The sequence below is a fragment of the Schistocerca gregaria genome, chromosome X (assembly GCF_023897955.1).
Source record: "Schistocerca gregaria isolate iqSchGreg1 chromosome X, iqSchGreg1.2, whole genome shotgun sequence".
Classification (NCBI taxonomy): Eukaryota; Metazoa; Arthropoda; class Insecta; order Orthoptera; family Acrididae; genus Schistocerca; species Schistocerca gregaria.
Genome location: NC_064931.1, coordinates 864,707,328 through 864,995,685, shown reverse-complemented (window position 1 = coordinate 864,995,685; position 288,358 = coordinate 864,707,328). Strand labels below are relative to the sequence as shown.

The window sequence follows — 288,358 nt, the reverse complement described above, 5'->3', positions numbered from 1 at the left end:
ATACAACCGAGGCACACAGGGCCAACACCCGGCATCATGGTGTGGGGAGCGATCTCCTACACTGGCCGTACACCTCTGGTGATCGTCGAGGGGACACTGAATAGTGCACGGTACATCCAAACCGTCATCGAACCCATCGTTCTACCATTCCTAGACCGGCAAGGGAACTTGCTGTTCCAACAGGACAATGCACGTCCGCATGTATCCCGTGCCACCCAACGTGCTCTAGAAGGTGTAAGTCAACTACCCTGGCCAGCAAGATCTCCGGATCTGTCTCCCATTGAGCATGTTTGGGACTGGATGAAGCGTCGTCTCACGCGGTCTGCACGTCCAGCACGAACGCTGGTCCAACTGAGGCGCCAGGTGGAAATGGCATGGCAAGCCGTTCCACAGGACTACATCCAGCATCTCTACGATCGTCTCCATGCGAGAATAGCAGCCTGCATTGCTGCGAAAGGTGGATATACACTGTACTAGTGCCGACATTGTGCACGCTCTGTTGCCTGTGCCTGTGGTTCTGTCAGTGTGGTCATGTGATGTATCTGACCCCAGGAATGTGTCAATAAAGTTTCCCCTTCCTGGGACAATGAATTCACGGTGTTCTTGTTTCAATTTCCAGGAGTGTATAATTTATCAAAGCTGTGGAACACAATAAAAAATACATTTAGCCATCTTGATAACATTGTGGTGTGCAGACAGAGAACGCACTTTAAATGTTCATAAGTGTAAAACTACACTCTTCACAAAACGAAAAAAAACCAAAAATCCTATTACTACAAAATCTATGCGAGAAACGGAATCAGTCAACTTAAAGAAATATCTGGATATGAAAATTTGCGGGGATATAAAATGGAATGGTCACACAGGCTGAGTCGTACGTTAAGGAGGTGGCACATTTCAGTTCATTGGTAGGTTCGTGGGAAAATGCAGTTGGTCTACAAAGGACTCGTTCCACCCGTCCTCTATTCTTGCTCAAGCGTGTGGGGCCCATAACCAATACCTCTGACTAGAGATATGTTATGTGTACAATAAAGGACAGCACCAACAGTAACGGATTAATTTGACGCAGTAGACAGTTTCATGGGAATATTGAAAAACAGGATGTGGCAGACATTTGAAGATAGACGTCAAGAGTCCCACGAAATCATACACAGGTTTCATACACTGAGGTGACGGTAGCCATGGAATAGCGATAGGCACAGATACAGATGGCGGTAGTATCGTCTACAAATCTCAGGTGAACCGTGTGAAAAGGTTTCCGATGTGATGATGGCCGCATGACGAGACTGAAAGACTTTGAACGTGGAATGGTAGTTGGACCTAACGCACGGGACATTTCATTTCGCAACTCGTTAGGGAATTCAATATTCCGAGAGCCAGAATGCAAAGAGTATGTCGAGAATACCAAATTTCTGCCGTTACCTCTCACCACGAAAACGCAGTGGCGCGACGGCCTTCACTTAAAGACCGAGAGCGTTCGCGAAGAGATGTCAGTGCTAACAGAGAAGCAGAAATCAATATGGACCTACGATGAACGTATTCCTTAGGACAGTAGGGTGAAATTTGGCGTTATGGGCTATGGCAACAGACGAGCGAAGAGAGCGCCTGTGCTAACAGCACGACATCGCCTGCAGCGCCTCTTCTGGGCTTGTGACCGTATCGGGTGGGCCCTGGTCAGATCAGTCCTGATTGCTGTTGTACGATTCGAATCTGGTGCAGACTCCACGAGGCCATGGAAACAGGTTGTCAACGAGGCATTGCTCAAGCTGGTGTCGCTCCATGATGGTGTGGGATGTCTTTACATGGAGTGACCCGACCATTGACTGGAGATGGTTATATTCGGCAATTGGAAGACCTTTTGCAGCCATTCGTGGACTTCTGTTACCATACAACGATGTCATGTCACTGGGCCACAGTTGTTCGCGGTTCATGTGAATAATATTCTGGAGAGTTCGGGAGAATGATTTGGTCACCCAGATCGCCCGACATGAATCCCATCTAACGTTTATGGGTCATAATCGAGAGGCCAGTTCGTGCACACACATCCTGCATTAGCAACACTTTCGCAGTTATGGACGGCTATATAGGAGCTCAGTATTTCTACAGGGGACTACCCACGACTCGTTGAGTCCATGCAGTAATCTGTAATAAATGGGCTATCAGATAATGACATGCAGCTCCTTGTTTTATAAATAAATTCTAAGCAGATTATCAAGACTGCTCAATCTGACTACAGGAGAGTAGTCAATCAACCAAAAATTGAGTGTTTTAGAAAACTGCTCAACGATATGAACTGAAAAGATGTTTGTAGTGCTCATGACATGAATGAAAAATATAACACATTCATGAACAATGTCAGTACCATGTTTGAAAACTGTTTTTCTCTAAAAGTACTCAAATTAAACAGAAATCTATAAATGTATCTGTCGACCAAGAATAGCTCCAGTGCCTATGATTTAGCTAAATACAAGGAATATTGTAAAATATTAAAAAAAGTAATACAAGGAATATTGTAAAATATTAAAAAAAAGTAATTCAGACATCTAAAGAAATGCACTACGAGAAGGAGATAGCAATGTCAGGGAACAAAATAAAAACAATATAGGATATAGTGAAAGCGGAGACTGGTAGAACCAGAAAGGAACAGGAGCAAATATCATTAAGGGTAGATGACTTATTAGTAACCGATGGGCATAGTGTGGCAAATCTATTTAACAAGTACTTTATATCCGTTACTGAAACAATGGGATTGTCAGGATCAGTAAATAATGCCCTTGAATATCTGAAACTAGCCTTTACAAATAGCTTCAGTTACATGAATATGTCACTCACTTCACCAAAATAATTAACTTCCATAATAAAATCTTTAAAAACAAAGCATTCTAGTGGTTACGATGAAATATCAGCAAAGTTAATTAAGGCATGTTCTTGTGGGTGTAGTACAATTCTAAGTTACTTGTGTAACCAGTCAATTATAACTGGGACATTTCTTGGCTGGCTAAAATATGCAGATGTTAAGCCTCTATTCAAGAAAGGGGATAAAGAGATACTATCAAACTACAGACCGATTTCGCTTTTGCCAGCATTCTCAAAAATTTTAGAAAAAGTAATGTACTGGCAGCTTCTCAACCATCTGACCACAAATAACATATTATCAAGAACACAGTTTGGATTTCTGAAGGGTTCTGATATCGAGAAGGCTATTTACACCTACAGTGAAAATGTACTTAATTCATTAAATTCCAAATTACAAGCAGCAGGTATTTTCTGTGATTTGTCAAAGGCATTTGATTGTGTGAACCACAACATCCTTTTAAATAAATTAGAATTCTATAGTGTCATGGGCAGTGCTGCAAAATGGTTCAAGTCATACATTGCTAACAGGAAACAAAGGGTGTCAGTGCAAGGTACTAGTGAATTCAGTCATCAGTCATCATCGGAATGGGAAGAAATTACATGTGGTGTCCCACAAGTATCCATATTAGGGCCATTGCTTTTTCTTGTGTACATTAATGATCTCTGATCTGTTACACTGCCAGAAGCAGAGTTCGTTTTGTTTGCAGATGACACAAGTGTTGCAAGAAATAATATTTCGAGTTTAGCTCTAGAAAGATCTGCTAATGATATTTTCATGGATATTAATAGATGGTTTAAAGCCAACTCACTGACATTAAACTTCGAAAAGATTCACTGTATGCAATTCAGAACCCGTAAGAGGTTTCCACCCAGCATATGCATAAAGTACGTAGAAGAGCAGATAGAAGAGGTAGACAATCTTAAATTCCTGGTATTACAACTTGATAATAAATTCAGTTGGGAGGAGCACACCACAGAACGGCAGAAACGCCTTAACAAATCTGTATTTGCAATTCGAGTGTTAACAGACACAGGCGTCATAAAAATGAAAAACCTTGCATACTTTGCCTACTTTCATTCCATAATGTCATATGGTATAATATTTTGGGGTAACTCTTCAAGTCTAACAAAAGCGTATTATTTGTGGAGTAAATTCACGGACGTCCTGTAGAAACCTCTTCAAAGAACTGGGTATACTAACTACTGACTCTCAGTATATTTACTCCTTAATTAAATTTGTCCTAAATAATATATCTCTTTTTCCAACGAACACCTCAGTTCATACATACAACTCCAGGAACAAAAATGATCTGCACAAGGACTTAAAAGCACTTACTTTAGTTCAAAAAGGGGCCCACTACTCAGGAACACCCATCTTCAATAATTTGCCAGCAAACATAAAAAATTTAGTTACAAATAAAGATCAGTTTAAAAGGAGCCCGAAAGACTTACTAGTGGCCAACTCCTTCTACTCCATTGACGAATTTTTAATAGAAACAAATGATGTATCGTACATACCCATATTATTAGTATTGTTATGTCAGCTTACAAAAATGATGTATTGTATATACTCATACTGTTAGTTCTGTTATTTCACCTTAAAAAAAAATGACATGTTCCACATCGACGAGGATCTCCTCAGCACGGATCTATGGAACGAAAGTAATCTAATCTAATCTGCCACATGGGACTGCAGGACTACGCCGGGCAAAATGAGGTCCTACACAATATTAGGAGGTATCCCATGACTTTTGTCACCATAGTGTGAACCATCATTAGGTGAGCCATCTAGAAATATACTACAAACCTCTATGTGTCGTAGAGACAGAATCAGATTAGATACAGCGCGCAAGAGGCATTGAAGCAATAATTCTTCCCGCGATCCAAAGCGAATGGTTCGAAAGAAACTCAAATTAGTGGTACAATGGGAAGTGCCCATGGCCATACACTTCACAGCTGTTTGCAGCGCATAGATACAGATGCCTGCGGTGTGTGTGACAGTAGACTTCCATTACCAGTGAGCAACTCGGGCACCGGGCCTCTGGGAAGAAGGCGCAGTGGACACCTGTTTGAGATTCTCACGGAAAAACTTATGACATGATTTACTTTGTTTGGAAGTTGGGAAAGTGTTGCTTTGGTAATATCCTGTGTAATTTCTTAACTAACCTATATTAACAAGCATTTTATGCGCATACTTATAACGAAACCGCAGCCGTGATTTATGTATTTGAAGAGAAATCACATTATTTTTCTTAAATTTTATGAGCTCTTTTTATGCTCTCAGGAAACAATGTCTGGAATCTTAGTAGACTAAAAAAATCATTAGAACTGTTGAAATTATTTTTCCAATGTGCGGTAGAATTGCTCCCTTGGCCGTAGACGGATTAACTGTAAACAAAGCTGATTACTCTAATTCCTCAGGGAGAACAGAGATATACAGTGTGATCAGAGACAATCTGAAAAGCTTGTAAGGGTGTTTGAGGGTAGGGATGTGCGAAGAAATAATTCTTAAGAAAATAAATTGGACACGTTGCGCCTTTTCCGAGTTAATTAGCACCGAAGTTAGCCAATCAGGCCGTTGCGCGCACAAATTCAAGTGGTCCGCCAGAGTCGGTGTTGCCAAAACGAGATTTTCGTTTGGTTTCCTAAAACCGAACAAGAGAGCCATACAAAAACTGGACATGGGACGATAGCCGAAGGCTCGGCGGCCTCGTGCATTATCATCTACGCCACGGGTGGGCAGCCGTAGTGATCTACTGTTATCGCTGAAACAACCGGTTTTCGGTTATACCGTTTTCTTTCAACGCCAGTTGAACCTGACTGTTAAGCTGCTCAAAATAGCCGGTTTCTTAAGTAACACATTTTCTTTTTTTTATCCCTGTTATTTCCTGTAATAAAAGTCGAAATCGAACAAAAGACTAGAAAATTGTGACTCCCTCAGTTTCAAGATACGTAGGATCAAAATATTAAATTAAATAGGCAAATAAAATAAAACACAGTCCGCCACCTGTTCAGTGCTTTCTTTGAAAAGCAATAAGTGGCTGAATACCACAAAAGATCACTAGTATCTTCCTATTGATTCTAATTTTTTGAAACTCTGCTCAAAAATCAAGTTGGAATTTCGAATAGTCGGCGCTAAAGAGTGAAAACTGAAGTTGAAGACCTATTTTTCGTGTTTATGTTCGTTTTCAAGGGCTACAAGCAGATGAAGGTGGACACAGGCAGCAGAGCAGCTACTTTCCCTTTTTTATTGTAAACTGTGAGGGACTGGGTAAGTTTTAAGTATTCTTTTTACATGATGCTGCAATTTTGTTGTGGCTCCTCTCGCTTTTAATCTTTTAAAGCAAATGGAGCAGTGTACGTCATTGATAGCAAACTTCGTGAAATATTTCCTGAGTAAGGCTGATACCATTCTGTAATGCAAATTATATCCGATGACAACAGCGAGAACCCACCGCACATTTGTGGGGTAGCCGCTCGGTCTATGGCGCCTTGTCACGGTCCATGCGGCTCTCCCCGTCGGAGGTTCGAATCCTCCTTCGGGCGTGGGTGTGTTTGTTGTCCGTAGCGTACGTTAATTTAAGTTAGATTAAGTAGTGTGTAGGCTTAGGGACCGATGACCTCAGTAGTTTGGTCCCATAAGATCTTACCACAAATTTCCAAATTTTTCCACCGCACATACCAGATGGGGCAAGTCCTATACACAGCATGTACACGAATACCAGATAACAGGCAATGCCACGTGGAAACAGATACATTACTGTCTCAACAATGCTGTATCAATTCTTATGTCATGTGTTTGTTGTTCGTTTCTGTCGGCATTGTTATTAAAATAGAACTGATTGATTTTCCCATTTGTCTATAATAACTTAGTATTTCAAATAAATGAAAATATTTTTCAAATAAAAATTGCTATTTTTAGCACTTCTGCTATTGCTAATTGAAATTGCGAATTTTACTCGGTTATAAGTAAAAAACAAAAATCACCTGATATAAACAAAAACAAACGAATATAGAAAAATACCGGCTATTCAGAGCTAAAATACCGGTATCGGTTTTAAGCGGTCGGTTTTTCCCATTGCTAGGCAACCTGCGCCCCGCAGGCCAGCACGTGATTGATTGCAATCCGGCCTCTGGTGAGAGAGAGCGGGGTGGGCGGTTGCACTCCTTCCGGGGCACATTTTAGGGTACAGCTATACAGCTCGGCCATTGCATACAGTGCTAACAACATACAATTCGTGCCTGTCACCCGTGATAGTAGAAATGTCACGCGGAAGTTATGGGGCCCTCAAACGTTCAATATTATTGTCAATATTTGAGTATAAGGACCATATGAGGGAGATTACTATATTGTCCGTACTAGAAATATTACAAAGATTATTGATGCCATCCAAAATATTCTCGCTGTTATCAAAATGTAATGAGCGTGTCAGGGCGAGTATTATTCGTTTGACATTTCGCCGCTCTGTAGTTCGCATCTTTCCAGTTCCGCTTCTGTATGCTAGGTTCAAGCGATTTAGATTTTCGAAGTTTTTATAATGAGCAAAGAATTGATGGCTTAATGTATTTAGTGTTACAGGAACAATCCGTGTTCGCAGCTCGTGGTCGTGCGGTAGCGTTCTCGCTTCCCACGCCCGGGTTCGATTCCCGGCGGGGTCAGGGATTTTCTCTGCCTCGTGATGACTGGATGTTGTGTGATGTCCTTAGGTTAGTTAGGTTTAAGTAGTTGTAAGTTCTAGGGGACTGATGACCATAGATGTTAAGTCCCATAGTGCTCAGTGCCATTTTAAACAATCCGTGACTGTGAGACCACTCATCAAAAATACTTTCAGACAAACAATTAAACATGCTTGCTAATAGTATTAGCAGATCTTAACACGTTAAATTTCAAACACTGCAAAGACGTGCCTGTGGCCAAAAAAGTGAAGATACTCTGCATAGATTGTCTACTGGGATTCCTTTCTCACTCTCGTATTTTGTTTTACTGTTCTTTCTCGAATTATCATAAGTAGATAATATTTGTTGTCTGTTGTGAGCTACTAGGAAATGTGTATGAATGCCTAAGGGGCCAAACTGCTGAGGTCATCGGTCGCTAGACTTACACACTTCCTAAACTAACTTACGCTAAGAACAACGCACACGGTGATGCCCGAGGGAGGACTCGGAGAGGAAGCGCACACAGACATGGTACCTCTAACCGCCCGATCACACAGCGCGGCTGCTATTACAACTCTGCAGCTGTTCAAACTGAAACTAATGAATTTACTGCAACCAGATACCTTTATAGCCGGCTATTTTTCTCTGACGACGTTTCAAGATGCCTGGCATCCCATTTTAGATATTTATATTTATTTATCTGTAGTGAACATTATTCCTTCACTGCCGGCGTTGCAGAATTTTGCACAGAAAGTTTTTAAGATATCTACTGTAAAAATTAGTGGGTAAAGAAACAATGTTCACGACGCATAAATAAATGTCCACATTTGGAGCTGAGGTGAATATATAATGAATATACTCTGATAACTCCCGTTTTGAGGCATAATTTGTTGGTGCGGCGTGTTGGGAAAGGGACACCATTCGTATCGATTCGTTGCCCCGTGTCCATTTAACGTCACGGACGCTACAGTTTTGACTTTAGGCGGCCAGCGAGCTTAAGTAAGTACGTGTATCAGGCCCGCGGGTCACAACAGGTTGCCCACGTCTCATCTGTGCTATAACAACTTACACAAACACACAGTAGCCTGATTGGCTAACTTCAGTACTAATGAACTCGGAAACAATTGTCCCTCAGCACAACCTACACTAAAACACCCTTACAAGTTTTCCAGACTATTTCTGACCACCATGTAGAAATACAGGGTGGTCCATTGATCGTGACCGGGCCAAATATCTCACGAAATAAGCTTCAAACGAAAACACTACAGAGAACGAAACTTGTCTACCTTCAAGGGGAAACTAGATGGCGCTACGGTTGGCCCGCTAGATGGCTATGCCATAGGTCAAACGGATGTCAACTGCGTTTTTTTTTTAATAGGAACCCCCATTTTTTATTACATATTCGTGTAGTACGTAAAGAAATATGAATGTTTTTGTTGGACCACTTTTTTCGCTTTGTGATAGATGGCGCTGTAATAGTCACATACATATGGCTCACAATTCTAGACGAACATTTTGTAACAGGCAGGTTTTTTAAATTAAAATACAGAACGTAGGTACGTTTGAACATTTTATTCCGGTTGTTACAATGTGATACATGTACCTCTGTGAACTTATCATTTCTGGGAACGCATGCTGTTACAGCGTGATTGCCTGTAAATACCACATTAATGCAATAAATGCTCAAAATGATGTCAGTCAACCTCAATACATTTGGCAATACGTATAACGACATTCCTCTCAACAGCGAGTAGTTCGCCTTCCGTAATGTTCGCACATGCATTGACAGTGCGCTGACGCATGGTGTCAGACGTTGTCGGTGGATCACGATAGCAAATATCCTTTAACTTTCCCGACAGAAAGAAATCCGGAGACGTCAGATCCGGTGAACGTGCTTCGACGACCAATCCACCTGTCACAAAATATGCTATTCAATACCGCTTCAACCGCAAGCGAGCTATGTGCCGGACATCCATCATGTTGGAAGTGCATCGCCATTCTGTCATGGAGTAAAACATCTTGTAGTAACGTCGGTAGAACATTACGTAGGAAATCAGCATACATTGCACCATTTAGATTGCCATCGATAAAATGGGGGACAATTATCCTTCCTCCCATAATGCTGCACCATACATTAACCCGCCAAGGTCGCTGATGTTCCACTTGTCGCAGCCATCGTGGATTTTCCGTTGCCCAATAGTGCATATATGCCGGTTTACGTTACCGCTCTTGGAGAATGACGCTTCGTCGCTAAATAGAACGCGTGCAAAAAATCTGTCATCGTCCCGTAATGTCTCTTGTGCCCAGTGGCAGAACTGTACACGACGTCCACAGTCGTCGCCATGCAATTCCTGGTGCACAGAAGTATGGTACGGGTGCAATCTATGTTGATGTAGCATCCTCAACACCGAAGTTTTTGAGATTCCCGATTATCGCGCAATTTGTCTGCTACTGATGTGCAGATTAGCCGCGACAGCAGCTAAAACACCTACTTCTGCATCATCATTTGTTGCAGGTCGTGGTTGACGTTTCACGTGTGGCTGAACACTTCCTGTTTCCTTAAATATCGTAACTATCTGGAGAACGGTCCGGACACTTGGATGATGTCGTCCAGGATACCGAGCAGCATACATAGCACACGCCCGTTGGGCATTTTGATCACAATAGCGATACATCAACACGACATCAACCTTTTCCGCAATTGGTAAACGGTCCATTTTAACACTGGTAATGTATCACGAAGCAAATAACGTCCGCACTGGCGGAATGTTACGTGATACTACGTACTTATACGTTTGTGACTATTACAGCGCCATCTATCACAAAGCGAAAAAAGTGGTCCAACTAAAACATTCATATTTATTTACGTACTACACGAATACGTAATAAAAAATGGGGGTTCCTATTTTAAAAAATGCAGTTGATATCCGTTTGACCTATGGCAGCGTCATCTAGCGGGCCAATCATGGCGCCATCTGGTTTCTCCCTTCAAGCTAGACGAGTTTCGTTCTTTGTAGTCTTTTCGTTTGATGCTAATTTCGTGAGATATTTGTCCCGGTCACTATTAATGGACCACCCTGTATATGCAGGTCTAGCAGCTGCCAAATTAACACTTTACAGTTATACGAAACTCCTAAGAAATAAAAATAATCTTTCATAAGTAAATTGAAAACTAGTTTTTATTAATGTGCTATAATGTAGGTATAATTGTATGGATGTGAAGCACTAAAGTTTAGGAAAGACGAGCGTAAGCTTTTAACATTCGCAAAAGAAATACTTCACGAAAGAAATTTCAGACTTTTGTTGCACTGGGGCACTGAAATAACTCAGGGCATGTCCGAAAGAAAGAACATATCATATTTAATGGAATATTTAAAAAATACTCTGGACCTTTAATCTGTAGAGATATTAGAGAATGTAGGATTGGAAAAAAATGAACTACGTGAATTGGACAAAGTCCCTAAAGTCGTCACGGGGTCTAAGAAAATAAGATGCAGCTGAGCTGTCAGAGTTACAATGCTGGAGGGTCGGCAGTACAGCATTTTCTCGAAAAGTACACTAGTCTACAAAACTTAAGGACGAAAGAAACTTTCGCAAGATGTGTCACTGCCAAATAACATAGTTCGACAAAACTGGGTCCATACATAGAAATCACCACTACAGTATTGTACTGATATATATATTGAGACGAACAGAAATGACGCTTTTATTCGAAGACGTCAGTAACATCGAAGTTAACAACGGTTTTTGATTGTCCCCGGGACACTACAAACGACAGGAAATGGTCGTTAATAGGGAGGGTGGTCACCGCGGACATCAAGGCACGCTCTGCAACGTAGAACCAGGTTGGCCGCAATGCAGATCAGCAGTTGTTGTGGTAGGGTGTTCCACTCCTCCAGCAGCGTGGTTCATGGTCGCTGGACGTGCTTCAGTGTGCCTCCCACAATGGAGAATGGGCAGGCCAGCCCACATCGCTTCGTTCCAAAAGTCCTCGAGTTCAGTACAACCATGCGTCATTATGCCTCACAACACCGTAACACTTGCACCAAAACAGCCATGTTCCATGCTGTTCCTGGGTGCATTACGTGTTCCCACCTCTGGCCATATGAGGCTACGTCCAGCACTGTCAATCATGTTTGTTATGGTGTGTGGAGGCATACTGACCAAGTCTTTGCACACGGTACACTCATCGTGGACTCCTTCCACATATGCATCTTTTCGAGAGTGCATTTAGCCCTGATTTCATTTTTATGGAAGGCAATGCTGACAGCAGGTGGAGAAGCTCTCGGAACGAGAGGATATTTGGCGAATGGTCTTTCACTTAAATCGCATCGAAAGCATGTGTGGTACGTGTTGGGGAAACACGCTGAAGCACGGCCATGCGCACCAACGACCATTGAGGTGGTGGAACGCCCTATCACAAAACTGCTGACCTGCATTGTGGATAGCAAGGAAGAACGTTGCATTGCATTGCCGTCCGTGGCGATCACACACCCTATTTTGTCTTTTGTAATATTCGAGGGACCGTCATAAATTGTAGTGACTTCAAAGTAATTATTGTCTTTGAATACGTCATTTCTATTCGTCTCATTGCGTATCTTCTGTACTGTATCTTAGCGCTTCTTGCTGTGCACGGTCCAAGTTTCATCGAGCTATATTACTCGGCAGTGAAACATGCGAAAATTAATTTCACCTTTAAGTTTCACACACCAGTGTATATGGATCACGAGGAAGAGGAGGCCCCAGAAGCAGGTGGCGAGACATCCAGGATGACATAGCGAGGATCAGTAGCACCATCGAACAGACAACCGACACGTTAGATAGATTGAAATGAGTGATACTTATGGGGAGGCATATGGTCGATAAAGCACGTACTTTGTAAAAGCAATAGTAAAAAAACTATTTTTCACTGCAGAAGTCGCTTTTAAGGGCTTAATACAAAGATAACAATCTTAGAAATACCACCTAACCTTCGTTTCAGGGTCTGATAATCCACTTTCGGGGAACTGCTTCCTATGTATTGGCAACTTCTTTCAGTTGTTTGTAGATAACAGATAGCATAAACTACAGTGTGCACGCAGAATGTGAAACAAATACTTCTTTCGGTCATTCCACGTCAACTCATCTAGCACTGTTCTATAAAACTCTCTTATCTGGGTTTATGAGAAAGACACAGACTGTACCGCAAAAAGTGTATTTGATTATGCATTATTGCCCGAGATTTAACAGCTCAAATTCGCTGGAAATTCACGTTTGCTCTGTGCAAAGTCGCGCACGGATTCAGATGACTATATCTCGGCCAGTATTGCTTCGACTAACGTTAAGCTTTACCAATCTCCATTGGGTATAACTGTGAATATTCACACAAAAGTTCATCGGAATCCGTGACGATCGAGCAGGAACATGTTCCGAAATTAGACGGTTTCACTCCTTTATAACATACGTGTGGTGTTTGGATCGACGTACTGTATTAGTAAAACCGTGGTGTTGTAATACGGTAGATCTGTTTTTAAAACTCTAGATCTACGTACATACTACGCAAGGCACCGTACGATACGTGGCCGAGGGTATGTTGAACCACTGCTAGTCATTCCACTTGCAAATAGGGCGAGGGGAAAACGACTGCCTATATTCCTCCATATGAGCCCTAATTTGTTTTAGCTTACGTTCACGATCTTTACGCGAAATGTACGTTGCGGCATTAGAATCGTTGTACAGTCAGCTTCAAATGCCGGTTCTCTAAATTTGTCAATAGCGTTCTTCGAAAAGAACGTCGCCTTCCCTTTAGGGATTCCCATTTGAGTTCCCGAAGCTACTCCACAATACTTGGGTGTCGGCAACGAAGAACGGACCGCACTTGTGTCCCATATGCGGAACAACACTTTCCAAAAACCGAAGTCGACCATTCGCCTTCCCTGACACCGTCCTTACGCATTCGGTCAATTTCGTATCGCTCTGCAGAGGCTTCATCGACCTCACTGTGTCAAGCATGACACTACTAATGCTGTACTCGAACGTTACAGAATTTTTCCTACTTTCCCGCATCAGCTTATATTTTTGTGCATTTAGAGCTAGCTACCATTCGTCACACGTCACCTTGCGTCCTCCTGCAGTCACGCAACGACGACGCCTTCCTGTACACGACAGCATCATCAGCAAACAGTCGCAGATTGCTGCTCCTCCCGTCCATCAGGCCATTTATGAATACAGAGATTAACAACGGCTCTGTCACACTTTCCTAAGGCACGAACACTCGCCGCCGAGGACAACGTACTGGCTTCTATTACTTAAGAGATCTTCGAACCACTATCATATCTGGGAACTTATTCCGTATGTTCGCAGCTTCGCTAACAGCCTGCAGCGGGGCATGGTGTGAAACGCTTTCCGGAAATGTAGGAGCCGCGCGGCGTGGTCGCTCGCCATGTCACGGATTGCGCGGCCCCGCCAGACGTTTGAGTCCTCCCTCGGGCATGTGTGTGTGTGAGTCTAGGGACCGATGACCTCAGCAGTTTGGCCCCTTACGAATTCACACACACATTTGAACATTTTGAAATCTAGGACAATGGGATCTGCCTGTTGCCCTTCATCCATAGTTCGCAGGATGTAACACGAGAAAAGGGCAAACTGAGTTTCGCCCGAGCGATGTTTTGTAAAACCGTGCTGATTTGTGAACAGGAGCTTTTCCGTCTCAAAGAATTTTATTTTATTCGAAATGAGAATATATTCAAGAATTGTGCAGCAAAACGATTTTAAGGATAATGTCTGTAATTTTGGGGGCCTGTTCTTTTACGTAGCTTGGGACTTTGCGCTTGGCGGGAGTTTCGCGATAAATGTAAGCTACGTAAGGGGCCAATACCGTAGTGCACTCTTTGTAAACTCTGACTGTGAATCCATCGGGACCTGACAACTTATATGTTTTCAACTCTATTCACCTATTACTATGTCCTTCCTACGGGAGTTTGTGCAATGGCCAAGCGACAGTATGTTTATATTATCCTCCTGCGTGAACAATTTCTTAAATGTTAATTTTAAAATCGAGCTATTAAGCTAATCTTATTTCTGTCTGTTGTCATGTCCCTGAATTACTTCAAATTCGAAGGTAGATCCTTTGTCAAAACTTCCCCAAAAAGTTCCCAATCCTGAACTCTGTTTTTAATGACTTCGTTGTTAAAACCAATTTAACTATCACGTTTTAACTTTCAGGATCAAATTGTAACTGATGTAATTGGGAAAAGTCTGCTCTTTTATAATCTCGCTGTGCTGTAGGAAGCTGACTTGGTAATGCTCGCAGGTAGGATATCTTTGTTGCACATCGGCAGCAAAGCTCTCGACTCAGCAATGCGGGTCCAATACACAAGAGTGACCGTTTGAAGTAGCTGAGTTGTTGGCGAGACAAAGGGCAGCGTGTGGATAGGAAGGTCACTGGTCGCAGTGGGACAAGAATGCACAGCTTTGATGAAGGAGCGATGTCGGCAGTTATGGACAAACCGTGGGAAACAAATCCGGATCTTGATCGGACGGGGATTCGAACCCTTCTCGTCCTAAAAGCGTCCTCCTAAAGAATAAACTGCGGTGCTTGGGAGGCTGCTACAAAACTACAGGTCGTGTATGATAAAATATTCGCGGACCATCTATCTGTACCGTCCTGGTTTGCAGGATCCGTCGAGGGTCGACATGTTTTAAGAGATTATTGGTATGTTTTCCTGATCAGCACAGGAATGTGACGTGTCACACAATATTAGTGACAACCGTAAAGCATTTACAAAAATAAAAAAAAGTTTATTGCGTTCTACGACCACCCTTAAGATTCGTGAAAGAGACTTCAGTGACGAATCTAAGATCGTACTGCTTCCCTGACGTCCCGCACAATGACAACAAAGATAAAATTTTAGTCATTAGGGCATATATCTGGGTCGGGAAACAGTCTTTGTTTTTAACTGTCCTTCACGAAAGTTCTAAGAAAAGACCAAATACTGGCGTAACTCTGTACCTTCTGCAGTAGTTTGCATGACAAACGAAGGGGCGCTGAGATGCTAATTTTTTTATTTACGCCTAGCGCTAACTGTGAATATGGGCAGAGTATATGAGCCAAATTTTCCATTGATTTCATATTAGCACTGCAACCTCATAATAAGCGCATTTAGGCAGATTGGCACCCATTCTCCCCTCACAAGTAGCAGTTACTTCTGCAAAATATCTGGGAGTATGCGTGCGGCACGATTTGAAGTGGAATGATCATATAAAATTAATTGTTGGTACGGCGGGTACCAGGTTGAGATTCATTGGGAGAGTCCTTAGAAAATGTAGTCCATCAACAAAGGAGGTGGCTTACAAAACACTCGTTCAACCTATAGTTGAGTATTGCTCATCAGTGTGGGATCCGTAACACATAGGGTTGACGGAGGAGATAGAGAAGATACAAAGAAGAGCGGCGCATTTCGTCACAAGGTTATTTGGTAACGGTGATAGCGTTACGGAGATTTTTAACAAACTCAAGTGGCAGACTCTGGAAGAGAGGCGCTCTGCATCGCGGTGTAGCTTGCTGTCCAGGTTTCGAGAGGGTGCATTTCTGGATGAGGTATCGAATATATTGCTTCCCCCTACTTATACCTCCCGAGGAGATCACGAATGTAAAATTAGAGATTCCAGCGCGCACGGAGGCTTTCAGACAGTCGTTCTTCCCGCGAACCATACGCGACTGGAACAGGAAAGGGATGTAATGACAGTGGCACATAAAGTGCCCTCCGCCACACACCGTTGGGTGGCTTGCGGAGTATAAATGTAGATAACTGGCTAGTTACGTGACATACTCTGGCTCGTAATTAAATTAGCCAATGAAACACCCAACGCCCTAATGAGAAGCGAGTAAGTCGTGCACGTGTCGCCAGCTACTGGTAAGTTTGCGTCATTACTTTCCGTGCGCTGGATAATATACTTCTCGGAATAGTGTTATGTGGTTACACGGACGAATACTCAACGCCAGTAAAACAGAATTTTCAGTGCGCCATTGAGACAGTTGTGGACCCGCCCACATGTTGTGCAGATTGTTTCGACTACGCTGCAAAAGATTCGCTGAGAAGGCCTTACACATCCTAATCTCTCCCCATGCGATTTTCACATTTTTGAAGCCCTGGACAAAGACGTTAGTGCCCGTCGATGTGCATCAAAAAGATGTGCATGCCTGGGTACAAACATGGTTCCGTCAACAACCGAAAACATTTTTGAATGAAGACATTGACTGTCTTGTCTCAGAGTGGGATATAATGCATTAAGGGTTCTGGCGACTACTTTTGAAATAATAAACAGTTTACTTAATTTTGTTTCTATCTCTCGTTTTCATTTGACTGCCACTTATATTATGGACTATGTTATTCATGTAGTGCCGCAAAAAGTATTCTTCAAAATTGTACGTAAACTTCAAATATTAATTAACAGCTGCGCTGAAAACAGACGAAGGTTCGTGAAAAGGATCAGTGTTATATACATCTAACCCACTGTGCTTGCTTGAAGGAAATACAGTTGTTCTGTGCTTAGAGAGTTGCACGATAGACTGTATCGTTTATACTTCAGACATCACCAAGGCCAACCTATCATAATCGCAACTGGATAATTATTGCTACCAGTATACTGCACGGGTACAGAGAGGAAGTTCGGAACCAGCATTTTACTGCTAATGCAATTCCATCCGAATTGGATAGGTGGTTAACTCGCACTCGGGGGAGGCGGGGGGGGGGGGGGGGGAGGGAGGGTTCGGTGGGGGGGGGGGGTCTAGTGACGGAGTTCAAATATTCGATTGGTGTGTCAGACTTATGTTTTCCTTGGTTTTCAGAAATTGCTTAAGATGAATACCAAAGTGGATGTCATGAAAAGAATGCTGTCAATATCCTTTCCCATGCTTGTCCGATGCGAGTGTGTGCTGCATCTCTATACTGAGAAACAACTCTCTTCTACTGCAAGGTCTTTGCTTTCCATGTTTTGGTAGTAAGTGGTATGGACAAAACAAGAAAAAACTGTCTAGTGAACATAGGTCCTGAAATGCATACCACGTTTGTATGTTGTGTGTGTGTGTGGGGGGGGGGGGGGGGGCAGGGGAAGTTATTAACTCGCTTCAGTCATAGAAGCCAATAATTGTTAATGATCGAATATAAGCACAGTTACCGTGAACTTAAATTCACAGTAATATCTGCATTTCAGACCTGACTGTCTTAAGAGATTGGTACAAATCATACTTCAGTTGCGAGGACATCACCTAGTCCACACCATGCAGCTCTCGGCTGCTTCTATTACGGTTGCATCAGTACCTAAAAACTCTTAATGCTGTTTGGGAATAAGTGTTGCGGGCGAAGTCCTGCATTCGCAACGGCAACTATGCAATAACGCAATTGTTTGATACAGAAAACATGTTGGTATTATAAACAAGGTACTGGTATTAGTTACCTTTAAAATTACGTAAAACGACGAATGAAAGAGTAAAGTTGTACAGGTTACCAAGGATTACTGGGTGTATAAATAACCTATAAAATGTGACAAAACTAATTTTCTTGTCATTATTCAGGCTCGTCAGACACAACAGCAACGTCAGTTACTAGCTGATAGAAAGATGTAATTTAACTGCGATAAAAATGAAGTGCTAACTTCATGTACCTCATGTATCTGAAAAACCAATCATTTGGTCCGTAATTATCTGGTGGTATATTACCAGTTGATAACGGTCAGAGATTTACTCAGTACAAGCACATATTTTAATTTATTTAAAATGTGAAATTCACAATTAGTGTATATAGCGAAGGATGACAAAAGCCAGGTTAACAGAAACTTACTAGATTGATTTATTGATATTTCCACAAATCGTCGCTAGATGCGGAGCGCGGAAAGTTGGTACAATTTCGCTTGTATCTGGTTGTTATGTCACAAACTAATGAAAGCGCGGTGGCTTAATTTCAGCAAAATTGCACCTTAACATTTCTATAAGCGACACTTCAAATTTTTCTCCAAAGTATTGTATTTTATAAAACCAAAAACAGCGTCGAAACGTTATACACATAGATACCATATGATCTCCCGTGAGAGAACACTTTATTAAGAAATTACCTTTACATTCAAACCACGCGCCGGCTTTTGGGAGCTATATCGGTATCTATGGAACGCACCAGGGAAAACCGAAAGAGGATTAAAACTAAATCAGTATAACGGTAGAGCTTTTGCAGTCCCTGTAAACACAGTAGCCTGATGATGGCTTAGTTAAAATTCGGATCGTATTCTGCCTACTTCCCGAACTACATATATGCCAAAAAAGTCCAAGGCGTTTTTGGCCACGTTTTGTCTCTACCGGAACATAACGTGTTGTGGATTATGCGAACAACGGTTTTCTTCGAATTACAGCGGAGAAGTTTGGATGCGGCTGTTATTCTTTTCTCCCTCTCTCGTTAACAAAATTATATAAGAATGTAAATGTGCGTCAATTCTTAAAATGTAGTTATCCCGTCTACAGTGACATGTATGCCAAACTAGAACATTTTAATCTAGCCAATAATCGCTTTACATTTGCAAAATTTCTTTTGTCGTATTACTACGAAACAGTACCAACGAGATGGAAGACAAGGCCCACATCTGCAGGAACAAGGACGTGGGATGAACCCTTCAGTCAGCGGTCACGAGCTGTTGCAATGTTGTTTACACCATACTTTAATTCCGTCAGTTGAGTTTCTAAGGAGCAGAGTAATTATAGCCGAAACACGATATCCACTCTGTTGCTCTATGAAACAGAGCCGGAGTTATTCGAAATTCAGGACCACAGACGTGAAACCGTCTAAACTGTGCACAGTGGGCACTACTGCTCGTGTGACGTGAACTTAGCAACCCATACATTTGGCGAAATCTGTTAATTCATGTGCACTATAGGAGTTATGTAGCGTCTCCTATCCTCTCAAATGTTCAAATGGCTCTGAGCACTATGAGACTTAGCATCTGAGGTCATCAGTCCCCTAGAGCTTAGAACTACTTAAACATAACTAACCTAAGGACATCACACACATCCATGCCCGAGGCAGGATTCGAACCTGCGACCGTAGTGCCTATCCTCTCATTTCCCACAGTTAATGTATGTTTAATGAACGCAGTATGCTCCAAAACATTCGTCGGAAGTTTATCTAATATATAATTCAGCTTTTATGAATTTATCTCGTAGGTTTGATTACCTGTAAAAAAAAAAAGTGCCTTAAATATGGACCGTGGACTTCGCTATATATCAGTCTCGTACCACAACTATTATTTCACACTCTCATTCGTTGGTTTCGCCCATTCGCAATCGAACTGTCATCTTCCGGTCAAACCTAGACCTCGGGCTACGTTACAGTTCACTGTTATCGCAACCTCAATTTCGAGAAGGCACAATATCACTCTCCTATAAGCACTGGGCGATGCTTTGGAAGCGTTACCGAAAAAAATATGAAACTTTGAAATAACTGTCACAGGAAGATATGCACAAAGCACGACGACGTCCTCACCGATCCCGTTATTATAATCGGTAACGGGAAGAGGAAAAATTGTTCAAAACCAAACACAAACGTAAATCACGCACTGAAACCAGGAGATCGCAACTTCAGCATCAGATAATATCATTTCACTCTGTCGCGCATACATAAAGTAGAGCGACAACTGAAAGTTTCTGTCGCGTGAAATTTCAGAGCCACTGAGACCATTCAGTTGAAGGAAAGTGCAGGATAAAACTGGCTTACGTTAGTGTTACACAGATCAGTGCGGGAAAAACCTAGGTACCGCAGACAAAAAATTTCCACAATTTAATAATTGTGGCAGTAGTATAACCTGATGACCCTGTCAGGTGATAAATTGGGTGTATACAGCGTGTAAGTAAATCTACTTACTGCCGCAGAAGTTTCCAATATATGTGACTGCAAATTTCGAGCAAGTAACCGCGGCTCTCTCATTAGCAGTGGGAAGTCCGCGAAAAAAAGAAATGAGTCATTGGTGACTGTTTTGCGTGTTCTAGGAAGCGATGGCACTCGCGAAAGAATTTGCTTGGCGCGCGCGTGAGCAGCTGGTGCTGCGCGGCTGGCAACAGCTGCGGTACTTACGCAGGCGCACAGAGTCCGAGTCCGCTGGTTGGCTGGCTGGGCGGCGGCGACACCGCGACACACTACCGCTCCGTCCACGCCGAGCGGCCAGGCCCGTCTGCCTGCTGCCTGCCACAACCCCCACCCGCTAGAGGCGCTACCGTCGCACCCCTCCAACGCGCCGATGGCTGCCAACGTTCCACGCACTAATCTCGTTGCCTTGTTGTCGACCTTACGTTGCCGCGCTTTTCCACTTCTTTGGTCCCTGTCCCATCCTATTAACACGTTTACGGCATAAAATTTGAAATGAAGGATGACTAAAGGAAAGAAACCGCTGCATGTGAGATGATCAGATCTGAGGCCCCATTGTGTCAGTTGGCCTACCTGATAAATTTAAGAGAGCATGTTTTACTTGTTTGTTATCAGTTGCAAAAACTGAAATTTGTTTGCCACTATAAAATTCAGGCAATTGATAAATTAATAAGATGCTCTTGCTAATTTGCAGAAAGATTTTCGTTTTCACAAATATCAATTATCCAAAGCACTTATATATTTTTACTGCATCAATGTCTGTAATATAAACTGAAATTTCTCTAAAAGCTAGTTATATTAGAGAGTATGTGTAATTCATCTGTAGCTACAATAAGAATAGCAGTACACATAACGCACTTTCACAGACAACATTTTTTTTTTGCACATGTGCTTACTTTACTTATTGCTGCTCCATGGATTTTTCATGTAAGCTTTTATTGCCGCTATAATGAAGGATATTTTATACATGCACTAGGATAAGGCAAAAGAAATATTAAGGCCACAAAGATGTATGTCTCTGAGATCATTACGTTTGTAATACAGTAAAAACAAAAATCATTTTTGTATCATACGAGGGACTGGAAACAAAGTAAATTAATATGTGTTCCACTGAATATGTTTCGTCTTCATCTGAAGCACTAAATGTAAATTTGTCTTAAAGAGAAATATTTTCAGGAGTTTCATAGAAAGAAAATTAATTACTGTAGTACAGTGAATGAGGTACATATTCAGCAGTAGTAAACCTGCAGTTTGGTAACAACAGTTCAACGTGATGCTTTGTAATAGTAGCTGTCTTTCTTCCCGTGTCTGTGAAACGTCCCCTTAGAAGAATTATACACGACTGTGCTTAAACTGACACACAATAGTTTTTAGCGCAACGCAATCTGACTTTCAATAATCCCTACAAGGGAATGGCCCTGACTAACATTAACCTATATGTTTCACAAATCACCTACCTCACAAAAATCTTGGTTACTCGAACTACTGCAATACAGCAAGCGCCACTACTGCCAGCTAACTAAAAGATTCAAATTACAGAAGTCACTAACTAATGATAGGCACAGTTAGCAAATGAAAGATTTTAATAGAGAACAAACAATGTATTTACCTTAATAGTCATAATATATATATCAGTTCATGACACCAATTCTTATAAATTTCAAAACTCCGCCATCTCTCTCCCCACGTCCACCACCGCTGGCGGCTCACCTCCAACTGCACAACGCTACGCTCTGTTAGCATCCAGCTGCCGCTGCCCAACACTACAATGGCAGACAACAATGCAAACCAGCCACAGACTGCACACGGCACAGCCAGTGATTTTTATACAGAGCGCTACGTGGCGGCGGCGTTACCAATAAGAAAACCTAAACAGCCTACTTACATAGCCCCCATGCTCCCCACAAAAAAATTTACAAATTGTTTTGGGGCAGTGGCCAATACAGATTTGAATTTTTTTTTCATAATTACAATAACAAAGAAATGAAATGCACACACTTATCGATACAATGTTGGTCAAAAGCTAAAATTTTCTCACAGTCCATAAAGACAGTCCTGATCATTCATCACAGTAAAAATGCAGTGTTTTTTTTTTTTTTTTCAAAGTCTGAGCAATAAAAGAAATTGCACTTGGAAGTAGTGGATTTCTAAGCAGTCTTGAAGAAGTAGTGTTGTCCTTCCAACGAAAGGCAGTGCTGAGTCTTGACATGCAGACAGGTAATGGGCCATAGCAGAGTCAGTCGACATTAAATACTATCGGTAGGTAGGTCATCACAGAGCAAACCCACTGTAGTCCTGGTAGAGATTACTATTGGTGGGCCACCAGAGGTGCAGACCCACTGCAGTCCTTGTAGAAATAATGGTACTGGTGGGTCATCAAAGGTGTAGATCCACTGTAGTCCTTATAGAGATGGCCAGCAGCCATCTGTTTGACTGTGCAGGCGCACAATCACCATTGAAGAGTCTTGCGGATAATATAGCAAGTCCATAACCACCACTTGTGTACTCACAAAAATTGTTTTTGAAATGTCCTTACAACCAGCAATGATGTTATCCAGTCCCTTACTGAATTATTAACACACGTGCAAACACTGTCAGTCCCTACTTCTCACATCTTGTCCATATACTATGACCAACAGAAACGTGTGCAGTGAAATGTAATTTACAAGTTACTTAATTTGACGAACTGCTGTCAATTACAATTTTATAACATAAGAATACAATAGCAAATTTACAAAATACATCTTTAAAGAACATAACAATACAGATAACATTTGTAGTAGTACAGTCTTTACAAAAGAATCGAAATAGCAAATACATCAGTGTTACAAAAATTACGACATAAGTACATACATAAAAGATCAGAATAACTTTTGAAACATCAACTTCACACATGAGCATTAGAACCAAACAGAATAAATAATGTCTAAGCATCTTTACGAAGTAAATAACATGTTACTAATGCAAATTATATTTGAGGATAGCAGTATTCCTCATCATAGTGAATGTAGCTTAGTATTAGACGAGAAAAAATTCTATGAAACAGTACACAGAGACAGGAAGAACACAAATACACAAGAGTACACAAACACATAGTGGGATAACACAAAAGGAAAGGACAGGGTTTGTTTTCAGTGTAACATTTGGTACTACAGTTCAACCCAAAACTTCATTCTGTAGATCTTTCGTCATATCTCAACATTTGTTTCCACCAAAAATATCCTATCCAAGCATGCTTTCTCTATTTTGCTCACATCCTCTTTCAAAAATAGTTTTTCTCCACTGTACACTACTTTTTTTTGGCCAAATCATTTTATTATAGCTTCTCAATGCATTTCTTCCAATTCATCACAACTCGTTCTCTTTTATAGTCTACCCCCTCTTAAGCTAACTTAAATCTACTGAGCTCAGATGCTAAACTAACGGACGAGGCAATGCAGCAGCACAAAAGAATTAATACAAGCAATGACAAAAAAATGCAAGTAAGCAAAGCAAGCAGCAATAAATGTAATAACTTATACCTAAACATGACAAACCCACAAGCAGAAAAAATAGTACACTAAAGACAACAATGCAGATAAGGACAATGTCTATTCACATCTTAATGTCTATGTAATTAAAATGGTGCACCACAAAAAGTTATCCTACCATAAAAATTACCAAGTACTTGAAAAGAAAATTATGTATGCAGTTCCTGTGAAGGGAAGTCTTTTTAGCTCCTTCGTTTTTTTAAGTACATCGTAAAGTTATTATTTACTGCATCTGTAGGCATAAAATAACTATATTAGTACATCTATTAAATTGTATTTTAACCAATGCTGCAGAGCAAATAGAAACTAGATATTAAACAAAATGAGTAAATAAATATATAAAGCAATCCATTTGGTATTTCTCTCAACTAGCAAGACAATAGCCGTGTAATGTTTCTAATCGTTTCATTAGGCATTTTAGTAAATATCATAAATTATGAGCTCCACAGTGTAATCATAAGTTTTCAAGTTTGAGCGTGTCGTATTTGCGATGCTTTCTACAAAGGAATGAATGTCAATAGCGAGGATAATGGCCTCTTTTTTTTTTTCACCTGTGCCTCTGACAGGCACACACTAATGGCTTTCTTTTGTCAGGTGGTTGTCGCGCAGCTGGGTGCCCACGACGCATTCCGTGCAGGTGGACACTTAACTGTCTTGTCGAAATATTTACGACACCAGTTTCCGCTACAGTGGCAGTCTCATATAAAAAATATTTCATAGGTCAAGAATTTGCGTTACACATCTGTAGAAACAAAATCCTATTGATATAACAGTGTCCAAAAAATTTTCGTCGGCATTGTAATACATTCACGCATTTACATACATTTCATAACTCTTAAAGTACGATTCTCGGTTTCCGACATCCTTTTTCACAAACCAGAGTCCCTAACCACTACTCTTTATTCCTTACCTTATTCGTCGACACTTCTTCAATATTTCATCATAACAGATACATAGCATAATCAAATAACTCATATAGCATCAGCTTATTGACCATAAACATACCACAACAGCATAATACACATAGTTATCGTAATAATAACATCATAACACCTCAGTCAAATCTCAAAATCGTCGTAGCTTCCTCCAATAATTTCAAAACCTAAAAAAAATTCTCTGCTCATGTCAAAAGTGTCACCTGCCTCAAACGTACTTTAAAAATCATGATCCCATACCAAATACATCATTCAAAGCTCTCATAGCATCACAATGGTTCCGAAAAAAATATGAAGGGTTCACACAGTACAGACAAAATACAATTTCATAAGTATGAAGTTATCCATCTGTGTAATTACGTAAACATCTGTCACTGATGTAGTAACGAAAAGTTTGTCTCTCAGTTAAATTATCAGATAGCTGTGTAATTTATGTGTTAGAGAAATATGGTACCGATGTGTAAAGTTGTATAAGTAAATACCATATTAGCTAGGGCTCCTTGTGCTTGCCATACACATGGTACACAAAGTAAGCGTGTACCCCCCTGAGGATAAATGCAATTATATCCTCAGGTGTTGCAGATTACAGCAATGGAATGAAATGTATCACGGAAAACCATTGTTTCATTGTACTTCAAATATCTTTAAAAATAAATGTTTTAAGTACAAAATTAATCACTCAAATACGTGTACTGTAGCGCTAAACTGTGTGTCTTGTTGTAAGATAATATCTGTGGAAGTGTCGTAGTTATCGTCCTCCGAAAGCTAAGTTCTGCAGAAGTCAATGTACTTACCTCATGATAAACAAAAGTGAAATGCTTTGCGTATAGATATCGTAGTTACTACGCTTATTGCCGTGATGAAGTAAGTACTGTACTGTAACGTATTTTTGTGCTACGATAAAGGCTGTCTCATTGTAGCTATACCCCAAAAGTTACTACTAAAACATGTTTTACTTTCCAGAATAATGCAGAAAAACTGTGCAGATATAAAACAGATACACCGCAAAAGCAACAATGAAAATCGTGTCACATATTAGTAGCGTCGTGATATAATCGTGTAGCTATCAGAGAAACCAAATGCTAAATCATCTTTAATCTCACCGAATGTACTTCAAATAAAGAATGTATTTTCAAGTAAACCAAAATGTTGCATTAAAATCTCATTAACAGTTTATGATCTAGGTATGTAAGCCTTACAGTCGTTACGTAATGGTGGAACTAACAAGCAAGAATGTACAAATAACGACACTGTGTCGTCTGTTCACTATAACAATGCATTCGTAATTTCTGTTTAAAAATGTTCCCTAGGTTCTAGACTGGATAGTGAACTTCAAAACATTGTTGCATGTTAACAGTTTCTAAGTCTGACAAAGCATACTAGTAACGTGAAGTGAAAAATTTTATGGCAAAGACAAAGTTAAAAAGCAGATTGTATTTCAATAAACGGTTTTACATGTGAAATGTGGTGTAAACCTTTACTCTTCCTAGTACGCAGACTGTCAACTGAAAAGCAATTATCATGTGATTACGTCGGTAAGGAACACTGGAATTCTGCTCAAGGTTAACTTACGTTATTTTTCTCTGAGCCAGCCGGTGCACGCGGATGCCTGCGGTGCGAGTCATTGTCTGTTTCTTTGTTGGCGCGCGTCGTTATTGGGATTAGGAGACCTAACTTCTACAAATTCACCTTGCCGAGAGGGCCCCGCCCTGTTTGAATCCCGCCAGTTCTGATGCAATTCAGGTCTGTCGTTACGATCGTATCGTCTGTCATCATGTCGGTAGATTCCATAGTTTCTTTCTTGTCGGTCACGCGGTGGTGAATTTCTCCCTGAATCGTAACTGCGCGCTGGACCATTGCGTCTTAAGTTATTCTGTCTCCCTTGATAATAATTATTTTGGTTCCCATATTGTCTGTGTCTCTGATTGTTTCTGTGATAGTCATTACCGCGGAGAGGTGATCTTTCCCTGTAATAATTACTACTCTGCCAACGGTTGTCATACGGGTGGTGTCTGTTTTGGTCACGATTTACGTTGTACGAATACCCTTGTCGTGTCCAGTTATGTCTTTCATCGCGGAATTGCGACGGATATGACCTGTAATTGTTGTGCTTCTGTTTTCGCGTTCCGCAATTGTCAGTGTCAATTTCCAGTTCTTGTAAGAGTCGCTGAAAAGCTTCAGTGTCGTCTTTGCAACGTCCTACCAAAATAATATGCCGTAAATGTTCCGGTAATTTGATTAAGCAAATGCGGATGAGTTCTGAGGGGCTGTATGGGTTTGAAAGATACTGATTCTTACGTAGCATGTCTTCAAAATATTTGACAAGACTGGAAAATTCAGATTGTTCGAAATGTTTCATCATTATGATGCTTTGTTTTACTCGGTCTTGTGTAGCTTGAGACCAATATGCTGAGAGGAAGGCATGATAAAATTCTCCTTCACTATGACAATCGTAAATGACCGATCGCATTCTTACAGCTGGTTCATTCTCCAAGTAGCCACACATAAATTCTAATCTGTGCTCTAATGACCAGTTGGGAGGAAAACAATGAGAGAATTGATGGAGCCACGCTTGTGGATGAATGTCGTTGCCAGAATTCTTAAATGTTTTGAATTTACGTGCAGTAATGAACAGCTTATAGTCAAAATCATCGTGTCGGCGGGTAGCATATCGTTCATTGTTACGTCGTGTCGGCAGTTCCATCTCAAAATTCGGTGCACCTTGCCAATTTCTTTCACAATTTCCGAAATGCCCTGTGTTATTATTTTGTGGCTTTTCCGTATTTCTAAGTCCCTCTTCCCGTGTTGGAGCGCGAGTGTCCTCTGAAATACGTAATTCTTGTATTACCTGTGTCAGCTGATCTTGCACTTCCCGGATTTCTCTTTGGTGTTGTGTATTAATTTGATTCTGATTTTGTTTGAATTTTCTAATTTGTTCGCACTCTTCTGTATCATTCATATCATCATCTACCTTTGTAGATAAGTTAATGAACTGATCTGAAAGTTCGGCTACTTTCTCCGATAGTGAACACATTTCCTCAGTGTGTTTTTCTGAATCAAGTTTCAGAGTGTCCAATTGTGTTGAAATCGAATCTACTGTGACCTTTAAGTTTTCCTGAGTTCTTGCAAGTTGCGTAACTGAATCGGTGGATGCAACTGAGTCCATTTTAGCTTGCAAGGTGTCGTGATTTTCACGAACAATAGTTTGCAATTCTTTTATGGCTGCTTCATGATTCTGTAATGCATTTTCATGCCGCGAAAAAATAGGTTGAAAATGCTCACAAATTTGTGTTTTTACGTCATTACAGATTTTTTGGCATTTCGATTCAATGTTTTGTAACTCAGTAGTTAAATCGTCACGTGTTTGTTCAAGTGTGGTGTCTTAACTTCCGAAGATTTTGTTCCATTGTGTCCAACTGTTGCTGTGTTTGTCTCTGGTGTTGTTCCATTGTGTCCAACTTTTGAAGATTTTATTCCATTGTGTCCAACGTTTGAAGATTTTGTTCCATTGTGTCTAACTTTTGAAGATTTTTGTTTCTGATTTTGTTCAAGCGTTGTGTCTAACTTTTGTAGCCTTTGTCCCATTTGTTGCAATAACTGTAATAACAGTGCACTGGTGTCTGAAACATGTTCCTCAGTGCTTTTCGGCAATGCATTTGAACCGGCAATATTCGCATTTTGAAAAGCAGAAAATGTATCTTGATTTATTTGAGAAAACGGCGAGGACGCAAAATCTGAATCTACAGTATTTGCAAGATTGTGTCCTGTCATTTCGGAATCCTGAGGCGAGCTGTTGCCTACCGATCGATCGATAATGCTTCCCTGTTCACTAATTGTTTCACTGCCTACACCATTATTTGCAGCCCGCTCCATTTCCCTATGCGCTATTACCAATTTACTACTTTGAACGTTAGTGAATTCATTACATGGTGACGCTAACATACTGCTTTCGTCTTCACTGTCATTTCTCAGTTTACTTTGAAGCCTAGTATTACGTTTTTCACACGCCATTATTGTCACAATATTTCACACGACAACACAGAAAAACACAATTTGAAGAGCAAAAATAAGAGGACACATTGACATGGCAAATAATATCTAGTTAATTGCAAGCGCAGCTGCGAAATACTTGGTGCAAATCTACATGCATGCCACAACTGCTTTACTGTATAACAATGAAAGACTACAACTACAAAGGAGATTCTCTCTACAGTTACACACTGGCAATAAACAAAATCTACACTAATTACACAAACTACAAGAAAAAAAATCAGAAGATTCCAGTGAGGTATCCTCGGCTAAGGGTCGACATATGAAACGTCCCCTTAGAAGAATTATACAAGACTGTGCTTAAACTGACACACAATAGTTTTTAGCGCAAAGCAATCTAACTTTCAATAATCCCTACAAGAGAATGGCCCTGACTAACATTAACCTATATGTTTCACAAATCACCTACCTCACAAAAATCTTCGTTACTCGAACTACTGCAATACAGCGAGCGCCACTACTGCCAGCTAAATAAAAGATTCAAACTACAGAAGTCACTAACTAATGATAGGCACAGTTAGCAAATGAAAGATTTCAATAGAGAACAAACAATGTATTTACCTTTATAGTCATAATATATATATATATCAGTTCATGACACCAATTCTTATAAATTTCAAAACTCCGCCATCTCTCTCCCCACGTCCACCACCGCTGGCGGCTCACCTCCAACTGCACAACGCTACGCGCTGTTAGCATCCAGCTGCCGCTGCCCAACACTACAATGGCAGACAACAATGCAAACCAGCCACAGACTGCACACGGCACAGCCAGTGATTTTTATACAGAGCGCTACGGCGTTACCAATAAAACAAACCTAAACAGCCTACTTACATCTGTTATTGTTTATCACTAAACAAGCCACTTTACGTAAGCAAATTAAAGACCTACACTGCGAGTTTTCAAAATTATTACATTGTGCAGTGGCGTAGTGTGGATTTATGCAAGCAGGTGCGAACCCTAAATTTGCTGCTCCCTATTTTCGCAATTAAGCAAAAAAATGTTTCATGCTCTGCCACTATTTCAAGTGCATTCAAAATGAAACGTTTTTCTTAAATCAAAATTTTATCCTGCAAAATTTTTGCAACCCAAACTTTTCAGTACATTTGTCAACGTTCATTTTTGCCTCTTGTTCGATTGCCAAAATAGTTAGATTTGTTAATTACAACGTGGACTTTGTAAATCTTCAATAGTTTTTCTCAGCTTCAATGTAAAGAAGTTTCTTCCACTACTGGCAATACTTAAGGCAGCTGTGAGGAATAATCTCAACATTATAATTATATTAGGTAACCCTCCTTCAAGTTTGGACTCAAAAATAAAATTTAATAAACCCAGTGAACCAGAATCAATAACTTACTTCTTACAGTCTGTTGCATTTACGAAAGCTGAAAGGCGCACGCACTTAAGCTCAAAATCTCCTGTCAATATCCTGAGGAGCTTGGTCTAGGTTGCACTCCTGATCATCGACGCCCAATACTATTTTGCAGGCCATAGGAAGGCATATTTTCCGGTCAAATTCTGGAGCTGCTGGAACCTTTCTCGAATTTCATTAGTGACATTGTCTAACGGAGAAAACATTTTTCATTTTAAATTGTCTTGGTGCGATAGGCAAGCTTCTCCACTTCCGCCACCGTAAATTTGCCTTTTCCCAGTTTGTGTTGCAGGTTCAATGAAAATGTCAAGTTCTTCGCTGAAGCTTTAAGCGTGACCTAAAGCTTTGGCTATGAATTCCTCTCTTTCATCTTCCAGTACCGTTTGTAAGGCGATTATTTTCTGAGCGCACTGATGTACGTTAAGTCCCTCCGTTTGCACATAATTTTAGGCATTATTTGCTTCACGCAGCACGGGTTGCCAGAGAACCGAGAAACATAGAAATGAAAATTATTGCATCGCGGCTAACAAAGTTCCTGCGTCCGTCCATGTGTTCAAGCTTCGATTAACTTCTCTCGCGTTGTCAAACGTTGTTTGAAGAATTCATGCCACGTCAACTGCATCGCCCTTGAGCTGTTACGTGTGTCCTGGATCCTCTTCCAACTCACAATCGAACCTCCCATCGGCGTGTGTACTTAGAAAATAAAGCACAACAACTTTCCAATGTGCCAAAGGAAGTCAATGAATTCACCTGCACCGATTCTGCATGGAAGCAAATTAGGTTCAATTAGTGGTTGTCCAGGATACAAATTCGGAATTAGGACTGATATTTTACTCGTCACAGCACACACGTCTGTCTTCCGGCTATTGTGACAGCATTATCATAAACTTTCCCTCTACAGTTGATAATGTCGAGCCCATTAGCGTCGACCTTACATAGTAGTTTCAATGAAATCTACGAAACAATTCCATTACTCATACATACCAATTCCTAATCATCACATATCGCAGTACTTGGCTTATCTGATCTTTGTGGGGTATATCCGAGGTATTGTTGAATCTCATGGAATAATGTTTGAACTTTAAACCCCGACTTATAATTTTTTCGCGATTATTATTCTGTAAAATTTCAGTAAACTGATTTTGAATTTTTGGTGACATGTAAGTAAGTGAAGTATTTTGGCACATTTTTGTTCGTACTAAATGTTCTCGCAGAACAGGATCGCACTTCGCCAGTACCAGCTCTAAAATAATGCCTCCATTGGCACTGGTGTCATTTACCGAGTGGCCAGTTTGTGTTTTGCCAGGACTCTTATGATATCAAACATTCTCGTTAGAATTTCGTACCATTTTTTACTTCTTTTGTCACGACTTCCTGCCCTTTTTTACCAACAGTATGTCCTTTTTGAAGCCTTGTTTCCAACTCCCACCTGCAAAAATTTTGGTTGTGTGAAACATTTAATTCATGTTTGGCGACTTTGAGGTTCAATTTCCACCAAGTAGTAAACTCGTCGGACGAGTAGAACTTCGACGCATTCGGCGAATTTGCGTTCTCAAACGAATGATAACAGAAGCAAAATAATCGTGCTTTAGAAGGAGAATAAGCCACCGTAGTGCATAAAAACTACTCGTCATTTGTCAATGTGTGCCAAAACCATTCTCTGGTTAGCCACCTGCTTGACAATACTTTCGATGTGACAGTCCGTGTCTGTGACAGAACTGCGAGTGCTATTGTTGGCACTTTAGTGAAATTCATATTAATGCGTTGAAAGACATCGGAACCTAGTCTTATTAATGGCAATCGCATGCTGGAATCTATATTTTCAGGCCATTTTCGTATATCTCTTCCGACAAAGTGACCCAGTTGATGCAGTTACTTTGGTCTGGTGTTGCATTTCCAGCGGTTGCATCACAAGCACGTGGAACTAACGAGTTGGAAGAATCAGTTGGACGTCCTATCAAGTCACCAGGCCGGGTACTTGCACTACCTCAGTTTCTTCTTGGTTTTGAGGAGCACTAACTAGCTTCTGAGGAATTTATACTGATGGCCCTGTTCGAAGAGACTTGCATGAACTTTATTAAAGTCCCTTTATTTTTTTATCCTTTCCATCTTACTTTCCTCTTATTTTCATATGTTTTTCCATTTTCTCTTCCCCTTTTCACGATTAGGTGGGCTATAAGAACACAAAACCAAAATGGAAACAAAAAAGTAATATCACGAATGCGTTGCACGCACGTAAAATTAAATAACTTGTGGTTTAGTACATAAAAACGAATAAATACTATTTTGCGTCAGGTAAAATATAAATATCGTAAATTGGAGGTACATAGCCCAAAATTTTACTTTCTCCTACTTCATTTAAAATATTAGGCGTAAATTATAAGTTTTTCACATCATATAAGTTTTTACAAAACTACAGGAAACATTTATTATTATTTATTAATTTTTCACATATAAATTTAATGTGAAGTTAATTTACTTTGGGTCCAAGTTACACTTACAGTTTGCCTAATTGAACCCATTCCTTTTTCCCAGTCCGGAACCGTGCGACTGCTACGGTCGCAGGTTCGAATCCTGCCTCGGGCATGGATGTGTGTGATGTCCTTAGGTTATTTAGGTTTAAGTAGTTCTAAGTTCTAGGGGACTAATGACCACAGCAGTTGAGTCCCATAGTGCTCAGAGCCATTTGAACCATTTGAACCTTTTTCCCAGTGATACAGTAATCATCTGTGCTGTGATCTCACGTAGAGCTGAAATTTAGTATCAGAGGAATCTCTTGAAGTTGAACAATAAAAATATGCAAATAGAGCATGCTTTAATATTAAGCAGCATAAGAAGCAACAAATGAATGAAACATATATAAGTGGCATATGACTGAGAAATTATTTTACAAAGCCTTGTTAACCCATGTTTATATTTGGAAACGTTAGGGGAACACATCCATAAAATATCGTTATAGAAACATTGAACAAGTTTTCAGGAACTGGGGATAATTTTAAGCCTCTAAGACGGAGTGCTGAAAGGTAATGCCTCCGAATTTTTTATCATGTTGAGGAATTACCCCTCTGTCTTCAGAGGACTCCGAATAGTAGCGTGTAATACAGTCGGTGAGTGAGGAGCAGCGCGCTTTACCCGAGTTTCCAGCCGCAGAAAACTTGGGAGCAGTCTCTTCTGCAGCATGAGGAGAGACGAGCGCCGCCACATCTGCATCGATCATCATCACACAGTCACCACTTGGTCCCATCCAATGTTCATTTGTTTCCAAATCTTAAAGCATAACTTGGAGAACTTCACTTCGATCGTGATGAAGCGGTGGAAGCAGAGTTGAGGTTGTGGCTCTCTCAACAAAGTCAAACATTCTGCGGTGACGGTTGGAAGAAATATGTTCGTCACCAGGGTGACTATATTGAGAAATAAGTATCTAGACGTGAAGAATAAAGAAATAGAATGTTAGTAAAGTTTGTTTTGTTGAATGTTAATAAAGTTTGTTTTATTTTAAAACTTTAACAGTTTCTACATAAAAAAAATTGGAGGCATTACTTTTCAGCATGTCCTCGTATATATTGCGCTTCAAGTGACCATAGAGACACCTTTCTTCACAACTTTTGTAGAACAAAATTTCTTTCGATTCTGGCCATTTCCCGGCTCTGTTGGTGGGCTCCGTGCATTCGATAAGAACACCCTCGTCTTTTATTTGGCAGTTATTAATGAACTACATTTTGCAAACAGCAATGCAGTTTTTCAAATGAAGGTATTTTATGGGCTACTTGAGTCCACATTAATATCGCATTAGAAAGTTAGGACTGTGATTCTCGGTTCCTTGAGCGCAAATCACACGAGAAAAGCGATGGGTTCAAATAGTCCACTTTTGCATGTTATGTTGACATATTTTTAAACCAATCTTTGTATATGGTTTAGTTAATAAAAACATTCTGACTGCGATACAGTTTTAAAAGCTGCCAAACTTAAAAAATAAATCAATTACCAACAATCTGTATCCTTTGAAGGTACGTTTATAGACAAAAGATAGGAAACAATAACTTTTCACTGTGACGAAAGAGTCAGAAGGGAGACTACGGGTATCCGTACTAAGGACACTTTTGCTACTTATCGGAAAGAAAAGCACAGAACGAACTCATCAGTAACTGTTACCTCTGTCAAACAGACTGAAACGTTTGTCCTTACTGGGTTGAAGATAATTTTAAGGACTTAAGTTATCATCGTAAGCGGTTTATTTGCTTAAGTCAAATCTTATCTCTGTTCTGAGCGACTTCTACGTTTCCAATTGCCATTCAGTTGTGCATAAGTACTTACGTAGCCCCGATGACAATAGTCGGCCATGGCCTGCTGCTGCTGACAGGGTTATCCAACTTGGCTGCTCCTCGCCGCCCCCCCCCCCCCCTGCATCTCTGCCCCCGCTGCCTCCCTACCCCCCTCCCCCCCCCCCTCCTACATTACGACACTGACATTGTGTCTAAACTGAGATCGACTTTCCCCCGGTGGCCCCATCTTCATGTGTGGGAAATACTGAGGAGCACAGATCTAATACTAATATACCTAAGAATTCTGTAAGCCTGAACATGCGACAATGTCCAAAATTTCTTGGTGAACAAGTGAACAAAATTTCTGTTAGTGAAGTTAGTTATACATATACTTTAATTAAGTTAGATTAAACATGTTTTTCAGATATAAACTGTAATTTGTAGCGTGTTTTAGTTTTTACAACACTACCTGATAGCCACCGCAACTAATTTTTCCCATCACTCGCTTAAGACTGGTAAACTGTTAGACACAGTGGTCCCTCTGTATAATCAGTACTCATATTACTCACTCGTTCTTGAGTCTTAGTTCTTTTTTCTTACATGTATTAGAACATTGCAGTATGAAACTTTCCTGCGTTATGTGCAGTGCAACTTAGGTCAACCTCGGCGAACAACAGAGTGGTGCGGGCGCCCAGTCAGGATGGACGACCACAGATAGAGCGGCCATTTTCTACACCCTAAGAGGGAACCACGCTCGTCTATTATTTTATAACCGAAGGACAGGTAGAACGTAGTAACTAGAAAACTTACGTTAATAAATTTAGTGTAAATGAAAAAATAACTGTGAAGTTTACTCTACTCACTTCCACTATATTACTCAATACGTTTTTTGGCAGATATGTGGATGAAAGTTATTTCAGATCATTTTCCCCAGAGTTCATTAGAAATTTATCTTTTACGCATTTCTTCTTTAATAAATTGTTATTGACGCTTGCTAGCCGTAGATACTTCCTTTACCATCCTTTTAAGTCGACACGCTTAGAGGGTGAATTAGATATTGTTACTTTGACGTTAATCCTCTTCGCACAATAAACAGTTAATGTCGAGTGTCGACGGTTTACAATTAACTTCCTAGTGACTACAAATAATTACCGTTGGTTCAGAGGTTCAATTAGTCTTTGCTCGTTAAAAATAAGACATGGTTCATTGTTGTTATAACTTTTCAAGCTTCAAAGTATTGTTTAATTATACATTGACTGTGTTATTTAAGTGACTTTGACGAGTGACTTAGGCTACAGTTTAAATAAGACAAATTAAAATTTAAATGTATGTGTAATAATGAATAAGTAATGTAATGTACCGTACTATGATTCTGAAAACAGTGTTAGTAGACAAATTTATACTTCACTACACTGATCAGCGACATACGGACGTAACAGTGATGTAATTTTAACAAACGAGTTACACGAACAAGGTAAATTAGCGAGCCTGTGAGGGTGAATAAGACTTTGATTACCTTAGACTTTGTCCGTTCAAACCCTTAATCAGCATTAAGTAAGATAAATTAGCGGGAAAATATTAAATGCGGGATTTTATATTCCCTTACAGTATGAGAGAATTTCTATAACCTTCAACTACGGGGAATGAGAAAAGTAAGGCTGATAGTAACACTGTGCTACCTTCAACGTTATCGTTAAGACAAAACTTAACTTTTCGAGACACATCGATGCACATTTCAGAAGATGGTCCACAGAGGCCCCCCCCCCCCCCCCCCCCAGTGAACAAGTGGGTAAGGACATCACCATCATCCACCATCACTACAGCCACAAGACGTAATCAAAGCAATAATTATCTAATTTCATGCATTATACTGCTAAGCTGTTGATACTTTAAGGGGAGATGGGAGGCAATTTCTTTCCCTGTTCTGCCAATGCTATTTCAACCTTTGAATAGGTACACTTTTCAAAAGATCTATATGTGTTAAGACGATGAAATTTTTACCGAATGTATACAACATATGCGACTGCATTTACAAGTAAAATGAACAAAATACCTCTTATGGATTTGAAGACAAAAGTTTTTATTTTTTCACTAACAAAATTTCACTTTTTGTAATACATTAATTGTTATGAAACAGCTTCTGTTGGGTTGGTGTTTCCCACTTCATTTTGAGAAAAATCTATTTAAAGATTAGTAGTGCAACTTAAGTGTAGTTATAGATGAGAGTTACTTACAACTAATATTTTACTGCACTAGATTGTAATCTGAACAAATATAGTTTTCGGTAACAGGGTCCCAATGACAGAATTAACACATTAATTTAAATTTTGCGTTTTTCCGTGAAGACACTCCTTCAACAAAGTATCTTTACAAAGACCTCTAAATGAATTACATTCATTACTGCTGCTGATAAATAATGTTTGTAGTTGTATGTTGCACTTCTCCTGTATTTACATCAAGTATCAGTATCATTTTGGCAAAGACGGTGCTGAGAACTTTCATTTGTGAAGAGTTTTTGGAAAAAGATAGCCCATACAGATTTTTACATGTTTTCTAGTTTCACAACATTTCTTCTGTAATCTGTCTATTTCAGCATTTGTCAGGAGACCTTTACCACGCTCGAAAACAGTAACAAACACGATCGGAACGAATAAAAGCAGAAATAAGCTACAAGGAATAAGAGACCTGTGCATTATCTCTGCATAGTGCAAACAAGAAGGCGTTTCAATGCCAAATCGGTAGGTACATCAAGTAGAAAGAACAGAGTCCTGTAGCAGTGATGGGAGGAGCGTAGGCCAAATGCTACAGGGAACGCTAGGTGTAGACTGCAGGGTCATAAGCATTGTGAAACCTAGCGCGAAGCTTAGCAACGTGGCAGAGAACACGGTGGCATTGTGCATGAAATCAGGTACTCATACTAGGACGAGCAGAACACAGCCTGGTTAGCATTCGGAATGTAGTGCTGAATATGATCGTGAGAAACAGATGTAGCAGTAGTACACACTCATGTGGGGTTAGTGGAGGTTTCTGCAGCACCATAACCAGCCCTCGGTTAACACAGGTGTCACCCGTGTAAACAGAGAGCAGATTGGATTGCTCTTGACTGGAACAAAGTCTCATGTCTGCGCTGTACCTGTTGCTGCAATTGGGAGATGGTGATGTACATATTACAGCCTGCACCTCAGAAGAGGGACGAAGGAAAGATTAGTTGAAGAGGGGCACAAGAACACGAGGCAAAATCCTTGTGATTCCTAGAGTCAGAGAGACACGTGGCGGTAAGTTCCCAACTGCTGAGATCATCGGTCCCTAGGCGAACACGCTACTTAATGTAACTTAAACTAACTTACGCTAAGGACAACACGCACACCTATGCCCGAGGGAGGACTCGAACCCACTGGACTCACATTCGGGAGGACGACGGTTCAATCCCGCGTCGGGCCATCCTGATTTAGGTTTTCCGTGGTTTCCCTAAATCGCGCCAGGAAAATGCCGGGATGGTTCCTTTGAAAGAACACGGCCGATTTCCGTCCCAGTCCTTCCCTAATCCAATGAGACCGTTGGCCACGCTGTTTGGTCTCTTCCCCCAACAAAACACAACCAACCCAGGGGGATGGGGGGGGGGGGGGGGGCGAACCGTGGTAAGGCGCCCTTAGGCAGTGCCGCAGAGGGACATGTTTCTTAGGTTGGAGTCATGTTATAGACAATCAGTTCTGAAAGAAATCTGAGCACGACAGGACCGCAGAGTGCGTAACAGTTTCCTGAAAGTGAAATTAATTTGCTTCATCACAGCATTAGGGGGATAGAGAAGTTAAATATCAGGAATTAAAAGAGTACACGTTTTCTTATAGAGTTAATATGGAAAAAGGAGAAGTTACGGCATATCTAATGGTTGAACACAAGGCAAAAACATTGAAACAAATAGTTTCTGCGTAGATCACAACACAGACTCATGTAATAAGTTACTGCAGAATATTTCTCCTGAAGTTGTAACTGTCAACAGATTCCCTCTAGGAAACTTTCACCTATTTACAGAGCAATCGGAACGGATTCTTGAGCTATCTGTCTGACAAAAAGAAACTGTTAGTAGTTTTCGGAGATTTCTGAACAGATTTATTAAAAGATTTTGTCAGGAAAAATTATGGCTCAAATGGCTCTGAGCACTATGGGACTCAACTGCTGTGGTCATTAGTCCCCTAGAACTTAGAACTACTTAAACCTAACTAACCTAAGGACATCACACACATCCATGCCCGAGGCAGGATTCGAACCTGCGACCGTAGCAGTCGCACGGTTCCGGACTGCGCGCCTAGAACCGCGAGACCACCGCGGCCGGCAGGAAAAATTAGCTGGAATCAATATTGTGTTATTTCAATATGATTTCCGTGGTAAGTTTTCCAACATATGTGCAGCAAGATTGCAGGATCCTCATTGACAACATTTTTACAGACAGTGCTCAGGCTAAATACAAATGTGTACCCAATTTTTAATGGACTATCTGGTCATGCTCCACAGCCAATGAAAAAAAATGTAGCACATTAGAGCTTAGAGGCATGTTCCCATAAAGCAGTGAGATTTATTAATTAGAACAGGGCACATTGTTTTAAGAATAAGTTGAATGAGGCGGTGTGGGATGAGGTATGTGTAGCAAGAGATGCTAATGTTAAATTCAGTATTTTCCATAGTAAATTCTGTCAATATCTGAAAGTACCTTTCCTGGCAAGTACAGTATATTAAAGGAACAAGTAACAAATGGATAACTAAAGGAATGATAATTTCATGTAAGAGGAAGAGGGAAATTGATATAGGGACCAAAATAGCTCAAGATCTGACTTTACTTGCATTCTGAAGCGCAGCTTCTTGCATCGCACATATAGAACAGATGGTGGCAGGCAGACAGCTACTACATACATGTCATTTCTCGCATGACAGATGAGCTCGGATCCAGTAGCTAGCTGCAAGTAGTTTTGGCTGTGGCCGAAAGGTGTCAGCATCTTACAGACTATGAAATGATCAAGTAGGTAAAACGGTATAATTTGGAAAAAACTGTGTTTATTGCCATTATTTGACTTCCGTTATATTTTTATAATTTGTTGAATTATTAGTGTGAATGATGGCGTGAATGGGAATCATTACATAAATGAATATTGTTATGTGTCCATGAACTGAGTATTTGTTGGCGTGAGGACTGTGTACTGAGAGAGAGAATCATATTCAGGGGAAATTGTAAAGTGCAACTAGCCAGTTTTTGGGTCATAAAAAAGGAACAATTTACCATAATTTTACTATTTAAAGAGAGAGCTGTTTTGAAGTTTGTAAATATCATCAATTTCTTCTCGAGTATTTTGTGAGCTAAGAGAATTGCTTTGCAAAGCCTAAGGACAATTCGGATATCCGCCATGATCGTGTTCGGATGTGGATATAAGGAGAGTTGAGGGACAACAGGGGCGTCACCCCAAATCCAAGATGGCGGTGATGACGTCACCCAACCCCAAGGAGAGCGTCATCCCAAAGTAGGTGACCCCAGATCAGGAAGTCACCCCAAAGTACCATTATACAGGATGGCGGCCGTGATGTCACAGAGACCCCCCCGCCTAAGACGGCGGCCATGACGTCACAGACATACCCCCAATATGGCTGTGATGACGTCGCTCCGAAGTAGATCGCCCCAGACCAGGACATCACCCTAAAGTAGGTAACCCCAGATGACATCCGTGACATCACTGATGACGCAAGTGCCACACCCCCCTGGTGTGAAGTTTGAATTTTGGCAGGAAAGTGCCACGCCCCCTTCCCCCAGAAAAACGGTGGGAAGTTCAAATTCCTACAGGATAATGCATCACAACGCGGTTATATCTACAAAGTTAAGAAAATCACGGGAAGATAGTTCACTTGGACTACCTCCACTAACCTAAGTCACCTGACCGCTTCTTCCTATGAACTCGCGCCAAGTTTGAATTTTGGCGGTAAACAAAGGTCAATTCGCATATCTCTACGAAGCTAAGATAATTGCGCGAAAGAAAGGACAGTTGTACTAACCTCAGTCATCCGACCGTCACCTCCTCCTAAGGACTTGGACATAAGTCTTCATTTAATAATTTTCATAGAGTAGGGCCATCCAGTGTTTCCACCACGAGTTCTATACTCCAACTGACATCGCCACCACCAGAGGGCGCTCTTATCTGTGACGTAATCCAAGATGGCAGCAAAAAGTGCGTTCACCACGAGGTCAGGACTCCAAATGACTTACTACACAGCGCCACCGCCAGGGCGCGCTACCGTGACATCAGCTGATGATGCAAGTACCTTAATCCAAGATGGCAGCAAACAGTGTGTTCACCACGAGGTCAGGACTCCAAATGACTTACTACACAGCGCCACCGCCAGGGCGCGCTACCGTGACATCAGCTGATGATGCAAGTACCTTAATCCAAGATGGCAGCAAACAGTGTGTTCACCACAAGGCCTAGTACATATTGACGCCACCAGAGAATGCTACCATGGACTTGGAATGAATTTTCGTGAGTGCCACACCCACCTGGACTTGGAAATAGGTAAAGTCTTCACCACGATCCTCAACCGACCGCCACGTCCCCTTACCATCCACATTGTCGGGCTAAGTGAAACTAATGTGCACTAACGTGTACTAATGTGCACAAACATGTACTAACGTGCACTAATGTGTTCTAACATGTACTAACCTGTACAGCACATGATGTCATTCAATATGGTGGGCGTAAATGGCAAGAAAACGACTCTGCCTGTGCTGCTGTGCTAAACATGAGTTTTTATTTTGCAGGCAGTGTCTCCACCACGAGGTCTAGACTCCAACTGACCCAGTACACAACACTGCCACCAGAGGGTGCTGTCATCTCTGCTGTGACGTAATTCGCGATGGTGGTCTCTAGGGGGAAATTGGTGCGAAAATGTCTCAGCTTGCGCTGGGCTGCTGCAGAGAGTAAGGAAGCAGTGCCCTCTATTTATTTTGGAACATTTAAAATGTTCTCAATTTTATTCTTATGACACATGTCTTTGTAAAAATTAACAGCCAAGTCGACCTCTTGGGAATTGTATAGTGTTCCAGAAATAGGTAATGCTCGCATTCTTGATGTCTCAGCTTGTATGCACGGAAATTCTTGCCCTAACAGGATCTGTTTACGAAAATAACATTGAATGCACTCTTCCCAGATCTGCTAACGTGATAGCCTTCCTGCTCTCAACATACGCAGTTGTTCTCACCACTATGTAGAGGCTCCTATATCTCAGCACAATCGGGCATTATGATTGGCTCTTATCGAACTTACCCGCCGAATTACTGATGCCGCCGGTATCAAAGCACCAACCGCCGTTTTTTCCTTCTGCAGACGAGACTTTCAGCGGTTATTTTACACTGATCACCACAATGCAGCGACAACTAAACCTCGCATACATATCGTGAAATACGGAAGGACTCTTACTCAATGACACTGCTCTCAGATTTTGTAATAACATTCTGTTACAGATAATCAGTTTTGTAATCCTTTCTGGTGTTGGGTTTAGTTTGATACCATACGCTGGCTATTACGAGTGACTATGATTGTGCGTGAGTGCTGAAACTGGAACTTATGATTAGTGTTCACCAAATACCTTTCAATTAATCGCTCACTTAACCTGACACTGAAAAACATTTGTTGCACCTGCTGGATTCGTAAAATGCTTCTGGTTCTACTAAAGGTTTTCTAGTAGAGGAACATCATTCGTCTTTAATTGGGAAGGTGTGTGGACCGAATTGCAGAAGAAATTATCGCAAGGTGAGTGACAATGTTTTCTGTAGGACATATCACAAATAACTGCGTCTTTGCAACTCTAGAAACAGGTACTATAGCATTTTAAAGAAAGTCGCTAAGATGTCGAGAAATATGCACCTCCTGACAGCAAGTAATAAGGGATATAATAAGGTTAAAACTACAGGGAGTGTACAAGATACTACAACAATTAAACTAGATGACAATGTTCTGACTGATAATTCACAGGTTGCCTCACTTTCTGAGAGTAGCAGCAAAAATATGGTTCAGTTGCAGAAGCAATAAAATATATTAAAAATGTCATTCTACAAAACTTTAAGAAACTAAAAGTGGCAACAACATCCTTCGCCGAAATTAATAAAATTTCAAAGTGCCCAAAAACGTAAGCTCATATGGTGTTGAGGGATTTTCAAACAGAAAAACATAATACATAATACATACGTAATGCATTAATGGCACATGGAGTTTTTCCAGGGACATTAAAATGTGCTTTTGTTAAACCTCTTTATATGAAAGGTGACAAGACAAACAAATAATTCTCGTCCAGTTGCCTTATTGACGTCTTTTACCAAAATATTCGAAGACGTAATGTACTTAAAAGTAGTCTCACATTCAAGTATAAACAACTTCTTTTTTTTACGGCCTTGTCAGAGAAAGTTGTGACATAATACATACGTAATGCATTAATGGCACATGGAGTTTTTCCAGGGACATTAAAATGCGCTTTTGTTAAACCTCTTTATATGAAAGGTGACAAGACAAACAAATAATTCTCGTCCAGTTGCCTTATTGACGCCTTTTATCAAAATATTCAAAGATGCAATGTACTTAAAAGTAGTCTCACATTGAAGTATAAACAACTTCTTTGTTTTACGGCCTTCTCAGAGAAAGTGCTGTAAACAAAAAATCTAACACATATGTGTAAAAGAACGGTAAGAATGACGAGAGACAAAAAACCCTTATCACTGAAGAAGTTTTCAAATAAAACGAAAGGCGTTTGGTCTTAATGTGACATTTATTACAGCCGCGAAAGACCGTATTGACCTTTATTGACCTTAACTTGAGAAACAATTTATTTAGCATATCAAAGTTATTTCAGAACGGATAATCGACAGAGAAATCTCCGAGTGCGTGTTGAAAGGCTTTTACGTGAAACCTCTCAGAGCTTTTTAAATAAAACGAATTTTATTAACATTCTACATCCTGTCTACATATTTATTTCTCAACGTTATTACTTGGCGAGGAACATACTTCTCTCAACAAGAGACGACTTCGTTTACACCGCCACTGGAGATGTTTGAGGAAACCACATCACCACCTCTGTTTGCATCTCTTCATCACTGTCAAAGTTAAGTGTTCGAAGGTGTTCTTTAAGTTTTGAGAACAGACAAAAATCGAGTATGGCGAAATCGGGACTGTATAGAGGATGTTCGATGACAGTAAACCCAATTTGTCAGACTGTTGCAGATGTCGCAGCGCTCCTGCGTGGTGGGACATTGTCACGCTGAAGGTCAGGATACTCCATGTGTGGATAAACTATTTAAATTCGAAACTCGATTACAGCACACCGTTTCTCACGGACCGAAGTAGTCACGTTATACGCCGCCATGTTAAACACTACACTTCGGAGTCCTGTAGCGACAGAGGGCTGTAAAAATGTACATATGAATAATAAAGATGCACAAAGTTAATAACGTTTGTTTTATTTGAAAAGCATTAAGAAGTTTCGCATAAAAATTTTCGAGGCATTACTCTTCAGCACCCTATCGTATTTATACATTCACTCACCAAATATTAAAAGCGTTAAATAATGAAATATCGCCATTTGGTATTTTTTGTGATCTTTCCAATGCGTTTGACTGAGTAGATATTGTTACTCTCTTAAGAAAAACTTAAGTTTTATGGACTTCGCAGTTTTACACACAACTGGTTTGGATCATACTTTGCAAACAGGAGGCGCAAAGTTATGCTGACGAATTCAAACAATGTTGGAAAGGGAGAACATTTTGGTGACTGGAGAGAAATCACGAAGGGAGTCTACAGGATTCAGTTTTGTGTCCATTCCTGTTCCATACATAGGTGAATGACCTTCCACATAACATTCATCATATAGAATTGGTACTTTTTGCAGATGATACTAGTGTTATAATGAATCCCATTAGAAAGAAAGTTACAGAAGATACTGTTAATGATGTTTTTCAAAGAATTATTAAATGATCCTCTGAAAGTTGGTTATTGAGAAAACACACTATATTCAGTTCTATACAACAAATAGTGTTAGTGTCTGCAGACGAAAATGTAAACCGTAAATGTTCCCAGAGGACCACGACTGCACGAGGGGCGTTTCAAAAGTCCATGCAAAAATAAAAACTACTTACGTGTTTTTTTATATTTCGACATAGTCTCCTTTTAAACTTGTACACTTCGTCCAACGCTGTTCTCATTTGTTGATCCCTTCCGAATAATAGGAATTCTCCAAGTTTGGAAAATAGCTATTACTTCCCAGAATGAGAGTTTCACTTTGCAGCGGAGTGTGCGCTAATAGCTATTAGTTGCTGCAATCACATCCTCGCTTGAATAAAATGTTTGTCCTACCGGTCATTTCTTCAAATTAGGGAACAAATATTAGTCCGAGGGAGCCAAGTCTGGAGAATAGCGGGGGGGGGGGGGGGGGAGGGGGGGGGGGGACATGAAATGATTTGGAATCCTCTTTCCATTAATTTTGCGACCACAGCTTCTGAGGTGTATTGTCGTGATGGAAAAGGACTTTTCTGCAGTCCAATCGCCGGCGTTTTTCTTGCAGATCTGTTTTCAAACGCTCCAATAACGATGAATAATATCCACCTGTAATAGTTTTACCCTTTTCCAGACAGCCGATGAGGATTATCCCTTGCAAATCCCAAAAGACATTCGCCATAACCTTTCTGGCTGAAGGAATGGTGTCCTCCTTTTTTGGTGCAAATTCTTCTTTGGTAAGCCATTGTTTAGATTGTTGTTTGGTCTCAGGAGTATAGTAATGTATCCATGTTTCATCCACAGTGACGACACAATTTGGATTCTTCCTGAACAGCTGCAAACCATGTTGCAACAGTTCACACGATTCCATTTTTGGCCAAGCGTGAGCAATCACGGAACCCATCTTGCGGATAGCTTTCTCATGTCCAAGTGTTTGCGCGAAATATTATGTACCCGTTCATTCGAGATACTAGCAATTTCACGCACATTAACTCTTCTGTCATCCATCGCCATATCATGGATTTTATCAATGATTTCTGGAGTCATAACCTCCACAGTGCGCCCAGAAGGTTCAGCATCATTTGTGCCAATGTGGCCACTCCGAAAATTTTGAAACCACTTATAAACTGTTCCAATCGAAGGTGCAGAGTCACCGTAATATTTATCAAGCTTCTATTTAGTCTCCTGAGCCGTTTTACCTTTCCTGAAGTAATGGTTCAAATGGCTCTGAGCACTATGGGACTTAACAGCTATGGTCATCAGTCCCCTAGAACTTAGAACTACTTAAACCTAACTAACCTAAGGACATCACACAACACCCAGTCATCACGAGGCAGAGAAAATCCCTGACCCTGCTGGGAATCCTGAAGTAATGTTTAATCACCACACAATGTTCTTTTTCGTCCGTTTTTTGACAATCACTCGACTTCCTTGATTCACACGAATGCCAAACACAAAGAAATAGACTAGTAAGGCTGAAACTTGGTGTGCGTTCTTTCCAAAGATGCTACTAACTACTAAACATGACCTCCAGACGCGCCGGTGGTGCCATCTCTCGGACTTTGCATGGACTTTTCAAACGCCCCTCGTATAATGGTTCGGATCCATTCAGATTATAACGAATGACGACATCGGTCATCACATATTATTAACATTAAGCAAACATTCACAAATTTTCCATTTATCGTACATGCACGCCGTCAAGAGCTTAGGAAAGCCGCTCTACAAAGAGTCTGTTCACAACTGAGTGTACCGTTGGTGGCCTTAGAGGGCTGGTCTGCTGACCATTGTGCCTCACGTGCAAGTACCTCCAGAGATGGCAGCTCTCTCCATGACTTGGGAGAGAGTAGCGACCGAACATACTGCCCACCAAAGAAATATTAATTTTGTTCCAAATTAATACAAGAAATACAAATCCTGCTAAACCATGAAAAATGATATAAGTAAACAAACATATCACGGTGTCTTTCAACGAGGCATTCTGTCCATAGAGTTTTTAACTGGTGCCTTAAAATCACACTTATATAAACAAAAATACACTGAAACTTAAATAATGTCGAAATACACTGAATATGCTGTAAGGTACACACAGGGCACAGAAAAAAAATGGTTCAAATGGCTCTGAGCACTATGGGACTTAACATAAATGGTCATCAGTCCCCTAGAACTTAGAACTACTTAAACCTAACTAACCTAAGGACATCACACAACACCCAGCCAGCACGAGGCAGAGAAAATCCCTGACCCCGCCGGGAATCGAACCCGGGAGCTCGGACGTGGGAAGTGAGAACGCTACCGCACTACCGCGAGATGCGGCGGCACAGAAAAGAAAACATATAAGATAAAAACAAGCATACATTGTTCACCTTGTACAAATTCACTCGGTAAAAGACATAGCTTGCAGACCGGTCTCGTGAAAGCCGCTTGAGGTTGGCGAATAATAGCCAGTCGCACCATGCCATTGCGCCCAGGGGGTACTTCTTCAATGATGGTCAGCTTCCAATATACGGGTGGCAGGTTGTTCTCCCTTTCTGCGACCAACGCACCAGGTTGCGGATTCTGACTGGGACCATCTGCTGTAGATTATGCAGATATTCAAATAACCAGTGCCGTCAAAACTTGTGGATCCTTTGCTGCAGTTGTTCGCATCATGTGAACAAGCTCAGTTTCGCTGTATCTACAAGTGGCTAAGGGATGCTTGTGACTCTGGTTCTAGTCAGGGTGAAGACTTGGGAATCAGTAGTATCGCAAGATAGAGAGGACAAGAGTTCAGGCAAGCCGCAATTTGGCAAGTCAGGATTGTCCACTCTTCAAACGTTGGACCTATGGTGTCCATTGCCAATGCTATCTGAAAGATTTCACTCCCGCTACGCATAACCTGCCAAATGTCGTGATGTTATAAGAATGAAGTGCCAATTAATGTCTCCGTCGTCTTGGATTGCTCTGCTCATGTGACAGAGGACATTAGCTCTACCTTCGGGTAACTCCTGAGATGCAGAATCGTTAGAGGTATCTGTTACAGGCCATGAAGTAACGTCTTCTTTAAGTCACGCTGGTCCTTCCCACCACAGGTCTTGCAGGTCTGTTGGAGATATTTATCGCTAGGACAGATGATCTGGTTTCTCCATTGTAGATATATGGTTCCATCCGCAGCAGGTATGTTTTCCTGTACCTCTGACACACAGTTCCCCACAAATGTCTTCATATTGCCTCATTGACTCAGCGTACCTTCCATTAAGCTTCGGTTGTTTCACTCGTCTCTGTTCAGTCGGAGAGAAGCGTTTGCTGAGTTGTCGAAGGAATTGCCTAACTGACTCGGCTCTTCGCGAAATGGAAGGCAGACAAGAACCTACATGTGGAATATTTAGTTGTGTATTCTACGGAGTGTGCTTCGTACTGTTCCTCTTCTTCCATCGTTGTACCTTGACGTAATTCTCTTCCCCCAGAATTTCTTCAAATGTTCGTGATGATCTGGTATTCTCTATAGTTGGATACGGTCCAGATATGGTCCAACCTAGTTGTCTCCCTCGAATCACTGGATGATCAGCTCCTATGAAGATAGCCCTTAATTTCTGAAGTACGGAAAAAAAATCTGCTCCTAACAATACGTCTACCTAGTTAGCTGACCAAAACTCTGGGTACACGAGTTGTAAATTCAACAAGTTCCTCGCTCGGCTCAATTATTTGGTCTGGCAAGATGTCAGCAATCTTCGGCGAAACTGAACATTCGACAACAACATGAAGTTGCTTATGCGGGGGCCCACTTGCACAGAGACAGTGTTTTGTTTCTGAGCGGGTTGCACTCATTCCTTGAATCGGTACTCTGCTGCGCCACCTTTAAAATTTGTGTGCATGCTTCCGACACGAAGCATGATTGTCAGCGAGAATCTAATAGAATACGATAAATCTGCCGTTTGCCACTGCTGTCTTGGAACTTTATTATCGCTGTCGCAAGGAACACTCGTTTGCCGGGACTCACCTTCAGTGAACAATAACTCGATGTACTAAATTGGATGTTTGCCATAATACCTGCACTCCCTGCCACTTGGACACTCCTTCCTTGCAGCCCATTCAACGACGACCAGAAACAATCCATCTGGGTAAAAATTTGTGTAGTTCCAAAATTTTGTACAGTGGTAATGAGCAACATACCAAAAATCCTGACCGATGGAGTGTGAGCGTTGGGTTGTACGGAAAGGCGCAGGGAGCTTTAAAGGTCACTTCTTTATGTTTTTCTCGAATAACTCGAAAATCGCTAATTCTAGTGATTATGCTTCCCAGTACAAAATTAAACTGCATCAAATTTCCCACAGAAACGGCCCTATTCGTTTTCTCTGTAGGACTAATATTTTCCACGTTGTAGTAAATGGAAAAATCGCATATTATCAAAATATTTTCCTTAAATGTATTCGCTATCGCGAATACAGACAACCATCAGCTGTAGAATGGAATGCCGACGATGAAAATTTGTACAGGAATAGATCTCGAACCCGTTTTTTCCCGGTGAGTGGTCGCCTTACTATTAGGTTACCTGTGCATGACTCACTATCATACCCAAACTTCCATTTGTCGTCAACCGTGTGCCTAAAAACTGTATTCATACATCCGTTATGTATATTCCCATACAGGCGAGACATTTTACTTTCAGGACTACAGGTTGACATCACATGGAAGTTTGAGCCTGGCCACGAATCGTACACGGACAGCCCATTGGTTAATAGCTCTTGCTCACGCTCGCCGTATGACTGGACTTTCGGCAGTTCTTGACTTCAGCCATCGTTCGTCACGACTACCTAGAAGGGGTGCTCCGCAATATGGTCTACCCTGATACTACCGTCGAGGTCGTAATGCGTCTTTATCGTGGCGCTACGTCTCGTGTACTCTACAATGGCCGTCTCACTCCTCCCATCTCGATCCGTCGATCAGCGCGTCAAGGCTTCCCGCTCTCTGCACTGTTGTACGCTTTCGCCATGGAACCGTTGCTCTGCGGCTTCCGACAACGCCTCTCTGGGCTGTCTCTCGGTGACTATGTATTCAGCTGCAATGCTTATGCAGACGGTCTCGTCAAAGTCCTTCGTAGCAGTGCGAGGTCAGGGAGTCACTGGCATACGACGGAACGTCTGGCAGCTGCCTAAACGTCCGCAAATCTAGCGCAATAGCTATAGGTGCGGGCAGTGTAGCTGATAGTATCTGATGCTTCGGACTCGATTTCGCAAGTGATCTGTGGCGGACAATTGCCCTTAACTGACGGCGCCTACTTTCCCAGCTACGAGCTGGGCACTGAGATCACTGTCTACGGGCACTCGAACTATTGTAACGGACACAATACGTAAATGTATATTTGGGGTCACGTATCCCCCACGTGCCACAGACACTTCTATTCAGCCACCTGTGGCCAGCCGCATGCCAGCAGCATGTGGTTCATTTGTTTGCCGCGGATTGCTGTTCAAGATAGGGCACGAGACCTTCACCCTGCCTCGGTACACGGCGGTTTAGATCTGTATCATGTGCCAGACAGAGCGGTAGCCCTTTTCGTTGGCTGTCACACGGAGTTCTCGCGCCGTAGTCCTACGTGCCTTACCCGCCTTTTCCTGGAGGCTCCTGCACCATACTCTCTCTCAGCACCTATCCAGCTTTCGGAAGTCCAGCTGCCATTCTTTTACTTCCGCCACGTTTTCCTCAAACTGAGCTACGTCCGTACTGTGATACTGCCAGCGCACTTGACATCCTCGAAGGCGATCAATGGTTTCCTTCGGCAACACAGGTCACCGAGCGTGGCTGAGGGGAAGCGCACGCAGGTCGGCTGGCGTGTCGTTTGGCGATCGGTGGCTCTCCTTATTTGACAGTGACGTCACTCTACATGGGACCATATGTAGGTAGGCTGTTTAGGTTTTTTTATTGGTAACGCCACATAGCGCTCTGTATGAAAAATCACTGGCTGTGCTGTGTGCCGTCAGTGGCTGGTTGGCATTGTTGTAATACTCGCCATTGTAGTGTTGGGCAGCGGCAACTGGATGCTAACAGCGCGTAGCGTTGTGCAGTTGGGGGTGAGCCGCCAACAGTGGTGGACGTGGGGAGAGAGATGGCGGAGTTTTGAAATTTGTAAAAATTGATGTCATGAACTGATATACACTCCTGGAAATTGAAATAAGAACACCGTGAATTCATTGTCCCAGGAAGGGGAAACTTTATTGACACATTTCTGGGGTCAGATACAGCACATGATCACACTGACAGAACCACAGGCACATAGACACAGGCCACAGAGCATGCACAATGTCGGCACTAGTACAGTGTATATCCACCTTTCGCAGCAATGCAGGCTGCTATTCTCCCATGGAGACGATCGTAGAGATGCTGGATGTAGTCCTGTGGAACGGCTTGCCATGCCATTTCCACCTGGCGCCTCAGTTGGACCAGCGTTCGTGCTGCACGCGCAGACCGCGTGAGACGACGCTTCATCCAGTCCCAAACATGCTCAATGGGGGACAGATCCGGAGATCTTGCTGGCCAGGGTAGTTGACTTACACCTTCTAGAGCACGTTGGGTGGCACGGGATACATGCGGACGTGCATTGTCCTGTTGGAACAGCAAGTTCCCTTGCCGGTCTAGGAATGGTAGAACGATGGGTTCGATGACGGTTTGGATGTACCGTGCACTATTCAGTGTCCCCTCGACGATCACCAGAGGTGTACGGCCAGTGTAGGAGATCGCTCCCCACACCATGATGCCGGGTGTTGGCCCTGTGTGCCTCGGTTGTATGCAGTCCTGATTGTGGCGCTCACCTGCACGGCGCCAAACACGCATACGACCATCATTGGCACCAAGGCAGAAGCGACTCTCATCGCTGAAGACGACACGTCTCCATTCGTCCCTCCATTCACGCCTGTCGCGACACCACTGGAGGCGGGCTGCACGATGTTGGGGCGTGAGCGGAAGACGGCCTAACGGTGTGCGGGACCGTAGCCCAGCTTCATGGAGACGGTTGCGAATGGCACTCTCCGATACCCCAGGAGCAACAGTGTCCCTAATTTGCTGGGAAGTGGCGGTGCGGTCCCCTACGGCACTGCGTAGGATCCTACGGTCTTGGCGTGCATCCGTGCGTCGCTGCGGTCCGGTCCCAGGTCGACGGGCACGTGCACCTTCCGCCGACCACTGGCGACAACATCGATGTACTGTGGAGACCTCACGCCCCACGTGTTGAGCAATTCGTCGGTACGTCTACCCGGCCTCCCGCATGCCAACTATACGCCCTCGCTCAAAGTCCGTCAACTGCACATACGGTTCACGTCCACGCTGTCGCGGCATGCTACCGGTGTTAAAGACTGCGATGGAGCTTCGTATGCCACGGCAAACTGGCTGACACTGACGGCGGCGGTGCACAAATGCTGCGCAGCTAGCGCCATTCGACGGCCAACACCGCGGTTCCTGGTGTGTCCGCTGTGTCGTGTGTGTGATCATTGCTTGTACAGCCCTCTCGCAGTGTCCGGAGCAAGTATGGTTGGTCTGACACACCGGTGTCAATGTGTTCTTTTTTCCATTTCCAGTAGTGTATATATTATGACTATTAAGGTAAATACATTGTTTGTTCTCTATTAAAATCTTTTATTTGCTGACTCTGCTTATCAGTAGTTAGTGCCTTCAGTAGTTTGAATCTTTTATTTAGCTGGCAGTAGTGGCGCTCGCTGTATTGCAGTAGCTTGAGTAACGAAGATTTTTGTGAGGTAAGTGATTTGTGAAACGTATAGGTTAATGTTAGTCAGGGCCATTCTTTTGTAGGGATTACTGAAAGTCAGATTGCGTTGCGCTAAAAAAGTATTGTGTGTCAGTTTAAGCACAGTCATGTATAAATTGTTCTAAGGGGACGTTTCACATACTGTCAATGGGAAACAAGTATGCCGGTCACGCCTTCACAGGATTCACCTGTGTATTGCCTGTGGTGTTTGGGATACAGACGAAAACAGTCTGGTGTGCAGATCGGCAAGAGTTTTCCGGTTCTTGTTGCGACAAATGCTGTCCCTAATTACCCGTACAAGTCCTCATCAAATACTTACTCAACTGCTCCTCTTTCCGGTCGCAGGATACTTCCCGCAAGCGAAGACGAACTCTGTAAAGTGGATTTGAGGACATCCTCCTGACTACTTGATTTTTGGTAGTACCTTAATGAACGCCATTCTGCAGTTGTCCTCAATCCAAAGTACGGACAATTTTTCTCCAGTTTCCTTCGCAATGTCTTTCTTAACACGCCCCGAGCTGGGGTGTTCCTGTCATGAGGAGTTGATCCCCGCCTCTTCCACACTTAAAACCGATACATTCTCTGGTAATCAGAATGTTCTCGCAAAAGCTGTATGTCGATAGTCTCTGTGAGACTGACATCTTGCTGCGCCCTCCTATTCGCGACGCCTGTTTCCTGGTATTTTCAGGGTATTAACGTTAAGAAAAATAATTAAACACGAAAAAATAAGAAAAGGAAACAGGAAGATAAATAAATAAGTAAATGATGTTCATTGAACCTCTACTTACTCGACGTTCACTGCGCTTTCCTCGGTCCCTGGGGGGTGGGGACGGGACATAGTGGCCGGGCCTCGTGTTACGACCCCTGCCCACTTTGCCCCGACCCCTCCCTTTAGCCGCAAGTACATTTAATGTATTTCGTAGCATTGCATCGTAATTAAGAATAACACAGACTCTACAATATTCCATTAAAGTATAGTTTTAACGATATACATTACGTGATCAAAAGTAGCCGGACCACCCAAAAACATACGTTTTTCATATTAGGTGCACCGTGCTGCCACCTACTGCCAGGTGCCCATATCAGCAACCTCAGTAGTCATTAGACATCGTGACAGAGCTGGATGGGGCGCTCCACGGAACTTACGGACTTTGAACATGGTCAGGCGATTGGGTGTCACTTGGGTCATACGTCTGTACACGAGATTTTCCCACTCCTAAACATCCCTCGATCCACTGTTTCCGATGTGATGGTGAAGTGGAAACGTGAAGGGACATGCACGGCACAAAAGAGTACAGGGCGACCTCATCTGTTGACTGACAGAGACCACCGACAGTTGAAGAGGGTCGTAATGTGTAATAGGCAGACATCTATCCACACCATCACACAGGAATTCCAAACTGCTTTGCAAAAACAGACCTAATGTCTGATGGGATAACCGCAATCACTGGTTTTTCCACTATTATAGCTCTGAAGATGGTTCTAGAGGAACCGAAACCGGTCATGTGAATAAACATTTTTTGCAATCAAGAAAATAACAGTGAATTCCAAACTGCATCAGGATCCACTGCAAGCACTATGACAGTTAGGTAGGAGGAGAGAAAACTTGGGTTTCCTGGTCGAGCTGCTGCTCATAAGCCACACACCACGCCGGTAAATGGCAAACGACGCCTCGCTTGGTGTAAGGAGCGTAAACATTGGACGACTGAACAGTGGAAGAACGTTGTATGGAGCGGTGGGTCACGGTACGCAATGTGGCGATCCGATGGCAGGGTGTGGGTATGGAGAGTGCCAGAATGTTAGTGCCAACAGTAAAATACGGAGGCGGTGGTGTTTTGGTGTGGTCGTGTTTTTCGTGGAGGGGGCTTGCACCCCTTGTTGGTTTGCGTGTCACTATCACAGCACAAGCCTACATTGATGTTTTAAGCACCTTCTTGCTTTCCACTGTTGAAGAGCAATTCGGGGATGGCGATTGCATCTTTCAACACGATCGAGTATCTGTTCATAATGCACGGCCTGTGGCGGAGTGGTTACACGACAATAACATCCCTGTAATGGACTGGCCGTCCACACCTCGTGGTCTCACGGTATCATTCTGGCTTTCCCGAGTTCGATTTCCGGAAGAGTCAGGGGTTTTCACCTGCACCGAGATAACTGGTTGGTGTTGTGCCGTCCTCATCATTGTCATTCATCCCCATTACTGTCGGAGGAAGGCAATGGCAATCCACCTCCGCTGGGACCTTTCCTAGTGCGGCGGTGCGAGTCTCCCCTAAGCTCTGTCAAGAAATATGGAACCTCATCATCATCAATAGACTCACCTGTACAGAGTGCTTACCTGAATCCTATAGAACACCTTTGGTATGTTTTGGAACGCCACCTTCGTGCCAGGCCTCACCGACCGACATCAGTACCTCTTCTCAGTGCAGCCATTTCCCAAGAAACCTTCCAGCACCTGATTGAATGTATGCCTGCGAGGGTGCAAGCTGTCATTAAGGCCAACACCTGGTCAAAAACAAATATTATATGTCTGGACCACATATAAGTGCAGTAGAGCCGTATTAAGAAAGGGGTCTAACAGTATGGAACAGGGGGTGGAGGGTAGAAGTGCGGGGGACGGATTGTGGTCATGAACTTCCCTCCTTCGTACGTCTGCCAAACTGAAGAGCGAGCACGTGATCTCCCACACTGTCTACCCCACTACGTCACAATAAGTAACTACAGAGTGTGTCACAAACTGATACCGACCCTGCACATCACGCCTTATGAATCACAAGCGACGCAGTCCACAGACATGTCCGTGGGTTTAAATTTATCCATGTTAAATGTATGTTGTTTGAGGTCTGCGACTGTGTTATAAGATTATGTGGAATAATTTATACTGCTGCAGTCACTTTTTACTAATATTTTATTAGCACAATGCTCCCGTCATCAGGTGCATTATACAGTTACTCATACATCACTGACACTGTTTGCTGATGACACAAGCATAATTATTAATCCAGTAAAAGAAAGTCTGATAGAAAGTGATACAAATAAGGTCTTTGGAAAAGTTGTTAATTGGTTTTCTGCGAATGGGCTTGCTCTGAACTTTGAAAAAACACAATACATCCAATTTTCTGCTGCAAAAAGTATAATTCCTTCGCCGGCCTGAGTGGCCGTGCGGTTCTAGGCGCTACAGTCTGGAACCGCGTGGCCGCTACGGTCGCAGGTTCGAATCCTGCCTCGGGCATGGATGTGTGTGATGTTCTTAGGTTAGTTAGATTTAAGTAGTTCTAAGTTCTAGGGGACTGATGACCACAGCAGTTAAGTCTCATAGTGCTCCGAGCCATTTAGAATTCCTTCAATAAACATAACACATCAAAAGAAGTCAATGGCCAGTGTAGAGCATACTAAGTTTTTGGGTATACATATAGATGAGAATCTTAATTGGAAACGTTCAGCAACTTTTGGAATCAGAATATCTGCCAATTTTGAGGATGTAGAAATTAGTAAGCTAACATGCTTTGCATACTTCCACTCTCTGATGTCATACGGAATAATATTCTGAGGCAACTCAACACATAGGCAAAAGGTATTCACTGCTCAAAAGAAAGTAGCTGGAAGAATGTGTGCGGTTCATAGTCGCACATCTTGTAGGCATCTGTTTAAAAGATTAGGAATTCTTACAACTGCTTCACAGTACGTTTACGCAGTAATGAAATTTTTTCTCAACAACATGGACCAGTTTAAAATCAACAACGACATTCATGATTACAATACCAGAAAAAAGAAAGACCTACATTATCCTTTACTTAACCTATCTTTGGTACAGAAAGGGGTATAAAACTTTTTGATAAATTTCCAGAGTTGGCACTGAAGTTAGTCAGTCCGGCCGTTGCACGAGCGTGTACGAGAGGCCCGCCAGAGACGATGTCGCCAAACTTGTTGTTCGTTTGGTTTCCTAAATCCGAACAAGAAAGCATTCTAAGAACTGGAGATGGGACGTTAGTATTGCTCGAACTACAGCCAAGAACTGAGCAGTCTTGTGCGTTATCATCTACGCAATGAGGTCAACAGGGCACTAATTGTGTTTGGCGGGCAGCTCGAATTTGCACGCACAACTGCCTGATTAGCTAACTTCAGTGATAATTAGCTCGGAAGCGACGCAATGTATATATATTTTTTTCCTTACGACAACACACTGACAAACTTTCCATACCGTTTCTGACCACCCTGTTGAGATATATGTAAGTCTAGCAGTTCCCTAAGGAACACTTCACAGTTATACGAAAGTCTTAAGAAAAAAGACCTACATAAACAACATAAAAACTAGTTTACATTAATGTGCTAGAATGTGAGTATAATTGTGTGGATGTGAAGCTCTAATGTTTAAGAAAGACGAGGGAAAACTTTTAATTCTCTTTTAAGCCTTTCATACTGTTTCTGCCGAGCCTGTATAAACACGTGCTCAGTGAACTTATTTTATCTATTCACATAATAGAAATGGACAAGAGATGGTGCAGAGGCTTGCTTTCGCCGCAGGGCGTGTGGTAACAAGTTTCTTTCTTAAGACTTGGTCCACCATGGAAAGCTAGGGGTGGCAGGCAGAGGTACCACGAGCGGGAATTACAGGAAGCGGAATAAGTACTTAGCTTTTAGATGCGTCCCGTCGACGCTGCTGGCTGTGCCTCCGTGTTGCTTTGGTGAAACTCGCTACCGTCTCGCCGGTGGATGGCATCCTTTGCACACTACTTCATCGAATCCATCACACCCGGCCCCGAAGGAACAAAATGTTAGCGTACGGAAACGGAAATGAAAACTCTTACGTGTTACCGGAGGACTACGAATGTAGGAAGACTGTATAATGGTTCGGACTGTAATGAATGATGACAGCTGTAGAGAGGCAGTTATTGTTCACACTGAGTTAATATTCGGAAATCAAAATATACAAATTTGCCGTTTAGCGTACATGGCACGCGGCCACGAGCTAAGTACAGCCGACCGACCGATAGTCTATTTGCGTAATTATGACTGAGAAGAAACCACCTAATTATGGGTCTCCCCAAGGCTCAATCTTACGTCCACTATTGTTCCTCATATATGTAAACGATCTTACGTTTAGTACACAACAAGCGGAATTAGTTCATTTTGAAGATGGCACTAGTATTGTAATCAATCGAAGCATACATACAGAAACAGAAGAAATGGCAAACAATGTTCTTAAAAGTGTCATTGACTGGTTTTCTGCGAATGGTCTCACCCTGAGTTTTAAAAAGACACAACATATTCAGTTCTGCACATCTAGTGGTACTACACCATTGGTATGGGTAACATATGCTGAAGAAATAATAAATGTAGGGGAAATTTAAAAATTCGTAGGTGTCCTTACTGATGAGAATTTAACCTGCAAAAAGCACGTTTTGGAACGCCTAAAACAACTTAATTCAGTCACATTTGCACTTAGACTAATTGCATATCTTTCAATAATGTCATATGGGATAAAGTTCTGGGATACCTCTTATTTAACAAAGAAAGTCTTTATTGATCAAAAACGTGGTGCAAGAATAATATGTGGTGCTAGCCCACGATCATCTAGTAGATATCTGTTTAAGGAGTTCGGGCATTCTGACTACTGTTTCACAGTACATTTATTCCCTCACGAAGTTTGTTCTTAATAAACCACTATAGCTAAAAAGGAATAAACCTGCACATAATTACAGTACAAAGCGTGAACACCATCCGCGCAGAGTAAAACTGTGGAAAGACCTTTTGGTGCAGCATCTGTGTGTGTCAAACATCTCCGCTCTGCGCAACAAAGAACAAGTTCCGCGCTGTGTCGGTATACCAGATGAAGTGGTCCATTGGTGCGTGCTCGGTTCGGACGGCGTTTTCCATTGTTACTGAGGCGCGCGTGTGCACACTGGAACATTGCAGCGGCGCTGCCCCGCGCGGCCTGCCATGACGTGGAGCGTCCTGTGTGCACAGGCGCAACACTACATCTCATCTTCCAACATACTCGTGATTCAAGTATTTATTGCTGATGTAAACACACCTGAAAAGTTCCCGAGGAATAACGCGATGCAACAAACTGCATTGGATAACCCACACAAACGCTCTGAGAAAGAGGTTGCTGTACACCCTGGCAGAGCGGCCGGCATACTGAGCGTCACCTGTTCCAAAATTGCTAATAACTTGGAAAATTTGGCCCTTGCTATCCAAAACTCGTATAGAGGCAGAGAGAGCAGAACCAGTACACATACAGGATGTCCCAGGAGGAATAGTCAATTTCAGGGATTTGACGGGAACAATTATTCAAAGCAAAAAAAGTCCGATAAATACGGACTGTAAAATGTAAACATGGGCTCTAAAATGCATACCCGAAGAGCTATGAGCACTTCTCCATCTTCGATACTGTGAAACAAATCTCTTCAAAACATCTCTTCTCCTGATCGAGTGCTCACAGCTCTTAGGTTATGCTGTTTAGAGCTCATGTTTACCAGATATATTTGGTTCGTAGTACCTCTTCCCAAAACATGGAAAGTAAAGAGCCTGTAGTATAAGAGATTTGTTTCAGAAGCTGGTCATGCAAGGGCGGATTTGTGCGAAGGGCCTCATTCTGGTCTGTAAGTTTTGAGCGAGCCGGTGGCTGACGCGTTACTCGGGCAGAACGGCACTTTCACGTCGGCTACCCCACAATCTTTCTCAAACGATTTTAAAGAAACTATTCGGTAAAACAATGGTTTTCGTGACAGTTACAAATTTCCGTGACAGCTTCATGATGAAGTGCCTATCATTCCGTTAATGGTCATAGTTATTGCTTGCATTGAAAAACAGGAGTCACTACGGATTTGCGTTTGGTGCATATTAGACCATATACTGCTGCGAATGAAATTTCATTATCATAATGAATTTTTCTTTAGACCTGGGACGAGGTCTCTATATATCAATGATCTCGAGAAAATTTGCTGTCGCAGTGTGCCAGCAATAAAGCTAGAATGAAACACTCGTAACAAACCTCATATCTCAGAAACGGTTTGAGATATAGAAACGAGGTTTTGACAAATGATAGCCCATAAAGAGAAACCTAAAAGGGGGATTAGTTGTATAAACGAACGTTATATTATTTTACAGGTATTACGTATTACTGTACTTTACAAAGACTTAAGCGGTCGGTGACTGCCGCAATTTTCTTCCTAGCATCTTCCATCTTTCTCTCTAAGATATATGCTTTCCGAGTGTGAAAATGTACAGCAACAAATAAAATGCACAACTGCACAACGTACTTGCTGTGAAGCACAGTCGCAGCTGCTGAAATCTGCCGCCTGTGGCCTATGGCCTTGTGTGTATGCAAGGGAGACCTGCGTCCGCGATAAATCACGAAAATCCGCCGATTTATGCCACACACGAACAGACTGGGCCAGAGGGGGGACTAGATCCGATGGGCGGGGACTGCACGTTAGTGGTCAACGTGGAGCCTTAGGTCGGCAGGCCGGGTCCGCCAGAAATTCTCATGTGTATGGCCAGCTTATCAAAGATGAAGAAGTGTTCACAGCTGGGAAGGTATGTGTTTTAGAGCCCATGTTTACTAGAATTTTTTGCTCCGAACGATGATTTCTATCATATCCCTGAAAAATGACCACTTCTCCTGGGACACACTGTATACATGCTGCCTGAGAAAACAAGTTACGCACGCAGAAGACATGGGCTGCTGTAACTTCGTAAACGTACACACCATCGGCAGTAAATAATGAGCGTTGCAGTTCTCTGTGATAGATGGGACGGCCACTGAAGCGTGTTTACATAAGGTGTTGAACAACTTTGTATATTGAGTGATCATTGCGAAGGACGCGGAGATAACAGCGATCTCTTGTGTTGAACAGCTCTGTCTTCACCTGATAGAGCTTGGAAGGGTCCTAATGCGTAGTGGTGGCTTTTCTACCTTTTCCGAAAGAATTGCAGCTCAAATCGTTCGCGAATTCTCCGATGGTGTGTGCGTGTCCGAAATTTCATTAACATCCAGCACTGACTTCGGGTTGCTTTACTTTTTTTCAGGCGTTGTATTTCATAAAAAAAATCTGTAAGAAACATTTTAACAGAGCATCGCAAATGATTATGACTGAATATACAAGACTCTGGAAGCTCGGCGTCATTGAAATATGTCCGCTTTCTTCACTGTACGAACTGACTGCGGTGTACATAACCTTACAAACTACTCATAATTATGAAATTACTTTCGCGAGCGAGGTGCGCAATGGCAAGAAACCAGACAAGTATTTCGGAGGAAGGTGGTTAAAACACCGTCCGAGCTTCAAGATTAAGGTTTTCCGTTGGGCCTGAGTTGATTTGAGGGGAAGAGACCAAACAGCGAGGTCATCTGTCTCATCGGATTAGGGAAGGATGGAGAAGGAAGTCGGCCGTGCCCTGTCAAAGGAACTATCCTGGCATTTGCCTGAATCGATTTAGGGAAATCACGGGAAACCTAAATCAGGATGGCCGGACGCGGCATTGAACCGTCGTCCTCCCGAATGCGAGACCAGGGTGCAAGGTTTTCCGTGATTTCGCTAAATCGCTTAAGGCGAAAGCCGGGATGGTTCTTTGCAAAGGGCACGATCGACCTCCTTCGTTCGTCATCTCTCATCCGAGCTAAAGCACGTGGCTCGTCATCGACGGGACGTTACAAATTGATCATCCTTTCCCTCAAAACGAAAGCACTATATAATCGTGACGAAATCACGTTAGTACTACACTGAAATACCAGAAACCATGTACAAACGGCGTTCAAAATGTTTTGCACTGTCGCCTCTATTTTTTTTTATTTTTTGCAGGAGGAGAATGAAACTTTTGTGAATATACTTGGAACACTTAGCTATAAGTTGGTATATAAAAGTATTTTCTTTTCTTTACAGGTGAGCCATAATGAAGCTTGAAGTAGATGTCAGGTTGCGACAACGGTCGGTGATGCAGTTCCTCTTCAACACCGGCGATGACTCTGCCACGTGGAGTCACAGGAAATTGCTCCCTGTTTATGGGGAGGACACAGTGGATCGCAGCGCTGGTTGCACAGGTTTAAAAAAGGTGATGTCTCTGTACTGGACAATCCACGATGCGGTGGAGTGATGTGAATCAGACCATTGGTCAAATCTTCCAAAATGACAGATGTGTGACGACACGACAACTTGCTGAAATGACTCATTTGTCATTGGGGAGTGGGGTATCACTGGTACAGTTACTAGGGTACAGAAAAATGTGTGCACGTTGGGTGCCTAGATTATTGACAAGAGAAATGAAAACGATGAGGAAGAATGTGTGCGAGGGTCACATGAAGACCTTTACTGAAGAGTGGAACCAGTGTTATGACCGCGTCATTACCCAGGATGAAACATGATTGCTTTTGTCCGATCCTGAGAGCAAAACCCAGTCCATGTAGTGGCGTCATCAGGGTTCCCCTCGGAAGAAGAAACCAAGACTTTCACGAACAGCAAGCCGAAAGGTGATGGCCTTCTTCTTCTGGGATCAGTGTGGTGTCATTTTCATTGACTTTTTGGGACCTGGCTCCACAATTAACTGGGACCGTTACAGTTTCTCATTGGACAAGCTGCGACGTGCCATCAAGACCCACAGACCACAGCTTCAGGGTCAGCTCATCAGACTACCCATGTCAATGCCAACCCCATACAGCCCTTATGATGCAGGAGAAAATCAGGAAAATGGGTTGGAAAATTGTTCCTCGTCCTCCCTATAGTCCAGAACTGGCTCCGTCTGATTTTTACCTCTGTGGTCGTCTGAAGACCCACCTGCGCGTTAAAACATTTGATAGTCAGAAAGACCTTATTTCCTGTGTCAAGCGATGGTGTAAATGTCAATCCCCAGAATATTACCAAAGTGCATTTGGATCGTGGAAAGAACGTTGGGCCAGATGCGGCACAGCTGATGGAGGCTACCTTGAGTAGGCTCAATGTATAGCTAAACGTTCGAAGTATGTTCACAAAAAAATTCATTCTCCTCCTGCAAGAAATAAAAAAAAATTAGAGACGACTGTGCAAAACTTTTTGAACGCCCTTTGTAACATGCCGGAAATAACTGAATAATATATACTGTCCAGTCACATTAATGTGACCCCTTGTCAAATGCCTGAATAACCACCTTTTGCAGCTCGGACCGCTGCGAGACATACAGGGAAAGAGTCAGTGAGATTCTGGGAGTTATCGACAGGGATATAGAGACATGTTGACTCCAGTGCCGTGGTCTTGTGCTAGGTTTCTCGGCTGAGTATCCACAGCGCGAGCAGCCCGACCGAAGTGGTACCACAGATTTTCGATCGAATTTAAATACGGGGAGTTTGGTGGCCAAGAAAGCAGGGTAAACTCATCCTGTTGCTCTTCAAACCACAAACGTTCAATGCGAGCTGCGTGACACGTTGCATTGTCCTGCTGTTAAATGACATCGTGACGAGGAAAAACAAGCTGCATACAGGAGAGGACGTAGTCCCCAAGGATAGATGTATTCTTGAGTTGATCCACTGTGCCATCCAGAACGAGTAGATCACCGAGACAATGCCACGGAAACATTCCCCACACCGTAAAGCTCCCTCCTCTGGCCTGAATGCTTCCTGTCGCAGGGTGTTTGCTCTCAGACGTTTCACGCTGTAAACGCCAACGGCCACACGTTCGATGGGACAGAACACGTGACTAAACTGAAAAGCCCACCTGTCGACACTCAGCGGTCGTCCAGTTGCGGTATCGGCGTGAAAATTCCAGCCTTCGTCGCCGATAAACCGCAGTCAGCACGGGTGCATGCACCAGGCTTCTGCTGCACGGACGCATATTGAACGTTCGTCGAGGAGACACTGTTGGTCGCCCTCGGTTCATGGGCGGTCAGGTGCTCGACAGTTGCACATCTATTTTCCCGTACAGCCATCGTTCACATCTGTCATGTAGGGCCCGCGGTGCTCCACTGTTGTCGATTTTAGGCAGCGCCATTTTGCCAAGTATTGTAACCGCCACTCGGCGCGGGGGCTGATGGGAGCGACTGCAAAGGCATTTCCCATTTACAACAGCTCTCATCAGTCAGCGTGCCGAGTGTCAACTTTGTTTGCGCGTTTAATACGGTATGCTTTAACTACAGCGGCATACGAACAGTTTACAAAATTAGCCGTGTCGGAAATGCTTCCGCCCTTGGCCCGAAAGCCAATGATCGTGCCCTTTTCGACGTCAAATAAATCGCTCCGTTTCCGCAACGACTGCACTGTTTCCCCCCTCCACCCCGACACGCTTTGTGTACCCTCGACAGTTAATGAAGCCACGAATTGTCTGTGAATGATTATTGCACGTTGACGTCGTATATAGGCGGTGGTAACGTTGATATGATTGGACTGTGATTGTAAACTTCACAAACAGCTAATCACTTGAGAGAAATTTATTTTATGAAATTCACTACGGATTTTAAGAAGTTCACTCGAATGTAAATTAATTTTAAATTAGTGACAAAAATGTTATCTCTTTCTTTTCTTTTTTAATATCTATACATATTACTAAATTAATGTCCCCGCTCCGCATCCTGTTTGTATGTGAGGTCTAATCGCATGAATAACTGTAGGGACTCTGCTACGTATTTCACCAATAGATGGACTGATTCACGAGGAATTTATAATTACAGTGCTAATGAATATGTAATATGTATATGGTTATCTGTTTCATATTTAATTGGCGTATGAAGTAATATTTTGGGCCAATGATGGGAGCTACGAGACGGTCAGCTACAGAGGGGCTGGTATCTGGCGGAAAAACGGTGTAATAAACAGGCTCTGCAATTCCGCAGAGCAGCCAAGTTTGAACAGAATCTGCACAACTTCTACCGCTATCACTAAGCATTATAGATTAAAGTCCCCTGTCACGTTTCCCTGTCTGTACTTGGAGGCTAGTCTCAGAAACTACAGCAGGGATTTTGATTCGGTTTTCACTAACAGGCGCACTCATTCCTGAGGATACAATTTAATGCCTCTACGCCAGACACGTAGTCTAAGCGTGCTACCCTTGCGATGCCGGATTAGATCGTTAGTTTGTCTTCTAAATGTATTTATAATTCCCTGAATAAAATCAGTTGTTCACTTGTTTCATTACTGCCTTGTTCACTGTCTTGAACTAAATTCAGAACGTAGCTTAAGTTAAAATATCACTATTTGAGAATAAACCACCGGTCATGCGTATTACAAAATAGTATGCCTAAACGTATTGAATAGTAGTGAATCATAGGGCGTTAAAATAGAAGAATAAAAATAGTTTGATTTTTTACGAAAGATCTCTGATCTCTGTTTGCGGAATCCATATTGATTTTTATAGAGAAGATACTTGGAAAGTATTGCCACATCAACTACCTTACCAGTGTCCACACTTGTAGCTATTACTACACCATTCAGAGATGTGTGGCCTCTCTTCTGCCAGCTTCCATCAATAGCTATGGACAAGTCTCTGCTATTATTATTTTCAACAACCGCTTCCTCAACAGCATCTTTCCTGTGCCACATCTTCTACAGCAGAGCCTATTGCAATTATGTGTTTGTTAAATTTTGAAGGTGGAGGAGGGAGGTTCATCACACCAGACAACATGGCACCTGCAGCTGTGCCTTTTCCTACACACCGTAATCCATAAACCAGTCCAATGTTTACATCGTATGTTTACCTGTATCTGCAGTAACATGTGAGGAATTGAAGAAATTAACACTGTGTTTGCAATAACTGCACATCAACTCTAATTCACAAGCAACTCCTACATGTAAATTTGTTTTCAATGAAACACCACATTTTCCACATTGTTTGCAGCACACATTGTTCTCCAAAATGTCTGATAATAAAGGACGTTAATTATCTCATATTTTGTAGTCTCAGCATTTAGTTTCTTGTATTCTTCTTCAATTCTAGCTAGTTTTCTTCTTGAAGCACTTTCCGGTGTAGTGGCAGCAGCATCACTCAATGTATCACTACCAGTCTTGAGGTTAGTCGCTACTGGGACATCAGATACTGATGAAGATGAATCAGACGAATTTTTAGTACACTTTACTTTCTTGCGCCAATGTACATGCTTTCTAAATACCTTCAGACGAGGTATTGGCATGTTGAAGGAAAGAAAACTCAATGACTTCTCCACATACGACTTTCACAACAATGACATGGTGTACTCACAAAGGAAACAACACAAATGGTGCAGAATCTATTGTCAACTGTCTAGCAGTGTAGCCAACAGAAAAGCTAACTCTCTTGTGCTGAATTATATCTCTGGCAAGGCTGTCTATGTCAGGTATATTTCGCTTCTCATGTACAAGGTGCCGAACATCGTGTGTCGAAATTATTAAAAAAAATATTTAAAATAGTTCTATTCATGTCATCCAAATACACTCCTGGAAATTGAAATAAGAACACCGTGAATTCATTGTCCCAGGAAGGGGAAACTTTATTGACACATTCCTGGGGTCAGATACAGCACATGATCACACTGACAGAACCACAGGCACATAGACACAGGCCACAGAGCATGCACAATGTCGGCACTAGTACAGTGTATATCCACCTTTCGCAGCAATGCAGGCTGCTATTCTCCCATGGAGACAATCGTAGAGATGCTGGATGTAGTCCTGTGGAACGGCTTGCCATGCCATTTCCACCTGGCGCCTCAGTTGGACCAGCGTTCGTGCTGGACGTGCAGACCGCGTGAGACGACGCTTCATCCAGCCCCAAACATGCTCAATGGGGGACAGATCAGGAGATCTTGCTGGCCAGGGTAGTTGACTTACACCTTCTAGAGCACGTTGGGTGGCACGGGAAACATGCGGACGTGCATTGTCCTGTTGGAACAGCAAGTTCCCTTGCCGGTCTAGGAATGGTAGAACGATGGGTTCGATGACGGTTTGGATGTACTGTGCACTATTCAGCGTCCCCTCGACGATCACCAGAGGTGTACGGCCAGTGTAGGAGATCGCTCCCCACACCATGATGCCGGGTGTTGGCCCTGTGTGCCTCGGTCGTATGCAGTCCTGATTGTGGCGCTCACCTGCACGGCGCCAAACACACATACGACCATCATTGGCACCAAGGCAGAAGCGACTCTCATCGCTGAAGACGACACGTCTCCATTCGTCCCTCCATTCACGCCTGTCGCTACACCACTGGAGGCGGGCTGCACGACGTTGGGGCGTGAGCGGAAGACGGCCTAACGGTGTGCGGGACCGTAGCCCAGCTTCATGGAGACGGTTGCGAATGGTCCTCGCCGATACCCCAGGAGCAACAGTGTCCCTAATTTGCTGGGAAGTGGCGGTGCGGTCCCCTACGGCACTGCGTAGGATCCTACGGTCTTGGCGTGCATCCGTGCGTCGCTGCGGTCCGGTCCCAGGTCGACGGGCACGTGCACCTTCTGCCGACCACTGGCGACAACATCGATGTACTGTGGAGACCTCACGCCCCACGTGTTGAGCAATTCGGCGGTACGTCCACCCGGCCTCCCGCATGCCCACTATACGCCCTCGCTCAAAGTCCGTCAGCTGCACATATGGTTCACGTCCACGCTGTCGCGGCATGCTACCAGTGTTAAAGACTGCGATGGAGCTCCGTATGCCACGGCAAACTGGCTGACACTGACGGCGGCGGTGCACAAATGCTGCGCAGCTAGCGCCATTCGACGGCCAACACCGCGGTTCCTGGTGTGTCCGCTGTTCCGTGCGTGTGATCATTGCTTGTGCAGCCCTCTCGCAGTGTCCGGAGCAAGTATGGTGGGTCTGACACACCGGTGTCAATGTGTTCTTTTTTCCATTTCCAGGAGTGTATTTTATACATGGTATTAAACAGGACAGTCTAAATTTTTCGAAAATGCATTTATCCAAAAATCGATTTTTTCATCGAAAAACTCATTCCGTATACCCTTAAGAATTCTAGAATATAAAGTGTGCAGTTGGCTGTAGCTCGCCGGGCCGCCGTGGCCGGTAGGTAGCGGTCACCAGAAACGTGGGACACTACGGCGCCTTTGGGGGAAGGCCGGCCTCTGGAGCCACCTGCGCTGGGCAGCACGTGGCGAAGACGGGAGTTTTGTTTGTCTAGGGGCGATATGGCCGACACTATCATTGGCTAGAATCTTAAAAATGGCGTCGGAGGGATTTCGGTGATCTTAGAGCCTACGACATTGGCCAAAACTGAGTATTCTTCTACCGCGTTTTCGTACGCGCGGAAGACGGGAGAATTGTGGAGAGAGTGGACTTCGCCTTCAGCCCTCGAGCAGTACGGACTTGGAGACAGCGTCTTGGCCATCGTCTTCGAAGGGAGCGGACTTCGGCCTGGACGTCGGCGTGTTGGGACGCATCCCGCGAGATCTAAGACGCGAATTATTCCTTTGTGCAGAATAGTGCACAGAGGTATTTTTCTCGTATTCGAGTTTCGGGTTTTGTCAAAAGAAAGTTGATATCTGATTTCTAACTTGCACTTTTTGTGGGGTGGAAGTAAGTTTCACTTGAGAGTACATCAGACTGGGAGTGCTGTGATTCGGAGACGGCAGAACCATTCGAATTATCGCTATCTTCAGCACAGGGCCAGTCTGAGTGATTGCCTTCACTACAGATGTAGGATTTCGCATTTTTTTAGGTCTACACGACGAGATTCAGCGCGGGAGATAAACGGTTTGTATCGCAGCACTGCACCAACGCGCGTTCCATGCAGAGTTCTGCGCTTAGAGCTCTTCGTGTGCTCAGTAGCGAGATTTGCACCAACGCTTGACCACTTGTAGTTATCGTTGCGAGGTGCCGAGTATTCGTCAACGCAGCTGCCGGTAATAGGGGCGCGGAACTGCAAATTAGTTAATGTGCCTCTCAGGAGTGTGTGGGTGGTAGTAGAAAATTCACATTTTTAATTTTTGTCATTTCAGGAAAATCTCAAAATTAAATGCCAGTATTACAATCGAATTTTCGACTTCATTGTAGCTAGCATTTAACCTGTACTAGCAAGCTTTACATGTACCCTAGTCACTGAACAGCTTGCCCAGACGGGAAGGAAAGAAGGTTTATGATCTTCTATGTCAGCGACAGACTAATAAGCTTACACATGGCGATCGCTGCCAGTATTGTTCATAAATAGGCATTTTTTGACGCAATCGGATTTTCTAAATGTTTGTTAAAGGCGACCCTAATTTCGGCTGTTGGTTGTACTGTTGGAAACTCTCACTACTGAATAAGGCACAGGGTTTGACGCAGCAATTGTGCGATATAAGATAAAAAATTTCTTTTGTTGTTGCTGAATCGCGGTGATTCTTTTATTTTTTTGTGTTTGTTTTTTAGGATATTTGATATACTATGTACACTCCTGGAAATGGAAAAAAGAACACATTGACACCGGTGTGTCAGACCCACCATACTTGCTCCGGACACTGCGAGAGGGCTGTACAAGCAATGATCACACGCACGGCACAGCGGACACACCAGGAACCGCGGTGTTGGCCGTCGAATGGCGCTAGCTGCGCAGCATTTGTGCACCGCCGCCGTCAGTGTCAGCCAGTTTGCCGTGGCATATGGAGCTCCATCGCAGTCTTTAACACTGGTAGCATGCCGCGACAGCGTGGACGTGAACCGTATGTGCAGTTGACGGACTTTGAGCGAGGGCGTATAGTGGGCATGCGGGAGGCCGGGTAGACGTACCGCCGAATTGCTCAACACGTGGGGCGTGAGGTCTCCACAGTACATCGATGTTGTCGCCAGTGGTCGGCGGAAGGTGCACGTGCCCGTCGACCTGGGACCGGACCGCAGCGACGCACGGATGCACGCCAAGACCGTAGGATCCTACGCAGTGCCGTAGGGGACCGCACCGCCACTTCCCAGCAAATTAGGGACACTGTTGCTCCTGGGGTATCGGCGAGGACCATTCGCAACCGTCTGCATGTAGCTGGGCTACGGTCCCGCACACCGTTAGGCCGTCTTCCGCTCACGCCCCAACATCGTGCAGCCCGCCTCCAGTGGTGTCGCGACAGGCGTGAATGGAGGGACGAATGGAGACGTGTCGTCTTCAGCGATGAGAGTTGCTTCTGCCTTGGTGCCAATGATGGTCGTATGCGTCTTTGGCGCCGTGCAGGTGAGCGCCACAATCAGGACTGCATACGACTGAGGCACACAGGGCCAACACCCGGCATCATGGTGTGGGGAGCGATCTCCTACACTGGCCGTACACCTCTGGTGATCGTCGAGGGGACACTGAATAGTGCACAGTACATCCAAACCGTCATCGAACCCATTCCTAGACCGGCAAGGGAACTTGCTGTTCCAACAGGACAATGCACGTCCACATGTATCCCGTGCCACCCAACGTGCTCTAGAAGGTGTAAGTCAACTACCCTGGCCAGCAAGATCTCCGGATCTGTCCCCCATTGAGCATGTTTGGGACTGGATGAAGCGTCGTCTCACGCGGTCTGCACGTCCAGCACGAACGCTGGTCCAACTGAGGCGCCATGTGGAAATGGCCTGGCAAGCCGTTCCACAGGACTACATCCAGCATCTCTACGATTGTCTCCATGGGAGAATAGCAGCCTGCATTGCTGCGAAAGGTGGATATACACTGTACTAGTGCCGACATTGTGCATGCTCTGTGGCCTGTGTCTATGTGCCTGTGGTTCTGTCAGTGTGATCATGTGATGTATCTGACCCCAGGAATGTGTCAATAAATTTTCCCCTTCCTGGGACAATGAATTCACGGTGTTCTTATTTCAATTTCCAGGAGTGTAGTTTGTATGTTCTTGTATACGTATTGATTCGAGAGAGTAACCTGCGACTATGTTGAAATGTTGGTGGGATGGTGACAGAAAAATGGCGCATTTCATGGGCTTCCTATACCGTGTATAAGTGTGGTTTTCGCGAAATCGTCGAAATTTTTTTCTCTTCTTCTTGGCTTTTGCTGGAAGTTTCATTTGAATACATTTTTGTGTTTTTATTTGTGTTTTTTAGTGCATTTTTGTGTAGTTAATTGATAGTTTGGGGGTAATAAAGGTAAGTACATGAGGACGCGTAGCCAAGCCAAGACGGTAGAGCGAACGCAGGCTTGTGAGAGAAATATGGAAGGCCATAGTGAGGTGGTCTCCGCAGACGTCCACGAGGTTCCGTTTGAGCAAGAGCAAATGCAGGCAGAACGATCCAACACGGATAACTGTGGTAGCAGAGGCTACGGTTACACTAGTGGTGATGGAGACAACTCCGAATCTGAAGTTGAACTCGAGTACCGTGGTAGTACAATTATTCTGAACCGGCAGGAGAATTATAGTCCGGTACCAACCAGACGTTGCTACAGTGGGCCTCCGGTGTTTGGGACAAGCCGGAGTAGCGCCGTAAGAAGTCCAACCGGACACGAACCTAGCCATAACGATCGCCGGGTAGAGAAAGCTGGGCACTCGTGGAGACCGCGAATTCCTGCGGGAACTGTGAGTGGTCGCTCGGTCAGTTAATAAGAAATATGGATGAAAACAAGAAAGATATCAAGAAAAATTTAGACGCACAAAGTAGAAAGACAGAAGAGGTAAGTAGAAAGATAGACGATAACAGCAGAAAGACCGACGAGAAATTAGATAGGATGCGTGTAGTTTTGGAAACAAAAATGCTTTCCTTTAGATTTAGGCGAAATTAAAAAGGACGCAGTACTGGCGAGACGAGTCGCACGCGGTGCGAAACGGATTGCCCGAGAGGCTCGCGAGCAAACTAAAACGGCGACCTCCGTCGGAAAAAAGGCACTGACTAAACTGAAACATCGCCTGGACAAACTGCCAAAAATTGCGGGAAAGTCATCACAGATTAACGTCGAGGAAGTAGTTGAAGAGAGAGTGACGCAAATGGAAAAGTTCATCGACGAAAGGGTCGCGCAGATCGTGCAGCAAGAACGCGAAAATCTTCGCACGCAGATAACTGGGGAAGTGGTTCAATGACAAGTGAGCGCAGGAAATGTAACACCGCTAACCGGGGACACAGCGGAGGCAGCGCAAGCAGCACGGGACAGGAGCCGTCAGGTCCTTCACCTCCTGCTTGCGAACCGAGCAGCGAGACAGGTCGTCATGGGGCAAAATACGGTGGCCCTCATGGTTGCAGAGCCGAGGTCAGTACGAAGCAGCCGTGAGAACCGTGAACCCCTGCAACGGAGCAACTCGCAGAGCGGAGATTCCGGTAGAACGGAAACACAAAACAGAGCAGACGGCGCACCGCCGACACATTACTGTATACATCATGGTCATGGAATTGGACGTGCTCCAAGATACGAGGAGCAGTTCGACCGTGAAAAGTACTTATTAAGCCTTCCAAGATTCCAACACTATCGAGAGAACGATGTTATGCACCAACGGACTTTATCTCCCAATTCACAGAAGCATTGCCACCGCATTGGCCAGCGCCGAAACAGATCGACTTCGTATGTGCACATTTAGAAGGGTTGGTGGTAGAAACGATGCTTAAATTTGGGATGTCTTGCGAATCGTTCGAAGAATTTCGGTCAATATTTCTCGACCGATACTGGTCACAAAGTACTCAGACCAGAATAAAACACGAAATGGAAACTGCAGGATTCAAAAGCACAGTGAAATTCTTTGACCAGAAGGTGAATAAAAATCAATTCCTAGACAACCCAAATACGAATAACAAGATTATCCGTATTTGCTACATGAAGCTGCCGACACGTTACCAACAAGATCTGATAGGTAAATGCGGAGACTATGTGGAGGGCTTCAGTAATATACTGAAAGAAGTCGAATCGCGCTGAACGAGGAGCTGGCGTGTAACCGTAAGAGAGATAGAGAAACGAAAGCAGTGTCACAGAATTTAGACGCACAAGCGATCAAAAACGGGTGAACCAATGGCATTGTAGTAACAGCTGGCAAAAGCATAACGGTCAACAGGAAGCAAAAACTCATAACGGTAATAAATGGAGGAAAGAAAAGTGGGGCAACAACCACCGGTGGTCACAAGGACACCCACAACCCAACTTTGCATCCCACAAAAGACGAGAAAACAATCCGCAGACAACAGATATTAGGGGACCAAATCGTGGGCGTGCACAGATAGAAGAGGTGCCCGAACAGCCATGACTAGCCAGCGTTGCGGGGACGGTGGCACAAAAACCCGCACCACGTATCAGAAAACTCCACAGCTACATGCTCAAGTATGAGGATATTACGGAATCGCTCTTAGAAGAGGGGGAGGAAGCTGTTACGCGAGATCTGCACCCGGTCGTTAAGATTAAACTAGGTGACATAACACCTAAGGCTATACTAGACAGCGGGAGCCAAATTTCAGCGATCTGGGAAACCCTATTTGATAGATGCAACATGTTTAAACCTCCGACACTATAGGTCCAGAAGATTAAAATCCGAGGTGCTGTCAGAGGGAAACACACTGAAATTAAGCATCAGACAAGACTGGAGTTTAGTTGTCAAGGGTATGTACTCTGCGGAAATATTTTCACCGTTCCACACCTCACGGCTCAGATGATCACTGGGATTGATTTTATGACCCAACAAAAGGAGATAATCAATATGGACCAAGGCATAGTGACGTTAGGAGGAAAGGGCGAAACGTGCATTAGATTCCCAAAACAAATGACGAAAAATGAACTACCAGTGGATTGTCTGAATCTAAGGATTACTGGAGACCAGAGTCAGGGTGTGCGACCGCACTCTGCACAGGACCAATAGCAAACGAGCTGTCAGGATAGAGACGAAACACTGACAGAGATCCATGAGGCAGTACAAGGAAAAGTGGCGGAACTGGAAGACATAGCCGCTGCAGAGAGAATAGAATTAGAGACAGTGCTCAGAAGAAATGTGGAGGTATTTCTTCCGAAACCGGGAGCCATAAAAGGGTTTCAATATACGTTTAGAGTTAGGACGCATGTTCCCTTCCGTTTACCTACCTATCACATACCGCTGGTATATCGGAAACAGGTGGCGCTCGAACTTCAAGAGATGCTAAGAGACGGAGTAATAGAAGAGGCTACGTCCACGTACAACAGCCCCTTGCATGTAGTAGAGAAAAATAATGGAAAAATCCTCCTGGTCCTGGACTCCCGTCAAATTAATACCAGAATCATTCCAGAAACGGATAGACCAGAGACGCTAGAAGAGCTGTTGCGAAAGTTTGACGGAGTATCGATTTTTTCTTCGATCGACTTGCGAAGTACTTTTTGGCAAAAAGAGTTGGCGCCAGTGTGTCGCAAATATATAGCCTTTCTAGCATTCGGCCGATGTTACCAGTTCCGACGTTTACCTTTCGGGCTAAATGTATCTTCAGCTGCATTCATTCGCGATCTGGGAACGATACTGAATGACACGTTGAAGGAGCGCGTTACGTGCTATGTAGATGACTTTTTGGTAAGGGAAAGTTCCTGGGGACGGCACAACGAGGTGTTAGGGATGTTGCTGGACAAACTGCGAGAGCATGGCGCCACGGCAAACATCGAGAAATCGTGTGTCGGAAGCAAGGGTGTGGACTTCCTAGGGCATGTTATTTCGGCGCAACGGATCACACCCAATCCTGAGAAATTGGAAGAAAAACCCAATTCGCTGCTCCAAACTCTCGGAAGAGTTTACGTAGGTTCCTGGGAGTAATTAGCTTTTTTAAACGATTCATACACATAGAGAAGTTAGCCACACCCTGGCTCTGTGCACTGACAGGGAAGAACACGCCTTTTGTGTGGAGTGAGGTAGCCGATGGGGAATTTAGGGGTCTGAAGCAGGCACTCCTTGAGGCTCCTATTCTCGCCCATCCCAATCTTGAACAGGACTTCTGAATGCCCACTGACTCCGCGAAGACGAGTCTCGGAGTCACGATCTTCCAAGACTATGAGCAGGATGGTCAGAGGATACACAAATAAAACCACAGCTTTCGGAAGTCGTGTGCTCGGCAAGAGCGAGCAGAACCATTCCGTAACGGAACTGGAAGCTCTGGCGATAGTTTGGGGGTTGCAAAAATGTCGGTTCTTCTTGTTTGGCCGTAGAACCCTGCCCGTCGAGCGCTCCAACACCGAAGCTTCACTTCATTGTTACAAGAATTTAACTTTACACCCATTCATGTACCAGGGTCACCAAACGTCATCGCTGACATAGTGTCACGGTCGTCAATTGGTGGAAACAACACCCACCTAGGGGAGACAGATGTGGATCCGTTTTCTCTCTATTACATGAAGAAGGTGGCGTTTGAAAGATATTCAGAAAGAACAAGATAAGGATCCGCACCTGTTGACGATCAAACAAAAATACGGAGATAAGGCACAAGTAGAGATGAGGCACCACTACTTGATGCGCAAGAGAGTGGTTTTCTGCCGGAGGAACGTCGACGTCTCCCTATGGGTAGTGTGTGTGCCGGATGAGCTGATCAACAAGGTTATCTAGTACACGCATTTTCTTGAAGTTGCGGAGCATATGCCACTTCCGGGACATGGGGAGGCGAATACGGGTGGTGCTGCGTTACTGTAAGGTTTGCCAGAAAGGGAAAACTAGCACGGTCACCATGCAGGCACTAATGTATCCAACTGTCCCTACAAAGGTACGAGACTCAGCGGCGTCGGACTTAATGGGCCCCCTAAGCAGGACAAGGAGAGGCTACTGCTACGTACTGGTAGTAATTGAGCTGACGTCGAAGTATGTAACGCTCACCTCTTTGAAAAGGGTTATGGGTGTCGGTGTCAGTCAAGCTTTGCGGCGAGATTTTTTAAAGCAAGTTGGGCGCGTCGACCGGATTATATCTGACAACGGTCCTCAGTACAGGTGTCAGTCAACCCTCCGGGAAAACAATATCAAGCCTATTTACATCTCTAGGTACAAACCAAGTTGTAACCCCGCCGAACGAACGATGAAGGATTTGGGACCGATGTGCCGCATGTACTGTTCGAGACGACATGAAACATGGGACGTCTTTCTTAAAGACTTTGAGGAGGTCATCAGTGAAATGCGCCATAGCACCACACTTCTCCCCCCGGTGACAGTGCTTAAGAACACCTATCCGCCGGACAGAATTTGGGAGCTTGTAGATTTTCCCCCACGCCCAAGATTAAGACACAGGGAGATTGTACGCCAGGCGTTGCAAAACATTCAGGTGGCTGCACACTCGCGTAAAGTGAGATCGGGCAAGTCGACAGTAGTGGGGAAATATTCAATCAATGACAAAGTGTTGGTAAAATCTCACCGCTTGTCTAATAAACAGAAGAAAGTGTGCAAAAAGTTCTTCGCTCTGTATCATGGCCCTGTGCGGGTGCGGCGAATTCCTCATCCCAATGCCGTGGAACTAGAAAGCCTAAAAACCGGAAGTCCTTGGGGGTGCACCATATCACACATGTGAAGCCCTATGTGGGATACGATGAGGCCATGTTGTTCTGTTTTTGTAAATAATGTTAGTGTTACTTAGATGTTAGAAATATTATTGTTGTGGTATGTTCTTGTGCGTATGTTGTTTAGTAAATAAGGGGTACATTTGAGCAGACATGGCCTACATTCTGTCCATTATAAGTCAGTAATTTGTGGTTCAAGCGACGTTATAGTCATCAATAAATGTACAGAATGTTGGGCAAACAATAAAGAAATTAGCGGTTACAGTAAAGCAGAAAAATGACTAGCTGGCTGAGTCTGTGGCGAATATCTTGACGAGCGAGTTCGTTGGAACAGACGAGAAAAACGCAACGAGCGTTGGTTCAAGGGGTTACCGAACAGGTTTTTCATAAAGCTATACCGAGTTTCTTTATGCATTTGGTACATACCAGCAGGGTCAGGGTGACCTGGAAAATTATGTGGAGAAGTTCATCGTCAGGGTGACATGAACTGGGGAAATATGCGTTCAGAGGGCTCTGCGCAGTTGCCAGAGTGGTGTTTTATTTGTGGTTGATGGGATAAGGCTCTGGTATATCAAACCACATTGGCTTCCAGTTGAAGAAGAAATTTGGAAGGAGAACTAAATCACGAAAATAAGTTTTTGAAGTAAGGACAAGGAAAAAGGGTAACAATCACGATCGGCAAGACATCAGAATAACTACAATACTAATCAAGGAATTAGGCACAAGCGAGAGCTGGTGTCTCTGCTTGATTTTTGTTCACAGGAGGACCTTGGCGACATATCATCATGCGCACGAAGATCCCATATATCCCACACCCTCATTCCTCTTCCTGCGTAATAATAATAACTTTGCATCTTTAAAAAAAATACTGTATGTATATATGAAATAAATTTTTAACTGTTCAGGTACCGAACAACAAACAAACAACACACTGACAACATACTACAGACATGAGGCACCGAAAAAAAAGAATTATTTACAATTTTGTAAAAAAACGCATGTTCATTCAATAAAATCTGTAAATTGATTAATTATGATGTCTGTAGGTTAGAAGAATCAGTTAAGTTAAGTTTAGGCCATTCCTGTAGACTTAGTTCACACATACTGTAAAGTCAAAAGGGTGCCATTTTCGTTAACATGAGGTAAAATGAATCTATGTTGTATGTACAGATTGCAGATGAGGCACCCTCTCGAAATCTGTACAGCAAGCTACACCGCGATGCAGAGCGCCTCTCTCGCAGAGTCTGCTACTTGAGTTTGCTAAACATCTCCGTGACGATATCACGATTACTAAACAACCCTGTGACGAAACGCGCCGCTCTTCTTTGGATCTTCTCCATCTCCTCTGTCAACACGACCTGGTACGGATCCCACACTGATGAGCAATACTCAAGTATACGTCGAACGAGTGTTTTGTATGCCACCTCCTTTGTTGATGAACTACATTTTCTAAGGATTCTCCCAATGAATCTCAACCTGGCACCCGCCTTACCAAAAATTAATTTTATATGATCATTCCACTTCATATCGTGCAGTACTCATACTCCCAGATATTTTACAGTAGTAACTGCTACCAGTGTTTGTTCCGCTATCATATAACCATACAATGAAGGATCCTTCTCTCTATGTATTCGCAATACATTACATTTGTCTATGTTAAGTGTCAGTTTCCACTCCCTGCACCAAGTACCTATCCACTGCAGATCTTCCTGCATTCCGCTGCAATTTTCTAATGCTGCAACTTCTCTGTATACTACAGCATCATCCGCGAAAAGCCGCATAGAACTTCCGACACTATCCACTAGGTCCTTATTGTCGTTTCTTGTTACCAAAATTAGTTTATTCCCAAGAATAAGCAGAATTTATTCGGTTAATACTCGGCAGAAATCAAATCTCCATTTGGATCGGACTTCCTTAACACTTGTGCAAAAAGGTGTGCAGTATACTGCTGCATCCATTTTTAATAAGCTGTCACTCGAATTCAAAAATCTTAGCAGTAATCCACGCGGTTTCAAATCGAAACTGAAGAGTTTCCTCATGGATCTCTCATTCTTTTCTGTCGAGGAGTTCTTTGAAAAATTAAGCTGATTCTTATTGTATTCCTGATAGCGTTTACTTAAACTTATGGACTGACTCTTTTTTCAGGTTCATGAACATTTATTTTTATCTGTTATTAACTTTTATTTGTAAGTTCATGTACTGACACGTTCCATGACCTTGGAGATTTGCTCCTCAATTTGGTCCTACGGACTTGACTTGTAAACAAAAAATAAATAAAATAGGTCATTTACATATATTGTGAAAAATAATGGTCCCATAACACTCCCCTGTGGGACGCCAGACGTTACTTTAACGTCTGTAGACGTCTCTCCATTGAGAACAAATTGCTGTGTTCTGTTTGCTAAAAACTCTTCAATCCAGCCACACAGCTGGTCTGATATTCCGTAGGCTCTTACTTTGTTTATCAGGCGAGAGTGCGGAACTGTATCGAACGCCTTCCAGAACTCAAGGAAAATGGCATCTACTTGGGAGCCTGTATCTAATATTTTCTGAGTCTCATGAACAAATAAAGCGAGTTGGGTCTCACACGATCGCTGTTTCCGGAATCCATGTTGATTCCTACAGAGTAGATTCTGGGTTTTCAGAAATGACATGATACGCGAGCTATAGTTTTACGCATCTCCTCGACGGCCCTTCTTGAAAACTGGAACTACCTGTGCTCTTTTCCAATCATTTGTAACCTTCCGTTCCTCTAGAGACTTGCGGTACACGGCTGTTAGAAGGGGAGGGGGGGGGTCAAGTTCTTTCGCGTACTCTGTGTAGAATCGAATTGTTATCCCGTCGGGTCCAGTGGACTTTCCTCTGTTGAGTGATTTCAGTTGCTTTTCTATTCCTTGGACACTTATTTCGATGTCACCCATTTTTTCGTTCGTGCGAGGATTTAGAGAAGGAACTGCAGTCCGGTCTTCCTCTGTGAAACAGCTTTGGAAAAAGGTGTTTAGTATTTCAGCTTTACGCGTGTCATCCTCTGTTTCAATGCCATTGTCATCCCAGAGTGTCTGGATATGCTGTTTCGATCCACTTACTGATTTAACGTAAGACCAGAACTTCCTAGGATTTTCTGTCAAGTCGGTACATAGAATTTTACTTTCGAATTCACTGAACTCTTCACACATAGCCCTCCTTACGCTAACTTTGACATCGTTTTGCTTCTGTTTGTCTGAGAGGTTTTGGCTGCGTTTAAATTTGCAGTGAAGCTCTCTTTGCTTTCGCAGTAGTTTCCTAACTTTGTTGTTGAACCACGGTGGGTTTTTCCCGTCCCTCACAGTTTTACTTGGCTCGTACCTGTCTAAAACGCATTTTTCGATTACCTTTAACTTTTTCCATAAACACTCAACATTGTCAGTGGCGGAACAGAAATTTTCGTTTTGATCTGTTAGGTAGTCTGAAATCTGCCTCCGATTACTCTTGCTAAACAGGTAAAAATTCCTCCCTTTTTTTTATATTCCTATTTACTTCCATATTCAGGGATGCTGCAACGGCCTTATGATCACTGATTCCCTGTTCTGCGCTTACAGAGTCGAAAAGTTCGGGTCTGTTTGTTATCAGTAGGTCCAAGATGTTATCTCCACGAGTCGGTTCTCTATTTAAATGCTCGAGGTAATTTTCGGATAGTGCACTCAGTCTAATGTCACTCGATGCTCTGTCCCTACCACCGGTCCTAAACATCTGATTGTCCCAGTCTGTATCTGGTAAGTTGAAATCTCCACCTAAGACTATAACATGCTGAGGAAATTTATGTGAAATGTATTCTAGATTTTCTCTCAGTTGTTCTGCCACTAATGCTGCTGAGTCGGGAGGTCGGTAAAAGGAGCCAATTATTAACCTACTGCTGATGTAGCTCATATTTTGGCAGCAATTCGTCTCTGATCCCAACGGGGAGGGGGGCAGGGATTCTCTAAGTTAAGAAACCCCAATGTGTGCGTCATACTTACCCCACTAAGCTAGTAGGCGCTTCCTGCGTGTAGTGCACGACTAAACTAGTAAGGGGAATCCTACAATTCTCCACCTGACAGCGGAGGTCAAGAAATTCTCGTCCAATACCGTCGCAGAGCCTTTGGTCTAAACCTCCAAACCAGAGAACCTACAGGCAGGATGCTACAGATAGTCAGCTTTAGCTGCACTCTGCATGTGATACTAGTTGCCGTCATCACTCACTCTCGAGTGAAGACGAACCAGTCAGATGTTGCGTATCAGAAGATGCAGTGACAACCAGGGCACCAGAAGATTCCAACGGCACCAAGGGTGTCACAGGTCTCTCCACTGGCGTCGTTGTACCGGTGCAGTTTTGAGCAGCAGCCAGAATCCTGTCGACCGTGCTCCAGGCAGCCTCCAGCTGTTTACTGACAGCAGCCAGCTCTCCTTGTGTCCAGTCCCCAGCCACATCGTGCTGTATAAGAAAACTCTCAAAAGTAGTGAGGAGTAATTGAAAAAGTAAAAACAGACCCCAACAAAAAAGAAAATTACTCTACTGCCGCGCTTCTGAGGCGAAAAGATCAGGCTGCTATATAAACACTAACTCACTGAACGCAACGCACAGCACACAGGCACGCTACGACCTGAAGCTACCAACTGGCTGCTCTAAATGCCCAAACTATTCGTAAGCCGTGTTACATGGCTGTGAGTGGTACTCTAATCCTTATAGCGAGACTGGACAATCTGCACGTGTACACCTACAAATCGGGGACTTCATTCAGGATGTGTTGATGGGCACGTTGAAACGCTGTAGCTCCTTTCTTCCATTCTGTGACGACTGCACATGGACCCACCTTACTGTGCTGATTAAACACAAACACACTACTTCACTGCTGTTATTTGCGTCGACTTGACCACGTGGTACCAGTTCTAAAGCACTCCAGAGCGATCAATACCGTAGGCTTTTTTACGGGGTGAGTAATATTTGTCTGGATTCTCTCTCATCCTTCATGTAATCTGTTCGAAACTACAAATTTCATCGTTGTTACTTTTTATTCAGCAGTCTCTTTCCCAATCGTCGTTAAAACATGGTTGTTTCCCGTCGTGGGGCGTGCAAAAGTAACCATTACATAACTTGGTGCCTAGCGTGGGACCCACGAAGCATTTTCTCGTGCAGTACCCGCTGAAGTAATAGCTTCAACACCAGGTGTAGGCACTCTAGACAGCATGGCTTCCTGTGCAAAGAAAAAGCTAAACCAGGACTTGTAACGTTAAAGGTTCTTCTGTTTAGGATAATGGTGATCCTCTATATTATCTTTTTATTAGTACGTTCACTCAGACATTTCGTTTGTGATTTGTGAGGTTGTATCATTTAATGTGAATTGTGAGTCAAGAGCAATCTAGCAGTTGGCGCAGAGACAATGTGCCTCTGGCTACAGTTATCTCTGCCAGGGTCAATTAGTGAATTTATTGCAGTCTGGGCCAGAATAAAGAACAGCATCGGTGATTTATCTGAATGTCAGCCGTCTCAACAGTTTTTCGTTGCCGGTTATTGCTTGCTTGGTTATATACGAGAGACACAGTGTCACAGATATTTTTGCGACCAATATGAGTGGGGTTCGTTATGTGACAAATTACGTAATGGCAATCAATTCGTGTAGCTCATCTGCAAGAAACAAACGACAGTACGAACAAGGCCAACGAAAAGTCCTTAACGACTTTCGTGATATCACCGATGCAAATTACAGGACATGCTGTAAAATTCTGTGTACTGCCATCGCATCGATAGTAAACTGTACCCTACATTTGCCTTATAATTTCTTTTGTCAGAAAACAGGGCTGTCATTTGTGCCTTTTCCATATCGAACAATCATACCTAAAGTTTTTCGGTTTTCTTTGCAGTATCTTCAACCAGATCCGCACTCAGTAGTAACGGTTCAAAAGCAAAAGTTCGCAGTTTGGTAAGGCAAAGGAATATTCTGCTAATCATGACTGTTAACTGGAGAAAACAACTGCTCCTACAATATCAACGGGTAGCTAAATCTGAATTGATTGGTTTCATGGATGATGTATTTGGGTATTCTACACTTAGATCCTTCCCCCTATGAACCATGGATCTTGTCGTTGGTGGGGGGGCTTGCGTGACTCAACGATACAGATAGCCGTACCGTAGGTACAACCACAACGGAGGGGTATCTGTTGAGAGGCCAGACAAACGTGTGGTTCCTGAAGAGGGGCAGCAGCCTTTTCAGTAGTTGCAGGGGCAACAGTCTGGATGATTGACTGATCTGGCCTTGTAACACTAACCAAAACGGCCTTGCTGTGCTAGTACTGCGAAAGGCTGAAAGCAAGGGGAAGCTACAGCCCTAATTTTTCCCGAGGGCATGCAGCTTTACTGTATGATTAAATGATGATGGCAGCCTCTTGGGTAAAATATTCCGGAGGTAAAATAGCCCCCCATTCGAATCTCCGGACGGGGACTACTCAGGAGGATGTTGTTATCAGGAGAAAGAAAACTGGCGTTCTACGGATCGGAGCATGGAATGTCAGATCCCTTAATCGGGCAGGTAGGTTAGAAAATTTAAAAAGGGAAATGGATAGGTTAAAATTATATATAGTGGGAATTAGTGAATTTCGGTGGCAGGAGGAACAAGACTTTTGGTCAGGTGAATACAGGGTTATAAATACAAAATCAAATAGGGGTTTAATAAAGCATAAAAAAATAGGAGTGCGGGTAAGCTACTAGAAACAGCATAGTGAACGCATTATTGTGGGCAAGATTGACACGAAACCCACGCCTACTACAGTAGTACAAGTTTATATGCCAACTAGCTCTGCAGATGATGAAAAAATTGATGAAATGTATGATTAGATAAAAGAAATTATTCAGGTAGTGAAGGGAGACGAAAATTTAATAGTCATGGGTGACTGGAATTCGACAGTAGGAAAAGGAAGAGAAGGGAACGTACTGGATGAATATGGATTAGGGCTAAGAAATGAAAGAGGAAGCCGCCTCGTACAATTTTGCACAGAACATAACTTATTCATCGCTAACACTTGGTTCAAGAATCATGAAAGAAGGTTGTATACATGGAAGAAACCTGGAGATACTAAAAGGTTTCGGATAGGTTACAGAATGGTAAGACAGAGATTTAGGAACCAGGTTTAAAATTGTAAGACATTTCCAGGGGCAGATGTGGACTCTGACCACAATGTATTTGTTATGAACTGTAGATTAAAACTGCAAAAAGGTGGGAAATTGAGGAGATGGGACCTGGATAAACTGACTAAACCAGACGTTGTACAGAGTTCCAGGGAGAGCGTAAACGAACAATTGACAGGTATGGGGGAAAGAAATACAGTAGAAGAAGAATGGGCAGCTTTGAGAGATGAAATAGTGAAGGCAGCAGAGGATCAAGTAGGTAAAAAGACGAGGGCTAGTAGAAATACTTGGGTAACGGAAGAGATACTGAATTCAATTTATGAAAGGAGAAAATACAAAAATGCAGTAAACAGTTTAATAAGTCAAGTCTGCAAAATACTAACGCGAATTCTTTACAGACAAATGGAAAAACTGGTAGAAGCCGACCTCGGGGAAGATCAGTTTGGATTCCGTAGAAATAATGGAACACTTGAGGTAATACTGAGCCTACGACTTATCTTAGAAGCTAGATTAAGAAAAGGCAAACAGACGTTTATAGCATTTGTAGACTTAGAGAAAGCTTTTGATGATCTTGACTGGAATACTATCTTTCCATTTCTGAAGGTGGTAGGTGTAAAATACAGGGAGCAAAAGGCTATTTACAATTTGTACAGAAACCAGATGGCAGTTATAAGAGTCGAGGGGCATGAAAGGGGAGCAGTGGTTGGGAAGGGAGTGAGACAGGGTTGTAGCCTCTCCCCGATGTTATTCAATCTGTATTTTGAGCAAGCAGTAAAGGAAACAAAAGAAAAATTCGAGTAGGTATTAAAATCCATAGAGAAGAAATAAAATCTTTAAGGTTCGCCGATGACATTGTAATTCTGTCAGAGACAGCAAAGGACTTGGAAGAGCAGTTGAACGGAATGGACAGTGTCTTGAAAGGAGGATATAAGATGAACATCAACAAAAGCAAAACTAGGATAATGGAATGTAGTTGAATTAAGTCGGGTGATGCTGAGGGAATTAGGTTAGGAAATGAGACACTTAAAGTAGTAAAGGAGTTTTGCTATTTGGGGAGCAAAATAACGGATGATGGTCGAAGTAGAGAGGATATAAAATGTAGACTGGCAATGGCAAGGAAAGCGTTTCTGAAGAAGAGAAATTTGTTAACATCGAGTCTAGATTTAAGTGTCAGGAAGTCATTTCTGAAAGTATTTGTATGGAGTGTAGCCATGTATGGAAGTGAAACATGGACGATAAATAGTTTGGACAAGAAGAGAGTAGCAGCTTTCAAAATGTGGTGCTACAGAAGAATGCTGAAGATTAGATGGGTAGTTCACGTAAATAATGAGAGACATTGAATGGAATTGGAGATAAGAGGAGTTTGTGGCACAACTAGACGAGAAGAAGGGATCGGTTGGTAGGACATGTTCTGAGGCATCAAGGGATCACCAACTCAGTACTGGCGGGCAGCGTGGAGGGTAAAAATCGTTGAGGGAGACCAAGAGATGAATACACTAAGCAGATTCAGAAGGATGTAATACGTACTGGGAGATGAAGCAGTTTGCACAGGATAGAATAGAATGGAGAGCTGCATCAAACCAGCCTCAGCACTGAAGACCACAACAACAACAACACATCTCGTTATTGAGCTTCTCCTAATCGTTACATCATTTAATTTTGTTTTAGAGTTTATTATTAGGTTCCCTTTCAGCAGGAGTTACTTTGTTTCATGAGCTGCTAGTGACAACTTAACATTTCGACAGCGGCTCTCAAGTTCGTGGAGGGCCGCATTGTTTTTGTCTTCTATAATTCTTCTGGAGTCACCACTTACAACGAACAGCGCGTCATCTGCAAATGCCACCAGTCCGCTTATGTTACCGTTGTCACGTAACTTCTGTAGTATGGGCTCCAATGTTACATCCCAAAATTCTGGATCACATACTGACCTATGTTGACAGCATTTTGTTATTGTCTTCGTTATTTTCTTTTCTGGGCATGTTAAATAGGCATGTCGGCCGTGGCAATAATCTCTCACGCAATTATACAGCGCTTCTGGACACAACAAATCGTTAAGGCGACCAAAGAACGATGGCCACCATAGGCTATCGAAAGCGCCAGCAATATCAATCATTATAACTAGAGTGTACATAGAATGAGTATCTGTCGCTAGCGAAATCGTCTTATTAACTGCCTCTTCAGTTGACTTGCCCCTCTTAAATCCATACTGGTGAGGGCTCATCCCGTGTAGCAGTCTGTGATCTTGTAATCTTTTGCAAAATAGTTTTTCAAATATCTTGCCGAGAACGTGCAAAAGACGAATTGGTCTACAGGATTTGAGTATCATTGGATCCTTATCTTGCCCTTTGCTCATTATTACCTCTTCAGCGTTCTTCCACGGTGCAGGGAGCCTTCCTTGCAAGAGGACTCATTGTACAGATCACACAAGTAACTATCTAATTTCTTCAACTTTTGTGGTCCTGTCTCCGTCAGCTGCGAGTAATAGTACGATATATTGATAATTTTTACTTTTGGACCCTTTAACTGCAACTGAATCGTTCACGAAACCTGTCACTGAAGATGCCTTGCAGAGAATAAACGCGAAAATTGTTGTTTCATTCAGTTGCTGTTAGACGGTCCAAGAGTAAAAATTATCACTATACCGTAACTATCTAATTGGTCAGATATGGCTTGTATTACTTCTGCAGGGATCCTGTCCAGTTCTGGAGACTTTTTCCTTTTCAATCTTAAAATTATTTGCCTGATTTCTTCTTGTGTGAAGGGATATACAGGTTTATTGTTCATATATTCTTCTATAACATTTCTCATAACGCACGCTGATCATCCTTCTCGCCTTCTTCCCCATCGTCAGGAAGGTGTTTCCATTAGCAGGGCAGCTGACTGTTCCCACCTTCCTGTTACCGTCCTTTTAAGCGTGGATAAGACTGTTGGACATCGTACTTTCTCGCAGATGGTACACCCCAGGGATCGGTTTCTAAGCTAGCCTCCACAAATGGCTTCCATTTTTCCAATTGTTTTCCACAACTCTTTGTCAAAACGTTGTTTAAAATAGCTACATGTATGCAACGTTCGGACTCTTTCTTGTTCCTTCCTGGCTCTTCTTGTTCCTCCAGCGCCTCGGGCCTGGTGGGCCGTCAGCATGTCTAGCTCTTCGATATCTGCCACTTTCACGGATAATCTTATTCATGGCCAGAGGCTCACCCCCAACCTGCACACGCACAAGTGTACTGTCGAGACGGCGTCGTGTAAGTGTAGTGATCTTCGCTTGCAATCGCTAAACATCAGCCTCACGTCCTTGCAGGGACGGTCGGGTGGATATCTCCCGCAGTAACATAAAATGATATTCCATTGCCAAACCATAACCTCTCGACTGCAGTTCGTCATCGCATGCAGCACAGCAGGTTTTGAGCAATCGAGTCGCCACTGCATAGTGGAAGAAACCGTCAGATGTCACTGCTCACAGTTCCTCCACGTCTCGACTACCTTCTGCCGACATTCTGGGTCCTTGATGAACGCAACATTAATCTCCGACGACCTAAGCTCAGCCTCACCTTCTGTATCGAGAGGGACATCGGCCGTAGGTAGGCATCGTGATCAGCAAAGCCTGTCGTCCACATCTCAGCGTCAAGCATCTCCATCGTGAGTCCCTGGGAGAGTGAAGGCGACTCGCCGAATGTCTGGTAATGTATGCGTGTCCCTGCCTGTCACCGTGAATACTCCACCAAGTACCGATGACGTCGAGATCTCGCACCAGCTTTTGCAGTTCCTGGCATATGCTAAAGTGTCGCATTTGATCCTCAGGACACAAATGAACTCGCCTCCAAGGATTTTGTAAATGTAGCGTCCCTCGAATAAGGGCGCGACCTCCTGCCCGTAGCCCGCATCTCGTGGTCGTGCGGTAGCCATCTCAGACGGCAGCTCGAACACACAGACCATCCTCTGGCCGAATCCCCATGTTCCATTTTCACAGGGCCAATGTGTCCATCCGATTTGTAAGGTGTCAGGCAAATCCAACACCTTCCCTGACATAATAAGCAAATCTAGTAGTATGTCACATAGCTCCGAATAAATCGTGACATTAAATTAAGCAAAGTAATACGAGTAACGAGTGAGCAAATGGAATACCATAGACTAACACAAGAATGCCTAAATGCATGTCGTACCTTCCCACCGAGAGACCGACGCAGTTTCGAGGGGAGAAACGAGAACAGAAGCCGAGAGCGAACCGTGTTAAGCTAGAAGGCCCTACGATAAGGTACGGACTGGACACCCACGTCGCCAGCTAACCACTAGGGCTCACCACCCGCACGTTTTAGCGTGAGACTTTTTCGCGTCTCAGTTACGTCAAGGACCACCCCCCAGCCCATGTTAAAAGCTAGAGCCCTCCAGAAAAACAGTATAGATCTTACGATAACACAAAAAGGGCCACTACCACCAGCAAGTTTTAGCGTGAGACCTGTTCGCGTCTCAGGTATGTCAAGGACCACCCCCCAGCCCATGTTAAAAGATAGAGCCCTCCAGAAGAACAGTATAGATCTCACGATAACGCTAAAAGGACCACACCAGCTGCAGGTTTTAGCGTGAGACTTTTTCGCGTCTCTGCTACGTTGCAACGTTAAAAACATTGCCACACCACGAAAAGTATAACGTTTTCATTGGATATACAGAATTTTTGTAGGCGGAGCTTAAGGTTAACATTGAGACCCTGATTGGTCAGATGAAAACATAGCCAGATAGTTTTTTTAAACTAACTTCGGTAAATTGTAGTAAGGAGAAGTTAGAGGAGAGTTGCTTCCGAGATGGCGATGTAAACGGAGCTGTGCTGCCCGCCGCTGCCCTGACGCTGCCTAAACAGCGACAAGGTAATGAACGCACGCGATGCCGCATTTTTGAGCGCATAAGGCTTCACTCAGAACTGCAGAAGTCTCATCTGTTACACCCCCTTTTTGCGTAATACTAGTGTCGATCGTTAATTAAAACTCATGGTGTTCACATTTACCACTTGAAGAACAGATCTGAAACGCGATGATTTTTCTTTTATATAGTTATTGAGAAGTCACATCAGCCACTGTAATTTACGACATCTTAGATAAGTTATTAAAGATAATTGAGGGTCACTGTAGACCATTTTGATAGTTTTCTCTTTTGTGAAACTTAAATTAAACCTAGATTATAGATGTGATATGGCATAGGTCATCCTTCGATCCATTGTAGAACTTGGAAACCCATTCAGGGAATATTCGTTCACATTTTTGTTGGACGCTGTTGGTTTTTACCATCCTGTATTAAAACACTTCCTTTTATCAATAGTGCAATTTATAAACAATGTTTTGTGAGTAGAATAAAATTTCCAGTGGTAAACTTAACTGCTTTTTCGACGTTATTTTACCAGCTAACTAAAAATAGGAAAGCCTTGAACCCTTTCCACCAAATTTAGTTAGTATTAAGATTCTTTTACAGGGAGTGCAGTGGAGCTGACGCTGAGATCATTTAGTATTTGGTTATATCATCGCTAGTCTCACTGAACTCTTCTGAATTCTACATGTCATGTGTGGTCTGGCGTCTCCTTACCAGCAACAGGTCCCAGGTTCAAACTAGTTAATTCCCTAAAAAACACGCTCAGAGCGTCGTTGCGCGAAAGTGGTAGGGAGACACGATATACAGTAGAACAAACAGACACCACCATGAATGTTTAGAGATTGTGTCAATTGAAAGTCACTCATCTTATTAAGGATGCTTTCAGAAGCCGCATCGTCCACACGTTTCACGTAAACCACGCTACTCACAAAGGAGAGGTGAAACCCTGCCAGTTTTTGATAATAAAAGGAAATGTCGTGTTTCAAAATTGTTCAGTTTCCAATGCTTTTGGTCGGGCATAATCGATCATAAAACAGAATTTCGATGTCGATTTTCGTTGTGAAAACGTCATGGTCCGTCGCAGAAAATAAGTTGCACGGAGACGACTGTAAACTATTACAACACCGTGCACGCATTGTCATAGCAGAGACGTAAGTAAACAAGACGTCTGCGCCACTTCACTGTCAAAGGTAGACTTTTGTCTCAGCTAATGTGTACTCGGGACTAATCACTGAAATAAAATCATGTAACGGCCATGTCCACAATGTAGCAACATTCTAGGATGCGGAAACTTCAAGAGGAAGTATTGCTTTCCATTTGAGCTGCTGTCATGTTTTATGTATAATGCGCAGTTAAATGAAAACGAGACAGACAGGGAAAAGTAAGTAAGCTGTTTATCATTTCAAAATGAATCAACAATACCGGTTAACATATTTATCCCAATGTCAGACAAGACAGTCAATACCTTCATGGGAAAATGTTTGCGGCTGCCTACGGAACTATGATTTTACCCAGGCGAGTACCTCTTCACCTCTTCGTCCGAAGCAAACTGACGGCCACGAATGTTTTTCTTCAGAAGTCCGAAAATTCTAGAAAGCGCGTGGGGAGAGATCGTGACTAAGGAGAAGGTGTAAGGGCTTCGTCGCAAAATTTCTGCAGCGTGCTCGAAACAACCTTGGCGACATGGGAGGGGGTACCCACGATGCAGAAATTTCGCTGCGGAGTCCTGATATAGCCTGCATAGAGTCCCGATATCTCCCCATGTGCTTTCCATATTTGTGGAGCCGGAAGAAAGATATTCGTGGCCGTACACATCACATTACGTGTGTTATACAGCTCACATTAAATGTTTGAATACCTCACCGTCAACTTGTGTGCATTTGTCCACTTGTGGGAGAACATGGTGCGTTGCTTGTCTGAGTGCCTGCACACGTTTCCTAACGAGGGCAACAGCGCCCGTGATGCAACCAAGTGATTCATTTCGAGTATTCAGCTTTCGTTGTACACCTCAGACTTCATCTAACCACCCGAGCATAGAGCTTGCAAGCGACGAGGTAGGCTGGGCTAGAACAAAATGTCGAAGTGGTTGGGCGGGCAAGAGGCATAGCCGAAAATAAACGTACAATAACTGCGTTCCATCTCGGAAACTATTCAGAATAGAGCATGTGTCCCTATGAAGTTTTCTTGCTTCAAATGAGCGTTCGTGACAGATCCATGGGGCGGTCGTCATCACTTACTTGAGGTTCTAGACTTGTTCTTCCGTGACTTATTGAATGTGACAGACGTTCAGGTTATGAGGAACGTTGTTTAAGCGTTAGGAAACGGACCTTTAAACGGAAATACTCTGACATCCGTGACATTTTTTCTCTTCGGGCTTAATGGACAGCTGCGGGCAGTAGAGGCAGCTGGAAACATTTGTGCCGTTTATACGTACATGCATCGAAAATATAACGTCAGAAAATAGTTTAGTAGGGAGACACGATATGGAACAAACAGACACCACCACGAATGTTTAGAAAATGGCGACCCTGCCAGGATGGTAAAATACCATGATTGAAGGTTGACCACATGCCTAAGTAGGTCAGAAAAATATCTTGTTTAAAAATTTTTGTAAAAAAAAACCTAACGTTATACATAGTCAAAGACAGTAGCTGCAGCGATAGATAGTAAAAGTATTCAAGAAAAAGTGAGAATTCTATCAGAGACAATAACATAATTAAGTTATGAGTTTTAATATTGTTAGAATTAAGTTTTCTCTCCAATGCAAGCGCACAGGTGGCGGATACATCGATGACAAGTTGGTTCTGACCCAACAAGTAAGTGAATGGATTGTCAGTCTTGGTAGTGTCAAGTTGTGTGAACAAAAAATTTATGAAATGCGTGAGATCGTATGAGTGCATGTTGTCGCGAAGTAGGGTGTGTGAATTGCTTTTAAAATCGAAAATAAGGGATTCGGAAAGATTAGCAATGGCAGATCGAGACCTTGACCGAATTGAGGTAGAGACTCAGTATGAAAATGGACAGAGAATAGAGGACAGTACAACAGACGATGCAGTATCGCGAGAAATAGGACAGATAACGCACCATAACGAGGATAATGTACGCCAAGGCACAGAAAACCTAGGTCAGCATACGACAGAGGAGCAGGAATGTAGTGAGACAGTCGATGCGGATTCTAACTTGCGTCTTGAATACGTAGAACCCATAGTACAAGTAATCAGAGCTCCCTCACCACAGAGTACAAGGAATGCGAGCAGAAACGTGTCACAGCACAGGTCAATGCAATCGGTCGCGAACCAATACTTGGGCGAAAACACAGAGCGTAGGACGTCGGAAGAAAACGCAATAGGAACCACCAGTCTGGCAGAATTATTACAACAAATTACGGAAACCATGACAAGGCAAAATAAAAACATAGCGAACCAAATTCAAATTCAGAATGCAGAAACCACAAGACAAATGCGTGAGATTAAAGAACAAAATTTAAAAAAATCAGTTACACCTAAGTCATATTGAAGACGAGGCAAAAGAATCTCGAGAAGTGATAGGAAACTTAATAATAGGTCACAATCAATTGAGAACAGACATTGACAAGGTACAAGCGGACGTACAAACATTGCGTAAAGACACTGAGGACGAGATCAAAACATTACGTAACAACACCCAGGGAGAAGTCAAGAAACTAAAGAAACAGATAAACAAAATTACTAGACAAGCAACAGGTACAGCGCGTGAAATTGTTGAAAACAGTGTGTTACACAAACGTATCACAAAAGCAGCGCTGAAAAGATATGATAACCGCATAGTCAAAATAGAAGCGCAAACGAAGCGACAATTTCAGAAATTGCGAAGAGAGTTGTTGCAAACCATTGAAGATCGTAGTGAACAGGATCGAACAAGCACAGACTCTGCAACCACATCCGTATCTTTAACAGCACCGGAAAAACAAGCAATTAACGAAGATATTACGCATTTGCGATTCCAATCACAGGCGGAAAGTAACATACGTGAAATCAGACAGCCTGCACCGCGGGTACGCGAAAGTTACAGTCGACAATATCCAATGGATCTACCACAACAGGAAAGAACGACGAGAGAAATCATCAGAAACAAAAGTGGCGAAGAATCGCGAATTTCATATGGAACTATGACGAAGTACGACAACGATCATTTCCTCACAGTCAGAAAATTTCAACACTTTCGAGAAGGAAACTCATTACATCCACGAACTTTTATTGATCAATTCTGAGTAGGATTACCAGAACACTGGACGCTAGCACACAAATTAGACTTTATATGTGCACACATGTCAGGAACAGTCGCAGAAACCACGCAGAATGTTGCAGCGACATGCCGATCGTACGAAGATTTCAGAGAGAAGTTTCTCTCACGATATTGGTCCAGCGAAGCACAGAACAAAGTGAAGTACGAATTATTACAGAACCCATATTTTGAAAATTCAGGAGAGAAGAGTCCCGTGAAATTTTTCGAAGCAACGGCAAACAAAAATCAATGCTTAGATGTGCCATACAGTGACGGAGAGTTGATTAAATTATGCGCGATGAAGCTACCATTGAAATACCAGCAAGCATTAGTAGGTCGCGGAGGCAATGACGTAGAAGCATTTAAAGGTATTCTAAGGGAACTAGAGTTCATATTTTCGGAAGATGACGCAAGAAAAAGACGAAGCGCACGTGAAAACGAAAGCAAAAAGCAGTGGAATCCACAAAAGACAGTACGAAGAAACAATAATTACTTACCCTGTGATAACTTCGCACCAAGAAACGACAATAGATTTCAACAAAGAACCGGTTATGGATTTAGAAGAGAATATGGCAGTAACCATAATTCACCCAGGAACGGCAACAACTATTACAGAGGGAATAACGACAATCGGAACGGGTACTGGAGAACCAATAGACCGACAAATTATTAACCAAGAAACCACTATCAACAAGCTGAACAAGAAAAGCGAATACAGATAGAAGACGTGGAGGTAAGACCACCGAACCCCAATAAAAGTTCGATTTGACAGCTAAGCGCCCATGCCAAAGAGAATGACGCACCGACCCAGGACAATTGCAGCACCTTGAATAGAGAAGTAAAAATCTTATCACGAGAAGAGAAGAAGGAAGAAACAAATCCGCAGGGACCAGATGAGAACGAAGACAAGAAAATAACAACATCGTGTTGGGACGAAATTAATTGGGAGAATAGTGACGAGGAAGATGAATTACCAGAGGCATGCACAACGAATGTAGGAGGAAAGGACGAAGTAATGAGTATTGCAGAGCTATTTAAGATGGGAACCAGGGAAAGCGAATTCAATGAGGATATTGCGCAGTCGAAGGAAGTTGAAAATAAGTTACGAGTGGGCACACAACCCATCGTATATAATGAAGGAAGTTATGAAGCGATAATTAGTGCATTTAGACGCGATTATGTGGAAGGAGCGACGAAGAAGGTGAAGATAGACGAGGATGAGGAAAAAGTAGAGGATGTAGAAGAAAGCGTAAATGAAGGAAGAAATAGAGAAGAAGAAATAAAAGAGAGAGAAGTAGCAGTCGAAGCTTATCCTACAGAAAGTTCGAATTCACAAGGGAAATTCCTAAAAAGACTCATGGATGATTCAGTGGAGGATTTTTTGATGCAAGAATAAGAAGAAGAGAACCAACCCTTTCAAATTCAACCAATTGTGAAGGCCATGGTAAAGCATATCCCAGTCAATATTGTAATTGATAGCGGAAATGAATGACTGCGATCTTAGAAAATTTATTCATGCAGTGTAATGCCAATGAGGAATTGCCAGTTCTGAAAACACGTAAGATAAAAGTAAGTGGTCCTATTAGAAACAAAGATGCGGAAGTTACGAGACAAACAAGGTTAACTCTTTCGTGCCAAGGTCAAAAGATCGAAGCCAACTTCGTGATTATACCTAAACTAGATGTAGATTTGATTATAGGTGCAGATTTTTTAAATGAGAGACGAGCGATAATAGATATGGGGAAAGGTAGCGTAACATTCGGGAATGTCACACTTCTCTTTGAGCAAAAGCTAAAATTAGAAGAGATACCAGTTATAAACAAACAATTGAGAATGACGCGAGATAAAGAGGATGAAGAATTAGAATGGTATGCACAAAAGGGGGAATCGCCTCAACTCATGTTAGAAGTCCATAAAGAAATAGACGAAAAATTGCAAGAAGTTCAAGGTATTTCGGAACACAGTAAAAGAGAATTAGATGGTATTTTACGAGATAAAGCAGATGTATTTTTACCTAAGACTGGCAGTGTTAAACACTTTCAGTACAAGTTTGAAGTAAAACAGCACAAACCATTTTGAGTGCCACCCTATACAATCCCATTAAGCTACAGGAATAAAGTATTTCAGGAGATATCTAAAATGTTAGATGACGATATTATTGAACCAGCTACCTCCACATATAACAGCCCGCTCCATATTGTACAAAAACGAGATGGGAGCATCAGGTTAGTGCTTGATTCCAGACAGATCAACACAATCATAATCACTGAGACAGGTCGACCAGAAAAATTAGAGGAATTGATACAAAACTTCCACGGTGCTAAGATATTTTCATCAATTGATTTACGGAGTAGTTTCTGGCAGATAGAATTGGCCCCAGAATGTAGAAAATTTACAGCATATATCGTATTCGGTAGATGTTACCAGTTTAAACGATTGCCATTTGGTTTAAACATATCATCAGCAGCGTTTATTAGGGGATTTAATACTATACTCAGTCCTGAAATTTTACAAAAAATTACGTGTTATGTTGATGATGTGATTATAGCAGAACCCTCTTGGGAACATCACAACGACACATTAAATCAGTTTTTACAGATCATGAAAGAGCATGGGGTCACAGTAAATATAACAAAAACCAAATTTGGAAGGCGAGAGGTCAAATTTCTAGGACACATAATTTCCGAGAAAGGGGTAATGCCCGACCAAGAAAAACTAACGGCAATCCAAGAATTCTGTACTCCATATAATAAGAAAACTCTCAGAGGATTTCTAGGTCTCACCGGATTCTATAAAAAATTTATTTGGATCGACTCTTTCGTAACACCACGACTATGTGCATTGACTGGAAAAAACACCCCATGGGTATGGGATCAACAAGCCAATAAAGAATTTTTAAAAGTGAAAAACGCACTAACAACAGCACCAATTTTAGCACATCCTGATCTAACACAAAATTTTTTTATGGCCACTGATAGCGTGAAAACAGGTTTAGGAGTTGTTTTATTCCAAGAATACGAACAGGCAGGGCTAAGATCATATAGGACAATTGCCTTTGCCAGCCGGGTACTCACAAAAAGCGAGAAAAACTATTCAGTCACAGAGCTGGAAGCATTGGCCATTGTATGGGGCTTCCAACGTTTTCGATACTTCCTATTCAGCAGAAAAACAAAAGTATATACTGACCACAAAGCATTAGAATTTCTGTTATCCGCCAAACTAACTCATGGGAGGTTAGCCAGATGGATGTTAATACTACAAGAATTTGACTTCACTATTACACACATACCAGGACCAGCGAATGTATTGGCAGATGCTTTATCACGATGTCCACAGGGTGGATCCAAAAACATAGGTTTGGAAGCAGCAGAAGAACAGTTTGCAATGTACTATATGAAACAAGTACCTTTCGAAAACTACATTACGACAGCATTGAAAAACACAGGCAAAGAACAGGACAAGGATCCCGAAATACTAGGAAGCAAACACAAGTGGAGAAGTAAGGATTTTCCAGACACTGTCTCGTAAAAAACAATGTTTTATTTTTTAGACGAAATGTTGCAACGAATGAATGGTTAATTTATATCCCAGATGAACTAATTAATAAGTACATATGGTATACACATTTAAGTAATGGCCACTTTGGACCAAAGAAATGCTTTTTAAAAATAAAACAAACAAGCCACTTTCCTAATATGGAAAGACGAATTAGAACAGTATTAGTCAAATGCAAAAAATGTATGAGGGCTAAACACGTCACTTTCCAAACCAAACCACCTATGTTTCCAATAATCCCTAAAAGATTAAAACAAATAGCTGCAACAGATTTGATGGGGCCCCTCCCACGCACAAAAAATGGATATATTTTCATATTTGTCGTTTTGGAACTTACTTCTAAATATGTTACCTTGACACCATTAAAACGGGCAACAGGTCTTGCAATAAGTAAAGCCTTTAGACAAGGTTTTCTCAGACAAGTAGGTCGAGTGGAACGAATAATTTCCGATAATGGCCCACAATACAAATCAGTGCAATGGCAGAACACGTTAAAACAACACAAAATAAAACCCGTCTACATATCTAAGTACAAACCTAGCATAAATCCAGCACAACGATCTCTGAAGGACATAGGCACTTTATGCCGATTATATGCAGGCAAAAGACACAACACTTGGGATATATACCTTAAAGATTTTCAAGAAGTAATAAATGAAATGCCACATAGCACTACACTACTACCTCCAGTTACTGTACTTAAAAATATTGAACCCCCAAACATAACCAGAGAAAATGTTAGATTTCCTATTGTACCACATGGACAGCACAAACAAATCATAGCAACAGCACTCTCCAACATCAGAAAGGCAGCCATTAAAAGAAAAGAAAGAGGAGACAGAACAGCAATTAAAAGAACATTCTCAGTAGGCCAGAAAGTATTTGTAAAAACACACCATCTCTCCAGCAAACAGAAACACAAAATACATAAGTTTTACGCTGCATACAAAGGACCTGTCATAATTAGCCGAATTGCTCATGATAATGCTGTGGAACTAATGAACCCAAAAACAGGCAAAACCTTAGGACTTCACCATGTGAGCCATATAAAAAAGTTTGAAGATTAATTTTATTACTGGTAAGTAATCAGCACAATATTTCAAGATTATGTTGCAGATAAGATCGTCAGGAGAAAGAAGAATGAAGAGAGAGGAAGGTGGGAAAAAGACAGTAGTTTCAATAATAACACAAGAGTACCATAGATTAAGGTGAAGGAATAAAGCGTAGATAGTCTAACAGCATGAAATACTAATATGCTATACACCACGACACTACACAAAAATAAAAAACGAATTTGAGGATTCTTGAGTAGACTTTAAGACTCCAAATATCTTAGAATTGTAACATGGAAAGGGCGCCGAAATTTGTAAAGCTTTTTAAGAAGGCGTAAAACAAGTAGATAGAAGATATATGTTAGATGATTATAAGTAAAACTTTTTGTAAGAACCATTGTAAAAACTCCAGCAAGGAAGAGATGCAACGACCCACAAGTTGCAACGCGAGATGTATCAAGAAAGAAAAGGACGTAATTAGCACGACACGATTCCTACATAGCAGGAGCGTCGAGAGAAAGGAAAGGACAGCGAAACTAACAGAAGGCCCTTGTAGCGAAAATGGGCAATAAATTTGTCTGCTAGGTGGAACCTTGCTGGGATGGAACAGGGAGCCGCACAGTGACAGCCATGCAGAGGCGCCACGGACGCCAGAAGAGACCCGTGGAGGGACACCGGATTTTCACCACTCGTAAACCACGGGGCGCCCCCGACACAGCGGAGCGAGCAAAAAATGGCCCGACGAGAAGACCGCTTGGGCAAGCCACCGATGGCAAAAAATATGTGTAAAAGTCACACTACTGCTATTAAACAGCACGCTGATGCATGAAACTGAAGAAGAACTTCCACAAAGTAAAAATGACGCGCCCAAACAATTTATCAAACTGTTACTAGGAGGAGAGCTTCAAAGCGAATAGTTATCAATAAATATTTGCATATCCTGCCCAGAGAAGAACCAAGAAGCAAGTGAGAAGCAGAGAAAAAGCAGGAAGAACAGAAGTTGAAGATTCGCAAGATTGAGACCAAGAAAGAAGATGGGTGAAGAATAGACGACATATCTTCCCAAATCCCTATCCTATTGTAAACTAGTCGTCTGCGAAGTATTACGACGAAAAACTACCGCATTCAGCGACACATAACGATGACCTTCACGCACACAAAGCCAGTAAACCACGAGATTCTGCACTCACAGCTCCATTCCATTATGGGACCTCCACAACAGCAACACACTTGCAAAGCCAACAAGGAACGACGAACGAAGCTGTACATCAAATACTTGCCCACATCAATCTCGCTCAAGTCCATCACATTCGTGCAAAAACATTCGCCAACATCATGCTTAAACATTCATAGGATTGTGTGACTGTGTGGAATCAAATTATGTGATGTAGGAATTGTGCAAAAGAAACGTGTGAAAAACTAAATAAGTTAGCACACCAGACAGCTAATGAACTAATGAAAATAGTTATCTCGTTTGAATGATGATGGTTTTCACGTGAAATATTTTCCACATTTAAGAAGACCTACAGGCTTTGATGAAGCACCTTTTTAATGGGTAAAACTATGGTCCACTTCAATATATCCGATTACTAGCAGATATGATGAACTGCGGCAGTTTAACTTGCGTGAGAAACTTGCGTTCAGTGCATAATGAAGGGGAAAAAGAAAGAAGAGACCATTAGAGTTAAACGACCCATAGACGACTTCATTAGAGGCGAAAACTAAAAATTATGTCGCTATGAACAGGAAAATGTAGGTTTAAACAAGTGTGCAATGTCGTAATTTCTTACATTTGTTTCTTTATATCTATGTGTATGAAAGTAAGGTTGTGAGAAGACTTAACTTGGAGAAACTAAGATTTACTTACTGATTTTCGATCTGAAATCTTGTAGCTGTGTCAGAGAAGAGGTAAAAACATGACAAATTGTCTAGGTTTTAAGTGAGATTAGAACCAAAAGCTAAAGTCTCTTCCCCTTTACAAAATGACCTTGTTACCGCTTAGTCACCAAGCCCGTCCTTTCTGCAGTATGCGCTCATTGCCAAGGTGACAGCTAACACAGATAAACTGCAGTAGAGAATATGTGATTAGATGTATATTTTGCATGTAATGACATTCCTGGGACCAACAGTTTTGATAGCACAATATTATTACTTGAGTCAGAATCGTTTAGATTATTTATTGGAAATGGCAAAAAACATCAAGTGAATTTAGCAGGATAGTGCTAAACATAACCAGGAAGTAAATCGATTGCCACACAGTTGCCAAACGTATTCTACAATGTTGTTGGTTCCTCTTTAGCCTACTGACAGGAAGAACACTTTTGCTGAGCTGTAGTGTTGGACCAAAACACTTAAGGTATGGGCTAATGCGTTTTTGTAACTATGATTTGTGTCAAAAGCATAGTTACTTGCACCAACTGCAATTCAAACATCATAAGTAAAAGAGGGGAAATTCTTCAGTACCTATGATAACTATTTTTAGTTTTCTGTCTTAAGTGTATTACAAGCTAAAAATATCACTTTCCAGAAATGATTCGCTTTTTAAGCGTCACCAAACACTTTCAATATTACTAAGAAATTACATTCTTTGTAATATTATACCCTTAAAAACAGTCTTCTTGTAGTGTGTTTTCATTCCCACCACCTCAAATAGATAATAACACAAATGAAAAGACAACATAATGCTGATTACAAAATATGAACGTCCGCAATGAAATTTCAAAGTCTGTGTATAACACACAGTTTCGCTGTGAATAAAATATAGTTTAAAATCAAAAAATACGAACTGTGTAAGGAAATCTCACGTAATAATCGAAAAATAGGGCTCAAAATACCGCGAAGAAAACGGAACATGTAAGTGAGCGCAATGCAAGTTCAAATCCAGCTTCTGATAACATGGAAGTAGTAGTTGTGATGATAATGTGGAACAACGAACACAAAGCGCTGACAGTAATGTCTTGAACACGTAATCTTTAAGCAAAACTATCATTTGGTTTATAAAAACCAAAGGAATGTAGATTATCATCTACTTTTTACAATTAAAATATAACTGGTGGTGATGGTTTGTACTAAAACCTCAAAGCTCCTGATGAACGAGCATTTCAATTTTCAGATATCTTAAGACAGAGAGAAGTCAAAGTAGCATGAAGAGTTTCATAAAAAATTTCGGGTACTGTAATACGTCAAATGTAAAAAGCTGTACTGGAGACACCAACATTCATTCGGTTTTTGTAGACCAAATGACAGTTTTGCTTCAAGATTACATTCGTAACTATGCTTTTGACCCAAATCATAGTAACAGAAAAGAGAATAAAACTCATTAGCCTATATCTCAGGTGTTTTGATACACAGTCAATGTGGTGGCACCAGTGCTACAGCATCTTCGAAGCATCTACACCTACACCTACATGATTACTCTGCAATTTATATTTAAGTGCTTGGCAGAGGGTTCATCGAACCACAATCATACTATCTCTCTACCATTCCACTCCCGAACAGCGTGCGGGAAAAACGAACACCTAAACCTTTCTGTTCGAGCTCTGATTTCTCTTATTTTATTTTGATGATCATTCCTACCTATGTAGGTTGGGTTCAACAAAATATTTTCGCATTCGGAGGAGAAAGTTGGTGACTGAAATTTCGTAAATAGATCTCGCCGCGACGAAAAACGTCTTTGCTTTAATGACTTCCATCCCAACTCACGTATCAAATCTGCCACACTCTCTCTCCCCCCTATTACGCGATAATACAAAACGAGCTGCCCTTTTCTGCACCATTTCGATGTCCTCCGTCAATCTCACCTGGTAAGGATCCCACACCGCACAGCAATATTCTAACAGAGGACGAACGAGTGTAGTGTAAGCTGTCTCTTTAGTGGACTTGTTGCATCTTCTAAGTGTCCTGCCAATGAAATGCAACCTTTGGCTCGCCTTCCCCACAATATCATCTATGTGGTCTTTCCAACTGAAGTTGTTCGTGATTTTTACACCCAGATACTTAGTCGAATTGACAGCCTTGAGAATTGTACTATTTATCGAGTAATCGAATTCCAACGGATTTCTTTTGGAACTCATGTGGATCATCTCACACGTTTCGTTGTTTAGCGTCAACTGCCACCTGCCACACCATACAGCAATCTTTTCTAATTCGCTTTGCAACTGATACTGGTCTTCGGATGACCTTACTGGACGGTAAATTACAGCATCATCTGCGAACAACCTAAGAGAACTGCTCAGATTGTCACCCAGGTCATTTATGTAGATCAGGAACAGCAGAGGTCCCAGAACGCTTCCCTGGGGAACACGTGATATCGCTTCAGTTTTACTCGATGATTTGCCGTCTATTACTACGAACTGCGACCTTCCTGATAGGAAATCACGAATCCAGTCGCACAACTGAGACGATACCCCATAGGCCCGCATCTTGATTAGAAGTCGCTTGTGAGGAACGGTGTCAAAAGCTTTCCGGAAGTCTAGAAATACGGAATCAACAAGATCCCCTGTCGATAGTGGCTATTACTTCGTGCGAATAAAGAGCTGGCTGTGTTGAACAACAATGATGTTTTCTGAAACCATGCTGATTACGTATCAATAGATCGTTCCCTTGGAGGTGATCCATAATCTTTGAATACAGTATATGCTCCAGAACCCTTCTTAAACACTGGTGCGACCTGCGAAATTTTCCAATCTGTAGGTACAGATCTATCGGTGAGAGAGCGGTTGTATATGATTGGTAAGTAGGGAGCTATTGTATCAGCGTTGTCTGAAAGGAACCTAATCGGTATACAATCTGGAGCTGAAGACCTGCCCGTATAAAGCGATTTGAGTTGCTTCGCAACCCATAAGGTATCTACTTCTAAGAAACTCATGCTAGCAACTGTTCGTGTTTCAAATTCTGGAATATTCCATTCGTCTTCCCTGGTGAAGGAATTTCGGAAAACTGCGTTCGATAACTCCGCTTTAGCGGCACAGTCGTCGGTAACAGTACCATCGGCACTGCGCAGCGAAGGTATTGACTGCGTCTTGCCGCCTGTGTACTTTACATACGACCAGAATTTCTTCGGATTTTCTACCAAATTTCGAGACAATGTTTCGTTGTGCAAACTATTAAACGCATCTCGCATTGAAGTCCGTGCCAATTTTCGCGAGGCTGGAAATTTTAGCCAATCTTCGGGATTTCGCGTTCTTCTGAACTTCGCATGCTTTTTCCGTTGCCTCTGCAACAGCGTTCGGACCTTTTTTGTGTACCATGGGGGATCAGTTCCATCTCTTACCAATTTATGAGGTATGAATCTCTCAATTGCTGTTGCTACTATATCTTTGAATTTGAGCCACATCTCGTCTGCATTTGCATAGTCAGCTCGGAAGGAATGGAGATTGTCTCTTAGGAAGGCTTCTAGTGACACTTTATCCGCTTTTTTAAGTAAAATTATTTTGCGTTTGTTTCTGGTTGATTTGGAAGAAACGGTATTGAGCCTAGCTACAACGACCTTGTGATCACTAATCCCTGTATCAGTCATGATGCTCTCTATTAGCTCTGGATTGTTTGTGGCTAAGAGGTCAAGTGTGTTTTCGCAACCATTTACAATTCGCGTGGGTTCGTGGACTAACTGCTAGAAATAATTTTCGGAGAAATCATTTAGGACAATCTCGGAAGACGTTTTCTGCATACCACCGGTTTTGAACAAGTATTTTTGCCAACATATCGAGGGAAGGTTGAAGTCCCCACCAACTATAATCGTATGAGAGGGGTATTTACTTGTTACGAGACTCAAATTTTCTCTGAACTGTTCAGCAACTATATCATCGAAGTCTGGGGGTCGGAGGAAGGAGCCAATTATTAACTTAGTTCGGCTGTTAAGTATAACCTCCACCCATACCAATTCGCACGGAGTATCTACTTCTACTTCACTACAAGATAAACCACTACTGACAGACACAAACACTCCACCGCCAATTCTGCCTAAACTATCTTTCCTGAACACCGTCTGAGACTTCGTAAAAATTTCTTCAGAACTTATTTCAGGCTTTACCCAGCTTTCTGTTCCTATAACGATTTCAGCTTCTGTGCTTTTTATTAGCGCTTGAAGCTCAGGGACTTTCCCAGCACAACTACAACAATTTACAACTACAATTCCGACTGTTCCTTGATCCAAGCACGTCTTGTATTTGCCATGCACCCTTTGAGATTGCAGCCCACCCCGTACTTTCCCGAGGCCTTCTAACCTAAAATACCGCCCAGTCCACGCCACACAGCCTCCACTACCCGTGTAGCCGCCAGATGAGTGTAGTGAACTCCTGACGTATTCAGCGGAACCCGAAACCCCACCACTCTATGGCGCAAGTCAAGGAATCTGCAGCCAACACGGTCGCAAAACCGTCTGAGCCTCTGATTCAGACCCTCCACCTGGCTCTGCACCAAAGGTCCGCAGTTGGTTCTGTTAACGATGCTGCAGATGGTGAGCTCTGCCTTCATCTCGTAAGCAAGACTGGCAGCCTTCACCAAATCAGATGGAATCCAAAGAGAATTTCCTCAGATCCAAAGCGACACACGTCATTAGTGCCGACATGTGCCATCACCTACAGCTGGCTGCACCCTGTGCTCTTCATGGCATCCGGAAGGACCCTTTAAACATCAGGAATGACTCCACCCGGAATTCACACGGAGTGCACAATGGATTTCGTCCCCTCCTTAGCCGCCATATCACTAAGGGGCCCCATTACGCGCTTAACATTGGAGCTCCCAACTACCAATACGCCCACCCTCTGCGACTGCCCGGACCTTGAAGGCTGAGAATGATCCTATGAAACAGGGCAGGCAGCTGCATCTGGCTCAGCCAGAGACAGTGCCTGAAACCTGTTTGTCAGACGCGCCGGGGTGGCTTTCTGGTCAGCCTCCGGGGACGTCTTTCGCTGCCTGCCACGCCTTGGAACGACCTCCCAATCAACCACAGGCGATGGCTCAGCCCCACTGCGGGCAGCAACCGGGGCAACCACAGCGGCAGACCGATCTGAGGACAGACGGGACGAGGTTGACACCCCGGTGATACCCAAGTCCGCCTCACCACAGTGGTGCCCATTGGCAAACGCCTGAAGCTGCGCGACCGAAGTCAGCGCTGCCTGCAGCTGTGAGCGAAGGGATGCCAACTCAGCCCTCATCCGAACACAGGAATCACAGTCCCTGTCCATTCTAATCGATGTTGAACAACAGTTAATGAAGCACGAGTCCGTGCTTAGATAACGCAAGGGAAACACAGAAACAATGTATGAACTAACCTGTACAAATGCCTAATGCCTGCTCTACAATCTACCTGAATTTACGATTACAGTAACTAAAACTCGAAATTACATCTCCTATACGAACCTCACACGCAATTTAAGTAAGAATCTACAAAGTAAACCCAGAAAAGAAGCTATATACGTATCTTTTTGCGCTGTCGATGTGCACCAACTGCGAGCTCAGGCCACACTACGCGAATTTACTCTATTCAGGTACTAAAGCGCGATGCTACAACACTCAAATACTATATTACGCCCGAAATTTGTGAATTAAACAATGCAAGTACCCAAAAACACGCAAAGAAATTAAGAATTAAAGTATGTAAGAAATAAGTAAGCTAGGAGTATACGACTTGCTGTTGGCAGCTGCTTATCCAACGATGACAGGGAGCACTAGATTCCCAAGTGCTACCAAGCTCAAGGAACACTGCAGCTCAGCAAAGGTGTTCTTCCTGTCAGTATTCATCAGTCACTTTGGCAATGAGCGCATACTGCAGGAAGGACAGGCTTGGTAACTAAGTGGTAACACGATCACTTTGTGAAGGGGAAGACAGATTAGCATTTGCTTCTAATCTCAGTTAAGACTTAGACAATTTGTCATGTTTTTACTTCTTCTTTGACAGAGCTACAAGGTTCCAGATCGAAAATCAGTAAGTACCGGGTGATCAAAAAGTCAGTATAAATTTGAAAACTTAATAAACCATGGAATAATGTGATAGATAGGTAAAAATTGACACACATGCTTGGAACGACATGGGGATTTATTAGAACAAAAAAAAGTATTGCTAGACGCGTGAAAGATCTCTTGCGAGCTTCGTTTGGTGATTATCGTGTGCTCAGCCGCCACTTTCGTCATGCTTGGCCTCCCAGGTCCCCAGACCTCAGTCCCTGCGATTATTGGCTTTGGGGTTACCTGAAGTCGCAAGTGTATCGTGATCAACCGACATCTCTAGGGATGCTGAAAGACAACATCCGACGCCAATGCCTCACCATAGCTCCGGACATGCTTTACAGTGCTGTTCACAACATTATTCCTCGACTACAGCTATTGGTGAGGAATGATGGTGGACATGTTGAGCATTTCCTGTAAAGAACATCATCTTTGCTTTGCCTTACTTTGTTATGCTAATTATTGCTATTCTGATTTGATGAAGCGCCATTTGTCGGCCATTTTTGAACGTTTGTATTTTTTAGCTTGTAATAAAACCCCATGTCATTCCAAGCACGTGTGTCAATTTGTACCTCTCTATCTACATTATTCCGTGATTTATTCAGTTTTCAAATTTATACTGACTTTTTGATCACCCAGTGAATCTTAGTTTCTCCAAGTTAGTCTTCTCACAACCTTTGTTTAATACACCTAGATCTAAAGGTAAAAAACGTTAGAAATTGCGACATTGCACCCTTATTTAAACTTACATTTTTCTGTTTATAGCGATATAATTTTTAGTTTTCTGTGAATACACAATTTGATATACCTGTGGCACTGAATAATTCGTTAGACGGATTCCTTCTTGTGTCTATTTTCACTGCCAGTTTTACATACTTTCGTGATAGCCCAAAATGCTTATTCGGTGGGATACAGGACTTCACGCAGACACAAACTATATCGAAGTCAAAGTGTATCCTCCCTTACTAATGTTTGAAGCTTTGAATGGCACGTATTGTGGATAATATTTGTTTTATTAAATTAGACATTTCCATGAGATTATGCCGGTAAGTTGAAATTCATCTGTAATTTGCGTTAATTAAAACAATCTGACATTGCTCAGACAGCTTATGGGTACCAAGCCAGTATGATTGCTACCAGTTACTTGGGCCACAGTTCAATTTTCCTCTTCTCTTCAGCGAAGCAGTCGCTGAAAAATCCAAGATGGTGGCGGCAGTAAATTCAGAAATCCCAAATGGCAATGGTGTAAAATTAGAAAAATGCTATATCTTGGTGCTGGCGAGAAATGTAATAATCCAAGATGTCAGAACTAGCTCAGATGGACTTTTTATTCCCTTCATCTTTGCTCCTCCTCCTCTCCTTCCAGCCAACTTCAGTGTAATATTAAAATGAGCCAGCCAATCAGTATCTTACCTATTTGTTATATAGTTTAATTCTTAATTTCTTTGCGTGTTTTTGGGTACTTGAATTGTTTAATTCATAAATTTCGGCCGTATTATAGTATTTGAGAGTTGTAGCATCGCGCTTTAGTACCTAAATAGTGTAAATTCACATAGTCGTCTGTCTTCTGTTTTTGTTTTGAAAGGCCAGTGTCGGTTGGTCACAGCCAGTGTGCTCCCTGTCGCCGTTGGACAAGCAGCTGCCAGCAGCATGTCGTATACTCCTAGCTTACCTATTTGTTACATAGTTTAATTCTTAATTTCTTTACGAGTTTTTGGTATTTGCATTGTTTAATTCATAAATTTCGGGTGCATTATAGTATTTTACAGTTGTAGCATCGCTCTTTAACACCTGAATAGTGTAAAATCGCGTAGTCTCCTTCTGCCACCGAGCAGTGTGTCAGCAGTGCGCAAGTAGCAGCATAACTGCATTTACGAGGCCATCTTGTATTTTAATAACCGTTTAAATTTTGTGTCGGATCGTTTTTGCTCTCTGTAGATTAGTTCAGACGTTCTTTGCACAACAGTTTTTAGCATGGATAGGGACTGCAGCTGCTGTGTTCGGATGCGGGCTGAGTTGGCATCCCTTCGTTCCCAGCTTCAGGCAGTGCTGGCTTCGGTCACACAGCTTGAGGCTGTTGCCAATGGGCATCACTGTGGGGGTCCGGATGGGGGTTTGTCGGGGACGGCCAGCTCGTCCCACGCATCCCCCGATCCGGCTACGGCTGTGGCTGCCCGGGATACTGCCCACATTGAGGCTGAAACCTCACCTGTGGTAGAGTGGGAGGTCGTCTAGAGGTGTGGCTCAGGCGAAAGACATCCTGGAGGGCTGAATGGAAGGCCTCTCCACTTTGTCTGACGAACCTGTTTTAGGCTCTGTCTCCGGCTGATACTGATCATCGGCCAGACATGGGTGCTTGTCCTGTTCCAGAGGTTGCCCCTCAGTCTGCAAGATACGAGCGGTCGCAGAGCGTAGGCTTACTGGTAGTTGGGAGCTCCAACGTCTGGCGCGTAATGGGCTCCTTAGGGATATGGCAGCAAGAGAGGGGAAGAAAACCAATGTGCACTCCGTGTGCATACCGAGGGAGTCATTCCAGATGTGGAAAGGGTCCTTCCGGATGCTGTAAAGGGTACAGGGTGCACCCATCTGCAGGTGGTTGCTCATGTCGGCACCAATGATGTGTGTCGCTATGGATCGGAGGAAATCCTCTCTGGCTTCCAGTGGCAATCTGATTTGATGAAGACGTCTCGCTAGCAGGATGAAAGCACAGCTCACCATCTGCAGCATCGTCGACAGGACCTTTGGTTCAGAGCTGAGTGGAGGGTCTGAATCAGAGGCTGAGACGGTTCTGCGACCGTGTGGGCTGCAGATTCCTCGACTTGCGCCATAGGGTGGTGGGGTTTCCGGTTCCGCTGGATAGGTCAGTAGTCCACTACACACAGCAGGCGGCTACACGGGTCGCAGGGGTTGTGTGGCGTAGACTGGGCGGTTTTTTAGGTCAGATGGCCTCGGGCAAGTACAGAAAGGGCAACAGCCTCAAAGGCTGCGGGGCAAAGTCAGGACATGCGTGGACCAAGCAGCAATCGGTATTGTAATTGTAAACTGTCGACGCTGCATTGGTAATGTACCAGAACTTCAAGCGCTGATAAAAACTACCGAAGCTGAAATCGTTATAGGTACGGAAAGCTGCGTGAAGCCAGAGATAAATTCTGCCGAAATTTTTACAAAGACACAGACATTGTTTAGAATGGATAGATTGTATGCAACCGGTGGTGGCGTGTTTGTCGCTGTTAGTAGCAGTTTATCCGGTAGTGAAATAGAAGTGGATACTTCCTGTGAATTATTATGGGTCGAGGTTACATTCAACAACCGAGCTACGTCAATAATTGGCTCCTTTTACCGACCTCCCGACTCAGCAGCATTAGTGGCAGAACAACTGAGAGAAAATGTGGAATACATTTCTCAGCATGTTATAGTCTTAGGTGGTGATTTCTATTTATCAGATATAAACTGCGACACTCAGATATTTAGGACGGGTGGTAGGGACTGAGCATCGAGTGACATTATACTGAGTGCACTATCCGAAAATTACCTCGAGCAATTAAATAGAGAACCGACTCGTGGAGATAACGTCTTGGACCTACCGATAATAAACAGACCCGAACTTTTCGACTCTTTAAGCGCAGAACAGGGAATCAGTGATCATAAGGCCGTTGCAGCATCCCTGAATCTGGAAGTAAATAGGAATATAAAAAAGAAGGGAGGAAGGTTTATCTGTTTAGCGAGAGTAATAGAAGGCGAATTTCAGACTACCTAACAGATCAAAACGAAAATTTCTGTTCCGACTCTGACAATGTTGAGTGTTTATGCAAAAAGTTCAAGGCATTCGTAAAATGCGTTTTAGATAAATACGTGCCGAGTAAAACTGTGAGGGACGGGAAAAACCCACCGTGGTTCAACAAAAAAGTTAGAAACTACTGCGAAAGCAAAGAGAGCTTCACTGCAAATTTAAACGCAGCCAAAACCTCTCAGACAAACAGAAGTTAAACGATGTCAAAGTTAGCGTAAGGAGGGCTATGCGTGAAGCGTTCAGTTAATTCGAAAGCGAAATTCTATGCACCAACTTGACAGAAAGTCCTAGGAAGTTCTGGTCTTACGTTAAATCAGTAAGTGGGTCGAAACAGCATATCCAGACACTGCGGGATGATGATGACATTGAAACAGAGGATGACACGCGTAAAGCTGAAATACTAAACTTCTTTTTCCAAAGCTGTTTCACAGAGGAAGACCGGACTGCAGTTCCTTCTCGAAATCCTCGCAAGAACAAAAAAAAGGCTGACATCGAAATAAGTGTCCAAGGAATAGAAAAGCAACTGGAATCACTCAACAGAGGAAAGTCCACAGGACCCGACGGGATAACAATTCGATTCTACACAGAGTACGCGAAAGAACTTGACCCCCCACCCCTTCTAACAGCCGTGTACCGCAAGTCTCTAGAGGAACGGAAGGTTCCAAATGATTGGAAAAGAGCACAGGTAGTCACAGTTTCCAAGAAGGGTCGTCGAGCAGATGCTCAAAACTATAGACCTATATCTCTGACGTCGATCTGTTGTAGAATTTTAGAACATGTCTTTTGCTTGAGAAACATGTCGTTTCTGAAAACCCAGAATCTACTCTGTAGGAATCACCATGGATTCCGGAAACAGCAATCGTGTGAGACCCAACTCGCTTTATTTGTTCATGAGACCCAGAAAATATTAGATACAGGCTCCCAGGTAGATGCTATTTTCCTTGAGTTCCGGAAGGCGTTCGATACAGTTCCGCACTGTCACTACATATGGAATATCGGAGCAGCTGTGTGGCTGGATTGAAGAGTTTTTAGCAAACATAACACAGCATGTTGTTCTCAATGGAGAGACGTCTACAGACGTTAAAGTAGCCTCTGGCGTCCCACAGGGCAGTGTTATGGGACCATTGCTTTTCACAATATAAATAAATGACCTAGTATATAGTGTCGGAAGTTCCATGCGGCTTTTCGCGGATAATGCTGTAGTATACAGAGAAGTTGCAGCATTAGAAAATTGCAGCGAAATGCAGGAAGATCTGCAGCGGATAGGCACTTGGTGCACGGAGTGGAAACTGACACTTAACATAGACAAATGTAATGTATTGCGACTACATAGAGAGAAGGATCCTTTATTGTATGATTATACGATAGCGTAACAAACACTGGTAGCAGTTACTTCTGTAAAATATCTGGGAGAATGCGTGCGGAACGATTTGAAGTGGAAAGATTATATAAAATTTATTGTTGGTAATGCGGGTACCAGGTTGAGATTCATTGGGAGAGTCCTTAGAAAATGTAGTCCATCAACAAAGGAGGTGGCTCACAAAACACTCGTTCGACCTATACTTGAGTACTGCTCATCAGTGTGGGATCCGTACCAGGTCGGGTTGACGGAGGAGATAGAGAAGATCCAAAGAAGAGCGGCGCGTTTCGTCACAGGGTTATCTGGTAAGCGTGATAGCGTTACGGAGATGTTTAGCAAACTCAAGTAGCAGACTCTGCAAGAGAGGCTCACTGCATCGCGGTGTAGCTTGCTTTCCAGGTTTCGAGAGGGTGCGTTTCTGGATGAGGTATCGAATATATTGCTTCCCCCTACTTATACCTCCCGTGGTGACCACGAATGTAAAATTAGAGAGATTAGAGCAAGCACGGAGGCTTTCCGTTAGTCATTCTTCCCGCGAACCACACGCGACCGAAACAGGAAACGGAGGTAATGACAGTGGCACGTAAAGTGCCCCCCGCCACACACCATTGGGTGGCTTGCGGAGTATAAATGTAAATGTAGATGTAGATGAATCTAGATGCGAAATCACAAAAGGTTCATTTGAATTGCGTAAAAATGGCGCTAAGTGCAAAGATATGCAATATTTCCATCACAATTACTTAAGCTTCACTTGAATTGGTGGCATGGTCAAAGATGTTTGCATCAGTTTGTGTCATGTGAAGAGATATTTACCTTTCATTACTGCGTACGCACAGACACACACACACACACACACACACACACACACACACACTATGGGCATTAGTGCAGCCACTTGATAGGGAGATCGATCTTGTGGAGGCCTAGTGTGAGAGAGAAAGGAATAGCTCTCCACATCTCAGTGGGAGAGGTGTCTGATAACACAGCCAGCTGGCTGCTAAGAAACAAAATGCATATCAAATGCCATCTGCCTCTCTTGCAGTAAGCACAAACAGATATTGCAGAGAAAAGGAGACGAAAAACAAAAATATCTCTAGATATAAAATTAATTATTTTGATCATTTTTATATTTTCATACACTATTTCTACATTCAGTGTTTTTATATTCCATGTTTTTGCATACAAAGTTTATGCACACTTTCTGCATAGTGTCTAGCTACAACAAAAATATACAAAGATTAAATTGTACAATATTTCTACATTAAATCTTTCTACGTTTTCACTGTTGGAGCAATTATAACGGAAATTTATTGATCAGAAGCAAACTAAATTATATAACTTCCATAAAAAAATATACATCTTACTTGAAATCATATGAAATAATGTTGATGGAAACATATGTTTCTTGCATTTAATCTCGTTGATTATAAAAGATTATTTCCACATTGGTATGTGAATTAACATCACTTGCAAAGTTGGTAGCGAGCTCATGCTTCAGTCTACAATTACGATCTACATTTTACATTTTTCACACATTCGCACACACACGCACGCACACACTCACACGGACGCACACATACACACATACACACACAAACACACACACACACACACACACACACACACACACACACATTTTCCAGATGTTTATATTATTTACATTTTTAAACACACACATTTTACATTATTTACAGATTTTCAGGTATTTACAATAAAATCTGTCATCATTTCTCATGCAGTAATGGCTCCAAGCCAATGCATTCACCTTACCCAGAAGCATATAAAGTTGACCTTCTGAAGCATATAAGCCTAGTTTTTGTTGCTTAATAGTAGAAACTATGTGGTCCCTTTATTAAATTGCACACTGCACAGTTGTTTTAGCACCCAAATCCAACACACATGGCCTATAATCATCAACGGTTAACCTATCAACAGAAGACTGATTTATAGTTAGTTCGTTATTTGTTCCACAGATCACTTGAACAATTCTTTATCGAAATGATCTAGAACGAGTCAGTTTACGGGATAAGTACACATGATCAGTGTTAGCATCAATGAATCCTTTTTGCTGCCCTTTATGAGTCCAAGCTCGGTCTTGACAGCATAAAGTTTTGCTGACAGACCAACAGATTCTGTAATAGGTACACAATTTAATTTGCCTTTCATTAATCGAATCTCTTTTTTATTCACCAGTGGAATACAAAACCTTGTAATTCGTGATATTGTCGTAGGTATTTGTTGTTGTAATGTGATAGATAAACTTACTGGTATCTCTGTAGCACAGTTTTACATGATTTGCCAGAAACGTGTTTAACACATGTCCATAATGACAGTCGATAAGAAGGGTTTTCGAAATATCCAAAATGGCCATTCCTACTGCAATGGGTTTATCAGAGACAACATTAAACATTTGCGGTCCAGTGGCCACTTAATTTTCGTTAAAAATGACATTCCTTTGAAAATGTAGCTTGGCAGTTATCAATGCAGTTGCTCCATATCTGGCTACCCAGGATGTCGCTAGTTTTATTGCTTTCAAATTTTTACATGGTTTTCACAGGCGCACAGTTATTCATTAGTCTGAAAAAGGTTTTCTCGAAATCCTTACTTTCACTTATGAATTTTTGTGCATTAATCTCAATGTGTTGCTTCATCTGGAGAATTAGTCTAAATAATACAACTGGATGAATCTTCTGTTTCAAATATCGATTCAGATTTTTGTAATGAATTACATAGTCGTTATCATATAACGTTGAAAATAAATTGTCGGCGGCAGTCTGACACCGCGCATTCTGGCACCGCTCGACCGCTACGGTTGCAGGTTCGAATCCTGCCTCGGGCATGGATGGGTGTGATGTCCTTAGGTTAGTTAGGTTTAAGTAGTTCTAAGTTCTAGGGGACTGATGACCTCAGATGTTAAGTCCCATAGTGCTCAGAGCCATTTGAACCATTTTTTTAATATAAATTTTTAAGGTTCTGTCAATGGTGGTGACTATTTTTCAGATAATAGGGCAGAATCGAATGAACATCGTGAACACTCTTGCGATATTCGAAATCCACTTTTAAACTGTACTCAATGTCGGAACCGTCTGGCACATTTTCCATCACAGAATTTGAACACTCTCTGGAGAAGGGAATACAAAATTGGACACCGGAAGGTAGAGCAATATCACCTAGCTTTCTAGGCTATTCACGTCAAGATATATGATGTAATATTAATTGAATTTGTCATCAGAATTGGTTTTGAATTTGTCGTTTCCAACGGCAGCTCTGGAAGAACAATGAAGAACACCAATTCTAATCCCTCTTTCACCAAACTGAAGTTGTTCGTAATTGCTAATATGCTGTAATTTTACTGTAATAATTCTGAGCAGAACATCCCATGCGAATCCAGGTGGAGCAATGTAATATACATGATTCAATTCGTTTGTCTTAAGACATAGACTCTGAAAGTTTTCAAACATGACAGCAAGGAGCAGCACACCAATTTTGAAATATAAATCGGCGTAGTTTCCATGTGTTGTATGCCTGAATACATTTCATATGTTTCAAGTTCTTTGGTACTTAACTTCTGTTGCCATTTCAACTGTTAAAAAAAATTTTTGAACTTTTCAGTTGGAGGTATATGATCTTCCAGTAAAAACGACTCATAGTTCACTTATTCATATAGATAAATTACCAACTGCTAAACTAGCAGAAACTGTTAATCATCATAAAATATGACCTCATTATCTAGAGTTCGTCTCATTGTAGGCATGATCCACATGATCCACACTTTCCAAGTTAGCACATCAATAAATTTAGTAGATCAATAAATTGAAAATTTATATTTCAGTGTCGACCTTGGTGCAATGTTGGAATACGTTTGGTAAAATGTTTATATTTCTCCATATTCGATGGTAGATAAGAAATGCGGCCTGGATTTCATTTAGCTTCTTCTTCACCGTCTGCCGTCTTTTATCTGTACATTTTTGTGGTCAAGAAATAGCCATCGTAGTTGCTCTGATTGTGGAATACGATTGGGACTGTATGGTAAGGTCTGCAGTTCGCACTCCAAATGGGATGTGCTGTGTCTCGGTACTCACAGGTGAAATGATAGTGGTCTCTGTGTTTAAAATCGGCTCCCTCAAAAATCTTCCAACGAATATCGTAGACATCTGCCGAGTTAAATGCTAATTCCTCTTCAGAGCTTATTTCTACCGTTTTTATTTTGCAATAAAAATTCATTCACAATTTCAGCAACAACTGCATACACCTGTTCAGGGATCATTCCTTGCAGTCACTGCCTTTGGACAGTTTAAACTCAGAATATTCCTGGTCATAGCCACATATGTAGAAGGCTATGGTAAATGGTTTATGCAAATGTATGAAAAATAGTCACTGCTACGACTGCAAGTAGCAACAGGTGCTAACAATCATTCCATATCAAAATTTGCAAATGGCAGTTTAGTGCTTAGCTTGGTAAATTTTATAAACTTGTTCTTGGTTCTACGCATGACACTGTTGACTGGTATAAACAGTGCGCAGTCAACAGAGTATGCATTTAAATTTTCTTTGGAAAAAAATAGCGCAAACCACGATCACACACTACAATATGTTTATGAGAGAGAGTAATGCTACTATGTGTTACAATTGACAAGTTTTTTATGTAATAGAAATGAGATACATCTGTATTACTAAGATGAATCATCAATTGATTTATGCTTTTCTCACGACGTGTCTTTGTCATACACAGCGGTGCAACTCAAAATTCTACATCTCTCTTGACATTCACGAGCAGACATCATAGTGATAATAATGGATGCCAAAGACGTTTACACAACCGTCTTCGTCCAGTTTCGAAAATGCTAACATGTTTCAGCTCAGTAGGAAACGGTATGTTTGCGAAAATTAATTTGTTTACATATGGAAAATACGATTGTAACCCCCCCCCCCCTCCCGCAAGCCGGAAGGCCCATGGATCTTGCCGTTGGTGGGGAGGTTTACGTGCCTCAGCGATAGTTAGTTAGTTACGTGTTCCATTGATCAATAGCATGGATAAACGTTATGTTGTGGAACGTGTCAAATGCACAAGAAATGCGCACAGGAAACAAGGTTTTTTCTTTTTTTTACATTATAGTGTTATACCTAAATATTTCTATTGTCTATCCCATTCCCTTAAATGGAAAAAATGCGTCCATTATATCTCCAGATTTATTTACTCATATCCAAAAATTCATCTATGGTATAGAATGAGTTGTCAAGGAGGTATTATTTCAATTTGTTTTTGAAACTATTACTGCTCTCTGTCAGACATTTTATTTCATCCGGTAATTTATCAAAAAGTTTTATACCAGCATGTTTTACCCCTTTCTGTGCCAAAGATAGGTTAAGCAAAGGATAGTGTTGGTCTTTCTTTTTTCTGGTATCGTAATCATGAATGTCGTTGTTGATTTTAAATTGGCCCATGTTGATGAGAAAAAATTTCGTTACTGAGTAAATGTACTGTGAAGCAGTTGTAAGAAATCCTAACCTTGTAAACAGATGCCTACAAGATGTGCGACTATGAACCGCACACATTCTTCCAGCTAATTTCTTTTGAGCAGTGAATACTTTTTGCCTTTGTGTTGAGTTGCCCCAGAATATTATTCCATATGACAGCAGAGAGTGGAATTATGCAAAGTATGTTAGCTTACTAATTTCTACATCCTGAAAATTAGCAATTATTCTGATTCGAAAAGATGCTGAACATAGTCGCTATAGGAGATCCAAAATATGAATTTTCCAATTAAGATTCTCATCTATATGTACACCCAATAACTTAGTATGCTCTGCTCTAGCTACTGACTTCTTTTGATGTGTTATGTTTATTGAAGTAATTATACTATTTGCAGCATAAAAATGGATGTACTGTGTTTTTTCAAAGTTCAGAGCAAGCCCATTTGCAGAAAACCAACTAATAACTTTTCCAAAGATCTTGTTTGTATCATTTTCTATTGGACTTTCTTTTACTGGATTAATAATTATGCTTGTATCATCAGCAAACAATGTCAGTTCAGCATCTTGTTTCACATAAGAAGGGAAATCATTCACATATATCAAGAACAGGAGGGAACCCATGATCAAACCTTGTGGAACGCCTAATGTAATTTCACCCCAGTTAGATGAAGTGGCAAACTCATCTGAATCACTTGACGCATATAAAGAGATTTTTTGTTTCCTGTTCTGTAGATATGACTTAAACCACTCATATGCTGTTCCATTTATACCATAGAATTGTAATTTCTCTAACATAATGTCATGGTTCACACAATCAAATGCTTTGGATAAGTCACGGAATATTCCTACTGGTGACATTTTACTATTTAAAGAATCTCTTATGTGGACAGAGAAATTGTATATTGCTGTCTCAGTGGAACAGGATTTCTGAAATCCGAACTGTGATTTACCAAGTATCCCATTACTGTTGAGATGGCTAACCACTCTTGAGTACATTACTTTTTCAAAGATTTTTGAAAATGCTGTAAGCAAGGATACTGGCCAGAAATTATTGACCTCTGTGGTTTCCCCCTTTTTGTACAGAGGCCTGACAATGGCATATCTTAAACTGTCTGAAAAAATACCCTGAGTCAGTGATGCAATACAAATGTGACTCAAAACATCAGCTGTAATTGCTCCACATTGTTTTAATAACTTTTTAGATATGTCGTCTGCTCCTACAGAACATTTATTTCTCAAAGATTTAGTAATTTTCCTTATTTCACGAGAGGTTGTTAGATGAAACTTGATCTGACTAAAATTTTTCAAAACTGGCTCTTCCTTGCACTGCCTGACTTTTTCTTTTGAACTATTCTCACCAATTTTTTCTCCTACACTTAAGAAGTGATTGTTAAATACATTGGATACCTGTGTACTGTTGGTTAAGATGGTCTCATTCTCTTTAACAGTAATCTATCTACCCCAGTGGTTACTTTTCCTGTCTCCCTTCTAACAACATTCCATATTGATTCTATTTTATTGCCGGAGTTGTTAATTTCTTCTCCAACATACATATTCCATGATTTCCTTGCAGCTTTTCTCAGTATGGTACAATAATTTTTTAGTCTAAAACTACTTCTGGATCTTTACTAGTTCTTGCTGTGCCATACAGTTTTTATTTTCTATCAGAAGACACTTTAATACTTGTAGTAATCCAAGGTATCTTTGAAAAGTTTGTGGTGTTACATTTAGTAATTTTCTTTGGAAAACAATGTTCAAAGAGGGATGTAAATTAATCAAGAAATATGCTGCATTTATCATTAGCATTTGGCTCATTATATACATCTTCCAATTTTATATTTTCTAAACTCTCTCTGAAGTGATCTATAGATACTGGGTTGAGCACCCTCACACTTTTACTTAATGGTTTCTGAAGTGTACAGCCTGTTGAGTTTTGTAAGTTAATCAGTTGTACATCACGGTCAGATAATCCATTTACCACAGTGCAAGCAAGTGTTTGTTCTACATCCTCTTGCTGCACAAATACATTATCTATTAGAGTACTACTGTCCTGAGCTATACGTGTAGGGAAATTGATCACTGATTTTAAGTTATATGTTGTTAACAACACTTCTAGTTCACTTTCCCTATCAGAATTGCTTAGAAAGTTAATATTGAAATCACCACAGATTAATAACTACTTCTTTTTGTCTGACAGACAGCATAATAGGGAGTCAAACATTTTTATGAATAGCTCCCAATCTCCTAGTGGAGACCTGTACACTGTTGCTAATATCAACACAACATTATCTAGCTGAATTTCACATGCACATAACCTCAAAGTGCTGATCAACACAAAATTTGTTTACATCAACAGTTCTGTATTTACACGCTTGTTTTATGAAAATAGCAACTCCTCCTTTACCCATACTAGATCTACAAGTGTAACATGCTAAATTGAACCCATTTATACTGACATTTTCCATCCCCGCAGTTACATGGTGTTCAGACATACAAAGTCTATAAATCTCATTCTTATTTTCGAGATCATCTAAACACATTATCAGCTCATCTACTTTATTTTTTATTCTCCTGATTTTTGTCGAAGTAAGTTGATGCACCCTTAGCTTTATCAATATTTGCTGTGCATGATGTTTCTTTTCTTCGATTCTGCTTGGTTGTTATCTGTCTGGAATTTGGCTTTAACCTAAAAAAAAACCTATCTGCCTGGCTCCAATAACCACAAGGATCACTCCTTGTGTGACTGTGGCCCCCTTAGAGTATCTGCTAATAGAGAAGCTAGAGATAGCCGTACCGTAGGTGCCAGGGCAACGGAGAGGTATCTATTGACAGACCAGATAAACGTGTGGTTTCCGAAGAGGGGCAGCAGCTTTTTCAGTAGTTGCAGGAGCAACAATCCGGGTGATTCACCGATCTGGCCTTGTGACATTAACAAAAACAGCCTTGCTGTACTGATACTGCGAACGGCTGAAAGCAAGGGCAAACTATAGCTGTAATTTTTCCTGAGTGCATGCAGTCTTACTGTTGACTGATGATGGCGTCCTCTTGGGTAAAATATTCTGGAGATAAAATGGTCCCCCATTCTGATCTCCGGACGAGGACTACACAGGAAGACATCGTTATCAGTAGAAACAAAAAATGTCATTTTATGGATTGGAGCGTAGAATGTCAGATCCTTTAATCCGGCAGGTAGGGCAAAAAATTTAAAAAGGTTATGTGGATAAGATAAAGTTAGATATAGTTTGAATTAGTGAAGTTCGGTGGCAGGAGGAACAAGACTTCTGGTCAGGTGAATACAGGGTTATAAATACAAAATGAAGTGGGGGTAATGCAGGAGTAGGCTTAATAAAACAAAAAAGGAAAGCGGATAAGCTACAGCCATAAAACAGTTTTCGGATAGTTAAGGGAGACGACAATTTAATACTCATGGAGGACTAGAATTAGATAGTTGGAAAAGGGAGAGAACGAAACGTAGTAGGTGAATACGGAATAGGCGTAATGAGTGAAAGAGGAAGCCGCCTGGTAGAATTTTGCATATAGAATAACTTAATCATAGCTAACACTTGGTTTAAGAATGTTGAAAGAAGGCTGCATAAGTGGAAGAGCCCTGAAGACACTGGAAGGTGTCAGATACATTATATAATGGTAAGAGAGAGATTTAAGAACCGGGTTTTAAATTCTAAGACTTTTCCAGGGGTAGATGTGGACTCTGACCACAATTTGTTGACTATGAACTGTAGATTGAAACTGAAGAAACTGCAAAATGGTAAGATTTTAAGGAGATGGGACCGGGATAAACTGAAAGAAGCAGAGATTGTAGAGAGTTTCAGAGAGAGGATTAGAGAAAGACTGACAAGAACAGGGGAAAGAAATACAGTAAATGAAGAATGAGTAGCTTTGGGAGACGAAATAGTGAAGGCAGCAGTGGATCAGGTAGGCAAAAACAAGAGGACTAGTAGAAATCCTTGAGAAACAGAAATGGTGTTGAATTCAGTTGATGAAAGGAGAAAATATAAAAATGCGGTAAATGTAGCAGGCAAAAAGAAATACATACTTATCACAAATGAGACCGCCAGGAACTGCAAAATGGCTAAGCAGGCATGGCTAGAGGACACATGTAAGGATGTAGAAGCATATATCACCAAGCAAGAGTAAGATAGATACTGTCTACAGGAAAATTAAAGAGACCTTTGGACGAAAGAGAACCACCTGTACAAATATCAAGAGCTCATATAAAAAAGAAGTCCTAAACAGAAAGGGAAAGCAGAATGGTGGAAGGAGTACATAGCGAGTCTATACAACAGTGATGTAATTGAGGACAATATTATGAAAATGTAAGAGGACGTAGATGAAGATAAAATGGGAGATATGATACTGCGTAAAGAATCTGACAGAACTCGAAAAAATTCCCCAGTATTAGACAACATTTCATTAGAACAACTGATAGCCTTGGGAGAGCCAGCCATGACAAAACTCTTCCATCTGGTCAGCCAGATGAATGAGGCAGGTGAAATATCCTCAGACTTAAAGATGAATATAATAATTCCAATCGCAAAGAAAGCAGGTGTTGACATGTTAGAAAACTACTGAACTATCAGATTACTAAGTCACAGTTGCAAAATACTGACACGAATTCTTTACAGGCGAAAGCAAAAACGGGAAGAAGCCGGCCCCGGAGAAGATCAGTTTGGATTCCGTAGAAATATTGGAACACGTAAGGCAAGGCAATACTGACTCTACGACTTATCTTACAAGATGGGTTAACGAAAGGCAACATTTCTAGACTTAGAGAAAGCTTTTGATGATGTTGACTGGCATTCTTTCAACTTCCGAAGGTGGCAAAAGTAAAATACAGAGAACGAAATGCTTTTACAATTTGTACAGAAACTAAATGGCAGTTATAAGAGTCGAGGGACACGAAAGGGAAGCAGTGGTTGAGAAAGGTGTGAGGCAGGGTTGTAGCCTATCCCCAATGTTATTCATTCTGTATATTGAGCAAGCAATAAAGGAAACAAAAGAAAAATTTGGAGTAGGAATTAAAATCCATGCAGAACAAATAAAAACTTTGAGATTTGCCGACGACATTGTAATTCTGTCGGAGCCAGCAAAGGATTTGGAAGAGCAGTTGAACGAAATGAACAGTGTCTTGAAAGGAGGATATAAGATGAACATCAACAAAAGCAAAACGAGGATAATGGAATGTAGTTAATTAAATCAGGTGATGCTGAGACAATTAGATTAGGAAAGAAGCCTCTTAAAGCAATAGATTAATTTTACTATTAGAGGAGCAAAACGACTGTTGATGGTCGAAGTAGAGAGGATATTAAATGGAGACTGGCTATGGAAAGGAAAACGTTTCTGAAAAAGAGAAATTCCTGGACATCGAGTATAGATTTAAGTGTCAGGATGTCTTTCCTAAAAGTATTTGTATGGATTGTAGCAATGTATGGAAGTGAAACTGGACGATAAATAGCTTAGACGAGAAGACAATAGAAGCTTTCGAAATGTGGTGCTATAGTAGAATGCTGAAGATTAGATGGGTAGATCACGTAGCTAATGAGGAGTTACTGAACAGAATTGGGGAGAAGAGGAATTTGTGGCACAACTTGACTAGACGAAGTGATCGGTTGGTAGGACACGTCCTGGGGCATCAAGGAATCATCAATTTAACGTTGAAGGGAAGCATGGAGCGTAAAAATCGTTGAGGGAGACCAAGATACGAGTACATTAACAGATTCAGAAGCATGTAGGTTGCAGTATTTACTTGGAGATGAGGAGGCTAGCGCAGGATAGAGTAGTATAGAGAGCTGCATCGAACCAGTCTCTGGACTGAAGACCACAACAACAACTTAACAATTTCATTACTGCATGTTTATTTACTGTCGGTTCGTGCAGTTGCATGTATGCTCCTGCATAAAATTCGTTGTTTTATTTACATGACATGCAGTGTATGTATTTCCTTCAACGTTTAGCCAGAATCTCTCTCTTGAAAAGTCTCAAGTTTCTTTAACAGCTTAACAATGAGCTTAGTCGAGTACCATTTATCTCTGATGTAAGATGTCACTAAATTCGCAGTCTTTGTATTGAGGTACACTTGGTTTTCTTCATCTGACTTGGGCGACAGTAAGTTGCAGACTAGGAAATATTAGATTTTAAGAGACTGGTTAATTAGATGAACTCGGTTCTAAGAAACGTGGAAATAAGTGTCCAAGAAATACCGCACCCATAGCTATCACACCTGTGTATATGCGACTTCTACATGCAGACTCAACAGTAACCAACTCAGGACCATATATTGCACTTCACTGAATGTGTATTGGGTGCTGGTTGATGTCTTATTACGAACATGACACTAATACAATAATATTACCAGGTTAGCCTCAAAGTGAATGACGATGGTGTGCTCTAGCAAGAGATATTACTCTTCTTCGAGTTCCTCAGTCAAATACTGGTACTTCAATTGCTGCAGGTTCTCTGCTGCTCAATCCTGCAGCTGCTTGAATTACCATATGACAGCTGGTAGCAGATTCTGCAGTATTGAATGAAAGGCATGTTTCAATTACAGCAAGCATTTGGTTGTATTCATAGATATGACGATGAATGTAAATCAGAAAGGTGTGCAACAAATACCTGAATGATAGACTGTGGGAGAAGAATTACATAAGAAGAAGCCGCGCGGAGTGGCCACGTGGTTAGAGGCGCCATTCACGGATCGCGCGGCTCCTCCCGCCGGAGGTTCGAGTCCTCCCTCGGGCATGTGTGTGTGTGTGTCTTGTACTTAGCTGGGTCTCTCAGAAATTCACACACATTTGAACATAAGCAGAAACGTTTCAAGAGGAAGAAGAATGAGTAGGTGAAAGATGTGAGATCGTTAAGAACAATATGTATGGGTCAGACTTACATTTTTTGTTCGCATGTGTCCTATATGACAAGCACCGAATGATGTTGACAGCCTACTACTTTCACAACCCTACCTGTCGGCAGAGTCAGCAAACGGTGAACAGGGAAAGAGTCGGCTCCTGCGCATTTGTGGATTTTCTTATTTCGTGTGACACGTCGCCTCGTAAGGTTCCCACCAGTTTCCATGCGTGTTCCAATAGGCAAGAAAGCGACAAGTCCTATTTTGTTGAAGCGACATAATATTTCGGTTTCCGGTACTAGCAAGAAACATGATTTCGGAGAAATGCAAGTTCAGGGCTATACGTAATCAAGGAGACTTAATCTCGAATATGCGCGGTGTATCTTTACATTCCCCCCATGAACCATTGACCTTGCCGTTGGTGGGGAGGCTTGCGTGCCTCAGCGATACAGATGGCCGTACCGTAGGTGCAACCACAACGGAGGGGTATCTGTTGAGAGGCCAGACAAACGTGTGGTTCCTGAAGAGGGGCAGCAGCCTTTTCAGTAGTTGCAGGGGCAACAGTCTGGATGATTGACTGATCTGGCCTTGCAACATTAACCAAAACGGCCTTGCTGTGCTGGTATTGCGAACGGCTGAAAGCAAGGGGAAACTACAGCCGTAGTTTTTCCCGAGGACATGCAGCTTTACTGTATGATAAAATGATGATGGCATCCTCTTGGGTAAAATATTCTGGAGGTAAAATAGTCCCCCATTCGGATCTCCGGGCGGGGACTACTCAGGAGGATGTCGTTATCAGGAGGAAGAAAACTGGCGTTCTACGAATCGGAGCGTGGAATGTCAGATCCCTTAATCGGGCAGGTAGGTTAGAAAATTCAAAAAGGGAAATGGATAGGTTAAAGTTAGATATAGTGGGAATTAGTGAAGTTCGGTGGCAGGAGGAACAAGACTTCTGGTCAGGTGACTACAGGGTTATAAACACAAAATCAAATAGGGGTAATGCAGGAGTAGGTTTAATAATGAATAGGAAAATAGGAATGCGGGTAAGCTACTACAAACAGCATAGTGAACGCATTATTGTGGCCAAGATAAATACGAAGCCCACACCTACTACAGTAGTACAAATTTATATGCCAACTAGCTCTGCAGATGACGAAGAAATTGACGAAATGTATAATGAAATAAAAGAAATTATTCAGATAGTGAAGGGAGACGAAAATTTAATAGTCATGGGTGACTGGAATTCGAGTGTAGGAAAAGGGAGAGAAGGAAACATAGTAGGTGAATATGGATTGGGGCTAAGAAATGAAAGAGGAAACCGCCTAGTAGAATTTTGCACAGAGCACAACTTAATCATAGCTAACACTTGGTTTAAGAATCATGAAAGCAGGTTGTATACGTGGAAGAACCCTGGAGATACTAAAAGGTATCAAATAGAATATATAATGGTAAGACAGAGATTTAGGAACCAGGTTTTAAGTTGTAAGACATTTCCAGGGGCAGATGTGGACTCGGACCACAATCTATTGGTTATGACCTGTAGATTAAAACTGAAGAAACTGCAAAAATGTGGGAAATTAAGGAGATGGGACCTGGATAAACTGAAAGAACCAGAGGTTGTACAAAGTTTCAGGGAGAGCATAAGGGAACAATTGACAGGAATGGGGGAAAGAAATACAGTAGAAGAAGAATGGGTAGCTCTGAGGGATGAAGTAGTGAAGGCAGCAGAGGATAAAGTAGGTAAAAAGATGAGGGCTGCTAGAAATCCTTGGGTAACAGAAGAAATATTGAATTTAATTGATGAAAGGAGAAAATATAAAAATGCTGTAAATGAAGCAGGCAAAAACGAATACAAACGTCTCAAAAATGAGATCCACAGGAAGTGCAAAATGGCTAAACATGGATGGCTAGTGGACAAATGTAAGGATGTAGAAGCTTATCTCACTAGGGGTAAGATAGATACTGCCTACAGGAAAATTAAAGAGACCTTTGGAGAGAAGAGAACCACGCGTATGAATATCAAGAGCTCAGATGGAAACCCAGTTCTAAGCAAAGAAGGGAAGGCGGAAAGGTGGAAGGAGTATATAGAAGGTTTATACAAGGGTGATGTACTTGAGGACAATATTATGGAAATGGAAGAGGATGTAGATGAAGACGAAATGGGAGATACGATACTGCGTGAAGAGTTTGACAGAGCACTGAAAGACCTAAGTCGAAACAAGGCCCCCGGAGTAGACAACATTCCATTAGAACTACTGACGGCCTTGGGAGAGCCAGTCATGACAAAACTCTACCAGCTGGTGAGCAAGATGTATGAGACAGGCGAAATACCCTCAGACTTCAAGAAGAATATAATAATTCCAATCCCAAAGAAGGCAGGTGCTGACAGATGTGAAAATTACCGAACTATCAGTTTAATAAGTCACAGCTGCAAAATACTAACCCGAATTCTTTACAGACGAATGGAGAAACTGGTAGATGCGGACCTCGGGGAGGATCAGTTTGGATTCCGTCGAAATGTTGGAACACGTGAGGCAATACTGACCTTACGACTTATCCTAGAAAAAAGATTAAGAAAAGGCAAACCTACGTTTCTAGCATTTGTAGACTTAAAGAAAGCTTTTGACAACGTTGACTGGAATACTCTTTTTCAAATTCTAAAGGTGGCAGGGGTAAAATACAGGGAGCGAAAGGCTATTTACAATTTGTACAGAAACCAGATGGCAGTCATAAGAGTCGAGGGGCATGAAAGGGAAGCAGTGGTTGGGAAAGGAGTGAGACAGGGTTGTAGCCTCTCCCCGATGTTATTCAATTTGTATATTGAGCAAGCAGTAAAGGTAACAAAAGAAAAATTTGGAGTAGGTATTAAAATTCATGGAGACGAAGTAAAAACTTTGAGGTTCGCCGATGACATTGTAATTCTGTCAGAGACGGCAAAGGACTTGGAAGAGCAGTTGAATGGAATGGACAGTGTCTTGAAACGAGGATATAAGATGAACATCAACAAAAGCAAAACGAGTATAATGGAATGTAGTCAAATTAAATCGGGTGATGCTGAGGGGATTGGATTAGGAAATGAGACACTTCAAGTAGTAAAGGAGTTTTGCTATTTAGAAAGTAAAATAACTGATGATGGTCGAAGTAGGGACGATATAAAATGTAGACTGGCAATGGGAAGGAAAGCGTTTCTGAAGAAGAGAAATTTGTTAACATCGAATATAGATTTATGTATCAGGAAGTCATTTCTGAAAGTATTTGTTTGGAGTGTAGCCATGTATGGAAGTGAAACATGGACGATAACTAGTTTGGACAAGAAGAGAATAGAAGCTTTCGAAATGTGGTGCTACAGAAGAATACTGAAGATAAGGTGGATAGATCACGTAACTAATGAGGAGGTATTGAACAGAATTGGGGAGAAGAGAAGTTTGTGGCACAACTTGACTACGAGAAGGGATTGGTTGGTAGGACATGTTTTGAGGCATCAAGGGATCACAAATTTAGCGTTGGAGGGCGGCGTGGAGGGTAAAAATCGTAGAGGGAGACCGAGAGATGTGTACACTAAGCAGATTCAGAAGGATGTAGGTTGCAGTAGGTACTGGGAGATGAAGCAGCTTGCACAGGATAGAGTAGCATGGAGAGCTGCATCAAACCAGTCTCAGGACTGAAGACAACAACAACAACAACAACATCTTTACATTCAAAACACGGAAGATATATGTGTACTCAAGGAGATCAAATGGGTCTCTCTGCATCTATGTGCTATGGATGACCACCATTATGCAGTAAAAATTATTTAACTACTGCTCTTTAAGACACGTGGGATAATCTAAGTCTGCGTGCAAGTGAATCAGCTCTCTACAACCTCTGCTTCTTTCAGTTTATCCAGGTTCCATCTCCTTAAAATCCAACCTTTTTGCAGTTTCTTCAGTTTTAATCTACAGTTCATAGCCAATAAATTGTGGTCAGAGTCCACGTCTGCCCCTGGAAATATCTTACATTTTAAAACCTGGTTCCTAAATCTCTCTCTTGCCATTATACATTGTATCCGAAACCAATGGTGAAGGTATAGTGGACTACAATGTTAATTAGCACATTGCTGGTGATTTATTCACAAATTCCTATCACGGATTCAGAAAATATTGTTCTTGTGTAACATAAATAGCTCTTTATTCTCATGAGGTAATGAATGCTATCAACAGGGGATGTCAGACTGATTCCATATATTTAGAATAGCAGACGGCTTTTGACACCGTTCTTCATAAGCGACTTTTAATCAAAATACTTACCGATGGAGTACAGATCCAGTTGTGAGGCTGGACTCCTAGTTTCCTATCAGCGCGGTAACAGTTAGCAATAAGTGACGAAAAATCTACGAGTATAAAATAAAAAATGTCTCGCGTTGCCCAAGGAAGTTTGATAGCCTCTTTGCTGTTACCGATCTACATAAACGATTTAGAAGACAACCTGATCACCCCTCTTAGAGAGTTTGCAGATGACGCTGTCATTCACCATCTTTTGAAGACATCAGATGACCAAAACCAATTGCAAAATGATTTAGACAATATAACTGTTGTTGTTGTTGTGGTCTTCAGTCCTGAGACTGGTTTGATGCAGCTCTCCATGCTGCTCTATCCTGTGCAAGCTTCTTCATCTCCCAGTACCTACTGCAACCTACATCCTTCTGAATCTGCTCAGTGTATTCATCTCTTGGTCTCCCTCTACGATTTTTACCATCCACGCTGCCCTCCAATACTAAATTGCTGATCCCTTGATGCCTTAGAACATGTCCTACCAACCGATCCCTTCTTCTGGTCAAGTTGTGCCACAAACTTCTCTTCTCCCCAATCCTATTCAATACTTCCTCATTAGTTATGTGATCTACCCATCTAATCTTCAGCATTCTTCTGTAGCACCACATTTCGAAAGCTTCTATTCTCTTCTTGTCCAAACTATTTATCGTCCATGTTTCACTTCCATACATGGCTACACTTCATACAAATGCTTTCAAAAATGACTTCCTGACATTTAAATCTATACACGATGTTAACAAATTTCTCTTCTTCAGAAACGCTTTCCTTGCCATTGCCAGTCTACATTTTATATCCTTTCTACTTCGACCATCATCAGTTATTTTGCTCCCCAAGTAGCAAAACTCCTTTACTACGTTAAGTGTCTCATTTCCTAATCTAATTCCCTCAGCATAACCCGACTTAATTCGTCTACATTCCATTATCCTCGTTTTGCTTTTGTTGATGTTCATCTTATATCTTCCTTTCAAGACACTATCCATTCCGTTCAACTGCTCTTCCAACTATTAATGATAACAGTAGCAATTCTTTTGTTTTGGTGCCTACGTTATCGATATTAGTATCAAGTGTTCGATAACATAGTTGTGCCGTAAGAAATACGTGAGTATCGCTATCGGAAGTATGGAATTGTGTGGGTTGATATAATAACCTTGCATTATCAGTTAAATGAGAAATAAAATATGTGCAGTCCCTATGTAGCATAAAGGAAATCCAACTGAAGCAGCAAAAACTACATAAAATGCGCATTCTGTAATGAATATATATTAGTTTTCAGCAACATAAACCAGTGATATTTAGAATGCATTGGAGAAATGGTTCATGTTATTAAGTATATGACAACAAAATGTAGATAAAGGAAAAAGTTATATATTTTTAGACAGCGTATCAGAAAAATAATGATTGATATAGAAATGACTTTTCACTAGGTTAATAGTTTTGCTTGCAATAAAGTCACGTTAGTGTGGGATTAAATTTAAGTCAAGGAGTACCAGGTGATCAAAAAGTCAGTATAAATTTGAAAACTGAATAAATCACGGAATAATGTAGATAGAGAGGTACAAATTGACACACATGCTTGGAATGACATGGGGTTCTATTAGAACCAAAAAAAAAAAAAAAATACAAAAGTTCAACAAATGTCCGACAGATGGCGCTTTATCTGATCAGAATAACATTAAGTAGCATAACAAAGTAAGCCAAAGCAAAGATGATGTTCTTTACAGGAAATACTCAGTATGTCCACCATCATTCCCCAACACCTGTTATCGAGGAATAATGTTGTGAACAGCACTGTAAAGCATGCCCGGAGTTATGGTGAGGCATTGGCGTCGGATGTTGTCTTTCAGCACCCTTAGTGCATCAGCCGACTTAATTCGACTACGTTCCATTATCCTCGTTTTGCTTTTGTTGATGTTCATCTTATATCCTCGTTTCAAGACACTGTCCATTCCATTCAACTGCTCTACCAAATCCTTCGCTGTCTCTGACAGAATTACAATGTCATCGGCGAACCTCAAATTGTTTATTTCTTCTCCATGGATTTTAATACCTACTCCGAATTTTTCTTTTGTTTCCTTTACTGCTTGCTCAATATACAAATTGAATAACATCGGGGAGAGGCTACAATCCTGTCTCACTCCCTTCCCAACCACTGCTTCCCTTTCATGTCCCTCGACTCTTAAAACTGCCATCTGGTTTCTGTACAAATTGTAAATAGCCTTTCGCTCCCTGTATTTTACCCCTGCCACCTTTAGAATGTGAAAGAGAGTATCACAGTCAACATTGTCAAAAGCTTTCTCTAAGTCTACAAATATTAGAAACGTAGGTTTGCCTTTTCTTAATCTTTTTTCTAGGATAAGTCGTAAGGTCAGTATTGCCTCACGTGTTCCAACATTTCGACGGAATCCAAACTGATCCTCCCCGAGGTCCGCATCTACCAGTTTCTCCATTCGTCTGTAAAGAATTCGGGTTAGTATTTTGCAGCTGTGACTTATTAAACTGATAGTTCGGTAATTTTCACATCTGTCAGCACCTGCCTTCTTTGGGATTGGAATTATTATATTCTTCTTGAAGTCTGAGGGTATTTCGCCTGTCTCATACATCTTGCTCACCAGCTGGTAGAGTTTTGTCATGACTGGCTCTCCCAAGGCCGTCAGTAGTTCTAATGGAATGTTGTCTACTCCGGGGGCCTTGTTTCGACTCAGGTCTTTCAGTGCTCTGTCAAACTCTTCACGCAGTATCGTATCTCCCATTTCGTCTTCATCTACATCCTCTTCCATTTCCATAATATTGTCCTCAAGTACATCACCCTTGTATAAACCTTCTATATACTCCTTCCACCTTTCCGCCTTCCCTTCTTTGCTTAGAACTGGGTTTCCATCTGAGCTCTTGATATTCATACGCGTGGTTCTCTTCTCTCCAAAGGTCTCTTTAATTTTCCTGTAGGCAGTATCTATCTTACCCCTAGTGAGATAAGCTTCTACATCCTTACATTTGTCCACTAGCCATCCCTGTTTAGCCATTTTGACTTCCTGTCGATCTCATTTTTGAGACGTTTGTATTCGTTTTTGCCTGCTTCATTTACAGCATTTTTATATTTTCTCCTTTCATCAATTAAATTCAATATTTCTTCTGTTACCCAAGGATTTCTAGCAGCCCTCATCTTTTTACCTACTTTATCCTCTGCTGCCTTCACTACTTCATCCCTCAGAGCTACCCATTCTTCTTCTACTGTATTTCTTTCCCCCATTCCTGTCAATTGTTCCCTTATGCTCTCCCTGAAACTTTGTACAACCTCTGGTTCTTTCAGTTTATCCAGGTCCCATCTCCTTAATTTCCCACATTTTTGCAGTTTCTTCAGTTTTAATCTACAGGTCATAACCAATAGATTGTGGTCCGAGTCCACATCTGCCCCTGGAAATGTCTTACAACTTAAAACCTGGTTCCTAAATCTCTGTCTTACCATTATATATTCTATTTGATACCTTTTAGTATCTCCAGGGTTCTTCCACGTATACAACCTGCTTTCATGATTCTTAAACCAAGTGTTAGCTATGATTAAGTTGTGCTCTGTGCAAAATTCTACTAGGCGGTTTCCTCTTTCATTTCTTAGCCCCAATCCATATTCACCTACTATGTTTCCTTCTCTCCCTTTTCCTACACTCGAATTCCAGTCACCCATGACTATTAAATTTTCGTCTCCCTTCACTATCTGAATAATTTCTTTTATTTCATTATACATTTCGTCAATTTCTTCGTCATCTGCAGAGCTAGTTGGCATATAAATTTGTACTACTGTAGTAGGTGTGGGCTTCGTATTTATCTTGGCCACAATAATGCGTTCACTATGCTGTTTGTAGTAGCTTACCCGCATTCCTATTTTCCTATTCATTATTAAACCTACTCCTGCATTACCCCTATTTGATTTTGTGTTTATAACCCTGTAGTCACCTGACCAGAAGTCTTGTTCCTCCTGCCACCGAACTTCACTAATTCCCACTATATCTAACTTTAACCTATCCATTTCCCTTTTTAAATTTTCTAACCTACCTGCCCGATTAAGGGATCTGACATTCCACGCTCCGATTCGTAGAACGCCAGTTCTCTTTCTTCTGATAACGACATCCTCTTGAGTAGTCCCCGCCCGGAGATCCGAATGGGGGACTATTTTACCTCCAGAATATTTTACCCAAGAGGACGCCATCATCATTTAATCATACAGTAAAGATACTTGCCCTCTGGAAAAATTACGGCCGTAGTTTCCGCTTGCTTTTAGCTGTTCGCAGTACCAGCACAGCAAGGCCGTTTTGGTTAGTATTACAAGGCCAGATCAGTCAGTCATCCAGACTGTTGCCACTGCAACTACTGAAAAGGCTGCTGCCCCTCTTCAGGAACCACACGTTTGTCTGGCCTCTTATCAGATACCCCTCCGTTGTGGTTGTACCTACGGTACGGCTATCTGTATCGCTGAGGCACGTAAGCCTCCCCACCAACGGCAAGGTCCATGGTTCATTGGGGACAATTGACTCTAAATAGCTGGCCGGAGTGGCCGAGCGGTTCTAGGCCCTACAGTCTGGAACCGCGCGACCGCTACGGTGGCAGGTTCGAATCCTGCCTCGGTCATGGGTGTGTGTGATGTCCTTAGGTTATTTTGGTTTAAGTAGTTCTACGTTCTAGGGGACTGATGACCTCAGAAGTTAAGTCCCATACCGCTCAGAGCCATTTGAACCATTTTTTATGCTAAATAATGACAACTGTGTAGTCATCTTCTTGAGTACTAAAATGAATGAGATAAATTTCGGTTACACAAGAATCACTCAGATCTAAAACTGTGAACTCAGCTAAGCACTTAGGGATTACAGTTAAGAATAATTTCAGCTGGAACGATCACAAAGATAATATTGTGGTTTATTGGTTGGTTCGGGGGGAAGGACAAGACAGCGAGGTCATCAGTCCCATCGGGTTAGGGAAGGATGGGGAAGGAAGTCGGCCACGTCCTTCCAAAGGAACCATACCGACATTTGCTGAAGTGATTTAGGGTTAATCACGAAAATGTACATCAGGATGGCCGGACGTGGGTTTGAACTGTCGTCCTCCCGAATGCTAGTCCAGTGTGCTAATCACTGCGTCACCTCGTTCGGTATAATGTTGTGGGTAAAGCAAACCAAAGACTGTGATTTATTGGCAGAACACTTGGAAAATGCAACAAGTCTACTAAAGAGACTGCTTGCACTACGCTTGTCGGCCCTCTGTTGGAGTACTGTTGTGAGATGTGGGACCCACATCACACAGGATTGGCGAAGGACAGCGAAAAAGTTGAAAGGAAGGCAGCTCGTTTTGTGTTATCGTGAAGTAGAGGAGAGAGTATCACGGATATGGTAAGCGAACAGGGGTGAAAATCATTAAAACAAAGGCATATTGCGCTGCGGCACGATCTTTTCATGAAATTTCAGTCATCAGATTTCTCTTCCGAATGATAAAAATATAGGGGAAAATGATTATCATAATAAAATAGAAATCAGAGCTCGCGCGGGAAGGTTTAAATGTTCGGTTTTCCCGTGTGCTCTTCGAGAGTGTAACAGTAGAGAAACAGCTTGAAGATGGTTCGATGAACCTTCTGCTTGGCACTTAACTGTGAACTGCAGAGTAATCATGATAACGTAGATGCACGAGCAGGCTGTGCTAACTTTGGCTATCTTAAATACAGAACTGTGCTTAGAAGTTCTTACAAATTCCATTCCATGATTTCCTAACAAAGGTGACAGTCATTTTTTTACTTTTTCGTATGTTGATAACACAGAACACTGACCAACTGGAGCTATAGAAGAGTTTTATATAGACTTAAAATCCAAGATGTACCTCACAGATGGATGTAATATCCTAATTGTAAACTTCTAGCTCAGTTGCTCTATTGTGTGTGTGTGTGTGTGTGTGTGTGTGTGTGTGTGTGTGTGTGTTTGTGTGTGTCGTGGGTACACCAGCCATCTACCCGTCCATCGGTTGGCATAAAAGATGCATATCCTTTCATTAATGTTGCAGTTTTAAGACTGCGCAGATAATTAATAATTGGAAAGTGTGGACAAGTTCTTGTGTTGCCAAGATTGTTTCGAGTACGCTGCTGAAGTTTCACTGAGAAGCCGTTAAACATCCTCTTAACCGATGTCTCCCCACACGATTTTCAAATTTTTGGAGCCCGTGACGAAAGACATGTGGGCCCGTCGAATTGCTTTGGATGAAGGGGCGCATGCCTCGGTGCATCGTGATTGCACAGGCAACAGCAAACATTTTTCCACGAAGGCATTGACCGTATTGTCTCACAGTAGGACAAATATATTAACAGTTATGACAATTACTTTTAAAATAATAAACAGTTTATTTATTTCTTTTCGATCAGTCTCGTTTTCATTTGACTACCCCTTATATATGCACCAGTATTTGCAGTTGTTTGCCCTTTACCGAGCCAAACATATCTCTTTGTGGTCGAAAGATGTTTCTCTTGAGGACCTTCATAATTTTGGCTGAGGGAGATCCGAGATCAGGGATAAAGGCGAGTTTCTCTTCCTCTTACTCTGCCTCTTTTTCTGCTATACGGACTGCAGTTTGTTTTCTTTTTTTCTTTTTGGTCATCCGTCTTCTGACTGGTTTGATGCGGGCCGCCTCGAATTCCTCTCCTGTGCTAACCTCTTCATCTCAGAGTAGCACTTGCAACCTATGTCTTTAATTGTTTGCTGGATGTATTCCAGTCTGTGTCTTCCTCTACAGTTTTTGCCCTCTACAGCTCCTTCTCGTATCATGGAAGTCATTCCCTCATGTCTTATCAGATGTCCTATCATCCTGTCCCTTCTCCTTATCAGTGTTTTCCACATGTTCCTTTCCTCTCCGATTCTGCGCAGAACCTCCCCATACCTTACCTCATCAGTCCACCTAATTTTCAACATTCGTGCGTAGCACCACATCTCAAATGCTTCGATTCTCTTCTGTTCCAGTTTTCCCACAGTCCATGTTTCACTACCATACAATGCTGTACTCCAGACGTACATTCTCAGAAATTTCTTCCTCAAATTATGGCCGATATTTGATATAAGTAGACTTCTCTTGGCCAGGTATGCCCTTTTTGCCATTGCTAATATGCTTTTGATGTCATCCTTGCTCCGTCCGTCATTGGTTATTTTACTGCCTAGGTAGCAGAATTCCTTAACTTCATCGACTTCGTAACCATCCATCCTGATGTTAAGTTTCTAGCTGTTCTTATTTCTGGTACTTCTCGTTACCTTTGTCTTTCTTCGATTTACTCTCAATCCATACTCTGTACCCATTGGAATGTTCATTCCGTTCAGCAGATCGTGTATTTCTTTTCCACTTTCACTCACGATGTCATCAGCGAATCGTATTACTGATATCCTTTCATCTTGAATTTTAATTCCACTGCTGAATCATTCTTTTATTTCCATTATTGCTACATCCTTGTCTTACACCCTTTTTAATACGAGGATTTCGCTCTTGGTCGTCCACTCTTATTATTCCCTCTTGGCTGTTGTACATATTGTATATTATCCGTCTCTCCCTATAGCTTACGCCTACTTGTTCCAGAATTTCGATCATCTTGCACCATTTTACATTTTCGAAAGCTTTTTCCAGGTCGACAAATCCTGAGAACGTGTCTTGATTTTTCTTTAGTATTGCTTCCATTATTCACCACAACGTCAGAATTGCCTCTCTCGTGCCTTTACCTTTCCTAAATCCAAACTGATCGTAATCCAGCCCATCCTCAGTTTTCTGCCTTAGCTTTCCCAATTCTGCTGCTGCTGTCTGCATCTACCTCCCTGTTATTGCAGGTAAGGCTGCCGAAATATGGAAATCAGTAAAATCTTGTAGTTCCTTTTGTTACTCTATAATTTGAGTAGATACACTTCCACTTTTTATGCATATGTTGTTTGTCTTATCTCCATTTATTTTTAGCCACAAAGACTTGGCCATTTTATTCAGCTTGTTACTCATTAATTGCAAAGTTTGCTATGTCTCTGCTAGAACAACGACATCATCAGCAAAATTCATATCCGTAATCCTAGATTGCTGATTCCAACGTATGCCCACGATAAAGTTGTAACAGTTTTCCTCGTTATGAAATCTATGAGTAATATGACAAGAATGGTGACAAAGTGCATCTTTGTCTGACTCCTGACAGAATGCTGAAGAAAGGGGTGTTCTTATTTTCTGTCCTTATACGGCAACTCGAGTCTAGATATTGTTCTACGATGGTCAGGAATTCCATCCACAGAGTGTTTCCGTGAGAGCGTGCACATAGAGAACGCTCCACTGAACAATAGTCAACTTGTCTAAAGCTTTGTCCAGCACTACTGTTTTCCAGCTTATTTGCGACATGCGTAGAAGTTTACGCCTACTGTGCTGTTTATTTACATGTACGTTCTTTACTTCCTGCGAGGAAACAAGGACGAGCCTGGTTACTAGGAAGTCATGATGCTGGTTTTGCTTACCTTACTTGCCCATTAAGATGGCTATGTTGTATAGTAGTTACAGTGTCCCATAACAGAAGGTGCTATGAGTCAACGAGTGGCCCATTTATTACTCAGTGCTATTCACAGACTATGGAGTAGTATCGGTACAGTTTCGCAGAACTCACTGACACGAAAAATGGTTCAAATGGCTCTGAGCACTATGGGACGTAACCTCTAAGGTCATCAGCCCCCTAGAACTTAGAACTACTTAAACCTAACTAACCTAAGGACGTCACACACATCCATGCCCGAGGCAGGATTCGAACCTGCGACCGTAGCGGTCGCGCGGTTCCAGACTGTAGCGCCTAGAACCGTTCGGCCACTCCGGCCGGCTCACTGACACGCATATTGGGCATGGTGAAGTACGTTGCAATGCTCTCGCTGCTGAAAGGCTGTACAGGGAACAGTTTCTTAACAGGTATTATCCGCCACGACGAGTGTTTATTTCTCTCGATCGACGAATGCGGGAGACTGGTTCATTGGACAGAAGAAACGAGGGACCTGCCTGGCAACACGAGGACCACTCACACAACCGATTTTGAAGAGGACACCGACCTACATAGGGAGAAACGATCACCGTGATAAAGTAAGAGAAATCAGCTCTTACGGACAGATATAGGTGTTCGTTCTTTCCGTGATCTGTAAGAGATTGAAATAATAGAGAACTGTGAAGGTGGTTCGATGAACCCTCTGCCAGCCACTTAAATGTGATTTGCAGAATATCCATGTAGATGAAGATGTAGATGTTGCAGCGGACCCCACTACAAGTGCTCGTCGTGAAATGGGCGCTGCACATACTGGTGCATGGCGAGTACCACACGAACAACAATTACATCCACATCACCCATAACGAGTCCTTGCAATGCTTGTCACTGACTCTGTACCAAAGGTCACATTGTCTCAGTGATTGTCCAACAGTGGATTACCTCAAAGTAGTGTTGTTTACTGACGAGGCCTCATTTGATCGTAATGGCATTTCGAACAGCAGGAATAGCCATGTGTGGCATGAGGAAAACTCTCACGCTGTACTACAGTCACGCCATCAAGTACGTTGTGAATATTTGGGCCGGCATTGTAGGCGGCAATCTCATTAGGCCTTATCTTCTACCTGGCTGTCTGAATGGCTACCTGTAGATGAGGTTCGTACAAATAGTTCTACCTGAGTTGTTGGAGAAGGTACCCTTGACTGTTCGTGAGAGGATGTGGATACAGCATGACATTGTGGAAGTCTACGACCATCTCAGTGCTGCATTTCCTGCTGGGGGAGGTCCTATTCCATGTCCTGCTGGGTCACCTGACCCGGATACCCTTGGTTATTTCCTATGGGGATATCTAAAGTTATTAGTGTATGAGACCCCAGTGGATACGGAGATGGAATTAGTTGCCAGAATTTTATCTACCTGTGATGTGATTCGAAACACGCCAGAGATATTTGCCATGGTGCGTCAGAATCTTGTTCGCCGATGTCATGCATGCGCTGATGTTGATGGCCGTCAGTTTGAGCACATTTTGTAAGATACAGTACAAATGGTACGTTCATTGTGTCAATGATGGCAGTTGCAGTTAACTAATGCAAATAAAAAACTACACAGTAACGCGATTTTATTCCTGTTATGTCCTTAAGTTGGAGTCTCCGACGACGATTTGAAAGAAGAGGTTCATACCTTTCTAAACAGCATGGCGGCGAGCTGGTATGACATGGGCATACAAAAACTGCCACAGTGTCTACAAAAAAGCATCGACAGAAATGGTGATTATGTCGAAAAATAGCTAAATGTTCGAACTGCATACTGATATAAATCATTGTAGAAATAAACAGGTCTATGTACTTATAAAAAAATTGGAGACTTTACTTTTGGGATTACCCTCATAGATGGCAGGACCGCCGTACATCTAGACGACACTCCCAACAGCCCTTTTACAGGTGAGAAACATGTTGTCCATAGAACGATTTCACACGTACCAGAGCACAAAATCTGGCATGACCAGGGCTCAAACCCGGGACATCTACATCTACATCCATACTCCGCAAGCCACCTGACGGTGTGTGGCGGAGGGTACCCTGAGTACCTCTATCGGTTCTCCCTTCTATTCCAGTCTCGTATTGTACGTGGAAAGAAGGATTGTCGGTATGTTTCTGTGTGGGCTCTAATCTCTCTGATTTTATCCTCATGGTCTCTTCGCGAGATATACGTAGGAGGGAGCAATATACTGCTTGACTCTTCGGTGAAGGTATGTTCTCGAAACTTTAACAAAAGCCCGTACCGAGCTACGGAGCGTCTCTACTGCAGAGTCTTCCACTGGAGTTTATCTATCATCTCCGTAACGCTTTCGCGATTACTAAATGATCCTGTAACGAAGCGCGCTGCTCTCCGTTGGATCTTCTCTATCTCTTCTATCAACCCTATCTGGTGCGGATCGCACACTGCTGATCAGTATTCAAGCAGTGGGCGAACAAGCGTACTGTAACCTACTTCCTTTGTTGTCGGATTGCATTTCCTTAGGATTCTTCCAATGAATCTCAGTCTGGCATCTGCTTTACCGACGATCAACTTTATATTATGATCATTCCATTTTAAATCACTCCTAATGCGTACTCCCAGATAATTTATGGAATTAACTGCTTCCAGTTGCTGACCTGCTGTTTTGTAGCTAAATGATAAGGGACCTATCTTTCTATGTATTCGCATCACATTACACTTGTCTACATTGAGATTCAATTGCCATTCCGTGCACCATGCGTCAATTCGCTGCAGATCCTCCTGCATTTCAGTAGAATTTTCCATTGTTGCAACCTCTCGATACACCACAGCATCATCTGCAAAAAGCCTCAGTGAACTTCCGATGCCATCCACCAGGTCATTTATGTATATTGTGAATAGCAACGGTCCTATGACACTTCCCTGCGGCACACCTGAAATCACTCTTACTTCGGAAGACTTCTCTCCATTGAGAATGACATGCTGCGTTCTGTTATCTAGGAACTCCTCAATCCAATCACACAATTGATCTGATAGTCCGTATGCTCTTACTTTGTTCATTAAACGACTGTGGGGAACTGTGTCAAACGCCTTGAGGAAGTCAAGAAACACGGCATATACCTGTGAACCCGTGTCTAAGGACCTCTGAGTCTCGTGGACGAATAGCGCGAGCTGGGTTTCACACGACCGTCTTTTTCGAAAACCATGCTGATTCCTACAGAGCCTCCAGAAAAGACATTACACTCGAACATGATATGTGTTCCAAAATTCTACAACTGATCGACGTTAGAGATATATGTCTATAGTTCTGCACATCTGTTTGACGCCCCTTCTTGAAAACGGGGATGACCTGTGCCCTTTTCCAATCCTTTGGAACGCTTCGCTCTTCTAGAGACCTACGGTACACCGCTGCAAGAAGGGGGGCAAGTTCCTTCGCGTACTCTGTGTAAAATCGAATTGGTATCCCATCAGGACCAGCGGCCTTTCCTCTTTTGAGCGATTTTAATTGTTTCTCTATCCCTCTGTCGTCTATTTCGATATCTACCATTTTGTCAACTGTGCGACAATCTAGAGAAGGAACTACAGTGCAGTCTTCCTCTGTGAAACAGCTTTGGAAGAAGACATTTAGTATTTCGGCCCTCAGTCTGTCATCCTCTGTTTTAGTACCATTTTGGTCACAGAGTGTCTGGACATTTTGTTTTGATCCACCTACCGCTTTGACATAGGACCAAAATTTCTTAGGATTTTCTGCCAAGTCAGTACATAGAACATTACTTTCGAATTCATTGAACGCCTCTCGCATAGCCCTCCTCACACTACATTTCGCTTCGCGTAATTTTTGTTTGTCTGCAAGGCTTTGGCTATGTTTATGTTTGCTGTGAAGTTCCCTTTGCTTCCGCAGCAGTTTTTTTAACTCGGTTGTTGTACCACGGTGGCTCTTTCCCATCTCTTACGATCTTGCTTGGCACATACTCATCTAACGCATATTGTACGATGGTTTTGAATTTTGACCACTGATCCTCAACACTATCTGTACTTGAGACAAAACTTTTGTGTTGAGCCGTCAGGTACTCTGTAATCTGTTTTTTGTCACTTTTGCTAAACAGAAAAATCTTCCTACCTTTTTTAATATTTCTATTTACGGCTGAAATCATCGATGCAGTAACCGCTTTATGATCGCTGATTCCCTGTTCTGCATTAACTGATTCAAATAGTTCGGGTCTGTTTGTCACCAGAAGGTCTAATATGTTATCGCCACGAGCCGGTTCTCTGTTTAACTGCTCAAGGTAGTTTTCAGATAAAGCACTTAAAAATATTTCACTGGATTCTTTGTCCCTGCCACCCGTTATGAACGTTTGAGTCTCCCAGTCTATATCCGGCAAATTAAAATCTCCATCCAGAACTATGACATGGTGGGGAAATCTACTCGAAATATTTTACAAATTATTCTTCAGGTGTTGAGCCACAACAGCTGCTGAGCCCGGGGGCCTATAGAGACATCCAATTACCATGTCTGAGCCTGCTTTAACCGTGACCTTCACCAAAATCATTTCTCAATTCGAATCTCCATCAATTTCCTTCGATACTATTGCACTTCTTATCGCTATAAACACGCCTCCCCCTTCACTATCCAGCCTGTCTCTTTGCGGTATACATTCCAATCTGAGTTTAGGATTTCATTACTGCTTACATGTGGTTTCAGCCAACTTTCTGTCCCTAGTACTATATGGGCGTTGTGACCGTTTATTAATGAGAGCATTTCTGGGACCTTTCTATAGACGCTCCTGCAGTTTACTATTAGCACATTAATATTGTTATTCCCTGTTGCATTTTGCCTACTCCTGCCTTGCCGCGTCTCAGGAGGCGTCTTGTCGGGCCTAGGGAGGGAATTCTCTAACCTAAAAAAACCCCATGTGCACTGCACACGTACTCCGCTACCCTCGTAGCCGCTTCCGGCGTGTAGTGCACGCCTGACCTATTCAGGGGGACCCTACATTTCTCCACCCGATAGCGGAGGTCGAGAAATTTGCACCCCAGCTCTCCGCAGAATCGTCTGAGCCTCTGGTTTAAGCCTTCCACTCGGCTCCAAACCAGAGGACCGCGATCGGTTCTGGGAACGAACGGACTAACAGTCTACCGACTTCCCGGCTGGAACTCCACAAGACAGATACTCACAATTATGCTTTTCCTGTGCTATGTAGGTCATGTGGTGCTTATTACTTACCGTTTATGCACGTTCTGCTGGACGACAGCGCATAGCACAATCTTATTGGTGTTTTGGTTAATACTCTATCGATATACAACGTTTGGTATCGATCTAACTCTTTAACATCTGGAGGTTTATGTGTAAGTGTTCTGCCCAAGCCGGAGATTTTCTCTGCTACGGGAATAGGTTTTGTGTTGTCCTTATGTTCGTATCGTCATAAATGACATTCCACTGTTGAGTTTGCTGTATGAGCGCATCCAGAAAGCCAATAAAAAACAAAACATAAAAAATACAGTGAAAAAATAAAAGAAGTGTTCTACCAAAGAACTTTGCATTTTGTTCGTTTTCTCCACAACATTATCCATGTGATCATTCCTATTTAATTTATTCGTCACTGTAATTCCGAAGTATTTAGTTGAACTGATAGCCTTCAGCCTTCCAAGATGACAACGGACGTTTTCACTGGTCTGCACGTATCCTGGCTTGACGAACACGTAGGCCTCCATCGCCCGCTAAATAACCCGTTGTTACTGTGGTAGAAAATGTCTGAGACTTTTGAGACAGTATGTGAAACACAGCAATAAACACCGAGGCATTGTAGCTGGATGTAGAAATTTGTGGACTCCCTTCGTCACCGGAATGAGACCACGATGAAGGTCATATGGGTGTCTCACGGTATTAGTATGATATCTCATCGAGGTGACACATTTATTGTTTGGAATGCTTATTATCGTATCAGTTATTTCGGAAATTAAGTTCATATATATTATTGTCCGTTAGTAATTAAAAGAAGAATGAGAGGACGCGTGCATTCGCTCTCTCTTATTCAGTACTTCGCACCCTGCCGTCCCTCCGTGGTCCAGCACCCCCTGTGTCGTGTGACTAGGGCCTCCCGTGGAGCAGACCGTTCGCCGGTGCAAGCCGTTCGCTTTGACGCCACTTCGGCGACTTGTTAGTGCCCTCTCATCAATTGTGAACCGTCACGTTGACTGACACCGCTATCTATCACTGAAGCGTCGCAACTAAAGAGTGGCGAAAAGCTGACAGATGTCGCTAACTTAAGGTTGGTCTTCTCTGCTGGCTTTCAAACGAAGCGCTCGAGCAAACAACGAAAATAAATAAATTACAATATTTTGTCTTTAGAACTATATGTTTCATCTCTAGAATTATAGGTGCCTCACGAACTGCACAAAAAGAACAGTTCTGACTTTTGACAGAAAAGAATGTACATTAAAATATTGACTGCACGCAGATGTACGGACGTAGCATGCTTGTCTTGAATCCATTTTAAGACACATAGGCGATGCTCCGCTTGCATCTATTTAGTGGCAGGAAGGTGCACGCGACGAGGAACACTAACTTGCCGCCATAATTGGCGAGCAAAGCGTTCCTCTTTTGTGGCGCATGCCTTCATGGCGTCCGCAGGAATTTATCCAAGAGCGGGAAACATTAATTAAACTTACCATTTCTTTTATATTACTGATTCCGTGAACCTGAAAAGTCTCGTTGCAACACAAACTTCGCTCATTGTGACTCATAGGAGTAATAGTTCTCCACTTGTGAGACCTAAAAAGTAAAAATATTTAATTAGAATATGCAAAGCGTATCCTTTTATATTACTAATAAGATTCTGGATTATATAATTTTTTGAGATAATGATTATAAATAACATTCCTACATAATAAAATGCAGAGCGTCCATCGAGTTAGAAAATCAAGGTAGAAAATATTCACAGAAGGTAGGTTTACTCATATACTAATAATCTGAGGTCGGCCCTGAAATTAAAAAACTGAAATGAAAAAAATCGGAATGACTGAGGAAATACAGTTGGATATAAATAAGAATAATTAGAAAAGTATATCATTAATATGCCTCAAAGAAACATGAAATAATCTTTAAACACACTTTTTCAAGGTTAGCTAATTTTTCCTTACAAAGCTCCATATCTGATCATGTTAAAGATTTTATTGCAATATTTTCATGCCTTCTAATTTTTATTGCCAATTAGCATGATTAAAGACTTTACTAAATGTGTTTTTTAAGCTATGTTATTTTTTAGATTATTTGTGTAAAGTATATCCCAGTCCCAACATTCGACTAGATGAATGTGGAAAATCATCCTCAGCGTTACCTTTAGAATCGACACTTAACAACCTGTTATTGAATCTAGACCGTCCTGGTGTCCACGGTATGGCGTAATATGTAGCGATGCAAAGTAGGATGCAGATTTTATAATTTTGTTTCTGTATGTTGTCACACATTGCTCCTCGTAGAAGGTGGCACCTTCAGGGTGCACCATCTCTTTGAACTTGAAATTTCGGGCTTTTTCTCTTACCTTGACCAGAAAACGGGATTTTCCTTATTCCAATTGTTGCATTTGGATCCAAATATGAAGCATGCATAACTACACTTACAATGTGTGGTCATTTGCTTCAGGGCTGCTTCAATCATTCTGCTATGTGAAATTGAATGTACTTTCTGTAAACCATCACGGGCTTTGTTCGCCAACGGATAAGATGTAAACTACCGATGCCCTTGTGGGAATTAGGGACAGATACCGGAATGGACGTCGAAATTCGCATTAGGTGTTTTTCTGCAAGTAAATAAGAACTATACGAGCAAGCGACAGAGGAAAGCTTGAAAATTCCTTCGGCTCTGTGCTCTGTGTTCTAAAGGTTCGCATCCGCATTGACTGCTTGCCAAGCAAACCACGTAAAATATCGTCAGTAGTACGATGACGACTAATACAAATTATGTAGTGACTGCTAAAGTAATTTTTTTGTGTCGTGCTCGGTTTGTGAAAATCTAGGGTTCTTTTAGAATCCAAAAAGTACGCTAGAATTTTTTTCGCAAGTTCCAGGAGGGGGAAACTGCTCCATCTTACCCCATCGCGGGGCCCTATGCAAGATTGTTAAACGATAATGAACTCCCATTAGTTGAATGGTCAGCGCGTAGGAATGCCGTGCACAGGGACCCGGGTTCGGTTCCCTGCTAGGGTGTGAGATTTTCTCCCCTCAATGACTGGGTTTTGTGTTGTCCTCGTCATCATTTCATTCCCATTGTCGACGCGCAAGTCGCCCTCAGTAAGACTTGCACTTACCGCCTGGGAACTGCCGGCCAGTGACGCCACACGACCATCTCCATTTTGTAATGAACTGCGGCCCAGCGCGTGGCGCCGCCGCCGGCCACAGATGGATGCCGTGGCGCCGACCTTCAGCCCCGTCCAGCCGGCGGTCGCAGCAGCCACAACACACAACTGGCAACTTCTCTCTAGAACTCATGTCGAGCATTCGGATACCACATCCGAGAACAGGGCGTTGCGAATCTGCCCGTAGACCAGAACGGGAACAGTTGTCGCTCGTTCTCCTAAAAGTTATCAGCTCTCGATGTTGCACCCCTTTCCGTTTGTTTCCAACATTCTCTTAATGCACAAATGGGCTAGCTTTTAATTCTCAATAAGACTTCCCACTCAGTTTTTTAATGTCAGAAATGCCCCACTTCCTTTCATTGTAGGGTACGATAAAACTATCGTCAACACATAGTCCGGTTTGGCACACACAGTGATTTATTAGGAACAATCTTATTGGAAGTGGTACGCTCTTGCCTTCCCCGATCTTATGACGTGACATAAACGTACAGTTATAGGGATCCTTACAATTTAACGAAGGCTCTGAACCGTGGTGCAAACTGAAATTTTTCGCATCTACAACATTGCCACCGTTGAAAGAAGTGGTAAGTGACTGATAAAACTATTCATACTGACTACGGATCGAAACCAAGAACTCTGGAATCGTAGTTCGGCATTTTATCAGTGAACCACTTAAAAAAATAGGACATTTATTGTACTGAAATGCAATCCCTACAAAGTTGTACAAATTTTGATGCAAAACTGAACAGTTATCAACACGTACCTTAAATTAAATACGTTAAGCTAGGAATCGGAAGCAATTTAATAAATTAAAAGATGATAGTATCAGTGTAAATTTGTATCCGTAAAAATAGAATTTATTTATGAACAAGATGTATTCTATGCTGTGTTGATAGATTGTTTGAAGTAACTTTACATGCAAATTGGAGAAATAAACAACAATTTGAGGGTTGAATAACACTTAGGCGGTTTTTTGTTCTACAGACTTTTATTCGTATGAACTAGTTTTCGGCTTAGTAGTCCATCTTCAGATAACTACTGGCTATTGTTTACAAGGAGCTTGTATTCTTACGGACCAAACATTCTGGACTAAGATACAACACACTTATATACGATCTTTAGTTGTGGAATTGTCTTTGGCATTGTCAAACGGGTCTTTTGACTTCTTGTTCTGTAAAACTTTTATTTCACATAATAAATAACATTTTGTGGTTTTCCAAAACCATGTATAACAACAATTAGAATTATTTAGAATACATACTATTAGAAAATTACAATATTTTTTGGTATTTGTTGTGAACAGTTGTACTGGACACTAATTATTGATTCTACAACAGCATGCTTTCTTTGGGGGTTACATTTTCTGATTAGAAAAATCGTGCGGTAATAAATACCAAATATTACATTGTTACAGTTGACTTATAGTTAGGAATGTAACACATATGGGATATTACATTGTATTGAGGTGTGAATTTGTTTACTATTGGGTCTTTTTGTGGTTAGTAGCAAGTTTACTGTATTGTGTAAAGCTTAAGAGTGGTGATGTACTCAGTTGCAATTGAAAATTTAGAACCAGCTGGGGATTTAGGGCTAAGTGTTTGTTAATTTCAAGTGCTTCTATTAGGCTCAGTTTTATACCTTTTTTGGCAGTAAGTAACACTTCTGTGTGTGCTAGATATTTGTGTCCTTCTTTGAGCACATGTTCAGCAAAGGTGGAGTCTGATTTATTTAATTTCCAGCTGCGTTCATGTTCAGTCAGCCTTGTTGCTATGGCCAGGCCCGTTTGACCAACGTACAGTTTATTGCAGTCAGTGCAGGGTATTTTGTAGACCCCACTCTTGTTTAGTTTATCTGTTTTGTCCTTGCTGTTGAATAGGAGATTAGCTGTAGTGCCTCTTACATAAAATGATGTTTTACAGTTTTGACTAGCTTGTCTAATAGCTTACCTAGATATGGAATAGTACACCAGTTGGTTTTTAGTCTGGTTGTTATTGCAGAGGGGACATAAGTGTAGGGCAAGATTTTCCTTCTTTGTTTCTTGTGCAGGATTTTGTCAGCTAATTCAGGGTTATAGCCATTGTTATATGCAATATATTTAATGGTGTCTACTTCTGTTTGGAAATATTGCTTTGACTTTGGCATGGATGTGAGGCGATGAACTGTGGAATGGAAGTTTGCATGTTTGTGTGTTATTGAGTGTGAGCATGAGAGTATTACTGTGTCTGTTGTTTTGGGTTTTCTGTAAATTTTTGAAAGTATATTTATTTGTGGTGATATCTATTTTAAGGTCTAAAATGTTAATGGATTTTTCTCCTAGCTCCGTGGTGAACTGTATGCTTTTGTGTTGTGAATTTAGATGTTCCAGTAATGTGTTCAGTTCTCTGTTGGTACCTGTCCACATACACAGTACATCATCAACATATCTGTACCAGTATATAATATTATTACTAAGGGGGTCATTTTCTAGGAACTGTTTTCCGAAATTGTCCATGAATATTTCAGATAAGAGGGGACCGACAGCGGACACCATTGCCAATCCTTCTAGTAGTTTGTGAAAGGTACCTCCAAATTGGAAACAGTTTTGTTTACGACTTGTTTGGGTGGCATAATTTATGTATTCTACTTGTACTGGGTTGACACCTGCTCTCTACAGGGTGTTACAAAAAGGTACGGCCAAACTTTCAGAAAACATTCCTTACACACAAATAAAGAAAAGATGTTATGTGGACATGTGTCCGGAAACGCTTAATTTCCATGTTACAGCTCATTTTAGTTTCGTCGCCTACGCTTCCACCTACGCTCAGTGGAGCACGTTATCATGATTTCATACGGGATACTCTATCTGTACTGCTAGAACATGTGCCTTTACAAGTACGACACAACATATGGTTCACGCACGATGGAGCTCCTGCACATTTCAGTCGAAGTGTTCGTACGCTTCTCAACAACAGATTCGGTGACCGACGGATTGGTACAGGCGGAACAATTCCATGGCCTCCACGCTCTCCTGACCTCAACCCTCTTGACTTTCATTTATGGGGGCATTTGAAATCTCTTGTCTACGCAACCCCGGTACCAAATGTAGGGACTCTCTGTGCTCGTATTGTGGACGGCTGTGATACAATACGCCATTCTCCATGGCTGCATCAGTGCATCAGGGATTCCGTGTGACGGAGGGTGGATGCATGTATCCTCGCTAACGGAGGGCATTTTGAACATTTCCTGTAACAAAGTGTTTGAAGTCACGCTGGTACGTTCTGCTGCTGTGTGTTTCCATTCCATGATTAATGTGATTTGAAGAGAAGTAATAAAATGAGCTCTAACATGGAAATTAAGCGTTTCCGGACACATGTCCACATAACATATTTTCTTTTTTTGTGTGTGAGGAATGTTTCCTGAAAGTTTGGCCGTACCTTTTTGTAACACCCTGTATAATAGTTCTGTCGGAATATCAAGGCATTATTGTGTAGGTATGTTTGTAAATGACGGCATATGCCACCTGGGGAATACAAGATAATGGTTTCAATGTCGTCCACCAACAGGCAGACTAGTGGCATAGGTTCCAGAGCACCGTCTGTGTCATCCCTTTAATATGGAAGGCTCATAGCCAGAAGGCATTCCCACTTCCCACCCACTAATAACCAATCCAGGTACGTTGTTGCACAACTACGTCCATATTCCACCTTCCATGTATCTTCATGCCTTATCCGTCCTCTTCTGCAGTAGTTTAAACTAACTGCTACAACTCAACAACGAAATCCGTCCCGAGATATACCCTTCTTTCCAACACTAAACATTTGCTGCACATCACACTATCTTTTCATTTTCTCCTTCCCCTTTCACCCACTTTGGTGACTTCCAGTCACTACTTGAGGTTCTACAGAGCCCCACAGTCATAATCATCACTGCAACTTCATCATGACAATTTTTTCAAAAGAAGGGTTCAAGCGGCTCTGAGCGCTATTGGACTTAACTGCCGAGGTCATTAGTCCCCTAGAACTTAGAACAACTTAAACCTAACTAACCTAAGGACATCACACACATGCATGCCCGAGGCAGGATTCGAACCTGCGACCGTAGCGGTCACGCTGTTCCAGACTGTAGCGCCTAGAACCGTCAGGCCGCTGCGGCAGGCCAATCTTTTCATGTATTACCTATTATCACCACTACACCATGACTACGTTTTAACTATGATCTCAAATCGTCAAACTAGTTTTAAAAACCATCAATATTTTCCATGTAGGTGTACTTTAAAAAATCTCGTATATTGCCTCTTGTTTCTAAGTAATAGTCGTAAATTCGTCCACCAATGTATTTTTTATAAAGTCACCTGTTATCGTCACCATCTATACATTGCAACTACCTTTTAAATGCAGATTTTGTAACCTTTGGCTGAAGAGAGCTTTTCATCGACTGTCAGGCAGACCTATTTGTGGCGAATTGAAACAACAATAAAGAAAACAATCAGAAAACTCATTGCGCCACAGGTATGTTAAGCAAGCAGGCAACAGTAGTGGAGCAAAGAGAGTACCATCCCACTCTCCATTGTTGCCAGATTTATTCAAGATGTCGGATCCAAGATGGGGGCGATAGATATGGTAAAGTCGCAGTAACGTCACAGCGGGAAGTTCAAATTTTGGCGGGAAGATAGGTCAATTGGGTTACCTCTACTAAGCTAAAAACCCTCCCTTTCCCCTCCCCCCCACCCCCCAGTACCAGAAAATGGCGGGATGTTCAAATTCAGATTTGACAAACCATATTTATTACACGGATACAAAACACTCACCCTGACTTGCTTGGGGTCACAATACACAGCATACAGACACGCAAACAACTCGTAAATTACCTAAATAACGCAGCATACTGATGTACAAACACGCTCACTAATTATAAACTGTCGAAATAATGCATACAATATATTTAGGCATTCATTTAACGTAGTTTCTTTATTACACTGGTACAAAACACTCGCCATCACATGTTTGAGGTTGCAGTAAATAGTCTACAGACCTACAAACTACTCGTAAATCACCAAAATAATGCAGTATACTGATGTGCAGAGACGCAAACAATTCCTAAATCGTCAGAATATTGTAAAACGCTCTGCAGACATGCTTGGTAATCGTAGATCACCGAAATAATGCATGTGTAACGCTATTCAAATACGCTCAAAACGCTTAAACAACCGAAAATAATGTAGTGCACAAACACTCAGTACATGTGAAAAACGCAACATATGAGTGAACTGTTCCAATGCGCGCACGCACTTTGCAGGGCCAGTTGGACACATGCTAAAACTGTGACACTGCTGCTGATGGCGGGTGAAAGTCACGTCTACAGTTAGGGTTCTTCAAGTGCTATACTGACGTCACATGTCTATTTAAATAAGAGCCAAGTCTTCCTCTAGAATGGGTGCACGTGCTCACCATTGCTGGCGCGATCCTTCTCCATACTTGCAGTCCAGCAACGACCTAATTGCCGAGTGACTGACTCACCTTAACAGACGTTGCAGAATTCCATTTCATAATAGCACAGACTGCATTGTTCTTAGTGATCCTAACGGAACATGCAAACTGTGTCTAGCCGTGTACGCATGCTTGCCTACCCAGCGTGACTGACACATCGCCACAAAATGTTCGCGCAGCTACCAGGAACTGTTTACGGAAATAACCCAGAATAAGACCGACTGCATTCTTTCCAATTGTCCTAACAAGACATCATGTGTTCCCTTCCCGGAAATCGTGATGTCCTGCTGTCAACATACGTCTACATCTACATCTACATCTAAATCTACATCTACATGACTACTCTGCAATTCACATTTAAGTGCTTGGCAGAGGGTTCATCGAACCACAATCATACTATCTCTTTACTATTCCACTCCCGAAAAGCGAGCGGAAAAAATGAACACCTAAACCTTTCTGTTCGAGCTCTGATTTCTCTTATTTTATTTTGATGATCATTCCTACCTATGTAGGTTGGGCTCAACAAAATATTTTCGCATTCGGAAGAGAAAGTTGGTGACTGATATTTCGTAAAAAGGTCTCGCCGCGACGAAAAACGTCTATGCTGTAATGACTTCCATCCCAACTCGTGTATCATATCTGCCACACTCTCTCCCCTATAACGTGATAACACAAAACGAGCTGCCCTTTTTTGCACCCTTTCGATGTCCTCCGTCAATCCCACCTGGTAAGGATCCCACACCGCACAGCAATATTCTAACAGAGGACGAACGAGTGTAGTGTAAGCTGTCTCTTTAGTGGACTTGTTGCATCTTCTAAGTGTCCTGCCAATGAAACGCAACCTTTGGCTCGCCTTCCCCACAATATTATCTATGTGGTCCTTCCAACTGAAGTTGTTCGTAATTTTAACACCCGGGTACTTAGTTGAATTGACAGCCTTGAAAATTGTACTATGTATCGAGTAATCGAATTCCAACGGATTTCTTTTGGAACTCATGTGGATCATCTCACACTTTTCGTTATTTAGCGTCAACTGCCACCTGCCACACCATATAGCAATCTTTTCTAAATCGCTTTGCAACTGATACTGGTCTTCGGATGACCTTACTAGATGGTAAATTACAGCATCATCTGCGAACAATCTAAGAGAACTGCTCAGATTGTCACCCAGGTCATTTATATAGATCAGGAACAGCAAAGGTCCCAGGACGCTTCCCTGGGGAACACCTGATATCACTTCAGTTTTACTAGATGATTTGCCGTCTATTACTACGAACTGCGACCTTCCTGACAGGAAATCACGAATCCAGTCGCACAACTGAGACGATACCCCATAGCTCCGCAGCTTGATTAGAAGTCGCTTGTGAGGAACGGTGTCAAAAGCTTTCCAGAAATCTAGAAATACGGAATCAACTTGAGATCCCCTGTCGACAGCGGACATTACTTCGTGCGAATAAAGAGCTAGCTGCGTTGCCCAAGAGCGATGTTTTCTGAAGCCATGCTGATTACGTGTCAATAGATCGTTCCCTTCGAGGTGATTCATAATGTTTGAATACAGTATATGCTCCAAAACCCTACTGCAAACCGACGTCAATGATATAGGTCTGCAGTTAAATGGATTACTCCTACTACCCTTCTTAAACACTGGTGCGACCTGCGCAATTTTCCAATCTGTAGGTACAGATCTATCGGTGAGCGAGCGGTTGTATATGAGTGCTAAGTAGGGAGCTATAGTATCAGCGTAATCTGAAAGGAACCTAATCGGTATACAATCTTGACCTGAAGACTTGCCCGTATCAAGTGATTTGAATTGTTTCGCAACCCCTAAGGTATCTACTTCTAAGAAACTCATGCTAGCAGATGTTCGTGTTTCAAATTCTGGAATATTCCATTCGTCTTCCCTGGTGAAGGAATTTCGGAAAACGTCTCAGAATCGTTAAACGTTCTGACTGCTAAAAGCCATTCCTCATGTCTGTGCATGCTCGTGAAAACCCCATTAATCATAAAAGCAATCTTGTTGTTTGGAAAGAGAGCACTGTCTAAGTGCAGATTGGGGGTGGGAGGGGGGGGGGAGGAAATCAGAACAACTACTCAAACAATATTCGAAGCACTGTCCCACATAAGAGAAAACTGGCGGGAATTTTCAGTATCCTACAGCTACTGGTCTGCAGATGTCCTACTGCCACAGTGGCGGATGAGTGACGGTATCCCTTCCAGAGATGGATGGTCTGTTTCAACTTGTCTTTAAACACTTCCTTTCTCACAACTCTCCATAGATACGTTGCCTCCATCTTGTTCAAAGCAGTTTGTAGAGATTGCTATGTCATAGCATGTAGTTCGTATCCTGCACCATACAAACTCGCCCCTTTTACATCAGTCGTATAGCTATCGACCGCCAGACACTCGTACATATACCGTGAAGGCAGACAGCATAAGCACGTGCACCGTAGGTATACTCCTCGCAGCACTAGATATTTTCCCACAAGGTCGGGCAGTCATCCACTCCTGACAAATGACCAGAATGCCCTCAAGGGATAGAAGTCACTCTCAGAACAGTTCTACAAATTCAGGGTCGGCTCCCCTCAGCACAAAAGCGTTACTGCTTCTGGACCCAACCTGCTTGCTTGCTTGCTTTTATACACCCATCACCAGACTCCCGGATTGCAAGAACATACGTAATTTCGTATGGTTTGCCAGAATATCATATCATTTTCGCGATTCCTCTCGATATCAAGCACATAGCAATATCACTTGCACAGCAGTATCGCTCATGCAACATAATTTTAAAGATATAGACTGGAAAGTATTTTTCTAGAAACCCGAAACTTTAGCGAGGTGAAGCGTGTTGTAAAGCACTGAGTAACTAGAAACTTATCCCGTCTGCGAAGACCTTTAGGTGAAAACTCGAAAAAAATAGGATTAACTGATATTTAGACTCGCGAATACCGATGTCGATGATTTAACAGATTCCAAATCGTGCCTATAATTCACAAAGTCAACTAAGGTGTTTCTCATGTCTAGAGACCCAGCGAATGTGTCTTCCAACTGTCTTTCACCTGCTATATGCACACATCACAATCAATGTTCCCTCAAATAAATAAAGGTGCGAAATCTGCAGAAGCAGTCAGTCAGACAATATACTTGGGACGGAATAATGTTCCAACACATAAACACCTCCATATTGGATGTTCTCAAGTTTCCACGTGATCACGAAAGCTGCCCAACACATACTAAGTATTAGATCGCTATTCGGCCGTCTAGCAGACGACACGGTCAAGTCAGCTATATTCCTGAATCCCAACAGGCCTTTCCATTCAGACGGATCCTCCTGTTAACGAGAAATGTGAATCATTCCCTCCTCAGGCCACCAGCGCTGCACACCAAGCACGCATAGGCAGTGTTATCATCCTGGGAAATCGGTCACATATACATTAGATCAGTATATTTACAATTAAATATTACATTTGCCGTCTCTGTTCAACCACATTCGATACTGAGCGAAGTATAGGAAGTACACTCTGCTGATGGCTGTGGCTCTGGAAATAGAAATATCTGTACCATTTTTATGACTTGTCATACTCTTCCCTTTGCTATCACAGTATTCTATGTCAAATCCATACCTTCCTTATTACTGGACATAGTAATTTCCTATGCACATGTCGGAACAACTTTATGAGCCTGAAGCTCAAGTCAAACCTATCACACATCCCCTACTACAAAGTATAATACTTGGCCAATAACTAATTGCCAGCTATACGAAGTAATTCTGACCGAAAATCAACGATGGGTAGACATGTCTCATAAGTGTTCTTGCGAGTGGTACCACTGTGTCTTAGAAAGAGAGACGTAATCCTTTTACAAACCGCCAGATGTTAAAAAACACGACCATATTACTGTCACAAGTAGTCTTGGTTCTACAGGTTCAGACAAGAATCCATGTTAAAAGTAATACCACCTTTATAAATCGAGGTATGGCATTACATATGAATGACGTGGTTTTTCCAGACCAATACCGCGACAGTGAATACAGATGGTGATCGTAGGGATGTATATTATCAGTCCAGCAGTGCTGTTACACGTCGCCGAAGGTGCACCCTCGTAATAAAATTGCCGAATTTTGAAACTTCAAAAATGTTCCAATGTGTGTGAAGTCTTATGAGACTTAACTGTCAACAGTACCTAAGCTTACACACTACTTAACCTAAATTATCCTTAGGACAAACACACACAGTCATGCCTGAGGGAGAACTTGAACCTCCGCCGGGACGAATTTTGAAACTGATTCGGCTGAGAAGGGGGGTAGGAAACCGGTATTTGCAACTCCCTCAGGCCACCACGAGATATTTCTGCAGTATTTGTAATGCATTCTGTCTCGATGCCATTTCAGAGGTTGAGTGACATATCGGCTAGGTTATAGGCGATGATTGATTGAGAAGGGTCACAATCAGCCTGCAGATGGTGTGCTGATTGAGGTCGTAAGAAATGTACACTACCTTTTCAGATCTCTAGTGCTACGCTTGCAGTAGTGATGCTGTCTGGGATTTGGAATCAAGTCTTTCCATTCAACCACATACCTGCGTTGTATCCGATGGAGAAGTCCTTTAATGATTACAGCCACTAGTTAATCATGTTTCTGGAGTATCATATCTCGAAACGAGTCACCTTTTTCGAACCTATCTGCTACAGCAAGATTCCATCGTGGTTTTAGGTAGTCCATATGCATTTTGCAACTGCCCCTCAGATTCTGCGCCACCATCCCTGCAGCTCTGTGCATGTGATCGTTCTAATTTAAGTTGGAGACGGCCATATCCAACAACTCCTGCAACCCGTTATAACATTTCAGCTCCTCAACACCAAATTAAAACATTCCACTTCAATTTGTTTGCACTTATAGCGATCCCAGCTTCCTCAACCAAATTAAAACGTTGCATTAGGAGGTGTCTGCTTCGTGCAAAAGGTCTTGAGTTCATATTGACGACAACAAGTAATTCTTCATTACAGACGTTTATTTACAAACAGAACTGACAGACTCAACAACTGACTCTCCGAGCTAACCGCACTGCATATCCGAACTGGCAACTGACAACTCCTAGGTGTATTAATATCTTTCCAAACAATGAGAGTCTTTGACAATGTTTTGTTTACAATACGATAGCAATTCACGACTTAAAACTAAATTAGACATTACAGAATTTTAGTACAGATTAAAGTAAGTAAAAGGATCAGTACATATAAATTCTTACAAGCATAATTTCCAAATAGATTTTATAACATTTTTCTACAAGCTTCTGGATAACCTTCACCAGATTTGTACCGATGTTTCCAGAAATATCTTGACATTTGATTCTGGATATTTCTTGAGTGATTTAGAACAACTATTTATATGTAAAATGATTTAAATAGTGTTTCAAAACGTAAATAAATCTTTTTAGCAATATTTCTTGATACAAATCGTCTTTCGAAATTAGGTTATGAAACAGTTTTCACAAGTTTTCGTATTTTTGCGATCATAATATAGAATTTCTCCATAGAAAGTTCCAGAAGTGTGCATTAAACGTTCATTTACAGACTTTCTCTTTAGCTGGTGAGTTTTTAAAAGTATCTTGTCCATATTATACGAAATAATTTAGCTCAAAACTGATAATTTATACAATTAATCAGAGCTACAGCAAACAGTGAGTCTTTCTTTTACAAAATGAAATATAATTACAAAATTGAATGAAAATAGGTTACTAACACTAATATATATTTACATTAATTCTATTTTTGTTCTTTCTGTGCAAAATGTCCTAATATTGACACAGTACAATATTTAAACATCACCAAAGTTTCCCTTTACATTTTGCATATCTGTATCGACATCCCCTAAAAGTCTACAGTATCGAATACTTCAATATGTCCCAATATGTCCTGTAATGTTACACCGTGTAGAAACAGAGTCACCTGAGTTCGTGAGACAGCTCAATGTTTTGACCATTCGGTGGAAATGGGAACAAGTTGTCGTTGCTCTGCCAACAGCGTACGACGTGTAAGGTCAGCGCCAAACAGAGCCTGCTCCTACACCACTAGGTAGTGTAAAAGGCACTACAGGACCTGGGAATACAGGTACTACTGTCCAAAGCATATCACGTTCCTCAGGGCCTATTCACATCTATCAGCCCCCCATGCTATCTTCATTATTCTGAACCATCCAACAGAGAAAAATTACCAACTATAAAACCTCCACTAACTTCATCTGATATATACTATAAGTCGAAGAGACCCTCCCTGTGATCCTGTATTGTTGTTTACAACATTGTTTTTTCTGATGTAACACACTTTGTACTCTGCCATACATTTTGTTTTCTCAGGCACGACTTCGAGGTCTATATCAGGAAATTAACACGTTCTGATCTCCACAGTGATGGAATAGCTGATGGCTCTGCATTCCTTTTCACTGATTTCTCATATTGCAGTCATGTACGCGATCACTGTTTTGGTGCTAGGAATCCCCAGAACCCCAGAACGTGTTGCCACCCCCCCCCCCCCCCCCCCCCCCACGAAATCTCTTTCACCAACTCAAACAAGCGATGCCAGTCAATCATTATGTGGTACCCAACAGCGCACCAGTTTACTGATGGGATGGAAAAGATAGTGTCGATGTGCTGTAACAATTAGCATCACTGTTGATAGCACAAACAATTTTAACAACTACACAGTAATTTCAATACCGACCAATAATGCTACAGCATGTTTCCCCAATTCCAGTATCGTAGCTAAACCGCCCCTTCTCTACTTTGCGAGTATCACTGCGAGTGTAGATAGATGACTGTGTAGTACGTCCATTCATTGCTAATTCTAGAACACATACATCATCAAAGTATACCAGGCAGTGCTCTACATATTTCTAACACATCGAGCTTAGTGCATAATTTACGATCTATCTCTATGGGGGTAGGAGTCACAGGGCATTCTCACAATCTTAGTATAAAATTAGAGACTGAAAGACCCCATCTCACTGTCTTTAACCAGCCCGCCCTGCAGCACGGTTACCGTTTTAATCTGCAGCTGACCAGAAGTAGACCGCTACATGAGTGAATGGAGATTGCCGAGTCCTCGCCCATCCAAGTACACAAGATTTCTCCAGATACGCTCATGTCGATGTACAGTACAGTAACAGATTGGGACGTGTTGTGATGTAACAGCGGACAGTTAAGAAGAACATGAAACGGGTGATTTTAATGCATGATGGAGCTCCAGACGGATGGAGCTCGAACCATTATGCATAAACCAAATACGCTATAAGTGTTAAAGTATTGTTCTAGTGTCTGGGATCTGTACCAGAAGGGTATTGGTAAGACAGAACATAAACACACGCACTCCTAAGGCCACACGATTCTGCACTTAAAACAAGCTATAATGTTAGATTGCTTGAGTTTCTGATCTATCAGTCGTGTGAAATGCATTGCTGTTAATATTCCAATGTAAGAAATATATTTCCAGCGCATAACATACATCCTTCTTGCAGATTCATCTACGATAAACTGTAGTGTCGAACCATAAAACGAGAAAACTACTTCCTTAAAACAATGGCCATGTGTGGTAAATGCACAATATAGCTTTCCAGAGTTGTATACCGTCCACTGTCCACATCCCATCACGGTTCAGAAATTGTACTACGCCCACATCAGTCCTATATAAAACGATCGTTAGTTACGGAGAATTCCTCTTACAAGGGAACAGATAAACGCATAGCAGCAGCGTCCGACATGTGAAATTACAAGTCATGCCACCGCTACCTCTGTAAACAGTATATCTGTTAAGCAGGTATATACATGGGGACTGCAGTGTCGCACAAGCACCTATCGCTAACTTAGTTATGAAACTGAAGTATCGATTTTAGACCCAAGATGCGACAGGGGAATGGAGTACATCGCATAAATCTTCATTGCTTAGAGGAATGTGTCACGTCTCATCACACATGACGTGTAAGTCCTCTGATGACTGAGAGGCTTACTGTTAACGATCGCCAGTAGGCACTGCTCTAAGGCCCACAAAGAACACGTGGTTGTATTTGAGTCAGACGCAGGCTATGTCAGACAACTCAGCATCCTAACAGGACATCAGGAAAAAATGGTCAAATGACCTGCAACAACTTTTCCCTCTCTCTCTCTCTCCAGAATGCCTCATCAGTCTATCATTAAATCTTACCTCGTTATAACCCAATCTCAACCGACCCCTTCATCCACTCTATGTCATCCTTTAACGCAGATGCAAGTAAGTTTCGAGGCAGATGGTTCTCTGTCTTCCTGAAAAGCGTCAAGTACAGTAGTCAACGCCTGTGTATTACTGTTACCTCATCCGCCTCTGGTTGCTGAGTGGTCAGCGCAACAGATTCCTAATGACCCGGGTTCAATTCCCAGCTGGGTCGGAGATTTTCCCCACTCTGGGACTGTGTGTTGTGTTGTCCTTATCATCATTATTTCATTCTCATCGACAAGCTAGTCGCCGCAGTGGCGTCAACTCGAAAGACTTGCACCAGAAAAACTGTCTACCTGACGGGAGGCCCTAGCCACACAGCATTTCCATTTACTATTACCACAGTAGACATACAGTAGAATGCTGCCTTGACAGAAAAAAGTGACTGTTTCCCTATTCCCCTTTGCTTCCATGTCGGATTCCTCTTGCTGTAGCATACTTGTTCCTTTGTACAAATTGTTCTACGTCAACCAGAAGACACGCTAGTACTTCTTCAATTCCCCTGCATTTCGGTGTATGTTCCCTCAATGTTTACGTATTTTTCGCAATTCTATACATTTTATATCACTTCTACCCATGCGCTCATGACATAACCTCTCGTTCCGAGTTCTAAAATTGCTCGTAAATGTAGTACGGCTTCCAAAACATAGCGCAAATGCACTGATCGGGAGGCATAGTATAGCACGGTACTCGATTATGTGCAGTCGCCTCCACACAACATATTGCACATTTGCAGAGCGTCTGCTCTGTTTTCTGTATGTCTGTGTATGCGCATGTGTCGCAGAGAGGTCCCAGGACCAGGTCCTGCAACTGGTGCACCCAACTTCAAACACAGATCACATGCTTAGACGTAACGCGTGGTTGGTCCAGATGCGATGTCTGGTGGATCCACCTCTAAACACGGTCTGGATGTAGAGTACGCGGCAGATCGACACTTGAACGCTAACTTGGATGTGTACATTGTGGATCTGGATCACAACATCGCTCCATACATTGTGTGTGGCAGATCCACCTTCAACCCTATCCAGGGTGTGGCACGTTGTGAATCTGTGTCCCAACATCGCTCCAGATATAACGCATGGCGGATCCACGCTCCAGCGCTAACCCGGGTCTACTGTGCATCCTTTCTACCAAAAGCGTAGCACTAGAGATCTGAAAAGCTAGTGAACATTTCTCACGACCTAATCAGCACACCAACCACTTGTGCTCTTCCTCAATCAACCATCGGCTATAACCCAGACAATGTATCACCGAATGTCTGGCATGGCATCGAGACAGAATGCCTTACAAATACTGGAGAAATATCTAGTGGCAGCATGAGCGAGTTGCAAATACACTTTTCATACCACGCTCCTTAGCCGAATCAGTTTCAAAATTCGGTAATTTTATTACGATGGTGTACCGTCGGCAACGTGTAACTGTACTGCTGGTCTGATAATTTACACTACTACGATCACCATCTCTATTCAGTGTCATGGTATTGGTCTGTAAAAACCACGTCATTCATATGTGATGCCACACCTCGATTTATAAAGGCGGTATTTCTTTGAACGTGCATACTTGTCTGCACCTGTAGAACCAAGACTACTTGTGACAGTAATGTTGTTGATGTTGTGGTCTTCAGTCCTGAGACTGGTTTGATGCAGCTCTCCATGCTACTCTATCCTGTGCAAGCTTCTTCATCTCCCAGAACCCACTGCAACCCACATCCTTCTGAATTTGCTTAGTGTAGTCATCTCCACGCTGCCCTCCAATACTAAATTGCTAATCCCTTGATGCCTTAGAACATGTCCTACCAACCGATCCCTTCTTCTGGTCAAGTTGTGCCACAAACTTCTCTTCTCCCCAATCCTATTCAATACTTCCTCATTAGTTATGTGATCTACCCATCTAATCTTCAGCATTCTTCTGTAGCACCACATTTCGAAAGCTTCTATTCTCTTCTTGTCCAAACTATTTATCGTCCATGTTTCACTTCCATACATGGCTACACTCCATACAAATACTTTCAGAAATTACTTCCTGACACTTAAATCTAGACTCGATGTTAACAAATTTCTCTTCTTCAGAAACGCTTTCCTTGCCATTGCCAGTCTACATTTTATATCCTCTCTACTTCGACCATCATCCGTTATTTTGCTCCCCAAATAGCAAAACTCCTTCACTACTTTAAGTGTCTCATTTCCTAATCTAATTCCCTCAGCATCACCCGACTTAATTCGACTACATTCCATTATCCTCGTTTTGCTCTTGTTGATGTTCATCCTACATCCTCCTTTCAAGACACTATCCATTCCGTTCAACTGCTCTTCCAAGTCCTTTGCTGTCTCTGACAGAATTACGATGTCATCGGCGAACCTCAAATTTTTTATTTCTTCTCCATGGATTTTAATACCTACTCCAAACGTTTCCTTTGTTTCCTTTACTGCTTGCTCAATATACAGATTGAATAACATCGGGGAGAGACTACAACCCTGTCTCACTCCCTTCCCAACCACTGCTTCCCTTTCATGTCCCTCGACTCTTATAACTGCCATCTGGTTTCTGTACAAATTGCAAATAGCCTGTCGCTCCCTATATTTTACCCCTGCCACCTTCAGAATTTGAAAGAGAGTATTCCAGTCAACATTGTCAAAAGCTTTCTCTAAGTCTATAAATGCTAGAAACTTAGGTTTGCCCTTCCTTAATCTAGCTTCTAAGATAAGTCGTAGGGTCAGTATTGCCTCACGTGTTCCAACATTTCTACGGAATCCAAACTGATCTTCCCCGAGGTCGGCTTCTACTAGTTTTTCCATTCGTCTGTAAGGAATTCGCGTTAGTATTTTGCAACTGTGACTTTTTAAACTGATAGTTCGGTAATTTTCACATCTGTCAACACCTACTTTCTTTGGGATTGGAATTATTATATTCTTCTTGAAGTCTGAGGGTATTTCGCCTGTCTCATACATCTTGCTCACCAGATGGTAGAGTTTTGTCAGGACTGGCTCTCCCAAGGCCGTCAGTAGTTCCAATGGAATGTTGTCTACTCCGGGGGCCTTGTTTCGACTCAGGTCTGTCAGTGCTCTGTCAAACTCTTCACGTAGTATCGTATCTCCCATTTCGTCTTCATCTACATCCTCTTCCATTTCCATAATATTGTCCTCAAGTACATCGCCCTTGTATAGACCCTCTACATACTCCTTCCACCTTTCTGCTTTCCCTTCTTTGCTTAGAACTGGGTTTCCATCTGAGCTCTTGATGTTCATACAAGGCAGTATCTATCTTACCCCTAGTGAGATAAGCCTCTACATCGTTACATTTGTCCTCTAGCCATCCCTGCTTAGCCATTTTGCACTTCCTGTCGATCTCATTTTTGAGACGTCTGTATTCCTTTTTGCCTGCCTCATTTAATGCATTTTTATATTTTCTCCTTTTATCAATTAAATTCAATATTTCTTCTGTTACCCAAGGATTTCTAGTAGCCCTCGTCTTTTTACCTACTTGATCCTCTGCTGCCTTCATTACTTCATCCCTCAAAGCTACCCATTCTTCTTCTACTGTATTTATTTTCTCCATTCCTGTCAATTGCTCCCTTATGCTCTCCCTGAAACTCTGTACAACCTGTGGTTCTTTCAGTTTATCCAGGTTCCATCTCCTTAAATTCCTAACTTTTTGCAGTTTCTTCAGTTTTAATCTACAGGTCATAACCAATAGATTGTGGTCAGAGTCCACATCTGCACCTGGAAATGTCTTGCAATTTAAAACCTGGTTCCTAAATCTCTGTCTTACCATTATATAATATATCTGATACCTTTTAGTATCTCCAGGCTTCTTCCATGTATACACCCTTCTTTATGATTGTTGAACCAAGTGTCACCTATGATTAAGTTGTGCTCTGTGCAAAATCTACCAGGCGGCTTCCTCTTTCATTTCTTTGTCCCAGTCCATAATCACCTACTACGTTTCCTTCTCTCCCTTTTCCTACTACTGAATTCCAGTCACCCATGACTATTAAATTTTCATCTCCATTCACTATCTGAATAATTTCTTTTATTTCATTATACATTGCTTCAATTTCCTCGTCATCTGCAGAGCTAGTTGGCATATAAACTTGTACTACGGTAGTAGGCGTGGGCTTCGTATCTATCTTGGCCACAATAATGCGTTCACTATGCTGTTTGTAGTAGCTTACCCGCATTCCTATTTTCCTATTCATTATTAAACCTACTCCTGCATTATCCCTATTTGATTTTGTGTTTATAAGCCTGTAGTCACCTGACCAGAAGTCTTGTTCCTCCTGCCACCGAACTTCACTAATTCCCACTATATCTAACTTTAACCTGTCAATTTCCCTTTTTAAATTTTCTAACCTACCTGCCCGATTAAGGGATATGACATTCCACGCTCCGATCCGTAGAACGCCAGTTTTCTTTCTGCTGATAACGACATCCTCTTGAGTAGTCCCCACCCGGAGATCCGAATGGGGGACTATTTTACCTCCGGAATATTTTACCCAAGAGGACGCCATCATCATTTAATCATACAGTAAAGCTGCATGCCATCCGGAAAAAATACGGCCGTAGTTTCCCCTTGCTTTCAGCCGTTCGCAGTACCAGCACAGCAAGGCCGTTTTGGTTATTGTTACAAGGCCAGATCAGTCAATCATCCAGACTGATGCCCCTGCAACTACTGAAAAGGCTGCTGCCCCTCTTCAGGAACCACACGTTTGTCTGGCCTCTCAACAGATACCCCTCCGTTGTGGTTGCACCTACGGTACGGCTATCTGTATCGCTAAGGCACGCAAGCCTCCCCACCAACGGCAAGGTCCATCGTTCATGTGGGGAGGGTGACAGTAATATGGTCGTGTTTTTTAACATCTGGCGGTTTTTAAGACGATTACGTCTCTCTTTCTAAGACACAGTGGTACCACTCGCAAGAACACTTATGAGACATGTCTACCCATCGTCGATTTTCGGTCGGTATTATTTCATATCGACGGCAATCAGCTACTGTCCAAGTATTATAATCAGTAGTAGTGGATGTGTGATAGGTTCGCCTTGAGCATCAGGCTTATAAAGTATGTGTCTGCGTGTTCCGACATTTGCAAAGGAATGACTATATCCAGGCATAAGAAAGGGATGGATTTGACATAGAATACTGTGATAGCAAAGGGAAGAGTATGTCTAGTCATAAGAATGGTACAGATAATTCTATTTCCAGAGCCACAGCCACCAGCAGGGCGTATTTCCGATACTTCGCTCATTGTCGAATGTAATTCAACAGAGGCCGCAATCGTAACATTTAATTGTAAGTATAGCGATCAAATATATATGTGACCGATTACCTACGATGATGATTCTGCCTATTCATGCTTGGCATGCAGTGCCGGTGGCCTGTGGAGGGAATGATTCACATTTCTCGTTAACAGGAGGAGCCGTCTGAATGGAAAGGCCTGTTGGGATTCAGGAATGTAGCTGACTTTACCGTGTCGTCTGCTAGACGGCCGAATAGCGAACTAATACTTAGTATGTGTCGGGCAGCTTTCGTGATCACGTGGAAACTTGAGAACATCCAATATGGAGGTGTGTATGTGCTGGATCATTATTCCCTCCTAAGTATATTGTCTGACTGACTGCTTCTGCAGATTTCGCACCTCTATTTACTTGAGGGAACATCGATTGTTATGTGTGCATCTAGCAGGTTAAACACAGGTGGAAGACTCATTTGCTGGGTCTCCAGACATGAGAAACTCCTTAGTTGACTTTGTAAATTATAGGCACGATTTGGAATCTGTTACATCATCGACATCGGTATTCGCGAGTCTAAATATCAGTTAATCCTATTTTTTCGAGTTTTCACCTAAAGGTCTTCGCAGACGGGATAAATTTCTAGTTACTCAGCGCTTTACAACACGCTTCACCTCGCTAAAGTTTCGGGTTTCTAGAGAAATAATTTCCAGTCTATATCTTTAGAATTATGTTGCATGAGCGATACTTCTGTGCAAGTGATATTGCTATGTGCTTGATATCGAGAGGAATCGCGAAAATGATATGATATTCTGGCAAACCATACGAAATTACATATGTTCTTGTAATCCGAGAGTCTGGTAATGGGTGTATAAAAGCAAGCAAGCAAGCAGGTTGGGTCCAGAAGTATAACGCTTTTGTGCCGAGTGGAGCCGAGCCCGAATTTGTAGAACTGTGCTGAGAGTGACTAGGGTCCTCTGAGGGTGCTCTGGTCATGCATCAGGAGTGGACGACTGCCCGACCGGCAGGCCGGAGTGGCCGAGTGTTTCTAGGCGCTACAGTCTAGAGCCGCGCGACCGCTACGGTCGCAGGTTCGAATCCTGCCTCGGGCATGGATGTGCGTCATGTCCTTAGGTTAGTTAGGTTTAAGTAGTTCTAAGTTCTAGGAGACTGATGACGTTATGTTCATATGAAGTTTTTGGTTCAGAATCACTAATACTATCAGCCCTCAAACCCAGTACCATTTCTCCTGACTCACCCTGTATAATACATCCCACAGTCGAAACAACTGCTATAATAAGTTCTTGCTAAAGCTGTTTTTGCATTTCATGTAAAACTTCTAAATATACGTAACCCTTTCAGGACTCGACCATGTGACCTCTTTAACGGCATAGGAATGCGTTATCCGTTGCACCACAAAATGTCTGGCCGATAGAGTCTATCTGCTGAGTGTCTTCTACAGAGGAAATCAGCACTAAGTTTTGCCAAGAGTAATTTTGTTGTGCTTTGGGTCGTAGCTCATGATTGATAGTCGAGAATCTAGTTATAATACGAGGTGCATTCAGGTTCTAAGGCATCCGATTTTTTTTCTCTGGACTGGAAAGAGATAGAAACATGCGCATTGTTTTATAATGAGGCCGCGTTCATTGTCAATACGTCCCAGAGATGGCAGCGCCGTACGGCAGATGGAATTTTACCGCCAGCGGAGAGAATGAGAACTGTTTTAAATACTTGAAATGGCGACGTTTTCCTTACTTGAACAGCGTGCAATCATTCGTTTTCTGAATTTGCGTGGTGTGAAACCAATGCGTTCGTGAGTGCGACAGTTTAATAAAGGCAGAACATCGTGTGACAACAATCCGAAACAACCTCGGGCTCGCACAAGCCGGTCTGACGACATGATCGAGAAAGTGGAGACAATTGTTTTGGGGGACCGCCGAATGACTGTTGAACAGATCGCCTCCAGAGTTGGCATTTCTGTGGGTTCTATGCACACAATCCTGCATGACGACCTGAAAATGTGAAAAGTGTCATCCAGGTGGGTGCCACGAATGCTGACGGACGACCACATGGCTGCCCGTGTGGCATATTGCCAAGCAATGTTGACGCGCAACGACAGCATGAATGGGACTTTCTTTTCGTCAGTTGTGACAATGGATGAGACGTGGGTGCCATTTTTCAATCCATAAACAAAGCGCCAGTCAGCTCAATGGAAGCACACAGATTCACCGCCACCAAAAAAAATTCGGGTAACCGCCAGTGCTGAAAAATGATGGTGTCCATGTTCTGGGACAGCGAGGTCGTAATCCTTACCCATTGCGTTCCAAAGGGCACCACGGTAACAGGTGCAGCCTACGAAAATGTTTTGAAGAACAAATTCCTTCCTGCACTGCAACAAAAACGTCCGGGAAGGGCTGCGCGTGTGCTGTTTCACCAACGCACCCACACATCGAGCTAACGTTACGCAACAGTTTCTTCGTGATAACAACTTTGAAGTGATTTCTCATGCTCCCTACTCACCTGACCTGGTTCCTAGTGACTTTTGGCTTTTTCCAACAATGAAAGACACTCTCAGTGGCCACACATTCACCACTCATGCTGCTATTGCCTCAGCGATTTTCCAGTGGTCAAAACAGACTCCTAAAGAAGCCTTCGCCGCTGCCATGGAATCATGGCGTCAGCGTTGTGAAAAATGTGTACGTATACAGGGCAATTACGTCGAGAAGTAACGCCATTTTCATCGATTTCGAGTGAGTAGTTAATTAGAAAAAAATCGGAGGCCTTAGAACTTGAATGAACCTCGTATATGGACCCATTTGCAAAAGTTCTACAATCCCTTAGTTTTGAGCGAGTTCAATAATGTTGCAGGGAGCAGGGCACAGCGGCTCTCAGTGGGTGGAGAATAAACGCAACTCTCGCAAGGCTTCCACTATCAGCGTGCACAAAATTACTTTCTACTATTATTTAAAAGCTGTAATTGCCCTTTCCATCACAAAATAGTTAAAATTTTGCAGTAAAGTTACGTAAAAACCTCTTAACTTCGGCTAACGCTCCTGTAACACATGTACAGTTTCGTCTTACTCCTAGCCTGCGACGTCAACAGAGCATCAGCCAATAACAGAGCGTTTTCGATCACGTGACCAGATATTGGTATTATTATTGATTTTTAAGCTTTACTTACATAAAAAAACAGATTTTTGTGAGAATATTGACCGTAAATGCTCTTCAAATGTTATAATCAATCAAAATAACAATAATCTGGATCATATTTTTAACACAGGAAAATAGCCTCTTTCATAGCACCTTTGCACATCTGTCTTCTCCCATAAGAACATATCAGCACCAAGCTGCACACACAGTGCTATACCTGCAGCATCGTTCAGGAACTACAATCAAGTGTCTCTCGTCCATCTTTGTCCTATCGTAATGCTGTCCGTGCATTACCGGTGGAAGGCTTTCGTGACACGCATGGTTTACTCGGAACTGACGTGAAAATGATGTCACTCGATGCGACAATTGCATTCGAGATCTTTGGAGATGCCATATTGGTTTCGTCGTAGTTCGTCGTTTTCGTACTATACTTTGTTTGTTATGGCAGTGTGGTATTTCAAGGAAACAGCGCACTGAAGTTTTGACGCAAACACATGAGCGTGAAAGATAATATTGGTGAGAATTGTATGTGTTCATCGTTGTCTAGCGACTAGGGACAATGAGCTACAGACTCAGACGAATCAGGTTAGCGTCCTGCTGTAATATTTTTTCTTCTCTTCGTATTCGTAACAGGTACTGTCACCTGATTATTAATTAAATAAAAGTGAGTTCTTCAATATTCGATGTTATTTACTTATAGGCCTAGCAGTGCACTTACTCAGGTATGAGTTTCAACTATTTTGTGACCTGTCTGATTAAAACACGTAAAATGAAATTGCTCTGAGTGAAACGACTAGAAGTAACATTATATTCGTTGCTTCTCACAAATATTTGATCGCCTTTTCCGAATATACTGCTATTTCCGATGGTGTAGTTAGATAGGAACCTAAGAGTCCAGCTTCAGTTGCAGCAAGGTGTAATCGATCCGACTTTCAGTTCTTATAATAATCCCTTGTTGGTAGTTCCAAAGAAAGGAGATGGTATTCAGTTGATGATAGATTCAAGACAGATAAATACGGTTTTCCTAGCAAAACTGATAGACCATTGACGTTAAACGAGCTTCTGCATATATTTAGTGTTGTTAGTTATGTCCTCCGCTGATTTAAGATCGAGTTATTGGCATATTGTGTTGCATCCCTCCTGTCTAAAATTTACGCCTTTTTTTTATGTTCCTTATTAACAATTTTCTAAGTTTCCTTTTCTGAATGAACGTTCCTTTGGGTTCATTTACTAGAGGCTTTAGCAGTATTCTGACAAATGATTTGATGAAAATATGGAGCACCTATGCTGACGACATGTTAATTGCTGAGGAGAACTGGGAAAAACATAACAATGTATTGAACAGATTTTTGAGTGTATTTAAAGAATATGATGTAATTGTGTACTTAGAAAGGTCAGAGATTGGGAGAAGTTACATAAAATTGCTTAGAAACTGTGACTGCACCGGAGGTTCTACGTTAGTCAAATAAGAATGAAACCATTTCTGATTTTCCTGTTCCTAAAACAAGGAAACAGATTCATGCATTTCTAGGATCCATTAATATTTATAAAAGATTCATGAATTTAAAAACGTTAACTATGCCACGACTGTGTACATAAATGGATAAGAATACTGCATGGAATTAGGATGACAAACCACAATGTGGATGTTCTGAATTATTTTGCACCAATTTTTCATTTTCGCGTTTCAGTACGACGAACCAGCAGAGTTTTGTGTTAGAGTAAGACGATGTACATATTCCTAGTGTGGAAACACAAGTATAATTGAGACCAGTAGCAAAGGCGGCAGAAGAAGGAGCAAAGGGCCTTCATGATGGTAAAATACACTAAAATCACATCCTGCAGTTGAGATACATAAAACAATTTTACTTATGATGAAGGTATAGTTAGATATACCGAAAACGTGGTCAAGGATTTTAATAAATCTTTATCCAGAAACTGTTTGGCTGTTACCATTTACCGTGAATCATTCCTTATTCGTGTAAGTTATAGATGCATCTCAATGTATACTCTAAGATACAAAAAAACGACGCACCACGAAGAAATTATCCGAATGGGATGAAAACTGGTAAATGTAATTTACATGTACAAACAAGTGATTTCAATTTCAGAAAAATTGGATTATTTTTTCAGAAGAAATAGCGTCACCAATTGAGCAAGTAAATAACACGCTGGTCCATCTCTGACCTTTATGTAAGCAGTTATTCGGCTTGGCATTGATTGACAGAATTGTTGGATGCCCTCCTCAGGGAAATCGTGCCAATTCTGTCCAGTTGGCGCATCAGATCGTCAAACCCCGACCTGGTTGGAGGGTCCCGCCCGTAATGCTCCAAACGTTCTCAGTTGGGAAGGGATCCGGCGACAATGCTGGCCAAGGTAGGATTTGGCAAATACGAAGACAAGCAGTAGAAACTCTCGCAGTGTGCGGGCATTATCTTGCTGAAATGTAAGCCCAGGATGGCTTTCCATGAAAGGCAGCAAAATGGGGCATAGGATATCGTCGACCTACCGGTGTGCTGTAAGGGTGCAGATGACAACAAAGCGGTCCTGCTATGAACAGAAATGACACCCCAGATCATCACTCCCAGCTGTCAGGCCGTGAGGTGGCCGACAGCCGGGTAGGTATCCCTCCACTGTCTGGGACCTCTTCATTGATCGTCGGGGCAGGACTCATCACTGAAGAGCATTCCACTCCAGTCAATGAGGTTCCAGACAAAAAACATGTCTGGCGACATCCAAGACAGCAGTGGGATACCAACCAGACTATCGTCCGCCTACGGCACGACAACCAGGAGTTTCGTTTGATAGCAGGACCTCTTTGATGGCCACCCACGCCACCAATATGGCACAGTGGTAGGTCGACGATATTCTACGCCCAGTTTCGTTACCCTTCATGGCAAGCCATGGTGGGTTTACGTTCCAGCAAGATAATGGCGGCCCGCACAATGCTTGTCTTCGTGCTTGACATATACTACCTTGGCCAGCAAAGTCACCGAATCTCTCCCCAGTTGAGCACCTTTATAGCATTATGGGCAGGGTCCTACAACCATCTTAGGGTTTTGACGATCTAACGCGCCAGTCGGACAGAATTTGGCACGATATCCACCTCAGGAAGAGATCCAATCCGTATAATTCGTTGGAGGTGCTTCGTTTTTTTTCTTCTTAGAGTTAAATAGGAGCTACATCGAAAATGTGAATAATGATAAATTTTTATCGAAATTACCGATTTTACAATATTTATAAAAGTTTTCATGCGTTTTGTTTTGTAAAGTTATTAACTAACTCATCATTAGCAATACTTTGGAACAATCCTCTCTGGAAATGCGTGACGTGGGGATTGCATCGACCCACTACCGCTCGTCCCATCTGAGAACTGGGGACCCGGGCAGCGCAGTTAAATCTGCTACTGTCGACATATACAAGGGTTAGTCGTAAAGTTTTAATTATCCCCAAGCAAAACCCTCGTTATGCTTTTCTTTTGTTTACTTGCAGGTAAATGTGTGCAGTCCTGGTACATGTTGTAGTCCTCGCACCACAATAAAACGGAGCATTTCATTGCAAAAGTGTACTACAGTGTGCTAATTCGTTTTCTGCGTTTGGAGGGAGAAAACGCTGCAGCTCACGACAAGGGGCCGGTGGAAGTGGAGACAACAATGCACCATCATATGACGCAGTGGTGAAATGGCGCAGACCCTTGCAATTTGGCAAAAAAGTCCGAATGACGAAGAAAGAAGTGGCATACGCACTCTTCGTGAAGAACTGGGAATCCCAGAGGTGGCGGCCCTTGTGTTCGAAAAGTGACGTATCACAAACGAGGTGATTTTGGAAAAAGTGAAAATTAGTTTCCAACATTTCGCACGACATTCTGAACACTTCGAAGGTTCCGCCACTACCGTCACCCATTCTAAAAGCCGTGCACACCGAGTCAGCCGCGAAAATGTTGCAGCTGTGTCAACCCAACCCACATGACATTTTTATCTGCGTAATCGGCATGGACGAGTGCTAGATATAGTAAGTCACTAGGAGCCCGAGATTAGTGGAAACATGTGACTTCACCACCACTGAAAAAGGCCAAGACCCAACCGTCGCTGGGCAAGGTGGCGCTGAGTATGTTTTGGAACTCCTCCCATGTTGTGGTGCTCACAGATTATGCTACAAACGGGCACATGAGCATACTACTGACATATCGTGAGTAGCTTACCGGAGGCGGTCGAGACGAAACGTCACGAGCAGCTCTCCGAGCTGGGCTGTTTTAGCTCCAACTTACACTTTAAGGTCCACAGTCAAACATGTGACATCTGCCAGCAGATACCGAGGCTGTAATCTTCTACACGTCGTTCAAGGGGCCTGAAGAATCACCGAAACTGGTAGCCAAATAAAATAACAGTTCTGAAATTAGACGGCTGAAAGGTGTCTGTACTGAACAGGCGGGTCCCGCATCCATCTCTGAAAAGATGGGAAATAGAGGCTACTGCAGCCTACATCTCTACCAAGTGAGCCAGCGTTTGTAAAAGTGTGTCGCCTTGAAGGGTGGATACAGGAGGACTAACACGATCACCAACTTTCATGGCCACAGCTTTCTTTCGAGGTATAAACCTCAAAAAGCTGTCGTATACCGATTTAAATAACATCTAGTCTTTCGCAATGTACTACTTTTATTATTTTTGGAAAATTTTAGATTATTTATCGACATCTGTGTTTTCTCGGTATAAATGCGACCGAATGCGTACCTAATATGTTCAAAAACTCCGCACATAAAAATGGGTAATTTCGGTGCTCATATCTGGGATTCTATTGGTGGTAAAAAGGCAGGGTCAAATGTTTTGGACATCCCTTGGACTAGGGAACAATTGTATACCCAACAGAAGGATCGTATTAGTGTTACTATCCTACACTACAGGGTCAAAGTATGAATATCGCACACTTCCTCCTGCTTAGGCAAATAGAGCAAATAGGTTGGTTCTTTTTTCATTTGAGTAGTCTACGTTGAGATTGATCGAACTTTTTCGCCGTCACCAGCGGACCAAATCCTGGCCGAGGATTCCAAGATTGCTAAGCACAGTAAATGGCTGACATTTTTTTACGATGTATTCGTAAGACCCCGATCTCAAACAACCTTGAAAATTTTATTGATATCTTTATCCGTTTCCAATATACAGAGGTTCAAAAGTTACACTAGGGGACAAGTTCGGGTGGTCGCAAATTTTTGTGCAGCGGTAGGAGGGAGTGCCACGGAAAATACACTAAAAATCCCGACCTCTGTGGTGTGAGGGGTGTGGGAGTGGGGTCTGGTGGGCATTTTGTTATGCTTTTCTTGAATAACTCAAAAACTGCGGCTTCTAGTGAAAATATTTCCCAATACAAAATTAAACTATATTAAATTTCCTGATAAAAGGCCATTTTTTTCGACGACTAATAATTTCTGTGCTTCAGGGCATGGAATAATAACCGGTATGATTTACTACTAACACTAACGCAAGAAACGCATATGGACAGAGTGCTCACAGTTGTACACTGCTAGATGGGAAACTGATTCTTAGTCATCCCATATGGCAGCTGTAGCGCTCTTACAGGAAAGGCGACTGACCGTATCAGGAGTGCTGTTCGCTTCTCAGTTTACAGGCAGGCTATACCTCCTCACTATTTCCTACCCAGTTTTCTTGTGTAGGCACACAAAATAACATCACTGAGCTAATTATTATACAGGGTGTTCTGAAACTCCCGTTACATATTTCTAGGACGTGTAGAGGGGGGTGAGTACATAATATTTTGACTTGGGACCCGTGTCCGGAAATATACCGTTTGCTTGCTGCAGCCGCTCGAAAACATGTCTGCAAGGTAGGTATGCAGCAGGGTAGTAATGATGGGGGCTGCCTACGGCGGATCGGCTGATATGATTTGACGTCTGCCTACCTCTCTGACGTGGTTCGAGCCCCATTCACGTGTCTATGGGTATTACAGAAACATGGTCGAGTACACGATTGCAGAATATGGTGACACGGTCCTTCTGTATGCCGTAGTTGACGGTAGTGGAAGAGCACCTCGTTATCCACAACGTCCTACTAACTTCTCGCCACGACTTCGAGAAAGGGGTACCTTCACCGTTAGCAGGCGTGAAGGAGACGCCGCACACCAGAGTTGGCAGAGGCCATACTGCATCATGGTCAAGAGAACGAGCAGTTGCGCATCTCTCGTTATTTATTAATGAGTGGAGCTGTAAAACAAGTGATGTACTAAGTCACGCATAATAAATTACTTGTGAAAGTGGTGACGTTACCAACATGTTTGCAAATGGTTGTATCACGGAAATGGTACGTTTCCGGACGTGGGTTCCAATTCAAAAATTATCTGCTCGCTTCTTTCAAGTCCTCAAAGTATATAGTGGAGTCATTTTCAGTTTATTAAGTGTGTACTTATTTGGCGTTGTTAAGTGAGCTTTTATCTAAAATACATTCCTACAAACAATGGCTGAGAAGTACTTAGTTTGTAACTGTGATGTTGCCAGTGGCCTACGTAGTGTTGTCAGGAAAGGGATTGTATTGGTAAACGTGGCCTCATGCTGCTTTCTATCGTTGGCAGCGTATTGTAAAGCTATGTGAGTGCGAATTCCTAAGGGACCAAACTGATGAGGACATCGGTACCTACGCTTACACACTACTTACACTGACTTATGCTACGAACAACATACATGCTCGTGCCCGAGGGAGGACTCGAACCTCCGGCGAGAGTGGCGGCGCAATCCGTGACATGGCGCCTCTATCCACGCGGGCACTCCACGCATCGTAAAGCTGTGTAATTACGTTGCAGTAATCTGGCGCTGAATAAATGAATGACCAGAAAGTAACTGGAGTTCTCTCACCATTAACTGTGTTCTGGTAAACTGCATAAAACTCTTCGATTCAGGAATTGCCGGTATTTTTAGTGTTGGCTACACTGAGAGGAGCCACTTACCACTCATCAACCTTATGACTTCCGAGGTGAGTGTGAATATGTCTCGTGGAATGAGATTCATAATGTTCAGATCTTGAACAGCAAGCATAACACCTATGTGCTCTACTTTTGTTGTACGGAGAGGCAATTCAAGTCCCTGGGCCTCTTCACATGTTGGGAGAATTGAGGATAAGGAGCAGCGTCTGAGAACCCTCATGTTCTGCAAAATATTCCAGCCAGTGATACAATCAAATCGATGTTGTTGGATACATAGTGACAGCACATTACACTTCGGACAAGCCCTTCAATGAAGCAGACAGCTGAAAATTACAGCTGTTGAGCCTATAGCTTATTTAACAACAGCAAATAAGTAATCGCTTAATAAAGTGAAAATACACTGAAGCGCTAAAGAAAGAGGTATAGCCTTGAGCATTCAAATACAGAGAGATGTAGACACGCAGAATAAGGCGCTACGGTCGGCAACGCCTATACAAGACAACAAGTGTCTGGCGCAGTTGTTACATCGGTTAACTGCTGCTGCAATGGCAGGCTACGATTTAAGTGAGTTTGAACGTGGTATTATAGCCGGCGTACGAGCGATGGGACACAGCGTCTCCGAGTGGAGATTTTCCCGTACGACCATTTCACGAGTGTACTGTGAATATCAGGAATCCGGTTAAATATCAAATCTCCGACATCGCTGCGGCCGGAAAAGACCCTGCAAGAACCATTCAACGAAACATCTTCGATATACGTTTTCGCAGCCGAAGATCCACTCGTGTACCCGTGATCACTGCACGACACGAAGAATTACACCTCGCCTGGGCCCGCCAACACCGACATGGGACTGTTGATGACTGGAAACATCTCGCATGCTCGCTCGAGTCTCGTTTCAAATTATATAGAGCGGTTGGACGTGTACGGGTATGGAGACAACGTCATGACTCAATGGACCCTGCATGTCAGCAGAGGACTGTTCAAGCTGGTGGAGGCTCTGTAATGGTGTGGGGCGTGTGCAGTTGGAGTGATATGACTCTGACAGGTGACACGTACGTAAGCATCCTGTCTCACCTCCTGCATCCATTCACATCCATTGTGCATTTCTACGGACTTGCGCAGTTCAGGCAGGACAATGTGACACTCCATATGTCCAGAATTTCTACAGAGTGGCTCCAGGAACCCTCTCCTGAGTTTAAACACTTCCACTGGCCACCAGATTATCCTGACAGGAACATTATTGAGCCTATCTGGGATGCCTTGCAACGAGCTGTTCAGAAGAGATCTCCACCCTCGTACTCTAACGAATTTATGGACAGTCCTGCAGGATTCAATGTGTCAATTCCTTCCAGCACTACTTCAGACATTATTCGAGTCCATGCCGCGTCGTGTTGCGGCACTTCTGCGTGGTAGAGGGGGCCCTACGCGATATTAGGCAGGTGCACCATTTTCTTTTTCTTTTCAGTGTGGCTAAACTGTATAAACACGAGCTCAGTGGAGTTATTTTTTCCATTAAATAGAAGAACTGGACAGGAAATGCTGTGGGCAGCTGTCGTACAGGATGGCTAAGAATCAGTTTCCCCTCTAGCAATGTAGAAGAGCGTGCATTCTGTCCATATACTATTCTTACGTTAGTATTAGTAACTCATATCTATATCGCATGTAGTGTTAACGCACTTTGAGGAAAATAAATATTCTCTGGGCACGTCTGAGCAATTTGTGAAACACCCTTTAGTGCTTCTTGTGACATAACTGGGTAGAGAGCGTGGGGAATCACGTGCTCATTGTCCACTCTGCTGACCTATGAAGAAGGGCAATGAATGACCACGTCCAGTGACATACTTTCTTTCGCGCTAGTACCGTTCCTCCCCCCCCCCCCCTCCTCCCCCTTCTCCCCACCACTCTGTTACATCCCCAAAACACACTTTATCCCTTCACACGGCTCTACTACATTTAGATATGGTATTTAATATTTGTTCTTAACATACTTCATTTAACGATAAACACTGATTTTATGACATTAATCCACTCTTTTTACTAATTTGCCGTTATTCCCTCCTCTGAAACGCGGAAACTATTTGGTCTGCAGAAAAATAAAACGACCTTTTTTGTAGTAAATTTAGAGTATTTTAATTTTGCAACGTGAAATATTTGCGCTAGAAGCAGTGGTTTTCTAATTATTCCATAAAAACAGAAAAAAGTGACTAAGCTCCATTCTCCGGCTCACACACTACTGGTCGGGATTTTTAGTACGTTGTTCGCACCACTCTCCTCTACCGCTGTACAAAAAATTTCGGCTGCGTGAATTTTACCCCCTATTGCACCGGTTTTGTACTTAGCTGACTGGTATTAAGGCGAATGCCGGGATGTTTCCTTTGAAATGAAACGTCGAATTTTCTGGGCAATCCTCCCCCAATTCTAGCTTGTATACCGTATCTAATGATCCTACCGTTGAATGTATGTTAAACCCTGATCTTCATTTCTTCCTTTTCTAATTAATTATACAGACTTGTTTTTAATCCCTTTGTCATTACACCATACATTTTGTGGATCAAAAAGTTTCTAATAGGCATGACGCAGCACATTATCTTAGTTATGTTAGAGGAAGGCTCATCTACAGTCAAAGAAGTAATGTTTGCTCTTCCCAATGGACTGTAACAGCGCCACTGCAGGTTTGATTTTAATGACTTAGAGGCAGCACTAGTTGCAATAGCAGGCCTTTTGCAGCCATGCAGTTATTTTTGAGGCACTTCGGTCCACACAAAGTATGAGCATGGTGTAAACTGGCAACCGTCTGAAACGAAAATGTGCATGCCACGAAACGTAAAAGCTTGATATCCTTTGACGACAGGTTCAGAATCACAAGAGTAACAAACATATGGGAACAACAGTGTATGAAGATCTACATCTACATCTACATCCATTTTCCGCAAGCTACCTGAAGGTGTGTGGCAGAGGGTACCTTGAGTAACTCTACCGGTTCTCCCTTCTATTCCAGTCTCATATTGTTCGTGGGAAGAAGGATTGTCGGTATGTCTCTGTGTGGGCTCCATTCTCTCTGATTTTATCCTCATGGTCTCTTCGCAAGGTATACGTAGGAGGGAGCAATATACTGCTTGACTCCTCCGTAAATGTATGTTCTCGAAACTTCAATAAAAGCCCGTACCGAGCTACGGAGCGTCTCTCCTGCAGAACCTTCCACTGGAGTTTATCTATCATCTCCGTAACGCTTTCGCGATTACTAAATGATCCTGTAACGAAGCGCGCTGCTCTCCGTTGGATCTTCTCTATCTCTTCTATCAACCCTGTCTGGTACGGATCCCACGCTGCTGAGCAGTATTCGAGCAGTGGGCGAACAAGCGTACTGTATCCTACTTCCTTTGTTTTCGGATTGCATTTCCTTAGGATTCTTCCAATGAATCTCAGTCTGGCATCTGCTTTACCGACGATCAACATTGTACGATCATTCCATTTTAAATCACTCCTAATGCGTACTCCCAGATAATTTATGGAATTAACTGCTTCCAGTTGCTGACCTGCTATATTGTAGCTAAATGATAAGGGATCTATCTTTCTATGTATTCGCAGCACATTACACTTGCCTACATTGAGATTAAATTGCCATTTCCTGCACCATGCGTCAATTCGCTGCAGATACTCCTGCATTTCAGTACAATTTTCCATTGTTACAACCTCTCGATGTACCACAGCATCATCTGCAAAAAGCCTCAATGAACTTCCGATGTCATCCACAACGTTATTTATGTATATTGTGAAATGCAACGGTCTACGACACTTCCCTGCGGCACACCTGAAATCACTCTTACTTTTGGTACTTCTGTGATAGGTATACGTTGGGTAACACATCACTTCCAGCGATACTATAATACCATAAGCAACATGTCTTGGCTGACCAGCACATGCGCTCATACGAACAAGTGCACAATTGTATCGATTCAATCTTCAAAAGACGCGCAGTTCTTCCGCAGTAGGACTCGTATGCTGCACAAACATTGGGACAAAGTAGTGGACAGCGATGTGCAATACTTTCAGCACCAATGTTTTTGTAAATTTTTCACAATGAATTTCGAGAAAAAGGAAAGTTGCAGACGCAATATAATTTTTTAGTGCCCTATTAAGGGGTCTAACTTCTCCATTTGATTTACTTACAACTAAGCCCATAGGGTAGTAGTTATCAGGTTTTTATACAGGTATACGTTTAGCGACACATCACTGCCGGTGATATGATAACTCTGTAACTGGTTAGCATTAGGTTATCAGTAGGCATATGTGATGTTACTGATTTTGAGAGGTATGATAAGATAAGGACTTCTGGTGTCAGGATTACACACACACGCACACACACACACACACACACACACACACACATACACACACTTAGATGCCTTAGCCATTCCTCCCTCTCCATGGTATCGTCAGCATATGTGGGGCATGCAAAGTCATCCAGGAGAAGCCGCCCCCCCCCCCTCCCCCCACACACACACACCTTAGATGATGTGCGAGTTAAATTCAGTTCCATCCACAGGAATCCCCATGCACCTTAGGCAAATCGACTACTTATATTCAAGGTCATGACATAGCTCAATGCTGGCTGTTGTTGTGGTCTTCAGTCCAGAGACTAGTTTGATGCAGCTCTCCATGCAACTCTACCCTGTGCAAGCTTCTTCATCTCCCAGTACCTACTGCAACCTACATCATTCTGAATCTGTTTAATGTATTCATCTCTTGGTCTCCGTCTACGATTTTTACCATCCACCCTGCCCTCCAATACTAAATTGGTATCCCTTGATGCCTCAGAATATGCCCTACCAACCGATCCCTTCTTCTAGTCAAGTTGTGCCACAAATTTCTCTTCTCTTCAAATCTATTCAATACCTCCTCATTAGTGATCTACCCATCTAATCTTCAGCATTCTTCTGTAGCACAACATTTCGAAAGCTTCTATTCTCTTCTTGTCCATATTTCACTTCCATACATGGCTACACTCCATACAAATATTTTCAGAAAAGGCTTCCTGACACTTAAATCTATACTCGATGTTAACAAATTTCTGTTCTTCAGAAACGCTTTCCTTGCCATTGCCAGTCTACATTTTATATCCTCTCTACTTCGACCATCATAAGCTATTTTGTTCCTCAAATAGTAAAACTCATTTACTACTTCAAGCGTCTCATTTCCTAATCTAATTCCCGCAGCATCACCCGATTTAATTCGACTACATACCATTATCCTCGTTTTGCTTTTGTTGATGTTCATCTTATATCCTCCTTTCAAGACACTATCCATTCCGTTCAACAGCTCTTCCAGGTACTTTACTGTCTCTGACAGAATTACAATGTCATCGGCAAACTTCAAAGTTTTATTTCTTCTCCATGGATTTTAATTCCTACTCCGAGTTTTTCTTTTCTTTCCTTTACTGTTTGCTCAATATACAGATTGAATAACATCGGGGATAGGCTAAAACCCTGTCTCACTCCCTTCCCAACCACTGCTTCCCTTTCATGCCCCTCGTCTCTTAAAGCTGCCATCTGGGTTCTGTACAAATTGTAAATAGCCTTTCGCTCCCTGTATTTTACCCCTGTCACCTTCGGAATTTGAAAGAGAGTATTCCAGTCAACATTTTGAAAAGCTTTCTCTAAGTACATATGCTGGAAACGTAGGTTTGCCTTTCCTTAATCTATTTTCTAAGATAAGTCGTAGCGTCAGTTTTGCCTCACGTGTTCCAACATTTCTTCGGAATTCAAACCGATCTTCCCCGAGGTCGGCTTATACCAGTTTTTCCATTCGTCTATAAAGAATTCGTGTTAGTATTTTGCAACCGTGGCTTATTAAACTGATAGTTCGGTAATTTTCACATCTGTCAACGCCTGCTTTCTTTGGGAATGGAATTATTGTATTCTTCTTGAAGTCTGAGGGTATTTCGCCTGTCTCAACATCTTGCTCACTAGATGATAGAGTTTTGTTAGGCCTGTCTCTCTCAAGGCTGTCATTAGTCTAATGGATTGTTGTCTTCTCCCGGGGCCTTGTTTCGACTTAGGTCTTTCAGTCCTCTTATATTCAAGGTCATGACGTAACTCGTTGGTGGCTACGTTACGTAAAATATGTAGGGAACCGCTGGACCAATGGGAGCATATTAAAATGATGGGAAACCCATGGACCAATAAGATACAAGCTCCCATCCCCCTTATCGTCCTTTATAATTTGCTCAACTGTGTAGGCCCCTACTTTTGAGGCCTGACCATCTTGGAGAGAGATACAGGCTTGTTATAAACAATAATTTTATGATGGCAGGGTTTGGAAATAATGAGATGAATTAACCAACAGTTTATTATGAACAGGTACTTTTTTGCAATACATTATTTACAATTATCTGTTGTTTATTAACAATTTATTATTTAAGCAATGCAACAATTATCTGTTGTTTATTAACAATTTATTATTTATGCAATGCTGTTTTTTGAACACATGGTGTACTTTTCACTTACAATCAATGAACAATGTTTTCTTTACAAGTCTATATGTTATTCACGCTGTGTCTTTTTTGAAGCCGTTTTCTTGTATACAATAATTTGGAATTTTTTGGTATACTTCTGCACACATATATACATTGGGTTTTTTTATTTACTACATTTCCATTATATGTGTATTACAGGATTTCCATTTTCTTTGTTTTCTTTCATCATTTTATATACAGTATTTACACTTCTGACAATACATACATGGGAAACAGGCGAACTCAATATCTGGTGAAGAAACAACCACACACACACAAATATAAATACAATATTTACATGCATTTGTAGTGTACACACTATATATATGTACCCATAGTGTGCACACAATATATATGCACACATAATGTGCACTGAGGCTTGCATACTCAAATATGTGTGTGACTTCATAAGGGACCAAACTGCTGAGGTCTTCGGTCCCTAGACTTACGCACCGCTTAAACCAACTTAAACTAACTTATGCCAATAACAACACACACAGCCATTCCCGAGAGAGGACTCAACCTCTGGCGGGAGGGGCCGCGCCATCCACGTCACGGCGCCTCTAACCGCGCCGCCACTCCAAATGGCTTGCATTCTCACACGCACACAATTGCTGCAGGTGGTTCACCCTACTGCTCCACAAGCACTCACACATACATATCATCTACTTAAAAATAAATAAATACTCAGGCACACACTCAGTCACTCCAACAACTTGTGTGGGTATGGGAGGGTGCCGATCCAGTCTCCATGGATGAACCATTTGTCATTCTTACGTGAGAGCCCTGCTTTCACCTGCAGTACAGTATTTACCTCATGGCATCTTGATCGAAAGATAACGTGGCGTACCATATGTGGAGTAGCGCCACCACCCTCAAGGAACACCTTCTGCAACCTTCCGTCGTGGGAGTCTTTGAGGCCACATTATGTACATCCTTAGCATGCCTCTGGTGGCACTTGCATCTACATAGTACGCATACATCTTCGAACTAAGACCCCCAAACTCTAAAATCTACCAGCCATTTGCCTCATCTTTCGTCAGGCTGACAACTTCCGTGGTTTCGAGGTGTATTCCAAAAGCATTATCGGCTTCGTATCTAGACGTGTCAAATGTTTCGAGTTTGTACCTAATTACATCACATCGATTACAGCCTTCCACCCAGTACATGAAACTGTCTGTATCCATATGGTTACTTGAGGCGGGAGAATTTTGGCTTGCATAGTGAAAGCAGTACATGTGGAGTTAGGAAAGGTCACGTACACACCGATATATACATGTTTCTTAAACTACACTGAAACCTTGTCCATCTGCTCAGTGACTAGTCCTTCATTGAGGATACTGACCCATTTGAACTTTGGTGTAGCGATGTAATATCTTGCACCAAAACGACCCGACCCCAGTGGCAAGCTAAATGCATTTCATGATATTTTCCAACATTTTCCATAGTTTTCGAAAATTTAATTATTCAGTAAGTTGTAAACATCTTTTTTAAGGTCACACATTGCTACAGCCCTCTGTTTGGTGTTTACATCCATGTACTTCTTCAACCAGCAACATTGCTTGAATGAGATTCTATGGGTGATGCTAACAAGTTCCATCCCCAACCATAGTCACCGAAGGAGGTTTCCGTAGGGCAGAAAATGTTGCTGCTTGTTCCCCAGCGCTATCAGCAGCTTCAGGATGGAACCATTTCGTGGGACTAGGTGCTCCAGACATAGCAGAAAGTCACTGTGTGCGTCGTGCAGGTAGGCGGGAAATTCGAGTTCTACTTCCAGAAGCTATACTGCACCAGCAGATGCAGCCACATCATGTATCTTTTCCTTCAGACTGACGTTTTACCACTCATTCAGCCATCAGAACCCTCAAAATGGCAAACTTTGTTGCGTGGCATACACCTAGAGGTTATTTATATCCACGTAAAGAATATAACTTGAATCATCAAATGGTCTGTATTTCTCCTAGCTAATTCGCGAGTTATTCGCCTTGGCGTGCCTGTGCACATACTGGAAAATCCCCTCCATATATCCTACGTTTGACGAATAGCAGCATATCAACACTGGTCAGCAATTCGATGCTGACATGTGGCATTCTCAATATCATGTTCCACAAAAGTCCTTGTGCAGTGTAATAGAAGGCAGTATCCAGATAGTATGTGTCAAGGCATACAATCTGGAACTTCTCGGAAATGTCCGCATGTAGGTGTACATAGGGGTTCATGTATGGTCTTGCATGTTCTCCTATACCAGGGATGCCAAACTCCTGCCAAACATTCATCCACACTCATAATCTGCATGTGTTATGGCACCGCCCATCTACTGTAGAATGCAGTTATGTTGGGCAATGTCCTGCAGCCTCTCCATCGAATCCAGATATTCTTATGGAAAGATCCCCTTCTTCGTCTTAAGCTGAAACTTTGCATCATCGAGATATGTAGTTCTGATGATATCAGTGTCCTCCTGATGCATCATCTCAGCAAATTTCTGAAGAGATATGTGCATGAAAAGAAGTGAATCCAGGAAGGGGAGAGTTGCTTTTGGCATGATTCTCTTGGAAAAATAAATGAACTTCTCAAAATTGTCAAGGATGACTTCCCCATTGTATGACAATGGACTCTAGGTGGAGTTTGCAATTCTATATCCAAAGGCAGCCCACAAATATGACAATTAATTGCCTGCTCGTACAGGTCATAATTCTCCCGTGAACATGTCATGATGATATTGTTGTGATAAGTCCCATCAACTACCCACGAAAATATTTCGAGCTAAGCGAGCAACAATTTCATAGGATTATCCCCAATGTATGATTCGAATTTGTTGCAACTGGAGTCATACGAGCATACAACCTGATATGCTGCCGCCTAGGGCACAGGCCTTTTTGTGAAAGTTGTATGAGAGGCAAAGTGGTTGCCTTCACAAAGCACCACAGGAGCTAGGAGGCTCTCGAACGACAAAGGAACATCGCTCCTTGTAGTGAGCATTCTTTAAGAATTTTTTATATCTGTAGGTATTGCCACACGTATCAGTTCCTGGCTCAAGCAATCAATGAGATGTCTTTCTAGAACCACGTTATTGCTAAAAGAGTTAATGCATCTAACCGAAGACTGTCGTTTATGTGTTTTTTTTTACTTAAGTGGGAGGAAAGTAGGCAGGATATGCTTCTGATGCATAGTTAGTGCTGATTCTAACCCTCGACGATTAGACTGTGTGTTTGGGCACTGACCAGATAATTTGGCAACTACTTTACGATTAATTTGTTTGTTCAGCACAGTGTGCTCATGGTCACCTTCTGGATTGCAATCTTCAACGTCCAGGGTATGTACATGAGATGAATAATCAGGTTTCTGCCGCTTGCGCCAAGCAGCCGCTTGAGAGACAGGCAGCAGTAGCCGACCGAGGCAGACGCAGCACCAGGGAAGTAACCGTTTTTGTGTCATTTACGGGTTTCTAACCAGGAGCGAATTTTAGTGTATCATCTCTGTGATTTAATAGTTTAGTTTCTTCAGTTTATGCGTGTAAATTTAATATCTAATAGCCACAGTTGTCGCGTTTTCGTTTGCCGATTTTGTGACATATTACAAGTTCCTAATCAGGGGCAAACTATTTAGTTTCACCTGAGTGCTTCGGTAGTAAAGTTTTCGTATATCTGCGTATTACTAGACACAGTTCGTGCGTTTCCGTCAGGGTCTAGAGTAGAGTTGCGCAGCACGTGCCGATAGTCTGTTTATCTGCGTAGTTTAGTTTTCCACGGTCTTTAGTATGGACAGGGACTGCGACTGTTGAGTGCGGATACGAGACGAGTTGGTGACGCCTCACTCTCAGTTTCAGGCTGTGATCGCTACGGTTACACAGCTTGAGGCTGCAGTTGATGGGCACCACTGTTGTGGGCCGGCCGTGGGGATCCAACGGACGTCCAGCGCGTCAGAGTCCTCCCATCGGTCATCACCGGTGGCCAACTCAGTTACTGCTCGCACTGAGGCTGACCCTTCACCTGTGATCGAGTGGGAGGTCGCCCTGGGGTGAAGCAGGCGGCGAACGACTTCCCAGGCGGCCGCACGTAAGGCCTCCCCCGTTTGTCTGACAGACAGGTTCCAGGTGCTGACTGTGGCTGACACAGTCACTGAGCCACATTCTGTCGCCTGTCCTGTTTCAGAGGAAACCACTCAGCCTGCAAGATCCGGGCAATCGCAGATGGTGGGATTATTGGTACTTGGGAGCTCCAACGTTAGGCGCGTTATGGGGCCCCTTAGCGACTTGGCTGACAAGAAAGGTAAGAAAACCAATGTGCACTCCTCGTACATACCGGGTGCAGTCATTCCAGACGTGGAAAGGGTCCTCCCGGATGCCATGAAGAGCACAGGGTGCAGCCAACTGCAGGTGGTTGCTAACGTCGGCACCAATTATGTGTGCCACTTTGGATCAGAAGAGGCCCTCTCTGGTTTCGAGCGGTTAACAGAAGTGGTAAAGGCTGCCAGCCTTGCTTGCAAGATGAAAGCAGAGCTGACCATTTGCAGCGTAGTCGACAGGACCGATTGAGGACCTCTGGTACCGAGCCGAGTGGAGGGTCTGAATCAGAGGCTCATACGGTTCTGTGACCGTGTAGGCTGCAGATTCTTCGACTTGCGCCAAAGGATGGTTGGGTTTCGGGTTCCTCTGAATAGGTCAGGTGTCCACTATACGCAGGAGGCGGGTATGCGAGCAGCAGGGGCTGTGTGGCGTGGACTGGACGGCTTTTAGGTTAGAGGGTCTCGGAAAAACACAAGAAGGGCATCAGTCACAAGGGGTGCAGGCTGAACACAGGAAGAACATAGATACAGGAATCACTGGTATAACAGTTGTAAATTGTCGTAGCTGTGTTAGGAAATACCAGAGCTCCAAGCGCTAATAGAAAGCACTCATGCTCAAATCGTTATAGGCACTGAAAGCTGGCTAAAGCCGGATATAGGCTCAGCCGAAATTTTTGCGAAGAACCTAACGGTGTTCCGAAAGGATAGGCTAAACATGGTTAGCGGTGGCCTGTTTGTTACTGTCAGAAATATTTTATCTTGTCACGAAATTGAAGTAGATTCTTACTGTGATTTAGTATGGGCAGAGGTCATTGTTGGCAACCGGAATAAAATAATAATTGGATCCTTTTACTGACCTCCCAATTCAGATGATACAGTTGCTGAAACGTTCAAAGAAAACTTGAGTTTGATTTCACCACGTACTCGACTCTACTGATAATAGTTGGTGGTGACTTTAATTTACTCTCTATATGTTGGCCAAAATAATTTATTCCGGAGGTACGCATAAAATATCATCCGAAATTGTGCTAAACGCATTCTCTGAAAATTATTTCGAGCAGTTAATTCATGAGCCCAGGCGAATAGTAAACGGTTGTGAAAACACACTTGACCACTTAGCAACAAATAATCTTCAGTTAATAACGAGCATCAAAACCGATTCGGGGATTAGTGAACACAGATTTGTCGTAGCGAGATTGAATATTGTAATCCCCAAATCCTAGAAAAATAAGCGAAAAATATACCTATTCAAAAAAGCAGATAAAAATTCACTTGTCGCTTTCCTAAGAGACCGTCTCCACTCATTCCAAATTAATAATATAATTGTGGACCAGATGTGGTTTGAGTTCAAAGAAATAGTATCGGCAGCAGTTGAGAGATTGCTATTAAATAAATTAACAAATGACGGAGCTGATCCTCCTTGGTACACAAAACAGGTTAGGACACAGAACGAAACAAACATGCCAAATTTAAACACACGAAAAATCCCCAAGATTGGCGTTTTTACAGAAGCTCGAAATTTAGCGCGGACTTCAATGCGAGATGCTTATAACAGGATCCACAACGAAACTTTGTCTCAAAACCTGGCAGAAAATCCAAAGAGATTCTGGTCGTATGTGAAATATGTTAGCGGCCAGAAACAATCAATGCCTTCTCTGCGCGATAGCATTGGAGATACTATCGAAGGCAATGCTGCCAAAGCAGAGTTACTAAACACAGCCTTCCGAAATGCCTTCACAAAAGAAGACGAAGTAAATATTTCAGAATTCGAATCGAGAACAGCTGTCAACATGAATAACGTAGAAGTAAATATCCTCGGAGTAGTGAAGCAACTTAAATCACTTAATAAAAGCAAGTCTTCTGGTCCAGACTGTATACCAGTTAGCTTCCTTTCGGAGTATGCTGATGCATTAGAGCCATACTTGACAATAATATACAAACGTTCGCTCGACGAAAGATCCGTACCCAAAGACTGGAAAGTTGCACAGGTCACACCAATATTCAAGAAAGGTAGTAGGAGTAATCCACTAAATTACAGGCCCATATCGTTAACGTCGATATGCAGCAGGATTTTAGAACATATATTGTGTTCGAACATTATGAATTACCTTCAAGAAAACGGTCTATTGACACATAGTCAACATGGATTTAGAAAACATCGTTCCTGTGAAACACAACTAGCTCTTTATTCACACGAGGTGTTGAGTGCTATTGACAAGGGATTTCAGATCGATTCCGTATTTCTGGATTTCTTGAAGGCTATTGACACTGTTCCACACAAGTGGCTCGTAGTAAAATTGCGAGCTTATGGAATATCGCCTCAGTTATGTGACTGGATTTGTAATTTCCTGTCAGAGAGGTCACAGTTCGTCGTAATTGGCGGAAGTCATCAAGTAAAACAGAAGTGATTTCTGGCGTTCCCCAAGATAGTGTTATAGGCCCTCTGCTGTTCCTTATCTATACAAACGATTTTGGAGACAATCTGAGCAGCCGTCTTCGGTTGATTGCGGATGACTAATAAAGTCATCAGAAGATCAAAACAAACTGCAAAACGATTTAGAAAAGATATCTGAATAGTGCGACAAGTGGCAGTTGACACTAAATAACGAAAATTGTGAGGTCATCCACATGAATGCTAAAAGGAACTCGTTAAACTTCGGTTACACGATAAATTAGTCTAATCTAAAAGCCGTAAATTCAACTAAATACCTCGGTATTACACTTACGAACAACTTAATTTGGAAGGAACACATAGAAAATGTGAGGAAGGCTAACCAAAGACTACGTTTTATTGGCAGGACCGTCCTGCCTACACTATGCTTGTCCGTCCTCTTTTAGAATACTGCTGCGCGATGTGGGATCCTTACCAGATAGGACTGAACGACTACATCGAAAAAGTTCAAAGAAGGACAGAACGTTTTGTATTATCGCGAAATATGGGAGAGAGTGTCAAAGAAATGATACAAGATTTGGGCTGGAAATCATTAAAAGAAAGGCGTTTTTCGTTGCGACGGAATCTTCTCACGAAATTGCAATCACCAACTTTCTCCTCCGAATACGAAAATATTTTATTGACACCGACCTACATAGGGAGGAACGATCACAACAGTAAAATCATGGAAATCAAAGCTCTTACGGAAAGATATAGGTGTTCATTCTTTCCGCCTGATACACGGGATTGGAATAATAGAGAATTGTGAAGGTGGTTCGATGAACCCTCTGCCAGGTACGTGAATGTGATTTGCTGAGTACCCATGTAGATGTAATTGTAGATGTAGAGTTTTGTATGTGCTGGATTTTTACAAGGAAATTATAATGCTTGTAGAGATGAAATGTTTCATATTTACTTGTATGCTCAAGATGAATATTACAATTTCTTAGATAGAAACGACCATGCAAAGGAATATAAATCGTTATCATCTAGAGTTTTGACATTAGTGTATGCTTTTCTAGCTGAAATATCTTATGAAAGAGGAATGAAACTGGACCCCCATTAATTGGATCATAGACATGTGAGTATATATCAAGCTGGTGTACATGGATGAGTGCCTCATCCGAACCTCTTACTTGTCTGTTGGAAAAATGGTCGAGTATGACATTCGTGACAAAAATTCTGAACCACTCATATCCCCATGATATCATGTCAGTTCTCCCCTAAATTTGGACAATGCTCTTCTCGTTGCCAGCATCACTGCCCTCTTTTGGGGTGGGGGGCGGGGGGAGGTACGATAGGAATAGAGCTGTGTTACACTTAATGGCAAGATACCATGGATAGTTGACAATTTTGGAGATCACCCTTTCCAAAACACCTTGACAGGCATTGAGAAAAGTTGCAGTACCTGGGTAGCACACATTCCTGTTATCAGTATGGGCTTGTGAGATCCTGCCTTCATAGGCGTTAGCAACCATGGAGTAGTAGTTCAGTTCAGCTGCCGGACTTGCTTCGTGATCTGCAACATAAAGGTCATAGGTACTGCTACTGTTAGGTCCAGAGTAATATTGAAGAGATGTGTCTTGATGTAAAGGTTCATGACGATTGCAAGACAGTGCAGGGTGCAACTGCATCAGCAAATGAACTGGTGCCATCAGCCTATACCGCACTGATCTACATCTACATGACTACTCTGCAATTCACATTTAAGTGCTTTGCAGAGGGTTCATCGAACCACAATCATACTATCTCTCTACTATTCCACTCCCGAACAGCGAGCGGGAAAAACGAACACCTAAACCTTTCTGTTCGAGCTCTGATTTCTCTTATTTAATTTGATGATCATTCCTACCTATGTAGGTAGGGCTCAACAAAATATTTTCGCATTCGGAAGAGAAAGTTGGTGACTGAAATTTCGTAAAAAGGTCTCGCCGCGACGAAAAACGTCTATGCTGTAATGACTTCCATCCCAACTCGTGTATCATATCTGCCACACTCTCTCCCCTATAACGCGATAATACAAAACGAGCTGCCCTTCTTTGCACCCTCTCGATGTCCTCCGTCAATCCCACCTGGTAAGGATCCCACACCGCGCAGCAATATTCTAACAGAGGACGAACGAGTGTAGTGTAAGCTGTCTCTTTAGTGGACTTGTTGCACCTTCTAAGTGTCCTGCCAATGAAATGCAACCTTTGGCTCGCCTTCCCGACAATATCATCTATGTGGTCCTTCCAACTGAAGTTGTTCGTAATTTTAACACCCAGGTACTTAGTTGAATTGACAGCCTTGAGAATTGTACTATTTATCGAGTAATCGAATTCCAACGGATTTCTTTTGGAACTCATGTGGATCATCTCACACTTTTCGTTATTTAGCGTCAACTGCCACCTGCCACACCATACAGCAATCTTTTCTAAATCGCTTTGCAGCTGATACTGGTCTTCGGATGACCTTACTAGACGGTAAATTACAGCATCATCTGCGAACAGTCTAAGAGACCTGCTCAGATTGTCACCCAGGTCATTTATATAGATCAGGAACAGTAGAGGTCCCAGGACGCTTCCCTGGGGAACACCTGAGATGACGATGATGGACCCAACTGTGGTGGTGCTTGCAGGTACGTCGATGATCTGGGCTGGTACAATGAATGCATCATGGTCGGGTTAATTGATGGAGTTATTGCAGGTGCAAGCCTGTGTCTACATATGGCCTCCATCTCATGTGCAAAGAAAGAAAAATATTGATAAATAATCCATAATTAAAAAATGATGTATGCAGGCATCTTTATTAGTTTTACTCACCTAATTAGCAGCATCTGCATAAGTCCAAAAACTCGTCATAACAATGTTATTTCCATTAATGGCTTGTAATATCATATCCCGCTGATCCATTGCAATACCATCGTCGTGGGCACTGAAAAATGAAGGTCCACGATGATTGAGAGATGGTCCAGGGCACAGCTGCGTTGCCAAATGAACTGGAGTCATCAGCCCAAACCACGGTGATGATGGTGGACTGTGCTGTGGTTGTGTTTGCAGGTGCCGTTAATATATCATAGGTAAACTGATTTGGGGCGACAAACGCACCATCAACTTGACAGGTGATGCAGTAGTTGCTGCAGGGCACATCTCTGAGTCCACACACGTGTGTTACATCAGCAACAGAGGAAGAAGAAGAAGAAGAAAGGCAGTTAACTATCAGAATGCATCTATCACGAGCACACCCAAACATGAAATCAAAAAGAAAAGATAATCGTCTTAAATACATAACTGTCAGGTCACTGGAGTCTATTCGGGGTCACTTATTAGCCCCTGATAAACCGTCATTTCCATTATGGTGTTTCATCTCCGCTAATTTTACCGGCGCTGTTGATGTTGGTGTTAGCAAGTCTCAAACTGGAATGACTTCTCACACTGGAACGAAATTCACAGCCGAAAACCACGTTTCTTGGCTTATTGCTACCAAAAGGAAACTAGTATTCTTATTTGTGGTCATGTTCTTTTAGGCAAGATGGCGCATGCTCTCAGGCGTGCACAGATACTGCTATTTGACACTGCTTCTCTTCTCCCGTGCTTCTTATTTAAAGCATTATATTTCAGTGCAGGTATGCACGCTCATTTACCACATGCGTGTTGTATGCGCTGTTCAACGAGAACAAGAATTTTTATGATGCTTTGAAAATCAATACATGCTCTGACCAGTATCTGCAGCTTTCTAACCGGGTACCTGATGGCGATATCAAAGAATAACGTATACATTTTAGTAATACACCTTTTGCGGGTGCCCACTAGTGCAGAAACTGTCTATGTAAGCATCAGGTGTTGCTCAGAGCTCGAGAGCTATCACACTACACATCGCTTCCACAATACTACTTCTGATACTACTACTAATAACAATAACAACAACAATAATAATAATAATAATAATAATAATAATAATAATAATAATAATAATAATAATGGTAATATTAATAGTAATGGACTCAAGCATCCCAGAGCAAACAAACAATGAACAACACGCATCAATTAAACAATCAGACGAAAACGAAATCTTAAGACAGCCACCAGAACAAGCACAAATAGAACACGAAGTGACACACATGTTAGATATAGAAGAAAAATTTCAGCTGACATATATAGAATACAAAGACACAAATACAGACATTAGACCATTCTTGCATAGAACGCCAAATAACCCAAAAGTCGAAACAACAATAAAAACTATCAAAACTATCATACAAAACAAAATAAATGAAAACACAACTATGGAAGAGTTACAACTACTGGTTTATATAGGAGCACTCACTACACTAAATATACACACTAGGCAGAGATCAAAACCAACCAACAGAAGAAACCCACAAAACCAGCATGGCAACACAGGCTACAAATCAGAATAGAAAAACTGAGAAAAGACATCGTACAGCTAACACAATTTATAAGAAATGTAATGTCAGAAAAAAAACGAAAAAGGTTAGGTAAAATCTGACAGCAAGAAGCGATAGAGCAATTAGATGAAAAGAAGCAGAAATTACAAGCATTGGCCAAATGACTTAGAAGATACAAAAAAAGTGACAATAGAAGGAAACAAAACCAAACATTCAACACAAACCAAAAGAAATTTTACCAGACAATAGATAACACACACATTAAAATAGACAATCCGTCAAACATAACAGACATGGAACACTTCTGGAGCAACATATGGTCAAACCCAGTACAACATAACAGGCATGCACGGTGGATACAAGCAGAAACAGACACATACAAGATGATACCAGAAATGCCTGAAGTTATAATTTTGCAACATGAAGTCACCCAAGCAATTAATTCTACTCACAATTGGAAAGCCCCTCGAAAAGATAAAATAGCAAATTTCTGGCTAAAGAAGTTCACTTCATCACATTCACATCTAACTAAATTATTTAACAGTTACATTGCAGACCCATACACATTCCCTGATACACTTACACATGGAATAACATATCTGAAACCTAAAGATCAAGCAGACACAGCAAACCCAGCTAAATATCGCCCCGTAACATGCCTACCAACAATATACAAAATATTAACTTCAGTCATTACACAGAAATTATTGACACATACAACACAGAACAAAATTATAAATGAAGAACAGAAAGGCTGTTGCAAAGGAGCACAAGGATGTAAAGAGCAACTGATAATAGATGCAGAGGTGACATATCAAGCTAAAACTAAACAAAGGTCGCTACACTACGCATACATTGATTACCAAAAAGCTTTTGATAGTGTACCCCACTCATGGTTACTACAAATATTGGAAATATACAAAGTAGATCCTAAATTGATACAGTTCCTAAACATAGTAATGAAAAATTGGAAAACCACACTTAATATCCAACTAAATACAAATAATATCTCATCACAGCCAATACAGATTAAGTGTGGAATATACCAAGGAAACTCATTAAGTCCTTTCTGGTTCTGCCTTGCTCTGAAGCCACTATCCAACATGCTAAATAATACAAATTATAGACAGAATATTACTGGAACATACCCACACAAAATCACACATTTGCTATACATGGATGACCTAAAACTACTGGCAGCAACAAATCAACAACTCAACCAATTACTAAAGATAACAGAAGTATTCAGCAATGATATAAATATGGCTTTTGGAACAGACAAATGTAAGAAAAATAGCATAGTCAAGGGAAAACACACTAAACAAGAAGATTACATATTGGATAACCACAACGACTGCATAGAAGCGATGGAAAAAACAGATGCCTGTAAACATCTAGGATACAGACAAAACATAGGAATAGATAATACAAATATTAAAGAAGAACTAAAAGAAAAATATAGACAAAGACTAATAAAAACACTAAAAACAGAATTGACAGCAAGAAACAAGACAAAAGCTATAAATACCTATGCCATACCAATATTGACCTACTCATTTGGAGTAGTGAAATGGAGTAACACAGACCTAGAAGCACTCAATACACTTACACGATCACAATGCCACAAATATAGAATACATCACATACATTCAGCAACAGAAAGATTCACATTAAGCAGAAAGGAAGGAGGAAGAGGATTTATTGACATAAAAAACCTACATTATGGACAGGTAGACAATTTAAGAAAATTCTTTATAGAACAAGCAGAAACTAGCAAAGTACACAAAGCAATCACTCATATAAATACATCGGCTACACCATTGCAATTTCATAACCACTTCTACAACCCTTTAGATCACATAACATCAACAGATACGAAGAACGTAAATTGGAAAAAGAAAACACTGCATGGCAAGCACCCGTATCATCTAACACAGCCACACATCGATCAAGACGCATCCAACACATGGCTAAGAAAAGGCAATACATACAGTGACACGGAAGGATTCATGAATGCAATACAGGATCAAACAATAAACACCAGATATTACAGAAAGCATATTATTAAAGATTCCAATACCACAACAGATAAATGCAGACTTTGCAAACAACAAATAGAAACTAGATCACATCACAAGCGGATGTACAATATTAGCAAATACAGAATACCCCAGAAGACATGACAATGTAGCAAAAATAATACATCAACAGCTTGCCTTACAACATAAACTAATAAAACAACACGTTCCCACATACAAGTATGCACCACAAAATGTACTGGAGAATGATGAATACATATTATACTGGAACAGAACCATTATAACAGATAAAACAACACCACAGAATAAACCTGACATCATACTCACCAATAAAAAGAAGAAATTAACACAACTAATCGAAATATCCATACCCAATACAACAAATATTCAGAAGAAAACAGGAGAAAAAATTGAAAAATACATCCAACTGGCTGAGGAAGTAAAGATATGTGGCATCAGGATAAAGTTGACATCATACCAATTATACTATCAACTGCAGGAGTCATACCACACAATATCCACCAGTACATCAAGGCAATACAGCTACATCCAAACGTATATGTACAACTACAGAAATCTGTAATTATTGATACATGTTCAGTTACCTGAAAGTTCCTAAATGCAATGTAACATATACCGTAAAGTTAAAAGGAAGTCACGCTTGATCAAGGTCCGAATCACTTTCCATTTTTAACCAGACATAACGTCTGAGAAACGAAAGAAATAATGATAATAGTGAGAGGAACAGCAGTAATAATAGTAATAGTAATAATAATAATAATAATAATAATAATAATAATAATAATAATACAAATAGTAATAACGGCAATAATAATTGTTAAAATCCAGTGCTCTTTTGACACATCTCAGTGAGCCTTGAGCAGACACTGATGAAGTATCAGTGCAGCAGCAGTGCAGTAGCGAGTCGCATATTTAGGTTTCATATTTGTTTTGTAGTTTGATTCTTAATTTCTTTCCGAGTGTTTGTGCACTTGCGTATTTAATTACATAAAATCCTTGCGTATTCTCGTATTTGAGAGGAGTAATATTGCTTATTGATAGCCGTAGAGTATAAATTCGCGGAGTCGTTAGATATTAGGATGGACAGGGTGCGTGCGTGCTGTGTGCGGGCGCAGGAGGAACTGGCCTCAGTTCGCGAGCAGCTGAGCGTGCTGTTGGCTACGGTCAGCCGTCTTCAGGCTGCTGCCTCGAGGTGCAGCGACGGCGGAGGGTCTGGCGCGTCGCTTGAGACACCTCAGGTGTCGCTCGCTGCGACCTTCTAGTGTACCCGGCGCGTTGCGGCCGCCCTCACCTCAGGGTGAGTGGCGGAATGCAACGCGTTCGCGTCGCTCGAGGCGGAGGGCCAATGTGGAGGCTGGCCGGCTGGCCTCGCCCCTTCATCCTGTCAGTGGGAAGGTGGCCGCTCCTTCAGCAGGGCCCGAGCACGCACACGGGGGCAAAAGCTTTCTCGTTATAGGGAGCTCCAATGTTAGCCCCTTAGGGAAATAGCGTACAGGGTTGGAATGAAATCCAACGTGCACTCGGTTTGTCTGCCGGGGGGCCTCATCCGAGATGTGGAGGTGGCCTTGCCTGCAGCTATCGAGCGTACGGGTTGCAGTAGTCTGCAAGTAAATGCTCACGTCGGCACCAATGATGCCTGTCGCTCGGATTCTGAGGCGATCCTCAGTTCGTACAGGCGGCTGGCGGATTTGGTGAAGACCGTTGGCCTCGCACGCAGGGTGCAAGCAGAGCTCTCTGTTTGCAGCATGATTCCCAGAGTGGATCGGGGTTCTTTGGTTTGGAGCCGAGTGGATGGTCCCAACCAGAGGCTTCGTCGACTCTGTGACGGTCTTGGCTGCAGGTTTCCAGACTTGCGCTATTGGGTGGGGAATTGTAGGACGCCCCTAGATAGGTCAGGGGTGCACTACACAAAGGAAGCGGCTACTTGGCTAGTACTTGTGGCCTTTTTTAGGCTAGGCAGTAGTGCGAAGTGTCCTGACGAACACTCACCAGTCGAAGTGCAGGCAGGGAAATGAGGATGCGCTCAGTGTAAAGACACTTCAGCTATCAAGATATTAGCACTAAATTTTCAGAGTGTTCGGAATAAAGTTCCTGAATTTACTGCCCTCCAGGAAGCGTGTGGCGCGCAAATTGTTCTCGGGACTGAGACCTGGCTGAACTCTGAGATAGGAAGTACTGAAATATTTAGCGAGGGTTGGAACGTGTATCGGAAAGACGTATTAGACACCGTAGGAGGTGGTGTCTTCATTGCAGTTGACAAAAATATTGTGTATACTAAGGTCGAAGTAGAGTGTGATTGTGAAGTTATCTGGACACGTTTCACAGGGCTAGGGGAAATAAAGTTAATTGTGGGGTGTTATTACCGGCCACCAACTTCCACCGTGACAGTTCTAGAATCATTCAAAGGGAGTCTACATTCTGTATCGCAGAAGTACCCGGATTATGCTATATTAGTCGGAGGCGACTTCAACCTACCTAGTATAGACTGGGATGTCTATGGATTCATTACAGGTGGTAGAGACAAACCGTCGTGTGAATTACTTTTGAACACATTATCTGAAAACTGTCTTGAGCAGCTAAATCGACAGCCAACGCGTAATGGAAATATTTTAGATCTGGTAGCCACTAACAGACCAGACCTTGTAAGTAGGCGGTTTAGGTCTTTTTATTTGTAACACCACCTCTGTATAAAAATCACTGGCTGTGCTGTGGGCAGTCTGTGGCTGGTTGGCATTGTTGTAATACTCGCCATTGTAGCGTTGGGCAGTTGGCTGTTAGCGGCGCGTAGCGTTGCGCAATTGGAGGTGAGCCGCCAGCATTGGTGGATGTGGGCAGAGAGATGGCGGAGTTTTGAAATTTGTAAGACTGGATGTCATGAACTGCTATATATAGTATGACTTTTGATGATATTAATTTATAATTGTATAGACACCAGTTCTTCAAATTAAGTACCATTTCACAGCACACGTTTCTGTTGGCCATAGTATATGGACAATATGTGAGAAGTAGGGACTGTTAGTGTTTGCACATGTGTTGATAATTCAGCAAGGGACTGGTTAATAGCGTTGCTGGTTCTAAGGACAATTCCAAAAACTTTGTGCGTGCACAAGTGGTGGTTGATGGACTTGCTATATTCTCCACAAGACTCTTCGATGGTGATTGTGCACCTGCACAGTCGCAACAGATGGCTGCTGGCAGTCTCTACAAGGATTACAGTGGGTCAGCACCTTTGATGACCCACCAATACCATTATTTCTTAAGTGGGTCTGCACCTTTGATGGCCAACCAATACCATTATTTCAACAAGGACTGCAGTGGGTCTGCACCTGTGATGACCCACCACTATAATACTCTCTACCAGGACTACAGTGGGTCTACTCTGTGGCTACCTACCTACCAATATTCTTCAAAACTTCGAGTGACTCTGCTGTGGGTTTCCTCTGTTGTGGCCCATTACCTGTCAGCATGTCAAGAGTCAGCACTGTCTTTCCGTTGGAAGGACAATACTACTTCTTCAAGACTGCATGGAAATCTACTACTTCCATGTGCATTTTCTTTTACTGCTCAGACATTGAGCAAAAACCCTGCTATTTTACTGTGATGAACGATCAGGACTGTCTTTATGGACTGTGAGAAAATTTTAGCGTTTGACCAACATTGTATCGATAAGTGTGTGCATTTCATATCTCTGTTATTATAATTATGAAAAAAATTTTCAAATCTGTATTGGCCAGTGCCCAAAACAATTTGTAAAATTTTTTGTGGGGAGCGTGGGGGCTATGTAAGTAGGCTGTTTAGGTTTTTTTTATTTGTAACACCACCTCTATATGAAGATCACTGGCTGTGCTGTGGGCAGTCTGTGGCTGGTTGGCATTGCTGTAATACTCGCCATTATAGCGTTGGGCAGTTGGCTGTTAGCGGCGCGTAGCGTTGCGCAGTTGGAGGTGAGCCGCCAGCAGTGGTGGATGTGGGGAGAGAGATGGCGGAGTTTTAAAATTTGTAAGACTGGATGTCATGAACTACTATATATATTATGACTATTAAGATAAATACATTGTTTGTTCTCTATTAAAATCTTTCATTCGCTAACTATGCCTATCAGTAGTTAGTGCCTTCCGTAGTTTGAATCTTTTATTTAGCTGGCAGTAGTGGCGCTCGCTGTATTGCAGTAGCTTGAGTAACGAAGATTTTTGTGAGGTAAGTGATTTGTGAAAAGTATAGGGTAATGTTAGTCAGGGCCATTGTTTCGTAGGGATTTTTAAAAGTCAGATTGCATTGCGCAAAAAAATATTGTGTGTCAGTTTAAGCACAGTTATGTATAATTTTTCCAAGGGGACGTTTCAACCTCATCGACAGTGTCAATGTTGAGACAGGGATTAGTGATCATGATGTTGGCATTACGACTATGGTTACGAAAGTTAAAAAGTCAGCCAAGAAGGCTAGGAGAGTATTCTTACTAGAAAGAGCAGATAAGCAGTTGTTAGCATCCCACTTTGTAAATGAATCTACTTTATTTACTTCCGGTGTGATGGACGTGGAAGAATTATGGGCAAATTTTAAACACGTTGCAAATCACGCTTTGGAGAAGTATGTGCCGAAAAAGTGGGTTACGGACGGAAAAGCCCCCCCCCCCCCGGTGGTTTAACAGCGCAATTCGGAGAATGCTCAGGAAGCAAAGGCAGTTACACTCGCGGTGCAAGAAATATGGGGAGAATGAGGACAGGCAAAAGTTTGTGGAGATTCGTGCTGCTGTAAAAAGAGCGATGCATGAAGCATTCAACCACTACCACCGTCATACCTTAGCAAAAGATCTTGCTGAAAACCCAAGGAAATTCTGGTCTTACGAAAAATCGGTAAGCGGGTCGAAGGCTTCCATCCAGTCACTCACTGATCAGTCTGGGCTGGCAACGGAAGACAGCAAAATGAAAGCTGAAATTTTAAATTTAGCATTTGAGAAATCTTTCACGCAGGAGGATCGTACAAACATACCGCTGTTTGAATCTCGTACAGATTCCCGTATGGAGGACATAGACATCGCTGGGGTTGTGAAGCAGCTGAATGGGTTGAAAATAAATAAATCGCCAGGTCCTGATGGGATTCCAATTCGGTTTTACAGAGAGTACTCTACTGCATTGGCTCCTTATTTAGCTTCCATTTATAGCGAATCTCTTGCCCAACGTAAAGTGCCGAGCGACTGGAAAAAAGCGCAGGTGATGCTTGTATATAAGAAGGGTAGAAGGACGGATCCTCAAAATTACAGACCAAGATCCTTAACATCGGTTTGTTGCAGGATTCTCGAACATATTCTCAGTTCGTATATAATGAATTTCCTTGAGACAGAGAAGTTGCTGTCCATGCATCAGCACGGCTTTAGAAAGCATCGCTCCTGCGAAAAGCAACTCGCCTTTTTTTCACATGATATCTTGCGAACCATGGATGAAGGGTATCAGTTGGATGTCATATTCCTTGGCTTCCGGAAAGCAATTGACTCGGTGCCCCACTGCAGACTCCTAACTAAGGTACGAGCATATGGGATTGGTTAACAAATATGTGAGTGGCTCGAAGACTTCTTAAGTAATAGAACCCAGTACGTTGTCCTCAATGGTGAGTGGTCATCGGAGGTGAGGGTATCATCTGGAGTGCCCCAGGGAAGTGTGGTAGGTCCGCTGTTGTTTTCTATCTACATAAATGATCTTTTGGATAGGGTGGATAGCAATGTGCGGCTGTTTGTTGTTGACGCTGTGGTGTACGGGAAGGTGTCGTCGTTGAGTGACTGTAGGAGGATACGAGATGACTTGGACAGGATTTGTGATTGGTGTGAAGAATGGCAGCTAACTTTAAATATAGATAAATGTAAATTAATGCATATGAATAGGAAAAAGAATCCTGTAATTTTTGAATACTCCATTAGTAGTGCAGCGCTTGACACAGTCGCGTCGATTAAATATTTGGGCGTAACACTGCAGAGCGATATGAAATGGGACAAGTATGTAATGGCAGCTGTGGGGAAAGCGGATAGTCGTCTTCGGTTCATTGGTAGAATTTTGGGAAGATGTGGTTCATTTGTAAAGGAGACCGCTTGTAAATCGTTAATACGACCTATCCTTGAGTACTGCTCGAGCGTTTGGGATCCCTATCAGGTCGGATTGAGGGAAGACATAGAAGCAATTCAGAGGCGGGCTGCTAGATTTGTTACTGGTAGGTCTGATAATCACGCGAGTGTTACGGAAATGCTTCAAGAACTCGGCTGGGAGTCTCTAGAGGAAATAAGGCGTTCTTTTCGTGAATCTTTACTGAGGATATTTAGAGAACAAGCATTTGAGGCTGACTGCAGTACAATTTTACGGCCGCCAACTTACATTTCGTGGAAAGACCACAAAGATAAGATAAGAGAGATTAAGGCTCCTACAGAGGCATATAGGCAGTCATTTTTCCCTCGTTCTGTTTGGGAGTGGAACAGGGAGAGAAGATGCTGGTTGTGGTACGAGGTACCCTCCGCCACGCACCGTATCGTGGATTGCGGAGTACGTATGTAGATGTAGATGTACACAAGGCATTGAGAATAAGTTTTTACTCCAGCAGCAAGGGTTCATAAAGAGCCTTGTAGAGCATGTAGAAGCATTGGGCACCCATTATCACACACAGCCTGCCTATTTGCTCTGTGGGAACTCTCTGAGGACAGTGGCGCATAACTGTGTCAAAACCTTACTAGCCTTTGGCTGGCGTATTTTAGAAAATATCATACGAACTGTGTGATATTATCTCTTACCAGTTTTATATTGTGTGGCCAGCATCGAGTTATATCATGACCTTGAATATAAGTATTTCACTTAGCTATGGTGCATGGGGGTTCCCGTGGATGACCCTGAGTATAATTTGCATAATTGTCCAAGATGCGTGTGCCGGTGATTAGCCGGTCGGTAGGACGAGGGTGAAGGGAGTGGGGGTTCACCAAGAATGTAAGTCGCCCAAGTCTGTAACTTGACACTTAAACTCCTTATCTTGTCTCTCAAGGTCCAAGTCATCTTGTATGCCCAGTGGTATCCTACTGCTTACCAGTTATGGCTTGATCATATCACCAGAAGCAATCTCTCACCCAATGTGTATCTGTTTTTAAGCAGATTTGCAGCACAATCTTCCTCGAAAACAGGTTTTCTAAATTATCGCGAGAACAACATTGTCTTCGCAGTCCCTACAGGAGTGAATCATGTGGGAATGTGTAATTTCCTAGAGTCTTCAGTTAATACTGGATCTTTAAGCTTTGTAAATAGGCTACATTAAACCGTTTACCAATTCAAGTTTTCAGCATTTCCTTCGAGCACAGCCGTGGTCTAAACAGGTCTGTGACCATTTGCGGTGCCTTTCTTTGTAGAAGTTCAGCATTCCCTGTTAGCAGTATTTGATATATGTCCTGCACACGTCAGAAATATCCTAAGATGCAACACCCGAGTGTTCTCTAGGCAGTCTCGTTTGTAAACTTACTGCACTTTTCCAGCGTAAAAGAGCCAGTGGAAACGCGTAAAGTGTGGGAGACACTTTCCACGGGACGCTAAATTCTACATTTCCTTCCGATCCCTGTATTTATAAATAACGTAAATAATAAGATAACCTGAAACTGTTGCCATGGAACACCATCAAGTGTCTCAGTAACAAATATTCTTCGTTAAATAAATAATTTTCTCTCTTTTTCTTTTTTTTTTCTTAACGACCACGGAAAATGCCAATGTCAGTCAGATAAAACATGTTTCGTTGGAGAAATATGAAATTTTAGTTGCAAAATATGAGTAATAGTTATCCTTGTGTGCAAGATAAACAACACCCATTTTCGTATATGAGATGGTAGAGGAGACTTAGTAAATCAAGTTTTGATGAAGAATCGTGTCTGATGTACCGTTTGTAGGTCGTATCACATTCGAATATCGCGCTTCACAGTACGTAACGGTAGAGGTGCACAACACATGTATCGTGCTCGTTTTTCGGACCACCTCAATCCATCACATACTACTTTCGTCCGTCTAAAAAACTGTGTTTCGATATCTTGAACGATTCAGGTAATGAAAGAGGTGTTACGTCTTATACGACTCAGCCAGTATAATCTTTTCGCAACAGGAGGCGAGCCTCTAATGCGGACGGAGAGTTAATGAAATGCGCTCACTCGTATACACAAAGGAGGGCGCAGATTGCGCGCCGGCCGTTAGTGTTTATTGTGACGAGGGCAGCTACGGCCGGGGCTCGGTCGCATGCGCGCCAGGGGGAACCTGAATCGATCCCGCTGGGTCAGGGTTTAATAAACGTGGGCGCTTCCTGCCGCAGATTGGCTGATTCACCTTGCCGCCTGGCCGGCGCTGCTGCTTCCGCCCAGCCCCGGGCTCGCAGTCTCTTCTAGGGGAGGGAAGGGACACTGCAAAATGCACTGAGAAACGCACCGATGTACGAGATATTACGATTTCAACACGAACACAGTGTATGTAATGCTCCCCCTAGAAGCCAGCATGTTGTCCTCGACGGCGAGTGTTCGTCAGAGACATGGGTATAGTCAGGGAAGTGTGATAAGGCCACTATTATTTTTTATGTACATAAGTGATTTGGCTGTCAGGATGGGCAGTCTGCGGTTGTTTGCTGATGATGCAATGGTGTACGGGAAGGTGTCGAGGATGAATGAGTGTACGATGATACGAGATGACTTAGACAAAAATTTCTAATTGGTGTGATGAATGGTAGGTGGCTCTAAACGCAGAAAAATGTAAGTGAATGCGGATGAGAAGGAAAAACAAACCAGTAATATTTGGATACAGCATTAGTAGTGTCCTGCTTGACGCAGTTACCTCGTTTAAATATCTCGGGGTTACGTTGCAGAGTGACACGAAATGGAACGAGCACTTTGGTAGGCAAAGCGAATAATCGATTTCAGTTTATTGGGAGATTTTTAGGAAAGGTTTGTTCATTTGTAAAGGAGACCGTATATAAGACGCTAGTGCAACCTGTTCTCGAGTGTTCCTACGGGTTTGAACAACACGCAGGTGCTACGGAGGTGCTCCGGGAACTGAAATAGTAATCCCTGGATGGAAGGAAACGTCCTTTTCGAGGAACAATATTGAGAAACTTTAAAGAATTGCCATTGAAAGTTGACTGCAGAACGGTTCTGCTGCCGCCAACGTACATTTCGCATGAGGGCCACGAAGATCTACATCTTCACGAATACTACGCAAATCACATTTAAGTGCCTGACAGAGGATTCATCGAACCACCTTCACAAGGATTCTCTATTATTCCAGTCTCGAACAGCGCACGGAAAAACGAACACCTATCTCTTTCCGTGCGAGCTCTTATTTCCCTTATTATGATACGAGCAATTAGGGCTCATTCGCAAATATAGAAAGAGTAGTGTTCCCCTTGCTGTATCTGCGAGTCGAACAGTCATGGAAACGACTAGTAGAGGTACAGGGTACGTTCCGCCACGTATCGTACTGTGGCTTGCGGAGTCTCTATGTAGATGCAGATGGTGTATGGCGAAAGATACTTCTGCTACGACTCATTTCCCCTTTTCCCTTTCTATTTACGAATGACTCTTGGAAAGAACGATTGTGAGTAAGCCTCCGTATAAGCTGCAGTTGCTGTGTTTTTTTGTTGTAGTCATTTCGAGAGAGGTATGTGGGAGGAAATAATGCTTCACCTGACTGTTCCTGGAATTTAAGCTCTAGGAACATTAACTACAAAACTCTCCGTTATGTACAAAACCTGTCTTGAAGCCTCTGCCACTGGCGTTTAATCAGCATTCCAACCTTCCGCGCTTCCTAAACGATCTGGTGACAAAATGCTCCGTTCTATTTGGGATTTTCACTCCCTCCTCTATTGATCCCATCTAGTAAGGGACTCAGACTGACGAGCAATATTCAACAATCGGTCGAATGGGATTTCTGTAAGTACCTTTTTGCTGGGTGATCTACGTTTCCTTAGGATCCTTGTAATGATAAATAAAACCGTTTACTGCGTCAATCACTCGTTTATTTTACCACCGTGGGTTCCAATGGTTCACACCAACGTCTTTAGATGGAGAACTGTTTAGTTACATTCTTTGCGAGCACAGAGGCTTCTTCACAGCAGCAGACCAAGTACATGACAGCTTATCTTTCGCCCTTTGAAGGAAAGTGAAGTCGAAAGGATACACCTTACTGCTACTTGTTGCTTGTGCTCTTCACTGCACCTTATTTTTACACTGTCACTCCGAAGTGGTAAACTGTTTCATTTGTATTTATCAACAGTCGCCGTTCGGACGAAACATTCATTCTTGTAAAGAACCTTAGCATAGTATCTAGTTTTCGTACAACTAGTTTTATGTAGTCGTTCCATGTTATATCTCTCTAGGCGGTTACTAGTAGAAATTTCACGGTTGATACTGGCTGTAACACTTGGTCACCGGTAGAGTAATCAGACAATAACGGGCCGTTCCACCTACTTATACGGAATACGTTACATTTATTAACACTGAGGGTAAGCTGCCAGTCCCTATGGGAACACGTGAGGATCGTTTGGCGCAAAGACAAGCACTGAAGAATGTGCGCTGAACGGTTTGCTTCGAAACACTTTTAGCTGCACCAGCACTGTACTTTGGGACAGATCGTCGCCTACTTTATGAAGTGGGTAGACCTCTGACTTCCAAGTTCTGTGATGAGGCACGAATACGTGGTTTCACCGTCCTTAAATCACTCCGCAGAATGTTCACAACAGTGAACTGCACACGAGACTCGCTTTTTCTGAGAACGTCGTTCCCAAGCGCCGGTCCATAATAATCTGCCCTTTGCCGAAGTTGCTTATATCAGTGGATTTTCCCATCTGTGGACTATAATATTGCTAGCGTGATTCCCCATTCGTATCTTCTCCGCTTACACACTTTGTTTCACGTGTCCGCAACGCCACCAGGATCCCTGCTTCAACACAGTTGAGTTGATTAACGATAGACACTCCCCCCCCCCCCCCCCCCCCCGAAATAAGAATTTCCCACAATTACGAAATTATTACCAAACTGACGATTTCTTAATTCCACAGGACGTGTAGTATCAGACGTCTTTTACTCAGGTTCTGCCACATTTTTTTCCCCCGATTACATTCAATATCTGCTCCTAAGTGACTCTACCTACACATCTAATCTTCAGCATTCTTATGTGGCACAACATTCCAAGAGCTTTTTGTATTCCCTTCTTATCTGGGCTGTTTGTCGTTCTCGTTTCACTTCCATGCAATACTATGCCCCACGCAAATATCTTCAGAAGAAACTTCCTAACACTTAAATTAACACTTAATGTTAAAAAATTCCCTTTTTCAGAAATTCTGTGATTTGCTGCAGCCATTCAGCATTTGGAATCATCTCTACATCGGGCATCATCACATATTCTACTGCCTACTTGTTATGTCTCATTTATTAAAGAAATACACTCAACATTACCCAAGTAGTAGGGCAAAGTTTGTTCCACGCCATTTTTATGTCAAACTGATACGAAAATTAATTAAATTGTGACAGCTGATTAATTTATGTCCTTAACCTATTGTTCTGCTATATGGTTTTCGATGAAATCTCCAGCGCTCCTTGACCCACAAGCTCCTTAACCTGTTGTTCTGTTAAGTGGTTTATGACCCCTTGGGGATTATCCATCCTTCTGAGAATGAGAAACCCTCCCCCCATCTCTCCCTCCCCCCCCCCCCTATCATCTGGAAATTGGTGGGAAAAGACTCAATCTATGCTGTAGAGGAAGGACCTCACGACACGAAATTCAAATTCAGATCAGTGTCAATAATACATTTCTGCATATTCTTTATTTACTCAGTTTCTGGGAGACAAGGCTTCCCTCTGATGGGAAATAATTCAGTTGCAATACCTCCTCACTTATGACGTCACCTCATATTCTATTGGTGGATACCGGTGCAATTACGTCAAAATTCTCACTGCATCGAGCTCACGCCCCGTCAGTTCTCTGGAACTATTGAGGCACTTCTGATAGAATGTCTACATATTTGATGGGAAATATCTCATCAAATTAATTGACTCTGCGGAATAATGCAGGCTGTGGGAAAAACACTCGTTATATATCCAAAGTCTTCAATCCACCGACGCTTGGCTATACAACAACTCTGCTCCACCATCACAAGCCATATCCGGCGAAAAAATCTACTGATCACTACTAATCCCCAAATAAAGCGTCAGATGACAGCTACCCTCTTGTGCAGTTCTGCCGACAGGAAAGGTTTGGTAGGAAGCTCTAACTTTCAGCTGACACAAACATCAGATGTGATGTCCTACTGTGATTATAGTGCTACAGGTTGACCACAGGAATAACATATCACAAAAAAATCATCGCTACTGAAGACCTAAACATTCCACATAGATAGAGAAAATCTCCAAGTAACATGTGTACTGCAAATAGTCTATAAAACACACACACACACACTAACAGGTCGGAGCACATACGCGGAGATACATGGGGCTACAAAAATAACTACCTTACTACACTTCACTGGGACTGTCACGACAACACATCTGCTTCCCATCGTATCTGGAAGCCTTTCACACAGGCCTGCAGACAACTAGCGAGCGATCCTAGAGTCCCAAGTGATATTGGTGGGAACCAGTGACTGGTGTTCATATGACAAAGAGTGACACGGTCCATCTCCATGTGATTAGACATCGAAATCAAATCAAATAATTAAATTTCAAAAATGCTCGGCATATACCGAGGGCCTTGTATGCAGAGACGTTTAAAAAGTCAAGCACCATTTTCCAGCTCAACGTTTCCCACAAAAAACCTTGTGATGTCACACATTCACACTGGTGAGCACGCCATCCGCCGACTACCAGGTAGCCGTACCCGCAGTGGTTAGACACTGGACTCGCACTCGGGAGGACGACGGTTCAATCCCGCGTCCGGCCATCCTGATTTAGGTTTTCCGTGATTCCTCTAAATCACTCCAGGCAAATGCCGGGATGGTTCCTGTGAAAGGGCACGGCCGGCTTCCATCCCCTTCCTTGCCTAATCCAATGAGACCGATGACCTCGCTGTCTGGTCTCCTGCCCCAAACGACCGTACCCGCACCTGTACTGAAACGCTGCCGTACCAGACTGCCACCACGACCGTCAAGCAGTCAGCCGATCGATTTACGTGGGGGAAACACTCACCGTATTGAACCTTCCCACCTGCTTCCATCACAGCACACTTGCCACTTTGCTATTCAGCCATGCAGAGGACGCATCTACAGGGACTTGTCTCCGTGGCTGCGGGCAAGGGCTGACGGGTCAGGACACTATTTGTAACTAGCCAGCTATCAGAGGCTTCTGGTTGACCGAAGTCTCGTGTGCACTCCCGCCACTGGCCACGGCACACTGCGAGAGAGGCAGGCACGACTTGGACGTACGCTTCTGACTGCAACTCCACCCCCGATGTAGACTTTCCTTAGTTTAAAAAATATTAAACTTATTTTTGGCTCGAGACGGAATGCCGAGAGCACGTTCTACCTTTTTTACAGGTTGCCTCCTCAAATTCGAAGTCTCGCAAACTAGCCAAATACCTCGACACACACAAAGTCTGTAAGAGTAGGAGCACAGAGGAGTTGTAAATACCAGGATAATACTAAGAATTGCTCTATAAATTCGGTAATATAGTTGACTTTATTACGTTGGCCATATCTCCCTGTGTAGGTGGGAGATTGAAATTTCGTTAAAAGATCTCACCACAACGAAAAAACGCCCGATTACCGCTCCAAACCGCGAATCACATCTGTGGCACATTCCCCCTCACCTCCACCCACCCGGGGGCACGTCATTGACATGAAAGTGATTGCTTAATTAATTAATGTGATCATCAGAGCCCCTTTGCATGATGATTATTTTTTTTCCTACATTCAGCTTTCACTCCTCAAATGGGAATTCCTGAAGGGATATTCGAGGAACACTATTGAGGACTGACATTTGATGCTGATTGCAGAAGGATCCTACCATCGCCAACATACTTTTCGCGTAAGGACCACAAAGATAAGATAAGAGAAAAATTCGCTCATATGGAAGCGTATAGAAAGTCTTTCATTCCCTCTCTCTAATTGAGAGTGGAATCGGAAAGGAAATGGCTAGTAGTGATACACACACCGTACAATAGCTTCCGAGGTATGCAAACAGATGCAGATACAAATGTATCTATAAAGATGCCGGCCCAACCACTCTTAGGAACACAAAACTCAAAGAAGATTGTGGTCTCTTATTTATCGAGGAAAGAAAAGACGGGGCTTCAGCTGCTGATTGTCACTCGGTAAAAATCTTCGTATTATCCCCCAGTTTTTCCACTGCAGTCACTTCGCTAGACTTATGTGTGAGATTTTAATGCGTTTCCCTGCAGCACTTAGAAGAAGCGATATAGAGCTTACATCTCATCTCCTCCTTCGTCAGAGCGTCTTTTACCAGTCGCATTCTTAGGAATTTTCCGGTTTTCGATATATAGCATTTAAATCTATGTACCCTCCAAGAGTAAGAGATATCTCCCCCCCAAGTCACAGACACCTGCTAACTCGTTCGAAATCCCATCACTTCCCGACAGCACTGTTCCATTAGTTAGGAGACTATCTAGTCCTGGCTAGATATACCCACAATGAGAATAACAACTCACTAACTTAACAGGAGGAAATTCACAACCATGCAGAGTATAAGCGGACTGCACAAAGAAATTCAGAAGCATAAGACCTAAAATTCATCGATACCGAATGAGAGTCTATAAATAAACCCCGGTACATGTCTTAATCTCCTCTATTCTATTCCTATGATTACCACGCTACAAATGCGACAGTGTAATGGTGTCACAGTCTTCACTGACAGCACAGTATCTTCCCCTCTCTCTCTTTCCCTCTCTCCTCGTTATTTTTGTAACATCCAGCAGTGTAAAACTTCTTCTTCGTTTGTGCGGTGTACATAGTTCCGCGTAGTCAGCGGGTACACAACTTTCCCACTAGAGCGCGCCCCGCTAAGCACAACAGCGCAGGCGCAGCGCTCGTCTGCCTCCGCACTACGAGATGGCGCTGCCTTAGAGACGGACCAAATTCTGCTTCCGCCGATCCGCGTATTAATATGTAACGCAGCCAATGAGATAGCTGTTAATGTACAACTTTTTCTCCTCGCGGATCACACTCGCGCAGTGATACATGAATGCACGAGGTATTATAACGAGTGTACAGACCTTTGATTAGCCAGTCTGCATTAGTCTGTACCAGTCTATAGTCAAGTTTCAGTCTGCGCCTAATAAGATTGCCATATTCCTGTACATAGCCATGAAGATAAATGTATAGACACTTTTGTCAAGTATCAGAGATATGTGAGAATAAGATTAACGTACCAAGACCAAAGGAACTTCAGATTGTCAATCGTAAACAGCATCCAGAATCAAGTTACGTAATGTCTATGCTTTTTATTATTTTAATAAATGTATGTGAAAATTAATCAAGTTCTGCTTAAAGTTGGTCACCATGAATCTGTTAGTCTAAGCGTGCAAGTGGCATTCCTACCGTCTGACCTAACGGCAGAAGATAAACACGCCAGAATAAGACCACGAGACATATTGCTGACACTCGCCTACTTCGTTAGAGCGACAAGTCAAATAATCTGATGGTGTGTGTACCGAAGGTCTTACAGTACGCACACCACAGTTTGCTTAGGCCTTTGTCCTGCAGTTGCGCAGGGTCGGCGTGGTTACAATCTGATTTGGCTAGGTAAGTTTGAAGGGGTGGCCAGATGCCCTTCTTGTCACCATCCTGTACCCCCTGGAACGTGTACCCCAGCTGTCTACGTCTATTGTAAATCATGAAATAGTGTGAACGTGTTGCAAATGTCTGCAAGTCGTGTAACTGAGGAGAGACGTGGGCACCAGCCCGGTATTTACCTAGGGGATGTGGAAAACCGCCTAAAAACCACATCCAGTTAATCAGCTGGGTGGATTCGACCTGGGGTCGCGCGCCTACACGAGTCCAGGAAGCACCGCATTAGCGCTCTCGGCTAACCTGGCGGATTATCCAGTGGCATACAACTACGAACTATAAAAAACTTCGCTAATGTCACCAGGCAGAGACCTCAGTAAGATTTTTCCACTTCTCTCTCCCTTCTGATATATTGGAAACAAGTACCATTAGCATGTTGACATCGACCAAATGTAGTAATCCCATTAAATATACATGAATTGGTCCATTAGATCAGATGGCCCGTGACAAAGTTGCTTCCATGGAGCTGTGTAAAGTTTTGTCCCCTGCACCATACACCGTAGACTGTCAATCACAATAGAGGGTTATCATGTTGGTGTTTCACAGGCTGTGTGATACACTGTTTTTTTTTTTTTTTTTTTTTTTGCTGTAACAAATCGAAGCAGTGGATAACTACAGATGTGTACACAGCTTTACATTTTGTTATTCTAACATGACTTCGAGGTCTGTGTCAGGTGCTAAAACGACATTAACACCCTTCGATCCATTGGCTCTCACAGAATGCTGGACATCGCATGGTGTAAACTAAGCTGATCCCACAACACACAGGAAGGTTGAATAAAAAACAGAGGCGATGTTGATGCAAATAAGTGAAATTGATGACAATACGACAAAAATGTGGAGGAATGAGGCTACTTACATGTCGCCTGGGTGTATGAAAATCGTTCCATTCTTCCACCGGTGTGATTAACAACTGATGGTTCATACTACCCATGCTCTATGGATTTAAGTTCTACAGAATACCCCTTTGTTCCACATTCTGTTATGCATTGTAAGCTATAAAAGTAAAAGACGCGGTGTGGAAAGATTTGGAGGTCAGGATGACGACCAGCTCGGGCACCGAAACAGTGATCACATACCTGGGTGCACCAGTATGGGAAATGAAAGTTCCTCATCACCGAGACATCTGCCATGCTGTCACTGTGGAAGACAAGATTAAATGTGTCGGACATCAACTCCGGGCAGCTGAATGGAAACGCTTAACAATGCTGAAAACTCCTCCATTTTGCATATGTTGCGATGTCTTCAACATTTTTGCCAATAAGAAACATCGTTTCTGTTTTTTATTCAACTTTCCTGTGTGTTATAGGAGCAGCTTAGTTTATACCATGCGATGTCCAGCATTCTGTTAGAGCCAATGGACATCTGACACAGCCCTCAAAGTCATGTTAGAAAAACAAAATGTCTAGTGTGGGAGACAAAACTTTACCCAAGTCCGTGGAAGCGATTTAGTCACTAGCCATATTTAATGGGATCACCACATATTGTCGATGTCAACACGCAGACTTTACTTGTTTCCGATATATGGGAAGGGAGAGAAGCGGTATAATCTTATTGAGGTTCCTACCAGGTGACGTTTGCGAACTTTTTGTAGTTTTACGCCGCTGGATGTTACATAAATAACGAACAGAGAGAGAGAGAGAGAGAGAGAGAGAGAGAGAGAGAGAGAGAGAGAGGAGGGAGGGAGGGAGGGAGGGACAGGTAGAGAGGTAGGGACAGAGAGAGAGAGAAAGAGAGAGAGAGAGAGAGAGAGAGAGAGGAAGATACTGTGCTGTCAATGAAGACTCTGGCACCATTACACTGTCGTATTTCTGGTGTGGTAATCATAGGAATAGAATAAACGAGATTATAACATGTACACAGAGATATTTATAGACTGTCACTCGGTATCGATGAAATTTGGGTCTTATGGTTGTGGATGTCTTTGTGCAGTCCACGTATATTCTGCATGGTTGTAAATTTCCTCCTGTAAGTTAGTGCACTATTTTTCACGTGATAGCCCTCTGTCTAGTCAGTGACAGGTGGAGGACTAGACAGTCTCCTAACAAGGGACCTCTCCATTGGACCCCCCCCTTATTTAGCTATAAGTTGGCACAGTGGATAGGCCTTGAAAAACTGAACACAGATCAATCGAGAAAACAGGAACAAGTTGTGTGGAACTATGAAAAAACAAGCAAAATATACAGACTGAGTAGTTCATGAGCAACGTAAGCCACATCAAGGATAATGAGAGCTCAAGAGCTCTGTGGTCCCGTGGTTAGCGTGAGCAGCTGCGGAACGAGAGGTCTTTGGTTCAAGTACTCCCTCGAGTGAAAACTTTAAATTTATATTTTCAGACAATTATCAGAGTTCAGGCACTCACACATAATCAACTTCGCTCTCCAAAATTCCATTACATATTCAGATTTGCTTGAACATATGCAGGATTTGACGGTCTACACACGGAAACATTTGAAAACGTTAAAAACATATGTTTTTACAGAGCACAGAGAAAACTGTGCGACTGTGAAACTGTTGCATTCATTTGTTGCAGTTGATGTGACACACTCTTATGTTTTCATCACTTTTTTGGGAGTGATTATCACATCCAAAAGAAAACCTAAATCGGGCAAGGTAGAAGAATCTTTTTACCCATTCGCCAAGTGTGCAAGTTACGTGGGACGACAACATATTCCTGTCATGTGACGCACATGCTGTCACCAGTGTCGTATATAATACACTCCTGGAAATTGAAATAAGATCACCGTGAATTCATTGTCCCAGGAACGGGAAACTTTATTGACACATTCCTGGTGACAGATACATCACATGATCACACTGACAGAACCACAGGCACAGAGACACAGGCAATAGAGCATGCACAATGTCGCCACTAGTACAGTGTATATCCACCTTTCGCAGCAATGCAGGCTGCTATTCTCCCATGGAGACAATCGTAGAGATGCTGGATGTAGTCCTGTGGAACGGCTTGCCATGCCTTTTCCTCCTGGCGCCTCAGTCGGACCAGCGTTCGTGCTGGACGTGCAGACCGTGTGAGACGACACTTCATCCAGTCCCAAACATGCTCAATTGGGGGACAGATCCGGAGATCTTGCTGGCCAGGGTAGTGACTTACACCTTCTAGAGCACGTTGGGTGGCACGGGATACATGCGGACGTGCATTGTCCTGTTGGAACAGCAAGTTCCCTTGCCGGTCTAGGAATGGTAGAACGATGGGTTCGATGACGGTTTGGATGTACCGTGCACTATTCAGTGTCCCCTCGACGATCACCAGAGGTGTTCGGCCAGTGTAGGAGATCGCTCCCCACACCATGATGCCGGGTGTTGACCCTGTGTGCCTCGGTCGTATGCAGTACTGATTGTGGCGCTCACCTGCACGGCGCCAAACACGCATACGACCATCATTGGCACCAAGGCAGAAGCGACTCTCATCGGTGAAGACGACACGTCTCCATTCGTCCATCCATTCACGCCTGTCGCGACACCACTGGTGGCGGGCTGCACGATGTTGGGGCGTGAGCGGAAGACGGCCTAACGTTGTGCGGGACCGTAGCCCAGCTTCATGGAGACGGTTGCGAATGGTTCTCGCCGATACCCCAGGAGCAACAGTGTCCCTAATTTGCTGGGAAGTGGCGGTGCGGTCCCCTACGGCACTGCGTAGGATCCTACGGTCTTGGCGTGTATCCGTGCGTCGCTGCTGTCCGGTCCCAGGTCGACGGGCACGTGCACCTTCCGCCGACCACTGGCGACAACATCGATGTACTGTGGAGACCTCACGCCCCACGTGTTGAGCAATTCGGCGGTACGTCCACCCGGCCTCCCGCATGCCCACTATACGCCGTCGCTCAAAGTCCGTCAACTGCACATACGGTTCACGTCCACGCTGTCGCGGCATGCTACCAGTGTTAAAGACTGCGATGGAGCTCCGTATGCCAAGGCAAACTGGCTGACACTGACGGCGGCGGTGCACAAATGCTGCGCAGCTAGCGCCATTCGACGGCCAACACCGCGGTTCCTGGTGTGTCCGCTGTGCCGTGCGTGTGATCATTGCTTGTACAGCCCTCTCGCAGTGTCCGGAGCAAGTATGGTGGGTCTGACACACCGGTGTCAATGTGTTCTTTTTTCCATTTCCAGGAGTGTATATCAGACGTGTTTTCCTGGATCAAATGTTTTCGGTTCCCATTGGAGAGGCACGTCCTTTCGTCTACTAATCGCATGGTTTTGCGGTGCGATCGCAAAACACAGACACTTAACTTATTACAGTGAACAGAGACGTCAATAAACGAACGGACAGATCATAATTTTGCCAAAATAAAGTAATTAAACTTTTCACTCGAGGGAAGACTTGAACCAAGGACCCCGCGCTCCGCAGCTGCTCACGCGAAGCACGGGACCACTGCGCTCTTGAAATCAGATCATCCTTGATGTGGCCTATGTTGCCCATGGATTACTCAGTTTGGATATTTTGCTTGTTCCACACAACTTCTTCCTTTTCTCTCGATTGATCTGTGTTCATTTTTTCAAGGCCTATCCACTGTGCCAAATTACAACTACACTCATGGAAATGGAAAAAAGAACACATTGACACCGGTGTGTCAGACCCACCATACTTGCTCCGGACACTGCGAGAGGGCTGTACAAGCAATGATCACACGCACGGCACAGCGGACACACCAGGAACCGCGGTGTTGGCCGTCGAATGGCGCTAGCTGCGCAGCATTTGTGCACCGCCGCCGTCAGTGTTAGCCAGTTTGCCTTGGCATACGGAGCTCCATCGCAGTCTTTAACACTGGTAGCATGCCGCGACAGCGTGGACGTGAACCGTATTTGCAGTTGACAGACTTTGAGCGAGGGCGTATAGTGGGCATGCGGGAGGCTGGGTGGACGTACCGCCGAATTGCTCAACACGTGGGGCGTGAGGTCTCCACAGTACATCGATGTTGTCGCCAGTGGTCGGCGGAAGGTGCACGTGCCCGTCGACCTGGGACCGGACAGCAGCGACGCACGGATACACGCCAAGACCGTAGGATCCTACGCAGTGCCGTAGGGGACCGCACCGCCACTTCCCAGCAAATTAGGGACACTGTTGCTCCTGGGGTATCGGCGAGAACCATTCGCAACCGTCTCCATGAAGCTGGGCTACGGTCCCGCACACCGTTCGGCCATCTTCCGCTCACGCCCCAACATCGTGCAGCCCGCCACCAGTGGTGTCGCGATAGGCGTGAATGGAGGGACGAATGGAGACGTGTCGTCTTCAGCGATGAGAGTCGCTTCTGCCTTGGTGCCAATGATGGTCGTATGCGTGTTTGGCGCCGTGCAGGTGAGCGCCACAATCAGGACTGCATACGACCGAGGCACACAGGGCCAACACCCGGCATCTTGGTGTTGGGAGCGATCTCCTACACTGGCCGTACACCTCTGGTGATCGTCGCGGGGACACTGAATAGTGCACGGTACATCCAAACCGTCATCGAACCCATCGTTCTACCATTCCTAGACCGGCAAGGGAACTTGCTGTTCCAACAGGACAATGCACGTCCGCATGTATCCCGTGCCACCCAACGTGCTCTAGAAGGTGTAAGTCAACTACCCTGGCCAGCAAGATCTCCGGATCTGTCCCCCATTGAGCATGTTTGGGACTGGATGAAGCGTCGTCTCACGCGGTCTGCACGTCCAACACGAACGCTGGTCCAACTGAGGCGCCAGGTGGAAATGGCATGGCAAGCCGTTCCACAGGACTACATCCAGCATCTCTACGATCGTCTCCATGGGAGAATAGCAGCCTGCATTGCTGCAAAAGGTGGATATACACTGTACTAGTGGCGACATTGTGCATGCTCTGTTGCCTGTGTCTATGTGCCTGTGGTTCTGTCAGTGTGATCATGTGATGTATCTGACCCCAGGAATGTGTCAATAAAGTTTCCCCTTCCTGGGACAATGAATTCACGGTGTTCTTATTTCAATTTCCAGGAGTGTAAATCTGAGGGGGGTGCCATGGGGAGGTTCCCTTGTAAGTAATGGAAGAGTGCTGTTGGAAATTGATGGGATTTCGAAAGATTGAGCAGGAGTCTGTGTCTTGGCTGGGACATCCCTTGCTCGCGGAAGTCATGTGGATACAAATGCTATATATCGAAGACTGGAAGATCTGTGAGAATGTGGCAAAAAAGCGATACTTCGTTGGGAGGTGAGCTCCACAGCGCTAGTTCTAACTGTGTGGGCTAAACTATTACAATGTCACACATATGTCTCTGTGAAGTGACTGTCTATACATGTCGGGATGGACGTCAGTTTTTGTGCTGTGATCTGCAGTCAGTAGTTCCCACCGATGTCACTGGGGCGCTAGGATTGCTTGTCTAGTTGTTTGTGAGTTGGGGCACGAAGTTTGAGGAGACCATGGGGAGCTGGTAAGTGACGGTCTCAGTGAAGGGCAGTAGAGAGTAATTTTTCTAGCAGCGTGTATCTGTTCAGAGACGTTAGCAGGGTCATGGTTTATGGAATCTATTTGCGGTATATATGTGAGGCAGTGTTTTTGTGATCTTTGTTAAATTTTTAGGCTCTTATCGGCGATGTTTTTATTGTGATATGTTACTCCCCGCCAATCTGTATCACTGTAATCAGGGCAGGACATCATGTGTGATATTTGTGGCAGTGGAAAGCTAATGCTTCCTACCACCTCTTACCAGCAACTGCGAAAGGGTTGCTGTCACCTGAGACTTTGTCCAGGGATTAGCACGGTTTCCAGTCTGCACATCACATGAGGCAGCCCTGTGAGTATGGGAATACATGAGATGGCTGGTGCGACTGCCGTTCCAAGCACATCTGTCCTGTGGTCGACACAAAGACGTGATTGGCAGATTTTTTCACCGGATGTGGGTTATGGTGGTGGTGGAGGAGGGTGCTTGCGTAATCAAGACCTCAGATATATGACAAGTGTTTTTCTCGCAGATTGCAATTTCCGCACCGTCAACCGATTTGATCAGATATTTCCTGCCAATTATGCAAGCAATCAAGTTAAAGCGCCTTAGCATTTCCAGGGAACTGATGGGTTGTGTGAATTGTGCAGTAAGGATTTTGACCTAACTACAGCAGTGTACACCAACAGGATATGAGGTGACATCACAAGAGTGGAGGTACCACATTTGAGTTATTTCCACAGGAAAGAGCCTTGTCTCCTGCTAACTGATTAAATGAAGAATATACACTAATATATTATTGACATTAATTTGAATTTTGTCTCGTGAGACTCTTCTTCTCCAGCACAGAGTGAGTCGTTTTCCCACCAATTTCCAGATGGCGGGTGGTGAGGAGGGAGAGGGGGATGTGGGGAGGGGAGCTTCTAAGAAGGATGTATTATCCCCAGGGAGTCATAAACCACTTAACAGAACAATAGGTGAAGGCCCCCCTGGGTCGAGGAGGAGTGGGGGCTACAGGGAAAACCACTTAGCAGAACATTAGGTTAAGGTCATAAATCAATCAGCTGTCACAATTTAATTAATTTTCATATCAGTTTGATATAAAAAAGTGGCACAGAACGAACTTTGCCCTACAACTTACCTGATTTAATTCTTCTTCATTCCATTACCCTGAGTTAACTTTTGTGATGTTCATCTCATAACCTCCTTCCAAGACACTATGCATTCCATTCAACTGCTCTCCCAAGTCCTTTATCGTCACAGATAAAATTTCTGTTTCATTGATAAGTCTCAAAGCTCTTATTTCTTATCCCTAAACTTTAACTCCCTTTCCAAAAATCTCCTTGGTTTCATTCCCAGATTGATCAATGCGCAGACTGAATAACATCGAAGATTGGCTAGAAAAGTGTCTCATTCCCTTCATAATTGCTGGTTCCTTTTCATATCCTAGGACTCTTTTAACTGCAGTCTGGTTTCCTTTGAAGTTATAAATAACCTTTTGCTCCTTCTATTTTATCTCTGCTCCTTTCATAATTTCGAATAATGCATTCCAGTCAACATTGTCAAAAGTTTTATATATTTTTATAAATTGTATAACCACTCGTGTCTTTCTTTAGTTCATCTTCTAAAATAAGTCTTTGGATGAGCATTGCCTCCCATGTTCCCATATTTCTCTGTAACGCAAACTGTTCATTCCCTATGTCGTTTTTCTCTAGTTTTTTCCATTCTTCTGTAAATAGTTCATGTCAGTATTTTGCAACCATGACTTATTATGTTGATAGTTTGGTAATATTCCCACTTGTCAGCAATTCCCTTCTTTGGAACTGGAATCATTATATTCTACTTGAAGTTTCACACTGTTATATCTGTCTTATACATCTAGCAGACCAGGTGGTATAGTTTTCTAAGGGCTGGCTCTCCTAACGATATCAATAATACTGAGTGAATGTCGTTTAATACAGTACTGTGTCAATTTTTTTCACAGTATCACATCTCCCAACTCATCTTCATCTACTTTTTCTTCATTTTCTATAATATTACCTTCATGTTAACTTGTATAGCACTTCTTTATATTCCTTTGACCTTTCAGCTTTCCCTCCATTGCTAAATACTAGATTGTCATCTGAGCTCTTGATATTGACACAAACGTTTCTCTTTTCGTTAAACAATTGGTTCGTACAAGAGAGCAAGTAACGGTATGCACTACTTACTATGGTACACAAAATCAGTCTGTAATATCACACAACATAAGCAAAATGGGAACATCCCCAGAAGACATAACGCTAATACCGTATAGCACCACCTCTAGCTTCGATCTGCTCGGCGAGCAGGAGGGTCCACAAGATTTTTCACGTGTACCAAATCTATATGAAGTGACTCTTTGGTGTTTCGACCCCTGGAGCTACTAAATTGTGGGTATATCGATTACTATGTTTCACACGCTGTTGCAAACCGTCCGAATCTTTTCTGTGACATTAATATCTGGTGAATGTGCATGTCAGTCGAGGTGCCTCGGTGTTCGTCGGACCAGGAACGCATGCGTGCAGCCCTGTGAACAGGGCTGTTGCCGCCTGGAAAGACAGAAGTGTCCACAGCATACTCGCCACCAAGGTGCAATCGATCACCGAGAATGTTGAATCAAGCATCACAGGTTCAAAAATGGCTCTGAGCACTATGGGACTCAACATCTGAGGTCATCAGTCCCCTAGAACTTAGAACTACTTAAACCTAACTAACCTAAGGACATCACACAGCCGGCCACTGTGGCCGAGCGGTTCTAGGTGCTTCAGTCTGGAACCACGTGACCGCTACGATTGCAGGTGCGAACCCTGCCTCGGGCATGGATGTGAGTGATGTCCTTAGGTTAGTTAGGTTTAAGTAGTTCTAAGTTCTAGGGGACTGATGACCTGGTTAGTTAGGTTTAAGTAGTTCTAAGTTCTAGGAGACTGATGACCTCAGATGTTAAGTCCTATAGTGCTCAGAGGCATTTGAACTATTTTACATCACACACACCCATGCCCGAGGCAGGATTCGAACCTGCGACCGTAGTGGTCACGCGGCTCCAGACTCTAGGGCCTAGAACTGCTGGGCCACCCAGCCGGCTTCATTAAACATCTCTTTAAATTACGTATATGCAGCATCTATCCTTCCCCTAGTTAAAGGTGCTTCAATATCTTTGCATTTCTTGTTTGGTCTTTCCTGCTTTTTACAATTTGCACTTCCTGCCAGTCTTTTTTTCTAAACGCTTGTGTTTCTTTTGCCTGCTACATTTGTTGCAGTTTTCCCCTTTCGTCAATTAGATTCATTATGTTGTACCTTATCCATGGATATCTTCTGGGCTTTGTCTTTTTGCCTGTTTGATCCTCTGCTGCCTTCACCATTTCATTCCTGAAGGCTACCTATTCCTCTTCTGTTGGGTTCCTTACCCCTGTCTCAGTCAACCTAATGCTCCATTTGAAACTCTCAACAATCTCTGGTTCTTTCAAATTATCTAGATCCCATCTCCTTCATTTCCTATCTTAGTACATTTTTTTCATTTTTATTTGCAGTTCATGAACAGAAAGTTTGGTCACAGTCCTTATATGCCTTTCGAAATGTTTTTTAATTGATAATCTGCTTTGGAAAATTCAGTGTTATAATTATGCAACCTATTTGGTAACTTTCTGTGACTCCAGGTCTCCTTCATGTGTACAACCATCTATCACGTTTTGTAGATCATGAATTAGCGATGATTAAATTAAACTCTGTGCAAAACACAACCACATTGATTCCTCTTTCATTCCTGTTAACCTGCTATTTTTCCTTCTATTCCTTTTCCTACTGTCGAATTGAAGTCCCCAGTCACAATTATATTTTCCTCTACTTTAACTGTGCGAACAGTTTTTTTTTATCTCATCACAAAGTCTTTCATTCTTTCCATTGTCTGTGGAGCTAGCTGGCATATGTGATGGGTGTTGGTCCTGTGTCTGTCCAGCCTATGGTAGTGCATTCAGTATTTTGTTCTTACTAGCTTTCCCACTTTCCTATTTTCGTTTCATAATGGACCTACTCCTACATTACCCTATATAATTTTGTATTTAAATCCTTGTAATCACCTGACCAGAAGTCTTGTTCTTACTACCACCGTATTTCACTAATTCCCTCTATCTCTAACTTCAACCCCTGCATTTCCATTTTTAAATTCTTTATTCCACCTATCCAACTAAGTGATCTAACATTCCACACACTGACCTGCAGAACGCTAGGCTTGTGTTTGCTGGTGGTGACATCTTCCGGAGCATTCCTCACCTGTAGATTCGAATGAGGGACTGTTTGGCATCCAGAATATTGTTTCCATGAAGAAGCCACCCTCATTGAACAGTGCAGTGGAGAAGCATACCCCACAGAAAAATAACAACTGTAGTTAGTTTCCTCTTGGTCTCAGTTATTCACGATACCAGCATAGTAAGGCCATATTGGCTAATATTACAAGGTCAAGTCAGTCACTCATCCAGACTGTTACCCCTGCAACTAGTGGACAGCTACTGCCCCTCTTTAGGAACCATGAGATAGTCTGACCTCTCCAGCAAAATCCTTGCATTCTAGTTGCATCATGGCTATGTGTTTCACTGAGCATACAAGCTATTCCACTTTGGCAAGGTCCATGGTTCGTTTATCAACAGCAAGAACCCAGCAGAAAATGATTTTGGCCTCACAGTTGCCAATACTTCCAACTAATATTTAGCCGATATCATCGCCCGAACATGCAGACTTCGGACAAGAATCAGTGAAATTCAAATCAGATTGTTTTCTTCGGTCAAATCGACCGATGTTATCACACACAAAATATAGAATGTGAGAAACTGATAAGCCCAGTCCAAGAAAGAGTGACTTTGTGGCATCTTGAAGATGAAAATATCATACTCGGGATATAGGTCGGAATCCATGGACTGAATCGCAAGTTTCCTGGAAACCACAAGTAGGCAATATCTTTATTGGAAAGTTGAACCTCAGCAAAAAATTAGTTAAAGTGAGAAGGGAAGCGTGTCTTATCCTTACAGTTACTGTAGTGGATCCTTTTTGGGAATGTGATAGGTTGGCATTAGCTGTCTATGTACTGCTTACTGGCGTTTTTATGCTAGTAGGTTGGTGATTCTGTTAAATGAAATGGTTTGCAAATGTCGTGTACGGTGCGCATGGTATTACATGTGCATTAGCAAGTTGGGCAGCAGTTGGGATCACAATGACACAACGAACTGTTACAAATCGATTACTTCAAGGACATCTCTTAGCCAGACACCTTTTAGCGTGCATTCCACTGACCTAAAATTTCCGCCATTTGCGACTTCAGTGGTGTCAAGCGACAGCTCATAGGGGGGTAGGGTGGAGGTCTTTTGTGTTTTCTGATGAAAACTGGTTCTGTTCTGCGGTGCCTGTGATAGGCGTGTTGGTTAGAAGGAGACCAGTTGACGTCTTACAACCAACGAGCCTGTGTGCTAGACATTGTGGAGCTACACCTGGAGTTATGGTCTGAGGTGCGATTCCATATGACAGCAGGATCACTCTCCTGGCTATCCCACGCACCCTGACAGCAAATTTGTACATCGGTCTGGTGATTCGACATGTTGTGCTGCCATTCACGAACAGCATTCCAGAGGGTGTTTTCAGACAGGATAACACTCGCTCACATGCCGCTGCTGTAACCCAACAGACTCTACAGAGTTTCTGTGGCCTGCTCGATCACCAGGTCCGTATCTAATGGAGCACATATGAGATATCATCGGACGACAACTTCAGCGTCATCCACAATCACCATTAACCATCGCTGTATTAATCGACTAAGCGCAACAGGCATGGAACTCCATCCCACAATATGACATCTGGCATCTATTCAACACAATGCATGCACGTTCGCTTTCTTGCGTTCAACGTTCTGGTGATTACGCCCATTATTAATGTACCAGCATTATCCGTTTACAATGGCTTATCTCGCGTTTACATTAACCCGTGATCTTGTAGTGTTAATCACTTGAATATGTTGTCTAGACAAATTCCCGAAATTTCATTACTCTCCATTAATTATTTTTTGGTGTTGCGATTTTTTTTCTGTCAATGTACTTCCACTTTTCAGTGCCATGGGTGTCCAAAGTATCTTATGCTAAATTTTATGCATGTCTTTCACATGTATGCAATATGACAGTCATTGAAGGTTAACTGACTTGTATCCACACAGCTTTAAATAAATACAGCGAAAGAGAGTGTTTGAAATCTTGTTTTTCGAGGTCATCACGAATCACCTGTAGTATTTAACAGAACATTTCTCCCACCTACTCATATATTAGAAAGACTTGTCTGATTATTCCTATAACTGAGGACAGAGTGTACAGCACTCGCCACGTTCTTTTCGAGATAGAAATAGCTCATTCACATCCATTCGGAGTCTTTCTAAAAACAAAAGCCGCAAAACAACACTTTCCTGCAGCACATAAGCGTCGTGGTATCCATCCCATCGCACGAGGTTAAAATCTAACCTAATATATATTCAGAATAAATTCTAACCTAAGCTATCCTCCTGGACCCCATTAAGAACCGACGAAAGAGACTGGACGCACCGTGAGCACGCTGTCGGCCAATGTTGTCTCTGATGACCACTGTCACTGCCATTTTGAAAGCAACCTAACACGAGCCTGTGCTGGTTTTCACTTTTAGGGTGTTTCAAAATTACACGGACAGACATCGAGGGATGCTGAAGGTGTCTTGAGGAACAAAATTAGGATACGAACTCGTGTCCAGAAACGTCATCCAACGATGCTTCGGGCGTCGGTGCCTACCAGTAGGCGTGGCATCGCATGTGGACAGCCAGCGGCGGAACGTCTCGCAGTGTCTCCGACAGCAGTCTGGGCGTTAGATGGCGCTGAACGCAGCCACGCCTGTCACACCAGCACTGTAGAGGCAGCTAATACAAATATATGCAACAGAAAGACAGCGCTCGCTCGTCGTTTGTCTCGTGCGAGTGCCGCATCATGGAGCGTTCACGTAGACCGACCAGCCCGAAGTGCATTTTGCGGGTGAGGCGAATGGCAGTGGGCTCACAGCGTTACGCATCTATGGTCAACGATAGCCCGATAGGAATCTGCTGCTAAACTTTACGTTAGCGACCATCGATCGGCGTCTTTGTGAAACGGGTGGTTTCCCACGCTGTTCACATGACAAAGGTCGCGCGCGAAGCGTATGCACGCCGTGATTTGCGGAGGACGTACTAGAGAAATACAGCGCATATCCATTCGCAAGCACCCGTTCTGTGGCACGCGCAATGCAGAGCTCCCACTTAGTGTTTTGGCGGGTGCTGCATGAGAAGGGAAGGCATCCATTAGATCTTCAAAAGACTCGGGCCCTGTTGTCCCACGATTTTGCTCTGCGTGTAGAGCTCGGGCAGTGGTTCGTGCAGCGTTGCGCCAGCTATTACTCTGAGGCGTCCTTCACCCCTGGGAATGTGTTCAACGCCCACAGTTGCCAAGCGTGGGCACAGGCAAACCCCCGCGCCACTGACGAACGAGGTCACGAAGAAAAGTTAACCATCAATGTGTGGGTTGGCGTGGTCCAGGATTAAGCGGTTGGCCACTACATGCTTCCCCCTCAACTCAGACGCGACAGCTATACAACTTCCATCTGGCAAGTGCTGCCGGTATTACTGGAGGAGGTGCCACTTGCCGTCGGTCGACGTATGTGGTTCCAGCACCGTGGGGCACCCACACGCTTCAGTCGAGCTGCCAGAAGCCAGATCGCACGGGTATCTGTTCGACATAGCCCTGTAACGTGACCTCCTCGGTCGCTTGACCTCAACCCGCTGGACGTCTTCCCGTGTGGCCATCTGAAGAATGTGGTGTACGTAACCCCGGTAGAGTCAGCAGAAGATCTAGCGGCCAGGCTACGCGCAGAGTGTGAGATTGTTCGCACCGTGCTAAGCACCTTTGAGCGAGTACGGCAGTCAATGGACGCAGATGTCAGGCATTCTGCGATGCTTCAGGCAGACATTTTGAGGGCCTACTGTAATTGTATTTAATTCGTAAGTGGTGGAAACATTACAAAATTGTTAAGCCTTTCGTGGCCACTTGTTGACAAACTGCCTATTGGCTTCTGTCTCGGGTTCTTCGGCCGACGTTCATCTAATGATTTTTCTGACGTTTCCCCAGCACGAGTGGCTGGCATTGTCAAAGCTTCACCCTCCATTGCCGGTGGTGAACTGGAGTTCAATGGAGGGTGAAGCTTTGACAATGCCAGCCACTCGTGCTGGCGAAACGTCAGAAAAATTATTAGATGAACGTCGGCCGAAGAACCCGAGACAGAAGCCAATCGGTGAAAACATTGTTGCGGGGAATACCAGCGGTCCGATAAACTAAATTAAACAGGTGAAGAAAAAAGTCACTATCGAAATGGAACGATTAGTTGTTGACCTTTGCTGCACTTTTTGTTTACTCTGTACAAAGTGTTTAATTTCATGTACCGACGGAATAAATGCTAATGCACATTCCTTGGACTGATGCTCGCCACAGTGTCTACATATATGGTCCCTGCCCGCTTTCTTGCATTCATGGTTTCTGTCCTTTAAATTTAGTAAGGGAGCCGACGTCTCGGAATGTCTGTGTAACGCGGCGATTGATGCATATTCCAGCGGAGTAGGCGACGATGCCTGCTGCGTAGGCCGGCGTTTGACCCCGTAATTTGGACGTTATAGGACTCAGTCTGTTACATCCTGTATACTATACTGCAAACATCGGAGACTGTATACACGTTTCCTGCGGATTGAAGCCCATGTCCGACACCGTCAGCTACCACGGTAGAAGAGCATCGCATTCATGGCCTGTCTGTGCAGCAGCATGGGAACCAGTCGCGATCACCGAATATCAAAATAGGTCTCCACCTGGCCACTGGCTGTTCGCGTACAGCGTCACGTCTCGAGAAGCCACCAGCCTCCATAGCTTTGACGCTCTGTACCATCGTTGGATAACGTTTCCGGACACGAGTTCCTATTCTCATTTTGTTTCTTAAGCCACATTCTACATCCCCTCGAAGTTTGTTGGTGTAATTTTGAAACGCCCTAATACGAAATGAATAAATGCACTGAAGCGTCCAATGGGGATCAAATCAGTGAAGATGCACTGACATGAAATAATGTTAGAGCAAACCATATACATATACTGAAACAGCGATGTAATGACAAATTTGTGCCAGACTCGAACTCGAACCCTGATTCCCACATACACTGTCAGAGAACTTCTGGTGGTAATGTTCAGAAAGTAAGCAAAGAGCATACACCACTGTCACCTGGGAGACCACGAGTATCAGGTACAGCTCGTAATCGGAAAGGTTTCTCTTAGCCTGCGCACATTGGCTCTTTTCCTCACGGTGCGTGGTAAGTATTAAGTGTATTTGTTGAGGTTAGATGACTGCAGTGGTTGTATATACTGTGGCTCATGGTTTTGTCGTACAATGTTGCAGGAAGGGTGCATGTGAATCCCAGTGCTAGCACATAGCCTGCTCATCTAGAATAGCATCAGAGGCTTCACGTCCCCATCTGAAGGATAGAGCACCATCAACGGTGTCATATGCCCTCACTGACACTGAAGATGGGCCTGGAATTTTATTCAGGAAATTGGCGAGATAAGGAACTTGACACCACCGCAGCTCCTCCCCTTGCCAGTGAAATGCTTGTGGTGAAATTTTCTTCCACGATGAAGATTCGAACTGGCCACCTGAGAGTGGAGAGCCATAGTACCGGAGTGCGTTAGCGACCTCAGCTACGGAGGATATCATAGATGCGTAAGATTTTAGACTGTGTGTCGCGTACTTCATCTCTGAATCAGGTCATGTATCAGACAGTACACCACCTTTTGTTGTGGGTTGGGTTTCTCAACAAAAAGTTTGTACGTTCAGTTGGCGGCATATAAAACCCCTAAATTAAATATTAAACAATAGGATACTATCTATGACGTTCATACTTGTGTAATTTTACGATGTTCAGCATGTGTTCACACGATTAATAAACAAAAGAACGGTTTTTCAACGAACTGTAATTACACCATGTTTGCGACCAGCAAATTTTTAAAAATAAGAGACTGAGGAATAATTAAAATTCAGATAATACTTGATTTCCTTTGAAATTGACCACAACTTCTGTAAGAAACCGAAAAGTCATCTCAACTTACAGAATACTAGTTTGTGCCTAATGTAACGAACATTCAACTTCAAAAATCTGCGTATTTCTCTAGAATTTGTAGCTCATTAGAAATCTTACGGGACTTATTACTCACTATGCACTTTAAATTTTGTCAAACTTGTTGTTTTAGGATATAACCCAAATTGAAATTCCGAAACACGTTTGATTTTCACAGCTGTTGAGACTAACATTCTATTTGGATTTTTATAACACGGAACCAATACACAGAACTTAAAAAGTTACTATCAGAGAAAAGTAAACAATGAAATATCATCTTGTCCTTATAGTTTCAAAACAACCGCTGCACTGCATGTCCCTTCTACTGTTTTACAGAGCATTACATAGGAGTAGAATTATTATGTGAAAATCACAAACATCTGTTTTGTATTTAACATACATTTGGCTTTTAATTGGTCACCTGCGTAAGGAGGTTAATATGTAAACGTTACACTGACTCTGGACTAAGTGCGCCATGTTTGGCACGGGTACACCAAAAAAGCAGACGTTGTTTCAATGTACTTGAATGTAGGCATTCTTTTGTAAAAATCTCTTAAGACGTAATGTTGCGCAATATTGCTAAACATGATGAAACGTTTGTCACCTTGAGTTATATGTGGAATCAGATGCTTGAATAAATCATAAAGATCTCTTAAACTGATGTCTGGCATTTTTATTTCTGGGAAATGACGCTGTTATTATAGGTATTGCCATGTGGTGACTGCAAGCTTGGAAGTGACAACTACATAGTTTCGACATCTTCAAGGTCTTGTAGAACAAAGATAAATAATCTCGAACAATGTCAGAATACGTATAGCTGAACTCACGTCAGTCGTGACAGCAGGTGCTCATCCAGTCAGGAATCTGAGTTCCCATTTTATTTGGTAATGCCAGAAACAATGAAAATATATGACAGGCCTGGAGGTATACTCAGATAGCATAATGGTTAAACCAGATGCTTGCTGTAGGCAAGAAATCCAATCTGGCACTGCATATGCATTACAATATTTAACTGGCTTGCACTAACATCACTTCATCTTCATTGATTGCATCCCTATCCACCCATTCTTTTCATTTCAGTGCATTTAATTTATTTCGCTGACAAGGATGTATGGCGATTGGTTGTCACAGTGGGCCATAGAGATCAGCGTATTCAGTTACTTAATTTCTTAGTCCTACAGGAGCCTGACATGTCGAGCTAGCAATAACATTATTAACAGATGTTTGGGAGACGTGATATGCCAGGCAGAACACTGGTCTTCGTGGACTCAGGCATATCTATCGCTGACTCACTATGACAAATATAACACGATGTTCCTACACTTACATTCAAAGAAAGATATCCCAATGAGCACTCTCGCTTGGATACCGGAAAGTTTTGGCATCGTTGTTTAGGATAGAGAAAAATGCCGAGGGTTCCACTAATCCAACGCGATTTGAGTTCAACCACGACATTAAAATAACATTACTCCCATCACATAATATTTCGTTTCCTGATTACACGAAAGTAGAATTTGTCCACCTTGCAGAATAGTGTTGGTCGTGGAGCAGGAAACGAACGTAGCCTTTGAGGCGCTCCTGGCGGAGAGACAACACGCATCACAGTTTGATGTTGCATGTTGTCTGGCGCGTAGGCCAAGTCCAGAGCAGCGACGTTCCGACATTAATGATGTTGTTGTTGTTGTGGTCTTCAGTCCTGAGACTGGTTTGATGCAGCTCTCCATGCTACTCTATGCTGTGCAAGCTTATTCATCTCCCAGTACCTACTGCAACCTACATCCTTTTCAATCTGCTTAGTGCAGTCACCTCTTGGTCTCCCTCTACGATTTTTACCCTCCACGCTGCCCTCCAATACCAAATTGGTGATCCCTTGATGCCTCAGAACATGACCTACCAACCGATCCCTTCTTCTGGTCAAGTTGTGCCAAAAACTTCTCTTCTCCCCAATCCTATTCAATACTTCCTCATTAGTTATGTAATCTACCCATCTAATCTTCAGCATTCTTCTGTAGCACCACATTTCGAAAGCTTCTCTTCTCTTCTTGTCCAAACTATTTATCGTCCATGTTTCACTTCCATAAATGGCTACACTCCATACAAATACTTTCAGAAATTACTTCCTGACACTTAAATCTATACTCGATGTTAACAAATTTCTCTTCTTCACAAACGCTTTCCTTGCCATTGCCAGTCTACATTTTATATCCTTTCTACTTCAACCATCATCAGTTATTTGCTCCCCAAATAGCAAAACTCCTTTACTACGTTAAGTGTCTCATTTCCTAATCTAATTCCCTCAGCATAACCCGACTTAATTCGTCTACATTCCATTATCCTCGTTTTGCTTTTGTTGATGTTCATCTTATATCCTCCTTTCAAGACACTATCCATGCCGTTCAACTGCTCTTCCAATTATTAATGATAACAGTAGAAATTCTTTTGTTTTGGTGCCTACGTTATCGATATTGATATCAAGTGTTCGATAACATAGTAGTGCCGTAAGAAATATGTGAGTATCGCTATCGGAAGTATGGAATTGTGTGGGTTGATATAATAACCTTGCATTATCAGTTAAATGAGAAATACAATATGTGCAGTCCAGCATAAAGGAAATCCAACTGAAGCAGCAAAAACTACAAACCATGCGCATTCTGTAATGAATATATCAGTTTTCAACAACATAAACCTGTGATATTTAGAATGCATTGGAAAAATGGTTCATGTTATCAAGTTTATGACAACAAAATGCAGGTAAAGGAGAAAGTTATATATTTTTAGACAGCGTATCAGAAAAATAATGATTGATATAGACGTGACTTTTCACTAGGTTAATAGTTTTGCTTGCAATAAAGTCACGTTAGTGTGGGATTAAATTTAAGTCAAGGAGTACCAGGTGATCAAAAAGTCAGTATAAATTTGAAAACTGAATAAATCACGGAATAATGTAGATAGAGAGGTACAAATTGACACACATGCTTGGAATGACATGGGGTTCTATTAGAACCAAAAAAATACAAAAGTTCAACAAATGTCCGACAGATGGCGCTTCATCTGATCAGAATAACAATAAGTAGCATAACAAAGTAAGACAAAGCAAAGATGATGTTCTTTACAGGAAATGCTCAATACGTCCACCATCATTCCTCAACACCTGTAGTCGAGGAATAATGTTGTGAACAGCACTGTAAAGCATGTCCGGAGTTATGGTGAGGCATTGGCGTCGGATGTTGTCTTTCAGCGCCCCTAGAGATGTCGGTCGAGTACGACACACTTGCGACTTCAGGTAACCCCAAAGCCAATAATCGCACGGACTGAGGTCTGGGGACCTGGGAGGCCAAGCATGACGAAAGTGGCGGCTGAGCACACGATCATCACCAAACGAAGCTCGCAAGAGATCTTTCACGCGTCTAGCAACACTTCGTTTTTTTTTGTTTTTTTTTTTTGTTCTAATAAAACCCCATGTCGTTCCAAGCATGTGTGTCAATTTTTAACTCTCTATCTACATTATTCCGTGGTTTATTAAGTTTTGAAATTTATACTGACTTTTTGATCACCCGGTATATTTTTGATTCAGTGCTCATATTGGTTCTTCCAAATATGGTATACTTTCCATATTTCTTCTCGTTAATAAGTACTTCTTTGATAAATAAAAGCTTAGCAATACATAAAATAATCAATCAGTACCTTGTGACAGTGTTTATTGCTCTAGTATCGAGATATTAGTACGGTGATTCGAATTGGTATCTATACTAAGTATCATTTGAATCGTACCTATACAGACGTAAGCATAACGTCATACTAGACGCATAGTAGATCTCTTCCGAGATATATCTTATTCGTATTTGTGAGGAGTTTAGATTGACGCATATACACTGATATTCTTACGGAATTTCAGATAAAGTATCCCGTCTCTCAGTACATTCATGGATATACTGTAGTAGGTAGTTTCACTCACTCTAGAGTCCAATGTAACTACATTGTTATGAGTAAATTAGCCCATGTGTAACTAGTGTATTAACTGTAAAAGCTAATTTATAAGTGAAGCCTAATAACAAATGGAGAGATAGATCAGATGCATTTAAACTGTAATCGAGCTTTTGAAATATCTCAAACTGTTCATCAAATAGTAAATCACCTTCTTCGTGATTGAAGGTCATTTTTATATAAAAATATTGACTGAATCTGCATTATATGAATATATAAGTACAGTCTTACTGAAGCAATATCGGGCACTCCGTCCATCTTCAATAGCACGAGTTAACATTTTCATTTTGTGTGAGATGTGTTAAACATGTGTGTGTGTGTGTCATCATATTGTCTCAAAAGTATATTGAAAGTGTGCTCAGACACAAAGATATTATGGTCCAGTACAAAAACACGTAACTTAAAGAAGCAGTCAACGTATTACTGAGAACAAAGTGAATGCGATGCGACGAGAAAAAGAACACGAGACATAATGTCAGTGTTTATCATCTTGTAAATTTGAACGAGAACGGTTAAATATAGGCTGTGATGAACCACAGTCATTACAAACGCAACTACCTTCAAACGATAAGCCATTAGGTGCGGCAGCTCGTATGGAGGAGGGCACTAGCTTACTGATCGCACAAGTGACCAAGTAACGGTATGCACTACTTACTATGGTACACAAAATCAGGCTGTCATGTCACACGACATAAGCAAAATGGGAACATCCCCAGAAGACGTAACGCTAAGACCGTATAGCGCCACCTCTAGCTTAGATCTGCTCGGCGAGCAGGAGGGTCCACAAGATTTTACACGTGTACCAGATCTAGACGAAGTTACTCTTTGGTGTTTCGACCCCTGGAGCTACTAAATTGCGAGGGTGTCGATTACTATGTTTTACACGCTGTTGCAAACCGTCCGAATCTTTTCTGTGACATTAATATCTGGTGAATGTGCACGTCAGTCGAGGCGCCTCGGTGTTCGTCGGACCAGGAACGCATGCGTGCAGCCCTGTGAACAGGGCTGTTGCCGCCTGGAAAGACAGAAGTGTCCACAGCATACTCGCCACCGAGGTGCAGAAGAAAGGGTGACAATCGATCACAGAGAATGTTGAATCAAGCATCACAGGTTCAAAAATGGCTCTGAGCACTATGGGACTCAACATCTGAGGTCATCAGTCCCCTAGAACTTAGAACTACTTAAACCTAACTAACCTAAGGACACCACACACATCCGTGCCCGAGGCAGGATTCGAACCTGCGACCGTAGCGGTCGCGCGGTTCCAGACTGAAGGGCCTAGAACCGCTTGGACACCGCGGTCGGCCCGTTCACAGGAATCTCAATGAATGGGTCCAGGTCATAGTATGATAATAACAAACCCAAACCATCACACGACCACCTCCGACCTGAACTACACCCTCCACTCACTGCAAGGTAAACACCTGATTGGACTGTCGGTGCGCTCGACACCTTGCACGATTGGAGAAGAAGCAAAATTGTCACTCTTTGGAGCACAGTAAACAATTCCATTCAGTTACTGTGTAGTTTCTAGTTCATTTTCCCAGTACAAGATGTGCAGCTTTACGTACCTGTGCGAGCAATGGCTTCTTGTGAGGTACTCTATTCCAAATGTTAAATGTGTGCGGTTTACTCCGCAAAATTTGTTCGAAAATTCGTCGAGATAGATATGCATTCACTGAGAGCAGTGATTGCTGTCAGGTCTGAAGGCCATTGTCCGTGACAAGGCGTGATTCTCGTCCCCGGTCCCTGTCGGCCAGAATCTTCTTGCGACCACTGTTCAAAAATGGCTCTAAGCACTATGGGACTTAACAGCTATGGTCATCAGTCCCCTAGAACTTAGAACTACGTAAACCTAACTAACCTAAGGACATCACACAGCACCCAGTCATCACGAGGAAGAGAAAATCCCTGACCCCTCCGGGAATCGAACCCGGGAACCCGGGTGCAACCACTGTTCTTATATCTCTCTACATGACTGAGAGTGGTATACCATTCCTTGTATACATGTTGAACAACGTGCTCTGATAAACCAACAAAGCAGACAACTTGATTTTCATTTTGGTCCTCATCACGTCTAAACACGATAACGGCATCCTGTCACGACTCCACGCCGCCGCATCTTACAGCCGCCTGTCACATACACACCAATTCACTGCACGGCTTGCTTCCTTCAGCGGAAGACGGTCACACGTCTGCCAGATACCAGTTACAGTCCAACTACAGTGGGTCTAACCCACCAGAGGACTGTTTCAAGGTCGTGACTAACACACTCTATGAAAAAAAGGACGCACCACAAAGGAATTATCCGAATGTGACGAAAACGGGTACATGTCATGTGTCTGTGTAGATAAATAAATGATTAAAAATTCAGAAAAATTGTGTGATTTATTCAAGAGAAAGTGCTTAACAAATTGAGCAAGTCAGTAACGTATAAATCAACCATTGGTTCTTATGCGAGCAGTTATTCGGCATGGCATTGATTGATAGCGTTGTTGAATGTCCTCTTGATGGATGTTGTTGTTGTTGCTGTTGTTGTGGTCTTCAGTCCTGAGACTGGTTTGATGCAGCTCTCCATGCTACTCTATCCTGTGCAAGCTTCTTCATCTCCCAGTACCTACTGCAACCTACATCCCTCTGAATCTGCTTAGTGTATGCATCTCTCGGTCTCCCTCTACGATTTTTGCTCTCCACGCTGCCTTCCAATACTAAATTGCTGATCCCTTGATGCCTCAGAACAAGTCCTACCAATCGATCCCTTCTTCTAGTCAAGTTGTGCCACAAACTCCTCTTCTCCCCAAATGTATTCAATACCTCCTCATTAGTTATGTGATCTACCCATCTAATCTTCAGCATTCTTCTGTAGCACCACATTTCGAAAGCTTCTATTCTCTTCTTGTCCAAACTATTTATCGTCCATGTTTCACTTCTATACATGGCTACACTCCATACAAATACTTTCAGAAACGACTTCCTAACACTTAAATCAATAATCGATGTTAACAAACTTCTCTTCTTCAGAGAAGCTTTCCTTGCCATTGCCAGTCTACATTTTATATCGTCCCTACTTCGACCATCATCTGTTATTTTGCTCCCCAAATATCAAAACTCCTTTACTACTTTAAGTGTCTCATTTCCTAATCTAATTCCCTCAGCATGACCCGACTTAATTCGACTGCATTCCTCGTTTTGCTTTTCTTGATGTTCATCTTATACCCTCATTTCAATACACTAACCATTCCGTTCAGCTGCTCTTCCAAGTCCTTTGCTGTCTCTGACAGAATTACAATGTCATCGGCGAACCTCAAAGTTTTTATTTCTTCTCCATGAATTTTAATACCTACTCCGATTTTTTCTTTTGTTTCCTTTGTTGCTTGCTCAATATACAGATTGAATAGCATCGGGGAGAGCCTTCAACCCTGTCTCACTCCCTTCCCAACTACTGCTTCCCTTTCATGTCCCTCGACTCTTATAACTGGCATCTGGTTTCTGTACAAATTGTAAATAGCCTTTCGCTCTCTGTGTTTTACCCCTGCCACCGTCAGAATTTGAAATGAGTATTCCAGTCAACATTGTCAAAAGCTTTCTTTAAGTCTCTAAGCAGCGTAGATACGATCTCTCTAGTTTGAACGATTTTTTAGACACAGCTATATGAGTCTCACATACGGAGCCAGCAAAAGTGATGGTAAATTAACGGTTGCTCATTCGATTGGTTTAACACCGAATTGCACAGGCAAAAATTGCTAACAAGGGATAAATTTAATTTCATTTATTATAAACATTGTTTCTAGAAAGCCTGCAATTTTGTCATTCATGATTTACCTAATTAAACACTGTATCAGTTCAGTACTTTTTTGTGCATAAAAGATGCGTTTCGAGAATTTATTCTCAATATCAAGTGCAAATATTTTTATTACCTGTATACAAAACAATAGTATATAAAGAAAATGCATTTGAACACGGAGAACAGAGAGAAGCAGTTAGACATTATTGAGCAAATTGCATTGGACAGTGAGTTCTCTAGTTCAGTAACAAACAAAATACACACGCAAATAGCAAAAAATAAGGAAATTCAAGGAATTAATAACACAATCAAAATTATTGCCAGCATACATTTTGTAGTAACATTGCCGGAAAAGTAGCAAACCTGTTTAGGTCACATAAAGTGAAAGTAGCTTTCGACACAAACAACAAACTAAACCAGAAATTAGTTCACAAGTTAAACAATAAAAAGGTAAATTCTCAGACTCAAGGATATACAAAATTGCACGTATAAATGGCTCAAGCTTCTACTTAGGACAGGCTGGTCGGAATTTTCCTACTAGATATACTGAACACATCAACACATAAAACACTGAAAACTCATTCACAAACAGAGAAAAGACAACCAATGTATTTAATGGAGAAGCTGGAAATTTTTATGCAGCACAAAATGGAAGGAGAAAGAGATCCCAATGAAAAGCTACGTAGTGAATCGATTATCAAATGTTTCTCCTGTATATAACAACTATAACGAATCAATAAATATGCTCAGTCTTCCATACATTTCTTTCAATATTTGCATTAAAATAGTATCAAACAGGAAATAAAGTATAATAGATAATATAAATGCCAACTGCCTTGCCGCAGTGGTAACACCGGTTCCCGTCAGATCATCCAAGTTAAGCGCTGTCGGGCTGGGCTAGCACTCGGATGGGTGACCGTCCGGTCTGCCGAGCACTGTTGGCAAGCGGGGTGCACTCAGCCCTGGTGAGGCGAACTGAGGAGCTACGTGACTGAGAAGTCGCGGCTCCGCTCGGGAGAGCTGTGTGCTCACCACACGCCCCTCCGTATCCGCCCCTTGGCTGAGGGGATGACTCGGCAGACGCTCCGTACCGTAGGCCTTCCAAGGCCTGTTCGGACGGAGTTCACACAGGAGGAGATAATTTCAATAGAATTGCTAGGATAGATGTTTCTTTGGGAAGCCATTTTGTCATGATATCTTTATACCACATTTTGATTTTAGGTAACAGTGTGGGTGATGGTTTACGTGTGCGTGTGTGTGGATTTCTGAACAACCAAAGAGCCATAGTACCTGTAAGTAGGAAGCCAAAAAAATACTGTTTTCTAACATTAATGAGTAAAATTCACAAGATTTGTATTTTCCAATTTTAAAGTAGCAGTAAAAACACAAGAGACGACTGCAGAGCAAGAGAGGCAGAGTAACACACACGCAAACATTACAAAAAATACCTGTGTAAATATTTGAACTTGACAATGAGAATAAATTCTCGAAAAGCGTCGTGCTCTGCATGAAAAAATATGTAACTGGTGCAGTGTTTTATTATTTAAATCGTGAAAAGATGAATTACTTTGGCCGGCCGATGTGGCCGGGCGGTTCTAGGCGCTTCAGTCTCGAGCCGCGCGACTCCTACGGTCGCCGGTTCGAATCCTGTCTCGGGCATGGCTGTGTGTGATGTCCTTAGGTTAGTTAGGTTTACGTAGTTCTAAGTTCTAGGGGACTGATGACTTCAGATGATAAGTCCCATAGTGCTCAGAGCCATTTGAACCATTTTGAATTATTTTCATAAGTTTAAATACTTCGAACACGTTAAAGAATAATGTAGAAACCAGCCTCACTTTCAACAAATCTGTCTACATGAGCTGCATAATGCAGGGAAGTTGATGGTGACATCTTTTTAACTCTAGTTATAGGGCAGAAACATCACAATAACGGAAAGAATATTTGAGCAAAATATTTAGCGCTGAATTCTCTCACTTGCAGTCCCGGAAGACGTGACAATTAATGGACATTTGAGCACCTATCTGCACCTGGTCTAAATAATTATGCACTCGGCGGTTTCGAAACTTGCGAAGCCCTAACACGAAATGTTATCCTGGTTGAGTGTGTTCACCAATGCTACAATAAACTTCAGCTGCGGATCTACGATATTTCCGAACAGGGACAAAAACCTGGAAGTTGTGCCCCCCCTCCCCCCCTCCTCCATCGAGCGTTTGAGATAGGACGTCCAAAATTAAAATAAAATAGATTTTTCAAAAATAATTTTGTAGAGCATCTCTGTCTGAAGACTTTGATACATGAAACATAAATATTGGAGGAAATGTAAGACATGTTATTTGGTATTAAGTGTGCCAAAGTACAGTGCTCCATCCCCTCACAAAGCATTCTTCTATCGCACGTCACTGTATTTCGCTCTAGGGAATTCAGACGTGTATATTTTGTTGTGGAAGCTGTCAGACCTATATTCAGGACACTGTAAATATTCTGCTACCAGTCGGCCAGTTTAACATCCTACCCCCTTAAAACAAACTCACAATTAATAATGGGTGGGACTATTTGTGACCAGAAGAATAACAAAACTTAAGATAATTTTCTCTCTTTATTGCATATTAGCTAATAACATTCTGTTTCTTGTGACATAAAATTCAATGTAGGAAAGATAAAACCAGGAAAGACAAGAGACAAGCAAGACAGTACACGTTTCTTCAATACTTAGTTTCCAGCATTTTCTTCTCTCTAATCTTGCTACAGCTTTACACGGTGTGCTTTGCTTTCTGCGAAAGAATCTGTTACCTCATCGAAGTTCGTGAAACGCTTTGCAACATGAAGAATCAAAATGTTGTTATCTTATACTGAAAAAGCTGTTAATGCGAATAGTACGTAAGACTGGTGTGGTTTCTCAATTTGATTACGTCTGTTTTACCGCTATCTGCTAGATGAAACGAAATAGGCCTTTAATATTGTAGCCATTGTAACACATCAAATCAGCAAGACTCTTTTGGCATAAATGGTCACTTTTATGTTCCTTGTGGTGTCACCGCCAGACACCACACTTGCTAGGTGGTAGCCTTTAAATCGGCCGCGGTCCGTTAGTATACGTCGGACCCGCGTGTCGCCACTATCAGTGATTGCATACCGAGCGCCGCCACACGGCAGGTCTAGAGAGACTTCCTAGCACTCGCCCCAGTTGTACAGCCGTCTTTGCTGGCGATGGTTCACTGACTAAATACGCTCTCATTTGCCGAGACGATAGTTAGCATAGCCTTCAGCTACGTTATTTGCTACGACCTAGCAAGTCACCATTATCAGTTACTATTGATATTGTGAACTATGTACCGTCAAAACCGACATTCGTCATTAATGGATTAAAGTTAAGTATTCCACCAGCTACGTCCGTTTTTCTAAATTCTAATTTCCTTGTCCTGTTCCAGACCTCACGCCAGCCTGCGTGAGCTAAAACGCGTGCCTTTCGGCCTCCTCTAGTAACACGGTGATGGCTCTCCTGCCAACCGCAAAATTCCTTATTTACATAAATAACACGACAGAATACAATTCACGAAATACCAAAATCAAATAGTTATTAGGCCTACTACAGGCAAAAAGTTTACTATTAGGAAATAGTTTAAAATTTCATTTGTATGCTCCAGTTTCTCAAACATGAGATCGAAAAGTAGTAGAACGAAATATTTACATAAATTTGGAATCGTCATCTTCTTACATATGATTTGTGTTACGTATCCGTTTCCTCTCAGTCTTCGTTCTAACAAACACCCTTGTTATCAATAATTCTGTAACTATTCCTGCCATTGTCAAAGTAATGGGACAACCTGCATTCTGAGCCACTCTGCACTGTTGCCAGATGTATCCAAGATGGCGGCGATGACGTCATTCAAGATAGCTAGTTTTGGTGCGAAGTTTGAATTTTGGCGGGAAGATAGTTTAATTGGGCTAACCTAAGTCATCTGACCGCCACCTCATCCTAAGGATTGGCAGGAAGTCTGAATTTTGGCAGTAAAGAAAGGTCACTTGGGCTATCTCTACTAACCTAAGATAATGGCAGGAAAGAAAGGGCACTTGGGCTACCTACACTAAGCTAAGTCTCCCGACCACCTCCTAGTCCTAGGAAATGGTGGGGAGAGGACTCGACCTGTGCTGGACATAAGTCTTTATTATTTTGCATGCACTCGCCTTGTGCGATCGGCCATTACCTTGCTGAAATTTAAGCCCAGGGGGGCTTGCCATGAAGGGGAATAAAATGGGGCGCAGAATATCATCGACGTACCTCTGTGCTGTATGGGTGCCACGGATAACAACCAAATGGGTCTCGTTACGAAATGAAATGGCACACCAGACCGTCAGTCTTAGTTGTCACACCGTATGGTGAGAGACTGTCAGGTTGTTGTTCCTCCGCTGTCCGGGGAGTCTCTAGACACGTCTTTACTGCTCAATGGGACTCATTTCGAAGCAGGACTCGTCACTGAAGACAATTCTACTCCAGTCAATGGGGTTCCTACTCTCGATGATGATCGAAGAGGCACCTCGGCAGCCCTGGTATACCAACCTGAGTGCTATTCGCAATACAGCCCGACAACCAGGATTTATGGTCTGGGGTGCTATTACTTCTCACAACACGAATCTGGTCGCTTATAGCACAGTGGTACGTCGACGATATTCTACGCCTCATTTTGTTTCCTTTTGTGGCAAGTCATCCTCGACTTATATTTCAGAAACATAGTACCTACCCACACAGGGCGAGAGATTTTACTGCTTGACTGCTGGTTTTCATGTTTTCCAAACTCTACCTTCGCCAGTAACGTAGCCGGATCTCTCCCCAATTGAGAACATTTGGAGCATTATGGACAGGGCCTCACAACCAGCTAAGAATTCTGACGATCTAACGCCCTAATTGGACGGTGTTTGGCACGATATCCCTCAGGAGGACATCCAGCAGTTCAAACAATCACTGCCAAGCTAAATAACTGCTTACATAAGGGCCAGCGGTGAACCAGCGTGTTAGTGACTTGCTCAGTTTGTGAAGCTCTTTCTCTTGAATAAATCAGCAAATTTTTCTGAAACTATAATCATTTGTTTGTTCGTTTGTTCACGCACGTTATATATACTTGTTTCCGCCCCATTTGGATAATTCCTTCCTGATGCTTCGTCATTTTTTGTCTTTGAGTGCATTATTAATCAGCCACAGAAGGCTTATTCTTGAATTCTTCTTTATTTACACAGCAGATCGTACCAACCGAATCTTAGGATCTGAAGAAGTACTGACTGGAGGGTCAAGTAAATTACCTATCCAGTCTACTTTATTTGCTTGTTACTCTACTGCTGGGTCTCGTTCCAATCCTCAGTTTACAAAACTTAGATGCCTTTGAGATCCTAGAATACCGTAGCGAACGAAGTATCTGTAAAGTCTCCATTGTCGAGCATATGCGATCTGTGAAGTCAGCAGCTACGTCAATCAAGCGCGCTGTTGTCACGGAAGCCATGTTAGCGATAACCTTTTCGGTAGTTGTCGTTTCTTTATGATGCTGCACGGGTAAAGTAACACTGTAGAAATGGCACTGTGTCAAAAGCGTGCTTTTACCGTCTCAGGCGGAGGGAAAGGTTTCTTTTCGAAGGCAGAAAGCAGGAGCATAACGGGTAGGAGAACTCACCTACCTCTCCCGGCTAATTTTGAACCCGTCTTTCTCGTGGACCTCTGTTCCGGCGTCCAGACAGGGACTTATCTCGCCACTCCCTTGCTTCGACCCTTATGCCTGTAAGTACTTTTTTACGTTTTTTTGTTTTTAAACTGTAATTAATAAAACTGCTACTACTTTTGCAACTACTATTCCGCTGTTCACGCAATGCATTAATGACTTAGTTCCGTAATCACAGGCGTTAGTTTAAGCTATGGTGAAACGGTATCTGGTAAAATTTTCAGTACGAGTTGGATCTCAACAAAATATCAGAAACGTTAAAGTGCATTATCCTTTGACAGTAAGTGAAACTGGCTACGCTATACAAATACACAGCCAGAAGAAAAATTAATACACCCTTTTAGAAGTTTCAATTATGCAAGAGTTAGTGCCGCAGAGTACTTACAGAGTACCTGAAACGGTTACATTTACAGAGGTATAGCGCAGGCGGTTCCGAGGTATCAGCTGTTGCCCCATGTGGTGTAACCCCGACGGCCGCCACTGCAGGCGCTGACTCTGCCACCCAGTCGGTCCTACAGATGGCGAATACTTTCTGTTCTCGTACTTCTGTGAAAGTCACATCGTATCCGACACGTGCTCGAGTGGAGACAAGTCCGGAGGTCAAGCTGGCGGTGGGAGTTGCTGCACATCTAGCAGAGCACGTTGAGTTTCACGGGCAATGCGTGGGAACCATTATCGTGCCGGAACAACATATCACCTTCCGGTTGCAAGAACGAGAGCAACAAAATTCTGCACGTACCGAGCGCTGGCTAGCGTCCTCTCCACAGGCATCAAAGGTGAACGAGAGTTGTAGCTTATCGCACCCCAGACCATTAGGCTCGAGATGGGGCCAGTGTGTCTCGGAAGAATGCATTCTACGTGACGCGCTCACCAGGTCTAGGTCGCATGCGCGAACGACCATCACTTGTGTGCAGGCAGAATCTACTTTCATCGCTGTAGACCACCTTCCAAGTGGTCCTCTGACGGCATCAGTCTAGCCGTGCAGGTCGATGCTGTGGCAGGCTAGTAGAGTGCGTGCCGGTTGTGCCACTACCAATAACTGGTTCACAACAGTTCGTGTTACAGGCCCTCTCACCTTTGCTGTGGCAGCTGGATGATCTGCCACTGTTACCCTCACAGTATGACGATCCTGACGGGCATCTGTGATGGGGGAAAATATTCACGAGCTCGTTGCACGCAGCATGTCCAACTTGTGAAGAAATTCTCTGAAAGGACCATCCTGACACTCCGAAGGCCACAATTTGACCCCTTTCAAACTTGCTCACTTGGCTGCAGGATGCACGTGAGTATCTCTGTGGCACGGTTGCCTTCTTTCTCCACACGGTTGGACCGCATTGCACCTTCTGACTGTGAGCACTCCCTATTGAAGGGTAGATACAGATGGTGCTCCGGTAGCTATGCCACTACGCTGTCTGTTGGCGGACGACTTTAAAACCATTATCAGTTCGTCTACTATGCCGCAGATGGCATATGCCGTCATCGGATCGAAATCGAAGTCGTTTCTCAAGATGTACTAATTTTTTTCCGACAGAGTATTTGAGAGTAATAACGTGAACAGATAAAATTGTAAAAAAAAAAAAAAAAACCACAATCGCTCAGTTGTGCGTAAGCTAGATAACAGGGTACTATTAGCTGTTTGGAAGACATAAGCTCGAAAACCGCTCGCGTGTATGAGACCTAACAGGTTCGTGTATGAGACCTAACAGGTTGAGGCACGGAGAGGCATGGACCGTATGCAAAGAACGACAGTGCAAACTGTGGTAGCCACGTTTGACTGGCGAGAGCATGTAACAGAAACGTTAAATACACTTAACTGGCAGGAACTGGATAATATTCGCCATGTCTGTATTGAAAAAAGGTCCTTCAACTTATTTAGGGTACATCTCGCAGACCTGATGGGTGAGTTATTAGAGTTGAATGATGGTATGTGTTCAGATATAGGAGTCTCTAAATGGCGGCACCAATGAGTGTGTATGTTGAACGGATGAAGTGTAATGCATAATGGAAGGAGTGAGATATTAGAACATCGAGGACGAGCGAATTCGCGTCTTTCCTTGTTTCTCAGTGAAATGTGATGATAATTACAGTACACAAACCCGCGTCGGCGATGTCTCCACAGGCCTTAAGCACGCTTGTCGGGTATTCATTATCGGGAATAGTGACTGATGCGTGACGCTGATAAAAGTTGCATAATGACTAGAGAAGATGAGTTCGTATGCTATCGTGAGAGGGTGCAGCTTGACGACAGATAATTGGACGAGATTTTTTTATGTGGAAATTTATGCAATCTATAGATAGCGATATTGGACCGCTAGTGACAACAGTTAAAAGCGGAAAAATTGGTCCAAATCGAGCGCTGGCAGGATGCTGGGGCAATGGTAATAATATTTAATTCAAGTTGGAGGTGGTAATTATGGACCAGGCTTTGAATATTGGTGTGAGTGTAGTATGTGCCTGATGGTCTGTATAAAAGTTTGACTCTTTAACTGCGTTTGGTATTTCGGGCTATGTGTAAAATTAATTTTACTGTTGAAAGTGCGAGAAAGATCAGTTGTTTGGTGATTACATAGAGGCTACATTCGAAAAGAGGGGGTGAGAATGGTAAATTGATTGATGGACATGGTTTGTGGGGTGATATATGAGCGTCAAGATAGGGTTGAGGACGTTTGCGTATGTTGATGGTGGGACGGGTGTGAGGTTAGGTGCGGTGGGAGGAGTAAATTAAATCTTTTTTTTTTAATGTTGTAAACTAAGAATAATATTGAGAAGGTTTTACATGGCTGGTCACGCGACGAGGGGAGAGCAGGGATGTGCAGCTATGTTTAATTAAAGGGCCTTGTAATGTCGTGTCAGGAGTAATGTTGGGTGCTATTGTGTCATAGAAGGTAAAGACATGTGCTGCTGCTATGATGTGTCTAGTGTATGGAGGCCCCGATTTGGAATTATGCTACGTTGATATAAATTTGGCTTTCACCCGAGTTCGGTGGCCGCGGCTCGGGGTTGTGACGGATCGCTATGCGTTATTTGGATAGTTTACGAGTACTGAGCGCATCTACACATGTGTGTGAGGAATTATTTAGTAGCAGTTTGCTATAGTGTGTACTAATATTATGATTGGGTACGTGTCTGTGGGCTATGCAACATGGCCAGGGCACATCTAGGTGGGTGTTTTGTGATAGTGTGATAGATACACTGTATTGTTAAAATAAGTTGTTTGAAAAAATAGAGTGCTGTCAATCATTACACGCCCCTGCAGCGCAGATCAGAGTGATTGGTTTTCCGTCACCATCTAGTTTGCAGACGAGTCGTATGTCAATGAGCTATGGGCTATTCTGACAGTAGACGTGAAGGCAGGTCCAGACCTGATACACCGGGGGTATACATGAGAAGAACAAAGCAGGTTTCTGGCCCTGTCACCAGCGCGCGGAAGCTGAACTTGGCTGGAGGCTCTGGAACCCCCCTCCTTCCCCTGCCGCCGACCGCACGCGCGTGCGAATTGCCTTGGAGCGTAATCTAAGGGGCATAGGTGATATGAATTTCTCCGGTGTTAGCCGCGAATGGGATTGTTAGGAGGTCATGTTCGGGGGAGGCCAAGGAGAGACTTTTGGTCGCTTTGGCAGCTGGGGCAGGGTACTGGGTGAGGGTGTTTGGGCGCATCTGTTGCAGTATGTCTGTGCACTGTGCAGTGCGTTATTTGGAGAGTTTAAGAGTACAGAGCTCGTCTGTGGATATTGTGTACTGCATTATTTAAGAGCAGTTCGCTATTGTGTGGTGAAATTAGGAGTTGTTTAAATGTTTGTGGGCTGTGTCACATGACCACAGTCAGATCAGTGCGGGTGTTTTGTGACAAATATACCACATACCTAAATAAAAGGGCTCGAAATAAATAGAGTGCAGTCCTCCCTTACTTCCCCTAGCAGCACAGGGCAGTCTGAGCGGTTTTTGCGCAAAAACGGCAATCTGGTCAGACTGTAAGTGAGTCAACAAATAACTGGACAAATTTATCTGTAGAGGAGTTACAGGCCTGGATTGGAATGAATATAGTGATGGGTGTGGTTGTGTTGCCAAGTGTAGTGCACTACTGGAGATCAGAACCTGCCTTAGGTGAGCCTTACATATCGAAACCTATGACATGCAAACGTTTCAAAAAGATATGTGAAACTATTCACATATTCTGATGTCAGGGGGGTGTCCTGTGTACTAAGTCAGCGGGACCGTGGACTGAGTGGCGAATACAGAGGGTGGTGGTGCTGTCTATCTCTAGTTGTTTAAATAAAGACAGCTGCATGATTTTGAAAAGTTGACGATTAGGGAAAAGGGTATTTTAAATGGGTTAATATTTAGAGAAATTAAAAGTTGTTCGGTTCTATGGGCGTGAATGTTTTGAATTATTTAGGTGTGCTTCACATGTCTGTAGGCTGTGCAGTGAGTTTTTTGACGGTTTACAATTAGCAAGCGTGTGTGTAGAGCCTTATACATGAGTTATGTAGGAGTAGTTTACAGATATGTATGCTGTGGGGGCATGTCAGAGCGTATGTTCTGTGATACATATACTCCATCCCTAAATAAATTGCTCCCAAATAAAGTTCACTCCTTCCTCCTTCCATCAGCCTAGTGCGGGCTGAGTCCTTTCACCACCGGCCCCCTAGGAAGTGGTGGTGGTGGTAAGCTTAGTTTTCAGCAATTTTCCTATTTGGTAGTGAAGATGCAAGTGAGGTTTGTGTACTGGGAGGTTTCAGACTTGGCGCCTGATCCTAGGAGGATGTGATGGTACGGTGGATGAGGGTAGTACAAGTGCACTTTCTTTACTCGCAATTTTCTTAGGTCATGGAGGATTCAACTGTTGAGCAAACTTTGGCGCCAAAAGTGTAGCACGGCGTTCTCAGTAGCACAAAGACACGTAGTGGGTGATGAACGGTCGGCATCGACGGGTTTGAACGTGCCCAGGAAAACAACTTTCGCGTCAAAAGTATGGCAGGGCGTTCTTTGTCGAATCACGTGCTAAGCCGAACGGCCGACCGTTGGGTTATTCAGCTCGCAGGCAAACAATTTTGGCGGGAAACGTGCGGAGGCGACGAATACATGTGGTGAACGGACAAGGGACCATTGTGACGTCAACCTCGGCAAGTTCCAGCGTGTCCAGCGAAAACATGTTTATGACGTGGGAGCGATCGCCGGCCCCAGTACGCCACATGACGTCACCACCGTAGGCCACAGCCCGCGCCCGGCCGGCGGGGCCAGGGGGTGGTGACGATTTGAACTTATTCAGTTGGAGCGCGGACGTCGTGGCGATGCATGGGGCATTGCTGTGATCTCGAAGATGTGCGCTGATTGTGTTGGAGAACAAGTGATGGCCGTACTGCTTGAAATAAAGACTTCAATCCCTTTCCCCCTGCAAAATCAAAGGACGTGACATAGGTTACTATAAGTGCACTTTATTATTTGACGCAATTTTGATAGGTTACCAGTGAAAAAAGATAAGTGACCGCGAAAGTTCGTACTTGTGATCGATTATGGTGTTGGAATTTTAACTTGTGGTAGATTTATGTTATGGATGTAACGCAAATGGCTTTCTCACCGAGAAAATCAGATATCTTGAATAAATAATAATAATAAATGATAATAAATAATAAAAAATAGAAGTACAGTTTTCGAGACATTATCGTGCTGGAATTTGAATTTGCCGCGAATTTTCTAGTGGAGGTAGACCAGTAATAATAAATAATAATAATAATAATAAATAATAATAAATGATAATAAATGATAATGAATGATAATGAATAATAATAAATGGTAATGAATAATAATGAATAATAATAAAGAAAGGTAAGGTTTTGCATGCATTATCTTGTTGGAATTCAAATTTGGCGCCAATTTTTTCTGGAGAGTTAGGTTCGTGGACGTAGCCCAATTGACCTATTTTCCCGCCAAAATTCAAAATTCCTACCATTTTTTTCTGGGGGTTAGGTTAGTGGACATAGCACAATTGGCCTATTTTCCCGCCAAAAGCCGCCATCTTTGATGTCATGCGCTGTTGCCAAGTCTACATGCCGCCATCTTAGATGATGTCAGCAAAGCCATCTTGAATAAATTTGGCAACAATGGAAAGTGGGGTGACATGAAGGTTGCTCTACTATTATCGTCCAGATAAAACCAGGTAAATAAAAGCTCATAGAAACTTCTCGTGCATTCCACACCCCACGACCATTGTAATGTGAATAAAGTTATACTTATTGTAGAATAAAAAGTAGCCCATGCCACGCACTTGACAGGGATTTGCAGCGTATGTAATTAAGCAAATATAGATATAGACGTTATCCACAGGGTACTTCTCGCTGAAGTCCATTGTTAAATTTGTAGTTTCCGATGTTTCAATCCAGTAAAATATGACTGGCAGTACACACTGCTTAGAATTTCCTTTTCAGGCAATTTGGCATTTCAGTTTTGAATATGGTATGGATTATCCTAAATGATGCAAACCTATTTTTACTCCATTATTTCTGTCAGTGCTCGCCTCGTCGTTTTGAGCTGCCGGAAATGCATGAACTGGTAAAGAACTGCAGTGGACAACTGAAATAGCGAAGAGCACACTACCTCAGAAACATAGCGCTTGTCTGACGTGAAGGATACTTTCTTGCCGGTCAGTGTCAAGTCACATACCATAAGTCCTTAGGTCCTACTGTAGATATATTAGTCTGAATCGGTATTCATTAATTTTCATCAGTATTAAAAAGTATTGTTACTTGGAATAATAACAACGAAGGCGATAATTATCCTTATAAAATCTTAAGAGTGATGCATCTTTGCTATGAATAACCTATTAGCCAGTAAACTGTTAAGTGGAACATCGAGACTCCGAATTTACAGGACAATATTATGCGATTGCTGTTAGCATTTGGGTTCGAGAAATGAATACTGAACAAGGCTATGGCGGAAAACTGTTTCCTTTCAAAACCATATGTTAAGAAGAAATTTTGGACCAGTGTTTAACACGGAAGTATCGGAAGAAGAAAAAAATACAGAAATCCATTCACTGTACACTGAGCTGGACTTGACACCCCTGACAGGGAGCAGGAGAATTGAAAGGATGGGACAAGTACTGAGAAGGACAAAAATAATGGTAAAAAAGTTGCTACTTTGCCTTCTCCATAGACAAAAGCTGATATGATATTATATTGTCAGGAAAGATATGGACGCCCTGGAAACTCTAGAGAACATAGATAGAGAAAGGAAACAATGAAATAAAGCTATGAGGCAATATCTTGTCTTCTGTTCTTATTGTTATCTAGGTTATGAAAGATAAGTTTTCGTTCTGTATGGTAGACATTTCTATTAATTCCTTATTACCGACACACTGTCTTGTACTGTTTTGTCTAGTACTTGATATGTATTTAACGGTTCCAAGCGGATTTAGATGCAGACGTTCGCTCAGTATTCGGTCTTAGAATCCAAACTTAATTTTACAGATTTTGAGGAAGCTGTTGATAGACCTGCAGAAATAAGTCATGGATAATAACGAGCTAGTAAAGTGGCTATCCACCACTTCTCACACAGTAACCCAAGAATGCATACTGCGAAACAAAAATTGTAATATATACAGGGGAGAAAAGGATGGGCCAGGTAACAATCAACCAAGGAGCGGAGAAAGGCTATTTATTCTCTTTGATCTATTGTTTTTAACAGTTATATTGATGACATTCTTAAAAAGTGAAAATCAGAAAGTTAATCCGTGAACTGAATTCGGTAAATAAACGAAGTACAGTAGTATTTGCAGGTACATCAATAATAGATCAACGTGAAGATTAGCTGCAGCTAGTAGTGCATCGACTAAAATAAACGTGAAGACAACGCAGTCTAAAGCGGAAGAAAATTGTGGTTCAACGTCCTGTCGACTACGTGAACATTAGGAACACGATGGGAACTGACTGTGCTCTTCCAAAGAAAACATATCGGCATTCACCTTAAGCGATCTAAGGAAACCACGAAGAACCTAAATCTGGAAGATCACACGGAGGTTGAATCGCCGTCCGCCCGAATACGAGTCCAGAGTCTCACGACTGCAATTACCGAGTATTTAACAATAAAATAATTGATTAGTTTTCACATGTTTAATACCTGAGTTGTGAGACGAGCTGCGATAGTGACGATGGCATAGTTTAGAAGCTTTATTGATGTTACGCAGTACGTGGAACAATAAACAGAACACTTAACTACGAAACATAGGAAGATATAAGAATCAGGATTCTGTAAACAGTATTAATGTCATAAATAAATTAATGTCATAAATAAAAATAAATATGACAACAAAATACAGGCAATAGAGATGAGATTCACGAGGAGAGTTGAGGGCTGCTCATGAATAGATTTAATAGTAAATGAAAGCCCACGAAATGGATAGTACGTGTGTGCTCTTAATGAGCGTAAGTTCATACAGACTAGAGGGCAAGACGCGCTGAGATTAAAGACTACCGAGGAAAATCGTGAATTACAGTCCGAAAGAAAGAGAGGTACAGGTAGACCAAGCAGACAGTGGACATAGAGTTTCTGCATGGACGATGATTATTCGGTGGAAGACTTTTGACAAAGTTTCATCTTTGTTGTGAACGTAAAATACCGTGCCTATCTAGGATGTGCTTAAAACGGGAAAAAATTACAAATAGACAGCAAACGTTCCGAGTGTACTGATTTATTGAAGTAGTAACAGATACTTTGCATAGAGCACGCTTAAAAGTTGGTGGCTAGTATATTTTATCTTTCAAATTTGTGAGATACGTGGAAATGCAGGCGACTTTCTGAAGAACCACAGTGCCTAGAACGGCAGCGCAGAAACCTGCAACTTATGCTAGCTACTGTACCCCCGTATTTATAATGCGACAAGCCAGCACGCAGGAAGAAAGGGCCCAGGGTAGATGCCGCATGATGCAGGCGACTTTCTGAAGAACCACAGTGCCTAGAACGGCAGCGCAGAAACCTGCAACTTATGCTAGCTACTGTACCCCCGTATTTATAATGCGACAAGCCAGCACGCAGGAAGAAAGGGCCCAGGGTAGATGCCGCATGACAAAGCTGTCCCGGTCTTCCTACACGCCACTTGTACTCCTGAAAACTGGCCACGTCTTGTCTCATTTCGTAAGCAGATACGATGGATTCGAACATTTAAAGTGAATTGACGGAACCACGAATACCTTGACCGAACCCTAAAAAACTGATACTCCCGTATTTACGTCTCTGTAGGCCCATCATGGTTAAAATTTCATCCTTACGCGAGCTTATTTTCAATACTTTCAATGCACAAAAAGCTATTCCTCAAAAGCAGAATGACGTAAGTGCACGACTGCTACTGAGCATGTCCTACGTTTCAGGCGGAGATCTCTGACATACAGTTCAACGTCATCTTTTGGACTTTGAGAAATGTCGAATCGTTGATAGACTGCTGGCTGCGGGTGCCTTGAACGCAGAATGACTTGTGACGATATGGATTCAGGGCAACTCTGTTTCAACAAGAGTATGTACAGATCCTCCCAAAAGACCTCAACCACGGGAAGATCGAAGGGTTATTCTACCGGTTCCAGCGAATAGACAGATGTCAGCAGCTGCAATCCGAGCGCAGGTCGCTGGTAGAGTGACAATATGCCCTGTGTTGAGTTTACCACTATCGTTACACCACAGACAACAGAGATTTGCATCGCGTAGGGCCAGAGTCAACTGGGGCATTGAGTGGCATTTTGTGGTGTTCAGCAATTAGTCTCGCTTCTGCTTGTGGCGGTCATATGGAAACCAGCGCCGGCTGTGGTGGCCGAGCGGTTCTAGGCGCTTCAGTCCGGAACCGCGCGACTGCTGCGGTCGCAGGTTCGAATCCTGTCTCGGGCATGGCTGTGTGTGATGTCCTTAGGTTAGTTAGGTTTAAGTAGTTCTAAGTTGACTGGTCTGTTACGTCACCCATAAACCATGATTGGCATGTACGAAGGCGTACTGACAAGTAATGCCTCAGAATTTTCAAGTGCAAAGTCTTAAAGCTTTTTAAATAAAAAAAACGTTATTACCATTCTAAATCTTCATTCTTCATGTCTACATATTTAGTTCTCAACATAGGTACCCTGGCGACGAACACATTTCTCCCAACGAGAGACAAGTTTTTTGAAGTTGTTGACGCAGCTATCTCACCTCTGCTTGCACAGATTTATTATTATTAAATTTAAGTCCTCGAAGGTTCTCTTTAAGGTTTGGAAACAGATGAAAATAGTATGAGGCCAAATCGGGACTGAATGGAAGATTATCGATGACAGTGAATTCAAGGCATCGAATTGTTGCAGACGTTACAGCGTTTGTGTATACTCTGGCACTGTCATGCTCAACGAGAGGATGCTCGATGTGTGAGCGAACTCTTCGAAATCGAAACTCGATTACAGCACGATTACTCATTATTTCATTTGAAGGTTGTTTGCGTCCATGCTACAATGGATGTAAATGCCCTTGGAGATCACACTTCGAGTTGATGAACATCAGTTTCGAATGGAATGCAAGTTTAATTATTTAATAGCCGTTATGTGATGAATACCTCCAGACATTTTGCTAAGTGTGAGACTGTTGCTCCATAGTGTAAAACATACCATTTCCGTCAGTGCATCTGAATAACGTAATTCTACACCGAATACCACAGATGTTAGAAATGTGCTTTAAATTTCGAAGAAAAAAAAGAACATTACTAATCCAGTCTTACAAAGCTAAAATTATTCCGCCTCTTGCTAATATATTGCACAGCACAGAGTAGAATACCGAAATCGGAAAAAAAACACATAGGGGAACCTGGGCAAAGTGGCCAGGCTAAAGTATTCCGATTTTTTGAGCTGAATAGCAACCGATCGAAATTCATAGAAATCAGTGATTATAATCCACACCTACTGACGCATGATGGCGAATTGTTTAATCACCTTAGGTTCAGATTAAGTACTGGACAGGTTAAAGCTAGATATAGTGGGGATTAGTGAAGTTCGGTGTCAGGAGCAACAAGACTTCTGGTCAGGTGAATACAGGGTTATAAATACAATATCAAATCATGGTAATGAAGGAGTAGGTTTAATAATGAATTAAAAAAATAGGAGCGCAGGTAAGCTACTAAGAACAGCATAGTGATCGCATTATTGTAGTCAAGATAGACGCGAAGCCCACGCCAACCACAGTAGTACAAGTTTACGAGGTGCGGCAATAAAGTAATGAGACTGATTTCCTTTGCAAGATGTGGTAACCCTACAGGCTTGCATAGGCACAATATCTTCGACCTTGGTCTATGAGCTGCTTCTAGTCCAAGCGGCACATAGATGCAACTGCTCAGTCGTGAGTTGTGCTGTAACAGGTTAACACGTGTTTGTGACTGAAATGGAACAGCATATACTGCGCAGCGGTATGCCATTTCTTTTTGCGTGCAATTGGGTGAAAACGCTATTACAACTTACTTCAGAAGGCTTTTCGAGAGGAGGTTATGTCAAGAGCTCAATTTTTTCGTTGGCATAAAATGTTTAGTGAAGGCAGAACGAATGTTGAAGATGAAGACCCAGATAGATGTCAACTTGGCTAGGGTGCATGAACTTGTACGATCTGATCGAAGATTATCTGTGAAAATGATTGCAGAGGAACTGAACATCAATCGAGAAACGGTTCGTCTAATAATAACTGAAGATCTTGGTATGAGAAAGATTTGTGCAAAAATGGTCCCCAAAAATCACGCACCACAACAACGAGAAACACGGAACAATGAGGCAGCCGATCTATAAGAGCAAACGGAAATCAATCCAGAATCGTAGAACCGTGTTATCACTGGTGATGAAAGTTGGTTTTTTCAGTACGATCCAAGGACAAAACGCCAAAGTTCGCAATGGCGCTCAAATGGACCACCCAGACTCAAAAAAGCTCGCATGTCAAAGTCAAAAGTGAAATGCATGCTTGTGTGCTTCTTTGATCCCAAGGGAATTGTTCATAAAGAGTGGGTGCCTTCTGGACAAACAGTTAACCAATATTACTAAAAATAAATTTTAGAAAGACTTCGTAAAAGAGTTCTTCGTGTCCATGCCAACATTGCTGATAATTGGATTCTCCATCACGATAATGCGCCATCCCATAATGCTCTGTCAGTACAGCAATTTTTAACCTCTAAACAAATTTCAGTACTACCACAGCCACCTTATTCGCCAGATATCGCTCCGTGCGACTTTTTTCTGTGTGTGTGTGTGTGTGTGTGTGTGTGTGTGTGTGTGTGTGCGTGTGTGTGGAAATAACATTGTGATACTTGTTATAAACATTGAATTTTTTCTGTTCCTAGTGTATTTTTGCAGACGTGTTAGACGTGGAAAGAATACTATGCACTTAACAACCATCATAGAACAATTTAGATGTGAAATATTCGGTCTGTTGTGCCTTGCACGAAGTATGATACATTAATCGAACTTTGGGTGTAACAAGTGTTGCTTTAGTTATAAGTTCATGGTGTAGCCATGTCTCTGCGTGTGTTTTGCTGGCACGTTTTAATTGTGGGAATACTTCAAGGTACATACAGCCTTTACATAATTTTTGGGATAAATACTTCTGAACATGACACAAAAATTTCAGACCGTTTGGATACTTTCGAGCACGGGTAAGATGACTGCTCTGGGACTAAGTTTTGATTGTTCTTATCAAATGGTTCAAATGGCTCTGAGCACTATGGGACTCAACTGCTGCGGTCATCAGTCCCCTAGAACTTAGAACTACTTAAACCTAACTAACCTAAGGACATCACACACATCCATGCCCGAGGCAGGATTCGAACCTGCGACCGTAGCAGTCCCACGGTTCCGGACTGCGCGCCTAGAACCGCGAGACCACCGCGGCCGGCTGATTGTTCTTATCAAAGACAACTAAAATACTACTTTGTCATTAGCTGTTTCATTTTAATACTACAGTGTCATCAGCTGAAGCAGAGAGAGGAACCAGGTGGGGAAGTGGGAGGGTGAGGTGGCTTGCCGCATCATGATGACGTCACTGATAAGGTGGGCGTGGTTTGCCATATCACGTGTTTGATCGCACATTGCCAACCGACCCCAGGACTTGCACTTGTCTTGTCTTCAGTAATACAGCAAATTCCAAAACTGCCCTTAAGACGAAAGTGCGCCTGATTTCCCAAAGATACACCACTGATATGTAACTTTAATCTAGATTTGTAAATACTTCTGCCGTCTGTCAGACGTGTATTTTGATGGATAGATTGTAAATGAGTTTTAAAGCTATGTATTCCATTCCTTTTCTGAACCAATGTTTGGTTCACTAGAGTCAAGTGCAGGAGCAGTTGTCCTTTGTATTGTATTTGCCATATGTCTATTACTCTCAAACTGCAATAGATTGTCCACACCAAATTTCATTAGTAAATACACTCCTGGAAATTGAAAAAAGAACACATTGACACCGGTGTGTCAGACCCACCATACTTGCTCCGGACACTGCGAGAGGGCTGTACAAGCAATGATCACACGTGGGGCGTGAGGTCTCCACAGTACATCGATGTTGTCGCCAGTGGTCGGCGGAAGGTGCACGTGCCCGTCGACCTGGGACCGGACAGCAGCGACGCACGGATACACGCCAAGACCGTAGGATCCTACGCAGTGCCGTAGGGGACCGCACCGCCACTTCCCAGCAAATTAGGGACACTGTTGCTCCTGGGGTATCGGCGAGGACCATTCGCAACCGTCTCCATGAAGCTGGGCTACGGTCCCGCACAACGTTAGGCCGTCTTCCGCTCACGCGCCAACATCGTGCAGCCCGCCTCCAGTGGTGTCGCGACAGGCGTGAATGGAGGGACGAATGGAGACGTGTCGTCTTCAGCGATGAGAGTCGCTTCTGCCTTGGTGCCAATGATGGTCGTATGCGTGTTTGGCGCCGTGCAGGTGAGCGCCACAATCAGTACTGCATACGACCGAGGCACACAGGGCCAACACCCGGCATCATGGTGTGGGGAGCGGTCTCCAACACTGGCCTTACACCTCTGGTGATCGTCGAGGGGACACTGAATAGTGCACGGTACATCCAAACCGTCATCGAACCCATCGTTCTACCATTCCTAGACCGGCAAGGGAACTTGCTGTTCCAACAGGACAATGCACGTCCGCATGTATCCCGTGCCACCCAACGTGCTCTAGAAGGTGTAAGTCAACTACCCTGGCCAGCAAGATCTCCGGATCTGTCCCCCATTGAGCATGTTTGGGACTGGATGAAGCGTCGTCTCACGCGGTCTGCACGTCCAGCACGAACGCTGGTCCAACTGAGGCGCCAGGTGGAAATCGCATGGCAAGCCGTTTCACAGGACTACATCCAGCATCTCTACGATCGTCTCCATGGGAGAATAGCAGCCTGCATTGCTGCGAAAGGTGGATATACACTGTACTAGTGCCGACATTGTGCATGCTCTGTTGCCGGTGTCTATGTGCCTGTGGTTCTGTCAGTGTGATCATGTGATGTATCTGACCCCCGGAATGTGTCAATAAAGTTTCCCCTTCCTGGGGCAATGAATTCACGGTGTTCTTATTTCAATTTCCAGGAGTGTAAATTCCAGGAATAAGACTAAAGCAACCTGGAGTATCATAAAAAGAGAAACAGGTACTACAACATTAGCCCACAAAAATATAGAACATCATGAAAACAACACTAAGATAATCAACCCCACAGTAGTGGCTAATAAATTTAACAACTACTTTTCTATCGTAGCACATGACCTGATTACCAAACATTACAACTCACAACCAGACGGCAATACACTCCAGTCAGATACAAAGCTTCTTACAAGAACCCTATTCATGTCTCCAACAACACCCTAGGAATTATCTGTCATTATAAAAATGGTACTCAATAAGTACTCAGCAGATACTGATGAAATGCCAGATATTATCATCAAAGCAAGTATAACATACATCTGTTAACGGATATTTTCAATTCATCATTTACCGAGCGAGGTGGCGCAGTGGTTAGCACACTGGACTCGCATTCAGGAAGACCACGGTTCAATCCCGTCTCCGGCCATCCTGATTTAGGTTTTCCGTGATTTCCCTAAATCGCTTCAGGCACATGCCGGGATGGTTCCTTTGAAAGGACACGGCTAATTTCCTTCCCTAACCCGAGCTTTTGCTCCGTCTCTAATGGCCTCGTTGTCGACGGGACGTTAAACACTAACCACCGCCAATTCATCATTTGTGAGTGGTATATTCCCGAAAAATTTGAAAATGGCAAAAGTGACACCACTGTACAAGAAAGGGGACAAACATGAAGCTGCAAACTATAGACCTGTATCACTATTGTCAGGCTTTGGTAAAATTCTTGGAAAACTATTTCTTAGAAGGCTGACAGCCTTTATAAATAAAGCAAACATAATAAGTGATGCACAACACGGGTTCAGAACTGGCAGATCAACACAGTCAGCTATTTGTACCTTCTTAAATGAAATTCTAACTGCAGTAGATAATAAGCAACATGTGTCTGGCATATTTCTTGACCTTGGTAAAGCCTTTGATGTCATTGATCATAATACTCTGTTGCAGAAGCTAGGTAATTATGGAATATGAGGCCTTCAAACAAGTGGATACATTCCTACCTTCATGATCGTCAACAGATCACTCAAATAAAATACAAAGAGATAAAAACACAAAAAAATTGTAATTTTTACAGTAATGCACAAAACATTACATATGGAGTTCCTCAAGGGTTAGTCCTTGGGTCAATTCTTTTCATTCTCCATGTTAATGATTTGTCAGAAAAAATAACTAAAGGGGCAACAGTACTTTTTGCGATTGACACAAATATCCTAATCAAATCACGTGATGAGGAAAGCCTACAAAAAACAGCTACAGGTATAATACAAAATTTGACACAATGATTCAGAACAAACAAGCTAATAATAAATAATGAAAAACAGTGACAGTCAATTTCCACAATTCACAGAAACTACATCCTGCAAGACCAATTTTTAAAATTGATGGAAAAACTGTCTCATTTGTGAGCGACACAAAATTTTTAGGTATACATATTCACACCCCCCCCATGAACCATGGACCTTGCCGTTGGTGGGGAGGCTTGCGTGCCTCAGCGATACAGATGGCCGTACCGTAGGTGCAACCACAACGGAGGGGTATCTGTTGAGAGGCCAGACAAACGTGTGGTTCCTGAAGAGGGGCAGCAGCCTTTTCAGTAGTTGCAGGGGCAACAGTCTGGATGATTGACTGATCTGGCCTTGCAACATTAACCAAAACGGCGTTGCTGTGCTGGTACTGCGAACGGCTGAAAGCAAGGGGAAACTACAGCCGTAATTTTTCCCGAGGACATGCAGCTTTACTGTATGATTAAATGATGATGGCATCCTCTTGGGTAAAATATTCTGGAGGTAAAATAGTCCCCCATTCGGATCTCCGGGCGGGGACTACTCAGGAGGATGTCGTTATCAGGAGAAAGAAAACTGGCGTTCTACGGATCGGAGCGTGGAATGTCAGATCCCTTAATCGGGCAGGTAGGTTAGAAAATTTAAAAAGGGAAATGGATAGGTTAAAGTTAGATATAGTGGGAATTAGTGAAGTTCGGTGGCAGGAGGAACAAGACTTCTGGTCAGGTGACTACAGGGTTATAAACACAAAATCAAATAGGGGTAATGCAGGAGTATGTTTAATAATGAATAGGAAAATAGGAATGCGGGTAAGCTACTACAAACAGCATAGTGAACGCATTATTGTGGCCAAGATAGATACGAAGCCCACACCTACTACAGTAGTACAAGTTTATATGCCAACTAGCTCTGCAGATGACGAAGAAATTGAAGAAATGTACGATGAAATAAAAGAAATTATTCAGGTAGTGAAGGGAGACGAAAATTTAATAGTAATGGGTGACTGGAATTCGAGTGTAGGAAAAGGGAGAGAAGGAAACATAGTAGGTGAATATGGATTGGGGCTAAGAAATGAAAGAGGAAGCCGCCTAGTAGAATTTTGTACAGAGCACAACTTAGTCATAGGTAACACTTGGTTTAAGAATCATGAAAGAAGGTTGTATACGTGGAAGAACCCTGGAGATACTAAAAGGTATCAGATAGATTATATAATGGTAAGACAGAGATTTAGAAACCAGGTTTTAAATTGTAAGACATTTCCAGGGGCAGATGTGGACTCGGACCACAATCTATTGGTTATGACCTGTAGATTAAAACTGAAGAAACTGCAAAAATGTGGGAAATTAAGGAGATGGGACCTGGATAAACTGAAAGAACCAGAGGTTGTACAGAGTTTCAGGGAGAGCATAAGGGAACAATTGACAGGAATAGGGGAAAGAAATACAGTAGAAGAAGAATGGGTAGCTCTGAGGGATGAAGTAGTGAAGGCAGCAGAGGATAAAGTAGGTAAAAAGACGAGGGCTGCTAGAAATCCTTGGGTAACAGAAGAAATATTGAATTTAATTGATGAAAGGAGAAAATATAAAAATGCAGTAAATGAAGCAGGCAAAAAGGAATACAAACGTCTCAAAAATGAGATCGAGAGGAAGTGCAAAATGGCTAAACAGGGATGGCTAGAGGATAAATGCAAGGATGTAGAGGCTTATCTCACTAGGGGTAAGATAGATACTGCCTACAGGAAAATTAAAGAGACCTTTGGAGAGAAGAGAACCACGTGTATGAATATCAAGAGCTCAGATGGCAACCCAGTTCTAAGCAAAGAAGGGAAGGCAGAAAGGTGGAAGGAGTATATAGAAGGTTTATACAAGGGTGATGTACTTGAGGACAATATTATGGAAATGGAAGAGGATGTAGATGAAGACGAAATGGGTGATACGATATTGCGTGAAGAGTTTGACAGAGCACTGAAAGACCTGAGTCGGAACAAGGCCCCCGGAGTAGACAACATTCCATTAGAACTACTGATGGCCTTGGGAGAGCCAGTCATGACAAAACTCTACCAGCTGGTGAGCAAGATGTATGAGACAGGCCAAATACCCTCAGACTTCAAGAAGAATATAATAATTCCAATCCCAAAGAAAGCAGGTGCTGACAGATGTGAAAATTACCGAACTATCAGTTTAATAAGTCACAGCTGCAAAATACTAACGCGAATTCTTTACAGACGAATGGAAAAACTGATAGATGCGGACCTCGGGGAGGATCAGTTTGGATTCCGTCGAAATGTTGGAACACGTGAGGCAATACTGACCTTACGACTTATCTTAGAAGAAAGATTAAGAAAAGGCAAACCTACGTTTCTAGCATTTGTAGACTTAGAGAAAGCTTTTGACAATGTTGACTGGAATACTCTTTTTCAAATTCTAAAGGTGGCAGGGGTAAAATACAGGGAGCGAAAGGCTATTTACAATTTGTACAGAAACCAGATGGCAGTCATAAGAGTCGAGGGGCATGAAAGGGAAGCAGTGGTTGGGAAAGGAGTGAGACAGGGTTGTAGCCTCTCCCCGATGTTATTCAATCTGTATATTGAGCAAGCAGTAAAGGAAACAAAAGAAAAATTTGGAGTAGGTATTAAAATTCATGGAGACGAAGTAAAAACTTTGAGGTTCGCCGATGACATTGTAATTCTGGCAGAGACGGCAAAGGACTTGGAAGAGCAGTTGAACGGAATGGACAGTGTCTTGAAAGGAGGATATAAGATGAACATTAACAAAAGCAAAACGAGGATAATGGAATGTAGTCAAATTAAATCGGGTGATGCTGAGGGAATTAGATTAGAAAATGAGACACTTAAAGTAGTAAAGGAGTTTTGCTATTTGGGGAGCAAAATAACTGATGATGGCCGAAGTAGAGAGGATATAAAATGTAGACTGGCAATGGCAAGGAAAGCGTTTCTGAAGAAGAGAAATTTGTTAACATCGAATATAGATTTAAGTGTCAGGAAGTCATTTCTGAAAATATTTGTTTGGAGTGTAGCCATGTATGGAAGTGAAACATGGACGATAACTAGTTTGGACAAGAAGAGAATAGAAGCTTTCGAAATGTGGTGCTACAGAAGAATACTGAAGATAAGGTGGATAGATCACGTAACTAATGAGGAGGTATTGAATAGGATTGGGGAGAAGAGAAGTTTGTGGCACAACTTGACTAGAAGAAGGGATCGGTTGGTAGGACATGTTTTGAGGCATCAAGGGATCACAAATTTAGCATTGGAGGGCAGTGTGGAGGGTAAAAATCGTAGAGGGAGATCGAGAGATGAGTACACTAAGCAGATTCAGAAGGATGTAGGTTGCAGTAGGTACTGGGAGATGAAGAAGCTTGCACAGGATAGAGTAGCATGGAGAGCTGCATCAAACCAGTCTCAGGACTGAAGACCACAACAACAACAACATATTCACAGAACCTAAAATGGGAGACACATCTCAACTATGTAAATAAAAAGCTTAACACACTTATGTACACAGTGAGAATCCTCACACAAAACACAAGCTGTGCGTCTGTGATCACAATGTACCATGGCAGTATTCAGTCACTGCTGATGTACGGCATTACCTTTTGGGGGAACTTCATAGGTACAAACAAAACATTTAGGCTACAGAAAAAGATTGTTAGAATAATAAACCATGCTAAGTACAGAGACTCCTGTAGAACAATATTTAAAAATCTCAGTATACTGCCTCTTCCTTGCTTATATATGCATGAAAGATTAAATTTCACGAAAGGAAGTATTTTAAAAAATGGAAATATATTCAAATATAACTGTGATTACCACCTTCATGATACTAGGCAGAAGCATTACCTACATGTCAATACAGTAAGTACAAACATTTGTAAGAGAAAAGTGTATCATACTGGCATAAAGCTGTACAATCACATGCCATCCTGTTTGAAACAGATGCAAAATTTACAACAGTTTAAAGTGAAACTGAAAGAGTACTTGCTTGACCACTGCTTCTATTCTGTTTCCGAGTTTTTAGAGTACCAGAAACGTGTAGTGTAATTGCTCAGATATTCTTAATAAGTCTATCATTTTATTTTATTATATTAAATTTGTCATCATTATTCAACATGTATTGAATAATTTTTAATTATTTATCCTTTGAAAATAACAATGTGTATGATGTTGTATATACTGTACCAACCTGACTTGTCCTACATCGTTTGTGCAAAATATATACGTAAACACGATTTACAGGACCAATAAAAAATCAAGAAATACCTCTGCAACTCATTAACATTTCGTGTAAATATGTAAATGCGATACAGCAAGTAACCACGAAGAATAACGAAAAGAAATTCGGTCCTTTATCGAGAGAAGATATCAGGCTGTAACATGCCCAAGAATCAAATTTTTCTACCGAATAGTTACATTGGAAACGGATGATAAGTATTTCATAGCTGCCGCCGCGTCCGCGCCTTGACGCCATTTCCATGGCAACCACGACGCTGCGTGGCAGCCCTGGTGGGAAGTGGCGTAAAAGGCCGGTTCCCACTAGAGCACGGCAGAGCATCATGTGGCAACGACAGCGGCCAGCGTCTACCGCTTTGAATCAGCGGCTCGCGGACGTGGCGTTCCCATCTGGAAGCGGCAGACGCTAGCGGTAGCCACTGAGGAACGGGGCGGGACCCACTGAAACGCCCGGTGCGTTTCATTAACTATATCTTACACCTACGTGAACGAAAGACGAAGTTGGATGAACACATACCAATTTTGCATTTTGTGTACAATGTAATCTTTCATATATTTCATTATTCATTTTTTCTCATTTCACCATAAACAGATTTGATGACTACCATTCATGATTGTTCTGTATCTCCTAACACATTGAAACAATGTACGACAAAAGAGGTTATTCAGATAGTTAAGTGAGACAAAAATTTAAAATGTGATACTGCAGCAGGTACAGGAAAACAGTAAGAACACAAAGGCTTGGAGGAAAGGATGAAAGTGGAAGCCACCTGATAGAATTTTCCACAGATCATGATGTAATCATCGCCAGCAACTTGCTTAAGAATCATGAAAGAATAATACATATTTGCAACAAAGTTTTCGAAACCAGATTTTAAATTATAAGACATTTTCCGGCGCAGACGCAAACCTACAATAATTTATTGGTTACGATCTGAAGTTTATAAATAAAGAGACAGTAAATGGTAGCAAACTAAGGACACGGAACTAGAATAAGTCATGACCCACAGTTTTTCGATAATCTTAAAGTTACTGTAATGCAATGACTGACTGAAACAGAGGAAGGAATCCGTTAGAATGCGAATGAATATCTTTGAGAGAAGGTGAATGCAGCAGAGTATGTGAATGGGAAAGAAGGTACAGAAGAAATCGTTAGATAAAATGTGATATATTTAATTTGACAAGAGGGAAAAATATAAAAATGCAGCAAAAAAAGTAGGCCATGGGAAGTAGAAATGTCTAAACGTGACGTTGACGGAAAGTCCAAAATTGCAACGCGAATTTGCACTTGGAAAACGTAAGGGAACGAAAATGAGAGAGAACAAAGAAAACTTTGCTCAAAGAAGAAGCAACTGTCAATAACTCATTTTGCAAGCCAGAACTAAGCAAATAAGAGAAGGCTAGAAAGTGGAACGAATATGTAGAGATGAGAGGGGAAGGGGTTGTACAAACTAACACTTGCACAAAGTAAGATCCCTGTGAGATGTCTGAACATGCAAGGCAATACTGATCCTACCACTTAGCTGAGTAGACACACTGAAGAACTGCGAAACTGTGTTGATAGCATTTGCATGTTTTGACAATCTTAATTAAAACATTCTTTCAAGCTCTGGAGATGTCATCGATAAAACACAGGGCCACAAGATTATCTACAACTTGTACAGAAACCAAACCTAAGACTTCAATGACTTGAAAGGGAGGCAGTAATTGAGAGGACAGAAGTAGACAGAATATAAAATGAGGACTGTGAATAGCAGGAAAAGCGTTCTGAAAAAGAAAATTTGTTCACATCGAATATAAATTCTAATGATTGGGTACTGTTTTACAAAGATATTTGTGTGGAGTGCAGCCTTGTATGTAAGTGAAACGTGAGCGATCAACAGTTCTGTCAAGAAGACAATGGACACTTTCAAAACGTTGTGATCAATAAGAATGTAGAAGATTAGATGTGGGGATCGTGTAACTAAAGGAGAGGTGTGGAATTAAATAGAAGAGGAAGAGGAAATTATGGCGCAACTTTGACTACAGGAAGGGTAAGTTGACAGGACATATTATGAGGCGTCAAAGAGTGAGGACAAAGGGGTTGGGTCATAGTATTCTGACAATAATCATCTGTTGAAATGCTATTCTACTATTTTATCTATTAATGTATGCAGTGAATTTACTCTTCCATGCACTCCTCCTCATTTAAACCGAAACTGAAATCAGCTGAACACCAAATCTTTCAACCACTGTCTGACAGCTACTGCATTCACGATGCCTAACTGAAACCCTCAGCTGCTGACAGGTGTTGTTGATATACCTCGATGTGGACAGCTGAAAATGTGTGCCCCGACCGGGACTCAAACCCGGGTTCTCCTTCTTACATGGCAGACACTCTATCCATCTGAGCCACCGAGGACACAGATGAAGAGCGCGACTGCAGGGACTTAGCCGCTGCATGCTTCCCGTGAGACTCACATTCCCAACTATCCACAATTCTACATATGTAATGTACCTTATAGACATATGCCCATCCACTCCCGGTCGGGGCACACATTCACTTTCAACTTTCTATAACGATCACTGGCTAGCCACACACACATACAGGTACATATAAGGAGAACAGAAATAAACAAACATTAGTTTTCAGCATATAATTCTTTAAGTTGGCCACACCTACATAAACAAACCAAACAGGAAGGGATATGAGGTGAAGACACTGTAGCTACTACTTCAAATCAGTGTTTTCGGTAAAATGACTACAGCTAGTGACAGAAGAAAAAAGAGCGAACATGAAAATATGCTTATGTTCCATAATCTAAGTTTTAGTTCAACCTCCAGCATGTGACCAGGTGAGGGGAAACGCAGATGTTCGCCAAAAACTCGATTCACTGTAAGTAATCAGTCATTCACATAAAAAAGGATGTGAACTGTTTTATAATCTGCAAGTATCACATATCAAAACAAAACTGAATCATTCTAGATTCCACCGAAGATGCCTTAAAAGGCGAAACGCGCTTGAAGCAATAAAGTACACTGGATAAAGAAAAAAAAGTTTGTTACTTACCTAAGGAAGTAATCAATAGCTGTAGATACTTAGCAAATTACATCTTATGACATGCCAGCAAGATAGTTTCGGTTTAACTTCTCATTCTGCATGCTATTAAATGATGTTTTAAAAAATTCATCTATCTCTTCTGGAAAACTGTAGTTTCCTTCATATCTCGGTAGATAAACAAATTTAGGATATTTATCATGTGACGAAATATATGACTTTTACCAGTTACCGTTTGGAAAAAAACACTCTTCGATCTCTTGAACCGTTTCGTTTACGAAATTTGCGCGTCAAAACCGGGCGGTAGCGGCGTGGTTGCCGTGCAAACAGCGACAGCGGAGCGGCGGGCTGTGCGTCGCGGTTTGACCATTTCAAACCACTTCCGCTGCCGCGTGCCGCGCTCCAGGTCCGCGCCGCCAATCACAGAGCGTGACGTCAGGAACGGAACCCCGGGCCACACGAACTTTCGCGGCGGCAGCTATGAAATACGTATCATCCGATTCCAATGAAACTATTCGGTAGAAAAATTTGATTCTTGGGCCTGTTACAGCCCGATATCTTCTCTCGATGAAGGACCGAATTTCTTTTCGTTATTCTTTGTGGTTACTTGGTGTATCGAATTTACGTAAACCTTCACACGAAATTTTAATGAGTGTGCAGAGGTAAAAACGCATTGCGTGGACTTTGCGTACAGTTCATTTTAGGTATTACATTATTGCTTATTAAATTTAGTCAACATATCGAAATTGTTTTTAAAGCTGAGAGCAGAACGATAGCTATCACCGTTCTCGAGATATTGAATGATATGTCGGCGGACGGGCTGTGCGGTGAAGGCGCGCTGGTCCTTCGCAACGCGCCCGATACCTTGTCCTGCTCGTCCTAAGTCATGTGGTTGTATCAACCGCATATTTCGTAAAAGCTTCAAGAAATCGAAACTTTTTTTTTGCAACCAATAACTTGTAACAAGTCATGTATTTAGTCGCATGGTAAATATCTAAAATCTGTTTATCTACCGAGCTATGAAAGTAACTACAGTTTTTCAGATGGGAAAGATGAATTTTCTTAAACGGCATTTAATAGCATGTGGAATGAGAAGTTAAATCGAGACTAATTTGCTGGTATGTCGTTAGATGTAATTTGCTAAGTATCTACAGCTATTGATTATTTCCTTTGGTAAGTAACAAACGTTTTTTCTTTATCCAGTGTATTTTATTGGTTCAAGACGTGTTTCACCTTTTACTTTAAGGCATCTTCGATGGAATCTAGAATGATTCATACTTGCAGATTATAAAACAGATCACATCTTTTTTTTACGTGAATAACTACTTACTTACAGTGAATCGAGTTTTCGGCGGACATCTGCGTTTCTCCTCACCGGGTCACATGCTGGAGGTTGAACTAAAACTTAGATTATGGAACATAAGCACATTTTCATGTTCTCTCTTTTTTCTTCTGTTCCTAGCTGTAGACATTTAACTGAAAACACTGGTTTGAAGTAGTAACTACAGTGTGTTCACCTCATGTCCCGTACTGTTTGGTTTGTTCATGTACAGGGTTAACTAGTTTCTTTAAAGTTCAAGAATGTTTATTAAAACACAGTTTAAATTAATGGTTCACGCTGTACAAACGTAAAAATACAAAAAAATCTTATCTGGTGGCTGTAGGTTTGGTTGTGGCGAACAATTATGACGTCTACACTACTCACAGTACGACCTGCAACCGTGCGACTGCTACGGTCGCAGGTTCGAATCCTGCCTCGGGCATGGATGTGTGTGATGTCCGTAGGTTAGTTAGGTTTAAGTAGTTCTAAGTTCTAGGGGACTAATGACCACAGCAGTTGAGTCCCATAGTGCTCAGAGCCATTTGAACCATTTGAACGATCTGCAAGTATCTTGCTGTGTGGGCCCAATTCCTCTTCTTGGCGTCGTTCAGTTTCACATACAGTAGCCCAACAACTCACAGCTATGCCGTAAGCCGTTTGCAGCCTTCATCTGAGGCATTTTTGTGCAAATTTGCAGGCAAAGCTGCTCCTACTCCACAAAGGTGGAGTAGGAGCTGCCTCTGGTAGCGTACCAGTTCATCCTTGCCACCTTTTCCACTCCCCAAAGCCACTTTCTTTTCATACAAAAGCACACTGGCTTTTACATAGCACCTATTTATTACATTGTTCCTAAGCGTGGCCATTTCTTAAACTCTCAAGTTTACATGAATATGAACACTTTATACACACAAATATTTTTAAATACAAAATGTCACCAGCAGTGGCGAGCACATTGGACTCGCATTCGAGAGGACGACGGTTCAATCCCGCGTCCAGCCATCGTGATTTAGGTTTTCCGTGATTTCCCTAAATGGCTCCAGGCAAATGCCGGGATGGTTCTTTGAAAGGGCACGGCCTACTTCCTTCCCTAATCCAATGAGACCCATGACCTCACTGTTTGGTCTCCTCCATCAAACAACCGAACCTAACAGAACCGAACACCTACAGAAAATATGGTCCAATATGTGAAAATTTTGAAGTAAGAAAATTATAAAAATTTTAATGAACCATGAACAAATAACGTTATAAAGTACAGACCATGAGATCCTGTGTTAACAATTTAATATAGGCACATAAGTTTAAGACACTTTACCTCACAATATTATGAAAGCATCCTATGAGAGTTACTGGAATATTTACTGTGTTTTGTAAGATGATTAATTTATATTTCATGTAGCCAGAAATGTGTTGGAGGTTGTGCGTTTAATCCATAAATTAATACCATTTTGGGAGAAGTAAAAGAACCATTGAAAATCAACCAACAGGAAGATCCACTGAAAGTGTGCATTTCTAGATGCAGGTAATGGTAAAAATGAAGTTGAAGTACGTATAGCACTTCAAAATTCTAGTGTATTCCAGATGTTGAGGAAAGCCATGACTGTTTTGGCTCATCCAACATTTCATGGCCAGATAACTCAATGAGCAGTTGTGGTAAAATAATTTCGAGCATAGCTCGGACAGGCACGTGATGGAAGTAGCAGAAGTGATGGGTTACTAACAATGAACCATAAAATCCGAAATTATTCCTAATCTATTATAAGCCCTGTCCCTATTCTCTCTAAGAAGGTCACATTTTGTTGAGTGCATTAGGAGCAAGAAATAATCATTTAATTATAAAATTTATCTGGAAAAGTACTGCAAATTTAGATACGATGAAAAAGAATAAAGTACTTTAGTACCAACACTGTCAATAGATTTAAGTTCAATTAGCTTAAGAGAGCTCCTCCATTAGCTTTGTAAAGTCAACCAAGGACAGTCCCATATGGGAACACAAGTTTGTATTTTATACATAGTTAATTTTTTTACAAGTTAGTCATGCCGAAGCTTTATACAGCAGTGTATAAAGTATGTCTGGCTGATAAAACAAGGGAGTGGGAAAGAGGCTCATCAAACCAAGAATTTGTTCCAAAACACACTTATTTGTATGTCTGAGTTCGCGATGGAGAGTGGTACTGTGGTACTGGAGATCGCTGAGGATCGAGAGTGGAGCAGCTATGGCAGGTGTACGACGACCAGCATAGTACAAAAGCAGTGTGGGTATGGGAGCCCTCAAACGCCTGTTTCGTTGGTGAGAATGAAATATGAGACAGTGGCAGGTCAAGATCACAACTGAAGGCAGTCGCCGCTGACACCCCCCCTCCTCGGACTGTGAGTTCTAATGGAACAGCTGTTAGTAGCCCATGCCACACGAGGCGACCCTGTGGTAATGACAATGAACGAGTGCATCCACTTAATAGAGCCACACCTATTGTCACAGCAGCATGCGAACATCAACAAGAGGACCTAGATGACATTGGCAGTGTATGCAGACAACCTGGATGGCAACTGTAAGACAACACATATATATTCGTGAATGAGGACGCCGAATTTAGCAGCAAGCATGACGTACGGTTTAAATGAAAGTAAGTAAAATGCTTATTTTGGGACAGAGACAATCTTAATTTTGGCCTGTCTTGTTAAGAATGATAACTGACTAATAATGTGAGCATGGCAAACAATCTAACGAGAACTGGCCTACGTTCGCCTCTAATTGGATAATTTCTCCTCTATGAGCAATATAAACAGTTTGGCACATTTTTATGAGCAATATAAAAAATAGACAAATTTAAGATGAACTTGGAAGACTTCTCACCATAATAGTGATTAAATACTGTGCTCATGATGAACTCTGAATACTCCAAACCATGATAATCATGGTGTCATTCATGACTAATTCAGTACGCTCTGAACCATGAAAGTGTACAACTATGCAGAGCAGACAATACAGAATCAGTTACACAGGAACATGTGTTTAAGTGACATGGAATTGATTATCCTCACATATGTAGGTGGGGATTCTCTGATAAGTAATGGGAAAATAGACAATTGTGGTTCTTTTGGGGTGACCAGTAAACTGTGGCGATCGCATATTCCTCAATGGACTATAACAAATACAAGTAAATAGCAAGATCCATGTTCATTGGAATAAGCTGGAAGTTTCACCTGGACAGTCAAGAGGATGGAACGACCACCAGATGAGGGAGATCCGAGGAGAACCAGAGGAAATGATTGACATCCGTTACGTGAGAAAATTTTTTACTCCAAGTTGCTTTGGACGAATACTGTCCCAGGTGCACCTAAGAAACTAGATAACTATGTTAAGTATTATCTGTTTTATTCCAAATTTGGTACATGACCATTTGTTATTCAGACGAACACTGTGTCAAAATTTGATACCACTACCTATAATAGTTTCAGAGATATTAAAAAATCGCCGGCTGCAGTGGCCGAGCGGTTCTAGGCCCTACAGTCTGGAACCGCGGGACCGCTACGCTCGCAGGTTCGAATCCTGCCTCGGGCACGGATATGTGTTGTCCATAGGTTAGTTAGGTTTAAGTAGTTGTAAGTTCTAGGGGACTCATGACCGCAGAAGTTAAGTCCCATAGCGCTTAGAGCCATTACAAAAAGCATTAAAAATACTTAACCGACACTTAAGAAAGTAAATTCAGATATGAACAATAACAGTTTATATTTCTTTTGTTATTTGAAAACAGTAATAGCACTCTTAGTGTGCAGATTACTTTTATAAAGATTTTCAATTCTAAACTTTCGATAATTATTCTTTCGTAATGAGAATAACAGTTTAAAAGTTAATATTTATAGTTAGAGTTAGGGTGAGAGTAAATGAGAGTGAATGTGTTTATGTGGGACATACGTGAAATTTCAATTCTATATTGTATTACACCTTACATAACTAGCAAGTGTTATGCCACCAGGGTGTAATGAAAACTGTAAATCCCCCTAACTGACAGATGTGTTATGCCACCAGGGTGTAATGAAAACTGTAAATCCCCCTAACTGACAGATGACGTATGTCTACAAGTGTTTGCTATTGTAATAAGGCAGCCAGTAAAGAAATAAGAGGATAATCAGTTCTAAAGTATATTTCAAGTCTAGTTTTCTCTTAGTTTTCGTTTGGTTTGGTGGAACATTTTGTTAATATTTGTAGCATGAAGTGACGTAAATGTATCTGCGAATGTTGATTGGAGTAAAACAGTTTAAGCGCGAATATGATCTTGAAAGATTGATCTGAGTGGCTGTTCGTTTTGATCAACCAATCAGAGTAAAGTCTTTCCCGCGCTTCGGAATGAGTTATATTCCCTGAAAGCAGCGGCATTCAGACGGTCGTGGACTGTCTGCCGGACGAGAAGGTCATGTCAGAGATGACGGAAAAAGTTGGTTGTAAAATGAAGAAGTTACTTATTTCGCTTTCGGACAGTTCTGTGGAGTATGGGAGATTTTGGAGTGTTTGTTGTAGAGAAAACCGCATGTGCAACTATCGGCCTTTGTGAAGAATTCTGCGTGGCATGTTCAGTGGAACGTTTTTTGGCGAGCATCTTCCTTTGAAGATTGCACTGAAAACGACCGAATGTCAAACTCATTTCGTAGCAGAGTATTGACTGTATGAACCTCGTAATATTTCAGGTTGGACTGAGTACGTTCCTGGCTGTCTTGCATGTGATATAAGCTGCATGAACTAGTAGTAAATGTGCAATCGACGTAAATCTGGGCTTGTTGACACACAATAAAAATCATTGGTATCGGGAAGCGAATATTTTCAATGAAGGAAGGAAGCGTCGCCGTACTGTCCAGGAGACTCTCGTGTCCTCTCTCGTACTGTCCAGCACTCCCTTGTCCGCCCTCAAAACGATGCCCCTCCCCCACTTCCATATAGTCTCTCCTTGTGTCCCTTTTCGGACGATCGCTGCATGCCAAAGCACACTTACATATATAATGAAACACATTCGAAATACTGGATTTACATTTAAATAACTTGAAATTAAATAAATATTTCTATAGCTAGACCATAAACACGCTCTAACACACATTACCAAATACATCAACAAATTAAATAAACATATATCAAAGGAATAGAACAGAAGTAAGCCAGTAGCCTAATGTCCCTGTGCTTTCTAAAACACAGTAAATATTTGACCAATTTCTTCATGAATAATGTATATCGGATATGAACTAAGTCATAGATGAATAAATATATTTAGAAGCATGCTGCTACCGTTTTTTCGTGTACCTGTGGAGTACTTATGGCCTGACGAGATCGATATTAATAGACCACTTTGACCTCCAATAACTTATGTACTATTCAAGATGCATACCTGTAATTCATACCAATTTAGGTTTACACAAATACCTTTACAAACACACGTCGATCGACAAAATCGGATGAACCGTTTAGATTTTGCAAATTCGTTGCTGGGTGTTACTTGTATAATTGATCGTCAGATACTCAACTTTAATCTAATAAAGGTATTGAAAATCTGATTACACCATCAGAATCGTCGAGTAAATAATGGTCATGTAGATGCATCTTTTTGAGGTATGACGATCCACCTGGCTACTATGAACTTTGAAATGTCCGCCCCTGGCATTCCCGGCACGCGTGCACAGCGCCGGCCTGGACCACATGCTGGGGCTGGGGCCGGGAGGACACACAACTCAGAATACATTCAGGTCGCCACAACTCGCCCGTTACCTCCACTTATGGCGTACCACAATGTTCAGAAGTAGCTCCCTTCAGTTAATACAAGTTCATATAAAACAAATTACAAAGAACAGAGTTAAATGACTAAATCGCCAGTCCAATAGCGTTTACAAAATTTTTGTAGTGGTGTGGGAGCAGCATGAATTTTGAAATGTACATCTACATCTACTCTGATATTCGCGATAAAGTGCCTGCCAGAGGGTTCAATGAACCACCTTCAAGCTGTCTCTCTACCGTTCCACTCTAGAAGGACACGCGGGAAAAACGAGCACTTAATTTTTTCAGGCGAGCCCTTATTTCTCTTATTTTATCGTGATGATCATTTCTCCCTATGTAGGTGGGTGCCAACAGAATGTTTTCGCAATTGGAGGGGAAAACTGGTGATTGAAATTTCATGAGAAAATCTCGTCGCAACGAAAAACGCCTTTGTTTTAATGATTGGCACTCCAATTCACGTATCATGTCTGTGACGCTATCTCCCCTATTTCGCGATAATACAAAACGAGCTGCCCTTCTTTGTACTTTTTCTATGTCATCCGTCAGTCCCACCTGATGCAGATCCCACATCTCACACCAATACTTCAGAATAGGGCGGACAAGCGTGGTGTAAGCAGTCTCTTTAGTAGACGTGTTGCACCTTCTAAGTGTTCTGCCAATGAATCGCAGTCTTTGGTTTGCTCCACCCACAATATTATCTATGTGATCGTTACAATTTAGGTTATATGTCATTGTAATCCCAAAGTATTTAGTTGAATTTACAGCCTTCAGCTTTGCTTGACTTACCGCGTATTCGAAATTTAGCTCGTTTCTTTTAGTACTCATGTGAATAACTTCACACTTTTCCTTATTTTGGGTCAATTGACACTTTTCGCACCGTACAGATATCTTACTAAATCATTTTGCAAGACGTTTTGATCATCTGATGACTTTACAAGACAGCATCATCTGCAAACAATCTAAGACGACTATTCAGATTGTCTCCTACATCGTTAATGTATGTAGATCAGGAACAATAGAACTTCCTTGGGGAACGCCGGATATTACTTCAGTTTTACATCTATTACTATGAACTGTGATCTTTCTGACAGGAAATCACGAATCCAGTGGCACAACTGAGGCGATAATCTGTAGGCATGCAGTTTGGTTAAAAGACGCTTGTGAGGAACAGTGTCGAAAGCCTTCTGGAAATCTAAAAATATGGAATCAATTTGACGCGATATTTTGATCAGACAGAATGGGCGTATTATAAGCGAGACGGAACAGTTCAAGTTCCTAGGCGTTCGGATAGACAGTAAGCTGTTGTGGAAAGCCCATGTCCAGGATCTTGTTCAGAAACTAAATGCTGCTTTATTTACCATTAGAACAGTATCTGAAATAAGTGACACTTCAACACGAAAAGTAGTCTACTTCGCATATTTTCATGCGCTTATGTCGTATGTTATTATTTTTTGGGGTAATTCTTCTGATTCAAAAAGGGTATTTTTGGCTCAAAACGGGCTGTTCGAGCTATATGTGGTGTAAGTTCGAGAACTTCTTGTCGACCCCTATTCAATAGTCTGGGAATTCTGACATTGTCCTCACAGTATATATTTTCTTTAATGTCATTTGTTGTTAGCAATATTTGCCTATTCACAAGAGTTAGCAGCTTTCACTCAGTTAATACTAGGCAGAAATCCAATCTGCACGTGGAATGCACTTCCTTGACTCTTGTGCAGAAAGGAGTGCAGTATTCTGCTGCATCCATTTTCAATAAGCTACCACAAGAACTCAAAAATCTTAGCAGTTGCCCAAACGCTTTTAAGTCTAGACTGAAGAGTTTCCTCATGGCTCACTCCTTCTATTCTGTCGAGGAGCTCCTGGAAGAGCTAAAAAATTAAGCAAATTCCAGTGTTACATTGTTGATTTTCTTTATTTAAATTTACGACTTATCACCTGAATATGTTTTTTTATATTTCATTTTATCTGTTTCTAATATCGTGTTATAATTTCATGTACTGACTCGTTCCATGACCACGGAGACTTCTTAATTTGGTCCCACGGAACAATAAATAAATCTGGACCGGAGGTCTTGACCTTAGTTAAGCGATTTAAGCTGCTTCGTTACACCGAAGATATTTACTTCTATGTTTCTCATCTATGCAGTTGTTCTTGATTGGAATTCAGGAATATTTACTTCGTCTTCTTTGGTGATGGAGGTTCGGAAAACCGTGTTTAATAACTCTGCTTTAGCGGCACTTTCATCAGTGACTTCGCCGTTGTTATCGTGCAGTGAAGGTGTTGATTGCGTCTTGCCACTCGTGTGCTTTATGTATGACCAGAATCTCTCTGGGTTTTCTGCCAGATTTCGAGACAGAATTTCGTTCTGGAAATTATTAAAAGCATCTCACATTGAAGTACGCACCATATTTCGAACTTCTGTAAAACTTTGCCAATCTTGGGGGTTTTGCGTTCTTTTAAATTTAGCACGCTTGTTGCGTTGCTTCTGCAACAGCGATCTGACCAGTTTTGTGTACCATGGGGGATCAGTACCATCACTTATTAATTTATGTGGTATATCTCTCTCATTTGCTGTCTCTTTGAAAACATTCCACAATTTTTCTACACTAACATGATCAGATCGGAAGGAATGAAGACTGTCTCTTAAAAAAAAACGTTAAGAGCATTTTATCAGCTTTTTAAAATAGATATACTTCCCGTTTCTTTTTGATGGTTGTAGGAGATACGGTATTCAGCCTAGCAGCAACTGCCTTGTGGTCGCTAATCCCTGTATTCGTCACAATACTCACTATTTGTCCAGGATTATTTGTTGCTAAAAGGTCAAGTATGCTTTGGCAACCATTTACGCTTCGAGTGGGCTCATGAACTAATTGTTCAAAATAATTTTCTGAGAAAGCATTTAGTACAATTTCGGATAAAGTTTTATGCCTGCCACCGCCTTTAAACGTATAATTTTTCCAGCATATCGAGGGTAGATTGAAGTCATTACCGACTACAATTGTATGAGAAAGTGACTTATTTGAAATGAGACTCAAGTTTTCTTTGAACTGTTCAGCAACTATATCTTCTGAGGCGGGGGGTCGGTAGAACGATCCAATTAATAGTTTAGTCCGATTGTCAGGTATAACCTCTACCCACCCAACTGTATTTAATCTATCCTTTCTGAACACTGTTAGACCGTTTGAAAAAATTTCGGCTGAACTTATTTCCGTCTTTAGCCAGCTCTCTGTACCTATAAACTATTTGAGCTTCAGTGCTTTCTTTCCCATACAGCTATGACAATTTACAACTACAATACCAATCGTTTCTACAACTACCTTACTCTGTTTTACCTGCCCACTTTTAGACGGACGGCCCTTCTGTGGTTCCCTGAGACACTCTAACTTAAAAAACCTCCCGGTCCCTTCGACACAGCCCCTGCTACGCGTGTAGCCGCCTCCTGTGTGTAGTGGACTCCTGACCTACTGAGTGGAACTCGGAAACCCACCACCCGATGGCATAAGTAAGGAAGCTGCAGCTTACACGCTCACAGAACTGCTTGAGCCTCTGATTCAGACCCTCCACTCGGCTCTGCACCAAAGGACCACAGTCGGTTCTTTCGACTCCTCCTGGAATGCACAATTGCTTCCTTCCCTTCCTTGGCAGCCATGTTCCTAAGGGGCCTCATTACACACCTATCGTTAGAGCTCCCAACTACCAGCAAACCGACCCTCTGTGAATGCCCAGACCTTGTGGGCCGAGAAGCTTCCTCTGGAACAGGGTGGACGACAGCATCCGGCTCAGAGACATCGTCAGCCACAGATAACGCTCGAAATCTGTTCGTCAAATGAACCAGGGAAGCTCTACGATCGGCCCCTTGCAAAATTTTCGCTGCCTGCGAGGCTTTGGACTGGTCTCCCACTCGACCACGGGTGAGGGGTCAACCTCAGTTCAGGCAGTACCCGGGGCGGCCACAGGAGTGGACTGATCGGAGGACACATGGGATTGCTCAACGTCCCTTGCATCCCCATGTTCGGTCCCCCGCAGTGACGCCCCTTGGCAGCAGCCTGAAGCTGTGTGACAGAAGCCAAAGCAGCCTGGAGCTGTGAGCGAAGGGTCGCCAACTCAGCTCGCATCTGTACACAACAATCACAGTTCCTATCCATTACTGCAGTCGCTCCTCTTTGAAGCTCGTAAAAGTATGCAACAAACGAACGGTGTACTCGCCTTAGTAGCAGTGGGAAACGACGGTCTAACCGACACTGAGCTGTTCTAACCAAGCAAACAAAAGTCTGTACGATACGAGGGTCGATAGCAACGGTGGTACGGTACACTACACTGTTAATGAAATAAAAGGTTATGCCTAGTAAGCACCCAGACACGCAAGAATTACAAAAATTAACTAATATCATACCCAGATAACTGAAAATAAGTCGCTCCTATTTGAAGCTCCTAAAAATATGAAACAAGTGAAAGGTGTACTCGCCTTATTACTAGCAGGATTGCGGTGCGCTCTCGCTAACGGTCTAACTTCAAATAACACAAATTATGAACGAAACGGCATATTAAATAAATGCCTTCATTTCAGTTATCCATAAACAATCTTTTGGACAAGGAATAAAATGTTTTAAATGCACTTACGCTTATGAGCGATTTTGTGAGCACTTCTTCTGCACTCACTCAGCACTGAGGCGCCTTCTTGCACTAATTTTTCCGTTGCACTACACACGCTCACACGGATTTTCGGCACGAAGTATTGATCAACTGACATCAGTCTTTTGACCAAGTGCCTCGCAGAAATCGGGTCCGCCTCTGAATTCCGAGTTCCCCCATTTATCGTGACAAATTTGTCTACAACGAAAACCAAAAGTAGAAATCCGTCATCCAACCATTTCCCAAGCCCAACCAGGATCCTCGCTAAGGATTCGACGCTTTAGGAACAAAGTTACAAGGCAAACGACTGAATCGCAGTACGCTCAAATTACCAATAGTTCTATTTGATTGACTATAATAAATCCTTCCTACCTCCATGCACCAAAAATTGCATACCCATACAATTACAGTTACAATACCCTTCAAATTCACCACTAAATTCTTTGCCACACTCTTATACAAAGCATAAATCAATACATATTTTACGTAAATCCACGAGGTCATTGACCTCCACCCACCCTCAGTGCCTAAAATTCCCCTTTTGCACACATACAGTGCCACAATAAACTAACAAATTACTAATGAATCCCCAAATAAACATATAAATTATCCCTCCAAAATTACTACTACTAATTACAGATGAGAACAGGTTTTCACTTCTGCTCTTTCTCTCTATACCCTTAGCAATGCTAAACTTCTCTCGTTTCGACATATGCGGCAGCAACGACCATAACATTCTATTGTACCAACGCCAATCAGTCTCACTAGAATCACACTCCTCCTTCATATACCATTTTGTACGAACTTCATTACACAAACTATCCCCATCCACACTATTTACTTCAGCCCTCTCTAAATTTTCTGTTAGTTCTTCCACACATTTCGCCGAATCACTACCCACAGTATGCACAAATTTAGTTTTTTCCCCTAGAAAATATCGACACTTGCAGCTTCAACAAAATTATACATAAATTCAGTGTTAGACCCTTTATCTTCCTGAAATAATACATCGATGCCTAAGCCACCATCACCATACATGTTCATCTCAGCAATCTTATCTGCTGATACACCATTTAAATCGCTACATAAATTCACATTGAAACCTTAATTTCCTATGTCGATAAATTAACTTTACGTGAATCGTGCACAACTTCATCCTCCGCCGCTACGTTATACAAATCGCTGCTACCTCGTCGTACAATTTTGGGACTTCCAGCCTTGCTACGTTCCGTTGTGATCGGACAAAATTCAGCACATACTGCCATCTGTACACGCTTTTCATCCCGATTAACCCCCGACCCTGCTTTACATACGTTCTCACATTCACACTCTGACAAATGTTTTAGATCCACACATTCATTATACCGAGCGAGGTGGCGCAGTGGCTAGCACACTGGACTCGCATTCGGGAGGACGACGGTTCAATGCCGCGTCTGGCCATCCTGATTTAGGTTTTCTGTGATTTCCCTAAATCACTCCAGGCAAATGCCGGGATGGTTCATTTGAAAGGGCACGGCCGACTTCCTTCCTCGTCCTTTCCTAATCCGATGAGACCGATGACCTCGCTGTCTGGTCTTCCCCAAACAACCCAAACCCCACACATTCATTAATAAGTTTCGTTTCGCCTTCATTCGTGACTAGAAACGCGTAAATTCTTTCCTCCGAAGTATTAATACCAGTAGGTTCCTTTAAACAGAAATCATCTACCTCCGCCTTTGCATTTTTAACTTCAACTGCTGGCGAGACCAGTGCTAACATTGACGCTTTCCACCGAAACACAATCACCCACACTTGCAGCTGGCGAGACCAAAGCTACGCCGCCTTCACTAACATCGACGCTTTTCGCCGACTCACAAATACTTGCTACTATATCACCTGCTTTACTGCAATTCCTACTGTTTGCTAATACCTCTTCAGAACTCTCCACACAATTTGCTTTCACAAAATTTATCTCCTCTTTAACTTATTTTGAACCACTGAATCTTTCCATTCATCACCATTCACACACTCATTCATTACACATTCATAACTTAATCATTCCCCACAACTTTATTTCCAATTCTTTTACTTCAATCTCTCATAAATCTTAACATACTCCATATTACATATTAGCTGCCTTTCTCCAAACCTATCAACATTCGTGTCATTACCATTATCTCCAGTCCTTTTCATCGCCTGTTCAGGTTGCCATCCCCGGACCTGAGATGTGGCGAACATCTGTTTCCCAACCGGTTGTTACGAGACTGCGCTTCTTGCGAATTTCCCCTGCCAAATCTGCGTTCTTTACTCGAGTCCCGTTCACGGAAGTTATCACTCCTGTTGGTTTTCTGACCGTTCTGCTCATTCCAGCTACTATCTCCCTGAGAATTCCTTTAATTTCTCTCACGATTATTACATTGGTGATGATTATCTGGATTCCTATTTTGATAACTACCACCTGGTTTGCCCTCAGGTTTGAACTTCAAAGCCCTCTCTAATTTTTCTACAAATTCTAGAAATTCGTCCACGGAATCACACGGACTACGGACCAGATCCCACCGCAAATTTTCGGGTAATAGCCTTTTTATCGTGGTGATATCCGTTAAAATCCCCAATGGATGTTTCACATGCATAAGCTTACCAAGTTCGCGCTTGCAAAAATCTCTCATCGTTCCATTACCATACCTGTAACTCGGCGCATTTAAAAATTCATTTTGGATCCGTGTCTGTTTTGCCTCGCTCCAAAATTTATTCAAAAAAACACTTTTCGAACTCTTCGTACCAACCACATTTAACATTTGCTCAAGACTGTAGGTCGCCCTCCAATTGCCGCGCCGGCCGCGGTGGTCTAGCGGTTCTAGGCGCGCAGTCGGGAACCGCGCGACTGCTACGGTCGCAGGTTCGAATCCTGCGTCGGGCATGGATGTGTGTGATGTCCTTAGGTTAGTTAGGTTTAAGTAGTTCTAAGTTCTAGTGGACTGATGCCCACAGTAGTTAAGACCCATAGTGCTCAGAGCCAATTGAACCATTTTTTTTTCAATTAACGCTTAACGTATCTTATTTTCGCTTCGTCCGACATGCCATGAACAAAAGCCTCCCTACACCCAACCAAGAAATTTACGGAGTGATATCTTCCGTCCTCTGTGTAACATTTAACAGATCCGGTATTTGCCCAAGGGATATTTATAACCGGCTTGACCTGTTGGGAGGCTAAAGAATTCAAATCATTTTTTACCTGTTGCATTTCTTTTTTAAATTCATTTTCGCTAGTGATACTGGACTCTATTTTATATTTAGTTTTGCCCAATTCTTTCTCCCCCTCACCTACACGATTGGCAATGTCACTAATTGCTAAATTTATATTGTTTTTATGTGCATCATGCGATTTTATACAGTCGCTTACCTTGCCCCCAAGTTCCATCCGTATCTTATCAATTTTTTCCCCAAGATCTTTTTCCACTGATTCGATTTTAGATTTTACTCTTACAACTTCGTCTGTAATTTTCCCCATATCCACTCGGACACATTTTAGTTTATCATCAATTGCTTTTTCAAGGTAACCCATAACTTTTTCAACTTCCTCTCTCACAGCGGAACCTGTTTCAATTCGCATTGTACCCATATCAGTCCGAATTGTATCCGTAACTGTTCGAATTGTACTGATATTATTTGCCATTGTATTCATATTATTTGCCAATCCCTGGGTCATAGGCATTAGCTGAGACATCATATCTCCCTCACATTCGTTCTCCTTGCCTGAATTTCTACTAGTTACACTACCGCGCTCTTATTTCGGACTAAACGGCTTACTTTAGTTTTCAGAATTACAGATACTTTGTGACTGTTTTGTATTCGCGAGATCTGTAAGTGGAGTTCGAATTCAGAGTTAAACACTATCTCTTTATTTGTGCAAGCACTTACCTGATCTGAGATGGTTCCTCTGCCATGGTGATGCCGTCGGTTGTAGTGGAAGTCGACACTGGAGACTGCCCTGGAGTACTTGAAGACGCTGCCGCTGTACTGCTGTTGATCTGTGTCCGCCACTGGAGAAGTCGTGGGATTAGCCGAGCGGTCTTAGGCGCTGGAGCCATGGCCTGTGCGGCTGGTCCCGGCGGAGGTTCGAATCCTCCCACGGGCATGGGTGTGTGTTTGTTTGTCCTTAGGATAATTTAGGTTAAGGAGCGTGTAAGGTTAGGGACTGATGACCTTAGCAGTTAAGTCCCATAAGATTTCACACACATTTGATTTTTTTTTTTTTTTTTTTGAGAAGTCGCCTGAAGTAATTATTGAAGATGCCAGTTACCGCGTGTTCCAACCGTCTCCGATACCGCTGTCCGTTAAATGCGCTAACCGCCATTGTTCCTGCACTCAACTTATTTAGACTCAAGAGTCCCCATACTAATTGCATTTAACCTGGTAGATTAGGACCTCTATCGATAGCATGTGTTATTTGCGAAAATTACTGCGTAATTTCACTATTTCCAGAAACCTACTTGCAGAAGAAAAAACCGATCTCACACTGTGTTTTGCGAGAGGTTCAGTCTACAGAAATCTCCACTGGTTTAGCAAAGGTTTTTACACTTCGCATAGTAAGCTGAACAACAGAGCGCGCAGGAATTGCCACTTTGCAGGACACAAATCCCGGATGAGCCCCAATTGCCGACTTTCAAAAACAAAATGAAATGGTGTGGTGGTGGCTCGCAACTACGTATCCACAGACTCAGAGATGAAATATTAAAATTGGCTGATTTCTTTGTCTAAGGGCTCGGATATGTAGTTGCCTCACTACAAGCCAAATACTGCTGAATATACAGTATACAATATGAATATACACACGAATCGAATGGTCGAAGGTTCCTATCACTCGGCAATTGCGAATTTTGAACGTGTTTTAGACATTTATAAATGAAAGACTGCAATTAAATAAATTCTGCAGGTACTGTTTTGACGACTTTAAATGATGAGTACAATAGCAAAAGTACCTTTAAGAATGCCCTTAATAACTGTAAAACCCCTTTTGGTGTCGATGGTCCAGCAACTAAATAAAATATAAGTTGAATGACAGGGAAACAATAGATTCCTACTTCACCTAATTAGTAATGAACAACAAGATAGCTCTCGAGATATTCACTTCTAAACTCATACTACTTCGTCACTCCACTCTCCAAGTCTTTCCTGCGACTGTGCATTCGTGGCGCCGTACTGTGCAGGACCCTCTCGTGTCCGTCCACAATTCCCCCGTCCTCTCTCAAAACGAAGCTCCTCCCCCACTTCCTGCAGGCTCTCCTCGTTTCCTTTTTGGAACGATGCCTGTGATTGGCTAGAACACTCCCGCCCTGTTTCCATGACAAAGCACACTCACAAACATAATGAAACACATTCTAAATACTGTATTTACACTTAAATAATTTGAAATTAAATAAATATTCCTATGGCTGGACCATAAACACACTCTAACACACATTATTAAATACGTTAACAAATTAAATAAACATATATCAAAGGAATAGAACAGAAGTAAGCCAGTAACCTAATGGCTCTGGGGAGTTAGGCTGCTCAGCCAATGAGGGCTATACTATGCCCCCAGTTTACATCGACATTACATTAGTGGCCAGGTGCCACTGTTTGTCACTTTGTTGCTGGCACCTGATGTGTGCAGTTGTCTGCTCACCAGATGTCATTTTGGTGAGACACTGCTGTACCAAAATGAGTTACATCATCGTCAGTCAGGGTACAAATGTGTTTATTAAAATCAATATTGACACAGAAATATCAGAAGGTGGAGTAATTTTCAGAACTTTGATCGTTTAGCTACTTAGGGCATGGTTACTTGATTGGGTGCAGTCACTCAGCCTGGCATCTTTGGGGTAAAGTTAAGCTGAAAGTTCAATAAGTAAAAGTGGGAGCAAAATGTTTCATTCTGAGATATGGTTACGTGGGTTTTTAGCAGAATTAACAATATTTTGTTTGTGTGGTAGTTGTACATGTGTTTGGCATGAATAACTGGTTTTTTAGCGTTCATGACTTACAATGTGGAACTTCTCATGTAGTTGCCAGCTTCAAATGAGTATTTACCGAGTGGAAACTTCGTCAAAGTAGCGATTCGAGGTAAATTTTCATATTTTTGCAGTTTGCTTTGTACTGTGGTGTTGTTCAATGTACTGAAGCATGTCGCTGTAACGAACATTGAACTTCAGTATTATTTGAGACGAAGTTGAACTACCCACTGTATAAATATTTAGCTGAGCTCAGAGCCTTGTGGAATAATTTTGAAGACATTTTATTTGTATTTAGAGGTAGTTCTCTTTGTGGAGTGAGGATTTGTACATTCTGTGCCACGTTCAGTAGACAAAGTTAACTGTTGATGGGGCTCATTAAAATGCTTCTTGGCCATTGAGTAAGGTGTGACAAGAACTGTATGCATAACAAATGTGCTTTTGAACATTTTATATATTTTTAGAAAAGTTTTCTTTCTGATAGATTTTGATGCTATGTGCTTGGCCATGTGTGTTCTGGCTGATGTAATGGAGAGAATAAAGACTTACATCTTGTCAGAATAGCTGGGAATAGAAATCATGTTAAATACAAAGTGATGAATTTTTGTACATTTCTGATTTTTCATCATAAATTATCGTTCAGTTTAGTCGTTGTATTTATAATCAAAATAAATTAACTTCGATTATTTGTTGAAAGAAGTTCTCACATTCTGTACCATGAGATGCTAAAGTGCAAGTATATGGTAGTCTCATTTGTGTGGCCTCTCACTTAGTAATGTTTAAGCAATTGTGTACAATGGAAACTGTGCTCTGGATGATAATTTATGATGAATGATGTAATAATTTTTGTTTTTTGCTACCATTCCTATCTACCACATATCAACAATGGGCCACAAGTAAATTTAATTTAGGAGACCAATTAAAGTACCAGTTGGAATTAATTAAGCAGTTTTATGTTGCATATTTGCTTAAAAATTGAGTCTAAACTATTTTCATGAAAATCAGAAAAATCTGTTTAATAAATCAAAGAGTTAAATCTTTGTCTGAATTCACAGTATTAGTTTTCAAAATTGAGAACCTTCCAACCTCTCATGTCAGCCAAGGAACGAATAGCAGAACAGTTAAAAATTACTGAGAAGGAAGGTAAATGATCTCAGATAGGAATAAGAGTACAGAAGGTACGTTAGTTAAATTTCAGGCATAATGCAACAAACTTCCCCTCTAGAACCCAACCACCACTTTGATCTGATTGTCATGGTATGGCACTGCCATACAGAGCATTATCCATTGCGCAATTTTTTGCCTTGTGAATAGTGAAGTTATACAACGAGTGCGAGTTAATGTATTGGGACATACAAAACTATTTTACGTTACAGGAGGATACTTAATGTGGTTTACCAAGACAGACAGATCAAAATATAATGAAGATAAAATATCATAAAAATATTTCTGATGTGCATAGAATAAATAATAATGTAGACTGGATTTTGGAATAACAGAACACCAAAAAAGAAAAACTGTAACGCTTTAACATGGTTGTTATGGAAATTCTTGCACTAGAAAATTTTCATACTGGAAAATTGATACAATAGATAATGCTATAACATTGGCTACCTTGTTACTGTTTTACTGTAATGCGATGCAACTTGTTGCATTCCATTGTAACATGTAAGGCAACATATTCCTGTTACGTGGAGGGTAACTCTGTATAGTTTTGCTTTAATACAGTGTGGAACTTGTTATAGTTTTCAGTTATAGAGTCAGCTATAGTTTTCAGTTATAGTTTTGCTGTAACATGGGGCAACTAGTTAGAGTTTTATTGCAGTCTGGAGCGCAACCCCAGTAGCTGACACACCCTCCCCTATAGTACTGGCAGTTGTCACCCTCTGTAGCTTACACCCACTGCACATACACACTGTCAGCTGCTGGTGTCAAAACACAGCTTCAGTGCTGTGTGTCAGACAACTACTCTCATGTTATGGCACATACACTGTGAAATTAAGATACAAACACTAACAGTCTCTGGTTTTAGAACACTAAATCAGTTCTGAGTGCCTATTTGTTTGTATGAACCATCACTGTCTTGCCTCCTTATAATTATCAGCAAAAGGTAAGTCACGTTTTTTACTGCAGTATAAAGTTAATATCCTAGCACATGAAAGCCATTACACTTGGGAAAAATAACGTTTATTTTGTAATTCTGGTCGACAAGTAGCCCTTAAACTGTAAGTTAGATCAGCTAAAGTGCTAGTTTGTTTTCAGCAGGTTATAGAACCAATTTCTATGGAATTTGATAAATTTAATGTGTAGTACAAAGGTCGAACTACTCTCATCTGCAAACCTACCATTTATTGCAGTAGTGGCAGTAAGTGAACTGTCACTATTTGTGTGAGTAATACAGACAATTCATGTGTTGAAATGTTTAATTCGAATGTTTGTTGTAGGTACAAAGTGTAGTCTGCAGATCGAACTTTTCTTAACCTCTAAGTTTTATCAGTAGTACCAAGTCCAAGATGTTTGAGTACATGTCGTTTGTACTATATAGCTCAATTTACAAGACAATGAAAATGGTTTTCATGTTTTTTCATCACTTTTACGAAATTATTTTGTATTTAACAATCATTTACCTATCATTTCGTGAAAACATCTTCCAATTTCCATTATATTTACTTGAAACTGAGGCAGAAAATACAAACTACAGCCACTGGAGATAAATATTTCCAACAAAAGACATAGAAAATATTTCAAACAAAACTGTTTCCAAATTACAAACTTAATAGCTTGAAATTCATTATAATCCTCTCGTTTCTTCCTTCCTGTGTATCTGAATTTCATATTTCCATCTTCAACAAATTGGAAATCAAACCCACTTGTTATTTTCAAATATTTCTTTCACGAAATACTTTCAAGTTGATTATCGAGCTCTATATACATTTTTTCTCCGTATTTTATATTTAGGTAGTCACATCCAGTAATGTTGAAAAAACATCTACTTTGAGCTCTTTAATTTTCAAGAACAATTGTGCATTGCTTACATTGTTGAGCTTTTAAGAAGAGACGCCATTTGCATAAAAAATCATAACATAAAATATGAACCATTTACAAAGCACAAACGATTTAAAAATTCCCAGTTAATATTCTGTGTTGTGCATCATATGTTAATTTCTTCTTTCCCTATGTAATTATGTATGCAAGTGTAGCATCTGATATATTAGCACTAAAAGTAACATGTAACATCATTGTCATTTTACATGTTGCCAGAAATTTTTTGTACATATCATGTTTATAGCATAGAAAAGATGATTTGTTATGAAATTATATAAACTTATATCAACATATCCTTTCAACTATGTAACTCATTCAAAATCATGAAATGAATACTTTGAGATAATTATCTGGTGGCTGTAAATTCCAAATGTCTTGCAGAAACAGTTTGTTCCCTTCCATTTTCCAAATATGTTGTATGTCGTTTAACATGATAATATAATCATGAAATAGCCACTGATTACTTTTGCGATACATTTGAAATTCAAAAAATATAAAATAAGGTATATCAGAATCCACTGAATTACAATAATTCGTGATATGTGTCTCAAAATTTTTCTTATCACTCAATCGTGATACCTCTGTAGTGTGGAATTTATGAAAATTAATTGGCATCTTAGGATTGTTGAATATAATTTTTCAGTTTTCATGCATCTAATCAGGTTCAAATTTAACAACTGGTACTTGAATTTCCATGTTCTCAACTACAATTTTACCTTGTTTTCATAACATACCTTTTGTTTCAACTCCAGCATGATTATAAGTAGACCATCTAAAAATAACATCATTTGTACAAAGCTCCAAGTAAAACAAACAGTAAGATTACCTACACACATTACTGCTAAATAATCTTAAAAAAAAAGATCGAAATATTTTCTGTGGATGTAATGTTCCATTTTATTGGTTCCTTATTTCACCACTGTCAAGTATATGACCTTCCAAACATATATTATCAGCAAGAGACGAAGTTAAATGTAATAAATCTGATGTTGATATAAAAGGAGAGTACATTCTAGGTAAAATATTATTTCCTTTCTTAATGGTGACTATATCAAATAGTTTTGCTACATATTTTTCAACTAATTTTTAATTAGATTCTCTGTCTTATATTGGGTAATTTGTGCCATCAGTGCAAACAGTTAAAGACTCATGTACAATTGAGCATGATTTGGATGTAGCCAGCCATGAATGTTAATTTCTATACCTCTATTAGGTATAATTATGTTTTTTACTTTTGCCATTTCCAAGGAAAAGAAGAAAACTGACATATCTCAATCTTTCCATTTATAAAGAATAAAATTGACTAACTCTTTTCTAAAATAATTGGAACAACAGCACTACTGAAATCAATCTACTTTACATATTCATTAGTTACATTTATTCCTAAATCCTGAATTTTATCATGAATTGAAATAAATTAAGGACAATGTTGTTCATAAATTATAGGTGTATCAAATTCGATCTTAGGAATAAGTGAGCAATAACATTATTTGCATGACGAAAATAATCATAATGTTCTACAAATATTCCATCAGCTATGTATAAATGCATTATCTCATGGTGATATATATTAATAATGTGTTTTCGTGTTTCAAAGTGTGTTAAGTGCTTAACTGCCCACAAGTTTTCAGTAGGGATCTCCTTTGCCATTCGCAGATGGTTAACTGTCGTCTGAATACCGCTGCTGTGCTTATAAAAGCGCGCCGCCACCAGTGACGTCACTGGTGCCTAGTCCTGCACCATATATGCCACTCTTTTAGTGGTGCAACCGCTGCGCCCGCTCAGCTCCCCAGTCACAGGGTCCCAAGCTGTACTTAGCTGCAGTCCACCGTCTTTATTCAGGGTGTTGTCCGATTTTTGATCCCTATTGCTTCATGTATTGTGCTATCCCAGATGCCACTGATCTGTTTAGAACTGTTTAGAAGAACCATCGAAAGCAATTCGGTGCCCATTTTCCAGTTCACGCTCTTTTACAGCTGATTTTTCGGGATAGCGCAGGTGGAAACATCTTTCATATTGTATGTGACGCTGTTGACTAGTGTGGACAATCGGACCGACATAAAATTGCCCACACCTATACAGAAATTGTATATTCCATGTGTTCTGAGGCCTACATCGTCTTTCATAAGATTCATAAGTTGCCAGTTCTTTGCTTGTGACCAGAAGACTGTATCGATTTTATGTGTCTCCTTGAGCTGGCTAAGACGGTTTCAGATCGATGTATCAAGGCACTTAGAACAGGCTGTTTCTGTGTTGGGTGCTGATAGCTGGGTGGGCTTGCAGTGAACGCTGTGACCGAGACATCCGTAGGGTTTTCGGCGGACAAGGACGTCCAGGAACAGCAACGACCCGTCCTTCTCTACATCCATCATGAACTTCACGTGGTCGTGGATGTTGCTGGTGTGTTCCAAATACTCTGTGAACGCTTCGTGCCCATGAGGCCACAAGACGAAGCTATCGTCTACATAGCGATAAAAACAACTAGGCTTTACAGAAACCATGTCCAAGGTGATGTCCTCCTACTGCTCCATAAAGGTGTTCGCTACAACTGGAGCTAATGGGCCCTCACTGTGACGCCATCCATCTGGTTGAAATATTCTCCACCATGTGAAAAATAAGATGAGGTCAGGGTATGTTTAAAGAAATCTACGATGGTGTCGTCAAAGCGCCGGAATAGCAAGTCTATAGAGTCCATGAGGTATGCACACGTGAATAGGGAAACCGTATCGAAACTAACCATAATACCGCTTTACTAAAGCGTAGACGTTTAATTCGGTCAATGACGTCAGCCATAATTTTTAAATGGTCAACACAATGTCCAACATGCGTCGACAGGAGGCTGTCCAAATGTTTTGCAAGTCTACACGTACGCGATCTGATGGTGGCCTTAAAGGTGTATCCTTCTTATGCACCTTTGGTAGACTGTAGAACGTAGGTGGTCTGGGTGCCAGCGGGACGAGGTTTCTAATAACACTCTCTTCCAGTAACGACTGTTTGAGAAGGTTTGAAGTCTTCCTCACTATTGTCGATGTTGGACCCCAAGACACTTTTTGGTACATACCTTCCTCCAGCATCCGTCGGATTTTCGCGACTTAGTTGGGTCTATCCATTAGGACGGCAGCGCTGCCCTTGTCAGATGGCAGGATGATGGTGAGAACAGTGGGCAGAGAGTCGGGAGGCCATTGCGTTCAACTCTAGCCACGTTTGGTGCTGGCGGCTCGGCTTTTAAAAGAAAGCCCGCCCAGATTGCCAGATTAGTATCTACACGTTACCAGCTGCCACCACCTAGCATAGAAAATTCTGTTCTGAGGAACTTCGTACATCGAACTGAAACCTTCTCAAACGACGAAAACCTGCAGAGGGAACTGATCCACATAAACGAAGTTCTCAAGGAAAACGATTACAACATCAGACAAATTTCGAAAGCAGTTTTATCTAAGCCACAGTAGCAGAAGACCTTCAAGGAGGACATGAAGAAGATTGCGTTTCTAGCAGATTGTGGCACAATAACCCGAAGAAATCTAAAATCGATACAGTCTTCAGGCCCGAAGCAAAGATCTAGCAACTAATGAAGCCTGTGAAGGGCGATGTAGACCTCAGAACACATACAAAATACCACACAGGTGTGGGCAGTTTTATATCGGCCGGACTGTCTCCGCTATTGAACATCGTTGCAGAGAAAATGAAAACTGTTTCAGCCTACACTATCCCCAAAAATTAGCTGTAGCAGAGCATGCACTGGAAAACAGGCACTGGGTTGCAGTCAACGATAGTTCTCTTATTAAATAGATCAAGAGCTTCTGGGATAGCGTAATACGTGAAGGAATAGAGATTAAAATATAGCCAGACATCCTTAATAAAGACAGTGAATTGCAGCTGATAGCATACTAGAATCCTATGGTTAGGGAGTTGAAGCAGGTGCGGCGCTCACGCCAGCAAAACATTGCCATATATGGCACAGGAATGGGCACCAATGACGTCACTGGTGGTGGTGCGGCTACATAAGCACAGCAGCAGCATTCAGGTGACAGTCCAACAACTTGACAATGCCGGAAGAGATCTGTGCTGCAAGCTCGTTGGCAATTAACCAGCTGACTCAGCTTGAATCCCAAGAATATTTTATTAATTCCCTCATCTAAATTAAAAGTAATGTTTAATAATTCAAATACCACAAGTTTTGGAACATGATTATCAATAATTGGTTCATTAGTTGGGATAATTTGATTATTAAATCCTAACACACTTCCAACATTATCTTTTACATCTATAGTTAATTTAATATCACTCTCATAAATAACTCTATATAAACTTTCAGCTGCTTTAATGAATATACTAGGTTTATTTGAATAGTCAAATTCTTCTAAATTATGTAAGCTATTTCGACAAAAGGAATTTCCATTGTTTCTCCATTACAGTAAAGTTTATTATTGTTTGACATTTGGAGTTAAAATTAATGTGTAAGAGTCAACCACTACAATATGTTTGTAATTATCTCTTAGAGATACAGTTAAACTTTTCTTCAGAGCTGATGCATTAACACTTAATTAAAATGCTCTTCATTGTTTCAACGAAAACGGATTGGGATCGACAAATAAGAATTCCAGAGAAGGAATTAAAAGTAAACAAGTTTTCATGCGGGATGATAAGATTAAGTGGATATGGAAAGACAACATTAATGATTGATAACTATATTTTAGCTCCAGAAGGGTTAAACTGGGATAAAATTAATCATGTATATGTTTCTTCCAAATGCTCAGATCAATCACGATATCAGGAGTTTATAAAATGTGTAAAAATGTTATTTATATAAAATAACAATAAAATTACACCAGTGGATAAATGTAAAGATAATTCAATTTTTTTATTTGATAATTCCCTTCTTGAAAATCACTATGCAGCTAGTGAAAATTTTAGTAGAGGTAGACATAAAAGAATGGATTCTCAAACATATTCAGAATTCCTAAACAGTTAGTGAGATATAATCTAAATTTGTAAAATATGTGAAACAACATGACACAAATTCAAATTATATTTACCATGAGTTTGTTGGTAGAGATTTAACTCATGATGATTTTTGAAAAAAAATAGATGTTGGAATGAGAATTGTTTACAATAGACATACAAGAAAAACTAATCATAGAAAATATTGAAACAAGATTAAAAATTTCCTGAGAATATAAACAACTTTTTGTCTTAATTAAATGGCCAGTAATACACCATAATTTAAAAAGGTAATAAGATATATTAATAAAGCATGCTGAAGTACTTTTACATGAAAAATTTAAAGAAGCTCTTGATTATTTAGAATAATATGAAAGATTCCAAGAAAATATGTCAACATTATACACTATCTCCTAGTCATACAATGAAGCTAAATGTAGGCCACACATATGTAGTTACTATTATTTTGTCAAATGTAAAAGTAAAACAAATCATCTTATTAATTTCTATAAATCTATTAAACCAATTTAACAAATTGGAGCCTATTATGTCTTCATTCCAGTTAATACCCTGATCGCGAGGAAATTTGTTACAATCTACGATTTTTTAATAATTTCCTAATCCACTTACCTTTTTAGGCAATATATCAGCTTAACCTTCCATGCTTCCTCTTTATATGATATAGCAGTGAAGGAAACAAAAGAAAAATTCGGAGTAGGTATTAAAAAACTTTAGGTTCGCTGATGACATTGTAATTCTGTCAGAGACAGCCAAGGACTTGGAAGAGCACTTAAACGGAATGGACAGTGTCTTGAAAGGAGGATGTAAGATGAACATCAACAAAAGCAAAACGAGGATAATGGAATGTAGTTGAATTAAGTCAAGTGATGCTGAGGGAATAGGATTAGGAAATGAGACAGTTAAAGTAGTAAAGGAGTTTTGCTCTTTTTGGAGCAAAATAACTGATGATGGTCGAAGTAGAGAGGATATAAAATGTAGACTGGCAATGGCAAGGAAAGCGTTACTGAAGAAGAGAAATTTGTTAACATAGAGTATAGATTTAAGTGTCAGGAAGTCATTTCTGAAAGTATTTGTATGGAGTGTAGCCATGTATGGAAGTGAAACATGGACGATAAATAGTTTGGACAAGAAGAGAATTGAAGCTTTCGAAATGTGGTGCTACACAAGAATGCTGAAGATTAGATGGGTAGATCACATAACTAATGAGGAAGTATTGAATAGGATTGGGGAGAAGAGAAGTTTGTGGCACAACTTGACTAGAAGAAGGGATCAGTTGGTAGGACATGTTCTCAGGCATCAAGGAATCACCAATTTAGTATTGGAGGGCAGCGTGGAGGGTAAAAATCGTAGAGGAAGACCAAGAGATGAATACACTAAGCAGATTCAGAAGGATGTAGGTTGCAGTAGGTACTGGTAGATGAAGAAGCTTGCACAGGATAGAGTAGCATGGAGAGCTGCATCAAACCAGTCTCAGGACTGAAGACCACAACAACAACAACAACATTTAGCACTAGTAAATTATACAGCGATTTGTAGATATTACTCTAAGGATAATGTTTTTCAGCATTTTTATTTCCCCCAAAGTGGACAAAATTTTCATCAGTCGTAAGGAATGGACGGCTATTGATTTAAAATCACTTGCCAGCAGAAAATACTGAATGCTTCATTTATAGGTAAAGTATTTCATTGTGATACTTTCTCTCATTTTTACTAATTAGAGAACTTCACTCAGGTATCAAATCTTTCTAAACACTCGGGAACACAAAGGCATATGTTACATGACTTACAGTAGTAACTGGCCTCTTTCCTTACTACCTTTCCTGCAGCTTTGCCTTGTACCCAACAGACATTGAATCTTCAAGCTGGGTTTGTTTTCATTTTTGTTGGTGGCAGTTTCTCAGGAA

General features: G+C 42.2%; 1 protein-coding gene across 1 annotated transcript in view; it reads right to left on the bottom strand.

Annotated features, from left to right (window-relative positions):
• Positions 1–20,777, bottom strand: part of LOC126297873 (organic cation transporter protein-like) — a 475,107-nt gene extending 454,330 nt beyond the window's left edge. The window contains exon 1 of the mRNA XM_049989164.1: positions 20,607–20,777. The gene's annotated coding sequence lies outside the window, so the exon portion shown is untranslated. The remainder of the gene's footprint in view (positions 1–20,606) is intronic.
• Positions 20,778–288,358: the final 267,581 nt, after the last annotated feature.